Consider the following 243,793-nt stretch of genomic DNA (forward strand, 5'->3'; position numbering starts at 1 on the left):
AATCAGAGTTTACACATACCTTATTATTGAGAGATGTGGCCTTTCCTTGTTTTATGAATGTGTGAAGTAAGTGGAATGGCTACTGTCCAGTGTCAGCCCACTCTGTGCAACAGAACTGAAGTTTCAGAGTGGGAACTGTGGTTTCTAAAAGCTCAGGACTTCTCAGTTAGCTGCAGTGATGTATGACACGTGTCCTCAACTGTGTATTCATACTTGAAGGAGGGTTTAACATTCAAAAATTAAGTTCCTTTTCAAATGCCACTCTTTGTTATGAAAATGTCTACTCAAAGTGCAGCCTACACATTACCCTGTAGAGAAGGAACCCAAACTGCAAAAATCATAGTTCTGTATTTAATTATGAATCAGAGGATTTTACAAAGAACAGTAAACTGCATAGTGAAAGCCTATTTTCTGTGATGGAGAATACATAAAAACAATCCTCTTCAACCCCAAGCAACCCATGCTTGCTGCAATTGCTAATTTTAGACACAAACTTTATAAACTACAGGTTTTCTGCTTTGGCATGCTTTTATATGAATTGTTTTTCCCCCAGATCAAATGCCTTCTATGTCTGGATACAAATCATGCAGAGGTCCAAATCGTTTAACTGGATCAGAGCAAAACTGCAAGCTCAGACATTTTAGAGGCCAGTAACCAACAGCAAGATGCATGCATATTGCAGGAACAGTTATACAACTTCCAGAAACTTCCTTTAAACTTAAATTTCCTCGACTATTCTTTTCTGCACTATCATAGAGAACAGCTTCAAAATATGTCACCACCAGGGGGTGAGGAGTCAACAAAGTCTGAATGCCTGAGGAGGTTGGTCTAGATGGGAGTCACTACAGGTCCAAGAGAAGCAGAGCTGATGAAATACAGGTATGTATGACTGCTTAATGTAGCAGTGAGAAACCAAACATGGAGCTTCAGGTAGGAGGTACGTGAGGGAAACCAGAAGTGCTGGCACGAAACCAGCAGCTGAAGCGTTGTAGCCTTATTGTCAAGGAGTTGTACCTATAAAAAGGTGAATTAGTTAAAGAATGTGGGTGAGGAAAAGCAGCCTATCAAAAGAACAAATAGGGAGAAGAAGCAGGAAAGGATGACATGGCAAACAGTTTCTAGTTAAGGTTTAATTGTTAGTATCAGTGGTGACCAGGAAATGAAGAGTTTGGTCATGTAGAGAGTGAGGCTGAAGTGGACAAAAGGAGAGAGAGACCCTTGACATTGAGAGGTGTAGGGCCACCTACATGGGATGCCATCAGCAGTGTCTGAAGTTGGGAAGAGGTGGGGAATGGGGTGGTTCTTGGAACTGTGTGAATGTAACTGTGGTTTTGAGCTGTCATGAGCATGTCAGGGGAAAGTATGTATCTGCATTGTGAAGAGAAAACAGGAACAGGCTACTTCCAGCATTATAATCCTTTATAGTTCTTCCCCAATTCTTTTCCAACCCTGTCTTCTCAAAACTGTGCTCTGCCTCAGCAAATTGCAGTGAGTGAACTTTCTTCTAAGAAAGAAAGATACTTCTAGAAACATAGTGCAGAAAGACTGGTCTTTTACTCAAATCCCAGTCCTTAAAAAAAACCAACAAACTTGCAAGAATTTAAGATATACTTGGTAGTTACCCAATTTTTCAGGAAATACTTTATTTAAGCAATCCTTCCCAATTTCTTTTTCCCTTTTCCCAACAGATACGTTCAGGAACACTCAGCCTGAATAATACAAACACAGCATAGGAAAGGTCTTGCTTTACTCTCCAGGCTCATTTCTTTTGATCAAGTCATTATCTCATGACTGTAAACAACAGACTCCTCCTGATACAAGTACATTTGCTTGTTGAGCTTGTTAAATGTCCCAAGGCTAGAAATCCTATGGGGAAGAAAAATATTTTTCTTTTTTGTTTAGCATATTTTTTGAAAAGGCAGCAAAAAACCTCCTTTTATGAGTGTAACTCAAGGATATACATGCTCTGCAGTCTGCTTCTGAGGCCTACAGTTTTGCAAGTCAGAGAAATGGTCAGTGCACCAAACTGCAAATCAGCAAGGTCAGTGCTTTAATGTGGCAAAAACACCACTGGAAAAGAGATATTTTTGTTGAGTACCCAGCTCAACAACAAGCCAATACCTTTTGCTGTTGCCATTCAGTGAGGAGGTGGTAGAGGCTTGGAGCAGACTCTGGGAGTTGAGGTGCAGATGCAAGTGAGTCAGTGTCACCTGAAGAGTTTCTGCCACAAAGCACTCAAGCTCTGTGTGAACCACAAGTCAGTTAAACCACTGGTTGGGAACCCTGCCTGCTGAGCAAAGAGCTGCAAAGCTTTTCATTATGTTTTGTAACACGTGTAATCTAACAATGATGAAATAAATAAGTTTTCCTTTACCTCCTTTGCTTCATGCTCCTGAATTATCTTCATATTAAAATAATCAAAATAAATTACCTTAGCATCATGCAGTGCATTTGCTGGCAGCTCTTCCTCTTGTTGGTGAAGCCTATGCTCTAGGGGACCAAATTAGCTGATAGACTGTATGCAGACTGCTTAATTATTTTCTTATTATTCCACTGTTGGTTCAATTGCAATAGAAAAAAAAAAAAACAAACTCGAGGGTTATTGCACTTGGATTTAAAATACAAATACAGCAGCTCTTCCAGTTAAAGCTCATTGCTATTATGAAAAATACATAGGTGTTCCTGCAAAGAGGAACAACGGTAAAAACAGGGTAAGCAAGTTCTGTACTGGGAGTTATCAGCAGGAATGTAACAACAGCCTCTCAGATTAATCAGCCTTAGTGAATTCTGAGTGCTCTGACATCCAACTAAACTAATAATTTTCTATGAACTCACATGAAGTTAAATTTTATTCACTGAGAACAGAGACAATTTCATGATTGTGAGATGCCTTATTCTTTTTTGGTTGTTTATGAACAGACAAGTTGCTTTCAGAATAAAGCCTGCCAAATCCAACAGGTTAAAAATGGACTTCAGAATCAGTCTGGAAAAGGAAGATATGTTGGAATATTCATGGCATAAGACAGGATTGGCTCTTTACAGAGGCCACCTACACAAAGCAGCATAGACAAACTGGAAATAGTGAAAAGGGGTTCACTCACAAACTATTTTAATTGTGATTTTAAATTGTCTTGTTGTGGCAGGAGAATAATATTTAATCAATAAGCGTTCTTAGCCTTGTCTCTGTGTGTTATATTTTCAGTGAGATCAATTTTGAGTGGCTGAGGCATTTAAAAGGAGTTCACCATTTTTCAACAAACAGATGTTTGTTGTCTCCCTTCCCCCCGACCCCATCCCTGCATGTTAGGGAACTTAAAGTACTGGAATCCTGCCCAAGGAAATTCACTTGCCCCTCACAGCACTCATGGAAAAACGACAACATAGGATTTCAAAGACAGAGGCTTAAGAATATCTAATAGAGTGATGCTTAGAAGTGTGTTTAATTCTGGAAACATGCATAACCAGCTCAGATATTACCACCAAAGCAGACATTTGAAATTGTGTACAAAAAGAAAGACAACAAGAAATCACACGCAGGCTGGTGGGCAACGTTAAGAAGGTACAAGGCTTGCAGTGTATTAAAGAAATGTGCAAAACTGACAACAGGCAACAAACATTCACATCTTGTTGATTGATCACAAATTTGTTTTTTTAAAACAAAATAGGCTGACCAGTGCCTTTAATTTCACCAATAGTATGTTGCTCTTCAGGTAGGATACAGCCAAAAGGTTACACAAGCTGCAAAGTTAAACTCTTACAAAGTCATGATGTAACAAGAGCTTGTTTAAGTCCATGGCTTTCAACAGACCATTCATTTGATTGGCATTCTTTTAAATATACAAACAGAAGGATCAAAGTAACTGTCACATAAGAACTTGGCTATCATCTTATCTGCAAAACAAAGAAATCCAGGATGATCCTTCATAAGCAATGCAACTAACACGTATTTCTTTGGACAAATACATATTCACATGTGCTTGCAAAGTATTTCTAAATAGACTTTTCAAAAAGTATTTTTAGAGTAGTGCAATATAACTTTATCTGCAATTGCAACCAGTGAGAGGTAATCCACAGAGGACCACAGCCCCCCTTGAGGATGCAGTCCTGTCATTCTCCCCTGGGCAAAAAATCCCCTTTAATGTCACTGGGAACTAATAATGAGGAGCTGTGCACAGGTAGTCCCTCAGGAATGAGTCTCTGCTCACTATGTGGGGAGCTGAGTGTGGAAGTCTGCATGCAGCTACCAGAATATATCCCCAAGTACTCGTTATGCAGTGGCCACTAAGACATTTGAAATGTAAATGTTTCTCATCTATGTTCCATGTCATTTATAAGATAATGCAGTTTCCATGCAGTAGGGAAAGATTGTATCAGAAGAACCGACATTATTAACTAAGGAAAAAACCCTGGTGTATCAGTTTTACCATAACTTCATTTTTTTTCCTCTACACGGTATTTCACATTGGTAACAGGCAATGTTATACCATAAAGCATATTAATATGATCTTGTGATTTGAATGAAAAACCTTTTCTGCAAGATATCCATATTAAAATAGTTGTGTGCACAAAAACATGTTCACAGCATGACACCCAAAGCAGTATGGAGTTAATTTTACCCATTAGAGCTAAGCTATGTAGTACAAATGAAGACTACTGGTACATGTAGAAAAATATGACAGGCAATCAGTTACAAACCTGGCAGTATTTTGAAACAGAGATTTTTAGGTCTTACAATGGAATGATAAAGACAGCAGGAACTGCTTTTGGGAGCTCCACAAAGAGATTTGCACTTGGTGTTTCTCACTGTCTTATAAGCAGCCCTACCACATAGAAAAATGTTGCACCAGAAGTTAACATCAGGGTCTGAAATTTAAAAAAATCTACTAAAACATAAGTGCAGTAGGCTCCACTACATTGCATTTCTCTTGCAATATATAAAACATAGAAAATTGTGATGATGACTAACTGGATAAAAATATGAAGGCTCACAAATAAAATATGAGAAATTTCTGAGTCAGATTTAGTGTTTTGTATATTTAGTTAGCATGATTTTACTGTCTCATGTATCTTTGACCACCAAGTAGCAATATATATTCTCCATTTTAGATTGACTCATTTAATGTGTTATATTATTTCTAACGAGGCTTTAAAATGACAAAAACCCTACTTGAAACAAATGTCTTTACAATGAGAAATAGATTTTCCATGAGAAATCATTTTCCACCTTTTAATACTGTTACAAAATCTCCCCAATAGATAAAAAGGCAAGATAAATAAAAATCTTAGAGAAAGGAAACGCTTCTTAGGCTTGCTCTTTTATCTTCCCCTGGCAGATGCTGGTCTCCTCAACACATGAAGTCGGCTAGGCAAGATTGTTTTTCTTTCTCTTGCTTGGGCTGTGAGTAGGATCTTGTTTCAGTTCATGGTATTGCATCTGTTTATAAACAAAGTTCAGAAAGAAAGTTGTCAGGTGGCACTCAGGGGATAAAAGGTTAAAAAAAGGAAGATTTTCCCCTAAAAACAACACAGGATTTGCAGATGTGATTCACCAACACCAGAATGACAGATCTAGAATAAGAAGAAAAACCAACACTAGGAATATCCTACCAGGAAATAACACTGCATGCTGATGTAAACTTAGAAAAGACTAGGGTTTTTTTGTTTCCTCCATGAGCTCTAGCAGACAATAAACATTATCATCTTGACCATATTGGATACCATTCTTCATAATGTTTCTCAAAAGCTTGGTTATTTCTAAATGCCTACCACAGAGGGTATCAGATTCAGAGAGAGTGTTTGCACCTGTATCTCCTACCTAATACCAGCTCTGAACTGAAACTAGAAATATGGGAAGTCTATAATCTTCGTGACACCGGATGTGATTTATGTGCTTGATGCTATCTTAAATCTTGCATGCTCTCTGGGGATTGTGTACTGCATCATAAAAGCTTGTAACTCACAACCAGCTTTTTTTGGGATTTTTTTTGAAAGGAATTTATGAGCCCAGTGGAACTGTATTCACAGCAAAAGCTTTTACCCCTTGGAAGGCCAAAGTGTTCTCAGAGTGCTGAGCAATGCTGTCTGTCTGCCTCTTCCATTATTTGACCTTCCTGTTCCTTCTCTGCCTTCTGAGAGCCACAGCTGCAGTGTTACCTATACAGTGCCTTATCCCAATCAGATTCACATCATGCTGGATGCTGCTTAATACAAGCTCTAGCTACCATCTCACAAATACTTGTCCTTCTACTGATTTTTTCCAAGGATCCTAAGAGGCACAACCAATGCTGGAACTTTTTTCTTATTGGATAAAGATCTAGCAGCCTCCTTCTGGTTAATGGACTATCCTCAGCTTGAGTTTGCAGTTTCTTTCTGCCAAAGAATATAATAGTAAATCAAAATAACTGCTTTAAAAATGATAAAATAAAATAAAATTATTATACACACCACTTGCACATCAGAAGGGACTCTGGACAGAAAGTCAAGTAGCTCGTTGTTATCAATTGCATATGGATTTCGAATCTTCTTTGTAAATTTATTGATGCCTGCAAAAGTGAAAGTTCAAATGTTACTATCATAAGATATATGACATCAAAAGATACATACTTTTGTCAAAGTTTTAAAATAGATTTTAGGATTCATTCTGAATCCTGACAGTAGCACTGAATGAATGTATGAATTGTAAACTTGGGCTCCAAAGGCACTCTGCTTCAGTGGTTCCCTGTTTCAAAATGTGAAAGTTCTAGGGACATTTTCAAATTCCTTCAATATATTTTTTTGGAAAGTCACAGAAACTGTGATTATTATGAGGAAGTTGGGAAAAGCAGAGGCATAAAAAGTACTTAATTTCTGAAACAGAGAGGATGAGCAGAATTGGAGGACACAAGATTCATATAAGATTCAGAATATTCAAAGAAAGTATTTTTCATGCTAAGGACAATGAAACATATGGGAAGCATGAAGTCTGCATCATATGAAAGCTTTAGAGGAGTTTGCACAAACCTCTGTGTGAGAATGACAGATAGAGACAAGCTGATGGCAGTGCAGAGGAGAGAGGATATGTCTCCTTTAGACATCATGGTCTTATAATGCCTATTGAGAATTAGTATTCAGAAGCACCAAGAAAAATCATCCTCAAAATAATCAGGAAGCAGGCTTTTAAATTAGATATGTTTTCTTAATTACATACTGAGTCAGATTCATAGACTTTGAGTACCTGGTCTGTGGGCTCTGGGAACACATGTCTAAAACATGGACAGGAACAGTGCAAACTGCATTGACTCTCATGTGAGCAGGAGAAAGCCAGGACGTTATTAAAAATATGCCTTTCTATGTAATTTATCCAGGCTCTATCAGATATAAGATTACATAGTTTATGTTCCACAAAGTCTTTGGTGCCCAGACTTTTCAGAAAGCTTTAGCAAGGATATAAAGCCTTTGGATAGGACATGCAAGATTCAGTGTTGACAACACCCACAGCATCCCACTGCTAGAATCCTCAGTTCTGCAGTGCAGATAGGAGATGCTGCCCTCCCTTTACATGGTGTTTGATAGTGAGTGTTCAGAAGGAACAGCTGACCTTCAGACACCTTTGTTTAAGAAGAGGTTTTGCATCAGGAAGTGACTGCAAATTTAAGGTTGAACACCACTGTTCATTGCACCTGGCCACTGGACCACTCATGGGTGAGTGCTGGTGGTTTGATCCCACTTTATCACACCTGATAAAGAAAAATACCAGTCAACATGTGAAACCTCAAGAAAGGAAAAGCGCTGCACAGATGAGAGGAGACACTACAGGAGAAGTAGAACAGAACAAGGAGACTGGTCTTTTCCAACAGTTTGAAAATTTTCAGATTAAAATAATTCCAGTTTTTTTTCCACCTTAACAGCTGTAGCTGTTACCAGGACTCAGCACTTCATCAAATGGGATTAGGATGGAGAGGTGGTTTCTGCTAACACACCACATCTTCAAGGACCGGTAGTCTACACTGGGAGAGACACAGCCAGGAAAGGATGGAGAATTTCTTGCTAGGGCAGGCTGAAAGGAGCAGATCCTATGGATGCACAGAAGAAAGACAGCTATACAAAAGATGTATGTAATATGAAGAAATTTTAATTTAAAAACTCTGCCTTCCAAAGAACAAAATTGACAGATGCTGCTACAGACCAGCTCAAACATTCCTATGGAAGTAAGTGAGAAAAGAGAAATCAAATGGCTTCCCACAGGCAGGATGGATGAATAGGTTGAAGAAATATACACAGGAGAGGCTAGAAACATGCAGTGATGGAGAAAACAGGTAGGTGTTTGGAATACTGCAATTTTTGAAGGAACAGATGCTCAAAGCTGTTCTCAGCATAACAGGGCTCTGTGAGAATTCATTTCACCCTGAGGAGGTCTGGATTGTGGGACCTGCACCTGTGCAGTACCTGTCTGGTCTCCTGCCATGATGCAAGAGAAAAAGATTCCTAAAGAAGGGATCAACATACACTTTCTGAGTAAGAAGTCACCTGAACTGAAATGCAGGAGAAAAATGTGAAGTCAACACCTCTAGTGAACCAAGGGGCTTGAAGTTATATATTTGTAGCCTACGTAACTTGAAGGCAGGGAGAGAAGAGATGCAGAGAGTGCAAGGTGCATTTATAATAATTTGTGCTTACACTATTCATCCATGGTTTGGGAGCCTTGGGAGTTGAAACTCTGCCTTATCTGAAACAGAGATATTTCTGTGGGAGTGTGACACTTCCAGGGGTATGAGTCATGAGCTTTTCAAAGAACAATTCTGGCTCTACAGTTATGTGGATCTTGGAGGGGTATTATAATCTCAGATTATTGTACCAAACCTGATGTAAAAAAGCAAGATGTCAGACCTGTCTGAAAAATGACAGACAAATACTTTGAACTTCCTGTGTGCATGCTAGAAGAAATGAAATTTTGGGAACAAACTAAGAGTCTGGGTTACACTTAAGTGATGCATGGTATGGGGGAAGAAGTAAAAGCCAAAGAAGGAAAAGAAAGGAAGCCCATATGCTTGCTTTTGTTCATTCTGTAGAAATACTTTTGTTCATATCTTCTTTATTGTTTCAGCTATGATAATTTGGGAAAACATTCTAAGAAAATTACTAATACTGACTGATAAACAAAAAAAAAAAAAAAAATTCTTTGGAGTCAGTTCAATGATTTTATGCTGTCTCCTGAATTCCAAACTTTTTCACAAAAGAGTGACTGGTATTCTTCAGAAAGAAAATCTGACCGCCGTGCTCTTCATAAGTCTGTGTTACTGGCTACAGCAGCTGGTGGTGTAAGAAGTATGAAAAGATATACAAATGAAAACCTGGAGCATTATTTACAACAGATGTGGTAACAGTAGCTTTTTAAAATCAGTATAAAGAATAGATATAAGCACAAGTAGTGAAAGCTTGGATCAATCATAATTCCATCCCCCTACATGCCCAGAGTTTCTGTTCATTATCAACCAGCCAAATACCATGTATTCCTTTCTGTCTAACTAAAGGTGACCCCTTAAACAGGTTTCTTGCTGCTATGTTTGCATACACTTACACAAGATAAAGCACTGCAGTAAAAAAGGCGTATTGTCCTAAAGCACTATATAGATTGAAATGCCTCTGATTGTGTGTAAGTGGTGAAAATAAATCAGAGTAATATCTAGACAAAGCTACACTTTGATATACGAAGAATCCTCATGGCTAAATGTTTATAGTATGATTAAGTCTAAAATGTCAGCCAAGAAAAATGCATTTTGCAGGTGGGCCTAAATATTTACACTGTTGCTGTTAACTAACATGCCTAATTCCATTATAGGGTAGCTTCATGACCATAAATACCAAAAAGTAGTGTCAGTGTAAGTCATCCATTAAAAACCAGGTTTTTAAAGCAATACAGACAGTTTAAAAGGGCTTTACTTACCCCAGACAAGGACAATGTATCTCAGTGGAATGAAATACAGGATGATGGTGAACACAGAGAGGGCAACAATTGCCAGCCAGCTCAGGAATGGGACAGTCCAGTTGAATGTACTAAAGAAAAATTAACAAAAGTCAGAACTGAGGTAGGCCAACAAAGCCAATAAAAGAGGAAAGGACAGTGGGAGAAGTGTCAGTTTCCGTCAAAAAGAACAAACTGAGTCTACTAATGAAAGCATGGATGCATTTGCCATTCATCAGGGAAAGCCTGGGCTTGGATCCAGTGTCAGCAGAAATGAAAGGAGGTCCCACCTTTGCCCACTTGCCTGCTGAGTTTCACCTCTCCCGGCCCAGCAGTGCACATCTGCCAGGGGAATCACTGCTCTGCTTTTTGGAAATCTCAGTGCCTAACCCCAGTTTCAGCCCCAGGAAAAACCCACAGAGCTCCTTACTCTCCAAATGTACTCGCACATGTAATCTCCATTCCCTTCTCAACACCATGGTAGAATAGGGTACAACAGTTGTCATAACTACTGCTAAGGCTTTCTTGTTTTATCTGCTCCCTCTTCCACTTTAAGGATAGCACAAGGAGTAAAGGCTGAACAGGGACATTCCCCTCTGTCTGAGGTACAGGGGCACTCCTCAGCCAGGTGCCTTCCAGCTCTGGGGGAAAAAGAAAAGGCAAGTGCATGGCTATGCAAAGGTGGAGACTCATCCATGTGCATAAGGAGAGGGCTAGGGGGGAAAAAAAGAGGAGGTAGAAAATTTGGTCATGAAGACAGGGATAATGCAACAGCAGTGGCTGAGGGAACAAAAACCCCCTGGATGTCAAAAGAAAAAAAAATATTCAAACAACCTTGAAATAAGTAAAGGTTATTTTTCTATGAATAAAGGAAGAGAATTTCTGGGATCCCATCAGAGTTCCAGGATATTACCTTTCCAAAAAAAGTCACAGAAAAAAACCCTCATGAAGGGTCCCAGACTCTATTCTGATAAAACTCTGCCACAGTTTGCAAAATTGAGGTGTGAGGGTGAGTTAATGGATATTGGAAAGGGTGCTGTGGGTCTCCAACTCCTGTGTTCACTGAAGAGAGAAAGACCAGATGATAATTTTATACATACATCCCATAGGAACGTTGATTAAGGGGAGCCTGGCTTGGCGTATTTGTGTCTGTGAAGGCATTGCCATCTCAAAAGTGTTGCATGACATATATCCAGAAGGATAATGTGGCTTTAAATCTAAATAGTTTAATGATACACTTTAAAGTATTACTACTAGCTACATTCTCAATCAATGTGATTACATAATTTTGGCTTCTCTCAATATATAATTGCAATTACCTGAATTGCAAGCCATATTTTTCATTATGAGCTCTGGCTTCCTGTGTTTATTTGTCTTCTTTTTTCCTTGGCAATTTTGATATGTCTCCACCAGCATTATGTCAGTGTCACTTAGTGCAGGATGCCTCCCTTTATCCTCGGGGGACACCTGCTCTTTTCCCCTTTTCTGTAGGCATTTGGGATGAACAGAAGGTTGAGGGTCTGCTCATGTTCCTGTGACTCGGCTTTGTGCAGTGATCACAGACACACCATGATGTGTGGGAGCACTGGCTCCTCACTTAGCAAAGCTCCTTATGGGCTGTGTTAACACAGCATTCAGTACAGGTTTCCCATTATAGTTTTAGGAACAAATTACAAAGATTTATAGTCTCACTCAGTTTACAAAATTCTGTAGCTCTCATCTGGTATATAACAGAACAAACCCTACCTCCAAAATGCACAATTAGAACTACTTAATCATCAAGACAACTTCCACGAATAGCCTCTTGATAAAGGACATTTTTCAGAGACTGGTTCATTTTTCTAACTGGAGAACTTGTGTGATACAATATGCTTGCATCTGCCTCCCCTGCTGTGAATACAGCCTGCCTGGAATTGTCCCTATGGGAACACTTTCCCAGGCTTTCCTATTAGGAACTTTGTTTTTAAACAAATACATGGCAATGTCCATTTCATCAAGACTGAACAGGACAGCCTTAGAGATGATCCTCAGGATTCCTGCAGACTGACCTCCACCCAAGGCATAGGTTTCCTAAAATTCACTTCCAAAAGTAAATTGGGTAGTGGTGAGATGCTCTTGGCTTTTGAGATGCAGAACACCAAGTCAATCCTCTCCATTTTTTGCAGCTGACACCTGGAAGGTGTCTCTCTGGAACCTGTCTGACCTCAAGTAATAAACCTTGTGCTGCTGTCCATTGACCATGCCAGAAATACACCAATACATTTCCTGTAGTACTCTCAGAACCTCTCTTTTTAATGTCCAGATTTGTTGGCAATTTTTATATGTTATGTATTAGGTGTTACAAATTACAAATACTCTAAAGGAAATGTTTTGCTGACCAATAAATAAAACTTCTAGCAAGGGAACATATTTACACCCTTAAAATATGAAACTCCTATTCAGTTTTGCTTATTTCCTTTATCAAAATTGCATTTTTTATTATTGCTTTTAAATAACAACCTCACAACAACATGCTCTTTCTCTTTTACTTAAAACCCTTACTTTTTATTTTTGACCCAATTAATATAGTTCTAAACTCCAGAATTAATGTAGGAGAATTTCCACTGAGTGACGGCCTCCGCAGAGCAAAGTAAATATAGGTGAGTTTGAACGATGGACTCCCCTGGAATAAGTAAGTAAAAATCTAACATATCTCAGCATGAAAAAGATGTTAAAGAGTATTGGAGAGCAGTCCAGCACCTGTGTCAGCACTTACTTCTTGATCCTCTCACCAAAGGAAGCAATTTCATCTAGGATATTCTGGACAGTGACACACACCTCCTGGATGGCATAAAGTCTATTCATAAATCCTTTCTTTTCACTGTCCTAAATAAAAGAATAGGAGTAGTTGAGTAAAAGAATTTCTGACTGTAGGAAAAGGATTTTGTAGCTATCAGTTGATTTTCAAAAGGTCCTGTGTTACAGATTCATGTAAAAGAACTGGTAAAACCTGGCAATAAGAAAAGCATTTCTTGTCCTGTAAACAGTGCTTATTGCAACACAAATGGTTTAGTATATATGGTGAGCTCCACACAATTTTGTCTGTCACTGCATTAGTTTCTAAACACATATTTGAATAAGCCAGGTCTCAAGGTTTTAAACATGCTGAAGGTGCCAACCTTGTACGTTGTGTGCTCTTTCAAGTGACAAGAGTCATAAGGTGGAATAAAGGCAGTTTTATTGAAATGCTGATTCTTGAGCTGATGTAAGCAGAGGAAAATAAATATTTCTGGTGGAAGGCATTGAGCAAGAAACCAGAAAAACTCACCTCCTATAGAGAGCTGTTCTTTTTCCCCCAAATATCTATCTCTAAATCTAAACATGTTTGCAGCATCAAATCCACTAACAATACTGTGTTAAATGGGATTAAAATGAAGTATCACCATGGAAAAAAAATAGTTTCTCTTCATTTTTTTCCAGACCACAGATAAGACAAAAGGTTTCGTTCAACATTTCCAATGGGTTGCTGCTGTATTACCCTAGCAAGTGTGAACATGATTATTGTTTTCTGAAAATAAGAAATGGAAAGAAAATTTTGTACTCTGAGAACAATATTTCATTAATGAAGTTCAACATTTTGTAACCACAAACCACATGATACAACAGTCTCTGTCATTGACTCCAAAGTTCAACATCTAAGAAATACATGTTGCATTTAATTTTTCTTTTCTTCCCCTGATGCTGTAACTATCAGACAGAATATCTGTTCACTCATTTTGTTGACATTTTTGCTATCTTAATAAATTAGATTATCATTTAATCGTTTCAACATCACTGGTTCACTGAAAATGGTGCTGTCAAGATTACCTGTGAAGATGTTTGAAAGTATTTAGTTAGAGAATACAGGTTTTCTAAAAAACAACCACAAGAGAAACAGACAGAGATGAGAAAACTACTTTCAGTGATTCAGTGTAACTTATAAACCAAGCACTTCAGACAGAGCAAAACCACCAGTTCCTTAGGCAAAGTGAAAGACCTTATATTTCACATAAGAGTAATAATTATTATATCACAAAGAATTATTTTTGTTTTCTGAAAATGACCATAATGGATCAGAACCAGTGATATCAACTAGATCCAATGCTGCACAGCAACACAGAGCCATTTATGTAAGTTATTTCCTTAATCTTTACTGCATTCTTGAAGCCTTTGCAATGATGCCATTATTCTCCTCAGGTATACAGCTTCTGAAGATGTGCATCATATATCAGCGTGCTTCATTTGTCATCAGGAAATAGGCATCTGCTCTATTCCCTCATGTAAAACACATACTTACAAGTATAATGCTCCCTTGCACAGCAGAAATGAACAATAATCCATACAGGTATTTTTCTGCTTTCTAAATATGAAAATTGCCTCTTGCCTCTTCAGTTTTAAGAGATTCTGCCCTCCATGTAAATTCATTTTGGTTTATAATTAACTTGTGTGAAAAAAGATCTATGTCACTCTAACAAAACCTGTGTCATATCCAGAACTCAAGTGGTGTTACATTCAAAGGTCGTGAGGCTATTTTAATTTATAAGTGTCTTACACAATAAAATTGTACCTTTATTCATGTCATGATTTAGGAATGGCACTCTCCAATTTAGTGCTCCCACTGAGACTTTCCAAATCCTGCTGCTGCACGCTCACTCCCTCTCCCTCCCCACCCAGTACTGGAGGCACAAAAGATCGTGGTGGAGGTAAAAACAATTTACTGGGAACAGCAATGAGATAAGGAAATGAACAACAACAGTGACAATATCAAAAACAAAAGTGTACAGAAGAGAGAGTGTGATTTACATGTGAAATGCTCACTATAGAGCCTGACCCACCCCCAGCCACACCACCATGGCCAGGCTCGAAGGCAATGCCACACTTAGTCAACCTGAAGGAACCCCTCTTCCTGGAAGAGAATCCCTTTTTCCTGCCCCTAACAATGATCAGTGATGGTAGAAAATAACCTCTAGGTTCTAGCCATTCCTCCTCCTGGCTACTGCAAAAATTCATCCAGTCCTAGCCAGAACCAGACAATCAAAAATATATCAGTTTTAAATCACTTCCCACAAATACCATGAAGACAGAATGAGAGAGAGAAAGGATTGCTATTTCCAACCCACTGCACCTTCTGAGCTTAAAGGAAATTTGTTGACATTCTCTGAGGCATGATTAGACAAAACAGCACAGGAAAGAGGAGGCAGTCAGAAAAATCATGGTTCATCTTTGCTTAAACTATTTCAACTATTCCCACACATCCCACAACTATTAACTGTTTTTTATTTCCTGCTCATCTTTGCTTAAACTATTCCAACTATTCCCACACGTCCCACAACTATTAACTGTTTTTTATTTCCTGCTCCAAATATTTGTGTAAAAAATAAGCTGGACTAGGGAAAAACTGCACTTATTTTCTTCCAGCAAGATGCCATGTTATCAAATACAATACATGAGCTACCTAGAGTAAACCAAGGTTCTTAATAATTAATTTTTCAAACACTGCTGGCATTTCCTTTCCAGACAAAGATGGTGTGAGAGACAGGAGGAGATTGGTGGCTTGAAACATTTCAGTTGCATGAATGGGATAAGGGGTAAGACAAGCCTTGCCCTGGCGAGGTGGTGAGTTGCTCCATCCACCCCACCGCCCAGAGCCTGTACTCTGCAGGGGCCACAGCAGATGAAATGTTCCAAACCTGCCCCTGGAGCCCCTCACCCGGTCCCAGAGTGGACACCAATGTCCCACCTGGGGGAAGGGCCCAGGAAAGCCAAAGGGTACTCACACTAGAGCATGAGGCAAGCACTTGACCACTGGAACCACCAGTGGTAGTTATATTTGTTCTTTTCTATATCTCCTCTTTCTCTTTGTTCTTTTTCATCCAATTACTTCTTGAAATCTATGTAACTTAAAATCAAATGGGTTGGAGTTTGTAAAGTTGGATGGACTTGGAGCGTGCTAAATTAATGCTTTGTGAAATGCTTTGTGTTGATTCAATGTTGCTTTAAACTTTTGCCAAATTTCCCTGATTTTCTGAAGTTGTCAGTAAAATTTTTGTTGTTTTGACTCTTAAGGAATATTTTGTTGGTATTTCTCTTTTCTCATCTAACTCTGGGTAAAAGAAAAACCCAACCCACAAGCCTCTTTAAGGGACTCAGCAAGAGAGGTCTGGGGCCTTAAATATGGGCTGTGACTGGAATTGACTGGAATCAATTTCATCATTTGCATGACTACAGCTGTCAATTTTCTGGACATAATTGTCATTTAAATAGTAGATAAAATTTATAATACAAAGCTAACAAAGCTTAATACAAAGCTTTATTACTACTTCATTTGTGTGTTTTATTTGTTTGCAGTAGGCTTAAGGTATCTGAAAAGCAAGAGATTTGCTAGGGCATGGTTGTGAGCCATGAGAGCTTTTCACAAACTGTGAAAGCAGAGTCAAATTGATACTGATAGTATGACCTGAATTTTAAAAAGGGTATGAACCCAAAGTAAAGTCTGCGAAGATGTCCTACTCCTCTTTCACAGTAAATTGGAAATTAAAGGTTAATATGCTGTTTGCTGAATAGTAGTACTTAACATTTACATACTGATTTTCAGCCAAAACTGTATTTTCCTTTTGGTGAAACCAAACTAAAACAAAGTCAATTACTAGTTCTAAACTATGTTGAGCTAATTTACACAAATCCCTAAATAAAATCCATGTTATGTGAGTCTTTTTATTCAACACACTGTTCTTCCAACCCCATGACAAAATAGGTTGATTTAGGAAAGGATTATACCTGTAATTCTAAACCTCTCTCCAAGTGAAAGTGCATTTGAAAACCAAACATTTCAAATGACTGGAAAAGTGAGAGAAATAAATAAGCCTGACTCAAAATTATACTCTGGTAAAGGTAATGGGTTTAAGCCAGAAACGGCAAAAAAAAAAAAAAAAAAGAAAAAAAAGTTTTAAATACAGAGAATAAAACTCTGAACGTTTTATGGTGGATAACTGTCCTACTAGTAACTTCTAATTTGGAGAGAAAGGCACAGATCATAAGAAGAGAGTTTTGAGAAAAAAAGGAAATGCTGAAGGGCAGGATACTGTCTCTTACGAGTGGGGAGTGTGGGGCAGTTCACTGCCCCACCAGGCAAGGCCTGACCCCTTCCCCTACACATGGGCATCCAAAAACACCTTGAACATCAACCTTTCTAGGCTCTGACACCTGTGGCTGCAAAGGCAAAAGTACAGCCCTTCTACTATCAGTGAAGAACCCCTCTAATCATCTTTGACTTGTAGTAACAAGCCAAAAAATCCCTATTGCTTAAACAGAAGCTTCTGTGAGAAAACTCTTCAGATTATTTCAACTAATAATTGGTGTCCAAAGTAAAGTCCATAAATAGGCACCCACATCACCCCTCAGCAGGAGACTCTGGGCTCTAACACTGTGGCAGACTTCCTTTGTGGACTGATGAAACAGACCCAGAAGTAGTTGGTAGTTAATGCATTAGTCCTGTACTGGCAGGAGTCATTAGTACTGCCCAGAAAAACATACAGATACAGACCAGCAGGTTTTGGTGTGGCCACTGCTCAAAACCCCACCTCAGTAATTACCTTCCAAAACCTAACCACTGCTGTTTGTGAAGCCCACAAAGAAGAAGACAGTAAGCTACTACTGTTTCAGCTCTGGAGGCCTTTGATCTCCCTAAAGTCTCCTGAATATCAAAAGGTCACAGATCTGGTGATGGACACCCAGTTAAGTTTTTATTTTTTCAAATGTGGGAGACAGAAATCCTATTCACTTCTGGTTAGCAACACAAAGCACTCTGGGAAAGTTTCAACTTGTGGAGAGGTGAAAAACAATTCCTATAACCAGGGAACAGGTTGCATGGCTGGCATGTGGTTGCTGTGTGTGTGGGGCAGTGATTGCCTGGGGAGAGGCATGGACACTGCAGATCAGAGAGCTGCTTGGGTAAAGGGACACATGAACAGTGACACCGCAGTGCCAGGCAGCCAATGCACGCTGCGATTGGTTAAGTTTAGAGCATAGAGAGGCTTGGTTTGCTGCAATAAATAATCTTCTTCAGAGCAAGCAAGAAGGTCTGTGTGTCTTTGTTACCCATTGCTACAATCAAATTCTCAGGTAAATAGAAGGAGGACAGACAACCATGATGATACTGTTATCTTAAAGCTCACTGTGGAAGCAGGTCTTGAGGTAAAGCTGAATGGTCTACAGGATCTGGAGAGGGGCATGATGTGACTCGAGACTGGCCTCCTCATTACATCCTATAATGAGCTGAGGGAGTCAGGTTATTTTAACTGTCTTTCCCCCTTGCAGGCTATCACTAACAGAGCAGCTTAACCACATTATTCTTCCCAATTCTTGAATTGAAAAGGTATGGGAAGACTCTTGGAGATATTAAACCTTCTGAATGGAACCTTAATGATTCAGAAGTCCCCACCCTTTCAGTAAAACAGATTGTAACTCTTGAGGTTTTCACCTATTTCAAATAGCATGTCCAGCAGACAGGTACCTGCATATCTTCTCTTTTCAGCATCAGCAAAATAGAAAACCTGCTTGGTACTCCTTCCACTCTGAAAAGGACCAGCAGGAACAGATTTCCTTAAAGCACTGGCACCATTTCACCTCAGACATCAAATCTGTCAGTTATGTAGATAACCAGAAATGAGTTTTTAAACTTGGGTCCTGAACTTCACCCATATTACTGGGCACCACACCTTAAGTGACCACATTTTTCAGATACTATCAGCTGTCTACAAATGCTCAATATATCATCTTAAAAATCTTTGTGCTAGCACGTGTCTTTATGTGTGCATGGTGATGAGGTCTGAAAATTAGGCTCATGCCTAATTGGAAATCAGGCTGAGGATTATAAAATACAGAGAAAACCACATAATAATTAAGAGTAGAGTTTTACAGAGAGAAATTATATTTGTGGTCATGATTATTAAATATAGAAGCCAAAAAATGTTATTGACTAGTAAGAGTCCATATTTAAAATAGCAGACAATAGGAACAACAGAAATTATATAAACATGTGGAAGACAATACTGAAGACTCAGTAAAGGACTGTTAAACAGACTTTTTTCACCATTGCCCAGCCTTTGATAAGATCTGCAGTTGAAGACCTGGTGTGATAAGGGGCCATGAGCTTTGACAGTGGCAGTGAATGCTGCTGGCCCTGCTGTTAAAGGTAAGTGAAGTGCAGGGCCAGCTAACTATCACCTATCACGGGAATACCCCGTGAATACCGTGTCCATGGTCCCAAGCTGGAGTGGAGCTGCCCAGCTGCTGCCATAAAGCACCTCTTAGCCTCTATGTAAGTGAGTGCACAGCAAGTTTGTCAGAGCCCTCCTCACCAACAGACAAAGGAAGGAGGATCTTCACAGGATGCCACAGATTCTTGGTGGTAATTACCTACCTTTCTGTAGCTCTTTGCTTTTTCCTACTTTTCTGTTTTCTTTCTTGCTCTTACTTTGATAGTGAGTAAATGTGTATTATAATTTTGATTATCAACATTTGACCTCCTTTGTGTCTTAATCTCACTTGGGGTCTCATTTTGGAATTCTGCCCTCCCTGTGTCTGCAGCTTAGGACACATTTCCAGATTGGGACAGAATCACTGTTTATGAAGACACACGCCTATGAGCATGAATAACGTGCTCTTAGCCGTGGGGTTGGGCTAGATATCTCCAGAGGTGCCTTCCAACCCTGAGAATTCTGTGATTTTGTCTGAATATTACAACAGTCTGTTCTTCTCAAACATTACACTGAGAGTTGATAAAAATAATTTTGAACCTTCTGTGACTTTTTGGCAGTACCATCTATGTAATGAATTAAATTTTTTTCATGGACTACTGCAGAGCTAGAAGATAAATTTAAAATTGGGGGGAAATATGCCAAAAGCTACAGTAATAATTCTAAAGAAAAAGAAGATATTGCAAGCTTTCCAGAGCAAAGAAATAACACTGTAATGGCAATTATGTAAATTATGTTTAAATTGAGATTTTTGACTAGTACTCTTTATTTTCTCTTTCTTTCTATCACATTACCCAGTGTTGCCCAGTGCTTTTTTTAAAACATGTTCCTTCCTGATCTCTCCTTCACTGCACATTTGAATAGTGTAAGGACAGCACTCCAGATAAAAGGCAGAAACATGGAGGCAATAGAGCCAGTTTATAGAGCAACGAGCAATTCCACCAAAGGGCCATCCAGTGGGGAGAAAAAAAAATATAATTTTCGTTTCATGATACCTTTCTGACTAATATGAGACTGACTCATAACCTTTATGAAGTATTTATTTAATATATACTCTAAGCAAATATATTACTTGAAAAGGGTGAAACCTTGTTTGTTCATGGTGATAGATTCAGGAGCAAAAAGCCAACAAAAGGCACAAATTTTGTTTTGCTTTTCTTTGCCTTGTTTTGGAAGGAAACTCATAAAACTAAGGCGCTGTACGGTTGAGCACTGGGGGATACACTCAGTGAATGTGCTTTAGGTCAATGTTTTAAGTACCTGAAATTCTTCTTTTGGATGTCTTTTTCTTCACCCCTTTGACTATGCTTAAAGAAGGGAAGACAGAATATCTCATGTGAGTCAGAACAGCACTGGAGCTTGACAGTGATCTCATTAATACTTCTTTTGTACCCAGCCACATCAATGCAATCCAAAAGAGGCAAACACAGAAATCATGGTATATTGTGCATCCGCTGTTTGCAATAGTTAATTTAGTTAGAATACAGTCCTGGTATTCTACTAAAGAACAAACTTTGGCCATGATTTTACAGTTGAATTTGTAATTTCTAGTGGTTCTAATGTTTACCCTATGCTGAATGAAAACTGCAATTAATAAGGTGGTCATAAATGCAGCTCTTTAAGTTCTGTTATACAAATGCGAGGGATGATAGACACAAAAGTTAAATCTCAAGGGTCTAATAACCCTCAAAATGTAAGGAAAGAGCCTGCTAGTTTTATTGGAAAGAGTTATTTTAAATAAGAAGAATCTTGATATGCAAGAGCCTGGAAGAATGCTGCAATGAAAACAAGACCTACCAGCTAGCATAAAAATTCTGCATGCAGGTAGGGATGAAAGAAATAGGCAAAGAAACCAGAAAAGGAATGCTGAAAGACTGAGCTTAGCAAAACATCTGAATTGTTGAGATCATCTGTAATGATTGCTTATCTAAATAGCACACATACATTTTTGTTGTCCACTCATTATCTATAAGATAATAAAAAATAATCATCAAAATAATACAGTACTCTGTTCTGAAAGTTAAAACTAGCCTGAAAATTTATCTTTCAGTAAGGGCCTACACACATGTCACTAACTGATATGCAGGGAATTGATATGCAACAGTACTGCTGGAGTTAGTAATCTAAAATTTCAGTTACAATTCTGAAATACACTTTCTTGGATGTAGCAGAAGTAAAAGTTAATTTGATATTTTAGTGTATGTAGAAAGCAATTTTCATTTTCTCCTTGTAAATATTACAATGTTAAATGTGCTTTTGCACAAAGGACAAAACTGACTATTCAAGATGACCTCCACACTGGGCTAGGACACTCTGCATCAAACTCTGCAGATTTAGATTGACTGTCTCTGGAAGTTTTCCAATCCTGTGTTGACAAGATATTGTGATCTTAGAACTCCTAATGTGCCATGCACCTAAACAAACAGCTCTGTTGTTTCTCTCTCAGACCCCCCCTATTGACAACATCTTTATATCAAACACAGAAAAAAGTAATTTTGTATTTCAAAATTCATGTGATCACATCTTGGACTGCTCATGTTTTTGGTTCACAGAAATCACAATACATTCCCTGAAACTTCCTTACCTAACTAGCACAGTATGGTATGAAATTGCCAGGGCCTGGTCAAGCAGACTGCTGAGCAGAGAACTACAGAAATGTCTTTACTGTTGGTGCATACTGCCCAAACAGTGCTCCTTCGGAACAACTAATCCAAACTTTTTAATGTCTGTTTTAGATTTCAGTGATTTAACTCAATGGCATGTTGCTATGGGGAAAAAACCAAACAAAACCATTTTCCTGGGGACACTATTTGTAAAGGGCAACTACACAGAGAGATAAAATTCTTAGTGGCTACATATTGTCTCATATTCTGAGGTCAACAGAGCACAGATGTCCTACACCAGTTCTAGAGTTTGTCTGAAGAACAAACTCTAGAATCTTCAGCACTTAATTGTTGTCAGGTGATCAATCATTAGGAATATGATCTGGAAAAGAAAAGTACCATACTGTAGCTCAGCTAAACCAGCAAGTGTAGATTATCCTCAATACTTAATTCCAAACATGAAGACAAAAATAGTAGTGTGTGAAATCTGGCTGGCATTGTTTTTATGAGTTGAATGCATAAGGAAGTAATCTTGAAGGCTCTTTGGGATTGAAAAGGATGGTCAAAACAACCATGAATATTCAAAATCAAAAAGAAAAATTACATTATCATAATCATTGGCTCTGTTATTTTAGTGAGGAAGAAATCCTACAATGTCTAGAGCAGGAAAGATTACATGATGTTCTAAAGACAGTGGATATATAAATACACATTTCAAATAGCAGGCAGAGTTATCTAACGAATGTATCAAGCTGATAAATTGATGAAAGAAAGAAAACAAGCCATTCAAACACACTCCTTTTTTACATGATTCCCCTGGATAAATGTTCAAACTCTGCTTTTGGAAAATTACATAGTGAAGAAAAATAGTTTGGCATTTGAGGCTAAGCAATATAAAATGGAAGAAAACAGCAGCATCTAGAAAATAACCCTAGGAATGTACAGTGGGCAGGGAATGATGAGTGAATCAAGAATTCTAGCATATAGTTTAAGGAAATCTTGAGAACAACCTGAAAGCACTCCATTGCCCATTTTCTTTCTATGCTTACTTCACTGAAATTAGAAAAAATACCCCCAAAGCAAAACAAAATAAAAAAAAACCAAAATAATGACACAAAACCCCCAACCCAACAAAGAAACTCCACAAAAACCCAAGAAAGTCCCCCCAAAATCCCCAACAGACACACAAAAAACCATATGATGGAAAAAAACCCCAAAACCACAAACCAAATCCCACCCCTTTTAATTTGTTAGGAATTACTGACATTTTAGAAAAGACCTAAATCTCAGCCATGTAGTGAAGATGGTGGTGGTATAATGAATATGCAAAAATCAACCCAAAAGCTAATTTGTAACAATGTTATTTTAATATCTGCCCATTACAATAGTCTCTTCTACATTCGTTTTAAATATGCTTCAGCATGCTAATTTCTCAGAAGTAAAAATGTACATATTTATGTTGGACCACAATAAATCACACTCTGACTAAAAACTGTGAGAGGCGCTCACATTCAGCTGATGTACTGCAGACTACAATATCAGGAAGAAAAAGAGTAGCTCAAAGGCATTTATTTGCTCAAATGTCTATTTTTTCCCAGAAGAGCAAATATTTGTAGCTTAGGGAAAGGCTTTCACTGTGAACTGCATGGATGTTACTTCACAATAAAACATGTAGAAAAAGCTACTAGCTTGTCTTCAGTGACTTAAAGTGAATTTCCTTCTAAAATTGAATAATAAGATTTGCTGACTTGAACTAATAATGAATGGAGCTGCTTTAGAAGGAAAAAGGAAAGCAAAATGTTGTTAAAATAAATACAAAAAACCATATGATTACTTCAATGTTGGAATGACAGTTGAATAAAACAAATGGCAGGAAATACAAACAGCTGTCATTCTTCGTGAATGACTAACTGGGCTACTGAGCACTCATGACACAGGAAGCATACTGGGTCACAGGTGATACTATTTATACTAAATCTTGCAGCTAAAGAAGAAAAAAACCCTGCAGAGATATACCTAACATAAGATAAAAAATAAGCATCAAACAGAATTTATATGTTTTCCTGAAGAAACAAAGGACTTTAACCAGTCACCATGTGACATGCATTTCCCCAATTTGGCTTTTTTCCCCATCATCTCCTAACTTGCATAGTGCCTATTTGAAAACTTTAAAGTACCAAGATCAACAGATATACAAATGCCATATGAGGAGGGCTGGGAAACCTGCAGCTGACAGCAAACTAACAAATCATTGCTTTTTAACATTCAGAGTGAATACTGGACATTAAGGAAATGAATGAACGAGACAGATTCTAGAATGAGCAAAAAGGGGCACCCAACAGCACTTAGCCTGAAAAGCTGCAAAAGAGCTGGCATTCAACCCATGATGCATCCCTGCTCAAAGGGGATGCTTTTGAACACGGAATTATTTTCAGTTGAGAAAACAGGAAATTGTAAAGAGAATTGAAGACCCTCTCTCCATTCCTAAATTCCTGAGCCTTTTCCATCATTTTCACAACTGCCAGGGATCCATGTAGGAAGGCATCAGCTTCAAAGGTTTGCTGGCACCAGCTGTCCACAGATGCAGAAGCACTGTGCCATCTCCTGCTTCTCCAGCTCCACTACTGCTGCTCTGATGGTGCATGTTGTATAGTGCATCATCCCTAACAAGGTGCAAACTGTTTAGGATAGCTTATTTTATTCACATAGGCCTTTTCAGCAGAGAGGACAAATTAGCCCTCCATACTTAAAAAGCTTGTTTCTTCCAAAATTTTAAGCTCATTGCTTGCTTTTGTGATACTCAGAAAAGCAACAACAACCAGCCACACTGAAAGAATTCAATGACAGCTCTCTTCGTCAATTTTCAGTAGTCTTTGTATTATTTATTTTCTAGTAAATAAAGTTGAAAGGCTTTTCAACCTTGGCTGCAAACTGAATACCCAGTTGCAGTCCAACAACAGCAGGGAATAAGGCTGCCAATGTAAAATATCTTTTTTCCTCCTTTGTGACTGCTTTCCGCAGATTTCATTATTTCTCCTGGATCTGCGCTTTGTCATATCTAGGGCACAGCAATACTAAGTAAGCAGGGAGAAGGGATGTGAAATTTTTATCACAGAAACAACTGGCTAGGAGGTAATACCATATTCAAGCTTTTCCCAGAGAAAACATGGAGGGGAACAAGTGCCATTCTTCTAGAAAACTGTGCTATTCTAGTCTGACAGTTTGGGATTAAACATACAGACACTTGAGGTGCTTAGACTTTGTGGCACAACAATTATCTGAGAGGCTATAATAAGCAACTCCACTGGATTAAAACAGCTTTTTGAAAAGTGGCAGCTTTGTGTGATACTTAAAAATAGCCCTTTCTATTTTAACACAGTTCTTTGCTATCAAACAGATGGAAGGATGGCTCACACACAACACGGGGTGGACTTGTGCAGAAACAGAACAGCCAAGAGAAATGAGCACACTAAGGTCAAACAGTTATACCAACTTCTCAAAGTATTTCTCAGACTTTCAGAGAATGGTGGGGCAGGAGTTTCCACCGCTGTTTGTTCCAAGTTACTCTCAATGGCTTTTCCTTCCCTGAGTTTGCCCACTCTTATGTTGGACCTACATAAGCTACAAGAACCCACACCATTGTTAGTGTTTCAACTATTTCCCTCCAGGTTCCTTCAGAGCTTTTTTAGGCAAACATCATCCAGTCCTGATAATTTGTTATTATTAATTCTGTTGATTTTTTTCTGTAACTTCTTTTACCAAAACTGGATTTGAAGCAGACAAACCCTAAGGAAACTTCACCATGGTCTTCCATAATGTATACACACGCAAGAAATAACCATTAAATCTTAAATCCAAGGTCCATGGGTAGGTTGTTTTGAGTTCCTAGTACCATACACTGAAATTTGCAAATTAGTGATTACAAAGTTCTTGAAACTTTTCAGAATTTTAAAGCAGTCAAATAAAACAATGAGAAGGCAAATGATAATTTACATTGTGCTTAAAAGAAATGTTAGGCTGTTGCTAAAAGAAAAAGGATATCAAAATAATTATGCAAGAAGAAAGAAGTAAAAGAGCATATTATATATATATATGTACACTGAACAATTAATTGTAAAAATAATTGAGATGATGTTTAACATATTTATAAATCTAGATCAAAAAGAAGGAAGGTTGAGATGCCCAGTTTGGAGCTGACAGAATTACTTAAAGATGTGATGTCAAACTTCTGAGGAATATAGTGAAGTTAACCGAATTACTAACACTAGTAGTTTACTGAGTGCCATTGTATAAGCCTAATAATTTTAGCTAAAGTACTGAATCCAAATTAAAAAATAAAAATAAAAAATCAGATTCAGAAAAACAGACATGATATTTGAAATAATGAAAATTATGTGAGGAAAATGAAGATGATGAGCAACAAAAAGTACTAGGACATTTTAATTTACAAAGAAGATGAATGAATATAATCAAGATACTCAAAATAATGAATGGTTTAGAGAGAGTAAATTGAGACTCTTAATTACTCTTGTAAGACTGTAGGGAGAAATGTTCTAACAACTTGAAAGGCAGAAATAAAGCTGATAAAAGTGCATTTCTTTTTTCCATTCAATGAAAAACCCACCAGTAGACCTTGCTGACAAAGCAGCATTAGTATGAAGAACTTAATAAAATCAACAGCAGAATTAAATGCATATGCCATCATTTTCCTAGTAGGAAAGGTACTAGGTAGGACAACTATCCATCATTTCACACAAAAATATGGCACTTCAAAAATATCTTTTAGAACTTGAACTTGACAAGTTTCAGTCAGAATACAGAGCAAAACTTACTATGAAAATTAAGTATAGACAATATACACATGCATGATCTTAAACATCCTTTCTGACCTAAACTAGCTGGTCAGCCTTTCCTATTTACTATTTGAGGCACTTGCACATCTGTTAAAACATTTCAGAGGAGTAGTAGTAGAACAAGAAATCAGTAGGCAGAATCATGAAACTTCTGACATTTTAGCCTAGACAAAAATACCGAGAAGTACTGTAGTACACTGTTGTGTACTTTCTATAGAAGAATGTACAGATATGAAAACACCTTAACCTTATAGTAAAAATAAATTTCCTATGAACTTTCTGAACAAACGGGGTCACAAAAATGTTTTCCAGTGACAACACTGATTTCTTTTAGAAGGAAAAAGCCTTGCAAATAGACTTTCAGCTAGCCATTCCCATCCTAGGTGAATAAATATGTAATTATATTGTGTATTTTTTTTCTGGTTACAAAAACTGAGACTAAGAGAACATCTGACATGCCCATGATTGCAATACTAATCACTTGTACCAATCCTGATGTTGTAAGACCTATTTTATGTTTCCTTCAGGTGAACTCTGCCAATCCATAGCTTGAAATAGATTCATTTTTACTATACAGTTGTATAACAGTATGTGCAAACCAAATACGTAAGAAGAGCTCTGGTGTTCTCGGGGAAGAGAAGAAATCTTAATACCTAAATATCTTCAATCCTATCTCAAACTGAAAATCACATAAGAACCTTTGTTTTACATATCAAAATACAGAAGTGGGGAGGGCAGGGGTGGTGGTGGTGCAGGGGTGTTTGGGGTTGCTTATGTTTTAGGTAGAAATCAGCTAACTACAGTACCTCTGTACTGTGCAGTAATTTCTGCCTCCTCCTGAGATATTAGCCTTCACTCAGACTCCAAGCTCTGTAGAAGCTGGCACTCCTGAGCACACAACTCTCACCGGTCACCCTCCTGCACTGCCTTGGCCCCAAAATCTCACCACCTTTGTTTTGACTTTAATGCTCTTGATTCCTGTGCAGCTGAAAATACTAATGTGGTAGGAAATATTAATATAATGCTACAAGGGAGACAAACCAAGAGAGTTCACTAACCAGCCTTACTCAAAACCAAAGGAGCACAGAGTCTACCTTGAAACAGGGGGCAGAAAAATAATTATCTTCTCCAGAGGAGATGACTCCAGCGTCAGAAGGATTGAGATCTGCTCAGTAGCAAGAGGCTATTACCTATTACACCCTTCTGCATGGCCATGTGTTTCCAACTCTTTTTATTTCCCATTTATATTGTATAAATCCCCTGGCTGATTTCAGTGGCAGAGTTGCACTGAGCTTTCCCCTCCCCACCATGACTAATCTTATGGAGCAAAACAGAAGGTTTGTCTTTTGCAGCACTGTGTTTTAATCTCATCCACACCACATTCAATTTTCCTTACAGTTACTACTTTCAATCAACATTTTAAAAACCTCAGCCACCACTGAAGAGGTTTAAATAAGCATCTCAACCTGTAAAACAACTAAATGCTGTGAAGTATATGTAGTTTATGGTAGAGATAATTTAGTGTATATATTCAGAGTTTCAATTTTCTCTGAGAACATAAGAGTAGGATGAATTATTTGGGGGAAAAAAAGGCAGAAATAGAAGAAAATAAAGCTTTCCTAAGCACAAACACTTTTCAGTGTCCCAAAAGCAGGTAATGTGTTTAGCATATCATACTTTGTAAGCTTGTGTCAGAACTCTGGCTATGCACCTGCCTTGTGTCCTTAGATGTTTTTTGGGATACAACTCCAAACAGTGATATTGAGACCTGAAGAAAAGTATAATGCCTGGGTGTTATCAACATCTCTAAAGGGAAAGAACAACATTTCAGGAAGGCCAAGGTAGTATAGCAGTGTTGCAGTGCTCCCCATTCTTGACTAAGCCCCCTCCACCTATGATGGGAAAAGCAAAGTAGGATATTGTAAGAGCATGATTTTAACAGTGTTCTGCTGAAACTAAAGTCTTATCCTTGATTAAATATATCCTTTCTAACTCCCTGGAAGCCATTATAGACATCATCCTCAAAATTACCTTTTTCAAAATGTTAAGGAACACTGAAATAAGAATATGGTGTAATATGTCACATACTGCAGATTCTTTTGTTTTAGGGTTTTTTAAAAGGTAATACTATTTTTTCTGAATGTTTTTCATGTTCAGATTATGAAAAATTAATTACTCCAACCCTACACAATTATTATCTATACTTGATAACTACTCTGATTTGGTAATCCAGAAAAAAAAATCAATTTTTTTCATTGTATATTGTTCTACTTTTCCTTGCACTGTATTGCTGACCTGCTTTTAATAGCCAATGGTATGTTTACAAACTCAATAGATAGTGTTTATCTGCAGTGACAACTGAGGTCCTAATCAAAGCATTAATTTTGAATTGCGAAATTGGCTGAACTTTCCCTATATTATTTTACCAGCAGGCTCCCAAGGAGGGTGCTGTCATTTGACCACATTCAAAAATATACATTCAAAGATTTGTAAACAGATGTGATACTCACCAAATTCTTTTGGGGAGTTTCAACAGTGTGATGTGCGGCTTTTCAATCTGATAGTTTTTGATTGGACCTTTTTGGCATTATGGTAGTTCTAAAAAGTCTAACTGACATCAGAGGAAAACATGGCCACAGACCAAACTGCTGTGGGACCTTTCAAAGGCAGCCAGTCTCAAAAACAAAGAAACTCCAATGTTCAATGAACAGACAACATTTCACTGGGGGAAAAAAAATCTTTAGCGCTTTCAGGGAATGACATTTCTGTATTTATGCATTAAGACTTCAAAATTCAGCATGAAGTTCTTCTTTCTAAAAACATCAAGGTGTTAAAATGCATTTTCTTCTGAATTTTTATATCCTGAGGTAAATGAGTGAAAAGGATTACACAACGTAAGAACTGCTTGAAACAATTATTTAGTGACAAACTGACTCTTATTATATAATGTAATTTTTGATAATGCAGCTTCAAGCACTCCCTGAACAGACCATAAAATCTTAATCTTAATAGGGTATACAGTAACCACAACTATTACTATGCAAACCATTCTTCTATCAAATGCAGAGGTGTGTATTATACTTCAGAAAAATAGCTGAGTAAACTGTTTCTTGATCTTCACTATATGCTGTGTATTGATCTAAAATATTCAGTCAGCATTAGTTCTTTGAGAGTGGGAAGGAAAGTAGTCCTATGAATACAGAAAATACAAAAGAAGATGTTTTGTTGTGAACATATGCACAAATTTCAAATTTGCTACAAATATAAAAAATCCAACTACAAATTAGCAGCAGGAAAGAATTTCCATCTACTCTTCTTCTCCTGTTGGTATCTAAATTTTTACTCAAACAGTAAGTAAAGGTCAACAAATGGCTTTTCCATAGTTAATTCTGATTTACAGATATTACCATGCATTAAAGGCATAGCAAGGCACTGGCTACATTGAGGGTAAAAGGAATTGTACCATTCTTTTGTGTAAAATACTAAAACACACATCTGCTGAGCAATTGATCTTAAATTACTATTTCTGATTGCAAGAAAGCTTCAGATTAGCAATACTGTTCTGACTTATTCACTCTGCTAAAGACTAGCCAAAAGCAATACTTTTTCAATAGAATTCTTTTCTCTCAGAGCTCTCTGTTACTCTGGCATTAAAGGATCTATGACATCATGTAAAGGAGTGGTATCCATTTTGATTTTCTAAAGCTGTGAGCCTTCAGAACAAAAATAGTTTACTAGGATAACTCTGTAATTCTGTTTTTCCCATTCTGGACTTAGTTACCTTAGCACCTCAGCAGGCCAAGAAAATATAGAAAAGAGACAGGAAATATGAGAAAGAGAAAGAAGAAAAAAACAATACTTAAATCTTTATTAGTAATTTTTCCTATATATATTTTTATATGTATTAAAATAATCCATATACATTTCTCAGCTCAATTACTTACAAATAACTTATCTGCAGAATCAAGGAAATCTCTCAGCTGTGGAAGTTTATTTTTCCATGTGCTATCTTGAGATAAGCAGGTCTGTAATATTATATTTCCACTGACATAATTGTGCATGAATTCTGATCTGATTTAGTATTACATGGTGCAAAAGGTGACACATTTTCTTTAATACAGCCCATTAGAAAAGGAAAGGAATTGCCAGTGTATGAAATCTAAAGAGTTTGATTGAAAGACTCTGGGACATGGGGGTCAACTCAGTGGAAAAGTAACTTGCTCAACTACCCCAGGCACTGAGCACTGTGACAAGCAAATTTAATACCCTGGTGCATTTACTGAGACAATCAATAAAAACACTGCACTATCAGACTGCTACAGCTGTACATTAACCTACCATTTACCTCAACTTCTCCTGAACCAGTCAAACATGCATTTGCTGATCATGCAGATAAAACTGATACCTCACTGGTCCTTAAGTCACATTTAATAGCAAGTCAGAGTGCTAAAACAACCATTTATTGCTTTTCTATATGCCATAAATTCTAATTTTCAAATCTATCTAAATTGTACACAGAGGACTATATTCAAAGAACTACTGAGATGATGAAGCCAACTGCTCTGAAATTAATTTCTGGGAGATTCAGGGTACATTCCTACTTGAATGTTCAATCCACACCTGTTACCCCAGCACACCTGCACCTGGGCTTTGGGGCCTCTCCCTGCCTCCTTGCCTTCTCCTGATGCAGGTCTCAGCATCATCATGTCCTTGCCTGCTCAAGGACTGGTCATTCCTGCTCCCTAGCTTGTGTGTGTTTATTTATATCTTATTTCTCCTACTCTTTCTCCCAGTTCCAGCTCTAGTTCCTGCAGACTCCTCAGCTCACAGCTGCTCCAACAGGGTTCATGGGTGGGCATTGGTACTTCTGCATGCAGCTCAACAGAAAAATCAGTAAATCCATACAAAAACCAATGCCCTTCTTGGCAATTAGTCCCAGTGCTTGACCTCTTATAAGTCCAGGCAGGAGCAGTCTGGACATGCTTCCTACTTTTGGAACTTTCCTAGTAGTTATCAGTAAATGCACAGTATTCCTACCACAGAAGAAAACAGAAACAGAACAAAGCAGTATGCAGTATGCACTATTTGTCCAAAATCTTTATGCTAAATTTGCCTCTTAATCTGCCAGCAGATTACATCTGAGTACAGACAGACTCCACTCTGTATCATGTGGATGTGTCCTAGATGCTGCTGCACAACACCAACTTTTTAATTCCATACCACATTGCTCTGGGATGAATTTGGTTCTTGAATACTTCAGGCACAGGTGCTTCTTTCATTTTGTCAGGATTATATTTTGCCTAGATGATCTGTCCTGCAACTTTATCACTAATCCACACATCAACATAAAGTAAACAACATAAAATTTTCCACTGACACACAGATATTTCAAACTGTAAACAAAATGCATGTTGCATATTGTTTGCATAATCTTGCAGTTTATTTTCCCATATTCCTATATTTTCCTCCATAAAGTACAGCAAAGCCTGATCAACTGTCCTGGCAAATTTTTGTAGCTGAGGTTGCAATTTTCTTCAGAAGCCTACCTGTGAAGTCAAAGACAAACACCTAGCTTAAGCTGTGGAATTTCAGCTGTGTTGTAGCGCAACCTTCGGGACAAAATCTAAGTTGAAAACCCGGACTACAATCCAGCATCCACTTGCACATAGTTGAGCACCCTCTTCTCCCACAGCATCACCTCTGCTGCTCATTCATTCTCATCCACGTACTTTGTGTCAACCTTGCTCCACTGGGAACTCAGTCCATGCAGCATTTACCTCACACAAGCAAATCCTAACCCTCACTTTTCTCTACAAGGCTTCCAAAGTTGTATTTACTGTAATGTCTTTGCATAGCCGGGTTTTGGAAGGGGTGGGCTACAGAGCTGGCTTCTATGAGAAGCTCCTGGAAGCTTCTCCTGTGTTTGGCAGAGCCAATACCAGCCAGGATGAACCCAACACTGGCCATGGCTGAGCCCACCAGCAGTGACAGTAATGCCTCTGTGGTAATGTAGTCAGGAAGGAAATAAAATAAAAAGATATTGCACAAATGTTTTTGTGGCCAGGGGAAAATGAAATGAAAATATGTGAGAGGAATAGCTTTGCAGACATCAAAGGCAGTGGAGAAGGAGGGGGAGAAGGTGTTCCAGGAGCCAGAGCTGAGATTTCTCCGTAGCCCCAGATGAAGACCACGCTGAAGCAGCTGTGCCCCTGCAGCCCATGGAGATGCCACACCTGCAGCCTGGGAAGGAGACCCAGGCTGGAAAGGGTGCATGCCTGAGAGAAGGCTGTGATTCTGTGGGAAACCCATGCTGGAGCATGGTCCTGGCAGGGACCCGCAGACCCATGAAGAGAGGAGACCTTGCTGGAGCAGCCTTCCTGGTAGGACTTCTTAACCCTGCAAGGGACCCAGTCTGGAGGAGCCTGTGCCTAAAGGAATGTACTCTGCAGAAGAGTGACCCCCTATATTGCAGCAGTCCATGGAGAATTGCTGCCTATGGGATGGACTCAGGGTAGAGAAATTTGTCAAGGACTGTCTCCTGTGGGAGGGATCCCATGCTGGAGCAGGGAAAGGACTCTTCTTCCTGAGCAGTGGCAAGGACAACCTGTGATGACCTGATTGTAACCCCCATTCCCCATCTCCCTGCACTGTTGAAGTACTGGAAGTAGAGCTTTGGAAGGAGAGAAAAGTGGAGGTAGTTTTAAGATTTATTCTACTTCTCATTATTCTGCTCTGATTTTGGTAGCAATAAACTACATTAATATTCCCAAGTTGAGTCTCTTTTTCCTGTAATGGTAATTGGTGAGTGATCTCTCCTCCTCCTGACCTTAACCCATGAACCCTTTGTTATATTTTCTTTCCCCTGTCCAGCTGCAGAGGGGAGTGATAGAACAGCTTTGGTGGGTGCCTGGCATCCAGCCACAGTCAACCCACCACACTTAGACCTTACATCTCTGCTTCCTGTGGGACTCAGAGGATTTGTTGCGTATTATGGGCTCTACACTTTGCTGTAGAAAATGCTCAAAAGGGATCTCTCCAAAGGTGTTTGGGGCTGTCCTTTGGAAGAATAAAAAAATGGAGTTATGAATAAACCTGAAGAAACATTCAGGTGGCTGGCAAATCATGGCTTGCTTAGAGTTGCAAGGGGTTCATTCATGGTAGTAGTTTAAACAGAACTCAGATTTCATGATTCTGTGTGAAACTACTTCAAAGAAATTCTGTTAGAGAATGAAGAATGGTGATTGTCCATTCTCGCCACTTTTGAAATCACATGGAGCTAAAGTATAAACTAACCCGCACATGTACGAATTTTTCAAAGCAAACCCAGCAGTAAAGGGCATTGGTTGTTTCCTTTCACACTTACTACTTCTCTTCCAAGTCATGGAGAAGACCATACAGATGTTTTTAATTAGACCCTAAAGTTACTTTTTGAGGACCTAGGTGAAACAGCTTGACCTCATAGAATTTAAATCTGCTTAGTTACATTAAGAAACAATATTAAGTGTAGAGGAAAAAGTATGTCCCATTCTTAAATAGCTAACATAATTTAGACACATTCTTTATTTGATTTAATAATTTATTGAATTATACTTGGATTGCTTCATGAGGAACATCACCCACACTATATTGGTCACCATGTACAAGGGTAAATGTAATTCATTAAACAGTTTATAGAATGTCCTGGGGTAATCCATAATGTTAGTACATTTCACATCTTTCTGCGTCCAAAGCTTGTTCCCCTATCTTTAAGACCCTTCAAACGAGGACCTTGTGTGTGGGGAGTGCTTTAGGAACGTTCTTAAAACCTGCCTTTTGCCGTGAGCTGTTTGCTTGTCGTTGCTCAGACAGAGGTTTTGTTCCCCTTCTGGGTTCTCTTTTCGGTTGTTTGGGGTTTTTTCCCTTTTTTCTTGTCTCCGAGAGGCTGCCTTGGGGCGATTTCCAGGGGCTGTTTCAGTTTGGGCCGGGCCGCGCAGGCCGCACCCCGCAGCAGCGGCCGCAGCCGGCGAAGCCAGCCCGGCCCAGCCCGGCCCGGCCCCGAGCAGCACTCGGCCTCCCTGGTCTGCGCCTCCTGCCGCAAGGAAGGTGAAGTCCCTGCCCGGGTTCTGGCCCCTCGATCCAGAGAACACCAGCTGTCGGGGAGATAAGCAGAGCCGGGAGGGGGCAGGAGGAAAGCTGACACCGCCTTTCGCTTTGTCCTTCGAACCATGCATTCGACTGCAGAGCGCCACCTTGGAGGTGTTGGGATGTCCCCAACATTTTTGGGCCTCTCTTTATTCCCGAGATATAGCAATTTTGCTGTTATTTTTTGCCTGTTGCTGTTACTCTTGTTAGTAAACTGCTGGTTTTTTCACTTATCTCTACTTTCCTTCATTCCTTAGTGGTGGAAAGGGACGGGTTAAACCTATAAAGGAGAAGCTCATTCCAGAGTATTCTTTAAATTGTCTCAAATTAAGACACAGACCCATGGTCCCCCTGTGACTACCCCTCCTCAAATGCTGAACTTCAGCTATTAGTCTTAGATTCTGATCTCATTAATTCTTATTTTACTTCACTGTTTTTGATAGCATTTCAAGACTGCACCAGGACAAAGAAACCTGATCTCATTAAAATGAAACCTCTCAGAAGGCTGTCCAAGTACCTGTTTTCAAAGATGTGTACGTTAATGATGAAGACTATATGATGTCCCACTACAAGGCAGGATGAAAACTGCTTTTTTGTGAAACTTTCTATGCAAAGGCTCCACAGGATCTAAGGTATATCCAAGCAAAAGTAACTTCATGGCTGCGACTTGGGGGTGATCCAATGATCAAAACCAGGTGATAGTCCAGAGCACAGGCTGAAGCAGTCTACACTATCAACCCATACATTATGTACAACTGTTAATAAAACTACATACCCCTTATCAACATCTCTCCATGAATAACTAAACTGAGCTGAAACCAAACTGTACTGAGAAGTATGACTTCTGCAACCATGTACTGGAGATTGCCCTGTTGTAGAGATTTTTTGTAAGTAGACACAGTTTTATAAGCTAAGCTTTGAAAGGATAACAGATTCATACATAGCTACAGTTTTCACTGGAAGCTGCTGTTGATTTTTTATTTACAGTTAGTATTTAGATGCTATGTTCATGTAGAATATAATGGTAGAATCAAGCTATAGGTGGACCAATAGATTTACTTGTTCTGGAATTTTAACTCCAGTCTCTCTGTATCATTTTTATAGAAAATAACTGCCACTGTAATAGATTACAATCTTCTCTTTTATAGAATATAAAAATGTAGGTTACATCAGAGCTATCTTTCTTCCTCCTCACGATCTCCTCTCAGTAAAAATGCAAGGAATGCTTCTGAGACAGGATACTGTCTTGGCTTGAGAACAGTTGATACCTCTCAGCAGCAATGATTAGAAGCTTTAAAATACATTTTATTTTGATTCAACTATAATTCATTACAAAAACTTTTAGTTATCTTGAAGTGCAATTTCATTGACTGAGAACTGCAAATAATTTTTCGAAGAATGAAAGGATAAAGAATAACCAAAACCACAAATGTTTTGAATATTTTTTCATAATAAAATGTTAAGATGAAGGTAAAACAAAAGTGTTGATAATGTGCATCTTCCTCTCTTTATGCCTGCACTGGCAGCAGTTTTCAGTGGCCTAATTCTGTGGTGTGCTGAGGGCTTCCAGCAAAAGGCTGACCTGAGCAATCTTCGAGATTATCTGAAATCTTACCTGGAGTTTGTTAAAAGAATAAAGCTACGTGAAAAGCATATATAAAATTCTTAAAAACTAAATCCTAGATACACAGACAAATTCTAGATACACAGATTATCCATATTGACTGCTACATTATTATAACATAACTGCACAAAAATCCTTTTGATAGCTTATTGATAACTTGACTTTATGTAATTTAACTGACTCATATTTGCTGAGGTATTATATAAGCCTGTGTTTGGGAAGGAACCAAAAGGAAAAAAAAAAAGGAAAGAAAAATCAGATTAAATTGTAAATCTGTGGTTAGCTTAGGTTTAGCAAACATTACAGAACATACAGAATGCAAAATCCAAAGCTATTTCTTGAAAAATCTAGTATTAAATGCCTGAGCCAAACAAATGACATCTTTTAAAATTCCTAAATACCTAACAGGACAATGAAAAAAAATCATGAGAAAAGTGTTCCACTGCTAAGCACCACTTTGTAACCAATACAAGTAGCATACCTGCTGTTTTAGTTCATTATTCGTATTGCAAGTGAAGATGAAAGTTAAAATTCTCCAGTAAAAAAACACATCACATGGCCTTAAATTAACAGTCCCGTCTTGACTGCAGCAGAGGGTGAAAAAAGTTACTAAAATGCAGGACATTAGAATGAGACATGGTAGTGCAAATCTATCTTGTCAGACTGCTCTCAGTATTACACACCATTACTAATAAAATGCATTACATTACCTAATTTAATATATTTTGGCATTCATCATCCTCAGTTTACTACTTCTATAACTGCAGTTTGGGGACATCGAGCCATATCTGTCCATGACATAACCTACATCAGGGCATATCCACACCGAGGTCGTCACGTAGCAAGTCACTGATACCCAAATCAGCTCTAAAGAAAGGCACTTTTCATAATCGCCCAACAATCTGATAAGACAAAACATATGGATAGGTTTAGGTAAAGCCTGCAAGGAGCCTTTACTAAATGGAAAACAGGTGCTCCAGTTCCATGCCATGTAATACCCTATTGATCATAAAGTCCAAAGGTTACAGGACTAATAGCTTCCTTGTGGTAATCACGGAGCAAAGACACTGGCCATGGTCAAACGGCTGGGGCATATTTTACATATTTGCAACATATGCTTCAGTTTTAATGAAAATAAGGGTTTGGCACATTTATGAATCTTGTAACTTTCTTTGCATAACAAGACCAATTTTCCTGAGTTTTCTATTATACCACATGAAAATAAACAGAGAAATAATAAAAGCCAAAGGCCACTACCAGCTGGTGTTGCAAAACATGCATTTGTTTTCTCACAAAAATTCCTTTAGCATACAGCTTTAAGAAAACACACACAAACTAAACACAAAACTGCACACCTCCATTTAGTCAAAAGATGTAAGAGGAACAGCAGGAGTTAAGAGAGTACGTCTAGTGCACCAGAAAGGAAAAACAGCTTCTAACAACAAACAAATTAATCCTAACCATGTGCTTACTATTTAACCTAGTGCAAAATAACGCCCACTGCAAACATCTTGAATAAACAGAGTAGTCTATACATGCTTGTTCTAAAAAGTGCAGGGTTTTTTTTCCAATTCAAACAGCATATTTAATCTTGAGAGCTCAAAACATTTGCAATAATGAAGACAGCTTTGAATTAATGAAAATCAACCTTAACACCTTCTCTATAAAAAAACAGCTCTTAAATATTCAATAAAAGGGTTCACTGAATGCACAGTAATGTCAGTACTCACTTTAATTCAACCTTGGTAACTAGATCTAAAAAAATGTTTGAACTCTGGTGTCAGTTTGAGAAAACTGAATATTAGATCATAACGAAACCTAGAGTGATATTTCTAATTAGGGGTGTTTGCTCAGAGACTCACCAGAGAACTGGGGGGAAGGAGGGGCTGACCTCTGCCTTCACCTTCTCTTTTAAAGGAGTTTGTTTAGCAATTTCCAAAACCCACCAAGCAGTAACTACACAGGCTGGTTTAATCTACAAGCAGTCAAGTACTATTCTTTGTGAACTAATCACCGTGGTTAAAATATCCAGGAATACGCACACTACTGGTATGACACATTTGCATCAGATCTAATAATAAAGCAGAAACAAACAGGAGAACATGGCCTCAAATGGATGGTGAATCAGTGTCTATCAGAAAACAAATGATGACTCAAAGCTAGCATATTGAGATAAAATTCAAGCCCTCCATAACTACATGATGGACTTTTACAATCAATCATATATTTTATTGCTAGAAATGGATGCTCACATAATTTAACATCAAAAAACATCCCATATGTGTTTTGTAAAAGATTTTGTTAGTACAGTGTTATGAGATTATGTAGCTAACAATTTAGGTGACGTACAGAAGAATTTCTCATATAAATTGTAAAGTGTTTGACCTGGCAAGGGAACAAGGAAATACTCTTATTTTTGTATCATCTCTTACATCTTAGGTGTTAGCTAACAGAAAAATAATCATTGAGGGAATTAACTAATTATAGTGAATTTTCTGACATTTCAAATGCTGCTGCCAGCATACGAATTCTTACAGGGGTGTATAAATGTACATCTCAGCCAGAAAAAAAAGGTCAAGAGCATAAATTAAGATGCACTGTTTCTCTCCTCTCAGAAAAAAAAATATGCTATATTACAACAGAAGTGGGGGAACATCTGTGAAGGTCAAAATAATCTGAATTTTAATACAGAGTTGTTGTAAAACTATCTATATTCTTTCTTTTTATTTTCTTCCACAAATATAACCCTTCTGATAGGAAAATACCAGCAAGTATTGGGCTGTCTTCACTCATCTCATCAGAAGTGGTGCAAGGTCATTCAGATTTATTTTCTTTGTTTTTTCCCTCTCTCTGGGGGACAACCAATCCGAGAAGCCCCATGGCTTGGCTCAATGATATGTGGAAATGAGTTATTTACTGTGGTTGCAATCCTCAACCTAGCTGGCAGCATCTAAACTGAATCACATCCACTCAAACAGATGAATGATCTGCTGTGGTTTCCCAGCTTGCAGGGCCACAATGCAAACTTCAAATCAAAGGGATATCTATGAGAATTGTGATTATTTAAATGTCATATTCCAAAACATTCTTCTATCCAGCAATTCTTTGAAAATTTTAGATGCCAATATTCCATCCTTAACCAGCATAGAGTTCCTATTTCCACACCATTTTCCCCTTGAAATGCAGCCCTATTTGTAGTACTAAAGGCAGGAGGAATTTTTGTACTTCAAAATCTGTTGTCTTCACAAGAGCTATCAAGTTCCAGACTGGCAGAGGTACCTTGTTCCTAGCAGAAAAAAAAATATTTGATCCAGCTTTGGACCAAGAAAAGGCAAAAAATAAAAAGGAAAAGGAAGAGAAAAAGCAAAATTAAGAAGAAGAAGAAAGAAAAAAGAAAAAAGAAGAAGAAAGGAGAAGAAGAAGAAAAAGAAGATGATGATGAAAAAGAGGAGACGAAAAAGAAGAAGAAGAAGAAAAAAAAACAAAACCAGAAAAATAAAAAGAAAGCAGGATTTATAGTCCTCTAACCTTTCCCTCAACATGCTATACCTATTATTAGAGGATGATAAACAACTCTGTCCAATTTTCTGGACTAAAACACATCAACTCCTTTTTTAACTGTCGGTAAAAACAGTGTCATGTCTAAATTCTCCGATCCCCAGATACCCAAGTGCTAGGAAAGATAATTACCTTGTCATCTCTGTCATCCTCTTCTTCCTCGTCCTCTAGCATGTCCTCCACTACCTGCAGACAGAAACAGTAGTAGTTGTCATCATTTAAAAAGAAAGAGTTTTGTTCTGTCAATTCTAAGCCTTTTGTAGATGAAAACTTTATTAACATTTGAAATAAATGCACAGAGGGAAAATGTACAACTAGGAAAAAACACTTGATCTAGTGATTCAAATTTCGGAAAGTGTTATAACTTTAATTGACCTACATTGGGGAATTATATACTGAAAACCCTTCCTTTGCAAACGCTTGCTTGACAATTTAAGTATTTAAAAGATAGTTCAAAATTCAGTATATGCCAGCTCTAACCAAAGGAGTCCTTTGTCAGCTCCTCTGGTGCCCATGCAGCACACAGATGCTCACTTCAAATTTATGGTTACCTACATAAAAGGTCAACACTTTTAACAGAATTTACAGTATTCACCAAGAGATTCTTGAAGAATACAAAGCCAGAAATAAATCCACAGTAGTTTATCTCCATATCATGTTCAACAGTGATATACACCATATGCTCTATCAACATTAGCCCTCTGTTTCTTTAATAATAATTTTGTACAATCTGTGCATCTAACTTTATGCACATTAATTGCAAGCTGCACCTGCCACACGTCTGCATCTACGTATTTTTCCATATATAGTTTTCCAGTCCAACACCATGAAATATAAAAATACATTAAATTCTTTCTATGAATATTAATAATTATTAATCATGCCATCAGCATGAAATAAACCACTAAGTTTAGTTTACAGAGAGATCAAATGATTTTCCAAAGATGGACCATGGCAGATTCAGACTTAAATATCTCTCTCTCCTCAACACTGTGATCAATGACACTAACAGGAGGAGTCTCTGTTGATAGAAAGCAAGCTGTACCTCCTTATAACCAGAACACAGTTTGCTTCTTTATATCTTTATGTATATATATTTGTAAGTACCTATTAGGATACAAGAAAATCCATAATTAAGGTCAGCAAAGATCCAACCAGCCCAGTGTCTTATTATGGGTGCAAATATTTTATACTATGTATTATAAAGTATGCATAAAGAGGAAAAGTGGAGGTAAAACTCACTGATATGAAACAATTTTTGTGATTCAAGACAACACACTAAAATTAAACTTCATAGCCACCCCCTCAGACAATGCTGCAAGGGTGTTCACACATCCACGTACAAGTATTTAAGGGATTTTATCCAAGAACTAAATTCAGGTAAAAGAATAACTGAAAAGTAAAAGCACGTGAATCTTTCTACTTTCCCAAAGTTAGCTGTACCTTCACAAGGTCCCAATTAGCCATGTTACATGGGCCCATGCAATGAGTAAACAACATATGGTTTGATGTAACATGCCCATCTAGTAGAGCACTGTGCATACATGAAAGTCACCCACACAGTTCAAAACATTTGCAGTTTCAGCTATTTCTCCTTGTTTGAACCCTGTAACAACAGTAATTTGGAGGGGAACCTCCAGTTCTGCCTACTTGCTGCCCTGTCCTGGAGGCGTGAATGAGATAAAACTAGAAATGCAAAGAAACCATAAAGAGGAAGCATGTCCTAAAGCATGAGAAGGAAGCATGACTTGAGAAATGAAGGAATTATTCTTGAATTCTTCCATGCCCAGAATAACAATTTTAGCAGGAGGAGCCTTACTGGAGCCTGACTGCAGCCTGGCACCAGCCTATTAGCCTTTTAGGCCAACTCTGCTTCATCTGTCAAAGAAGGGGGATCAAAGACAGTTTTGATCACAGGGAAATGTTGAGAGCATGTTGCTGAAACAGATGTAGCTCCTGCTTAGTTCAATATACCTTTTACATCCCATTTAGAGGTGTCTGAGTGATCCAGTCTTCACTGACCACTGACCATTGGAAACAAAGGCATTTTCTGTTTCCCATGCACCTGCATCATCTTCTTGTTCCTCTCCTGATTGCTCATTGCTATAATCCCTGGGCTGTTCAAAGTCTTTGGGGAGCTGAGCTGTAAACTGCATCACTGGAGTAACTGAGTTCTTCAAAAAAACACATTCTCAAACCTTTAATGCAGCTGGTTCCAGTGACCCAGTTTACTGAGCAGCTTCACCAGCTCTACAAAGAAAATGGTAAACTGAGAAAGGAGGAGAAAAGCAAGCTTTTAAGGGCTGCAGCAAGACGGAAACTCTCTTAGATCAGTTTTTCTGCAAAAAAGCACACATGCAAAACACTCATTTAGCTATACCATTAGTTGACTAAAGCCCTAGATATAAATCAGATCTGTTGACTCACACACTGCCTAATGCCCAGAGCTCACAAAGTCAGTAGGTCTCTCACTTTTCAACATTAATATTCCCTAAACACTTAAACATTTCTTTTATGTACATCCAAAAATTCCTTGTCTTGGGAAGGTTGAATATCCTATTGAAGATGCCAGTCTCACATTAGCATTCAAATTAGCATTGTGACAATTAGTTGAACTGGAAATCTCTAAAATTGTTGTAAATGAGGGCACCTCACAGAAATAACTTCATGACAATAATTCTAAATTATTCAGATAATAACACTTTGGATTTAGGTGCGGGGTTTTTTTTCCCACATCTAAGGATCTCAGACTACTCTACAAGCTTCTGTAGAGAGGCAAAATGTTAACTTCTTCAAAGGGCATAAAAAGTCCTTTGAAATTACATGAAGTTAATTACATGAAGTTAATTACATGAAGTTAGACCAAGCCTTGACTTCCATCTCCTCCATTCCATTTTTTGCTCTATTTGCTCCTTCTATGCTCTATTTCTAGTTTAGCCATGCTATCAGTTACCTTTAGATTTGGAGTACTGAATTGTTTGGAAAGAAAACCAGAATCCAATATTTGTCGCAAAATAAAATGCAATGAAAATGTGCCAATACCCAAGATGCATAAATAATTCTTTGAAGTATATGAAACACAGCCCATGCTTTCACTTGTCTTGAAATTCAAAAGAAAGGGTTAAAAGAAAAAACCCCAAAAACACACAAGCATTAAGGCAATATGGATATGATAACACAATTCATAAAAGCACCAAAACAAGTGTTGGCCACAACTTAAAAGAAGGAAAGCAGATTCGTCATAATCATATAACATATGAATCACTGGAACACTGAAGCCTTACAAAAGCTGTGTACTGAAGTAAAGTCTAATCCAGAACAAAGCAAGGCAGTTCAAGAGAGGTACGGTAGATCTGAACACAGGTTCCAGTTTAACATTGTATTAAGAATACAGTAGAAAAAAAAAACCCACAATGGATTTTTTTATCCTTTGATTCTACCTCATTTCTTTTCAAATAAAGTGCACATGCCACTCTGTTTGGAAGGAATACAGTAGTTATTTGGATCCTTATGTCAAGCATTATACATGGAAGAGGTGTAAGGGAGAAAGGGACATGGTGGAGAAGGAGGGAGAGGAGAGAGAAGGTGGGCAATAAAACACATAAAGATAAAATGCAATGTTACATTTATTTTAATAAAAATTCTGTGGCAAAAATCTTACATTGCCCTTAGAACATTCACTCTAAATGATGCCTTCTGATAACTTGTTTGAAATCAAATAGTATTAGTCAAACTATGGGAGGGCACTAGGGAAATCAAGGATCTAATGTAAGCAGCTAAAAGTGACATCACTTGTCACAGACTTATATGCTGCATACTGGTAGAAGGTCTTGAAAGAAATTTCTTGGTACTGTCCCTTGAATGTAGTGAGAATATACATGACATTTTGAAAAAAACACACATAGATGGCCTCAAATACAACACATAAGCTACTTCACAGCCAAAGAGAAGGAGATGATGTTTAAATGTTGAAAAGTAAGTCCCTTCCTCTGCAATACATCCCTATTAAAAGCTTATAAATCAGAAGCAGCCTGTAATCTAATTCCTATGTACTGCCATTATTCCTGATCCATTCCCAACATCTTCAAGAAATGCAGGTCAAAAATACCGTACAACTCATAATCCATATAAGATTGGAGAACCATTGGTCTGTCACAGCAGATGCCATAAACCAGGTCACCAGAAGGAAGCACGACCATCACATTTGCACACCAAAGAATATCTCAGCATCTGTGGGCTAACATGTAGTCTTCTGAGTAAACTGGCATTAAATACAAATTGCATTTATTGTAAAGATCTACTGACTAACAAAGAGGATAGAATTGCTGAGAAAATAATTCACTTTGACTTCTAACCTCAACACCTGCAAAGCAGAGTTAGATTCTAGTTATTTACAGGCATGTTAAATCAAAGCCCTACAGCTGTAGAGGACTTAGAAATACCTCCTAAATCTAAAGAATCAGTGACAAAGTGATACACTGAAACTTAACACCACCTCTAATGAAAGATCCTTCTCTCTTAGCATCAGCCTGTCATTTCTCACTGTGTGCAAAGCATCTATAGTTGTCTATGTTTTTCAGCTGATCAAAAAAAAAAAAAACCTGCACATTAGATACTCTGATGTCTTTACATGTTAATAATAGCAGGCATTTTCTCTGCACTGAGATGTAATATAAAGAAAAGGGGAAAAAAAAGGGCCCTAACTGCAGAAAGCCATGATGACTGTTACCTTAATACTTCAATGCCCCTCATTAGAACTTCTCTAAATCTGCTTAGATCTTTCTTGACATAGTCCTTCAAAGCTAGGTAGTTTCCAATAAAAACAACACCAAATATCTACATATGATTTCAAAATATCTGCGGACATTTGTATATTCATACATAAGTATTAAAACTATAAAAGAAATCAAAGTGAGGTTGAAATTTGGTTCCAAATTGCATTTAAATGTATTTTAGGTGTGCAATAAAAGTAGTCAGAATTACCCTGTTCAGGACTGTTTGGATTTCATATTGTCCTGACATGAAATGTACTGTAAGTTTGTGAACCATGCAACTCAGTGTACAGCTGTAAATGTAATATAAAATTATGCAATTTGTATGGATTAAGAAGGATGCATAAAACCACGGGCTTTTTCAGATAATTTCCTGGTACTTAATTTGAAGGAAAGATATCCATTGTCCACAAGCTCACTACAGCAGCAGTTATGTGCTCATCTTCACAATATGACATCTGCTTCTTTTATGGAATTGTCAAGGAGAAACTTTACAGAAGATAAATCTTCATAAAAATGTCCAACTTTTATACCACATTTTAAGGAAAATAAAAATCAAATTACCAGATTCTGATTTAGGAGTGCAGTGTATCTGTGTCCAACCAGATTTATACATTTTGAACTTAGAATAACTGAACTACTAGATGTGATAGTTAGTGTGATAAGCTCCTCAGTAACATTGAATATATTGCAGTACAGAAGACAGAAGAATAAAAACAAAAACATTAGTACTTTTCTACTAAATTACTTTCTATTTTTTACATTGGCACTCAATTATTTCTTCTACCAGAATGCATTTCGTTAGTTTATTCTGGAAAGGGCTCATAATGTAATTTAGTGTGATTCTTAATAGGAAATGAGACTACTATGGCTAGTAGTAGTCTAGGCCTTTTGATGCATGCTGCTGATTACACTGAGTTCTGTAATGCCAACAACGAATTGTTATTTACAATATAATACATTTCTTGGGAACATGTTTCAGTCGTAAATACAGTTGATTACACAAGAACATGTAATCTTTTTGCTGTTGCCAGCTTGATACACCCTCAATATTCAATTGCCAATGTAGTTAAGAGTAAGTAATTTTTAACATTACTATGGTACAAGTACTATAACATTTCTTTCATTTTCTTTCAATATTTGGTTCTCATTTATTTTAGCTTTCTTTTGTATTTACACAATGCACTGTGAACTGAATATTAGGTGTTTATTTGAAGTATGTCTCCATCTAAAGGTTTCAATATGCACTGTACACTTGAAATGTCAGATCTCTCAGAATGCAGTTATTTTTACTTCAGCAGAATAAAAACAACTGCATTCTTTGCTTGGCTAAGTATCACTGAAAGATTACTATGCAGGAGTATTAAAAATAACACCTTCACAAAATAATTGTAAACTAGAATTCTTAGGCAAAATCTTATGATAAACTATCTTATAAAGAACACAATGTCTCATTATAGGTTGTTATTATTATTTCTTTTCAAATATATTGTTTCCAGATTTGAGTAGAACCAGATATTCTTCTGTCACAAAATAGCATTTGTCCAAGTTATATAAGCTTATGGATGTGCTCCATTACATTCAGATTTGAAGCTAACTTTTTGGTACAAAAAATTTATATTTCATGTTTTAGGTGAAAATGTATGTAATACACATATTGTAATTTCAGTTAGCTATTTTTTTGCCCTGGTATTTATATATTTCTGTAAATACTGTAAAATCCAAAAATCCTTAAAGTCGTGGCTCTATGAAAATGTGGTGAAGTAATAGAAAGCCAAACAAAAATGAATAAAAATCTCACATTACTATGGGAATTTTTTCTAGAAACTAAACTGATATTAGGTTATGTAGTACTGATTATTTATAATAGCCACTACAATCTGTCTAGGAATCTTGTTGCCATTTAAACCTTCAGGCAAATGCAAAAAAAAAAAAATCATTATAACAGCCTCATACAAAAAATGCTTCCTCTGTTCTGTGAACTTCAATTTTTATTTTAGATGCCAGCAATACTGAAAGACCATGGAAATAAAAAGTGGTAAAATTTAAATTAAAAAAACAGCTGTTTTTTGACAGAAAAAAAAGATCCAATTTTAAAAGAACAGGAAAAAAAAGATCTAATTTTAAAAGAATGCTGGAGATATTTAGAGCAGGGTTTTGGTTTTGGCCTTTTCAGATTGCCAAAACAAGCCAAGGCTTTCCAATTCTGTAGTGCGTTTGGGTTTTGCAGCTGTTGCTGGGGTAAGAACAGGCATGTAAAGTTTTACCAAGGAGTTTACTACGTACTCTGCTACTGTGAGCAAACCTCTGGCACAGGAATTATGACTGCAGCATGGACAGCCTCTTTTATCTGTAGCCCAGACAGCCACTTGGAGCACCATATTTTTCTGTTATGCTGCAGAAGAGAAATGCCTACTGGCCAATGTAGATCTTTACATAGTGTACTGTGGGACTGTTGAATTGAATTGATGCCCAATGCATTCAAAATATTTATAGTACCAACATTTAGTTAAATAACCTTTATGTAAGATTTATGTTGATTTGTTCAAGTCTCATTTAATGGCAAATTATGGAGAGGATGTTTCATAAAGATAATTCTCCATTTAAATGCAGCAAACATTATGATGCACTCTAGAGCAAATTTGTCCAGCTTCAGTGATTATGTGTGGTCATAAAAATTAGACTTGATCAACAAAATTTAAATGCATGATTAAGCTGATATTTTCATGTTTCTGTTCCGATATATTAAAAGAAAACCCATCCTGTCCCATTGTGGAGCGCTACATTATATATTTACTTCTTGACTATATGGATCACATAGAAAAAAACCTAAACATCTGTGTGGAGACAACAATGATTCTTAGTGGATTATATAATATTCAGTCACATTTTGCCACATTTTCTTCGACAGCACCCACCTTGCCCACACATACCGATTACAACTCATCTGCAAAAGCCCTTCTAACTTATTTTATTGATAATGAATGAAGGCAAAGTTTATGATTAGTTAGGAGCTAGAAAATACAAGGTAAAATCAGTTCTGCATAACATTGAAAATAATTTTATAAAAACAATCATGCGTTTCTTCCTTAGAGTCATAAATCTGGCTAGCTTCACACACATACTGTTCTGTGGCTAACTGTGTGCTCCCAGCAGCCCTCATGCCCGGGGGTGTTTGTGGCTGCTGCCATTGCTATCATACCAGAGGCAAAACTTCTCAGGAAAGTACAGTCAGAAGGCAGGCAAGATGTACTTGCTCACCTGACAACATCCTTTTGTATCTTTTGCAAATTACATACTCCAGACACTGTCTAGCCAGAACACCGGGGCAATGACATTTATTTTTTCCAATAATTCACAAGAATTATTTTCCAATAATTCAGCAAGAATTTAGTCTGCAGTTAGAAATCTCTGCAGATTCCCTGGCAGAACAGAATTTCTGGACTTGAAGCTCAAAACCCCAAAGCACCACACTGGCAAGGGATCTGAAGCACTTGGTGTTTGTCCTGTATTCATCGCCACATGAAAGCCTTTGAATGTAGGGACCATAAGGTCACAGTCTTTAACCTCATAAAGTGAAAAATCAGGAAAAAAAATCAAGTTCCGGCTTTGTTAACTTACCTGGTAACTCAGTTTTCCCCTTCTAGGAAAACAGCTGATTAAAGTCAGGCACTTTTCTGTTAGAGCTAATTTATGCATTGAATGCACTGCAAAGTGGGAATCTGCCCCAAACAGAAGCAGCAACAAATGCGCCTGACAGTGCTCTGACAGACACTGTTGCCTGGCTCCTAGAACAAAGTGATAGGATTCTAATCAGAAAAAATCTCCTATGGGGAAGTGAGCTGGGCTTCTATGGCCTACTCAAGCTCATTGTGCTGATCACCTTTTCTTGAGTGAAGAAAAAGAATTCACTGAGATGGATATATTCATAAGCATAATTCTTCCCATTTTCACTTTTGGTTTTTTTTCTAACTTGGCAATTTCCAGAACACACGTGAAGATTTGAGTTGTCATATTGGAGGACTACAGGAAAGTACTCAGACAAAACTACTTAAAATCTTAGAATAAAAGGCTGTCTTTAATAAAATTATTTTTCTTCTGTTCTCAAATCATCAAAGTCTATGGAGGAGAAAACCTACAATAAAATTAGAAGATGCCTTGTCACTTTATATAATTCTTAAAAGATATTTTTTTATATATATGCATAAACACTCTACTATGCAAATTCATAAAAAAATTGTGTATGGTGCATTAACTCCCAGCTGTTTAGCATAATTTGCTATGCAATGACATGTGCATCTCATAAATTCAAGAGGAAATTGGCTACTTAATATTTCCTTAAAGGTTCTAAGTATTAACTATCCATGCAAGATGTGAAGTGATCACTTTTCCATGGGAATATATATGGGAGAAGAACATTCACGGGTACCTTTGAGAATGTGCATTATTCTTCTATTAAATGTTAAATTACTTTGAAAAATAATAGACCAAAAGGAGAGAAATATTAGTATCTTCAGTTGAGAGAATATCAGAGTGGCAGATGTTGGCAGGGCCATCCTATCCTCCCTAATCAAGCAGATATCATCAAGCCTAACTTCCCTAGTCAAACAAGGTCACCTCCGAGGATGTTGCCCAAGACCATGTCCTGAAAGGTCTTGAATATCTCCACAGATGAACACTTCACAACTTGTCATGGCAATCTGGCCCTGGTTGTCACCACAGTTACAATGAAAGTGCTTTCTTGTGTTCAGATGAATTTTCACATATTTTGGTTTGTGGGCATTGATAGTGTCCAGTGATGGAGCACCACTGAGAAGAGGCTGTGTCTCTCTCCCACTCCCTTCAGCCATTTGTACACATCATCAAGAACCTTCCTCCATGCAGAACAGTTCCAGCTTGCTTAGCTTCTCCTTATATGCTAGATGCTTTGATCCCCTCATGATCTTCCCTTTGCTGGAATGAAAAGTAACTCCCACTCCTCACCTTCCCAGCCTGTGCTGATAAAAAGCCAGAATACATACACTGTGTAATGGACATGACAGCAATTTCACCACGTCTCTGTGATTGTGAATGAATGTAGCTGCGCGTGGACCTCTGAACTCCTGCTGGTTCCTATATTGTGCACACTTTTGTACCTAATGTGCACACTAATATACTTCCCTCTGACATGCTGGTTCTGACAGAGGGTGTGAGAGACTTTTCCAGAGCCACTTTCTTATTTGTGTGCCTATACCTGGCCTGAGGGGCACATCTGTCTTGTTGGACTGGTTTTGAGGGCTTCCTTGGCCATTCACCCTGCACCCTTTTCTTGCCAACTCAGACCACCAATTTCACAACAGGACAAGGGGCAGTAGCTTCAAACTGACAGAAGGCAGGTTTAGATTAGATATTGGGATGAAATTCTTCATTGTGAGGCTAGGGAGGAGCTGGAACAGGTTGCCCAAAGAAGCTATGAGTGCCCTATCCCTGGCAGAGTTCCAAGGCCAGGTTTGACAGGGCTTTGAGCAACCTGGTCTGGTAGAAGATGCTGCTCCAAATCACACTATTCTGTGATTCCTCATTTGATGAATCACTTTTATGGGTCACCATCACCTCCCTCCCCCATTTATTTTTAGTTCAATGCTTTCCTCGTCAGGTTGGACAGCTTCTGGGAAAGAAGATTTTGCCCCATGTGGTGAAGTGAATATCTTCCTAGTAGTCTTCAGTCCTCAAAAAGTATCCCCCAGTTGTAAAAACCAAGTCCCTGCTGTCAATAAGAGCTGTGCAACTGGTTGTTGTCCTCCTGGATGTGCACAGTCCTCCACAGGCAGGATGGAGGAGAAAATTACCTGCACTCCCTGTCTGCAACCTATTTGGTCATGACAAGAACAGTGTCACCAGAGGAGATCCACTGTGCCTGTTACAGCAGTTAAGCATTATGGATCAACAGCTGAGAGATTGTCACAGTTTGTCCTAATTGTGGTACCCAGGCTTATGTACACAGGGTAAAAATAAGATTCATAGCTATGCAAACTGTGTTTAATCTCCCCATGACATGCTCCAACCATATAATACACTGTTTCATCCCAGGGAAAGGGACAAGAACAGCTGAATAGCGGGAACATTTTAAATCACTTTGAGAGATTATCTGACCATTCCTCAAGTTAGGCAGCTCCAGCAGGCAGTCAGAACATAGCCTGAAGTAGAAATGCACAAGTAGCAAAAAAAAAAAAAAAACCAAACCAAAACCAACAAAACTTTTTCCCCACTAACTCCATGCAGTTATAAATGACTCTGACTTTTGCTTAGAAATAGAAGATTGCAGACACCAGACAGAAGCGCTGCTCTTTGCTCCAGGTTGCAAAGGTGAGGGGCTTTTTTTGGTGTATGTGAAACCATCGAAGTATTAAACAACTTCTTAAAAATACTGAAAATAAGCTTTTAAACTGACCATACTTTTTGTTAGTTTGCAGTCAGTCACCATACCATGCTCTACTGTGTACAAGGGCAGCACCTCTCCCCACCACACAAATCCAGCAATGACAAGGAGCAGCAGGGAGTGGTGACAGAAACACAGTAGTTGATAGCTACCCCACAGACGATGTAAAAAAGATGATGGAAAAAAAGGCAGGAGAAGAAAAAATCCCAGCCTTGTAAGATTCACTCAGTTCTAATCTTGTGCGTTTAGGTGATCATGGTTTAGTAGAACAACAGCTATGCTAAAAATAAATTATTTTGTGAGATCAGATACTCAGGAGTACAATTATAAGGAAGTGTAAGTATCTTTGGAGAAAGCAGCAGGATGTACTTCAGGCAAAAATGTTATTGCAGAATTCAGAAGGCGGCCTTAAGAATGCCATCTTAGCTATTTTTTCCCCGCCTAATACCGTCAGATTTTTACACCTGCCACATGACTCAATGACAGAAATTAATTTGTTTTAGTTCTGTTTAGAATTATCCATTAAGTTTACATCTACCTACAGTCACTTACACCAATGTTTAATGCAAGAGTTCCTATTTCATGAGAGCAATCTTTCAGAAATACAACTAATCTTGATCAAAATGTACAAAAGATAGGGAATCCAATGCTTCTTTTGGAAATTTGCATCAGTGTTAGACTACAACCACAATGATCATCAATCCCACAAGGAGTCCAACTGAATCTATGGAGATATAGTACACTGCTTCACCTCTGCTGGGCATTCCAATTGACTTATCTCCTACTAGGAAATACAGTTGGGCCTTCCCCTTGCCCCAACCATATTGCACCTTGAATTCAAGAATGGAATTCGCATATATTACTTGTTAGGAGTAGTAATAAATGGCAAAATAACTGTACCTGCATTCAAACAAGAAGCACAGGTTCATGTTATAATAGAAGAACCCACATCCTTGCTTGGCAGGTGAATTTCTCCATGAGGAAATAAGTTTCAAACTACTTCCAAAAAAACCTGATGCCCAAAAGGAAAAAGCAAATGGTATCTTATCTAGAGAGATGGTCAAACATGGATGAGTTAAGGCTGGTCTGTGTGCAATATCCAGACAGAAACTCAGTGTAACCAATCATTGACCAGCAGAAGTGTGGTCCCTAGCACCTGACTGATGAGACAATTGAAAATTGATTTCTCAAAGAGATATTACAATGGAAATCAACTCTTCTGCGCTGCTTTGCATGGTCCCAAATTTAAGTATGTTCCATAGACATTAAACAAGTATAGACCATATACAATTTTTAACTATGCTTGTCTAATGTTAATCAGGTAACAAATACACTTATCTTTGTGTCTTATCATTAGCCTTAGGATTTCAAAGCAACTTCTGAAGTTAGATGATATATCTAAGATAAATAGCAAATTATTTCACAGAGACACACAAGGAATCTCTGATGACTTGGAGAAAGAAGTCAGATCATGTGAATGCTGAAACATTCTCTAGCCACTAGGAAACATTGCTTCATTAATTTAGATAAAATTTACACTCTGCACAGGAAAATGTAGGTATTTTAAATTACTCCTATTCTAATGATACTGAAGACTCATGAGTTAATTAGAAAGGCTTACAATAAATCTGCAAATGACTTCACCCAAGGTAGATGCTCAACAAGATGATAACCAAACTTAAATTATTATAAAAACAAGGCCATTAATGGCACAGATACCAAATATTTGGGATCAACATGGTTGCTTGATAATAGGCTGTATTAGCTTGGTATGAAGCACTCTAAGCAAGAGGAGAATTTTAGGAGAGTCCATTCTTAACTGAGAGTCCATCACTAGCTTCATTAGTTTGTTAGAAAAGTTACATGATCAAATAATCTTCCTAGGCAGGTGGTACTTCAGAGAAAAATTAAAAGTATTTGTATGCTCACAAATAAAATTTCTCCTTTCACCAGGGATTTCAGGTACTCATGAAATCTTCAGGTTGAGAAGCTTTAAGCATTTCAGCCATCAGGAAACAATGGGCTGTATTTTAAGTATTGCATGTTTTAAATCTTGATCTTAAGCTTTTTCCATAAATGTAATCACATTTGGGATTAGGGAATACCTTCATCATTCCCACCCTTATTTTTAGATGATCCTTGGAAACATAACAGTCTTAGTGATGCAGACAGGTAGCAACAGTGTTGGGATCAGGGCTGTATGGGTTCTAATAACTGCAGTTGCAATACATTAGGGGATCATTCAGGCTGGAAGGGATTTCCAAGCTCCTGCTTAAAGTGGGGTCAGCCATGAGGTCAGATCAGGTTCCTCAGAGCTTTACTCAGTCAGTTCCTGGAAACTTTCTATAGTAACTGCAGTTTCCTAAGCATTCTCTTCTACTGCTTAACAATTCTCATAGCAAAAAAGGTTTTGTAGTCTGAACCTCTTTTGTTTCAAATGAAGTTTGCTGTGTCTACCACCACAGATCACTTGTGCAGTCCAGCTCCATCTTCTTGTTAACCTCCTTATAGGGCGTTCCAGTCACTAAAAGCCTTTTATTTGCCAGGATCTTTCAAGTCCACTTCCCTCAGCTTCTCTTCAAGGGCTGGTTGATGAGGGCTTAAGCCCCTGATCATGTTGGTAGCCCTTCACTGAACTTGCTGAAGTCCGTCAATGACTTTCTTGAACTGGCATGGCCCAAACTGGACACTATCCTAGATGCATTCTGGCAAGTGCTGAAGAGTGGAGATAACCACTTCCCGCAATCCACTACCTGTGCTTCTGATCACCTTGCTGCCTTCTAAGACCCCTAGGCCCAGTTCAGACAGCTGCTTTCAGACAACCAATTCCCACTCTTTATCACTGCAACAGGTTATTTCTCCCCAAAAGCAGGATTCTTCCTTCTGAATTTCATGGGGCTCCTATCAGTTCATTTAATCAACCCACTTCGATCTCTTTGAGTGGCAGATCCAGAGTGTCAAATGGTCCCACACAACTGATGTAACCCAAAAACTTGATGGGGGTGCACTATCATCTCCTAGACATCACTGGAAGAGATGTTAAACAGGACCTTGTACTGTGGTAGTCCACTTGTTACTGACCTCCATTAACCACTGTCCTCAGAGATCAATTATCTAATCTGTTTTAGATTTTTCTCCTGCCCATTCAGTTATCTATTCAGATCATAAAGTAGTAGACAACATGCTGCTCTTGGGATACAAAAACTAGTACAAATATCAAATTCATAAGGAAGGCTTAGCAGTACGGCATGCAAAACCTTTTAACTGCCTGGATGCTGGAAAATTTGTACAGCATAGAATCCAACTTCAACTTTTGATATGTACTTCTGAAAATTTAAACCATTTTAATATTGTTAATAAATGCCATTTATTAGTAAATGTTTCCTACATTATATCCCAACTACATGTTAATTAAATGATGGCATTAAATGAGGAGAATAAGAAAAGGCTAATATTAAGCTCAAAGAATATTAATGATGAATTGTGAAATACAGTAAAATGTGATACATTCTGAAACTGTTAAGAAACTGGAATAATTTTAATTTTTAAATTCAACGTGTTAATACAAAATACAACATAAGGACTTAGCCATATAAAATAATTTCAAAGAGTTTGCCTTTTCCTCAAATAGGAAATAAGCCTCTCTGCTCCCACACAAAACAGATTGTCTAGATAATGCATGTTCTATTGTATTTTTAAACGACATCTCAACAAAATCAGACTCACTTATATTGGACAGCCAGAATAAAATTAAATTGCAGGTGGGAAAATTGTCCATCGAACATTGTGAAGGGAGACATTTTGAAAAAGATATCATATTTAACCCAGTTTAAAAATTTTACCTAGTTAAAAAAAGCAAAGAACATATATGCCCTTGAAGTAGAGAAGACTTACTGTATCATGTTGCCTGTTATCTTTTCCTGATACGATCAAGAAGTAGTTCCATGCCAGCAGCAGCAGCAAAGCCAGTGGTATCATGTAGAGCTCAAAGTTCCAGACCACAAAAAGAAAAAGCTAGAAGACAGAGCAGGAAAAAAAGTGATTGAAATCAGCATTAAACTCTTGTGCAGAGTTAAGACCAATAAACTGAAACAATTCTAAAGAAATCCACCTCTCCTTGTGGAGTGTTGTTCAACCACTTTGCTGACTCACACTTACCTCCACAACATAACTACTTCCCTTCCCAATCCCTCCTACTTAATTCTTGGAAAAGAAAAATTGATGTACTGTCATCAAGAAGAATATTAATCGTTCTCTCATAAAATGATGCTTTTGTGAATAATGCAAAAGAGCATAAAAATAAGATTGCATTTTAAGAAAGGTTAGTTGCTTTTATGAATCATAGAAAGGCTTGGGTTGGAAAGGACCTTAAAGGCCACCTAGATCCACTCCCCTCAACACAGCAGGGACATCTTTCACTGGATCAGACTGCTCAGAGCCTTATCCAACCTAGCCTTGAACACTTGCAGAGATGGGGCATTCACAACTTCTCTGGGCAACTTGTTCCAGTGCCACCATCCTCAACAGTAAGGAATTTCTTCCTAATATCTAATTTAAACCTCTCCTCTTTCAGTTTAAATCCATTATCTCTTTTATCACTACATACGCTAGTAAAAAGTCCCTCTCCATTTTTCTTGTAGGTCACAGTGATATGATAAATTTAAAGAAGACCTCAACATGTTATTGAATCTGGTTATAGCTCTGAAACAACCCTCTAGCAGTGTAAAGATGGCACAAAAGTTGATTAAATACTAATCTGCTATTTAGAAAAAAAGAACATCGTCATTTTGTACTAATGTCATACAAACAAACAGAAGTAGCAATCAGAAATCTTTTGGATGGAAAACTAGCAAGAAATCACAGTAAAAGCTAAAATCATATGATTATTTTATAGAAAGTATAGTAAAATAGAACTGATTGTGGATTCATCAAAAATAGGTTTAAGAAGAATGCTGAGAAGCCACCTAAGTCCACCACTTTGAAAACTTTGATTTATTGCAGTGTTAGCTCAAAACAGCTCAAGTGCTCTGTGACCAGGGGCTGCCAGAAGCCTGGTTGGGTTACATCTCCTAGAGATATGTGCCTAAATAACCGGGGCTGGCCTTCAGCATGGGATCAACTTGGTCATCCCACTGCCGGAGAAACCCATCCCACCACCAGCTCCATACACCACTGTCTAGACATTGTTCCTTACCAATGCTGCTACAAAATTAATTGTTTACAGGAAATAACAAAAAATAATTGGACTACAGGACAAACTAAAGCCATTTTTACCTCCAATTTTCCCTATCAATGAACCTGTAGCTGTAGCCACAACCGGGGTTTGTTTTCTTCAAGAAACAACACAAAACAACAACAACAAAAAAGTGAAAGCAAATTGTACTACATACTAGAGCTGGATAAACATCCAGAAATCTTGATAAGCCTTTTCATCCAAATGGTAAAGATTTTGAATATTATTACTTTTAATACCTTCTAAAAGGATTGAAGGTGTCGTGCTACAGAACTCACAAACCTAAAGCAATGCCAATACCTAGATAAACCAAAACAGAGCTCATTTTCCCAAATTAGCCATCAAGATATATGTAAAGATCAGTAAGAATAAAATGCAGATTTTAATAGTCCTCAGCTAGATTTTTTGTTTGGAGTCTTCTGCTAGATTTTTGTTTGGAGTTACAACAAAATTATCTTATCAAATACAAGCACCCACATAGAAAGCAAAAAAATAGTTCTAAATCTTAGGTAATCTTTCTCAACATCAGGTAACTTACCTCACCCCCATACTTTCTACCCCTCTTTACTATGTATATGCAAGCCTATGAAACTTCAAGACAAACATGATAATTACTAAAAGAACTGAAAAGCAGTGTTTTTGATACAAAAACAAGGATATTGGCATTTCTAGAAGTTTTACATTTGAAAGAAAAAAAAATTAAGGTTTTTTAGTTTAAAAGAAAATCTGTTAGACATGGTAATGTCTAAGAAGCTGTGTTGGTTTCAGCTAAGGTAGAGTTAATTCTGCCTAGCAGTTGTTTCGGATTCAGAATGAGAATGGTGCTGATAACACACTGATGTTTTGGGTTTTTTGCTAAGTTGTGTTTATCCAAAGTCAAGGGCCTTTTTTCAATTTGCCTCATGCTCTGCCAGTGGAAGGTATTCAAAATAAGCTGGGAGGGAGCACAGCTGGCACAGACGACTGGAACAGACCAAAGGGGTATTTCCACATCACAGAGCATCATGTTCGGGATATAAACCAGGTGGACTTGCCCAGAACGGTGGGTAATGTGATTTCAGGAAGAGGGGTCTGACAAGGGTCAGTAGGTGGTGAGAAACTGCATTGCATTGTTTTGTTTGGGTATTTTTTATTACCATTTTATTACCATTTTTATTTCCCTTTATTATGGCATTTCACTTTACTTTCAATCATTAAACTGTTCTTATATCAATGTAGAAACTTCAATTCTCCTCCTCATTCCACCAGGATCTGGGGGAAGAGAGGAGACATTTGAGCAAATGGCTGTGTGGTGTTTCATCTCCAGCTAGGCTTAAAACCACAATAGAAGCAAGCAACGTCTCATCTCATTCAAGAACTGATCTGTGACCTTGCTGAATATAAGAGAGTGGCAAATCAGATGTAACCAACTTGCAACAAATTTTGTGTCTAAAAAGAAAAACAAAATACCCTTGCATGCTTTAACCCCAGAAATACCGAGTCAATGAATGCACACTGAAGGATGCTCTGGAAGCCAGCAAAAAGCACAAAGTACCAAAAAAGTAAATATTAGAGATTACCTGTTGAGAAAAGGCAACACATACAGACTTTATCAGGGCCCCAGCTGAACTGTGGTTAAAAAGTGGTTAAGAAATGAAGTACTATTTAAACACTCCCTGGCCCCAGAGGAAAAAAGCCAACAATCTACACACAGTCTCAGGAGACATGGACCTGACTAGAGTCTGAGGAACATGGCCATCATGTGCTCTGTACTCCAGAATATTGATGAATTCCAATTCAAACACTTCTCCCTTGAAGTTTCTAAAGGCCAAATGACCTTCAAGGGCATTAATTCCTTACAGTGCAGCCATTAAAACATATTAAGATATTACCTTTTTTACAAATTGTAAGGACATGCCATTCAAAATGTTGATATTACACCTGTCATCTCCTGAAGACGATTTTGCTGACCTGCCACCTTAATTTCCATCTAGTCTGTCTGAATTTTAACCAGTTCCTCCTTTTAGGCAACGGTGTCAGCCAGGCACTACACAAACATTGCAACACAAATGATATGTGTGCTGCATGAGACCAGTACAGTTATGGCCCTCTGACCTAAATGGCCTCATTATTCTTCCCAGACAAGAAATGCACTCATGAAATGTGTATGAGAGAAAACAAGCAGATTTCCAGTATCAGGCAAAACTTTTAAGTAAACAGGAGCAATTCCAAAATCTGGTGCAGAACAGCAAGAAAACTCCAGGACTCAGTTCTTATGGATGAAAGGCCTGATAGCGGACGTGAAAGAGAAGAAGGAAGCAATATGTACAAATCTTCATGAAAGGTGGAGAAGTAAACCAACATTCCATTAAGCAAGTATAGGCCAAAAAGTCCCATACCCAAAGCAAACCAGAAAAGCTAACAAATAAGTATAAAAGAACAGTTCTGAGAGTTGTCCATGTCTGTAAAGCATCTAGTGGATGGTATCTGACATGATAACTTCCAGGAAAATAATGGCTCTGTGTGTGTAAAAAAAGGATGGTCATCACTACTGAAACAAGCTAACTATTTTGAGAGATGAGTGTGAGTCTCAAAGGTTACAGTTTAATACAACTGCCATTTCCTATACAGAAGAATATAAGAAGGGCTTTTTTCATCTCTCCCATGAGATCAAAGTTTTCAGAGTCACAGGCATGAACTGGTCATTTTCAGTTGACACTCTTAGTGAGAGACACGCATTAAGTCATCATTCAGAGAGACACATGACACTATCCCTAGTGTACAACACTTCAAAAATTAATTTAAGTTAGGATATTGAATATCCTATTCTTTTGCAAAATACAGTATATTTTAAAAAGAAATCTTATCCAAAATTATTAACGCTTCCTACTGTTGAGAAAAAAAGCCTGCCCTTTCAGACTAGCAGCTGTGGATCATTAGCTTTCCAGTGATGAGATGTGTTTGATGAGTATTTTTTTTTCTAATTAATAGACGAGATTCTCTGTTTGACTATCTTCTGACAGAAGTGAAAAGAAAGATTTCTGCCTTTCTGTGGAAAGGCCATATTCTACAGAACAATTATTTCAGATTTCTTTTTATCTACCTCCACCCAACCTCTTTTCATTTTTAACAAAATCCTGTTTGCACCCACTTCACAGCAGTAACCCCCACTTTTCTCAACTCTTCTCCTTTTTTCCTTTTGCTTCTGTTTTGACTGCTAGCAGGGAAGAGCATGTAAAAAAAAAAGGATCAACCCTACAGGGGACACTGACCTCATCCTCAGGTACAGAAGAGACCAGAGGACATATTGAAAGAGGGCTGCAAGAACTGCTGTTTGAAAGCTTTATGACAAAACTAGAAAATGTTAATTCCACAGAAATGCCTGAGTTCAGTGGACCAGATACTGGCACTGGTAGCACCCAGAGCCATGAGCTGTAATGTGTTGGGAGTAAAGCAAACCACAGACATCCCCACTGCCATTATCTCACACAGGGCACAACACTCATGCTGCAGTGTCCTTCTCAAATTGTGGCTTTCCTTGATCATTTTCACAGAACATCTCTACAGCCTTATTTACGTATTATCTATATCCTTGCCTTATATTTGTAACCAATCTCTTGATTACCCTGGAAACACAAAAATTGGCTGCACAGCATTTTGGCACAATCACAAATAGACAGTATCTGCAGCTCGAAATACTGCACTCCAATCACAGGATCTTCCATTTACCGCTTAAGCTTAAAATGACAATTTTATCACCTGAGGCTTTGTCCCTTGATGTATTCTCACAGGACTAGAAAGAATGAGACAAAACCTGTATCTGCTTGATACAGACTGTACCAAGGACTGCAGGTTTTAAGGTTCCTGCATGGTGTTTTATACTATGAAACACTGGCAACTACTTTGTATTGTACTTTAGATAGATACTAGCTTCTTCCATTATGAAAGTAGTCAGTTACTTCTAGCAATCACAACTCCACTGATCTTATACAATACTTTTATTAAAAAAATTAGGAAGCATTTCTTTTAGCTGCAAGAGATCTCAAATACACTACCATTAATGTAAACACTTATAGGAATCCACTCCAAATGCACTGCCTTCATTCAGGGAAGTCTGGAAGAAATATGCCTTTTAAACCTACTCTAAAGTATACTCCAGCAGTTTTTCCTATCAGTCTTACAATTTTAGTTCCAATTACCTGAGTGCTAGGAAGAGGTGCAGTATGAAAAATTTGAGTCTGAAAGGCATTATCTGTTACTCTGTTTTTCTGTACACACAAAAAATTTACTTGAAAATAATAAAAGCATGCAACATGTAAAAAATACAGAAAAAACCCTATAAAATTCCCACCTGCTTTATTTTGGCAAATTTTCAGTTCAACCTTGGATTAGTGTTGGTTGTCTTTTTAAAGTGCCTGAGGTCTTGGGAGTCTGAGAAATGTATAATAATTAGTAATTTTATTCTCTAAGATATTTTCCTTTATCTCAGAAACTAACATGGATTTGTTTGAATTCTTTCTCTCTTTGCTGGAATTAGAAGAACTGAGCTCACTTTAGATTTAGTTCCCTGAGTTCAATTTAGATTTTTATTAGCATTCTTTGTATTTGTTTCATGTAGAAAGCGAAAAAAGAGATACATTCATGACAAATAAAACAAGAACTTAACAGAACAGATGAAGTATTAATTAATGCCAGTCCAAATGGGGCTTTTGATGTATTCTGATGTATTGAAAGCTATATATTAGCTTGATAGAGCACTTGGTCCTGCATCTAGAAGAACATACCAAAAGAAAATTTCAGTAAACAACGGCATTAGATGACAAGAAGAAAATAAGAAAAGGCTAATGTTAAGCTCAAAGAATATTAATGATCAATTGTGAAAGACATTAAAATGTGATACATTCTGAAACTGTTAACACACTGGAATAATTTTAATCTTTAGCTTCAATATCTGAAATTAAAAAAAGCAACATAAGGACTTACTAGGTAGGACATTTTTCCTCACAGGTTTTCCATGCTGGGAATCTGTACAACAAACCCCAGGCTCTATTTAATCTCACTCTTTTATCCATGTGTAGTGTATCCACTTGTTACTAAAGCAACAATTCTGAAAACTAGATGTGACTCACTTGATCTGCATCAAACCACCCAGTTTGTTTGTGAAACCATTTACAGCCAGAACAACCTTTGCTTTGCGCTGATACTGCTATCCAATCACACCATAATGTATGTTGCATCTCTACAAGATTGTCAGCACCAACAAAATGTTTTATTTAAAATTCCAAAATTTTTATTTAATTATTTGCTTACAAATAATTATTTTCCTTACAACTTCTAACAGATGTTTCAAAATCATTTTCCAGAAGTACCACAATCTTTACTTTGAGAATATCAACAACTTCAAGAATGCAAAACTCAGAGCCACGAATGAAGTGCCATTTTAAACAGCACATGGATTACAGACATAAAATTGGTACTGCTGTAACAAGTTGCTAGTCTATCTACTAACAAAAGTTAGGTGGAAATAAAAATTATACTACTCAAAAATATTTTTAAAATGTGGACTCTCTTGTGTCATTTTTTCCCCCTTCATTTAAGAGTTTCTGAGCTGCATTATTACATCTGGATAGCTAGTATCCAGGCTAAAATTAAAGGGCAAAATATAGTTCACTAAGGGAATTCCCATACAAACAGCCTTCTGCCATTCACAGGCCGTTTCAAGATGGATTTTTTCTGTCAGACTGCAAAAATGCTGACAAACTATGAGAAATTTCTATGAGCACTGACACCTGGCATCAATGACCAACTAGGGTACATAAGATCAAATGCACATCTAAGAATGCGGCTATTAGGGTCACTGAACCTCCATCCCATCTTAATACCACATTTTCTGAACAATACCCAACTGTTCACTGAATGGCGCACATTTTGTCTAAGTGACATTACCTAAAAACTGCTCTACATATTATTTTCCAAGTAAAAAACTGCTTTTGATGTTCTCAGATTGATTTTCACAGAATCACAGAATGGTTAAGCCTGGAAGTGACGACACTGGGTCATCTGGTACAACCTCACTATTCATGTAGGGTCGTCCCAGAGCATGTGGCACAGAACTGTGTCCAAACAGATCCTGAGTATCTTCAGTGAGAGAAAGAATCACTTCAGAAGAAAAATCTAAGGTGCTGACTTTGTGAGAAGTGTAAAATCATAACATGGATCATGCTAGATAACTACAGATATTTATGCACAATAGACTGATGATCTTAAGAGCTCTGTACAGTTTTAAATTTTGTTGTGCTGAAAAGGATCGCATGCAAGCAGGGATCTACATATTCACATCTATATTCCTTCATTATGTAGGCATTTTATCACTTCACCCGGGCATCAATTTTCTGTCATCTACGTCTTGCAATTAAATATGAAAAATGTAATTTCTTCAGACAATCCAGGAACAAAATGTTATCATTGCCCTCTTCCTTTCTTACTGCCTTATGAGACGCTGATGTTCTTTGAACTGGCCTCCTGTCCTCCCAAAAGGCTGAAGATTTTAAAATTAAATTGTCCATCAAAAGTTATTAAACTGTGTATAGAGAAAAAATATTTAGGACCTTCTTCAGCTTAATTACACTTCACTGTACATCTACCAGAGTTCAGACAACATACATACTCCCAAAACACCTGTATAGAAGTTGTTAGAAATAGTTTTTAATGAAAAGTAAGTAATTTACTTTAAAAATTGTGAATATGAACAACATAAACTTCACAAATGCTTAAATTGTGCCCTTATTCATTGGTATGTCAGAAAACCTAAATAAGCCCTCCTCACTATTCATTCATAAATAACCACCATGAAAATAAAAGGATCATTAGGATCAAAGGATTTTAGGAAGCACAACCTTTGATAAAGTTAAGTCCTTTGGTTGTAGGAAAACTGACACTTTACCAACTGTCAGAGTGAAAGCAACAGCAATAAAATTTAAACCGTATGAATGAGGACTAAAACCTTGTGGCTGAAGGTGTTAAAGTAGACTGTGATTTCCAGCGATAAAATGCAAAAATTCTGTGTTTTGGTTTGGTAACTACCAGTATGCCTGGCTTCCCTATGGAGAGACACTTCCATAAGCTGAAGTCTCATTTCACAAACTTGAACAGTAATGTCCTTGTTATATTGAAGAAATTCTGTCCAAGTAGGTCTAATTATGAAATTATTTCAACTTTTCAAGACCATCAGTCAACTTCAGTGAGTTCTCCAGGCTGATTTTCATACTCATGATTTATGACCTGCTTCATCATGTTCTTTTGTGATGTCTGGAGTATTGGTTGAGTATAACTGTATAAAAACAAATAAATAAAAAGCCTAGGATTTGTTCCGCTATTACTGACCAGCTTTAAAGTACATAACCTGCAATTTGTTCACACAATGTAGGAAAATGTTTTTCTACCTTTTAATGTACTTATTTGTAAATAAATTTTAATAAATTCATTTCAGTAATTAACTTCAGCTAGCTTGCCATTCATTGTAACTTGATCTCCCAGTCTATATCGTACTTTAAAAAAAAAATTCTCCTTCATTGATCTCAAGACTTTGCCTCCAAAACTTCATTTCTCAGTGTTTGCTGATATATGTGTCTGCTCTGTCATATACAGCTATGCGTGCCTGTTCCTATTCACAGCTCTAATGTTAATCTGGGGCTGACATTACCAACTCCTTCTAGTCTATTTACAGTTTTTTTCTCTATGAACATCCTGTAGATTTGATGACCCCAAATGATTTGTTTGAAATAACTTTGATGCCAGAGATATCTACATGTTAGCATGTAGGCTATGTGCTTTTCTTTAGTCTTTAAATTTTTCTGTGCAGAGTACAATTGTACGTTGCAGAAATGAGAACTTAGCAGAAAATAATAGTTTAGATCACAGAGTGAAGCAGCTCCAGGTGTTTGAACAACCCAAATCCTGTACTTGTAAGTCTGTCCCCAGGCTGAAGTCACTGAGACAAGCAAGTATTTTTTCTTCTCTAGTATCACAGCTGCAATTATATTCTGCAATGCTTTCTTTAAACAAAATGCAAAACAAAACTCTCCAAGGTCATTTTTAGCTGACAATTTCTTACAGCAGACTAGAGCAGGTCCCAAGAAAGCTAAAGTATATTCACATACTTTTGTGTAAAAGTTAACAAATCGCACTATAAAGAACACAATGACTTTTGCTATCAGTACAAACAGTGCAAACTCCAAATATTTCAGTGAGATAAAGAGAAGGTAGAAGTTAGAATGCAGTTCATGAATATGTACATCCTGTACATTTTTGCCTCTTTTTATTGTAAAACACAGCACAAAGGAGTGGGAGGACATCTACTTACAGTCACTTCACAATTTGGCAGAATCAGTTATGAATTATTAAACAAATGTAATTTATAACATAACTAGCATATTTACTAGTGTATCACCACTCTTTCTTCTTTGGTTGAGTTTACTTCTTCATGCCCTTGCTAAACTTCTCTGTTCTGCAAAGCTCCACTCAGGTGCATTTGAGAAATCACATCAGACTACTACAGCTTCTTCTGGAAGAGCAACTCCTGATCTGCTGGGAGTTGTACAAGAAATGGAGTCAAATACCTGGTTAACAAATACACTTTTCATACCTTAGACTGATGCACTTTCAGTCACCTAAAAGATTTCTCTCAATGTCTACATAAGTTACCTGTTTAACGAGGACAAGCACAAAACTGACATCTTGGAAAAAACCAGAGGTGCTTCATGGGAAAAGAAAAAAAGGGAATATCAGAAATAGACTTACCAAACAGAACTGAATTATTATGTTAAAAACTACAGAAAGCCGCCTTACATTTTGGTTAAAGTTAAGTAACCATTCATATAAGGTGCTGGAAAGAGACAAGAGAGGTGAAGGCTGAAAGAGAAGGGTGAAGGTGAACAGTATTCAGAAGTTCACATTTTTGAATCACATACTTTTAAGCAACAGTAAGTTCTCTGGGCAGCAGTAAGTTGGATAGGGCATCACCTATCCAAAACAATGAAAGACTATACCCTGTAATTGAACAGCCTGCAATACAGTTTTTTGTATTTTTAAATCTGATTTTAAGGTTCACTCTTGCAAGATATATTGAGAAATAAGATTTTTAATCTATAACATGCAATGTAATTTTTCAGAACAAATAAATTCAACAATGAAAAAATATTTTCTTTCTTATGATCCTAGAAACTGTCTTCTGCTGCTTTCATTGAGTGATGTTTCTGCGGGAGAAGTATATTTTCATGTTATTGATAACACCAGTTGTTTTTCTGTAATAAATTTAATTATATCTGTATTTTTACAAACTACATTAAATCATATTTAGCACAGATATCTGTGTCCTGACAACTACCATATTGTTTTTATAGTTTATCTTTCCAGTCAGCAAATGCTAGAACCCAAGCTGTATTCCTCTCTCTACATTTGCAGGAAGTAGTGTTGTAGACTCCAAATATATGATGTTTCATAGAATCTACCTCAGTAGTTTTTTGTTTCAGCAGAATTAAATTTCTTTTATTTAGATGATTGCCACTCCAACATGTTTAGCCATACTTGAATGTAGAAATGTTTCACAGCTCTAAAAAGCATTTTTTGAGCCAGGACCATCATCAATAACACTTACCAACCACGGAAGAAGAGCAGTACATTTTATAGATGCTTACTTCAATGCACATCCTTAAAATGTGAATAGGGAAATGCAGAGTATTTTAGTTTGTTTGTTTGGCTTTTGTTTGGTGGGTTTTTTTGGTTTTTGGGTTTTTGTTTGGTTTTTTTTGGGGGGGGGGGGCGTTATATAAAATAACATAGCAATGAGATCACAATCAGTGTGTTTTAAAAAAAGCAAGTTTAAGCACACATACAGATTTTGTATGTGTGTTTAAACTTGCTACATATGGCAGGAAGCAGAGAGTTCTCCTTTAAAGGACCAAACTCTGAAAACAGGTATTTCATAAATTTAAATGAGCAGGGCCCAAGACTTGGAATTATACCCATATGGATTCTGTACTTTAACACTGTTCAAGTCTCAAGATCTTTCAACCAAACCAAAACAGCCAAATATTCTATTAGAGAATAGTCTATTCTATTAGAGAAGTCTCATTATTAAGTTGTCTACAATTTAAAAGAGATTTTTTTAAATTTTATACAAGATTGAACGCATTCATTAATCATAAAAAGTCTTTGAAATGCAACAAGAAACTGTCCTTAGGGCAAAGGAGTACAGTTTCTTGCTCAAACCCTGAATCACTAACACAGATTTATGCACATGTGAAAAACTTCTCTACTCACTGTTGTGTTTCTAGCAAGTCCAAACAAAAATGATGTTTAAAATTCAAGATGGAGGCTTGATCTTATGATTCTCATAGTCACAATGGATGAGGTATGTACAGCATAATTACTAACCATGTATTTTTTATTAAAAATAGAGCAGACTTGGGGTTTTAGCAAACTGTCTTTTCCATGTCACTTCTCCTTCTCCAACTCCCCACTATCTCCCTTCCTCCTGAGCTTTGGGTGACACCAAGGAGAGGAAGGCAGGAGCAACTTCACCTGGGTTTTTAATAAATCTATAAAGTCCTGTGGAACTGACCTGTCACACTGAAGCAGATTGATGATTTGTGAGCAGACCTGGACTCTTCAGAGCTGCAGCTCATGTCTACCATTCGAGGTAACTCTCAAAATGGCACTGCTTTGTCAATGTCTTCACAACAGCATCTGGAGAGGGGGATAAATGTTTTGCTGATGCTCAAGAAAGCTTTTTGCAAGACTCAGGAATTCAACTACCTGTTCTCTAGGCAAGTATATATTCCAGCAGTTATAGACTCCTCTACCCCTCTGCTCACTCTCACCAGACCTCTGATTAGCTCTGATGGATGTCCTTTCCTTGCTCCCTCAAAGATGACAGAGTCTAACCTTCGACCAAAGCAACCGTGTCAGCTAAACCATAGCACTGTCAGGTCCAGCCTGTTTTAAATACATCCAGGGATAGTGACTCTATCCCTTCACTAGGCAGCCTGTTCCAGTGCCTGACCATCCTTTCAGTAAAGAAATTCTTCCTAATGTCCAACTGAACCTCCCCTGACACAGCTTGAGGCCATTTGCTCTCGTCCTGTCACTAACTGACTGCAAGAACCAACCCCATCTTGCTACAGCCTCCTTTCAGGCAGTTGTAGAGAGTGGCAAGGTCTCCCTGAGCCTCCTTTTCTCCAGGCTAAACAACCCCAGCTCCCTCAGCTGCCCCTCATATGGCCCTGCTCTCTACACCCTTCACCAGCTCTGTTGCCCTTCTTGGACACATATTCCCACACCTCCATGTCCTTCTTGAAGTGGAGGGCCCAGAACTGAACACAGGACTTGAGCTGGGGAATCACCACTGCACAGGGGGACAATCACTGCCCTGACCCTGCTGGCCACACCATTTCTGATAAAGACCAGGATGCCATTGGCCTTCTTGGCCACCTGGGCACACTCTGGCTCACGTACAGCCAGCTGTCAGTCAGCATCCCCAGGTCCTTTCCTCCTGGGCCACTCTCCAGCCACTCTGTCCCCAGCCTGTAGCACTGCATGGGGTTGATGGCATCCAAGTGCAGGAACCAGCCCTGGCCTTGTTGAACCTCACAGCGCCGGCCTGGGCCCCTCGGCCCGGCCTGTCCGGATCACTCTGCAGAGGCTGCTCGTGCTCCAGCAGATCAACACTCCTGCCCAGCTGAGTGCTGTCTGCAGCTTCCTGAGGGTACACTCAATCCCCCCATCCACACCAGCAATAAAGACATTAAGCAGGGCTGGAACCCATACTGAGCCTTGGGGATTCCCAGGAGTGACTGACCACCAACTGCAGCACCATTCACCCCCATGCTCTGGGCCCAGCCTTCCAGCCAGTTCTTAACCCAGGGCACTTGCCCAAGCCATGGACTGCCAGCTTGCCTTAGTTTAATACAGTTATACAAAAGAGTGACTCAAAAGTGAGTCACTCTTATTCCCCTTTAGTCACTCTTATTTCCCCTTTAGTTTTAACCACTCCTCTTTCATCAGTAAGGAAAAATGAATGTAGGAAGGTCTAAGTGAAAAAATAAAAGCTTACTAAAAAGAAAAACAGCAACAACCAAAATACTATTTTTTGTCCAAAACAAATCAACACTGCTGGGATGCTGGAAGAAACTTCCCAGCTGCTGCAACACTGACCACCCTCAGGGGCTGGAACTCATGGAGAGATAGATGGTCAAGCTTCCCAGCACAGCACAGCAGCTGCGGGCAGCGGCTGGAACTCATGCAGCGGGTTTGATCTCCCCTGGCCTGGTGCAGCAGCTGGAGAGAACAGTATTGTGAGATTCCAAAGCCTCAGGAGAACAAAAGAAAGCTACCTTGCCAAACAGCACAGCACAAAGCAGCAGCAGCGAAAAGTTGTTGCAAAGTTCACTGTGGAGAAGTTTTGCATTGCAAAATGCAGCTTCTTGGTGTCAACTCAGAGATCTGCCCCATGCCAACCCCTAGATAGCCAGAAGACAACAGAAGAAGAGCTCCACACACATTTGTTTCTGGTTTCTAAAGGGATCCCCCTTCTGGGAACCCAGTGTAAAACACACAAGTTCAGTTTCCTGGGTTGCTGAATCTTAAAGTGACAGTTAAAACAGACTACATGGATTAACATAGAGGAAATACAGAATACACATTTTTTTGGTCACTCAGGACACAGCTTCCTCAGCAGACTGCTGGGGGTGACTGAAGTCCAAGGTAGACAACATCCACAGTTTTTCCTCATCCACTAGGTTGGTAACCTCAGCATAAAAGGAGATCAACTGATCAAGCCGGATCTGCCCTTCCTAAACCCATGCTGGCCAGGCCTAATCCCCTGCTTGTCCTATTTGTGATATATGAAAGCACTCAAGATATCTGTTCCATAACCCTCCCAAACACCAAGGTCAGTTTGACAGCCCTCTAGTTCCCTGAATCCTTCTTGTAGGTGGGCACTACACTGGCCAACCTCCAGTTGTCTGGGACCTCCCCGGTTAACCAGAAGTCATGATAAATGATGAAGAGTGGCTTGGCAAGCTCTCCTGGCAGATCTCTCAGTACCCTTTGGTGAATCCCATCCATCCCCACAGACTTGTGAATGTCTCAGTACCACAGCATGTCACTACTTCCTCCTGCACTGCAGGGGGTCTGTTCTGCTCCCTGTCCCTGTATATCAGGGCAGGGGACTGGTTGTCCTGAGGAAAACAGACAGGTCTTTACGTTAAACACTGATGCAAAGTACACATCAAGTACCTCAGTCTTTCCATCATCCCTGGTGACAAAATTCCCCTCCATGTTCAATAGAGGATGAAGATTTTCTTTGGACCTCCCTTTGTTGCTAATTTATTATAAAACTACTTTTATTATTTTTCACAGCAGTGACCAGGTTGATTTCTAGCTGAGCTTTTGCCTCTGATTTTCTCTCTACATATCCTAACTATATCCTTGTACTTTTCCTGGGTTTCCTGCCCCTTCTTCCAAAGGTCATAAGCTCTTTTATCCCATGTTCCAGCAAAAGTCAGACCAGTCTTCTTCCCTGATGGCTTGTCTTTCAACAATAGAGCATGCTCCTATGCTTTTAAGATTCCGCCCTTCCTGATCCCTTTACCATCAGGGACTCTTTCCTATGGGACTCTCTGTGTCCTGAACAGGTAGGGGCTGGGTTAACCCCACTCCTTACTTCATGAAGAATCAAAAACTCTATCATTTTATGGTTGCTGTGCTCAGGATGGGCATTCTCCCACCACTTTCAGTTCATAAACAGCAGGTCTAGCAGGGACCACACCTGGTAGGTTTCCTTACCAGCTGTGACAGGAAGTTCTCTTCCACATAATCCAGGAACCTCCCAGACTGCCTTCTTTCTGCTGTGTTGAGTTTCCAACAAATATCTGGCAAGCTAAAGTCTTCCACAAGCAAAGGGCTGGCAATTGTGAATTATCAGTCAGCTGCTTAGTGAATAGTTCACCTGCCTCTTCATCCTGGTTGGCTGGTCTGTAAGACTCCAACAAGGATATCTGCATTGTTAACCTTCTCACTAATTCTCACTCAACCTTAACAACACTATCCTTCCTTACCAAACAGGTTCTAGCTTCAAATCAGGATCCTTATTACTTTTCTTTGCCTGGAGAGGAGAATAAAAATACATGGTATTTTCTAGTTAGCAGCTCCTGTGTAGGGATCTCCTCCACCTGGGACCATTTGCAGTTCTTGATGCTTCAGGACAGAGCATCAAGGCTGCTGGGGAAAAAAAAAATCTACAGAAGATGGCAGCCAGATAGACACATTGTACACTTTTGTGGGATGAGATTTTGGTAGTGGGTGACTGCAGGTGTGGCTTCTGTGAGATGCTGCCAGAAGTTCCCCTTTTGTCTAACCTAGTCAATGCTACCTGGCTCCAGCAAGGACTCACCACTGGCCAAGGCTGAGCCCATCAGTGCTGGTGGCAGCATCTCTGGGATAATGTACTTAAGAATGTGAAGAAGAAAACTGTACATCTACAGTCAGAGAGAAGAGTGAGAATATGTATATGTGTAAGTATATGTAAATATACTCTGCAAACACCCACGTACATGAAAAAGCATGAGGAACAGGTACTCCAGTTATATATGTATGTATGCATGAGCAAAACTTCCCCTGCAGCCAGCTGTGAGGCAGGCTGTCTTTGAAGTCCGTGGAAGTCCACAGTGGAGCAAGTATCCACCATGGAGGACCCTACAGCAGAGCACTTCAATACCCAGGGAAGGGACCCATGCTGGAGCAAGTCTGTGCCTTGGAGGGCTGTACCTCCTGGAAGAGAGCCACACTGGAGCAGTTTGTAAAGAACTGCAGTCCAATACCCTGTAGTGGGTTGACTGTGCTGGATGCCAGGCACCCACTGAAGCTGCTCAATCACTCCCTCTGCAACTGGACAGGGGAGAGAAAACATAACAAAAGAGTTTGTGGGTAGAAACAAGGTCTGGGAGAGATTACTCACAAAACATCATCACAGGCAAAACAGACTCAGCATGGGGATATCAATATAATTTATTACTAACAAAATCAAAGTAGGATAATGAGAAGTAGACTAAATCTTAAGCACACTTTTCCCCACCCCTCCCTCCTTCCCAAGCTCCACCTCTTCCCCTTCAGCAGTGCAGGAAGATGAGGAATGGAGATTGCAGCCAGTTCATCACAGGTTCTGTCACTGCTCCAGGAGAAGAGTCTTTCCCCTGCTCCAGCATGGGGTCTGTCCCACAGGAGACAGTTCTCCACAAACTCCTCCAGTGCCTTCCCACAGGCACCTTCACAAACTGCTGCAATGTGGGTCACTCTTCCACAGGGTGCAATCCTTCAGGCACAGCCTGCTCCAACATGGGTCCTCCACAGGGTCAGAAGTCCTACCAGGAAACCAGCTCCAGCAAGAGTTCCTCTCTCCATGGGTCTGTAACTTCCAGCAGCTAATCATAGAAGCCACCTCTGTAGCCTGCCCACTAAGAAAATCTGATCATATCCAGTAGATTCACATTGGAGAAATTTGTGGAGGACTGTCTGCTGTAGAAGTGTGAGGAATTAAAAAGAGTGTGAGCAATCTTCTGCCTAAGGAGGAAGGAGTGGCAAAAATCACGTATTATGAAATTACTGCAGTCCCTATTCCCATCCCAGTGGAGCAATTTGGGAGTGGAGTTGAGCCCATGGAGAAGGGAAAGGGAAGGTGTTTTAAGATATGCTTTTACTTCTCATTAACCTACTCTAATTTAATTGTCAATAAATTCTAATAAAAACTAATTTTAGACCCTAGTTGAATCTCTTTTGCCTGTGACAATAATTGCTTAATGATGCTGACCCTTGAGCCTTTTGTTATATTTCCTCTTCCATGTCCAGCTGTGGTGGGCAGTGATGGAGAGGCTGTGGTGGGCGTCTTGGGCCAACGTAAAATCTCTGAACCATTTAGGTCACCTTTAAGATCATCGCGTCCAACTCTTAACCCAGCACAGCCAAGTTCACCACTAAACCATGTACCATAGTTAGAGAGGTGCCATATCTACATGTCCTTTAAATACTTTCATCAGTGTCCTGGGCGACCTGTTAAAGTGTTTGAGAGCCCTTTTTTTTAAGCGATTTTTCTAATACACAATATAAATCTCTTTTGGTGCAAGCTAGAGATATTTCCATATGTGCACAAGCAGAAAACGACAGGCAAAACACCAGCATTTGATTGATCATTTTTGGAAGTCCTAATAAATTTAAACATACAGGAATACAGTGTTGCAAATATTTTAGGATAAGGACATAATTTTATGTTTGTATGTTAGAAACAAATTAACCACATGACTACACTGAATGCAACTCAATGAAGTTTCAACCTCAGAATTCTATGACTCACAGAAGACATAAGCAATTGACAAAAATTATAGACAAATCTTAACTGCAGACAGCATTTCTGAAATAATCAATGATAAATATCAGGCAGAAAAAAGGAATTTGGGTATATAACCAGAACAGGAATTTAGTTACTGGAAAAAGTCTCTATAGAGATTTGAGACAATCACAAAAGCTGTTGTCCTCATTAAAGGGCTGTATGGTTCAACCAAAAGCAAAAAACTATCAGGATTCTCTTGTCTCTTTTCACATCCTAAAAGAATGAAACTCCTTGGATCTTTGAAAACACTTAGGGAAATTTTACCAGTAAAGACATATTGGTGTCTTAGTCCACAATTCCTTTTTTTCTAAATACCGGTGATGCGGAAATCACCATAACTGAAATAAACACGTAATAGCACCAAGAGGAACGCATACCAATCTGAAAGACAAATGAAAGAGCTCCAGATAAAAAGAGAAATATACATTATGTGCACAGTTTATATACACATTTAGGTACAACTCTTTGATAATATAGCACAGCGATCTCTGCTACGCATGTTTTTTAATTCCATTTATACACCTTTACATAGGTCCTTTGGGCCACATATATTCAGCAATTGGATGAGGTTTCATTCCTCAGTTCTTCCAATTGATTATTTACATCTTTTCATAGAAATGAGACAAATTATCAAATCTATCTACTACTTCGCATTTTTTTGCCTAGGTAAAAATAATATATAACATTTACTCATTGAAAGTAAAACAACTCTCCATTTTACAGACGGGGCTCCTTTTGCTTTTTTAGGGTATCCTTCTTTTTCCTACATAATTTTGGAATGCATAAAATCACATTAAGAAGTCATGGCAGTTTTGTTTTCGCCCTGTATCTATGGTTAACTAACTGGTGGTTAAATTTGGAAACTTGTACGAAAACTTCATGAGACAGCATGTCATGAGCCTCCCCTCACCATCAAATCATACAAGACATGGCTACACCTCAGTGTGTCTGATTGTATTTTCTTCCACACTACCACACATCTTTACCATCAAACCTCTAAATACATGCTAATGTACAGTCTACTGTAGATCTATATGCTGGAAACCCTGACTATGGAAGGTAACAATTTACAGTATGAAGACTAGCAAGTTATCACAGAGCACAATAAAAGACAATGTCCCATCCCAAAGTAAGGATGGAGGGGGATTCCTAAGATTTCTAGGGTGAAATTAGACATAAGCAAGGTCGATATCACACCTGTGAAAAGTGTATTGATCTGGAGAAAGAAATTGGCCTCATTAGTGGAGACAGCAGAGGCAGAAGCAAATGAAGGGACCAACTCCACGAGTGGCAAGATGCTCAGTGGGTGACGTGCTGTTTGGGCAGGACAGAGGCAGGAAGGGCGGCAGGGCAGCCATGGGCAGCACGGTGGGCAGAGGCACCAAACAGGGGGGCAGCAGGGCAGTGGGCAGGGATGATTACATGGGCTACAGGTGGACGAGCACAGGCAAGAGGCAAGGGCCAAGGGCAAGGGCAGTGTTGTGACAGCAAAGGCTGGGCAAAAAGGGCCAGCAAGGAGTGAGTGAGAGAAGGCAAGGCCCGGGGCCGGGGTGATGCTCTCCATGATTTCTTATTTACCGCACAGCCCCTCCCACAGTCCAGCTGTCCAAGGAAATCCTTGGGTCGTCTGGAGAAGCTCCCCTAACAGCAGGAAGGAGTTCTCTCCACCCTTGGGGAAAGTGGCCTGGACGAGTCCTGCCAGTGACAAAGGTTTTAAAGGCTCTCTCCAGCCCAGGAGGCTCCCTGGGGAAGCACTCCGAGAGACAGAGCTCCTCTCCACCCCTCGGTGTGGTAGCCTGCCGAGAGACAGAGCCCCTGCTCACCCTCCTCCTGCCGCACCAGCCACGGGTGCTTGCTGTGCACGTGGGCACGTGCTGTTGCTGCCAAGGCATGTGCACATTTTCTTTTCCATTTAAACAACAGATTTTTGAACAACAGTTCGGAATAAAATCCAAAGTTGAGACATTTTCACTCTAACATTAATGAGTCCCTTGCAAGTAAGAAAGAGAAGAAATACAATCTGAAACAAAGGAAGGCATCTCATGAAACAAAAAAGAGAAGTAGCACCAGTGAATATAAAAATATGCTGAAGCAACAGATGTTTTGGAAAGCTGTGTCTACTCCTTATGTTCTAAAACTGATTAATGCATGAAGTTAAAAAATAATGGGAGTGTCCAAACCTCACCAGATAATTATATAACTTCTTTCATTCCTGTCATTTTATCACATAATGTTCAATACTATTACCTATTATTCATTATTTGTGAAACAACATTAAACTTGCTGAGGTATAACATATTTAATATACCTCAATTATGGGATACTCTCTTTAATTATCTTTAATATAATTCCAGAGCAGGGAGTATCAGAAGGTAAAGAAAAAAAATATTTTACATATACGTATATATACCATCTACAGATTCACACACACACACACACACATATATATATAGCATCCACACATAGGTTTAGTTATATTTCTTCATACAAATAGCAATTTTGGTTTTAAGAATAAAAAGACAATTGTTTGAATTACTGAACTGTGATGTCAGTCTTTGAATACGTAAGTAGGCAGGTGTTTTCTGTTGTTTTTCTTCTACACACCACTAACATGAAATTGTTATTCCCATCTCAAGCAGAAAAAAGGAGCAGAATGAGTTTTCTAGTAGTACATTAAAGTAAAAAATAGTTTGTTTATAAGGATGCCTTTTTAAGCCCCCCAAATGCATTGTGAATGATCACTAGCAGAGAAGAAAAGATTTATTGAAACACAACTTTAGCCTACTGATAGACCATGATATCTAAAGAAAAACAATTCTTGTAAAAAATCAGTAAAACAGTATTTACTGTCTATATGAATTCCCTGTATTAAAATATCTTTAATACCTCTATTCATATGTCTGGAATTTATGTTTCAAATTTCTTATGAAGAGTGACTTTTGTACAACCTGACTTTAAATATATAAACTAGCATAACTGAAAGCTGGTTTTGCAGACTGGGAAAAATGTCCCATTTGGGACAACGATGAATCTCCTCCTTGAGTAATTCCTTTCAGAAAGAGGCATGTCTGCACACAAAGACTAAGAAGGAGGGAGTGCTGTTGTGCTCTGCTGTGCCCTTGACAGCCAAGACAATTTTTATTTCAATGCTTACATACAGATGTTGGTGTCCAAGTACTCACACTGTGATTACTGCCCTTAAAAAGCAGAAAACAGCTAATAGCTCTTCAGCTACTCCCAGTTCTTTCAAAATTTGTAGCAGCAGAGAGAATTCATGTAAGTCACGAAAACTGTGACATATCTGGAGAAAGTTCTATATGCAGTTGCTGGAATATCATTCACTCTGACTGTATTTGCTTTGAACATCAGAAACCAAAAGCTTATTTCCTATGCACTTGCTTTTTGCATGAAACCCCAAGTGCTGTAGAATTACTTTCAGTGTCAATTTCTTGTTTATCACATTTTCCACCCTCTATGTTTTTAGTATCTGGTAAGTCTCTCTGGGATCTAGCTACATCTCTGATAAAGAGCTGTTTGACAACTCATTCTTGATACAAGATTTCTCACTCATTTTAACTATATACTAATATACAGAAAGGGTTTATACGTATTTATTTATAAGTATAGGTTGCAGTATCATATTCAAACACATAGAGAGTAAATGAGCACATGTGATCACACATATACAGTAAAACAATGGGATTTCCATGGGGAAATGCAAAAGTTATTGTTAAAATATCTGTCATCCATGTAAGAGAAACAAACATGAGCTGGGCATTAAATTTGCATACAGCCCCAAGCACAGAGGTTCCTGCATGTGTAGTGCTCTCCTGCTCTTGAAGATGGGCATATCTGGCAGGGAGAGTCTGTCAAGATTAGCTCAGGAAAGACACCTGCAAGGAGCTAATTTGAAGACACTGAGAATTTGCCTCAGTATGTGAAAATAAACACAGCTATGCATACTGAAAGTTACCACAAACACTAGGCCACACATCAGGGAATAATCTAATTAACACACAGCCATACATCACACTGTGAAAAATGGTAGCCACTTAGGATTGATTTAGGTCTTGCATTGCTTAGATTAGGAAAAGAAAGGGCTTTATAAATGCTCAGACTGAGAAGAAAGAAAAAAAATTATATGAAATTAAAGTAGTTGTGATATAAACAGGCGCAGATTCACTTGATGGCTTAGTGAATAACAAGGCAGCATAAAGAAGTGAATGCTTCTTTATGAAAAATAATCAAAAGGTACAGTTCCTTTCTTGATTTTGAAGCTGCTTTTGACAAAGTCTATACTAATAGACTCTGCTTCAAGTTACAATCAAGATTTTTTTTTTTGCATAATAGGTTAACTTGTGTAAATAGAGTGGTTCCTTTACCAACAAAACTGGCTGCTGAGGTATAAGTTATTGTGATTTAAAATTCTGGTAGGAAGCAGATTGGCATTACTGCATGTGATTGGTATTTTTTTAAAAATTATATAATCTACATGTGAAAACAATTTGACCTGAAACCATCTAGCATGTCTTTCCTTTCCTCTTCTTCTCTTTTCCCCAAAATTAATCCTCTTTTTCTATCTTTTTTGTTATAAGAGAAACCATGATGCCATTTCATAGTTTATTCTTTCTTAACACACACAGATATTCAAACACAAGGAAAATAACTCATCATATCAAAAGTAGGACAAGGAAGCATATCTCCAAATGTTCACAGCTACATGTCTTATGAGTCTGTACTACTTTTAAATAGTAATTGAAATTACTCCAGAGATCTCACACATTTCTGGCCTGCTAACATGAGTTTAGTTATTTCATTGACAGTTCACAGATACTACTGAAGTGTAATAAAATAGATATACTGGAAAAAAAAGCAGCTGAAGATTGCTCACACACCCACAAAACGTTTTAGCCCAACTGCAAACCAAGAATATTGAGAAGGGGTCACTGAACTCATCCAAAGAAAACTGAGGTAGTATCTGTGGCACTTTCGGAATGTGCTCAGCTGGTGTTGGCCTCTGCACCTTCAAAAAGTAATAGCTACAGAAGTGTGGCCACAGTTTGAGCCAGCTTGAGCCAGTCTGCAGGCACCTCTCTTTCAATGTTCAGCAGCATTGCACTCAGCCTGAGCCTGCTCTCTTGCCAACAATAGTCAAGGTGCCTGGCACTCACTTCAGGCTTGAGACCCCAGCAAATGTAAGCGTATTCTGTGCATTTTTTGGGGGGGAACAAGGAGAACAAGACTGCTTACTGAATAAGAATCTAAAAAAAATCTAATTTTACTGAAAACAAAAATCTCATTACTGCCAACGCTCCTGAAATAAAAAGTGCATCCTTCAACATATATGTGTCCTGGGGACATCTCATAAGAATAAGGTATCCCAGATCCCCCAGGCCCCAAGATTGTTACTGAATGTTTAAGACTCACAAGGAGCGACCTTGTGTGTGGAGGCAGTGGGGGAAGCTGGCATCCCTCTTCCCCCCACGGTTCAGGAGGATGAGCACACCACCTGAAAAGTTACCTGCTCTGCCCGAGACTTCCCCGGGTGTGGGTCTGTCCTTCCGTCCTGCCTTGCTCCCTTCCGCTGGGTGACTGGGGTGTGCTGCAGAGGCTGTGTGCTAGGCCAGGGATATTGCAGCGCTGCAGCTCAGCACTACAATCGCATCTGCCTGCCTTCCCCAGCTGCTGCTGCTGCTGCTGGCAGTGGTGCTGAGGTCACATGCTGCCTGTGAGTGAGCAAAAGGTGCCATTTTCCTTCCTTTCCCCACACTGGGCCAAGCCACCATCGCCCTGGGAATCACCACGTGCCACAGGGAAATCTGCATTAACTGGAAACTCCTGGGTCTATTTTGCTGCTCATTCTGCTCTGTTACATACATATATAGTCTAGTAAAGAACTGTCACTATTGTTTTCTATGTTTTTGCTGGAAACCTCCATAATTTCTGAAGTAAGAATAAATCAGAGGGAAGGGTCTTCATTCCAGGAAGGTTCCTTGGGAGACATTTGTCTTTTAAACCAAGAAATTAATTAGCACCTAATGTGTGGTTCGAGAGAAAAGGTTAAAAAGAGGATAACAGTTCTTGGGTAACCCATTTGTGTACTTGTTACAGCAACCTCATTAGGAATCACGATGGTCCACCTTACCCCAGTTCAGTTGGCAATTGATCATGTTCATGTTTTTTCCATTTGCAGATCCATTTGCAGATGGGCCCCAAAACTAATGCCATTGTGGCTCTCAACAAGTTTGTAGAATAGGTCAGTTTGGTGAGTAATGCAGTGCTTGTAAACCTCTTTTGGACTGTGTGCATGTGGCTATCTAACTACCACAGCCCAAGATGCTGGCACTGGGGGTTCGTGGTACTTGTTTTGGGGGTGGAACGCAGGGGGGTGTTTTCTTCCAGTCTTTCATCCACCTTTTCAGGCCAACCACAAGAACTTTTGACGGGTTTAAATTCCCCACAGATGCTAAAGATACCATATTCTTGATGATGTTTTTGCTAAGTTTATTCAACACGGTCCATTTAGTTGCCTTGGGTAGTTACCCCAAAATCTGCCCCAGAGGGAAGGGATGCTGCCCAGATACCTGTGGCAGAGGCAAGGGAAAGTCCCCAAGAGCACCACCCGCAGTCAGAGGGAAAGGTGGGTAACGCAGCAGTGCAACTGACAGATGTCACGGCCATTCTAGCTCCACACAAACCAGAAGGGCAGCCACAGCCAGGAGCCGTCACCCCATTGAGCAGGCCAAGAGGGCAAAGCCTCTGTGGCAAGGAGAGTGGTGGAATAAGTGTAGGTATGGAGAGGTCTGGCAGGTTGCTTATGTCACACTGCCACGAGAGTTGTTGGGGCTGACCCAAGACTTGGCTGGGGGTTAGGGCTCCCTTCTTTCCTGCCATTTGGGCATCAAGCAGAGTGGTCACTACAGGGGTTTTGTGTATGCAGCTCCATGACCTTGCTACGCTACAATTCAGCACTCCGATAGAATTTGCCCGCTTTCTCTGCTTCTCCCTGCTGCTGCTTGGTAGTGCCAAAACCAGTTGCTGCCTGTGTGAGTTTCAGGGGAATCACTCCTCCGCTCCCTCTTGTCAGAGGCTGCCATCGCCCCTGAGGAGGTTCCATGCTCACCCCGGGGTGCCCGTTCTGGGCAGGAGTGAGTCACTGCAGCATCTCTGCAGCATCTCTGCAGCACCTCTGCCTTGCCTGAGCCCCCAGCACAGCCTGCCAGCCGTGGTCACAACCGCACCAGCATAGAAAAAGAGCGTTCAACACGTGGGAGGCCTCTGTTACTGTGCTCTTGTTTGTTCTTTTTTTTTTTTTTTTCCTAATAAGAGCTGTTATTTCTTTTCTTATATTTTTGCCTGGAAGCCCTGCGATTTTCAAAGTATAGTAATTTGGGAGGAGGGGTCTTCATTCCAGGAAGGTTCCTGCCTTCCTTGGGAGACATTTGTCTTTTAAACCAAGACAAAGTGGTATAAGAAAAGCTTTTCACATAAGAACTTGTAGTAACCTGTAAGATCTGTGATGTTTTTCAAATAGGTGAATATTTTACAGTAGGGGCTCTTGGTTAATAGCCTTCTCAATAGAGATGGGTTAAAGAAACCTTTTGTTTATGAATGCAAAATTAATTGGATAGGATCCAGCTATTTATATCTATACATTAATAGCTATTTCTCTCTCTCTCTCTCCCCCTCTGTGTGTATATATATATATATATATATATATATATATATATATATATATATATATATATATAAACACACACACACAACAGAAAGCAAAAACCAGAGCAGGGTTTACATCCCACTCTAAAACCACCACACCAAAATTAACTATTTCAGGTGACAAAGAATTGGCTGTAGGCCTCTTCAGTTGTCTTCTCCCGAATCTTTAACTCACAACTCTACTTCAGGCAACAGCACCCCAACAGCAGGAAATGGAAACCCCTTTCTTAGTGGGGACAACAAACACAAATGACAGAAAGGCATGTGGTGGTGGAAACCCAGCCACGCCTTTCCAATGACAGGAATCCAGAAAGCAGTGACTTCAATATCCTGTCAGAACCCTAAATGAATGAAAGCCTCATTGCTGAAAACATGTAATTCTTTTTCCCCAACCGTCAATCTGCCCCACCAAACTAGCCTTAGCAACAAAATACCTAAAATTTGATTTAAAAGGGTGTAAGCGAGTCGAGAATCAAACACAGGCCAATCCTGAGGTAGAAATAGCCTTATGAGAACATAATTCAGCTGTGGGTTTTTCACATAGGAGAAAAAAGTAGTACCAGTAATCCTCTAAAACACTATGTCAATAATGTTTATCCATGTCAGAACTCAAAAAGAAAAATACATTAAAAGAAGGACTACAATACCTCATGAAAGCTCATGATTGCATTCCCATTTTTTCCTTCAAAAATTTGATGTTATGTCTTGACAGTGACAAATTGCATGTTGTTTGCTCAGTGGACTTTCCTGATAATAGATTATATTATTCCCCAGAAGAAGGTATATTTCAGGTAAACACATTCACATGTACTGAGTCTGTCCTTTACTAAAAAAGAGTTTGCTCTAACAGGTAAATGTCATCATGGAACGGAAAATTTTTAAATCGATTACCAGGTAAACTTTAAATTACTTCAAACATTGAAAATGCTTATTTTTCTTAAGATACTATTCCTAAGATATTTATATCTGTGAAATGTAAGTTTTGCACTGTCATACCACATGCTACATAATATTTATCTTCTGAATAATTCTTAAAGACCAATCAGTTCACCTAAAAAAAGCAGGAAGACAGAATAGAAAAGAGCAAAATTGATCTATTGCCATTTTAGTGTAAGTTTATCATAAGGTAATTGTTTATACCCTTGAGATTTTCAAAGTTTAGGGGAATCTGTTGTAGAGGAATATATATATATATTTCTCTGTAATCTTTCCATCACAGAATCCAACAGATTTCTATCTTTTGTTATCTAACTATGAAAAAGTTAAAAAATAAAACTTGCAGCTCATCCTCCAGACAAACAGCTGAACAGTTTCTATCATGCTTAGGTAGGAAATAAATGTAGCCTCATTCTTCCACATGGTGAGAACTGAAAAAGAGAAAGTAATATAAACGAAAAAAACCCAAACCTACCAGCCATGCCTGTGTACACCTGTAATTTTTCCTTGCTACACAAATATATAGATGCATACAATCTGCATGTAAAATACCTGATGTAAAAATATGTAGAGTTGTGAGGATGCAATAGCAAAGTAAAAAAATAAACTATTACTAAACCAAGATTTTTTCAAATTTGTATTAGATGGAGTTGTCTCCTTTCCTTGGGTTAATGTTTTTCCTTCTCGTGTCTATGCAGTATATGCTCTGTTTTGACAACAGTCAGTCATGATGTGGTCCTGCTTTCCTTGGGTGCCCCAAGCTGGGATATTACTCCCTTGCCTTATAAGTTACAATAAAAGCATTTGCTATGGACAGCAAGTGCCTTTCTAACTTGGCCACTGACATGACAAATTGAAGCAGGGCCTTCAGAAACAAGTCAGCTTTCCTTGTTAACCATGCAGCATTTGCTCAGGCAAAACAACTGGTAAAATATACTTTCCTCTCTGTTTTTATTTTTTTTTAAATGCATGCTTGGATTCCTGTAGCAATTTGAAAGATGAAAAGGTTTGCATTTTACAAAACAAAACAAAAACCCAGCCCAGACAAAGAGTGGCTCAGTGCATGTGGGAATTCAATCCGTGCTTCTCTCATCCACAACAAAAATGCCTTCTATTCTAGTGAGAAAGGGAAAGGCTGGAAACTCCCATGCTGATAGTCCTGATGTTTTTCTGCTGCTACAGTGTGTCAAAGGTTAGTTCCCTCCCACCTGCATCACACTTTGCTTCTTCTAATACACAACCAAGCATTCAGACAATAAGATTAAAAATCATCTTGCTCATGGGAGTCTCTCTCAGACATTCTGTGTTCCCTTCTCAAATATCTCAGTCCAGCACACAGATAAAATCATTAACTTGTACTTAATAAGAGCTTTGTATGATTTTTTCTTTTTAAACCCTATTTACTGACTCTCACTAAAATTAGGCACAATCATAGTAGAATCAAATAATTGTCAGCAGTTTTATTCAGCATACTTGTGATCATGGGTAAGGGTGATAGATAACCAGACTTTCTTTGTTATGACCTCTTAGGAGAAAAATAATAAACTTAGTGACATTCTGCATTATGTGACCTAAGAGTAGCTCCAAAGGAAAACAAACTGTCATTTTAAGAGATGCTACGCTACCAGTGGGTTCTAGAAATGGAAGCAGTGATATTGAAACATATACTTGAGGGGGGGAAAAAAGAAATGTTAAACTCCAAAGATTTTTTTGCAGAACAGCTTCAGATTTAAAAATGATGCCTTCGTTAAATTTTTTTGATATTGCATATTGAAGTTGAAGAAGCAAGTAATAGAAGCATTGGTAATGAGTCACCCCCCCAGCACCGACAGCAAAGTTGGTGTTCTTGTGGGGTAGCCTGATCCTGCATTGCAGTAGTTTTGGTGAAACTCCCTGACCATCAAGGCAGCACCTCTAAGGTTAGCTGCTGACTGTTATTAGTCATGGATCAAGCCCAAAGGATGAACAGAGTTTGGTTAAATTCACAGAGTTTACCTTACTCAGCAGATAAAAGAGACCACTAGTGTCATGTAATTTACAGAACAAAAAAAGAAAATGTGAAATATAAATGCAGAATTATGCTCATTTATTAATAACTGATGGACAGTACATTAAAACAAATAATTATGAAAGAACGTTGTACCTCTGAGGTACCTCATCAGAGTGATCTGCTGTATTAAGATCACATATTGTCATCAAAGTCTGGAAATTATGCAAATAGTACTAGCTACATTTAGAGGTCTGCACAAGTAAAGACTTTCCCACCTAAATAGTAATTGTCTCTCAGGAAAGGCAATGATTTTTGTGTGATGCAAAGGTGCTACCTACAGGCTTAAGCAGAGAATGACATGCAGGGAAGCTCAGGAAAAAGGATCCCATTATATGAATAAATAGAAGAGAATTAGCATTATCACTAAACTAAATACCTTTTAATTTCAGACTAAAGAACACATTTTAACAAAGTTTTAAAAATTCAAAATATCAAAGATTTTCAGTTAACCCAATTTAATTCTAAATATTAAAATGGTGTCTGTATTTTCCTGGGTTTCTTCATTTAAATCAGTTACCCTACCACAAAAAAAGAGATGCTTTCTTTTTTAATCAACAAACATTAAATAAGCTGTATGCTCTTCTGATACACTTATTTCAGGCATATTTTTATTGACAAATAAACTTGGCCACAACTATCAAAAGATCACATCTGAAGATCAAAATTAATGTTTGGTCTTACAAATACAGTTAAGTGCCAGGCAGGAAGTATTTGTATCCTATTAAATGTACATCTATCCTATACCTCTTGTGTAAATAATATTTCATTCAATACAGCGCAACTGTACTGAGAATCACTTGCCTAAAAACAGCAGCATGTCCAGTATTTTTGAGATCATGAAAAAATGCTTGGGAAAGTGCTTTAATCTAAGAGCATGCTTTCTCTTCCTCTGCATCTTTTACACATTTGTACCCCACCAGATCAGATATGGCAGATATTTATAAATATATGGAGATTTACTGGTTGGGGATATTCCTACTGATTTGAATGAACTCAATTATGAATGTAAAAGCACAGGCTCTGTTAACTTTTAGGAACAAGGGTATCTCCACCACCCTATACATGCCACTGCACTATACATCCAACGCGTAATAGTAACAGCAGTAGCAGCAGTGTTCTCTTGCATTTACCTTCAGCTAAGGCAAGCAATGCAATTGAAAACTAATATATTCTGCCTTTCAAAAAAATTCTAGTATCCTTTTTCCTTTTCCACTTTTGAGGGGGGAACAGTTTCAAAAGTAGTACGAAAATAGAAAATAAAAAGATAAATATTATTAAGTGCATTTTGTATTATATAATAGAGTAATAATTGAGAATATTTTTTTCTTTCAAATGTATAATTCAGCAGTTCTGTATTTAAAGGCTGTATTTTTCAAATCTATAGTGACAAAAAGACAGCACCCGTTCACAAGCACGATTACATAAATTTTAGAATCCCTACTGTGCTATGAAAGCATGAATTTTAAAATGAGATTTTCTTTTCTGTCCATTTGTCCAATTCTGAATTTGTTTTAGGCAGAAAATGTCCACATAATTTTTTAATTTGTATCAAATAATTGTGACATTCAGAGTCAATTATCTGATGAGCTGAAAAAGTGCCTTAGTTTACTGTCTCAGATGAACAGATAATCTAGATTAAACACTTTTCTGAAATAATTGGGATACATTAGTAGCGAATTCCAGCTTGTCTAAATACCCTATTCCAAAGAAATTGACCACAACATAAACTTAAAAATATATAAAAAATAACCTCAAAAAGAACCAATGGTACAGATGTATGCTATAGAACGACAAAAAGAGTGTTCAGCAACAATACGTATCTTTTGCTTTATTCTTAAACTACTAAATCTCTCTTAAGAACAAGATCCTATTCATACTGCTACTGATTTTAGATTCAAATTACTATGCAAAATATCCAATTATTCGTGATTTTCATATGAGATTTCAAGAATGGTGTGATCAAAACTCATCAGCTATTCCTATACATATTTTTAGAAATTGAGTAAAAAAAAAGTTTACATAACTGTAACTCCACATATACATTATTCTACATACAATATAATTACATCACAATTAAATAAGTCCAATGCTATTTTATTTATGAAAATAATACTGAATAATTTTAATAGAAATATCATTATAATTAAACTCTTCAGAGTACATTTAAGTGACTGATGAAGAGAGAACCACACAGGTGGCAGCATGTTCCTAACAACTTTATTGTGAAATTAAAATTTAACTCATTTTAAAATAAAATTGTCTGTAAATTAGTTCAGGTTGCCTTTGCTGCAGGTTGAATTTATTGATATATTATTGTATTCTGCCAATTTTCAATCAGAACGTCTGCGAGCAGTTAGTTGTAATGTTCATGGGTAGCTGGAGAAATAGCAGTAAAGAGAAAAGTTCCTAATAGATTTCTCATTATGGCAACTAAATTTTCAATGACATGCCCGTATCCTTCTATTAATAACTGTCCTGTGACAAACTAATGCATCAAAATGTAATGCCATTTTGGTGCTGTCTATTATTTCAGATGCAAAGATATTTTTTCTCCCTTGTTAGATTTCTTAACCCGTAGCCACTATTAAATTCTGCCAAAGAGTGGGGATAGCAGATGTCTATAAACCCTCCTAGTTTCATAACAAAAGGAAAACAATGGCTTGTGGATTACTGCAAAAATATTTTTGATAGGGCAAAATTCAAAATTATTCAGTTACATGCAATTATTCTTAATTTTGCTGCATGTATATGCAATACAAACATTTCCAACTTTTAAAATCCTACCATGATTAGATAAATCATAGCTGACTTAACTAAACATTTATACCCTGCTGTAGTTTTTTCTTTGAATGCTGTAACAGAATTTACATGAAGTTCCTTCCAGGAAAAAGGCTATTATTTTTTTCTTTGGAACTTTTCCCTGAAATGTTCACAGAGTTCTTCAGAAAATCGATCAAAACTGAAAAAGTAAAATAAAATAATTTTCTTTATGAATGCTTGATGACCTTTGGCACCATTCACTATTTAGAGGCCCATAAAATAGCAGATAACATATATGACTCACAAATTACCAATTATGAAAAATTATCTGGGGTAGAATGCTGTAGTAATGCAAAAAGATGGATTACTTGTCATAAACCAACATAACTTTTGTTTGCAAATCCAGTATCTCACTTCTTTCTTTCATGTTGGGAAACTTAAAATTATTTTTAAACAGCATTAATTAAAAAAAAATGCAGCCCATCATACAAGTCAACGCTGACCCAGAATGAATCTGTTATTTTTTAACCAATATATATTTTATATTTTACTATCTCTTCTAAAAATCAAAATTCAGCAGAAATAAGATACATCACACAGCAAGCAGATAGTCCTGTACTTCAGAGGTATTGGGTTTGCTGGTTCTACCAGCCATACCTTAAAGTGTTCTCAGAGAAGTGGTGCATTTGTTATTGTCAGGTAGGCAACAGCATTTAATTAGTCAATAATCACATTTTAGAGCACAGGCATCCCCTATTTTAAAACACTCCTGCATTAGAAATTCTTCAGAGTTTTGGATTTACTTTCTTCTCTGCATCTTGAGGGAGACAGACTTTTCAATTTTTAATAGAAACAATGTGAGAAAGAATTAATGTCTGCAGAAAATAAAATAAATACAAGCTTCAGAGTACCACAGTGCAGTGCCATCAGTGTTGAGGAGTTACCTACGAAAAACTCTGTCTGGTGATGCAGCTGAGCATTCATTACACCCTCTGACTGGTAAATGACAGGACTGCTCAAATCAGAGATAAACCAAGATGAACTTTTTTTTCATCCAGAAACCAAAACCCCCCCTTGTCAGCTTTTTGCCTTCCCTGCAAACAGTGAACCCATTGCTTTTGGCACAATGCTGAGAGAAAAATACCAGCAGGAATGCTTCTGGTGCTTATGCAAGTAAGTGCTGTATCTCCCAGCTCCAGTTTAAGCGCTGACTCTTTTTTCACATACAACTTTTGCTCTGCCTATGCCAGAATCCACACTAATCTTTGGCTTACTAACTTTGGCCAAATTGAGAGGGGACACCTGATTCATAACACCGCCAGTTACAGCTCTTAACTGTCTTGCACTGTGAGAAACAGTGGAATGATTTAATTAAAATAATTGCATTCAAATCAGACATATTAGACATTGTAAGTAAAGGAGCAGAAGGGTGAGCGCAGTGATCTGGAGACAATGAAGCATACTAACCAGAGTTTCCCAGGTTCAGATCCCAGGTCAGATACATACTCCCTGCTCCCAGCTTCAGCCGAGAGTGTGCCCGGAGGTGGCTGCCGCTGCTTTGGGGAGAATGGAGGAGTAGGCTTGTGTGTCAGGGTGGGGAGGAAGGGGGGATTAGTTGCATTGTCACTCACTAATGACAGCTGCCAGATGATTAGAAAGCACATTAGGTTCTTAACTTTAACTTTGCTAATCGCAAGATCAAACTCCTAACACCAAATTGAGGTTTTTTCATATTTAAAAAAAAAGAGGAAAAGAGAGAGCACATTTGCTGCCTAATCTGGATGTAAGGTAGTGAACAAGCATGCAGTTGTAAAAATCAACTTTGATGGAATAAAATACTTGACTGATTTAGATTGGCCTCAACAGCATCATTTGCAATGGCTATGCATACAGGACTAAGGTTTTAAGCAGAATTATTTCTTCCTATGAAATTCTGACATTCAAGAATCAATCAACAAAAGGAAAACTGCATTCAAGCATTTTGAAATTATATTTTTCAAGAAGGTGGCACTGGAGAACAGCACAGCTCTGCTACATTTACTGTAAGAAAGCAAAACCAAACCAAAACTTGCAGAAAAAGAGCTGAGTAGCCTTTATCATGACTATTCTCTGAGTAGGCTGTTGATCAAGGCAAATGTACATTAACTTCTAGGAAATGTGCAATTTTACTATGTTGTCCATATAGACAGAAATCTTACTTCTTTAACACTATGTTTGAAGCAGGTTCAAAATAGATGGTTAATGGTAAAGCTGTAATGAATGTATTTTCTTGAAGTTTGGTTGGGGTTTTTTTGTTTTGTGTTTTTTTGGAGGTTTTTTTTGTTGGTTTTTGTTGTTGTTGTTGATTTTTTTGTTAGGGTTTTTTGTGTTTTGTGGGGTTTGGGGTTCTGTTGTTTGCTTTTTTGTTTTCATTTGGTTTGGTTTTTTGGTTGTTGTTTATTGTGTGTGGTTTGGTTTCTTTTTTCTCCCTTTCTTTTTTTTACTTAACCTATGGCTTTGATGCAGCTGCTCTTGGATATACAATGGTTACCCAACCATTTTATGGCTTTAACAAACCCTTACTTTCTGCCTCTCATTCTATACAATGTAGCCTCTATTTGCACCCAAGTGCTACTAAATTACAGATAAAGTTACAGCAAATTTGTTTTCTCAAAAAAGCAGCGAGGCCTAACATCCCCTGAGTAATAACAGCCTTGCTTTTAATTCAGAAGTAGAGCTGGAATAATTTTCCCTCAGAAAAGGCAACAATAGAGCTGTTCTTGCAGGGCTGAATGGGGCATGTCTCAGTTTGCAGGTGTGCAGGTGCGGCAGGGGAGAGGCAGAGAGTGCCTGATCTGGGTGGGCAGCCCAGGCTCCGGCAGGTAACTCCAGACTGGAACACCATCTATTGGATGGGGCTGACAGAGCTCTCGACTCTGAAGCAAAGAAATATGCTCCAGTGAATCAGTAATTTATAGAGATGTATCTTGTTCATACTGATGAAATCAAAGTAGCTAATAAAAATCTGAAGCACTCCTGAAGCAAAGCAGAAATGTTAAAACTCCATAAAACACAGACAAAGCGATTCTTGAATGTGAAAATACTACATTATAAAGACCTACCAATACACTGCAGTTATTTTCCAAATGTTCCAGCTAATAGACTGTGATGAAGAAATAACTTCTTTTTAATGTGTTTCACTGGAGTTGTGTTAAAGAAGCTTAATATTCAGGATTAAAATCCCTATTATGGCTGATGTGAAGCTGCAGTGCTATGAAGAGAGTGATATAATACAGAAACAAAGCTCAAATAAGGCATTAGTTACCTCTACTGTAAAATTAATCACCCCCATACATTTCCATGTTTACTTGCTGCAATATTATGATACTATTTCCAAGAGATGAAAATCAAGCACATTTAAGGAACAAGCATTAAGGGCTGTTAATGTGGTCTTATGCTGGTAATCATTGTCTTGGGAAAAGTATATTGTGTTTTACACACTAATGCTATGACGTGTTTATTAACTCAGAATCCTTCTGCTAACAGTGCTTTAAGCAAGTAATAATAAGGTGGCAAATATTAAAAAACCTACTTTTAAATTTAACTCATGTTAAAGGAATAAATTATCTGTGGGTATTATTTCTTCTTCAAGACAAAAGTGCAACAAGAACACTATGTATGAATCAAAAATTACTCAGTCCTTCTTTTTAAAGGCAAACATGCTTTAATAAACACTATTGGTATCCCTTACAGTATTGATTACCCATTTTCAAAGGAACTAGTTAGTTTTAATTTTAAAAAACACACTTTTCCTGGAAAATTAAGGATTTGTCATTGGAAAATAGATTCAAACGCATGCAGCTGTGCCTTCTGGTCTGAGATAAGGAAGAGATTTTTGTCTCTGCCTTGTAAATGAGCACCAGGAAGAAGAAGAGCAAGAAAAGCCTAACAGACACAAGCATGTAAGAACTGAGGAGAAATGTAAGGAAATACCAGAAGTTCCAATTATATAATATCATTTTTAACAGATAACTCTGCAGTGCTAATAACAGCTGTGAGAGTAGTGGTCAATCCCAAATAAATAAGACTAAATTACGTAATTTTTTTCTATTTTTGAGAATCTATGTTCCCCATAGAATATTCGTACACCTGGAAAGCAGTTGGTTTCTTGTAACTTCAGAGCAACAGTAATAGCGTAGATGTTAAAAATGAAAATGTACAAACTCACAGATCTGCCATAGAGTTGTAAGTCTATTCAATATCACCAGCAGCCATTTGGCTTACAGCTATTAATTTTTTTTTTCTTTTCAGTAACAATTGGAGTCACAACATTAGTTAGTTCTACTGGTAAGTGTTAATACTTACCCTGAAATAAATACAGTCTGCCACTGAATCCAAAATAAATAATACTTTTTAAATTATGTCATCTTGTTTATTGCAAAGTATTAAACAGATTGCATGTATAAACAATTTTTTTTCTTTCTAAGAGCAAATAAGGTGAACAAAAAAAACAAACAATAAAACCTGCTTTCACCAAACAAATGGTTATGACATTTACACGCTTTTTACTTCAAGGTCAACTGAAATTCTTCTTTCCTGCAGAAGTTAAATCACCTCAGCATGATACTTGGTAAAAATTTAACATTCTGTCCACACAGTAAAATGTTCCACATATTTAAAAACTATCTAGATGACAATGTTTCTTGCATAAAATGATCTTTAAGGCAGTTTTTGCTCCTCTTTATATTGCTGTGACCAGTACAAGAAGTTACTGTGCAAGATAGGCCATTGCAAACATGCAGGCTTTACCAGTGATGTGGCTAAAGCTACAAGAGTATTTTCTTCATAAAACTGCAACCACAAATTTGGCCTGAGAAATTTAAGAAAACATTCTGTCTGGACAGTAATCTGCATGATTCACCCTTGTCACCAAGATCTTTAGGTGCTGCCTTGGGAGGGATAGGAGAAAAGCACATAAAAAAGTAATTCAGGAAAGCACTATTTTTTGGAAAATGTTTTCTTAATTTTTCAGGGATGGAAAACAACCTGAGTGGCAACTTCATTAACCTTGACTGACACTATAAAATAAAAATTATGCTAATAAACTTCTGTATAACTCATACATAACTTAGAAGAAAAGTAAAAATATCCACCCTTTGTAAACTTCATAAGTGTTTTTCTGCAACAGCGCCCTTCAGAGATTTGTCCCCTTGACATTGAAACTGTCTGCTCAGTGCACAGACTGGTTATCCCAAGTAAGGAACAACTTCTAGTGCTACAGCTTTTTCACACTCTGTCACAAGGAAATTTCCCTATCTCTGACAAAAAACAATTGTAAAAGACCACTGCTTTCCCAGGACTTCCCTACATATCTCAGTGGAGTTCCACTGGAAACAAAGCTTCTTGCATCGCAAGTCCCCCTTCATGTGGGGTATCATCATCACCACAAACAGCATCACGACCCACCAGGGATTTACAAGAATGAAACAAACACTTTCAAACACTTTCCAGGTCCAAACCATACATTAATAGAATGGTAAGCATGCAGCAGCTCTCTTTTGCTAAAAACATAGGATAAAGCTAGGTGTGGCAGACGCTCCCTCTTTAGGAAAAGAAAAACTTCACATGTAAGTTTTGCAATGGTTACTTAGGGTTGTTTTTTTAAAAGGCTTTACTTACATCACTAATAAAAGCAATTACTGCTAGTCATATAGCATTATGTGTCACTAGTAGACACAACATATGCTCTAAGGCTTTTTTAATGTTAACAGCCTGGATTTCTCATTCAGCTACTAAAACTGAAATTATAAAATTGTGAGTTAAACAATATAGGCAATAGAAATGCATATCTGAAATGTTACAAAATGGTCTAAAATGTTTTCACTTCAGTAAAATCTGGCACATTGAAAAGAACTGGTTTTTTTCCTTAATTCTTCCACTGAGACACTTATGTCATCACCTAGCAGCTACATACCTACTAAAGAAACAACTCTACAGGGATAAGCACACTGAAGATTCCTTAAGTAGCAATAGGAAGAAACTGGTAGTTTAATTTCTGAATTTAATTTCTGTCCTTTCTAAGTCTTTTACACACTGTATTTTCAAAAGCTTTGAAAAAATTGCTTCTCCGTCTGATTTACCTTACTTGAGCTTTTCTTACCAAAACACAACATATCTGCTTCTTTTGTTACTACATTGCAACTTTTGGCAAAACCATGACATTACATTATTTTAACTACTGAATGGCCCAGAGAAATCAGTGTGTTCTACAGTTCTCTCACTTCAAAACAAACCTTATAATACCCATTGCTTCTAAAATAAAAAGGAGGTAAAACACTCTGTAATGCGACTTTATAATGTGTTGGTTCTCATAACACTTATCATTAAAAGGTGATGAAAAAGATATAACTCAATCATGTGCAGTATCTAAGTCATGGAAGTTTAAATGGCCAAGATCTTCTGAGATAACTGTAAAATAGCACCTCAGGGAACCTGAGGATGATAGGGTACACAACTACCTTAGAACACCCAAGCTACTTATTAATTATCCAAATTCAGTGTCAATGATGTCTGAATTCTTTCAAGTGCTAATTTTTTCATTCAGTACTGTGTTTTGCACTGCAGAAGAGAGTACAAGTAAGAATTAGTGATGCGATGTAAGTCTTTCCTGGGGGCCCGATGGTCCACTCTGCAACCCTGCCCAGTTACACCAGGCAGTGGGGGATCAGAAACATTCTGCAAAGTAAGACTGCAACTCACACTAATTGGCTGCCCAGATTTCTAGTCACATCACAGTCCTAACAGGAAATCTAAGCTTGCTTTTAGAACTTGTTAGGTAATGCTAAAAACAGGAGAATGAATAATAGTTTTTGTAAACTTCCTCAATTTTTCATCAACCACATTTTCATCCATCAGACTTCTTGATGTATCAAGTTACAATAGCATTCAAAAAGGTTTGGTAGTCAAATATTTTCAGAATACTGTCAGCTTTCAAAGGAGAATATATGGGGAAAATGGTGTAATATTGGAGGAAAAGTCTAAGACATGGGATACCAATGCTTTATGCTGCTGTGTATCCCTGTTCGATAAAACACAAAATAAAGAAAGTAATTTCCCATACAGCATAGGTGTTTTCAAGATTTAATGCCTTAAGATTATGAAGAAACTCAGAACAGCATCCAGTTAGGTACTAAAATATATATGCAGGTAAAATAAACACCTATGGGAGCAATTAAAGTGCTTAAAGGTAGAGCTAGTGACATTTTCGACACCCTTGGTGGGCATCCCAGTCACCTGGATGGTGATGGCAGAAATGACAGAGAACCTAAGACAGACACATACTCTTCTGGGACAGTAGCTGGACAGCACACAGGATGCTCTACATTACTGAAAATGGCACAGGTCTGTGCTTGGGCAATAAATCTCACTGCTAAACTGGTTTAGCAAGTATGCAGTCACTCTGTGAAGAAAGTAAAATGAAAGTGACTTTTTATACACAAAATAAAGTACTTAAAGAGGCTTTACATATACAAATATTCCTGCATCTTTCTTTGTATCAGATTTGCAAACACACAATTTGCAAAATAAAAGATATGGACTGATGACAGCAGGTTTTCCACACCAGTATCATTACTCATTTGTTATAGTTAAGAGCTGTATTTTTAATCATAGCTGGTGCTGGTATGTTCTTTCAATATTAATAGCTAACGGATCTCTTCGGTCCTATATACCAGTTTTTTCTGCTATTTTTTTCTTTCCTTTTCCACCTTCTAAAGCTTGGCACAAAGTATAGCTAAGTGTTGTAAAAAGCTTAAATTCCATTGTAATTTTGAAGAGGTCCAACATTAGTTCTGCTGATAATATCGAAAATTAGGAGGAGGGGAAACAGAACTTAAAACACTTTTCTTTTTCTCTCCTTTACTTTGGAAAAAAATGCCACCAAACCCCACAGCAGTCTGGTCCACCTATTTTTCTAAGTTGTTGGTGTGGATACAGATTACAAAAAGCTGAAAGACTCATATACATGTGTGCAACATGCATCAGAAATTAATCTTGTTCCTGGCCTTGCCATTACCATGACGCTTTACCTCTGCAAATCTTTTGAGAATAGGCAGTTTTGACAGCATCAACAATTTTTGGAAAGGCTTTTTTGGGGAGATAAGAAAAGCTTTTCCAACTACCTAACCAGCACTTATTCAAATTTCAAATTCTAGACAAGAGATGGCAAGGAAAATTTGACGATACGTTTCACCCAGGTTTAGCAAAAAAATCCTATTTGAAGGTTGTATCTTCAGTAATAGTATCCATGATGGGAACATCTACAAGTTTTTTAATATGTGTGAAATTCTCATTCTCTTACAATTACAGTGTCAAAAACAAGGAAAATATGTAATAATTATGACAAATGCATTCCAACCCTTGATGGTATCATACCAAATCTCTCTGGCAACATAACCTTTGTCTTTCTTCTTTGAGTGACATTGCTTCCAAATACACACAAGTGATTGTTTCCCTTTTTACTGAGGAAAAGCTTAGTAAATTGATGAAATTTCTTTCTGTCTCATATCCTTCTAGGAACCAGTTCTTTTAAATCCTGTTTCCTTTTCAATTAATTAATGTGACACCACCAGAACTAAAAAGCATATGTGCAAGAGAACTAACACTTAATCAAAAGCTAGGGACGCTATTATGTCATTTTCACACATGAATTCTGTAATGTTAGAAAACAAGTGAAGGTGAGTTAGACCTGAAAAATGACTTGGATGCAGGGAGAGTCATTTTATCAATATTTGAGAGGCTGAAAAAGAAAGAAAAGTATCTTCTCTGTGTGTGCATGTACACATATAGAATAAATAAAAGGAATAAGAACAGGAATAGGAGAACGTGCTCATAAGAAGCTTTAATTTGAGGCTAACATTTATCATCACATGAGGGCACTCTGCTTCCAAGTGAGAAACAAAATAAGTTTATTTACGAGTAAAATAATGAGCTCATTGCTCAAGTAGGCAATTAAGTACCTTACCGAAGCCATTTTGGGATACCAAACACTTTGAAGATTATATATTCCCTCATGGTCCACAGTGAGTGTACTTCTTTGTAAAGAATGGTTCTCTTTAATTACTCAGTTATGAAAAATACTTTAAAAGCAAGGGAATATTTTTGATAATGCCCATCTTAAACTTTTCATTAAACTACCAAATTTAAATTTTAACTTTTTGTGCACTCTGACATTTTTGTCTGGCATTTTCATTAATTTTGCAACATACATAGCTGAAATGTTAACTGATCAATACTTTGTCTCTCTCCTGTAGCACTAGAGCAAAGCTCCCTGAGGACCATGGAGCACTACAGAAATTAAATGTGTATCAAATGTTAATGTTAAACACAGCAGTACTTACTGTATAATGACTGAAATGGTTAAAAGAATTTCAAATGGACAGATGGTAGCACAAATTATTTACAATCCCATGTCAAGATTAAAGTTTGTCCCATAAAATAATCACTGACTCACACTGAAGTGTGTCCTTTTACTGATAGCCCCATTGTCCAATTATTTTTCTGCTCATTATAGTATTGCTAGAGAATTAGAGAATTGCTAGTATCATTAGAGAATTTTTAGTTCGGAAAAAAAGAATACACACCTTTTTCCCCTCAAGTTGCACCCACTGACATCTATAAGAACAGAAATGTCTGGTTAAGAAGCTGATGGAAATTAGGCCAAACTTAGGAGACATTTCAGGGCCCACAGCAGATTAATCTGAAGAAAAAACATCCACTTTTGTATACTTTACTAAAGTTCTTCCTCCTACCATATTAATTACCAAATAGTAATAAAAAAAAATTAACTGCTAAAGACTGCAAAGGTCTGTTTTAAACAGAGAAAAAGATGTGATTTTATAGCAAATGCTCTCTACATATTCTGTTTTTCCCCACTGTATTTAGGTCTTAAGAAGCATAAATATAAGTACATAACACATTCTTTATCAGCATAGACATGGGACATAATAAAGCTGTTATGGAACTCAAATATTAACTTAATGGTGTTGCTATGCACTTCCTTTATTTAACAGGAAATAAATACAAAAAATCAGGAGGTAATATAGAATTTCATAATTGCTCTAAGATAAAGTCATATGCTAGCAAGACCAACCTATCATTCATGAGCTATTGATTAGTATCTTTAAGTATCTGAAAAATAACAGCTATTAATACATCACAGTTTTATATATATATATATATATATATATATATATAAATACACACGCATGTATAAAATTTTTCTTCTGCTGCAAATTACCAAAGCATAAGAATAAGAAATGGAGGGAAAATTCTCAGCTATTCAAAAAAATTCCCAGTGAATGTGATGAGTTTATGAAGTTTATCAGAAACAGGTAAAATAATGTTTAGTTGAGGAAGTGCATAATCTAGAACATTGAAAATGTAACTTGGAGTTTCTGTATCATTGACCTGATGCCTTTGAACAGATTTTGGAAAGAATCATCCTAAATCTTCAGTACAACATTTCTGTACCTAAAATGCCCCAAATAATGTAAAAGTTTGAGACAGATAAGCTCAGGAATGTAAATAATCAGCAAGCCCTTTCAAGCCTTGGTGAGTACCAGTGTGACTTTCCAAGGAGAATGACTGTAAAAAGAACTGCAGTGAAGAGTGCACAAAGCATATGATGTAACTTATTATAGTTAACATATTAATCAAAGTTTTCTGTAGGTTTCCAAGAGAAGTTTTCCTTTCCTAATCAATCTTAGAAATTACATTTTTGGAAACTGAGCTATTCTGCCAGAATTTCTTCACCTATGGTCCCCCATATCCCCATTAGAAAGAAAAGTCACATGGTAAAAAAGTATCCATTACTGTAATGCCAAGAACACGGGGCACTGGGACATACACAAAATCAATCCTTACACCAATCCTAGGTGAAATAACTAACTCTGTATCAGGATGCACCCATCACAGCATATTTTCAAATCCAATAGGATAGAAGAAGTGGTTAGTTTAAAGCTTTACTTCTCATATGTTGTTTCTTTTTCTGGCTAAAGAGCTGAATACCCCCAGAACAGCCTGTTTCTCATCTCCTTTCTGGAACTGACATTTCAATGTGAGATTTTCTAGCCTCTAGAAGACAACTTCACAAGGAGATATAATTTGTATAATAGTGAAGAGAAAATGAAACATATACATACATTAATTTTATACACTCTATTAAATGCAAATGTAACCCTAGTGCAAGTATAATTCATCATAACACAAGCAAGTGGATCACTCCCGAGATTTCAACAGCCTATGAAAGTCTAGAAACCATCTAAACCCAAAGCTTATAATCATGATAAAAATTCACATATATTTGACTTGGCCAGCAAAGACTTCTTCTGCCTGACAAAGGAATGATTTGATCCTTGGAGAGGATAATATCAGGTCAAAAAGCACAAGGATGCATTTTGGATGCAGAAGTGGAATACATCTGTACAATCACAGCACTGATATAATCATAAAAATTTACTGCAACACCTACATAAGCAAAAAAATACTGTAAGAAAACCAAGAAAATCAGATTGTTTAAAATATATGTCTCCCTATATAAATAGGGAGAATAGGTATGAAAAATATATAAATAAATATATATTATTTTATAGATATGTTCATATTTTTCATACCTATTTATATATAAATACATAAATAGGTATGAAAAATATGAACATATCTATAAAAATATAACCAGGAAAATGTTTCTACTGCAATACGCTGTAACTATAATAGTAACATATACTGATTATTGGCCTCCCTACTTAAATTCTGTTTTACATACTACTACTACTACTTATTATTATTATTATTATGACACTGATTTTTTTCTATGACCAGAAACAATTACATTTTAACAGCAACCACTACTTCCACAGCCACAGAAGTGTGCCAGCAGAAAAAAATTAATTTGCCAAAGAACAGTATGTCTTTCCATTTTCCTTTCTTCCACTGGCAACAGTGTTCCATACCCATATTAAAATCTGACTTAGAGTGATGAATACTTACTAACTGAAGCAGTTATAGCAACATGAAACATTTGAGTTTTATGTTGAAACCTGTATCTTCCTATGAAGTGTTGATAACTGTTAACTGAAATAATAGATCACGTCTCTATAGCAAACAGCAGCAAGCATATTTTGTCTTTCCACACAGTGCCATTACTACAGACACTGGCAAAAGTACAACCCCCTTTGAATAGCACTTGTATCTCCTGTACTCCCAATGAACATGGCAACCAAGGGTTTAACAAGCAACACAGTAAAAACAGAGCCCTGCTAGGAGAAACTTTCTGCAAAACAGCATAATTTAGGGACAGACCCAACCACCCCACCCCATTTTATTGCACAGCCAACTACCAAAGCCTGGTTTGATTTCTTCAAATTTGAGGCACCTGACCTTCAGGCACCCAAGTAAAAAGTACTGTCACAAGATGATGTCTATAATTATTCAAAGTTATACTGAAACCCTTCCCTGTTCATAATCATAGTGGAACGGCTACTAATCTCAGTATCTCTCAGCTAATTAAAAAAACTTTGAAATTCCAGAAAGTATGTCCATTCATACATTTCTATTCTGTAATGAAAAAATAATGGTTTTGTTTGTAGCTCTTATGATTTTAAAAATAAAGAGGTATTTATCTGAGTAACACAATGCAATCTAGAATTGTGCTTGTAATTCTTAAAATTTAATAGAAAAATAAGGTTAATAATAATGAAGATAATATTCCTGAAGAAACAGCAATTTTGTTTAAATTGCTAAAAACAAATTCACTTAAAACCATTCACTAAAAACTATGACCAGAGCTTGCTGCCTAAAAGGTACTAATTTGTTTGCATTTATGTTTTTAAAGTTGGGTTTGTTTTATTTTGGTCGATTTTTTTTCTAGGAACACCACCTTTGAATAATTAGTAATCAAAATACTTTGAGAGTCATTATTCAATATGCAGGGGGATCTAACAAATTTTAATGAACATCATTTGTGAGAAGCTTAAAATATATTATCCATAGCTCACTGGCTCTATTTTGATTTGCATCACCTGCTTGCGACTTATAAAATCAATTACTTTTTTACTATAAATATACAATTATAAATTTTAAAAATCATTCTATCTTGTTTGTGTGACATTTTAAACTTAATTACTTTTTAAAAAAACTGAATAAACGTGACTGATGATATTATCATAATGCAAACTTCTAAATAAATTAAAAAGAAACCACCAATCTACACAGTATTGTCTCTCAGTCTAGAGCACAAACACACTGGGATGATTAAAAATAGTATAAAGAAGATCATACCAAAAAAGCAGCTAGACTTCTTGGAGGAGAATCCCAGTCAAAACAACTGCTAATATAGCAGACAGCAGTAACGAGCGCCATGATACAATGCTTCATCCGGATGAAGTTCCTTAACAGCAGCTGTTAAAAAGATGAAAGACTGAAAATATTTCAAAACCCCCAAAAAGTTTCAGGAGAGGCTCACGCTAACAATACTGTCATTCTTAATTTGGGTGAAAGGCTGAGAAAATATTAAGCTCTCTACCTCCTAAATTGAGCAAGTTAATGTAAAATCTGAAACTTGGAAGAAGGAGAATTTGCTAATTGTATCAATTGGTATTTGTTGAATTTAATTCTAGATTGTACAAAAATTGTTCAGCATTCAAACACCACTTGCAAAATTTCACATATTATTTTATTAATTAGATTTCAGTTTCATTAAGCCTTTAACAAATGTTGGCCATTTTTAATAAAAAGATGCTGCAGGACACTAACCTGAAACTATGCAACACTACTGCTCTAATTTAATTAAGATATCTGCACCATTTAACATTTTTAACAAATTTGTCTCTCTGATTTATTTTGAAAGCATTGTTTTAAGTATTTACCAAAGTAATCTACATATTTTCAAATTACATATATGTAAGACATAACAACTCTAGGTTTTGATTCTAGAAAATGTACTTAAATCCTCTAAAATGGAAACACACCTCACAACAAAAAGTTGGACAAACCAGTGAATGATATGTGTACTGAGACACATAGAAAATGGTCACTCCTGCCATCTGCAAAAGTTACAATGCCATTTTCATTCATGAAAATAGGAAGAAGAATGAATCTTGAGTAAAAAGCTTTGTTGCTTTTTTGATGGAAAAGTAGTGCAAAATTCAGCTTTAGTAACTGCATTACTCAAAATTGCTAATAAAGAAATATTCTGCCTCTTGAAATGTTTTGTTTTATGAACTACATCATAAACTGATATAAAATTCATCCGGCAGATAATCTAAACCATGATTAAGAATGCAGGCTTTCAGAAACAAAGAAAGCAGTTCTGAGACCTTTGACTTTTCACTGAAAACAACAAAAATCTTGTTCCCATAGTCCAACAAATTCTCTCAATTTAAGACACAACATTTGTGGAATAAGAAAAAATGAGGCCAAAGTAGTTTGAGTGCAGAAGAATATGTGTATTTAAATAATTTTTTACCGAAGCATTAAAACTGTGTGTAGCAAATATATTCAGAGGAAAAAAGAGTCAAGACATTTCCTATTCCTGGGATTCTAAAGAATTTCAGTCTGCTATCACCTTTGATTCAAACCTTAGTCAAGTAACTTCCTTGAAATTTGGCTAAAAGAATGATGACTCTTTCCTTGCTACAAATGGAGAACTTTCAGGTCGAAGTTAACAGCAAAAATTTATGCAAGACTTATTTTACATGCACCTGTGCAATAATCTGATATGTGTGAAACCTGATGGTTTCAACTGTGTTCTTATTCATGTATTTCATGGAAATTAGGCAGCAATTTATAGAGGAGACACATTAAACCTGTGTATTCCATTTCTGACTTCTCAACCTATCATATTCTTTTGTAAATAGGTAATGAAAATGTTATTCTTTACTCTCAGCAGTAGGATACCAGATATTTGAATGCTCACACTTGATATTAAGGATTTTAGAAGGGATTAGTGTTTCCTTACTCTTTACCTGTTTAGACAGTCTGTCTTCCTCTTCAATGTACTTCTGTTCTTTGGGCATTAAGGTTCGTATGCTGGCTTTCACCTATGCATTAAAATGCATGTCAGTAATTCAAGTTTACTTGCTCCTCACTAGTTACACAAGCTTCAATTCACAAAATTTACCAAGTTTCAAAGTCATGGCTGCCAAGCTCGGGACACATAAGCATACACAGAGACAAGAGTTGCTACTCTGTACATTAGCAGCAAGACCAGCAGCAGCAGCAACAAAAAGAGTGGGTGTGCCAAGCAGTGGCAGAAGAGTATTCTGTAGTATACATCAAGGCTTAGAGAAAATGAGGAATGACAGAAATTCTCTACAAATCAGGAACAAAAGCTTTCATGAAACTGAACTCTTTAGCAGTACAAAAAAACCCAAAGTTAAGACTTACAGCATTAAAAATCACATCTATTTCAAGATAGATGACCCCCTTTGTTGGCCCTGTCAGCTGCTTGTTTTTCAAGACGTAGGCTTTCTGTTCACCATTTTGAATCTGCAGGAAAAGGACATGACAGCCGTCTGTCTTGCGGTCTCCGCTGAATACACCCCCCCGGTGACCCCTGACCCCCAGCTGCTGAAACTGACAGAGAACCCAAAACAACTGTGGCAAGTCTGACAAGTACCTGTTCATTACCAGGACCGAGTCTGTCAGGAAAAATTAACTATCATGGGATTCAACATGGCCGTGAATAGAGTATGTTAAAATTTTAGTGTTCTTATTACAGACCTTGGTTGAGAAATGACAGACTCAGAGCTGCAAATTTTTATTTTTTTTTTTTTCTCTTTCCCTCCTTCAGCAGGAAAAATTCAGAGCAGTATGTCAGGTGAATGAAGCTTACAGACAGCAATGGTATAGCAACTTTGCCTAGAAAGTCAGCGCTTCGATCACGGTCTTCGTCGTAAACTGTCACTTCAAGCACTGAGTGGATGTCCTTTATATTGCTACAAAGAGAGAAGTACACACAGAAGAAAGAAGTCACTTACACCAGTGAGTACCAAGGACAAAACTGTAAAAGGTTAACACAGATACCCATCTGTTTTTCCAAGCCATGGAGGAGAACTGAGATTAAGTGAATGAGACATCTCTGCATATAACCAAAATGATTTCTAAGGGCTGCAATGATTACTCTCTCTCTCTCTCTCTGCAAAGCTTTTTATGACCGAAATTCTTTCTAGGGACCAAAATGCTTTCTAATCACTCTTTCTCTCCGAAAGGCTTTTCCAGCACAAGTTTTCTGAAGGACGTTGCTTTAAATCTCCTGCCTGGGGTTTGCACTGCATGACCTGCAAGAAGCAGCACTGGGGGATTTATAGCACCAGCAGAAGGATAGAGAGCTTTTAAAAGCTGCTCTAAAACACCGCTACCCTTGTGGCAGTTCTTACTGCAAATACAATGAAACCTGTAGGTTTATAAATGGAAATAATTACAATCTACAAGAGCTTATCCTTGCAATAAGAACAGATTCTTTGTTTCTGAATTTCTCATTTAATTACAAATATACAACAAATTACAGCAAATACAGAACAAATAATATGGAACAATGCATCTCTCAGGTACAACTGAGGAAAAAAGACTGCAAGCTATTAAACACTCCACTGCCATGCACAGGATATGTCACTCTACATGTAAACTTTTGGGTGAAAAATTCATATTCCTTATTTGAATAAAAAAATTACTTGAGAGAACTCATATTTGATTGAATGGCAGATCCAGGAAATACAAATTCAAGCAAAGCAGTTCAACTTCAGTAAAATATACTCCTCCAGATGAGGGATTGCTAGCCCAAAATTAATTAAGAAATCTGAATATAAACGCAAATGTACATAGAAGAAAGGCACTGAAAGCCTTTAGAGGTTTTCTATTCGATTTCTGATTAGTCTTTTGTCCTCTACAAATCTAGGCAATTCCTTGTGCACAGAACATTGTCAAGAAGCAGACGATGATTAGTTATTGGCTCTATTGGTAAATAACTAGAAATATATAATGAATTTTAGCATGGTTTTGCAGATACAGAAATGTGAACTACTACAATAAGCTGTTGGAAAGTACAACTACTGTGAGATTTGTTTCTTTTGCTCTGAGTTAATTTCTGAGATCTCACTGCAGGTCACAAAACCGATACTAAATACATAAATGATAAATCTAGAGGGGAAAATAAAAATTAAAATCAGACTGAGTTTTCACCTTAAGGGCAAAATATAGTATTTTAATGTACAACAAGGTGAAGTAAGTGTACATTAAACTAAATCTTCTACTGCTTTAGCAGAGGATTGTTACTGATTTCAGCAGCAGTGATCAGTTTTTTCTACTCACTGGTGTCACATTACAGTCAGACAGACAGAAGGGAGAAAAAAAAGGCAATTGAGCAAGGCAAACAACACGGATTTTGTCTGTGGAAGACCTTTTTTCTATTTTGTCAAAGCCTTTAACTGTCTTCAAAATAACAAAAGGATAGAAGAACCAATCACATCACTCCTCAATCAATTGTTTTAGACTGCATTTTTCGCAACAGCTGTCTTGTACTAGTATGATACTAGATGGTATTGTGAGAAGGGCAGTTAGTAAATGGAGACAAGAAGAAATTATTTAATCATATTTCAGAGAAATATAAATGCATGAGGAATTTCTAACTGTATGTACCTATCTAATGTTTTTTACAGTTAACAACCATATTTTAATAAAGGTCATATTCACAGTATCTTTTTTTTCCCCATTCAAAACTTCAGGGGCAAATCCATCACACTGGATTTGACCCTTGAAACTCTTGCTGAACCTAACAGGAGCCTGGTGTGCATACCATTACTCATACATGCCTTCCAAGAAACAGTCCTGGCATTTTTATGTTTAAAATTATACCACTTCTGTATTTGTTTTCATGTTTTTAATCCTCAAAACGTATTTGAATGTTTAGTTAAGAACTATCAGTATGTCATCACTATTCTCCTTTAGAACTACCAGTAAGTATTTTTGTTCCTTCCTTCTCCAACACGCTCATCCCAAAAAACTACCCAAAACCCACTGTCCATCCACTTCCCCCACCTAAATCCAAACACCTACAATGTGAAGATTTTGTTCCATTCTGGATTGAGGTTCCTGTAGACAGTATGTGTCAGCAGTCTGTCATTGTTCAATTCAACTACACAAAATGGATCACTTTTACCTGTAAGAGAAAATTTAGAACTAATTTTATGAACTAAGAAAACACATGATGAGCAAGCTTAAAATAAAACAAGTTTAGGGGGCTGTTTCTTACTTTCTGAACTTCACTGTAATGGTCTGCACTATATTCAGGATATTCATAACACACTACTCATCTCCATAATCTATTAACGTTCTTTGCTAAAAGAACAATTCTTTTGCTTTACAAAAAAGGGGGGAGGGGGGAGGAGACAAAAAATCACCATACAGACTCTTCTGATGAAACACAGCATGTTCCTAGAAGTTGCCAAGCACCCTTGTGAGACAGTTAAGAGAACTTCACTTCAATGGTACCAATGACCCATTCACGTTAAAGATAACATAATGAAAGTATTTTGATATGAAGGAAGTGTGTTATTCTGTATTATTTGTAACAACACAGCACCTATGAAAATTATACAAAGACCATTATGCTGTATTATGTTTCATACTGTACAAATCCTCTCCCCTCTCCCCAAAATCAAAGAATCTTGATGACAGACTCATATAAAAACCTAACACAAGATAAAGCGGGCAAGTACAATTAAAGAATGAGATGGTATGGGCTGGAATTATGGGCTGTAGTCTCAGCACAGCAGAAATGCAAACATGGTTGATATTTTATTATACATTAAAGCACAAAAAAGTAGTTTTGTACATACTTACAAAGAGATCCCTCAGCATGAAGGCCACCAAAAGAGAAAGTATGAAGTTGCTGCTTGGAAAATGTATTATGTTGATAATTGAAGCATGATAATGGAAATGGATATGAAGGTATATTTTTTCCTTTAAAGAAAAGCAATGGGCAAAGCAAGTGTGTGCACATGCGTGTGTGGTGTGTATGTGGGCATGTGTGTGTGTGTCCTTAAATATTAAACAAGCAGCTTACAGGAAAACACTGCAGGCAAGCAGTGCTTAGATACTAAGGAAAGCGCAAGAAAAATGATCAGAACTGCAAGTTTAGGGGTAGAACATGAAACTGACACTAACCCTTTTAAGGTTTTATTTTAGAAAGACGTTGTGGTTTATTTTAAGCTCACCAGGAAGTTAAGCTGCTCCCCCTTTCCCCAGCCCCTCTTTCATGTGAGAGAAACTAAAAGCAGAAATTATGGGTTGAGGTAACAACTAACTGGAAATGGCAATGAGATAAGAAAGCAAACAGTAACAGTGTATAAGAGAGGGTGATTATATGCAAAATGCTCCTAGAGTCTGACACACTGTCTCCACACATGGTGTGCCACCCCATCATTCCCTACACCATGTTTTTTCCCACAAGCCTAAGACAATGAAAGATAATGGCACTCCAACTTTCCACACCTGTACTTTTTGTCCCCAAGACCAAGAAAACAAAAGAACCCACAATGTTGGACAAATCCTCCAGCTGGAATCAGCACCAAGCCACCACTCCATTCGCTGCACACTCCCAGAAAGGGAGAAAATGGCTGCTGCACCTCTGCACTGCCCATTTTCCTCCACCAGAAGCCATGACCTCTTCATCTTGGAAGAGAGACTCCCTGACTCCTACATACCAGCAATGATTTAAGTACATAGAGTAACAGCCTAGACAAGCCCACACGACTCTAGGCTCTACCCTCACACATCCTTGGCCTAAACTAGGACAAAAGGACAAGAAGAAAAGTAGACGCCTGAATCTGATACTTAAGAACAGCCTGGCTATCTGAAAAAGCAGTACTCCAAAGTGGGATGGGAGAAAGCAAAAGGTGGGTTTAGTATCTTCAGCATTCCTGAAATTACCTAGAAGGTTAAGGAGGGGTGGAGAGGTAGACCTAAGGAACAGCTATGATGGGAAGAACACTAATGAAAACATGAGGGGCATGGTGGGAAGACCTCTTTCAATAAAGAGGCAATAAAGGGAAGAAATCACATTTTGGGCTAAATTATTTAACTCTTATTTCAAATTATGTCAGTAATGATAACTGCTATAAATCTGTCGAAAACCAGACATGCTATCCTGCTTTTACATTTTTATTTTCTCTAATAACTGGAAGGAGTGATCTTTGCCTTTGGCACAGTACAAGAGTACACATTATTTTCATGTAAATAGAAAGCTGAACAACAAATTGCTGCTCCCTGGACCCAGGGGAACTTTGTCTAATGTAAAGGAACACTTGAGTTGCATAGTACCGCATGACTTGCTCTTCTCTTCAGACTTTCTTTGAGCAGTAAACTGTTCAAAATATATTGAATGTTGGCATTGGCCCTCCATAATTAAATCTACCATACTAGGCAATTGTGTTTCTCAATGACTTAATTAATTCTGTATTATTTTTTCATGCATTATTAGAAACCATAAACTGAGTAGCTACAGTAGCTACATTAGTGGGGCTACAGTAATGATATTAGGGAAGGCACATAATTTGTTTCATACCTTATACAAATGACAACAAAATCAATACTTAGACAAAGCTGTCCAGGGACCACAACTCCCAAACTGCAGTATTGATTTTGACTACACCAAGGGTTAATATGCATATTATGTGCATATTATTAACATTAATGATAAAGAATAACTGTTTTAAACACATTGTGAATTATAGTTAATTGATGTTTACCTCCTCTAGAAAATCATAAACTGCTGAATATTTCCCATTATCTTGAAAAATGATACAATTGATTAGTCAGCAGAAATGGATGTACCACACATCTAAAGGTTCTTTTATTTCACAATCTAGAAGGTGATAGGAAATCTAAACCATTTATATTATTCGTTCTTTAGCTTTCAGTATTTGAAAAAGAAACACACAGAAGACAGTTAAAATAACAAGGCAGCACTGGCACAGCAGGTGGACTACTGTATCTCATTTTTTAAGGCATTATCAATCATATTTGCATATGATGGTACAATGTGAGTTGAACATATTAAACATATGCAGACACAGTAAATGACATTGAAGCATATACATGCCATTTTCTATTAAGAAAGAGAGGGTGTTTACTACATTTAATTCTCTTCTGTGCCTCTTGGCATGCACTTTTTCAAAGACTCTTCTTACAGATTTACATGGATGTCAATCAATAATATGTAGCATTAATTGTAGAGCTCCTCAGTCAAACCAAAGACAACCGGTTTTCAGAAATGAAAAAATCCCTCACTTAAAGTCAACATTTCACACCTCCTTTCTCCTATCATTTTAAAATGCTACAAGAACAAATTTGAATAGAGGCAATATCATTACACGGTTCAAGGGTAGGTTCAAATACCATGGCTGACAAAGAGAAGTTTCCCAGCTTTGAACATCTCTGCTAAGGAATGTTGGTTTTATCATAATTACTTGTTTACAAAGTTTCCCCATGCACCTTCACCATTGCCTATTTCTTACATATGCTGAAACACTCATAGCCAAGCTGGGCCTCTGAAAGGCACCACTCATTGCTAACATGCTCAACATAAGATATGTGCAAACATTGTTAAGATACTAATCCAAATTAGTGAATGTGATCCAGAAAGACAGAAAGAACAACGCATGAACACTTGGTGAAACTTGGTATCTCTCTGTCATCTTTCAAGTTTTCATTATTAGAAAGAGTAACTGCAATCTTAATTCTCACTGACAACCTTGGCAACCTGCTGCATTTCAAGAGTGTTCAAAGTAATGAGATCATTCCCAATGAAAGCCTTAAGAGAGCACTAAAATAGGAAAAATTGTACTTAGGTCTCCTTGGTCTCTAGGAGGACCCAGAAGATTCAACAACACTATATTCAAAACCAGTACCTTGAGCACAACACACCCGAACAAAGGCAGCCTCAGATAATTTCTGTCAGCTAATGTGATTAGCTATTTCAAATATGAGATACAGAAATGGTTTTCCTTATTTTTTAGAAAAGAGCCACACATATTCAGAAGAGTGTCTGAAGAGTGTGCTCTCCCTCTAGCCCTTCTAAAAGTACACATAAAAAACTTTGATAAATCTTGTGCTGCCTATGCTCAGGCATTCCATATTACATTATCATGAACATAACTCCTTCCACTATAAACTAAACCACAACTGTTGTATACAACTGTATATAACCTGTCATGCATCAATAAATTCTACTAAACCCTCTGTATCTACTGAGGATCTTCCAACTAGCAATCCCTGCTCTGTGCACTTTGTAGGCCTCCAGCTACTAGTGCAGTGATTTTAGAGACATTTAGCTATTGATCAGACAGACATCCCCAGCAAACTTCTCAATACAATCCTAAGCATGTGGTCAGCAGTGTACAAGAATAAGACGGCCACCACCTGCCTAAGTACGCATTAAAAGTACGCTCCCAGCAGCACCAACACCGACACTGAAAATCTTGAGTATCCCATGACCACAGTGGGGCTGTTATCAGGCCTTACCACTAATTGCAGGAATTCACAGTAGAAGTAGGTAGTGAATAAACAAAGTACACCTTCCAACTTACTGAAATGAAACCTGCAGAAAACCTCAATACAAAGTTAAACAAATATAATTTATCCATTCTTTTGCTGTAACAGCTCATGCTTTTTGGTCTCTACTTGTACAGTCTGAAGGGCTCCTGAAATTTTAGAAATAAACTGCTAATTTACATAATATTCATAATTGGAAGGAAAAGCAACTTCTCTTTTGACAGATCTCCCTCACCTGTTTTCTTCCTTTACCCAGTACAGAAGTTGACTATCTGAGAATGAACTCTTGGAGTCTATTTTGTAATGTATGCCACCAGTAAAAAAAAACCTAAAGAGCTACCTATCTTTTGAAACTTTGAATTCTATCTTTATTTTTATCTTTGAAGCTTCTGAATTTTAGGACACGTGTTGCATCTAGTTCGACAGATATCCTTGTTTGCGCTATGCTACGTCTTTAGACAGTGCAAGACCAGAGCACAAACTCAGATTACCTTACTTAGAGCTACGAAGAGGATTTTACTTCAGTCAGCACTCTGTCCCTCACATTGCATATGATGCACACAATAATTTAAATTAGTCTTTTGCTTGTCACCTTATTTCTCAGAACTTCCATATGTCCCCGGATGAACTGTACACCATAACCTGAAATCAGCTCTCCAAAAGGAGCAGCAATGAGGAACTAGAGATGTGTTGCTTGCTGTTTTTGTCAAAACTCAAAGTCTCCCAAAGCCCAGGAAGTCCTTCACAAACAAAGTCAGTTGGCAGCTCAGATTCATTATCTGTTTTGGCTGGTCACCTAGACATTTTTCTCCAACAACAAAATATAAAATGCACTTTTTCATGATGGAAAAGAGGCCAAAATAGTGATTGATAGAAGCAATCTTAAAATATTTCAAAATTATGCTTCTCAAAATATTTAGAAAATCATAACAACAAAGCCTCAATCTCCACACAATTTCAGCTTCCTGGATTTTCTTCTCAAGTAGCCATAGCACCACACAGCCTGTGTTTTTTCTAGTGGAAAAATTTGAGAAAGGCCCATTCCATCAGTTAAAACACCACAGGACTTTCATCTGGCTCTCTGTTCTGGTACTCACAAGCAAGCACAAATGTATTAGGTGACTTGTGAACCCTTGTATCTTGACAGTCCCACACACACCACTGCAGCCCATCTTCCAGGCTGGAGGCGAGCTGGACTGTCCAATCTAGGGGGCAGCTAGAACAACAAACCATTGGGTGTCATCTCAAATTCACAAGAGATGGCAAAGACATGTGACCAATTCAGATGCAAGGATCTTTTATTTGTCTAGTTATGAACTTTACCTGAGTGTTAAAACTGTCAAACTGCAATATGATGTAACTCATATTTCTGGGCAGTTTATATAGGCCTTCCTTCAACAGTCTCCAAGGTGAAAATGATCCAACATAAAATTTTGATTCTTGGCAAATTGTTTTCAAGCAAAAATTATTTTTGGAACATAGTATTTCTTTCAAACAGAGACTTCAATTGAATATAACTGCACTTTCACACTCACTTCCTAGCTCCACTCGTATACAAAGCTGACTTTGATAAAAAGCTGTCAAATCTTAAATTTGAACAACTTGCTTGCCATATTTTGTACAAGTTCAACAATGATTTTTTTAATTTTAAAACTCTATTAAATGCATGCATTTTTCTCCAGAAAATTGCATATCATCTGCTCATTATCCACTTAATATTGTAAAATAGGAGACTTTAGTAAAGAGAAATATGGAAACATCTATATTTTATACAATAGGATGATCCTCTGGTTTAGAAAACACTTGTGTACAACAATAAAAATGCTTCTCTATCATCAAACACTGAAATTCCAGCCTGTAGGAATGAAAATGAAAAATCATAAAGGACAGCCACTATAGAAAGGTTCTTACTCTCTTAATTAAGGCTGCCATGGGCCTTTCCTAGGAATCGCCATTGATATAACTGCTCTTCAGAGTATATGCCAGCAAGAGAGCACATGGCAGATCTAGCTGTCCTCTGAAAAACTTATTGCATTTCTGAAATATTAACTCACAAGGGCCAGCAGATAGCTTTGGGTTAGATACCCATTAGGCCTTCAGAGATACTTTTGCCATTGCTATGGAAAACATACCTTGCCTCAGTATAACTCCAGGGAAACAAATAATTTCATAATTTTACCATTTCACAGTCCATTGAGTTACAAAAACTGAAAAAAAGTCAATTTCAGCATTAGCTAGTCCATGAACCCATTTTCATCAAATCACTAGCCTTATTCTAAACTAAATATTATATTGACATTACATTACAAAGCTGAACTAAAAATGCTTTGGACAGTTTAAAAACATAATAAGGAATTTCAACTGCATTTTCTACATTCAAAAGTAAAGTTCTCAAAACATAACTTCATGAAGTTCAACCAACTTTAACACGGCTATAAAAGGCAAAATATTTTTAAAATATTACATAGGCTATTATGATTCTCTCCTACCTCTGGCCATGCCTATCCATTACAGATCTAAGTCCCCACAGCAAAAAAGGCCTTTATTTTTTCAGAAGACAAGACAGCCAGTTCATGACTCTGGGGGGCAGTGCCACTCATGCAGACACTAATGTCACTAATGTTGTTCCAAGCTCCCTGCCAGCCAGCTGCTTGCAGCAGAACAGTCAGTCTGACCTTTGGCCAGGAGGAGGAATGGCTCAATAGCATGAGAAGCTGCCTTATCTAATGGATTAAGTACAGAACCCAAGTGAAATGCCACCTTTGACAAGGCCTTGCTCTGTTGGCCTTAGCTGAGTCAGTTAACCTTTCTTAGTTTTCCATCTTTAAAATGGGAATTATAATTCTACTCTATCTGTGATGATGCAAACGTTGCAACACACTGATACCATGAATGCTTGAGTTATCTTACAAGGCAACTCAGTGTAATGCCATAATCAAGTTAAACTCATCTCCACAGACTACTTTAGAAAGAAAAAAAATCACAAGCCATCGTTTCATTGTATGTATAATTACAAATGTTACGGTTAACAAAAAATGTATTTTAATAAAATATCTTTCAAAAATATCTTTTTAAATCCTGTTTTTTCTATTACTAGCTAGAACTGGTACTTAAAAGCCAGTACCTTTCCTGTACATGATACTGGACCAAAGGCTTCAGGTGACCTATATGACAGGACTTGACAAAATGTTTTATCTACCACAGAATTCTGCCCACCTACTAGATTTTTGTACTTTGTGGAGATAGCTCAAGTGTATATTGAAATCTGTTTGCACTAATTGACAGAGCAAATTACTTTTGGAACCGTATTTCCAAAGAGCTTCTGAATTTATTCCTTCAATTTTACACGCATGGGCTTCCATACCTTTGTGAATTTAATGTTTGTGTTCATCACTCTGACATTTCCTAGCATTTGAAGAACCATTTCAAAGACCATTTTTGCACAAGTGATGTTAGAACAGTTTAGCAAGACAGATTTTAGAAAAGACATTTACATTTAGCAAAATTTTAACATAGACTTTTCTTAGAAGAGAGGCTGAATGCAGACATAAAACTGAAAAAAAAAGGAAGAAAACAAAAATCTGACTAATTTTCTATGCTTAGTTTCTCTTCTTTAGAGGAGGAAAAGCCTGAAAAGCTTTTGAAAACAAACCTAAATAACACTGAGCTCTTTAGTAAAATCTCTCAGACATATAAGGTTATGAAATCACAGTACTCGGAAAAAACACAATTGATTGATAACGAGGACAGAAATACAAATAAATTTACTTCTAATGAAGACTGAAGACACAGTAATCAAAGTGTTAAAAATTCATTTCATGCACATTTCATTTGCCTCTCAGCTGATATTTATCACGTAATTCTGTGAGAAAGTGGAGGCCTAAGATGCTCCAGATAAATGTCTCAATTAATTGTACAGAGGTAGCCCTCTTTGAGCTGAACCAGAGCTGTGAGCTCTTTATTAAAAGCACTATTCTGTAGCCTGTAACCTTGTTCCTTGACTCCTCTCTAGTTTCCAATTTAAACAAGTCCCCATGCGGCCCACTCTAAAGGGCTTTGTCTCCCTGTCATTGTTATGAGAGCCAAGGCATCCTGGAAGTGTGAAATCAGACCTCATGAGCTGAACGGTTCCCCAGGGAACACAAGACCTCGCAGAAGGTCAAAGTCATGGGCTGGACCATCTGAAAGCGTCTGATCGCTGGTCTGTGACACAGCAAGAAGGGTGGGGGCAGGGGGAGAAAGAGCCAGGGGGCTAGAATTGAACACATCTTAATTAAAGCCCAAATACTACAAAACAAGCTATTTTCTAGTCAGGCCATCTTATGGAGCTTGAATTTTGCTCTTGCTAATGAATCGGAGTTCCTAAATATTATTCCTTAAAAGCACAGCACGTTTGCTGAAATCAATCAAATCTGTGGCACACATTTTCCAATCTGCTTACTTTTCATGAATGATGAGGCAGAGATTTTGAATTTTATTTCATGACACAAGGAGCAATGTATCTGCCCCAGTAAAAGAGATGCAGACACTGCCTTGCAAAGCCAGCAGCCTTCCACAACTACCCACCATCTATACCTGACTACGCTGCAGAAAGATTAGATATATCTGACTATTGCCTAAACCTAAACAATGTCACAGTGAAGGGCTTATTGTTTTACTACCTGTAATTTACATGGATTAGGTGAAACCCATGTATATAATGTCAGAAGCCAACTGTCATGATGAGTCCATTATACTTTAGGTTTTACTGAACCACCAGAAAATCTCTTCATATCAAAGGATGTCACTGTAGGCACAGCACCTATCCTTTCAGGGCTCTACAAGCAGCCAAATCCTTGAGAAAGTCTGCCAGAGATTTCATGAGCAAGCAAAGACTTAGGGAAACAGGAATATAATTCTTTCTAACTCAGGATTTAGGGAGAAAAAAAGTCATGCACTGAATAGCTAAAACACAATGGAAAACTCAATTGGAAGGTTCTTCTCAGACAGAGAAGGAAAAATTAAACTTCATTCTCTGTATCTTCTCATTCATTAGATTACACTTTCAAAGAATTTATACTAAATAATACATCATTTCCAGAAAGGTGTATTTGCTGTGACCACAATTTCCAATAGAATATAATTTTGCATTGGTGGAATCCCTAGAACTGTGTATTTATCATGGAACTACACTGTTTTTCTGGGGGAAACAGCCTCAGAGACCAAATAATTTTCCCAAAGGCCCTGGTCCTGAAAGATACCCAGTTTTTCAGCTCTTGTGAAAACCAAGTTAAGCTTTCAAGCACCAGTGGGGAGTCTCTCAACCCCCCAGTGGTTCTTCCTCTCATAGATCTCCTGGCAAGTGGGTTGAGTGAGAACTCTGACTGTACTTTTCTGGGGTATTTTTAATATCCACTTATGGAATGTTCCAGCAGCACAGCATTTCAAAATTGGTAAAGTCTACTTGCTCCCCTGCCTACAACTTAACTGAAATTTCAGCTCATCCTGGCACATTATTCTTTGCATGTACATGTGAGGAGGGTTGTAAGCTAAGACCTGAACCATCACCCTTAATCACTCTCTTTAAAAAAAAAAAAAATCTGTACTAACCTTAAGGATTTGAAGCACACTGTCCAACATTAGGCTATTGAAAGTGAAGGAAAAAAACTGCCCTTGGCTATCAACTGTTTATTAAGGGCTTAGCTAAAGTGACCTACTAGCATTCCACTAAGGGAGGCTATGAGCTTTCTGAGGAAAGGAGTAGAACTGGAGGTTTCATTAAAAAGTAATTTGTGCTTTTTACTCCTTCATTCAACATGAGTCTCAACTGCTCTTTATTCACACAGAGTTAGTACAGTATTACAATGCTGCTCAATGCATGGGACAAAGGAAAAATTTCACATTTTGAAAAGGGGAAAAAATTCCTTGCAATCATAGCAGGACTGATGGCTACTTAAAAGATTACAGAAATCTTTTTCTCTCTGTGCTTATGTTTAAGAATGGAATATTAAGGATTTTAAAAATCTATTCAGCTCAAATTAATAAATTTTGATTTACTACCTCACATGAAAAGATTTCTGGAAGTGAAATGGGGTATGTTTAGCAGGAAGGAAACAAGAAGCAAAAACAGATACTATACAGTTGTTCCAGCTGCTTTTCAGACTCAGGGGCAAAAGATTCTGAAAACTCATTACAGAAAGATGTGCAAACTAGTCCATAGCTTTTACTCATAGAAGCAATCCTTAGTGGTGCAAGTAACACCACCGATGACAGCACACTAATCACTTAGTTGAATAAAGGTGGGTCAAGTTTTTACACAATTTTTGCAAACATGATTCATTGACAATAACCAAACACCTACTTTATTTCTCACTATTACAATTTGAAGTTTAATTTTAAATGAATGACCCGTACATAACTACAAGTTACTAAAAATAGCTATAAACTACATTAGCAGATAATAAAACCACTTCATCTGCTTTTCAAAATTCTCAGAATTTTGTCCAGAATATACAAGATTTCTGTCACATCTGGAATGTGCAGCCATCTTACATCAATGTGTATCAATGCTTTTTCTTACTAACAAGGGAAGATAGTGAGTGTCCTTCCCCATCTTCCTGCCTGTCATCCTAAATACAATGTCTGAAAATTTTTGGTAGCTCTACACATCTTTAATTGAATCAAATATATATCCAAAAATAATGTTCAACCAGCACAAACAACATGCTGTTTTGGAAAAGCTGAAGATTGAATCAGGTCAGGGACTAAATTATACTGTTTGCCCCGAGTAACTTAATCTCTCTCTCTGTTCAGAAAACATTGGATTATAAAGTCAAACCAGACTTTAGAAGCATTTCTACAACCTCACCAAAAATAGAATCTGTTATTTTGTGTGTCACAAACTGGATGATCAAATGTTTGCACTGATAAAATGTTTGCACTAATACCTTGTCTGAAATACTGCTAGTCATGTTAGTTATCACAAAACTACTAAAAATTAAGTAGGTTGCTCTATATCTGCTCCTTTAACAGAACATTTATTCTAGTTTCCTTTTACTTTCTTCCTAATTTTTAAAATTTTCATTATTATTTTAAATCCGAGATAGCTATTTTCTGACACAGATGCAGCTCATTTTGCTCCATTCAACTCAGGCAGTAGGAAGGTAATCACCTAGAGCAGATGGACATTTCTGAAGAAATATGGTCAGTATGGCTGAAATACTTTTTCTTTATTTTGCAAAGCAACGTGTCAAATTAATTATTCAACTTATAAAATAGAAAATGTGAAAAAAAAATCGTATTTCCCTTATCTTATAAAGATAAGCAGTAGCTACAGCAAATTGCATTCAGTTGAAATGCCTGAAACCAACAGCAGCTCTGCTAAATATCTGACAGATACCAAGTGGTTCTTTTGGCAACAATTTTAAAGTAGTATCTAAGTCTGGAACCTTTTATTTGCCTTGTACCTTGGAATTTAATGTTGATAATTTTGTATGGTGTCATCTACTAAAATAAAAGAAGTTTCTTCTATGTAATATTTATAGGATGTCTGATGGAGAAAAATTTATATTTCACCTTTATCAGAAATAAGCTACTTAGGGCTCTGCTAGCATTAGAATAACTTGCTGCCTTACTTACAAAACTTTTGTTTGTGTTTAGATTTTTTTGTTAATGAGCAGAAGGTGGAAGTGCACAAACAGAACATAACCTGTAGATGAAGTTTTGTTTTTAGCATTTTTTTTTCCCAGTTCTAAAATCACCAAATATTACTACGGTATTCAGTGTCACAGAAATTAAATTAATCCTTGCCTGTGACATCAGCTGCCATCAATGCTTCTGCCCTGATGACCTTCACCTGAAGAAATCCCACATCGCTGATGTTATGGAACATCATCATTGGACTCTAAAAAATAATAAAAAGAAAAATAATTCTGTATTGCAAAAGAGACAAACCAAAAGAAATATTAATACTCTCCTCCCTCGCCCAGATGTAAGTTACTGTAATTCTGCTTACATACTCAGACTTTTAAATATTATTTGCTGAAGATTGTGCAGTTGTTTGCATTTCTTCCTATATTTTGCAACTTTAACTTATCAATGAAAATTACAAAGGAAGAGTTAGAATATGATTGATTAAATGTAATACAAATTCTAGTGAATTAATCCCCTAATACTATGGAAATAACTGTACTTCAAAATTTGAAATTATAGCAGTATATTAAGAAATTAAAACAAAAAAAAGAAACAATGCCTCTCCCTGAATTATTTTGCAAGAACTATGTTCACATTTTCCCTCTGATGGCTCCAATATTATCTTGAGCAGTGACCTAGGGACGATACAGATTTTTGTAGTTGACTATTACATGCAAGCTTGCATATACCTATATACAAGCTTGCATATACACCTATAATAAGCTTGTGAATAACATCAGCAAAAGCAATCAAAAGAGAATAACAACTACTTAATAACTGTCATAATAATCACATGCAGAAAAGGTAAAAAAATAATTAAAATATGTTTCGATTCCACAGCTCTTAACAGAAATCATTATATTTTTTGCATAAATTTCTTCGATATCTACATGTATTAAGAGGAAGAAAAAGAGTTCACTACACTAACACTTGCATTTATTCATCCAACACAGATTTAGAAAGCTTATTAAAAACTATGTACCACTGCTGCTCTTTTTTCAAGTAACTAAAACTAACAAACTGGGAGTATTGCACTAATTAGGTGTGACATGCTATGATTCTCAAACTCTAGTTTTTGGTATTACTTAAAATTTGTGGAGTTTTAAATGATAAAACATTGAATGCAAATTTTGTTCATAAATACTAGCCCATACCTTTATTTTGAAATATTTTAAAATTCGGACTAATGAATTTAGTGCCTATGGTCCTCCCTAAAATTGTAATGTGGTGAAACTTTTTCCACCGCCTATGAAAATGTCCAGATTTCTACAAAAAGCAAGCATCAGGGAAAACATCAAATCAACAATTACTTAATTTATTACAGAAGCAAAATTTACTGTTATGGGAAACAAAAATAAATTTAATCACTGAAAAACCCATAGATGCTGCTTAAATGAAATACTAAATGTCAGCTTGCAAAGCTAGTTACGCTTTTGCACAGAAAATCTACCCATTAAGATGTTAGACATACAATATGCATCCCTGTCTTTCTAATTAATACGACAATTCTAACAGTTACATCACACTGATACTAATTTCACAAATGCAAGCTGACCACTTACTGTTTACAGTGAAGATTTGACCTTGCAACATTGAACTTAAAAATCCAATTCAGTGTAGTAGCTCATATGTTACATACATGCATTGTGTTAAAACAGGGTAACAGAGAATAAATTTCTACCAATTTTAATAAGATAATCATCATAAATATTACTTCAAAATACTGGTGGTCAACTTCAATCAGCACACGCTCAATCCCCTGCTTATGTGCTTACAAACTGAGGGTAGCAGAGATGGTATTACAGATAGCACTGGTGTAATTCAAAAGCATCTTTGCATCCCTCATTTATTATAATGATGATCAGGGTTTGGAAGCTTCTTATCAGAACTAGTCCCAGAACAGCGATAATTCTGCTGTAAATATGCATGATGAAAATTACAGGACTTACAGAAATGTTTCTACATTCTACCCAAGTTTCCCAACAACCAAAACAAACACCAAGATGTAGAAATAAAACCAAGCAAAAACCGAATACAAAGCAAGACAAGCAACAGCACCCACTTCCTATGATGCCACACAGTCCCCTTTTCCCAAATTTCATCCTGGTTAGCTCACTCTTAAGGGTGCCAGTGCTGTATTTTGCTTTGCCGCCTTTGTTAGAATCCCACAGAATTTTTGAACTTTTATTTCCAGAAAGTAGCTGGCTTAGATTCATTTACTGCACATAATGACTGGGGAGACTGATGAAAATGAGTACAATGCCACGACAGAGGCTCTTGGAGAAGCAAATTACTTTAACACATTACTTTAAATACATAACTTTAAGTAATGATTTAGCAGACCATATTCTGTCTTCTTATTTATGATTATTGTTGAAGGTATCAAAAATCCACATAGTTTCTGAAGCCTAGAATTTTCATAGCAGAGGAATCTGTGATTTGCTGGGAATCTTTTCAGCCCTCAATAGATGGGAGAAGATTGAAATGCTCTGGAGATGAGTCTTCTTTATTTTTTTAATGAAAGGCTGTATAATATATTTTCTGTATGGCTGCAGCAGCTGTCAGGAAGAGCATCTCAGTTCAGCTCTATTATGGGAGAAGCAATACCCCATCCCATGGCATTGAGATACACTGAGGGGCTAGTACTGATTGACAGCTTGTCACCATGACGTCTTATTCCATCTCTGTTATGGAGAAAATTAATGTCACACCACCAGCCTCATGACTCGCTGTCATCTTAGAACTGCTCACCTTTTATCAATGCTCTAAATAACATTTCAAGCCCATCGTCTCACAGTGGACAATCTGGTCAAGGGACATTAAATCGGATGACTGTGAAATGTCATAATAAAAATGGAATGCTAACAACTTCTCTAAACTAGCTCCTCTGGTTTTTAAACTGTGACAAGGGGGACCATGAGTTCAGCATACCAGTTCTGAAAAGGTCATACAATCTCTCTTGGTCTGTACCCATTAATGTGCCCCCCTCCTCACCCCGAAAGGAATTAATCTTTTCAGACAATCGTGGTAAAATAATGGTTCAAACAGTAATGCCTATTTAATTTGTAAGGCTCTGATGTTCAGCTACAAATGGTTAAGTGACAGTAATAGAGTCATTTTCTAAGGCTATTTGATCTGATGGCAAGGTCAGCTCATTAACTGTTTTTGGCTGTAGAAAGGGTGCAAAATATATTTCTCAAATAGAAGCTAGATTTTTTTAAGAGGAAATAAATCCAAAAAAACACCCACTCAATAGGGAACTCTACATCTTGCTAATTACACATGTTGTCTTTGTATTAGTTCTGAAGTGCAGGAATGAACACCGAAGTAAAATTTAACATCAGTGAAAATAAACTACTGGAATTAAGTTAATCCTGGTAATTTCTTTCTTCTGCTAGTATTTTTAATAGAAACAGTAGAATTTATCAAAAAAGTATGTGAATGCCACAATTTTCAGAAACACATAATAAGAAACTCATACCTCTGCAATATGAACATCTTTCTATAATTTAAATGTTTTCAAATGCATACACCACTGTAAACGTATCCTTATATTTACAAGGAAACATATCCTTGTATACAGGAAACAGGAATAAACCAGATCAATCTTATGCCACATAATTATGCTTTACACTGGGGACAAAAAATTGAGGATTTAGGAAAAATTATTAACAGTACAGTCGCAACACATTTCTATTATAGCAGTATATTTCTATACTGCTACTGAAATAATCAAAACCATCAGTATCACTTGTCTGCCATATCATCACACAGAATAAGCCACAGAAATATGTTACTGTTCCTGTTGGTAGCAGGAACTATGGCACCTCAAAAACATATCCATCAAAAAATTATTCTACTTATAGACATCTACTTTGACAACCACAGACTGTCTTGGTGGATTCCAAAATGTACAGTAACTCTCTTAATTGTAATTATTTTTCAGAGATGGCGGACAATACCTTAGCCTTCAATTCATTTTGGAATATTATATTTAGCTTCACTAAGTCACCTCTATTAAATTGTGTTTATCATAATAACACTATTGGTGTATGAGTTGTACAAGCATTAGCAGACAGCTGATTCAGTGGAGATAGACAGAATAAATTTGCTGAAGCACACATCCTGCTAATCTGTTTGAAGAATATTGTACAGCATTAGTACTAGGACTTCATGTTATCTGCACAGCCTGATAAGGTACATCTTTATTAAATTCAGTTATTGAAAGGATGTCCGTCATGGAATAGGAATATTTTAAAATCTCAAAAATAAATTAAGCAGCCTCTTTGATAGTCAGAGGTTGGTTTAATGGCTGAGTGTCTAGAGAAGCCCTTCTAAACACCTGGCAGCATTGTACAATAAAAGCTTTGTAATTGCAAGTGGAAATAGCATTTTTTTTCTTTCTTTCTTCATGTGCAGTGAGACAGTTACTTTTAGTGATTTAGGTATTAGCAAATGCTGGAGTAAGAGCTCCCCTCTCTGTTGCTTTCATAAAATTACAAAGATTCTGTGTAATGTAAGGATGCTGGGAAATTAAAATAATCTCCTTCAGAATATTTTAAAATGGAAACATTGTTTGAAATTATTATTTTTATGTGCTTCAATCTCTAATATTAAGACAAAAAATAAGTTTTCTTGCCCTTTAACAGATGATCCCAAAAAAACCCTGAAAACCATTAGCACATCAAATTATTTGGCATAAACAATCAGTAGAAACTGCTGAGTTGCTGAATGATCCCTTAGCCACTTTGTACTTGGTAAAAATCATCTGCAAGGCTGTAAAATTACTTTCATTATGTGACACCTTATCAAACCGTTCAACGACCATGTAAAAAATAACATCATTGTACGAAGAGCATTTGTAACCTTCTTGATGTTACCTGTTCTGTCTGTTACTATTTGTATATTAATAACTAGTTTAAATGATTGTTATTGGCTAGGTGTGATTAGAACAGAAGAGATATTTTTAGATTTTTTCCCCTTACTATAGTTATTTTTTATACAAGCCAACATTTTGCTAACAAAGGATGAAAGAAAACTTCATACATATCTCTTCAGAATCTCCTCTCGCTCCTTCTGGTCCTCCAGGGAGTTGATGGAGAGGTCAGAGATAGTGACTGCAGCTGAGGCTGTGAGAGTGACCAGCAACACCAGGTATCCCTCTCCCTCCTCTAGCGGCACCTCCAGCTTGTGGGTATGCTCTTTACTCAGGGTAGACAGGTCAATCTGGCACCTAGAAACATACATTCTCCATCAGCATGTGGTTTTTCTCACACCAAACAAGAGCACATTGGCTCCCTTGTATTCAAATGGACAAAAAATGCAAGTAAGCAGAAACTCCTGCCCAGCTTCTGAAAAAAAATTTTAATTTCTCTTTAGCTTTAACCCATGTCCTTTGGTTTTTTTTTTTTTTCAGAGCTACACAAACAGTTTTGAAATGAAAAATCAATATTAATAAGAATGTAAAGACATTAGAGACAAGGTTTAACTAATATGCCTTACTCAAATGCAGTTAAAGGAAATTTTTAAAAATCCAGCTCAGAGGCAACTTTTACTTTTAATTACACCTCGTATACATGGAAAATGTAAGTTTTCACCTAACAATAGTAAAAGAGTTTTCACCTAACAATAGTAAAAATCCCTTTCTAAAAACTAGAATTCTACATGGATTTAATTGTGATGGCATAAAGACTGAGCATAGAAAAACTCAACCTCTGCAATTCCTGAAAGGCTCAGCTCTCATGCAGTAAGCTGTGTGTGGGTCAAATCCTCATGCTGGCACCCATGGTAACATCTGATGCCACAACCCCCTATATAATAAAACCTCTCTGGCTGTAATGAGCAGGGACTGCATATAACTGTGCAGAGTGTGTGCAGAGTGGCTGAATCAAATCTGCCCTGCTTGATCCCCTTCTGAGTAACTCTGGCTGTACCATACACTGAACTAATGAAGAACGATTCCATGCATGCCAGACAGTAGAAACAGCTTTGCAACAGCTTTAGAAATTTAAGGTACAGAAAGGAAAAAAAGTATCCCTGCTACCCAAGAGCTGAGTAAAAGTATCTCTGCAACCCAATAATATCTTTGCATCAATTAGTCTGTGCATAGCTTAAATGTTGTAATACTTTAATTTGTACAATGCACAAGTCTCAACTTTCCTAGATTGCAACTCTGAACATGTATTGAAATTCATTGTCTGTGTCAAGTGTAATGCCAGTTTGTATTGGACAGGAATTTCTGTGAAAAAGCACTATTCAGAATCCATATAGCATCCCAAAATGAGTTTTGCCAACTTTTTGCTCTAAATAAAACCACCAATACTACTGAAATAAAACAAATGTATATATCCTATGTGTAGGTTAGCCACTCTACACTCTACTTTCAACAGCGATTATTTACTGTCACAAGCATATGTACTATATGCCACTAATTCATTAAACTAAACATCAAGCAAACTCTTTTCATAAGATGTCAAGTGATTTTGAAGACAAAGACAATATCATCACTGCAGGGCAAATAAACTAAGAAAGACATGAAAATATGGCCATTTAAGGATAGGAAATAGCCAACTATGAGAATAAAAGCAGCTTCATAAAATGAGTATTGTGCTATCACAGGCAGATCAGATTTACTACAGGAAAACTGTCTTTTGTTTTTTCAGAGACATTTACTACCCGCGGTACAGCCCATGTTAACTAGTGCAAAGCTCATACAATAACAAGGTTCAATTATCTTACAATAAAAAAAATTCTAACTCATGTAGCATTCTGAGCTTAATGGTTTTTTTCTCCTTTGAACTCTTTGGATAATAGGGAGTGAGAAATTAAATTAGCAATAGTAAGGAAAAATAAAGCTGTTGCTATCAGTGCAGGCTGATAGTCAAAACAAGCTTCATACATGTACATAAACAGTCAAATTCTTATTTAGGATGCAGTGGGAAATTTAAAGCCCTCCTTAAGACAACAAATATTGTAATTAAACATTCAAAGCTGTAGCAGGTTAAAATACCTCCAGTATTAAATATTCTTCAATAATTTATTTCAAAAGAGATACCCCTCAAAAATAGGATTCAGCAACAATATTGAGTTTTCAACCAATAAACATTTAAAGAACCAGTCTAAACTCCCTTAAAATCAGTAAAAGACTCAGAAAGTCAGTATGACACTAATGGAGAAATAATCCACCCCTCACTCAAAAATAGGCAACAAAAGACAAAATAAGCAACAAAACCTACCCCATATATATCCATCAATAAAAAAAAGAGTGTAAAATTACAAGGTCTACATCAGGGCTACTAGATCTAATTTCTTCAATTCTTGAAGCTACAACATTTTAACAATATGAGTAGTCCCGTTTTTTTATTTTGGCTGAAAGAAGCGACTGGCAATTTGCTTTTACTTGTGCAGCTTTCCTAAAGAAATGAAATATTTCTAATACTATCACATCTAGAAGAGATTACCTGAGAAATATATATCTATCACCTGCTTGATAAATATTCATGAACAGGCCACTACCAGCTTATTATTTCCTAAAATCATACAAAGATAGGAAGCGATGTGGAAAATTTTTTCCAGTAAAAAACCTTAACTATTTTAAAGGAAAATTATTCTCTCAGGTACCCTCAGAAAATTTGATAAAAATGTAGGGTTATTCCATTAAGGACTGCCATCTTTGCACCTTAGAGAAGCCCAGGTTAAAAGCATCTTTATGCACACATGGTCAGGTGAAAGCAGATTTCTCACCATATGCCAGCTGCTCTGCCCTGGCCTTCAAGGAGATGCAGCTTACATGGGCCTAACTTGAAACTGCCCAGGTTCAAGGAGCACCCAGCACAAGGGGAGCCTATTTACAACATATGCACTTCAGTAAAATGGGAAGAGTTTCCAATCTACAGACACAGTAAGGAAAATTGCAATTTTTTCCCATTGATAGCTGATTTTTTTGTAATGATAAAAAATCAATTTTGTTTGATCTTGTGCCAAATTATCCTAAAAAAAGAAAAAAAATTGAATTATTTTTTGTTCATTCTTCTCTGTACTCATCAGATCTTTGTATGGGACCAAAAAAAGTGAAGGAAGTCTATTTTTTAAGGTATTACCTAAACACTAACCCTATCCAGAATAATCTTGACAGACTCTAACTGGACAACCATAGAACTCCTTTTTGTACTACATTTTTTTAGAAGGACTGAAGCTAACAAAATATTTCCAAAAATAAGCATCTGTTTGGAAAGTATGTTTTCCAAATGTAAATATCTTTGGAAAGCTCAATCTGACAATGTCCTTTTATATTTTACTGAAATTATATTCAAGTATTCCAAGCTTTAAAGCTTTAGCAATGCTGACTTTTGCACCAGTTCAGATGTTCTCTAAAAAGACATTTGTTTCCTACAACTGTGTCTCCAGGGAGAACAAAGATGCTTTGAGGATGAAGGTGAAATTGTATGTTACCAGAAAGTGGTGTAGAATGAATGAGAAATTGTGTCCTGTATTTTCATATTGAGGATCATGAAAAATTACAGCCATTTTGAGAAGGCCATAAGCTGCATATGACCTGCAGCTGTCACACTGGAAACATGAGAAATTATTAACTTTGTATAATCCTGTTTCTTAAGGAATTATTATTTACATGGTACTGGTAAGGGCAAAGACTTTTTCCACCTGTAATGAGATCAGCCTAAAGAATTATTGAAAAAAGATCTGCTGTTAACTCCAAAGACAGATTTCCAAGCATGACTATGAATCACATTGCAGGTATCTGCAGTTTTTAGTGCAGTTTGAGTTCTTTTGTATCTTCCATGCTGTATGGCCCCTTCAGTGCACATGGGTTTCAGCACTTCAAGTGGTGAGCAGGAGCACTGGAACAATTTCTCTGGCTGGCTGGCCTTTTGGAAAGTGTCGTAGGGGCACAAATCCCACCTATCAGTTCTGCATGTGAACACTACCAGGCACCACGTGTAGATGGATTTTCAGGACTTGAGAGATCAGAAGAAAGAAAAACCACAAAGTGCAACAAGCTTATGTGCCAAAGTTACCACAGATTAATTGCTCAAAAACAGGGTACAGCTCCCATGGAGGAAGATTTGAAGGTTCAAGGGGAATCTACCACTTGTCTGAAACTGTGTTCAATGTGTTAATCACACAAAATTTTAGAAATATATTTCAGATTTATTTTTAATTTGAATATATCTGGCCTTTGGTTCTTTTTATGCCTTTCCGTACCAGTTGAAAAACCCTTTAGTGTTTCATGTTTTCTTCTAGTGAAGGAACTCATACACTATAATCATATCTCTTCTTGATCTTCCTTTTGATATGCTAAGCACCTTCAGCTCCCTATACATTTCCTAGGAACATATCTCCTACAGCCCTCAAATGACTTTTTTGTAACTTTTCTGATCCAGTGAAATTCTCCTGCATCCTTTTTAAAGTGTGGAAGGCAGAACTATATGTAGTATTTTATTATCAGCATGTCTAACAGGTAAAAATCACCTCCCCTCTTTAGTTCTAACAGAACCTGGAATGTAAGACTGTGTTGGCACCCTGGTGAAATATTCTTGCTAATGAATGAATTACAAAGGTAGCAACATGACATAGAAGGCCTCTTAAAAGCCAGGTGGCCAGGCAAGTGAGAGACAGCAGATAGTGGAATCGTTTTCTCACATGACAAAATAAAGCATAAAAGAGGAACTGGCACAATCCTAAGTGATAGGGACAGAAAAGCACCACTTGGCTACAAACCAGGCAACTTAATTACCATCATGACTTGTTCAGGAACACAGATTTTTAACTCCACTGTGATCCAGGTCTATGCTGCTCCAAAGGATGCCAAGGAGAGGAAACTGCGTGATTCCACAATTAGAACTGAGCTGGACACACATCAGAGGCAGCAAGGCATGAACTGCTACAATTTGTGAGACTCCATACCCTTTATGAGCAGATTAAAATGTTCCAGTAAAACCAAGAAACAAAAGGAGAGGGGAAATTTTGCAAAGCACTAGCAGAAAATGACACATCTCAGAAACACTGAGTGTTGACTGCAGTAATGTGAATTTCTTAGAAGAATCGGAGCATGACATTTTTAACTGTAAAGATAATGAGAAAGAAATTAAATTATGGACTGCATATGATGTTTATGGTAAGTGGTTGATAGAGGTGTTAGATTGAAAATCAGGGAAGCTCCCAAAGGGGTAGGAGACAGTATCTCAGCTAAGTAGGACATTGACTAAGGATGAGAGTGGTGCTCAGCTGGGGAAGCTGGAGAGGATCCCTGGGCAGCTGGGAGAGGAGACCTCAGCAGGACTTGAAGAACAGGGCTGTCAGTTGCCATGTAGCAACACATGGAAGGCAGGAAAAAGCCCTGCAGTTTGGGGTAAGTCAGTCATGATAACAGAAATATGAGAGCTCTATGAAATACTATTTTACCAGTCACTAAGCAATGCCTGAATACAGAATTACTGTTTATTGCTTGCTGAAAGAAATACAGTCCATGCTACAATAACCTGCTGATGGATTTTGAAATGACAGATTAATTTTTTCCTAAGCATAGTTCTTCACTATAAAATTACAGATTTACTTTTGATATTGCACAGGCAGAAATTACTTACAATTGGTTTCTGATGTGATATTTCCTAGATTGTCCCCATGGCACAACCACATACTACAGACTGTTAGTTCTGTTACTGGTGCAATTTCTCTGCAGCAAAATTAACACTTTCATCTGCTAAATCAGTCTATTGTTTTGATAAATATTATGTCTCCCTACATAGTTCTTTCCTCACTAGTTGGCCCAAGAAATTTTGCAAGAGCTTTCACACAACTGCAATCTGTGCCTTTCATATATCGTCACAAAACCCTATTTGCACTCTTCACTGTTTTCTACACACTGTCATGCTCCTCATGTCTAAACTGGCCATTCCATATTTCCTTCTCCGTTCCTCTTATTTTGCCACTCTTCAAGAGGTAGACTTCCATATGTGAGAAGACAGAGGGTCAGAAGAAGGATTCATAAACAGCCCAGATTGCATGGAGCATTCTGTATCTCAGCATACGTTGGAGAATGCTATCAATTTTGTGTCAGAACATGACAATAACAACTGTCAGTAAGAGTCGTAAATAATAAAGTATCTGGTAAGAGAAAGTTACTGAAGATTTGTGTAAAAAACTGAAACTCTTTTGGCTTTCTAGCAGAACAGAAAGAACACTACTAACTCCACATTAGTAGAGTGAAGACGTGCTGAGATAGGAATAAATAAGCTATGGAATACCTAAAGGCAAAATTTTGAGACACAGTATTACATGTGTCTCCTTTTGACAACAATCAGAAATTGGCACAATTTGGCAACAATCAGACGGCTTGGCACATCACAGGATTTTTCAAAGGCAGACCTGGCAGTAGCATTTTTAGATTTTAATGCTTCAGACATAACCTTAATTTTACATCAAGAAATGCATCTGTAATTAATTGTTCTTTAGTCGTCACGTATAATCAACAAACAATTATACACACAGACTACCGGTTGTGTGCTCTTCGCTGTTTGCACAGAATTGCTGTGACTCATGTGCACAGAGTTCAAGTCAAAATTACAACAGCACATTGACCATTATGTTTACATTTTTTATATAATACATCTATTCAAAGTTCCACATGAACAAATTTTCAAACTGCAATGCAAAAACCACATTTGAAAGACCAGCATAATAAAGTACTATTTCTATTTCCAGAAGAAGCCATCTTGTTTACAGAGTTTTGAAAAATTGAGAAAACTTCAAGACTCTGCAACTTTAACATTAACATGGATTTCACAAACACTATTCAAAACCTTCTTCCTGGGCAACAGAAAATTGCCAATATTTCAATATAAATCACAGCCTCCACAACACCTCTAGAAAAAGATCTGGGAAGAAACACAGTAGCATATTTAGAGTCCTTCACCCAGCTTTACATGCATGTTGGACTATTCATATACAATTCAGTTCTCTATGATAATGCTCAGTCCCCCATAGCAAAATTACAAAAACATCAGTGAGGGAAGAAAAATCCCAAACCATAAATAATTTATCATTTTGTATTTTTAAAATAAAATCTCACTTTAATTTAGAAATTCGATATCATATTCCCATGCTTTCAGACCAATCAGAGAATCACAGCTTATGTACACCTGAAAACCACTCTATGGTTGTTTTACCACAAAAAAAGAGTAAACAGACAAGGCATAGCAGATTAGGTATTATAAACTTAAATAAGTAATTTTTAGTATTTTAACTTTTGTGTTTCATAACATGAATGCTCACAAAATCTATCTATTTGCATCAATATTTATGGGATTATGGGAAATCCCACTTTCCTATAGACAAAATTAATACACAGCCTTAATGAATTTGCTACATACAAGGTCTTCTCTTCTTAATTTGCATCAAATGGGAAAAAAGACAATAGTATCTATAAATACTTATGAAAATAGATATAGATGAAGTCAGCAGTAATTTCCTGGCACAAAATAAATGCAAAAGTCAATGTCATTTTAAAGATAAATGTGCACTTTTCCCTAACAATTAATAATGCTATAAATCCTGCTGCACTGGATTGCAAATAACTTCAGCTGGATAAAACTGCATGACATGGGATTTACTTATTCTCTATGTTCACAGAAACAACTTGTTCTCTGACAGCGCTCATTCTTGGCAATTTATTGCACCTGTCAGCAGCCCATTTGTTCAGATTAGTGCCATGCATAAAGGTGTAACAGTCATGAGGATTTATTAACTGATTATCGTAAAGGTGACAGTCAGAATTGCCTTCAAAAACATAAATGATAAGAAAGCTAAATAATTACATGATGATTAAAATCACCTTCATTTTATTCTTAGTATTACCTACATAAACTTAGTGCAGTACGTTTTTAATCACAGGAGCATACTGACTCAACATAGTACATAAATTATTTGCTCATAGCAAAAACGTGAATATTAAATATATTCACACTGAAAAATACTTACACATACATATTTCTACTTATCAGATGAAGCAATAACTAATGCCACTTATGCAAGTCTATACCTTTCTTTAAATGCAAGAAGATGGCCCATGTGGCTTTAGTTCCTGGTGCCTTCCATAAAAAGAACTCTAGACCTCATTTTTTGGTCCTGGAATGTTGATTGTTTTTTAAAAAACTGTATTCAGAAGGATGGGAGAATTTATCTCCTGTAAAATGCATCTCAGTTCTAGTCAAGTATAGTGTTTTCTCACATGAATCTGCACATGATTTGAAATATATTTTCCTCAAAGCTCTACATGAGGTCTTTTCCCAGGCTTTTGAAATACTGAAATACTGAAATAAACACTGAATTGGTTGTAAGGTTTGAGGCTTTTTAGAATATTCTGAGACGGAAGTTCACAAGGTGCTACAACCTTTAAACTCTCATGGAGAATGCACACAATTGAAATTCAAATGTATTTTATAAACAAAATGCTCCAAGTTAAGAACAGAAATCAACCAGTCAGCATTTCATTTCAGACACTGCCATATTGAACATGCTGGGGCATCAAGATGAAGACAGAGTTGCATGCTACTTCTGTGACAGACGTCTCCTTTCACTCTTCTGAACTAGGATGTCATGCTGTCACTCACCCTCTTAACACCTTCCTCCCTCTCACAGGCAGATCTTACAAGCCATCCCTTCCACTTCCATCTTCACCACCTCAAAACCAAAATCTCACTTCCGCATCCTCAACCTTCTCGGACGTCTTTGCTGTATTTTTCTGCCCTCAGAAATGGATTGCAAGCCCAACTCCTTGCATCATTGCTACCATGTCAGATTCACAGCTTTCACCTGCCCTTATTGTGCTGCAGCCCAACAAGGACAATAATATACAAGGGCCACAGAAGCCTATGTTCTTGATTTCCCACTTTTATTTCACAAAAGTGCAGCTGAGACATGGTATCATTCTGGGAGACTTTACAGCATTCTGGTTTGGAATAGAATTCGCATGTAATGGAGCTTAGCACAGAAAAAACCAGAGGTTTTCTGTGCTGTTTGCCAGGAAGATCCCAGAATTTTTCCCTTCTACCTTCCACCTGGGAAACTTTTTCTCAGTTTGGTCAGTTCTTCAATTTAGTGTGCCTTCTCCCTAGGCATATTTTGTCCAGGCAGGACATCTACAAGAAAGAGTTGTTTTCATTTGCATTTAATAGAAATATTCTTATATAACATTACAGCTGCTGCTTGCACATTATTCAAGCAAGCAGGAAGATCTCTGCAAGATGAAATGGATTATCCTTCATTCTTGAGCAATAGTAGAATGCTACCAGGAAGTCTTTTGTTTCCCTCCTACAGCCTCATTATCATGTCTTCTGGAACGTGAATCAAGATATTCAACTTATTATGTGTATCTTGAAAGCCACAGAGCCTTAGTCATGGCACACGATTCAGTCGTGCTTTTGAAAGCTAATATACACTTACCATAACACATTCACAGAGCAAGTCTGCAGTGTGTGCACCAAAATATTTCCAGCTTTTAGGAACAGCCTTGAAAGGAGAAACTGGGGAAGAGGGGTCAGCATTAAGTGGAGCTGTCAGGTGTTGGTGATTTTTATCTGCAGTGACTGGAAAAGAATACCAGGGAGGGGGAATATTAAGACCTATTTTCATATTCAGATTGAGCTTGACAAATGACAGTTTTTCATTGAAATCTCCTTGGAGAAGAATTTTTTTGCAGGTTACATTACCAGAGATACAGTACCAACAGAAGGTGAAATGAGAGAGTGTCTGCAAGGACAAACTGAAGAGGGATTATATGTACACTGACAGAGGGGTCAAAAAAATCAAGAGCAGCAAGACTTCAGCAAGTGGTGCTTGGATGATGATACTCTGAAAAATCACTCATGAAAACTTAGAATCTCACCAGATTTTCCTAAGAATGTTAGCATGAAAGAGAAAACTGGAATAATTTCCCAAGGTATATAAAATGTTGACATAGGACTAAATTAGTACATTACTTCAGAAAAACACTGATAGTTATCGTACCATAATAAGTGAAAGTGGTAGTGAAAGCACTGCCAATAAAAACAATGAAAATATACAGGATTAATAATTATTAATTATTAACTCTATTATTATGAGTGTGTGGCTATCAAGGAAAATATGAAGTAAACAAATATCTGAGCTTTCCAAACAGCACCTAATTTGTAGTAGCTATAAGCACAAGACATTTTTTCCCCTCTCAGCTAACATTCTGTAAAATGGAGCATAGCCATACAAATATAAGCTATTTCTTGAACTCCCAGACAGAATACTTTTCCTGAATATGAAATAGGTGAATAATTCTTTGTCTCAAAATATGTGTGTAGTCCTTCAACTCTATTTTCATTTAGCAAAAAAAAGATTGGTACATAAACTTGGTCTTATGCATCAAGTCAAGAGTTATTTGTTCTCCAAACTGGATGTTGCTATATGGAGCCTCCTGCACCTTGGTAATTGCTCTTAACAGGGGATTTTTATAGTTGAAAACCTCAGTCTATCAATTGGTAAAAGCTGCCACCTACTGGTCAATAAAAATTATATTACATCATCAATGTAAAGAATTACAGCAATGCAGCAAATTGCACTGTAACACTGCAGAAAATCCTCCTCAAACTTAAAAAAAAAACCCAAACAATAAACCAAGAACAAATGGTCATAAGAAACAGTTTCAATGGCAAGACTCATTTTAATCATCCTCTCTCATGGACTTCTCTCCTCCCTATGGACCAAGAGGGCTAAAATTGCACAAACCTGCCAATGAAATCATCCTTTTTGCCAACATCTTTGTCCCACACGGTAATATCAATAATTCCACCTCGTTCTTCATAGAGATGAAAGTCAAACTGCTCCCTCCACTGAGGATTCAAAGTTTTTGGAACAATCTAAAAGGAGAATAAAACAAAAGTTGTATTACATTGCATAGGCATACATGTTCTTAAATTGTAAATTTGATCATTAAAGTCTGTTCAAGAAGCTTCTTTTATCTGCATCAATATCTCAAGCAGTGAGAACTAAAAAATGGTAATTAGGAAAATCTACTAGCCCGTTCTCTCAAGCCTCTCTGACGTAGCAGCAACCTCCAAAATCCTGCAACTTGTCACCTTCAAAAGCACCCAGAACAAAGGATTTGTCCTGGGAATGGAGCCATTTCTCTGTAGAAAAATTATGTCCTCTGTGAAGTGACAGTTTGCTATAAGGTTTCTGAGCCCAAAGGTAAACTAAGCACCTGCAATGACACATAGATGGTGACAGTAAGTACTTAAATAAACAATTGTATCATGTCCTTTTTTCCCAGCTGCAATAATATTGGGAGAAACACCACACTACGGCTTACTTTCTATGGAGTAAAATCAGTTCACTTCCAAAACCGTATTTTACCTCCTTTCCTTTGAAACGCTGATAAAAGCACCTTTCTTAATAATTTCAGTCAAAATTTCTGAATTTTCTGCCATAATGCAAAAGCAGCATTCACTGTCCTGAGCAAGAACAGAAGACCCCAAATATCTTCCCTATTTAGCAAACACTACTCCCTACAACCACCAGCTCTACCGGCTAGAAAAAAACGAAAATTCAGAAACGATTATGAAAATTTTTTAATTCACAAAAGCATGAAATTTTATTTCTTCTAATTTCAGATTTAGAGGCCCTAATGCAGGCCCAGAGGCCTACAAATATGACAAGAAAATGTTTCTGCCCTCTTCCTCAATTCACCCTTAATCTGGCAGTGATTGTCATGGCCCATGCAGAGAGGAAGGTCATGTGCATCATCAACAGTCACAGCATCTTCCCTAAACAGCAATTTTCAAAATGGCAGGGACCAAGAGAAAAAAAAGTAGCAACAAAGCCAAACAAGTCTTCACAATAATTATCTCCCCTCTACGTGTGAAGCTCATACATGAAGAAAACTTTAATGAATCTTGTTGTTAAGGACATGAAGAGGAAAGTGAGTTTATGAACATGACATGGTTTGAGACTAGAACAATGCAAAGAGTCCAAGAGGCACCCAGCAGCAAGCCAGGAAGACCTTGTCAGAATCACTCTGCATCTCCTCCCTGCCATGAATGACTCCTAACAGTAAATAAAAGCCAACACAGCTCCTGTATGGAACATTAGGTGCGCCCCCCTGCAAACCCACATATCTCAGTGCTACATATTTTCCCATCTAGAACTACTTTTGTTTACAAAGAAACAAAAAGAAACATTTAAACAAAGCTCCAGGTGCTCTGACAGGTAATTATTACAACAATAAATTTTCATCACCATCGAAAGTCATACAAGCTAAAAACACCAAACAGGAACAAAGCATTTAAAAAAAAATTTTGGTTTCACCTAAAATTACCTTGCTCTTGTACTTCTGATGCCCCAAACGAAACTTGACGTAAGGATCGCTGAGCCCATTTGCATCCATCGCCTTAAGTTCACGGCCTTCTATTAAGGTAACACTAACTATCCCTCTCCATAACTGAGACTTCCTGTGCAGGTCTGAGAGACGTAAGCTCTGGGTCTGAAACTTTATGGAAACAAAAGAACAGATTTAGTTAATACAAAAATTTCCAAAAATTTCCCCTGCCTTTAATGTTCTTTTTCATGTAACTATGAATCTAAAACAACCACTGAAGAAATTCTGAAGCTATTTGACAGTACATATGTAAACTATATTGCAAAGAATTATTTGGAGAGTAATAAAATTGTGACAATTATGCGGGTAATGTCATATGCTGCTTTTGCAGAAACAAGCAGAACAAATGCTGCCCAAGGAAAAATACTGCCCAAGGAAAATTTTTAAGAAAGGGGTTTCTTTCTGCTTCACTTCTTCCTCTGTTGATAGAATAAAAATAAATATTAGAAAGTCTCTTCTATTAGTAGCATATGATTGAATGAACTTGAACAAACTCCATGTTTATAAACATAAAGCCCCATTAAGAATATAATCTTGCCTTAGAATAACATAATATAAAACCACCATTATGTATCAAGGAAAAATAATTCAATAAACTCCTCTATCTCTGCCTCTGAAATGATATGGTATTCTCAGAAACACGAATTGCTTACCAGCATGTAAGCTCAAGATTTTGGAAAGAACAAAACCTCTGTTCAGAATTGTGTAGAGACTTGTGGACTTGTGAACCCTCAGCCACTGATTCTGGGGGTCAAAATCAGATTCACACACACAAACCAGGCAACTACAGTTTTCATCAATGCACTCCACTGGGGGTTTGAGAGCAGAAGTATATAAACTTGCGTAACTTAAGATAATTTCCAGTTTGCTCTGAGCTACAATGGGTACAAGGTACCAGAACTGGGGAATCCCCTTTGCACTCCTAAGGAAGACAATCGTGTCTTGAGTGCATCCAAGAAGCAATGTTGGTAAAGGCTCTCCCCTCTATTGTGAAACTTTATTCATTAAAGGCTACCTTATCTATAATCAGAACTATAGCTAAACTATATTTAAAATTGAAAATTATTTTTTCTAGGAATCAAAAAAGCAAGTCTGCATGTATAGTCTGCTGTAACTATAACTTCATTATGCAATGTAATTTGAGCAACAAAGGCTTTGTGGGCTCAGCAACATTTGTGGGCTCAGCAACCTGCACACATGCAGGTCTTGCATGCCTGGCTTCATCCCTTGCAGACCTCTACTATCTCTGTAAGAGGGCTTCAGTGAAGTTTTTTCATTTTGAGTCTTTTAGATGGTAAACTCAGCTCGATGGCTACAGCCATGCGGGTGCCCAGGACAGGGGTTTTACTCTACTACCCAGAGACAATGATAGAGATTACACAGGATTATTATCACACTCACCCAAGCTCCAGAGAGAATAGACATGAGAACTGTGGCCACTGGGCTTGGAGCAAATATGATTAACATACTTTTTGCAGTATTTCAAGTACTTTTGGCATGCATTTGTGTTTTCTAATGGTGTTTCCCTTCAAGTAGTGTGGCTATTCCCAAAATATTTCACTATGTTTATTAAAGTTTTCTCTTCCTGAAGTGAAGGATTTGACTGCAGAGAAACTTCTCATGAACTTGCTGTTTCTACAAAGGCAAACAAGGAACTGTGAGTGGAATAATCTTGAACTTAACCTGCAACATGAAGCAGCAGTGGGACATAAGAAAGCAGATCTTTACAAAAATTAGGGCAGAATTGGGAAAATCAGTTGCCAGAAGAGATTTCATTTATCACTTGGGAGCATTATACAAACTTTTTCTCAGCAGAAATACATCTCTCATTGAGGGCATACAGTCATCACTGTCATTAACTTGATTTGTGAAGAAGTGGTAAATTTTTTTATTGCTCCAGTTTCTTAGAGGGCTTAGAGCAAAACAAAGACTGGATAATAAATAACTGGCTCTGCCCTGACTACAAGATGATGAGAGATACAGAAAGAAGACCATACCTGTTCAGGAAAGGATTTAATACTGGGATATAACCAGTGGTTGAGATTTCTGCAAAGAATATAGAGTTCTTGGAGGTGTTTTAAGAGCTGAATGGGTGATGATTTCCAGAAGTCTATCATGAGCTTGCATTTACAACTTTTTTGAAGCAAATCTTAAGCACACTGCATAGCTCGCTTCTTCTTTATCACTGAGACAGTGAAAAATTTAGAGAGAGTACTTGATCTAAATTCAGTATTTTCAGCAGCTCTTATAATAATTTGCTGCACTAGAGCATCTGCCCCATCATCAAGCAAGGTTTGTTTTTTTTTTTTTCCTGACCAGTCAGGAGTTTCATCAGTGGGGGTAATTTCCATACAAGACAGCAAGGTAAGATCTAGATGACCAAGAAGAGCTGGGTGTAAAATGACAGACAGGAGTTTACAAGAGTCAGGCAGGAGGCTGGAAAGCAAGTGTTCATGTGATGCGGGAGGAAGCCCTCCCAGGTCAGAGCCACATCTTGCGCTCAATGACAATCAAAGCTTTAGGCAGACCCTAGCGGCATCTTGACTGACAGTGAAGTTCCAGAGACTATGTCTCACCATGCTGGAAGAAAAGCAGCCATCTGATAAAAAGAGGTATTGATTGGTTGTGGCTGTTTCTTCCTCAAGGTAGTGAATGTGGACCACAGTAGTGCTCGTTTCTGTCTTTACTGGTAACATACAGATACATAGAACAGCAAAAGGGAGAGGTGCTGAAAGAGTCAGAGCATAGCTCACCAAAGCTAAAGCTATTGAGATTTCCTGGACATGAAAAGCATAGCCTATGTGGCTTTCTCCAGCAAGAGTAACTTACAGCTGGCACTTTTCTTGTTTCTAAGCAAGACTGAAGGGAATCCAACACACTTTTCTTCCAGTCAAAACTACACTTATTCTCAGAAATTACAGATAATTTACTGACATGACCTCTCTTTTCATATAATGGTTCTTGTGGGAAGAAAAACAGAAAAAGAATGTTCAGATTTCAAATCAAATATGACAAAAAGTTGAAAAAATGGGAAAGTAAGACTGATTTCACATTTTAAAGTTCTTTCCTTATGAATTTATTTTCACAGCATGAGATAGGCACATTTCTAGGTACATTTCTGGGTACCTAAAAAACCTGTAAAATTCAGCCCACAGTGAGATACAAATTCAGAAGGGTAACTGTGAGAATAAAACAAAGAAATGAGCATGTGTCTTTCTCCATTTCTCCTGTGAAGGACTCTTTCTCAAGACTTATTCTTAGGCAACTTGTTTCCCTCAGAAAGCACGTAGTGAGTATTGCAGCCTAGATTCCCTCTTGTGCCACAAACATGAAAAACAAGAGAAGAAACAGCACAGCTTTTTATTTGTCTATAAATAGGTGGGAAGTTACAAATTTCATATAAAATGCCACAATTTGGAAAAAAGCAAGATCAAAATCTCAGTCCAAACCATCATTAATGTGAGACTATTGTTTACATAATTCACAGTTTTGTGCCGGATAGAGGCATAGTGACATCCACCTGACGCATCCTAAAACCCCCAAAGAGAGAGGGTGGTGGAGTCTTTCACACCAAAGGATGCTCAAAACTACCTGTGAAAGAAAAACCCACCTATTTTCATATCCACACACTGCTTTAATGCTTAAAAAAAGCAAGCAAACTCAGCACTTTTGTTATGTGAAAAACACAGCTTTTATTTGTTTTCCACCTATTCTGTGTAAATGTGATGTAGTGAGTGGGCTAGGGGCATCAAGAGAAAAGAAACTTCTGACAGAACTGCACCCTCTGCTAGATGTGATTAATACAGCTAGCCAAACACCAGAGCTGAAAGATGATCTAATAAACATGACCTAATATTCTGCATGCATTCAGGTATTTCTGGGTAACATTAAAGGACAGGAAATCAATAAGACTTAGTCAGAATCTGGGCATTAATCCCAGGATAATCAATACCACATTGTTAATGAGCTATTGTTATTTTTGTCCAAAGAAGAGATGCACTTTGTTGGTATTTTTTAAAATCCCCTTGTATTTTTGTTTATTTTTGGGTAACTAAATGTCCTCTGAAACTTTGGTCCATATCAAGCAGGAGAAACCACACAGATTGTCCTGTCCCAGCCCAATCTCATTTCTTCATTGATCAGGCCACATGCCCTGTAAAGTACCACCTCTCTCCCTGGCATGTGCTTGTGCAAATAGACTCTGCTTTTATTAAATCTCCTCCTTATTACAGACACCCCTAAGACACACTGCTCCTCTGAGTCCTGGAACAGAACAGACAGAAATAGAAAAGTCTACCACAAACTTATTAATTTTTTAAACAAGCAAATCAATAATGCACTTATATGACCTGCGGAGGCACTTCAATCCAAAAAATAACTTTGGTTTCAAAGCTCAAAAAAAAAAATCAATCAAGAAATTAGTGAAAAATATAGAAAAGAAAAATACTTCTCTCCACCACTTAACAGAGCACAGATATAGAAATACAGCAAAGTCAATCAAAGTCAGTGTTGCAAATTACTGCTGTAAATTCATGTAAACAGAATTCCTCTCCCCCAGTTTCTAGGACGCTTGCAGAGCTTGGATAAACAACGTAAAATAAAGATTGAGAACTTCAGTAGATACAACTGCTAGCTCTATGCACAAAACAATGAAAAAATCAAGAGACGGTCACATACATTTGCAATGCTTTTCCTATATTAGAACAACAAAAAGTACAACCTGAAAGGTCTATTCTACGTAGTTCCTACACTGTGTGTCAGAATAGAGTTTGAACTGGATTGAAATATTTTTACATTATCACAATGCAAAATACATAAAGTAATATTTTTAAATATCCCCATATGATTTTCTGATTATACTAGAGTTCTAAACTTATAAAATCACACATTTAGTATTATATGTAATAGCTGCAAGTCAAAAATGTTAGGAAGTAGACCTTTTTAAACCTTGAGGTCCAGCTGTGTGTTTCCTGAACAGTGTTTGGCAAGGGGAAAGTAGGCTGGGTCAGCCTGTGTCCTCAGTCGGCCTCTACAGGTTCTGAGAGAAGGAGATTTCTCATTCTCCTTCTACCGTAGGCAAATAGAAATTGAAAAAATGGTTTGAATTCATCAGCATTATAGACACTGAGCTACAGAAATGCCTTCAATGAGATCATGATAATTCCTTCTTACTTTTTCCTTATTGTAACTAAGAAAGTTTTCTAAATGGACTGCTATTGATAATTATTGCAATATGAAGTAACGCTTTCCTTAACTTTTTATCGACTAAATTTTAGATTTTAGGCTCTTCTAATTCTAGTTGCAGCTAATAAAAATTTCTACAGCTGAAAAATTTACACTGCCCTACACCCTGAGTGTTTTAACTGCCATGTTAAGTCTGGTTTATGGAATTTGCCCCAACAACTGGATACTGCTTCTGTACAGCAATGCTATTGTGACACTACAATATTTGTAATAACAGCTCATACTTTTGCAGCATTCCACATATTTTTGTGGTTTTCTAAACTGAATAATTTGACATTCTATTTAAGTGTACTTGCCAGATGCAGCTCAGGTGTAGTATGATGCAGGCTGGGGCACCCACTGTGACTTGGATTTTCTGTAACAGGGTGAAAACATTTATACAGTATGCAGGACAACAGTATGCGGAAGGATTTTGCAGAGAGGCTGTGTGAGCATAATCCTAACCGCCTCCATTCTCTGTCCCTGTAATTCCCCTTGGAAACTGTGGCTGCAACACATGAAAGTCAACAGGTCTCCTAATGATCCTGTTATTGTCTGGGATAGCCAACGTCACCACAGTCCCAAAGCTGACATGGACTTGATACACAAAAAGAGTGGCAACCAGAACTTGATGGAAACTTCCCACGCTTTTGGAAATGTCAGAATGAAACCCCCATGACAAAATGCTACTCTGCTGTTTTTGTTCTTAATCAGCTGTTATCACTCACACACAATTATTCAAATATAAGTCTCAGCAAACATTTGCATCATTTTTATAATTAGATGTCTAGCAAACAGGCCTATCTATTCTGGCTGTTTTTTACTTCCAATTTTTAGAAGCTTTCCTTCAAGCACTATTTACAGCTGCTAAACTGATATCTAGAACCTCATGGCTTACAAAACACAAATGTTTTCCTCAGTCTTGAAAGATTCTTCAAAGAACTCAAAATGCAGTAATTCTACCATGTATTCTGAAATTCCTTAGAGTTGTGGCTCACAGATTCTGATTGAAAGATTGAACCAACTATAAATTCCTCCAATTAAGAAATATCATACAACTCTATGCTTATGTTTGTCCTTGCAATACTTATACCATGATTTGCTATTTCCAGTTTTATTGTCTTCTCAAGAGGCACTTCATTCCAGTGGAAAAGCATTTTTTTTCACTTTTGAAATAGAAAAAATTATTTTGATATTAGGAAAATGCAAATCAGGAACCACAGAAACGAAGTATTTTGAGTTGGGCATAAAACCATCAGTTTTTAAGATCATAGGTTTTGGAACTTTAGTTTGTGGAACTGGAACACAAATACTTTTGGAAAAGCTTCTAAAATAAATTTTAAAAACAGTCAGCAGTTCAGACCTGAAAGCCACTCATTTAACAATTCGTTCTTGTTTAAAGTGTTCGTAAGTTCTATTTTTCAGTTTAAAAGTACATGCAAAAGCTCCTAAAGCAAAATTAAGGAAATATAGTTACCTAAATGCAAAGAAAAAATACTTTAATTCACTTGCTTTAGGCAGTAAATACACTCTTTCATCCCCAGTTGCAACTAATCAGAAGTAGCTTCTCAATTGTAACAGAGGCCCATGCAAATCTCACAGAGTTCAACAAAGCAAAGTGCAACATTCTGCACCTTGCTCAGGGCTAAGGCAAGCACAATTTCAGGCTTGGCAGAGAATGGAATGAGAGCCGCCCTAAGGGGAAGGTCTTGAGGGGTTTTCTGGATAAGCAGTTAAACATCACCTTCTCATATGTTCCTGCAGCCCAGGACACAGATGGCTCCCTGGGCTGCATCGAGGGAAGTATGGCCAGCAGGTCAAAGGAGGTGATTCTCATCCTGTACTCTATTCTCCTCTGTTGTGACCCCAGCTGAAGAACTGGTTCCAGCTCTGAGATTCTCAATATAAGGACATGGACCTACTGGACTGGGTCCAAAGGAGGCCACAAAGATGCTCAGAGGGTGGAGAAGACAGACTGTGAGAGTTGAGGTTGCTCATCATGGAGAAGCATCTAGAGAGAGCTTAGAGCCCTTTCCAGTAACCGAAGGGGCTACAAAAGAGCTGAAGAGGCACTTCAGACAAGAAGATGGAGTGATAGGACAAGGAGAAATAGCTTCAAACTGACAGAAGTTAGCTTGAGACTGAGCTTGATGAAATTTTTGACTGTGGGGGTAGTGAGGCACGGGAACAGGTTGTGCAGAAAAGCTGTGGATGCCCCATCCCTGGAAGTGTTCAAGGCCATATTGGATGGGGCTCTGAGCAACCTGGTCAAATGAGATGTGTCCCTGCACGGGGGTTGAACTAGATGGTCTTTGGGTTTTCAACCCAAACCACACTGCGATTTGATGACTTTGGGATGACAATGTATTTTTGTCTTCGTTCATACATGTTGCAAAACATACTAATTGATCTTCATTTCTGGTAAGAATGGACATTTTGTCCTAATTGATCATTGTCACTCAGAAATATATTAATAGTAATTAATTAATAGTATTAATAGAAACTCATCATATATTAATAGTATAAATTAGAGTAGTTCTATTTTAGTACGTTCTAGTGGTCTCAGTTCTAACCTACCATTGATGATATGAAACAGAAGAAAGGATATAAGAGAAGAAGACATATTACCTTTTCCTCCAGATTTTACTGGGATGATGTTACTTGAGAAGGCACAGCAGATAAATCTTACATATATTTTTCCCGTAATATGTTGGCTAAAACTGCTAAACCCCTTGTTTAATCAGTTTGTCCTCAAATTAAAGCATTTACAAAGTTTTCCTGGTGTTTCCTTAATGAGTTATTAATCTAAGAAATTTAACATGGGGTCTGATCATGTTCAAACTCAATTTAATAGCAATTCTTCAACAGATGTAAAAATGGAAAAAGTAGACACTTACTCAGAAGAAAGCAATTTTCAGTGAAATAGATGTTTCTGACAGAGCTCTCTGTCCATATACTTTGGCTAAAAGATATTGCCTTCACTGAAATAGTTGTAGTCACATAGGAGAACATCGCATGCAGTTCACGAACACAAGCAACACCATAGTGATCTGTATTGCTACACCTTAAGTTCAAGCCATCTATGTTACAAAAAAAGGCAGGCTTCAAGGACAAACCTTAAAGTCAAAGAACTGTGCCATAACATGTAAAAACAAATTAATTTATTAGAGGTGTACATAAAGTCTAGACAGACCAAAAATTAGATTTAGGAAATTTTATAATGGTATCTTTAAAAAATTCTAATAATCTGCTTTTTTCTCAGCTCTCAGAAGCACAAGACAAACACTTCCTGAAGAAGAACCATTTCAAAAAGCGTGCTTTCTCTATTACCTAACAGGATTATATACCTACATTGAGACACCTTTTATTTTAATCTGCAAATGAAATAAGAGTCCTATTTAATATTGATTACCCTGCACCCCAGAGAACAACAAGTCTTTTGAATGAATTCTTTGTAAACAGAAGATCTTTTAATTTGTTTTTCCTGAGAGCAAACCAAAGATTTGGAATGCTGGATAGATTCACAAGGCAAATTATCTCCTGTGTTTTAAATGACATCCTTCTATATATAAATCATTACCAGAGCAACACATGTAAGATATTGTACATGCATTACACTTCTAGGTTAAAATATTACTTCAGTTAAGACAACCATAGAAAAAAAATGCAAATTTTAAATCATACATTCACTTTTTGCCTAATATTCTTATATGCCAGTTTGCAAAAATGCCAGCTACTGAATGAAATGCTATCCAACAAATGTAACAAAACAGAACAGGGATAAATAACTCACTTGAAGACCTTTAAAGAATTCTGAGCTCTCAGGCTGCGCTGTTCATTCAGAATTATTGAAGCTCACAGTTTTGTCAGTTTGCAATGCAGACAACATGCTACCCAAAACAGTCAGCACATCAGGAGTTAACACATCACCTATATGATGCAAACGAGTTCTACCCCTCAACACTTTCACAGCTCCTCATTATCTCTTCAGTTTGAGCATCTTAGATATTTCTTGTAGTTACATGAACCACATGAGAATCAAAAATCTACATATCATCACTTCACCATTATCTTAGTTTCATAAATTTTGCAAAGGAAACAGACTGAGTATTGCCCTGCATCCCAGAAGCAGACTGTGTGAAAAACCCACCCATAACCCGAGAATTATGAATACTGTTCTCTTTTTTGTTTCAAGGTTAAAAATACAAATATATCTAAAAAGTGCAAATATTTGTCAAATGAGCACCATATACAACACTGTTTATTAATAATCTCCTATTTAAAGTTGTGCGTTAATATGCTAGAAGAGTAAATAATTTAACAAAATCAGTGAATCACCCCATATAGCTATTTTTTTTCTCATTTTAACATATTTACATGGTAAATTCTATCGACTCCACTAGCTCAAGTCTCTGAAAAATTTTAATTCACTCACTTTAGGCAGTAAATACACTCTTTTTAACAACACAGAGAGAAGAAAAAAGGTAAATATTGGTCGCATTCCACTACAGTCAAACTCTCAGTCTTTCTCTTGTGGAAAACAGCACACACTGCTCCATTTTTATCACATCTATAACTCCTAAGAGGGGAAAAGCTTAGAGAGCTCTAAAGAGCTCTGCGGAGTCCACTATTCTCTTGTAAGGTCTGGCTATGACTGCCACATGCACACAACCAGTGCTAGAGGAAATCGGTCTTCAAGGACCTTCACTGTGAAAACTTTACACTCAAAAACGCAGATCAGTAAGAGAAGTACATAACAGGAAAATAAAAGACACTCTTTGGCATGAATTCTTTGTTCACATTAATACAGGAAATTGTTTACACTTGAGAAATTAAAGGTTTTAGAAAAGGAATCAGGACATGTTGGCCGCTTACAAGAAGTTACTAGATGGCTTCCAGATAGGTTAAACTGCTGTGACAAAGCTGAAAGGTTGTATGATTACATTAAAAGAGGAACTATACCATGATGTTATTTAATGAAACAAAAAACGCTGTCGTTAAAACACATTTGGAAAGTCAATAAATCCTGTGCTAGAAGTTTCCAGTCCTATATGGCATGCTTCGCAAGAAATCATAGTTGTTCTAAAAAACAAAACAAAAAACCAACGCCACCGGCTAGAAGACCACATGCTAAAAGTTACAAAGTTACCTTACTTGATCTTTTCCAACTCTTCCTCATTAGCATTGTCTGAAAATAAAATAGAGCATTTTTATTACCTTTTCTCTGCAATACAGAAAAGGAGGCCAACAGTCTCAAACAGGGCAATTCACATTTAACCACCACAACAACTGAAGCAGCAACATGTACATTCCAGCAACAGATACACAAAAGACTGAAATAAATCCAGACAAGTAGCAGCCCTGTGCATACCCAGGCATACTTTTCTGGGTGGTATGGGTGTCTAATTTCTGGAGACAATGCATCACATAAACTTGTTAGAAAGAAAAGACATAAAGAACTAAATTAAAAAATGAAAATAAATAATTATGCCATGATAGATAGTGATTTCAATTCTGACTGATAATTGAATATTTATTTATTATTTCATAATAATACAGTACTCCAACCTTTTTGAATACTACTGTATACCTTACTCACAGGTATAGCCACAAAAGAGAAAATCTGCATGATGCTCTTTTGATGACACAAATCCATTACAAAATCCTTAAAGTTATCACTGCTTGCTCATTTCACAGCAGTAGAAATAGTTCTTTGGTTTGATAATAACATAATGAAATAGAAAAAAATAGTTATATCTTCACCCTTTGAAAAAGCCAAATCTCAGTTTTCCTCCCATTATCTAAACAATCTGTAAAACCTTGGCACTTCTAGGAGCCCAAGTACACACAGATTCCTAATCATTAAATAAAAGAGACATTCTGGTCAAGTAGGTTGTGGAAGGTTTATTTGTAAACACAACTGTTGCTTAAAGCATTTCTGTGGAAATGCAAAGAAATTATTTTATACAACTTAATAAAGTTTAGCAGCCTCTTACTGACACTGAGTAAGAATAAATCAAAGGCCATTAATTTCTATTGAAACCTTCACCATGGAAAAACATAATTACAATTTTTTATTAAGCATTTAAAAAATACTTGCTTTTTCAGATAATGGAAATAAATTTTGAAACTAAAATATTTTCCTTGCTAAGAAATTAGCAAGGAAATATTTTGGTGAAAAAATTCAAATTATAGAAAATGTATAGGGGGTTTTATTTCTGAAATACCCAGAGATTTTTTTAAATAGACATAGGTTTTTGTGGGAAGAAAAATAACTAGCCGCTGAGGAAACTTTTTTAATTGCTATGGACAGTTAAGTCCTAAGTGCACTGCAGTAAGTTAATAATTGTCGCACTGTGCCTTTGGAAAATATACTAAATGTTTTATTAAGCTAGAGAATGCCATTTACCTCATTTTTCTAGAAAGGCATGTAAGAATTTGACAGAGTGAGGCTCATGGTAGGCCCTGAAGAAAATCTGAGTTCCTGAGTCCTGTTCAACACAGCACTGCTCCTCCCTTCCTTGTCATTTCTGAATCCTACACAGCTATAGGTCAGAGCACAAACTCAGCTTCAGACCAGGCTGTGAGCAAGGAACAGAGGAAGTCCTGACAGATTAATTAACTAGACAGGTTTAGATTAGATACTAAGAAGAAATTCTTCACTATGACGGTAGAGAGGCACTGGAATTTGTCAGCCAAGGAAGTTGTGGCTCCCCCATTCCTGCAAGTGTTCCAGGCCAGGTTGGATGGGGCCCTGAGCAACCTGATCTAGAGGAAGAGGTTGAGCGGAACTAAATGATCTTTCAGGTCCCTTCCAAACCAAACCACCCTATGACTCTTTCAACTGAGGAGTTCAGAAAGGTACAACCATCCTTACTGAGTAAATGGCATCATTAGCAGCTAAAGCAGGATAAGCTGAAGCCATAATAACCATCCTTAAAAGCCAATAAAATAAATATATAGCCTGGGGATGATTTACATGGAACTTATTAATCTGAAAATATTCCATGCCCTGAGTCTATTGCTGGTTTTTCTCTATTATGTTAATGTCCCTCTGGCAAATAAATAAATAAATAATGCAACACATGATTTAAGACAGCAAGCAAACTGACAGAACATTAGTGTTAATAGTTTTATATGAAGCAAAAAAAACTGAGCATCATTTGAGACAGATTGTTTTAGGAAAAAAACCAATGCCTTAAACCTTAATCTCAAGAAATAACAATATTCAAGTAAAACTCATATGTTCCCTTTTTTTCAATTTTCTTTGTTTGTTAGGTTGCTGGCAGTGATGAACTGCTGTCCCCAGTCACTGCTGGTCCCCAGGCAATGCTTCGTACCAAGCTACCGACTCTGTCCTTTCCTATAGCTGAAAACTGCCTGTTAAATCCCAGACAGGGAACAGCCGTGGTAGTGAAGAAATGGGTGACATGCAGCACTGCAGAACTTGCTTACTGCAGGTGGGATCTGTCTACTGAATGCTGATGGAAAAAGAGCCAGAAAAACTCACATGCATTGTGGCACCCATGACTACAACACCAAACAGAATGTCCAGGAAGTCGGTACACATGCATGAAATCACAAGAGCACACTGTCATACACAGCACCACATGTATCCAAAAGGAAATAATAAACACTGTAGAATTAAAGTAATAAAACAAGCTTTGTTGGAGTAGGTCTAAGAAAAAAAATCAATTGCTACTTTTGACTTCTTTTAAACTGATCATCAAAATGACAAATTAATGAAAAATACAGAAAGTACATCATAATCACATTATTTTTATTAATAGAGTTAAAATTAACAAATCTTTAGAGCTGACATGTTTTAACATTTTTATATACACATACTTCTCTCATATTTATTTGTTTTATGTCTTTTTAGTTTGCACTGATTAGCTAAGCTATCTGTTCTCCCAAACAGTAAAACTGAAATGAGGCATTAATGTAAAGGACAAGTAGCGCTAAACAGGACAAAGCAAACACAAATTAATTGTTGGAACTACTGCTACTTCAACTTACTGCATTAGGCTGGAAATAGATAAAACTTCCCTTGAACACTAAAAAATTTCTAATTTTTATAGTAACATAGAAATAATTCATTAATTAATTTTGATTAATGATTTATGTTTTTTCATAAATCACAACAAATCAATTGCCTTTACATGTCAAAAATCAAAAGAACAGGCCTTCTAATAACTTTGGATATGCTATCCTTCTATTTATGTATATAGTTTGAAGAGAGATTACAAGATTATTACTTTAAATATTCACATTTTAATGCCTTTAGGACAAGCACCAGGTAGCAAATGGCAAAGATACAGACGAGATTTTCTAGAAATTTTGATTTATCTACCTATACTCTTACAATAGTATTCAATAACTGCAGGCTATTTCTGCATTTTGTTCAAATAAAATGTACCACAAAAATAAAATAATGTGTCCTTATTTATTAAACTGGTTTACTGAATCTCTTTATGATTGAAATTATGTCCACTATCTTGTACTGAAAAAACACAATTGTAAACTACTTAAGCATTGCTTTTCACAGTTCATTAGGACACAAAGATAAATAATCCTTTTTCCTAGTCAGTGTAACATAGTTTTACATACAGTTATATGATTGTATATTTAAGTTAATATTCTTAATTGATATCTGAATCCCAAAATATAATGTTTTTATCTGAGGAAGTGGGGCTTTCCAGTTGTAACTCTCAAGATCATCTCATCAGTCAGTACACACAAAATCTGAATTTCATCAGAATCTTTTTCAGAAAGATAAGGGAAAAAATGCTCCTGTGTGGACCAAATATCTCTATAATTTCTTTTCAAGCCTCAAGTCTTCATCCAAAACAATCTATTACTGTGTCAAATTGGCTGCATATTTTTAAACTCACTTGCGATAATAACCTCTCTCACAGACATGTGGCAATATACAACTAGGCCCTGAATTTGTCCCATTTAATTTCAAACTTGCACTTGGAGTATCTTATCCTCCAGAAGCGTCAATATTTCTTAGGCAGTGTGAGAGGATGTATTTTCCAGTAACATACAGCTACATTATTTTGAAACACCAATAAAATGCTTTGTGAGACCTGTCCTCCAACAACACATCCTCAGAAGACTTTTCCTTTACCTGCACATCAGTGCATGACCTCCAAAACAGCCTCGCTGCAGTTCAGGCAGTGAAAGGATCTCTTTGGAAAGTATAATCCACATCAAAAAGTTACCAAACAACACATCACAAACAAAGTCTTGTTTTAAAGAGCTCAATTTGAAATGTGGCTAGAGACCTGCCCAAAACACAGGATCAAAACACCATGTGGTTTCTGTGGCAGCATGGGAAATCGAACACTTCTTGTTTTAAAGCTGTTCTATTTTTGCATTTCCCTTGTGGTCTTAATAAACACTCATTTTAAACATATGGAATTATAATAAGTGCAATTTAAGTACTTCCAGGCAATTTCTGTAATCTTCAGCTTTACAATTTAACACCATTTATGTATGACAACACACACCTCACGTAAAGTGGTAAAGTATTACCCTAATTACATAATTACTTGCAACTCTCAATTGCAAGCAATATAAGAGTTATCACCTGAGCAAAATAAAACCTATTCAGGAGAAAATTAATATTTGAAATGTATGCTATATAGGGATATCAAACCAACAGGATTTAAGGAAATTTGCAATGACAGGAAAACATTACACATGATGTGAAGAGACAGTGTATCTGTGTCTTCCATGCATCAGTCATTTATGAATACTTAAAAGTGCCTGTATAGAAATATCCAAGTAGAAGGGGAACATCAATCATTCAAGCAGCATGCTACACAGACTGGGAATGTGGGGAGTTGCTTTTAGTGCTGCTTTATATGTTGGACATTTTCAAGAGTAGACAAGAACTAGTCTTAATCCTCTAACATAACATTTGAAAATATATTGACCTCCATCCCTTTCATTTCAATAAAAACACCATCATTATTACAAAACCTTTCAAAACTAGCCAAAGATGACAGTTCAACTGGAGTAATAGATTTTGTAATATACTTGTTCCTTCAACAGTAAATAAATAAAAGCTAATAAATAATTAAGCACAGGTAGTAACAGAAAAAAGCTAATTGAGTCTTGAACTATTAAACCCTTAACACATTAAACACACAGCAATTACATATTAATTTTGTAGGTCATCTTCCCTGCATTGTGACATAATTCTCTGATTTTATTGCCACTTCACCAGAACTGCTCTGTGATCCATATCTTGGGAAGACTGGTTTCCAATAAATATTAAGCTTCAGATTAGGCATTTGATTCTTAATTGGAATCTTGGACATTTTCAGACTGAAGTTCTATATAATAGTTTGAATGGGAAGAAAATCTGGTGACTTGAGTTAAATTAAAAAATCTAATAATGAAATGTGTAATAACATAAACCAAATTCTTCATCCTATTATAACCGGTCAGTTGGATATCAAAAAATTTGTTAACAAGAAACGCTACAGTCTCCCAATAGTTTCAACATTCAGTTGCTAATTTATGAACACCCATATGAAAAACATGTTACACTGTAGTGACTTCATTTTACTTTCTCACCTCTAAACTCCTGGAACACTTGGTAAACTAGCAGAAAACAGGAGGCAGCCCAGTAGCTACCCTCTCTGTATGATGAAGAAAGGAAACCTGTGCTGTCCACATAATGCTATGTCACATAAAAATACAGCGCTTCTGTGTTGCATGATTGAGGATTATGGCAGGATAGTGTCAAAGAAACTTGGAAAAACAGGGCAAGTAATACCTGACTCCAACTGGACTGGTCTTATCCAAATAAAAAAAAAAAAATCCAAAATTAAATTAACTTCTTAATTTAAGTAAAAAATACTCTTGCAGCGTAAATTTGCAAGATGGAATTCTGAGCTGCATGGACAAACATATTGCTAACAAAAAAGGGAAAATACACTCCTTATATAAGCTAGATGCCCATTACCACCATATTTCATTATTTTTATTAAGTGCTAACAGAATGCCATGAGGAAAATTAACAGAGGATAAAGTAATTTCCAAAATTCTACATCTTTGCATTAGTACATACCAGACACCTAGCTCCAGTAACTGACTTACTAGGCTAGTTCATACTAGCTTAGAGAAAAGTGTAAAAAGACACTAGCAGAATCTGCCAGTAGTCCTGTGCAACAGGATGTCTCACACTGCAGCATACAGAAACATATATGTTCTTACAAAAACCATGCAGCTGACCATATCCATGGACACTTTCATCAGAGTAATGCTTTTTCTTGGCCTCTGCTGCAAACCCCTCTCTGAGGCAGGGCAAACAGGTTCATTGTTAACGGATCCTTAGAGGTGGATAAACCAAAACAATGTTAAATAAGAAATGTAATAAAAAATTTTATTAGAATAAATGCTTTAAAACCACAACTGGTGGGGGAACAAAAGTGTAACACTGGAAAAGCACTTCTAGGTGTCTTAGAGTGTATGATCATCTTAAGAGTGGAAAATTCAAAAGAGAAAAAGAAAAAAGAAGAAACAATAGAAGAAAGATACCACCACCCGTGGCTTCAGTGATGCATGGGTGATCGTGGCCCATGGTTGTGATGTACAGTCCATCAGAGGTCGTTATAACCCTGACTCTTCTGGTAAATGCTGCAATACCTCCTGCATAAGCTCTGGGCATCAAGAACAGTCTTCCTCCTGGAGGATTCTGAAAATTAGGCTGTGTTACAGGTGCAGGAGAGGGTTGAGTGCATGTGTCTCTGTGTTCGAGTGCCTGGACAAAGTTTGTGAGTAAACTGAGTTTTGTGGCTGCACAGTGGTGGCTTACGGTGTGGGAAAGAGACTGGCATAAAAAATCCAACAAAACACTGCTCCAATCTCACAGGTTCCATTGCTTAGTGCAGTCTTCTCCTTTAATTGAAAACAGCATGTTTAAAGCAAAATTTAGCTGCAAGGTCCAAATGCCGCCCTACAGCGTAGCTGAGGCCAAAGGAATCCTTATTATTTTACAACTTCTCATAGTAAGAATAATCTCTTCTATTTCTGCCATAGTTCTACTGTTCATGAAAAGTCATAAATGCTAGTAAATTATTGTCTTAGGTTGGAAAACGCAAGATGTGGCTGGGGCTGTGCATTCTATTACCATGTGTTAGAGGTGGGGCAGTTATCTAGTTATCTTCTGTTAATTGGGCCACCTGTTAAAACCAGGTGGGGCAGTTTTCTTTATCTCTTCCACAACCCATCCTCCCTCAGGGGAGATATCTTCTGTCCATGGGCCATTGAGTCTCACTCCATGACTGATAAAATTACATCATCCTATTGGGAGATGCTCTGCCCAGAGGGAGGAGCCAATTCGTACCTGGATAGAATCTGAGATTTGGAACACCACAGGCAGCCTTTTCCCTCTCGATTCCCCGAGGAGCAGCTTTCTTTTCCACTGGACTCCCAGAAGAAGACCAGGCCCATCTATACCACCACTGGACCTTCAGAAGAAAACTACACACTTCTACAGCATCACTGCTCCAACAGAACCACGTCTGTCATTCCAGGATCAGACTGCTACCAACACCCTGACCCACAGGGTGTCAGGCTGTATTCTGACTCTGTCAGTGTTGTCCTGTATTACTGCATTTTTAAAATTTTTTTCCTAATAAAGAACTGTTATTCCTACTCCCATATCTTTGCCTGAGAGCCCCCATAATTTCAAAATTATAGTAATTCAGAAGAAGGGGGTTTGCATTTTTCATTTCAAGGGAGACTCCTGCCTTCCTTAGCAGACACCTGTCTTTTCAAACCAAGGCAATTATAATAGAGTTTGTCACAATTACGAGTATCTAGAAACCTGGAAACTATTTTCACTTACAGCTATGCAGCTCAGAAAAGTAAGATGAAGGAATTACAATAAACTTAGAAAATTATACAATTTTGTAATTGAAATGTAAATTCAAAAAATTGTAAAGCATCAAATAATCCTTTAACATTAGGTGCCAAAAAGCAGAAACACTACCTTTTTCAACTTTATTTTTCACATGGAATATGATTCAAATACTCTTATCTAGAAATAGCAGACTAGGTCCAAAATTCTTTAACCAATGGTTTACTGATGTTTCTCCATATTAATCACCATTATTCACCTACAACTGACTTTATCTGATCCATCTGAATCCCTTCTTATTAACTATATAAGGGAGGATTCAACTCAGGTGAAATATGCTATATTACACCAGAAACATCGCTCAGTGTTATCTAAAGAATTAGAAAAGTCAAATTAATCTCATAATTTGATATTTACTCTTGTGCTTGATGTCATCCAACCAGAGATCAATCACAGGAGTGATGACATTTATTAAAATACATAAAATTACCGCTTCTCGCTGGTCTCCTGGAGCCAACAGGACTGACAGGAATATACTTCCCAGATCATGGTCAGGGTAATGAGGATCCTTCAGACTCAAAGTAACATCTGTTTGCCTAGGAGACAAAACCTATGCATTAACTTGGATTTCAGACTCTCCGATAATGAAATTTCTCAATCATAAGAATTGAAAGCATCTGAATTAATACAAAGCTACTTGGAAAACAGTGGCACAAATTTGCGCTATTTCTACTTAAAAGTATTTCTGCTGAATTCTTATAAAAAAGACTAAATACTTTTACTCTGCATTTAAGTACTGTATTACATGTACTGAAGTAATTAAATAAAAAATGTAACAACAATGGGTCAAAAACACCAAAAAATTTCAAACATTAGGGGGTAATGCTGTGAATGAAGCTAATAAGAAATCAAGATTAACATGATTGTAAAGCCAACCTCTCCATAGACACTGTGAAAATGTGCATAATCAGCTAATAAATTAACATTCATAATACAATAATTTCTTAAACATAAGTGGTTTTCTTTAGTTCGTTTTATGCTGTGTAGGTTTCTGTAATTATTTTTTAGCATAATGTTTTACTTACAACTCCACAAACATGATATTATCAAATAAAAATATATAACTATTCCATAGGCTTGTTTGTGCCATACCTGTTTAATTCCAATGATGTGAGATCCAAATATGCTGAACCAATGAAGTCATCTTGAAGTCCAAAGTCATAATCAAATACCTATGATGCACAAAAGCATTATTTGGTACTTGAAATATTTCTTTCTTTAGAGCTTTTCTGACTATGAATCATTCTTGAAACTCTTTTTCCAGAGCTGTAGCTTCATGCCTCTCTCTTGTTGAATCAGGACTACCTGAAAGTAACTTGAAACTTTCTGGCCAGAAAATCAAGTCTGAAACTGCTTGTTTATAAATCAGACTGCATCATATAGAGACACTAGTGTACAGTTCGCATGTGAATGACAGCAATTAAAAAAAAAAAAGAAAAATTTTTATAAACACAGGCACTGAAAGAAGGAAGATCAAAACAATTAATAAAGCTAAGCAGAATCACTGATTTCTTATACATTGTTTCCTTTATGAATCCTGCAAAGTGGAAGCAGGAGGGTAGGATATGGTTATGGAAAGTGCTTCCACTTTTATTATAACACTTGCATCAGTATTTGAAATAATATAATTGTACATTTTGAAGGCTATGTAATTTTCAAGGGTTAGAAACATTACAATCTAAGATTAAAACTGAAGGGGTATGTGTAAGGAAACAATGACAATTAATACTTTACTAGGAGAAGTCTGTCTCTTAATTTGCTACCTAAAAGAGAGAATACTTTGATAAATTTACTGACATCCAGACATGAATCTGGCCAGTACATCAGAAGGTATTACTTGAGATGGGTTATAACTTCCTAAGTCTGAAGAAAGGAAAGCAAATAATCCAGAGGCAGTTACTGCAGGGAAAAAAAAAAAAACAAAAAAGAGGGACAGCAACAAAGAAAAGATACAACACAAATTTTAAAAAATCCAAAAAAAGGGAAAAGATTGATTATCAAAGTCAACTTCTAAGGTAAATTATCTTTTTTGGGTAAATATGAGGTTTTCTGAGAACATATCTTCAGCTAAGTAAGAGTGTGATGTGTTAAGGAGAAAATAGAGAAAATAGAGAATATGACAGGACTAGATTCAAGGTCTTCAACTCTAATATAAGTACTTCTACTATTGTACTACAGAAGCTATTCCTGAATGCAAAACAGTTGATCTTCTGCAAATAACTTAATATGGACAGGGTTAAGATAGTAGTAACAGAAATCCTTTGGACAAAGGCTACAGCACAGCTGCACAACTCCATGGGTTGGATACAAGGATGTGAGCACAAGTCTCTCACATGCATCAATCTGCCTGAGTGTTCACCCTTGCATTTTCTATATCTGTTAGTCATTCCACTGGGAAAAGAAAACATAATATGAAATCTCAGTTTATGGTGCAATGTCAAAATTGTTTACTCCTTCTCTCTCCCTCTACAAATTATCATGGTAAAAATACCAAGTAAGTACTTTTAGCTTAGTAAAACTCAATCACGTCTTAAAATACCTGAATGAGCTATAAAACCTAAATTACTTCACACACTGTGTTTAGAGTGCAAGCATGCTAGACATACCACTTGACACACTTTCCTAGGGAAAAAAATATAAACCCTACTGCAGGGCTGATACTTGGCATAAATAAACTAAAACAGGTGGCTACATTGCAAGTCTTTGCATCTTCCTCTCTCTTTCACCTGTGCATTCCTTTTGAGCCACTGAACATAATAAAGGCATGAAAATTCCGTTTGAGGATTCTGTTTAGCTTTTAAGCTTTTCTAGTAACTATGTACTTTATGTGAGCAGCATGAAATGTAATATTGATTAATACCTAAGAGAGGTTTAAGTGGCATTGCTCTACAAAAAAAAAAAATCTACAATTTGGCATTTCAGTTTAAAATTCTGTCATGAATTTTAGATTAAGACTGATATTGATCTAAAACATCATGTAATTTCAGATCAACTAAGAGAATTATATAGGTAAGCCAAGTTTCCATGCTTCCCATATTATTTTCAATGTATGCATGTTTTATTTTGAATCCTAGCACTACTGATTTCTAAATACATTTTTGGGAAAATAATTTTTATCTACTTTGTTTTACACAACTAAGAATCACTTTTGCATCACCATAAACTACCAGGACAAGAAAAGCACCTTTCTCTTCTGTGGGGGCATAAAACAATCATCATGGTTTTTATGGTTTTCATCCCAATACCAACATCTAAGAAATACCAGTGGCTCTGCTGCTTATTAGTCAGGACATTGCTGGCCACTTTTTGATCTAAACTCAAGCAATCTGATATTTCAGAATAATTGGTGCCTCGAATATGACAAAATCATCCTCATCTGTGATTTACTAGGAAGAGCTACAATGTAAAAATTGTAAGAGAAGAAAATGGCATGAAACATAGAAGCAAACTCACTGTGTTCCACACAAACTGAAAAATTAGAAAACTTCGGAGGATCAGGTACACATCTCAATAAATTCTCAAAAACTGACCTCAGCATTGAATTGCTTTTAATGGGACAGATTATGGTTCATATCATCATTATGCAGTGATATTTCCATAAATGAAATGGGTCATGAAATACAGTTTACTTTCTCTGTTCTTCTGCTAAAATCACACTAAAGAAATATAAAACAATTATGACCTGAAGTTAACAAAAATGCCTGTATTTGCCACTTTTAAAAATGTTGGCATCATCATTCTATAGACAAAACTTAAATTATTTTCACTCTAACTAGTCTGTAGTCTTCACTATTGCACAATAAATTTTCCAGTATACAGAAAATCACAAAGCCTGAATTCTTCCAGTAATTCTTCTATAGTAATTTATCAGACATATGTAAGCTGGTGTCTTACCTTTATATACAATGGTTCTCTTAAGTTATCTATAAGAATGTAAGCCTTTTCTTCCCACACAGGATTGAGGTTCTTGTGTACTGTTTTACTTCTAAATACTTCTTTTCCTCCAAGTTTGAACTTGACATATGGATCACTTGTTCCTGGTAAAGACACATATCTATACTGTTAATTCTGTCTTTGTAATACAGAAAGGAAATGGAGACTAAATTACTTCAAACAGAACTAGATTTCTATAGATAGTCAAATTCAAAACCACATCAGTTGAATAGACTAGTTTATTGCCACAATCTATTACTTTCCAGGGTGTCAATACTCAGTTAATTGACTCCATTAACATCAAATGTGCACTTGCCTCACTTTCTGTTGTTTGCAATCCATTCTCAAAGACATAATGAAATACTGGCAGTACTTGTTTTAGTTAACAGAATTATGTCCTATACTAGGGCTAGTATATTATATTAATGCAACAAAAATTAGATTATAAAGTTAAAATTTCTCCTGTAAAAACATTAAACTAATTATGTTGTGCCTTTGAAAAGGCACATACTCCACTAATGCCACCAGTGTAAGTCTTCAATTACTTTACTGTGTCCAAGCTTTTCTTCTCCATATAGACTCACTTCCTACAGCACTCACAATGAGAAAATTAACTCTAAAGTCTGTCCACAAAGCCTTCAACATATCTTCTGCAATAATCACCTACTCACCAGAGAACACTGTACAAAGCCTCTTCAAACAACTGATTAACAAGTGTGATCAGAAAAACAACCCTGATGGGTATGACAAAATGTTAAATATGCCATATGAATGCCATATGCATAGGACGTGTATGTGGAAGCGTCACAAGGACTGAACCACCTGTGAGACGAGGAGTCTCAGGGTCGGTGGGCATAGGGACTTGCAGTCATCCAGGAGTGCATGTGAAACTAACTTACCAAAGACTATCTTAAAAGAAACAGTAACTCCAGCTTCAGTCACAACTGCATCATTAATAGCAGCAAAATTGTAAGACAAGGCTTCTTTTTTTCCTTTAACTTTTAGGGCTTTTCAAGAGACCAGCAGATTTTAGAACTCTGCATTCGTATCCACTGGAAAATACATCCAAAAGAAATACCTTTTTTTAAAACTGCAACACGATCTTCTAAACATAAATTAGAAGGGTTATGAGCAGCATTCTTTGCATTATTTCATCCAGCCACAAGATGTCAGTACTCTTTACCTGAAGTTAACATCTCCTTGTTTCAAAAAACTACAACAGCGGAAAAGGGTGGTCTCGTGTGTAACCTTCATTCACACCTGTAATTCCTGGGGCAGAATTTCAGTGGCCCAAAAACATTTTGTCTAGCACAACTAATTTGTTCCTTGGTTATTCAAACAGTGGTGATGATTTTGAAGTCAAAGATCATGTATTTAAATTAATCCTGTGTATGGACACTACATTATGGTGTGCCCACTGCCCTGCTCCTTGGAACCACTCTAGAACCTCAGGAATTCTCTTAGGTCTTGACTTCATGTAGGCAGTTTGGCAATGAAGCATCCCTTGACTGTACCAGGAACTTCTGCATGGTTAAGGTGGGAGTGGCATTGAGTTGAAAGACAAGAGAGGGAAAAATCAGTCTTTTGCTGACAGCCTTGGAACATCTAAAAGAGGAAAAATGGTTCTAGCCTGTGAGTTGGAAGGGTTGATTGAGAGTGCTGTAAAGTAGGTTTGGAGGGAGAAGGGGATAAAACATTGCTCACTAAATATGAGCCCAGCAGGGCTCACACCAGTGTCAGAGTTGAAATTGATAACATAGCTAAAGCAGATGACCCCAGTAGGGATAACAAACAGGAGGAACGGGAGGTCATTCTGCAGTAGAAAAGCTGTGAGACAAGTCACCATTACAGAAACATGGTAGAATGACTTGTTTGACTGGAGTGCTGCTGTGGCTGTTTAGAAGCACTTCAGAAGGGTCAGGCGAGGAAGAAGAGGTGATAAGGTGGCTCTGTATATCATGGAGTGTTTCAGTGTATACAGCTCAAGAATAGTGATGGTTAAGTTTGAGTGCTCAAGATTCAGGGGGAGCCAACAAGGCAGACATCCTTGTGAGAGTCTCTTACAGACCACTAAGCCATGATGAGGAGGTGGATGAAGCATTGTATAGGCAGCTGGCTGACATTTCCCAATTGCTAGTTCTTGCTCTTGTAGCAGATTTTAACTGGCTGGATGTCTGCTGGAAACTCAACACAGCAGAGAGGAGGCAGCCTAGGAGATTCTTGGAGTGTGTGGAATTTCCTGTCACAGCTGGCAAGGGAGCCTACCAGCACTGAGATTCCACTAGATCTGCTCTTTGTGAGTAGGGAAGGAATTGGTGAGAGATGTGGTGGTCAGAATGCCCATCTTGGGCATAGTGACAGAGTTTCTAATTCTTGGTGAAGTAAGGAACAAAACCTCTGCCTTGGACTTCTGGAGAGTGGACTTCAGCCTGTTCTGAAATTGGTTCAGAGAGTCTGCTGGGAAATAAAGAGGTCCAGGAAGGCCAGACACAGTTTAAGAAGAAAATATTATAGATACAGAAGTCAAATGTCCCTATGCGCTGAGAGATGAGCTGTCAGGGAAGCCTTGTCAACAGAAAACTTTTGCTGGAACTCAAGGGAAAAAAAAGGGGCTTATGACCTTTGTAAGAAAGGGCAGGCAACTAAGAAAGAGTCATTATGTCATGTAAAGAGAAAATTAGAGAGAAAAAAGCCCAAAATCAATCTGTCCACTGCTGTGAAAAAAAATTAAAAGTGTTTTTATAAATTATTAACAACAAAAGGAGGGCCAAGTAAAACCGCAATCCTTTTTTGAATGCAAGGGGAAACACTGTTTCCAAGGATGAGAAAAAGGCTGAGGTACTTAATGCCGTCTTTGCCTTAGTCTGTAACAGTAAGACCAGTAAGACCAATTATTCTCAGGGAAACTAGCCCTTGAGCTGGTAGACAGGGGTGAGAATAAACATCTTGTAATGCAAGAGGAATTAGTGACTTGTGAAGCCATTTGGGCAGTCACAAGTCTAGGGGACCAGATGGCATTTACCCAGGAGTACTGAGGGAGCTGGTGGAAGAGCTCACCAAGCTGCCCTCTATCATTTATTTATCATCAGGTCCCAGATGACTCGGGATTAGCAAACATGTTGCCCATTCACAGAAAGGGCTGGAAAGTGGATACAGGGAACTACAGGCATGTCAGCCTGACCTCAGTACCTTGGCAGGTTATGGAGCAGATTCTCTTGAGTGTGATCATACAGCACATACAGGACAATCAAGGGATCAAATCCAGACAATAGTGGTTTAAGAAAGGCAGGTTCTGTTTAACCAACATGATCTCGTTTTATGACCAAGTGACATGCCTGGTGGATGATGGAAAGGCTGTAAATGATGGAAAGGTTGTGTACTGGTGGATGATGGAAAGGTTGTGTACCTGGATTTCAGCAAAGCCTTTCTTACTGTCTCCCACAGCATTTTCCTGGAGAACCTGGCAATCCATGGTTTAGGCAGATGCCCTCCTCACTGGGAGGTTAAAATGGGTTAGGAACTGTCTGGATGGCTGGGCTCAGAGCATGTGACTGCATGGTGTCACATCCAGCCGCTGTCCAATCACTAGTTATGCTGCCCAGCATATTTTAATTTCAGTACCCACATATAAATTTACCCAATGAATATGCAACTTCCCAATTATTAAGGCAGTGTTCACCAGCTCACTTACCTCCACGGTCCCGAGCAGCTAGATTCTGTCCTCTTCTTAGTGTAACATCCAACTGGTACATTCCAGGGTCCCCAGGGGGGAAATCTGCATTACTAGTTCCAAATGAATTTGTTCTCTGGAGAGGAAAAAAAAATTGCAATAGCTAATGTTACTAAAAGTTTCATGTAAGGTATATATAACATTATACCTACTGAACTAAGAAAAGGCCACATCCCACTCCCCCACCTCAGACCTACTGCCCAACATCAAGGAATCTGGCCCTTGATGTTGGATAGGAGCTCAATATGACAATTTCAGTATAATAATTACCAAGATTCCTTTAAGAACAAAACAAAACAAAACAAAATACACAAACAAACAAAAAAATACCAAAAACCCCCAAAACGACAAAAAAACCAAACTGGCTGAAAAATAATTCTTTCATACAAGGGGGTTGGAAATTGATAGTCTTTAAGGTTCCTTCCAATCCAAATTACTTGATGATTTTAAGAATTACAGTTGCAATTACATTCATATCTAGTCCTGGCCCACTAAAGCAAAATAAGTAAGAAAAATACAAAGCTGGACCTTATAGTATTGTTTGGACTAGTCATTACTAGTATACTCCAATCCTCTGTTGATTCAATAGCTATAACATATGCATTGAATAAACATACATAAATTAAGATTTTGTGCTCTACTGCTGTACTTTGCAAGCTATGTGGATTTTTTTCCTGAGAGTTTTGAGGGAAGCTGAGGCAAGAAAATCACCATAAAGACATTAAATGCATCTGTAGTTCTGTATGCCAGGGCAAATATTCTTAGATTAGTTATTTGCATAAAATGTGTCCTAAGAAAATACAGTAAAGGAAGTCAGAATGCAAGAAACTCCCCAGCCCTCTGGAGTTCATGAACAATAAACACATTCCTGTCCAAAATACAAAGTAGAGTAATTATATTTCTTAGTATACACAAGCTTTTGCAAAAACGTTTTTAACATATCTCTCTATGTAGGATCCAATTACAGCACACACTTGGAACACCACTTATAATTTTAAGACTCGAAAAAGTAAATCAATTATACATTCACAGTAGATACAAAAGCTTAATCTCTTACATACTTTGAACACTGTATTTACATACGCTCATGCTAGGAGCTAAATCTTTTAAGAGTAGTGCTATTAATATTTTATTATGTGATTATGGGTCCTCTGCAAGAAAAAAAATATTGCATGATGGAAATATCTCAGAACATGTATCCAGTGCTATACCATTTCAACAAGAAACCAGTTTTATCTCTTTCTTCCTATTAAACCCTTTCTTCTTTTTAAAGTAATACTAAAGCCAAAGCATGAAGACACAAAATAAAGGCATTTCAATACCTGGTTTATTCTTGTTATTTCAGAGTCATAACTTCAAGCCCTAGCACATTAACTTTTGCTGCCACACATAAAATGCTATCCAAAATGCACACTGGCATGTGCATTGGTTCCACAGCATGAAAGAGGGACAAAGAATGTCTGGCAGTAAAAAAAAAACAAACAGAAGAGTTTCCAACAAATTGCTCCTCTTTCCATCTGCCTCCATATCCTGATTTTGGAGCAAGAGTTTGCTCTTGCTCCAATTATTGATTTAAATACAATATAAAATTTTACTTTTGCAGCACCACTTGCAGAGCCTAAGACAGTACAGCAAAAGTACAGCAAAAAAGAAAATAAAACCAAGTTCTCCATTTCTCCACTAAAATGATAAACATTTTTCAAGAAAGAAACCACAGCTTCCTTGCCAGTTCTGCTACATTGCTCTCTCCACCTTTCTCCCATGTCATTATCCTCCCTTGTTTTATCACAAATTAAAAACTCTCTTATGTTCTCTTCTCTGAAAAGCAACTACTGCAATCATGCCAAATCCTTCTGGGTTTATCAGTTGTTTCTTACAAACACAATGGGTCACCTACAAACAATGAATTGCCAGCAGAGGGATTTAGACTCTAAGTTTTCCAAGGACTGAAGGAAGTAATTGTCTTATTTTTACACTTCTTTTCATCCTAGAAATAGATTGCCCCAACCTGTTTTTATGGGGTTGTGTAACAGTTTTTTTAATGAAACCATTTAACCATTTACAGCAACTGAGTTCCAGAAGAAATTAATATGGTTACTTCTGTTACCAAGAAGTAGACAAACCAGTCAGTGTGCAAGCACTCGCCAACATCTCTTAGGATTGTACATATGTGCAAAGATGTAACCCCCCTAAAGGAACAGGACACTGAAATCAGAACTTCTGTTGGAAATCACACACAGTGCACTCAAACACTTCATATGAACCAAAGTAAACCATCCTTGGCCAATATCAAATGGAACAGGATGTTATTGGATATGTGGGAATAAAACTCATAAAGTGTTGCCCCTAGGCTGGAAAGGCATTTGTACTTTCAAAGCCTTAGTCCTTAACATAACAATAATTGATAAAGACCAGGTGCCCACAGGACTATGGATAAGAAGCTACTTGGAGTGCATAAAATGCACCTTAAATGCTGTAACTGAGCGACCAAGAGCAGAGCACTCAAGCTACTGCTGTGACAACATTCTATAGCTTTGTATGGTGGTTTTTAGCCTGGCTAGGAGTAAGTGAATTGGAGAAAACAATAATGGATTAAGAAAATTTTCTTTATATAAAAAGATATACATATAAAAGATTAAAAAATTTATATAAAATATATAGAGAAAATCATACTATAGATGTCATTACTGCATTGCAGAAAGAAGTTAAGAGCTTGTCACATGTCACTTTACAAAAAAAAAAATGGCACTAGATTTTCTCTTGGCATCACAAGAAGTATGCACTGTCATTAACATCAGTTGCCCTGTATATATTGATCAAAATGGTAGAGTGTCTACAGATGTCCAGGAAATCTGGAAACAAACACAAATTTGACAAAGCACAGCTCAAGATGACACTTCCTGCGGACACTTCCTGGGGATCTGAAGAAATCTGGATCAAACCTACTTCATGGTTACCCACCTGGACTTTTAATACATGTTTGTAATTGTCACCATAATAATAACAAGCAATAACAATTGCTCTGTGTGTTTTAGTCTGCATTGTGATTCAGCTGTTGTAATGTTGTACACATAAAATGAAATACAGATATTAGACCAGCTCCCTTAAGGAATTTAGTCTCCAGAGAAGGGGAGACTTGATAAGAGCAGTGGAACAGAACAGCATTTTACTCTCATAAGGACAGTCAAACAGAATAGCACAACGCTGGAGAAATAGAGAAAGGATGTAACTTAGGCAAACAGGAGTTGTGCAAAACACAAGCAGGATGCCAGCTCAGCTCTGCAAGGCTGACAAAGCAGAAGTTATACAAACCAACAACACTGTGCTAACTCAAAAGCTGGGTATGAGGAAAAGCCACTTAAAAAGGACACTGGACATTAAAGACCACCAAAAAAGACCTGAGAAAGGCCACATAAGGACTTTGACAAGGGGTGTGGTTTGTAAAATACAGTAATACGTATACATTAGGTAATCAGGGATAGGTGATGAATATGTAATCATTGTTCATGCTAAAAGCTCTGTTTACCTGACACTCAAGGCACTTGATTGCAGGAAGGATCCTCTGAGTGACCAGCAAAACGCTGGTCACTGAGAGGATGTATGCCTGATTTCTAATACTCAAAATGGTGTTAGAAGAACCTGTGTTTCTATCTGGCCAATTTTGGTACCAAGAATGAGCCACTTTACCCAGGCCAAACACTGGAATAAGTTGCCCAGGGAGTGTCTCTGAAGACACCTGAAAACTGCTCTGACATTGTCCCAAGCAATCTTCCTCAGAGCAAGAGGTTTGACTGATCTGTCTCCAGAAGTCCCTGCAAACCTCATCCATCTTGTGATTTTTTATTGATTTGAAATGTCACAGTAAATAAAGTATATGCTGACCTTAGCTACCTTTCCTCGATGCATTGTTTTGCCTTCCACTTTGTCATGGTTTGAGTCTGGCACAATGCCAGTGCCCCAGTGAAAATATATGCTCCCTGGTGTCTGCTGTGAGATGTGAACAGGAATAAGCAAAGCAGGCCCCCACTTAGAAATAAAGAAAAGAAAACTTTATTAACTAAACTGCAACTTTAAATAACAAGAAACACACAGGGAAAATGAAAACTTCCCAAAAACATTTCCTACTCCCCCCATCAAATTTCCAATACATCTATCCCCCAAATCACCAACTCTTGGTCCATCACCACCCTTCAGACAATCAATTCTCAGTTCATCAAGAGGAGAGGAGTCCTTCTTGTGCCAGAGGCTTCCCCAGCAAACACAGTTGAAACCTCATGTGTTTCCATGTCACTCATGGCACCACCCGGAGATCATCTGTCATTGTGACCTCTTCCTTCCACGCCCAGTGCTCTCACCACTGCACATGGACCAGAGCTGCTTCTAGGGTTTTCCTTTCAAGGATGCTTTGTCCCATTCCAAAAAGAGCACAGTCTCTTACCTTTGGGACATCTGTCTCCCCCAGATTTCACCCCCTGGGGCCAAGGGGTACCAACCCTCTTGGCTCTGAGCCATTGATTCCCCCTGGATGCAGTCTCTGTGTCACAGGAAACATGGTTCTGTCCATGGTTATAACAAGAAGAGTCCAGCTAAGGCCACTCCATCATCTCTTCCCACCTAAGACTCTCCTCTACTCTCCCGACATCTTTCACTTTCCCAGACCTTCACACTTGCAAATTTCCTTCTTCCCTTTAATCTCTATCTCTCTTCTAGGAAAGGGTAATGTTCTGCAAAGCCTTCATTGTCTGAAAAAGGGTTAAAAGCTCGGGCTCTGCTCGTCCAAAGCTCCCACAAGCGGCCGGACACCTACTCGCTGCACACACACAACCCCCCCCCCCCCCCCCCCCGCTTCTTCTTCTCGACTGCGCTGCCGGCACAAATTATCGAGTTTCAAGATAGCACAGTCCCAAGCACAGGCTGTACTCTCTCCTGGGGGGCTGCCCGATGCCTCCTGGTGCTTCTCCCTCCCACCCTTCCATCCTCGGGGGGCCTCTTCACCTCCCATCGCTGTCCAAGGCCCGGCCTACCTCACCCAGCCGCATGGCTTCCCCTCCCCTGCCCAGCCGGTAGCAGCTGAACGGGGGAGAGATCCGAACTCTTTCCTCACCAGAACCCAAGAGAGCTTCCCCCAGGAGTGCTCTGCTTTTTAACCCCTGTGTTCTCAGAGGTGTATCCAATGTCCCCAATGGCCACACCAGGTGCCAGTATTAAAATCTGAACACCTATTGGTGACCACATCATATCCCGGAAAACTTCTCAAACCACGACACGCTTCTAGTTGCCCTCATATGGCAGTGCTGCAGTTGGCATTCAGAACTACCATCCCCTCCAACCCTTAAGAGAAGAGTATGTCCAAGATACAAGATGCACATAAATATTATTTTTTTCAAAATAAGCTTATATATATGCTTTGCATTTATGCTGCAGTGCTCATAAAAGTTGTTACCATTCCCTGGACATTTCAGTCGTTCTCTGTGAAGCAACCCATTACTTTCAAAGGCACATCAAGCCATACTATGTATGACTCAACAAACATGAAGCCTCTTTCTACATGTGCTTGTAGAAAGCAAGTTGCCCATGCTCTCAAAAATCCCAAATATGATCTTTTTTCAAAAATGAAAAAAAGCATAATAAATTTAAGTCATCATGAAACAAATCAGATCTGACTTTCAGAAGAATAATTGCAGAATTACTCCGTTTCCAAGACAAGGAAAGACTGAGCAGTTCTGTGCCATTTTGGTTTTAAGATTACTAGAACTTACACGGCTTGTCTGAGTACGTTTTTACACATGCACTTGCACTCACAAATACATGATGCATGCACAAAGTAAAAGGGGAAACAGAAGCAGGGTCTAAGGAGATGAAAATAAAAAACCTGAAAATACAAAAATTACGTATTTCTTTCCTGCCAAAATCAGACTCCCAATTTCCAAAATTATTGAATTGCTAAGCATTAAAATCATTCCCGCATTTCCTTTTTCCTATTTTTTCCAAAGACTAAGTCTCAGACAGATGCAGTACTATTCCACTTTCTGGCAGCTAGCATTTCTGTTACCTCTAGAAAAATTTGCACTGTCACACAAAAAAATTCTCTCACTTGCCTGAAGAGTGCAGAATTACACAGCAAGTGATGTCAAACACGAGAGATGAAAGATAATTCAATTAGGAATCAGAGAGAGGTGTCACTTCAAAGATGATCTGTGAACAAGTAGCTGTCTCCATTTCAATATAAGAAAAATACCTGAAGTCAACATAAATGCCATATACCACACTCGCTTGAATAATCTCCAATCATTGTATTTAAACTTAAATCATCCATGTTTTCACTACAGAAAACAATTCTAATATATTCCTACCTCAATTTTACATATTAATAATCCAAATTATTTATATAAATACATATAAACACATTCTACATAACATGGGTTATCCAGAATTAGTTTTTTTATTTAAATTATATGACAAAGTTATCTTTTACATTAGGAATTGTATCAGAATTTGAATTATAATGAATTTGTTTTAAAGTAAATATAGCAATAGTATCACAATCAGTAAAACAACACTAAACTGCTTCTAAAATGAACTTCCCTAGTGCTTTGTGTCTCACGAAGATATCTGCAAATCTGAGTTAGCCTTCTGAGCTGGCAACTGCTCAGCAATACTGCTCACCTCCAGATGGTAGCAATGGCTCTGCACAAATATCATTTGACTACTGCTCCAAACTGCAGATATTCAGAATGAAAGTAACCTAAATCTCGCTTCAATTTAGCTTGAAACTGGAATATGGAAAGTGAAAAGTCTTTCCTTAAAATCTCTGTGTATCTACATTTTGCAGTCATTTCAGCTTTATGGATTCAGAAATCACACAAACTGGCACACTAGCCTTGGTCAACCGTACACCTTTATTGTAATTTTATCTATGTTTATAATTTCAAAATGGTAGAGTTAAATATCCTTCTGGCATTCACTTCAAAGCTAAAAAAAGATAAGATAGTAACAATAATTTTTTTTAAATCACTGATAAAGAAAAAAGAATATGTATCAGAATCACTCTCCTCAGGAAGAAACAATGAACAATGGTTTTGGAAGAATCTGTGTATTTTTGTGTCTTCACATACCAGATACTGCCCATACCCCTCTCATTTAATCCCTCTAGGCATCATTTTTGACCAGTGGAAACAGCATAGTAATTCCCCCTTACTTTGCAGATGAAAGGCAGAGCACTCGAGTTATTGCTGTGAGAGGGTTCACAAAAGGACTAGCACATTTGCTGTCTCCCTGACTGCAACTCCGGAAAACAATTAATGCATTTTTAAGTATCACATACATTGCTGTTCTCGTTTAAAGGCATTTTCAAAGAGCCTCACTATTTTCCATAGAGAAAAAGCAAAGATGTTTGTTTGGAGAATAAAGATATCTCCCTTTTGACTGATGCTTCCTTAACTCCACATCGTCCAGTCACTTCCAGGCATAATTCTCCTGGGCCCTCATGCTGAGAACCCGTCCTAAAGCCACTCATTACTTCTCTTCCATGATAGAAAAAGGGCAAAGCAATTGAGTATGGACTGAGAAACACCATAAAGAGTGATGCTGATGGATGCTTGGATAAAGATGTATTATACCAAGAACTCCACACTACAGCATACACACAATGTTGACACTGGCCCCAACAGTGAGTCTTTTGATTTCCTTTTCTTTAATTTTCATAATGTGCCTGTCTCCTTAGTTTCTAAAGACAAATGATGATGTATGTTACACTAAAAAAAGTTTTGTAAATTTGGTTAGTTCAAACCCTCCTACTATGGATAAGGGATCGGTTATTTGGAAGGTAAACTACGTCTCACAGCACTTCATTATTCACAGCACATAATGAACGTGTGACACTGAGTAAGTGTGCATAAAATGTGCATTTTCTGCCAAAGTTCACAAAATAAAAACCCTTTCTGCAGAATCCATGTGCACATTTCAGGTAGATTACCTCACTTTTGAAACAATCACCTGAAAAAGTTCATTACCTATACCAAGAAATAACAAACTGTGGTTAAATATACCTCAGTCTGTCCATTTGAGTAAAGCATTGCATGTTCACCTGAAATACTGGAACAATTTATTTCAGTTATTCCACTTACACATCTGAGGTGTTATTTTTCTTCAGAAAACTATCCTCATGAGTAGCATCCAGTTTCCCAGAGTTTGCTGCACCATTCAAATGAAAAATACCAGCTACAAGAGTTTTGTAATGCTGCTTCCTGATTTAACACTATAAAATAATATGGAATTAATGAGATAGGTCTTGTTAGCATTGGTATGATTAGGGGAAAATAAAATAAAAAAGCAATTGATGAAAAAGCAATTTTAACACCGCAATGTTTGATTAGGAGGATACAAGCATACTACATTAAATATTAAAATATATGTGCAGTATTTCTTTTAACTCAAGAACTCTGTTTAATGGGATATCTTTTTTTTTTTTTTTAATTTCACAGAATATCACTGCTGGTGAACTACTCATCACAGGCAAATTTATCAGCACCAGGGCTGTTCTCTGTGCAACAGAGCAATTTTTCAGGCTACAGGTAGAAAATGCCACCAGACCAGTCCTCCTTCCTTCCTTCATTTCATTGCCAAGAGATAGACTGGCAAGAAAAATCATTAGTGACAACAGTTAACCAGAAATAATGGCACCAAAACTATGACACATCTTTGAAATAACTGAGGTGAGTTAACTTACTAAAATTTCCCTATACCTTGATCAATGCCTCTGGTTCTTCTCAGCCTAATGACAGAGTACTTAATTCTCTTATAAAAAGTTTTAATACAAAAAGTTAACCTTGATTGTTCACTAAATGTTACTGGTTTTGATACTGGTCTATTTCCTATGTGGTTTAGACTGTATTGTGTTTAAGAATCTACCATTAATTTCAAGACACTGCTTTAAACTTTTGAGGAGAACTGGTATGTAGTATTTCATAATTTAGTAACTTTTGTCAACTTGAAAGGTCAACTTATGTGTAATTTTTTTGTTTTTTAATCTAGCAAAAATAGCATTTATGGCAACTCAGTACCAGAGGAACAATATCAAAACATAATAAACTGAAATCGCCCTGTCCTATTTTTAATTCTATACATTTTTTCCTGTGACCAGTATAGATGTACTAAACTGTGAAGAGTCATCCTGGATTCATATCTGACATTTGCTGCGCTATAAGAAAGTGAAGCTAACAGCAATTGTATGCCTCCACTGTTTGCAGAAAGCGAGCAGATAAATAGAATCTACAGGAAAAGCTGTCTCCACAGCAAATTTCTGCTTTCATTTAGATGGAAATGTAGATTCTATCATTTCCATCAGACATAATCTTTTCACAGCTTCATGTAACTTAATGTGTAAGCAGTTTACAAAGGAGACAAGGGAGTAACACAATAGCACATTCCTCCTGAAGACAAAATTAATTTTTGCTCAAACTCAAAAATATGTATCCTACACCAAAATTCACATTGCAAGCAGATGCACTCTAAAAAGAGTCACCACGTCCCAGGTTACTCAAAATGAAAGCATCTTTTCCATCATGAAAATTGCACCTGTTCCATTAAAAGAGCACCTGCTGAATTATGCAAATACAAAATACATTTTGATACATTTAAAACTTTAGTCTAAACAGGGCAGTGCTGAAATTAATGAAGTGCTACTTATTTATTATCTTTTTAAGATTACATTTAATTACCCTCAATTAGGAATTTAGTTTCATTGCTCATGCACTGTAGAAGATGATAGAGTATTTATTCTCTACTCCTGGAAATATCCCTCCAGCCCCTCCTGGATTACATGCATTTAAACCCATTCTAGAGCTTCATTACAAAATCAGTTCCATTCATATCTGTGAAACAACCAAATAGGTCTTTCAGTAATTTTGGTTGCACTGCTACCCTGCTGTATAAACCAGGCAATCTGCTCAGTGTGCCTACAGCCAATGCAAAAACCCCTAGCCAGCCATGAACATCCTGGCTCCCAAATCAGGTGTTCAGAACTCAGCACAGATTAACAACTCATGCTAACACACATACAAAAGCCCCTCAGGCTTAAAAATGTAATTTCTAATGATCTCTAGAGCTCTACAGTGACATGTAAATGGGAGGAGTCAATTCAGGACAATACTTGCATTTTTTTTACATTCCCATGAAGACATTCTTGGGACTCTCAGTCATCCCGCAAACTTGGTTAATACCTCCTTTCACATCTTTACACAAACGGGATAAGGCAACCTCATCATGTGAAAGATCTGGCAACATTTCTGGCAGAATGCCATTTCCCTGGGGATTTTTGTTCCTGCCCTCTGGCTTGGAATACTTACAACACACTATTTTTCTTGTCATTTCCTTTGGGTAGATCTTCTCTGTGTATTTCTTCTCCCTACTCTAATATGTCTCATGTCATAAAAATTCTTGACAGAAGAATTTTGATAACAGCATGCCAGACATGCTACTGCAGCTCTTTAAATTTACTTCAGCCATTCTATGGAAATTACAGCTTTCTTCCTGTAATTGAAGAGCTAACTTTTTTTAGGTGGTTTTGACAGTCAGACCCCTAGGTTTTCCTCTGGCAGCACAAGTCACAGGATTTTGCCCTGAAGACCTGAAAACATCAGTCTGCCCTTTAGTAGCACAAGTGGAAACCACAGCTAACATGCAACAACACAAACTCAGATTAAGTACTTGCTCTTTCCATAATGAGAAGCACATATTTTATTTGATATCTCTACCTCTCTTCCTGTCACCTACAACATATATCTCTTAGCTCAGCTGAGTAAAATACCCAGAGATAACACAGTAAAGAGCTGTTGAAATGGAAAAGGTACTCCTGGTAAAGAATAAAGCCTAATACAAACACTATATAGAATTTATTGATTTTATTATATGGCCCCAAATGAGATTTTATCTTACTAGAAATTCTAGTTCTATAAACACAATCTTGAACACCATTGATTCTCACTTTTAAAACTCACAATTTTGAAATGTATCAATAAATACTTTGAAACCCTACTGCAACTCCCAGTACCTGATGCATGAAGATGGGATTCAAGTCAGTGCAGAAAATCAGAGGACGCAAACCTGTGTAAATGTACACTTCTGACAATTTCTTCTTCCTAACCTTAAGTCCTTATTAACTAAGGACCCATTATAGATATCACAGAAGAGAATTTTGTACAAGGCCGTACATTTTACCTGAAAAACAATCAAGGATTCTGAAATAAGTATGCACATGAGAGACTATCCACTCACAGTTAGTTAGTACCCCTACATACTTAGGTACTAAGGGACCTAGTGTAAAGGAACACATCTAGTGTAGGTAGCTCAGGCTGTAAGCTGCAGACATAGATGCAGGATGAGCTCCAGATGGGAGTCCAGAGAGACAGGAAGCCATGAACTGCCAACCTTCTGCATAACAAAGGGCCCAAACACTGGCGGCCAGGTGAATGGACACGAAGAACACTCACAGGCACCTGGACTGTGAATGTGAAAAAGCCCAGAGATTCCTTTGTTCACACTCCTCCAAGAGGCAACTACTCGAGCCTATTCTGTGTTACTGTCAATAACAGATGGCTTTACAGAACTAGAGATATGAACATCTCCTATGGGAAACCCGTGGTCAAACCAACGAGGAAACCTGCTGTGACTGCATGTGAGTGGAGTGTGTGTGGGGGCCAAGCTCCAGTCGGCTCACCGGAGCAGCTTGTTGTGAAGGGGCCTCAGTCGCAGCAGCTGAAATCTCCACACTGGGAGTGTGACTGGCAGAGATTGACTTGTGAATGGTCAGAGTGGGAAGTTTTCTTAGTGGCTGTCATCTTACTAAGTGCAAGTAGACTTTAACAAAAAGCTCTGTAAAGAATAGAGCTATCTTGGTTTACATTTGCAGTGCCAATGCAATGTACTTGCTGAAGACACAAATTTGGTGTAAGCAGATTCCTGAGAAGTGAGACTGGTTCTCAACTCTTGTTTTAACCACTAAAAATGCATCGTTTACTACCTTCACAGGCACAACATACAGTTTCTGTGTTTGTGCAGGTCTCTTATCCACTATTTAAAAATACTATTAACAAATATAATGGCTGAGAGTACATTTCAGATGCCAGCTAAAAGTGTCATGACAGATATTTGCCTAAAATAGAATCCTAAATTAAGAGAGAAGTAAGAAGAACCAGAGAGTGACAAAACAGGTGATACTTCACCTACAAAAAATGCCACACTGAAAAAAGAGAAGTCTATGCTAAAGTAAAATAGCCAGAACTACTACTAAAGCAACTAAAAGTAGAGGAGTTTGAGTAGGTTTATAGAATTGCATACATCCTCTGGTAGAACACATCATGCTCACCACAGATACTGTTTGTAAACTTTAACCAGTTCTGGAAACACAGCTGTTTCAACAAACACCTCCGACAGCAGAAATATCTCCTTCACCTAAGGTGCACCTTCATGTCTCTTGACTTTATAAAGAGGGTTAAACTTTGACCCTTATTCTAAAGCTGTCTTCTTCAATACCTTAAGGACATGACCACCACAAAAATATTTCAGTTAACCTTCATCACTCACCTTTCATACCCACAATAAAGAGGAATTAAAGCAGGGCCACAGACACTAAACAAAAAAGGGACAAAAAATTGTTGGAAGTAATACAAAATTCATAAAGATAGTTCCTCTAAATCAATCTGATACCAGATCTTCATCTTTGTATTAAAGTGCAACATTCTCTGTAATTTTGAGTGCAATTTTGACCACGGAAGGCCATTATAGATAGCACTGTATTGCACAGAGGTAAGGAAGGAGATAGGTGAGTGTATTCCTTTGGATGCAGTAATTTAACTCTTTGGAAGGAAGTGCAAGAGGTGCCCACTTCAGACACAGCATGGGTTTGTAAATTCTAAGGACACCTGCCTGACATTCAGCTCTTCTGCCTGTGGAGATGCAGGATGTTAAATTTCTTGTGAGGAAGATATTGACAATGACATGCTAATATCAACAAACAGGTTAATACTAATTATTATATGTCTTGCTACAGTCACCTGTGTTATACAGAGTGCAAAAATGTGCCACACAGGACTGGTTTTTATATCAGGCAGGTACTTCTTGAATTTGATGTAAACATTCCCAGGAATCTCTAAGTGCTAAAGTGATTTTTGAAATCTATGTGTGCTGTTTAACTGTTTTAAAAACTATTTTGTTTAAAAAGCACCAGAATCAGAACTGTTAATCTTTCACCTATCATATTTCAAGTTTTAGGGACAATGGGAACAATGTATGTGCAAAAACATAAAACTAATCCACCATTAAAATCTATTTTCTGTACGAAGTCTTACTCCTGAAGAACGGAATGGGCATTTTCTCATTTTAGTAGCTTGCATAATATTTATTTTTAAAGAATTTCTCTATGATTCTCTGTGGTTTTTCCATTTATTTGTTTGGTTTTCGTTTGGGTGTAGGGGGTTTTGTGTGCTTGTTGTTTGGAGGGGTTTTTGTTGTGGTTATTTTGGTGTGGGTGGGGGGCTTCTGGGAGGAGGAAGGTGGAAGTGTATTAATTTCCATAATGGTTTCTTTAAAATAGGCCGACCGCAGAATTAATTCTGAGCTCTGAAGAAAGACTAGACCCAAGAGGTTTCAATAACTGAACAGACTAAAGAAAGCTTTGATTTGCTACTATAGCCATTTCCCAGTCTGGTAACCTGAAGAGGAGCTCCTTTTTCTATTAATGAAAAATAGATTTATGAAGAAGATTTCCCCAAGCTTCTTCACAAATCTGTGCTTGATTTAGGACATCTTTATAAATACAAATATTGATGGCAGACTTCAGCAAATATCAACTACACAAAATAGTTGCTTCAGTGTTTTTCAAAGTGCAGTAATTGCAAGGCACAGCATGCTTTCATTCACTGGAACACCACAGACTTTCCAGGAAGAGAAGAGATTGCAAATCCTCTTCATCTCCTCTGGTGATTAAAGCACCTTGGAAAAGGGTAATTTTAATATGCCGTATTTCAGGAGCACATTTCAACTTGTTCTTTTAGGTATGAAGGCACATAATTTGTGCAAATAAAGAAAGAAGTCAAAACTCAGGAAGAAGACAGCTTTTTGCTTAAATGCACTAGTAATAATTTTTAAAAAGTCTTTTAAACATGTAATTGAAAGTATTTGCATTTTGCTTGACGAGATCATAGGTTTTATTTAGAAATAAAACTTTCCTCCCTAGTCTTCATCTCTCTTCATGCTCTAATTAGTCAACTAATTTCACAAAAAAGACTTAGAATATATCAAAGGCCAGCACAGGTAGTTTGTTTTGTGGTCACACGGCACACTTAAATTTGCACTTGCAAATAGAAGATTTTGCTCAAGAAACAGATCAAACAGAAAAACAAGCAGAATTCTTGCTACAATTAGCAGTTAGATACTAGACAAAATAAGCCTTAGGTTACCTACAACACATAGGAATTTCCTTTGGCCCTAAGGTGAATTTAGACCTTGCATACTAAAGTGCATTGCAGCCTGATGAGGGGCCCTCCAAATCCTCCAGATCTGCCATCTACCCCGAAGCGTACCTCCTCTCAGTTCCTACTACTGCTGTTCTTTGAGGTAAAGATAAAAGCACAGACCTTCTTACTTGCTCTGAAGACTGTGCTGTGCCTCTGCAACCCAAACCCAACACACCTGACAGTGTCAGAACTCACTGAGCCTTTGGCTTTCACAGAATCATTTGAAAAGTGCAGCATGTGGCTGCGATGACAGGAACTGCCTTTCATAACACCATCACCAACAAAGAGAGACACCTTGGCTCATCCACAGCGTCTGCACAAGGGACTCCAGTCCCACAGTTCTACCCCACAGATCCTGCCCCAAGGACCACCAGTGCCACGTCCTTCTGCAGCAGCTGTGCAGGGGAGGGAAAGCAGCTGGCCACGGCCTGGTCCCTTCTCTCTGTTTTCAGCTGTCTCCTCCAACTTACTTAAAATTTCTGTTCTGGGAGACAAGATTGGAAGTCAGGGCTACCTTCTGAAAGGCACACCACTCTGTCCTTGAGTAACAGCATCATGCCTTCTCGCTTGCACTGTTTTCCCCCACAACCTCAAGCCTCTTTTGTATAAAATGAGATTGTTTTGATTTAAACTGGCACAGGAAATTAAGAGGGAGAATGATATTATAGGGAAAATTCAGATAGACGGACAAATAGATAAATATAGTTCTTCTATATATAAAGACAGAGACACTCTCACTGCACCCAGTAACTCAGAGGGATGGAGCAACACGTCTTCTCTGGACAGCCTGTTCCAGTGCCTACTACCCTCACAGTCAAGAACTTGTTCCTAGTATCTAATCTAAATGTACTCTTTGTCCCTTTACCCCTTGTTCTATCACTTCATGACCTTCCTAAAAGCACTCTTACAGTGTTTTTCAGAATGTAAATGCACCTGTCTTCATGCAATAGACCTTCACAGAATAATGCAGTGGGACCAAGAATGTAAATTCAAGAACGTGACTAAATCAGTTACATCCTAAATCCATTTAGCTTTGTCACAGAAATCATTTGCCCCCACATGACAACTGACACTGCTAAGAAATGTGAGAGAATAGCAGTTTTTTTTTCCTCAAAGAATGCAGAACTAGAAACCATCAGGTGCCAGAAATATTTCAAAGAATTGTGATTTCTTTAACAGAATTCACTAATGCATGCTGTGGACATATTTTATATTAAAAATAACTAAATAAAAATTGGAATGTGCTTCTTAAGTTATGATTTTGTTTATTCTTTTGGTAAATAAATCTTATATGAAACATATACTGGAACTACCAATATTTCATATAAGCTATACCAACTCACAGTAACAGTCAGTTACTAATGCTCCACTAATGTTAATTTGACCAAACCCATAGTATTACTACCATTTCTCTACTCCAAAAGGCATAAAAGGGGCACATTTGATTTCCTATAATTTTTTTATTACTTAAAAATTAAAATTATTTTCCTCTTTCTATTCCCACAAAGTAATTTCCTTGGAGAGTTATTCCCAATGTATGAAGAAAATACCCAAGAAAAGTTGAAGTGAAACTTAAATTCTTGTTTTACCTAAAGCTTATACTGGCCAGCCATACAAAAAATCACCTTAGTATGACCAATAGCTGTCGAAATATACAAGGAAAAGCACACAGTAAGAGTCCTGGCAGTCAAAACCAATATATGCACTTAGTAGTCAATATAAGCAGCACTTTGTAAAACAGAGGCAACAGTTGTCTAAACGCTTTCCAAAGAATACACAATTCTAGACATCTAGATACAGCCATTAGTGAGATTAAAAAGAAAAATCAAGGAGGAGAGATTTTATCTATATTCCAAATAACATTGGAATTTTCTTAGATGGGAAAGCTGAGTTTATTTCAAAGTTGTTATGATGGGAAGGAAATAGATAAAAATGTTTTGATGGACAGATAACAACAACAATAAGCAACCTTAATGACTCATTCCAGCCTTTCATTAGGGTAAAATGAAGTGGACAGTTTGGCATAGGTCTACATTTGCTTCTGTTATGCTTTCAACATCCTTTCTCTAATTGCTGCTCCACCTCAAGCCTTTCAGGCTGTCACTCACCAGGCTTACATTTTATAGCATAAAACTGGGCAAAAGAAGAAAAAAAGGTAACCTATAGCATCCCTTATCATTCAGCTTGACAAAAAAGTTCCTATGGTTTTTTTGTATTTGCAAAAAGCCTATGCGTACTTGACAGAATTTAGAAAATTACAGTATAAATGTAGAATGGAATACCATTCTACAAAAGTTTGTGCTACTTTTTGGGTTTGTTTGTGTTTGTTTTTTCTTTTTTACTCTCAACATTTTCTGGACATCCAGAAATCAGTTTTGCTGCTTTTTCATAGCAGCAAACCAAAATTTTGCACTATCCATTAAAAATTTTAATACACGTGGCAGTAATTTGTTCATCACTTTCTGTACCTTTCATTAAAGCGGTAAGACTTTTATAGCCTGACTAAGCAAAGAAAGACTACATATATAATATGCTTCAGAAGCACAGTTTAAGAGATGTATCTATTTCCAGTGACAATCAACCAATAAACAGGTTTGCATCACATCCTGACCTCAAGTTCAGTTCTCAAAGGCGAACAAGTCTCACAGAACTGATCTGAATTGTCTGTATTAAGGCTGCTTATAGTACTGGAGAGGAATGGCAGGAAAGGTACAGCCAAAATCCAGAAAACTCACAGGAAACTGTTAAAAGAAACAGGAGTCTAAGATTGCAGTGCTAACAGGCAAGACACCCATTGGTTTCCAAAATGCTACTCAACAAATGGCTTTTGTTTTCTATTCTTTCATCTGGAATACAATTAATGATCAATAGAAGCTGCTAACAGGTAACATTTTAGTTTGATCTTGTAACTCACAACATGAAGACTCACTTTAAAAAAGTAGGCTGGAGTCTACGGGATCTATCAGCCAAGGATTGAATTTCGACTTCATCTTTAAATATAAATACAGAAATAGTATCATGCAGAGAAAAACAAAAGCAGAGACTAATTCTTTGCAAGGATTACTTACAGTACTACTATTTCGACACCTTCATTTTGTAACATGTTGTTAAAATTTCTTATTTCAAATAAATGCATGTGCACTCACACAATTCCATGCAGTGTAACACATTTCCAGAAAAGCTGATATATTTTTCTTGCTTCCTATTATTATGTACATTCTAAACCATGCTGCCTTGATATTAGTATGTGCCACAATACCCTCTCTGCAGTAATTTCATTTGGACTTTTAAAAAAAATTCCGACATTTCTAAGAAAGGGAAAAAGTCCATTTGGACAATCACTGTCCCTTAGATTTACAGTAACAGAAGCATAACACTTATAGATGGAAAGTACACACAGTGGACAAATAAAGTACATTGAATTACTCCACTATTTTATTTTGTATGTATGAAAGCAGCTAACATACAAATAAACATAAACTGGCTTCCCAGAATATTGAGGTTATGGGGAATCTTAGTCCAATGCAGATATTTTGCATCTCCTTTAAATAAATGCCCAGCTCTGCAGAAAGTTCCACAACCAGATGCCTCAGTCTACATGTGGAGAAAATAAGTCTACTTGACTAAATCTTGTATGGAATGATAGACCATAACTTAGGTTTCATTCTGCGGAGTGGATTTCATTCTGCAGAGTACTGAGAAGCAGAAGTTATCTCAGCAGTTAGAAGTGAACATCCTCCATTGCTATTATGCATTAGTGAAATCTTAATTTATTCCATGGCAGTAACCTCCTCTTAGAAAATAAAAGTCATAAAGCTATCACTGAGATGACATTTATTTTAGAGTACCAAAAAGAATTTCAGATGTCCAGCAAGAAAATATGCCATATATTACAACTATCGAAACTTTTATGATACTTTCCATACTAACGATATAATGTGCTACAGAATTTGGAAAATATTGTAAGCATTTTTACCTTTGACATTCTCAGTGCTTATTTCTATTCCCTCCTTTAAAAGTCTAACCTTTTTTTTCCTCTATGTATTAGGAAATAGAGAATAACTGCTCTAAAAATGAACATCTGAAATTAAAAATAAAGAAATAAGATATACCAGAGGAGGACTGCCTTCTAATAGGCCTCAGAAATCTCATGCTTAAATTAAAATAGTATCTATAAAAAGGGATGTGAATCATTGAAATGCTATTTCCCATGTAGCTTAAATCATCCACATTTTTTGTCAGTCAAATAATACTCAAATATAATGATTTTTAAAGAAAAAGGATGCAGAATGGCTCTTTAACTTTTTAAGTTGCTATTCAGGGGTCGTTTCTTCATCTGCAGTTGAAGTTAAGAATGAAAAATGTGAATGTCAAAAGTAAGTAAGCTTACATCAAGATTCTGGAGATCACTTTACTAGAACAAGAACATGCAAATAAAACCATAAACCTGTACACCAAAAATTTATTACAGTAGTCTTAAAAATCTGAGAAAAACTGAAGTGTAAATTTAACTTATGCACAGAAATTATTCAGTGCATATATACATATACACATACTTAGCTGATACTATACTCATTAAGTAATTACCATACAGTTGTTGACCTCGGTGCCCAACAAATCAACGGCTCTTTCACTGCATAAGATTGGTTAATTTCTTCCATTTTGTCTTGCCTAAGAGAAGAAGAATCATCAGGCTACACCCCAGCATGTTCTATTTTTATCATCAAATTACAGAACTCCACACAGCGGGGAGACTTTATTTCTGTGCCTTGTTTTGTTTTCCTCTCAACATTAATTCAGTAGCATCTCAGTAGTCACTCATGTTAAATCATTCACATCTGTGAACTCTCAGCACTATAATATCACATCCTAAGCCTCTAGAATCCACTGGATTCTCATCTTCACTGTACATAGATCAGAAAATCATTAATTATCTCAGACCTTGGCCAAACGACTTCTAGCCAATTTTCTTGCTGCAACTAAGATCAAAGATGAGTAACAGTCTTAACACTTTTCTGCAACTGCTTCATTATTTCATATTCTTCTCCTGCATTGCTCCTATTGACAGAAACACTTTCTTGAGTTTTGGAGACGTTTATTGAATGAAAGTGAAAAAAGTGCATTATTTTGCAGGTTTTTCTTGAACCCAACAAGCACATAAAAAGAAGAAAGAAATTATAAGGGAATGGTACTTATTTTAATAATTGCTTTAAATGTTTTTTCCTTCTGTATAAAAGTCTGCAAATCATTTAAATACAGAAAAAAGGTAATTTAAACAGAACTTGTTTTTAAACCAGTCCATTATTTCAGAGTAGACAGCACAGCAAATAACCAAGCAGCATCTTACATTTAAGATGTTCCAGAAAACAAACAAAAAAAGATCTCTGTTTCCAATGGTTTTCCATAAATTCCATTATTTTGCTCCCTAATTTTGCTATATACCTATATAAGATGCGATATAATCTCTGAGAATAAAAAATTATGTGGGTAGAAAATGCTAACTCATATGCATCCAATGCTGAGAATACTCTTTAAACTTATTAACAGGAGAAAATCTTCTCACGAGGCAACTGTTAAATCAACTATGATCCTTTTCTACCCACACTGCATTTAATGAAGTTATTTAAAGTCTCGATGAAAAATCGTGAGGAAGGATCACCAGATTTCACAATTGCTGCTTCACTTTACCCACTCACTGTATCCACAGTATACCTCCTCCACTCATCTCAAGACCAGCATCAGAGTCAATGTCCTGATCTGAGATGCTCCAGCAAAGGCTAGGACTTGAGCTATTGGGCAAGACACCTAGAGTGTTCCAATATTATTTACAGCTTAAGTATATTTCCAGTTTAAGAAATAGAGTCAAAGCATATACTCCTATGACCTAATATATCCCATAATTCCTATTACTCAGGTTTTCTTCATGGAAAACTGACTACATGTCAAGTCCAAAAAGGCCCATGGAAAACCATGCCAATAAGAGGCCATACTAGAAGTCCTGCAAGAATATTAATTCTGCCTTTTAACAGATAAAGCAGTAACAATGCACAGGCAAAGCAAAACAAGGAATCAATTCACCACTTCCCAAGGACTGGCTGTTGTTCCCCATGTCCAGGAAAGCAGGACTCCATCATGCCTAACAGTGACTTGGTAAGACAAGCACCATCACTCTGAATGTCCTCCACTTCCTTTTTTCTTCCTCCAGCTTTATGTACTGAGCATGAAGTCATATACTCTGGAATATCCTTTGTGTCACCTGAGGTCAGTTGCCCCACCTATTTCCCTCCCAATTCCTTGTGCATCTCCAGTCCAGTTCTGAAAAGAGGAAAGGAGAGTTTTTTCCCTTGTCAGACCAAAAACCTCAGTCACTGCTTTGGTGCTGAAGGTCTCTATCTAAATAAAAAGTAGGCTGTAAGTTACAAAATTATAGTAATGTAATTCAGTAAGTAGCTGACATGCTGGTTTCAACCTGCCATGTTTCTGTCTTGAAAGAAAAATAGAACTTCATAGCATTTTGATTTGCTGCCAGGTACTGGATGTGTCATGAATAATGCTGAGAGAGGATGCCTCCAAACCTGCAGAACTTGTTTTTAAAATGTTCTAAAACGGTACTGTTCTTGTAAGCCACAGATGCTTACACAAACCCTGAGAAATACTCTCCAATTACAAATTACTTGAGTATTTTGTTCAAGTGTTTTGAAACAATCATCTGCAGTGTTCAAGTTCCTGTCTCTCACAGTTACATTCACAAAATCATTGTTGAGAGTGCAAATGATCTTTAACTGTATACTGTGAAAATGTCAGTTTCCAGGTGAATGTGGTTTATGGGATGTTCTCACAGGATGACAGAATTGTTAGGGTTGGAAGATGATGAAGGTTGGAAGAGCTCTCTGGAGATCATGTAGTACAACCCCTCTGCCAAGGCAGACTTAATTCCAGGTGGGTCTTGGCCTTCTTCCTTATATCCCTGCATACTCTGACAATGTTCTACAGTCCTCCCACACGGTCTATTCCCTTCTCTACATCCCATAAATTTCCTTCTTGCATTTGCTTCCTAGGAGCTTCCTGATCCATGCTGACCCATGCAGCTCTTTTGGACCCCCTTCTGTCCCAGAGCTCTATTCCACAGGATTTCTCTGAGTAGGTCTTTGAAGAAGCCAAAGTTGGCCTCTCTGGAGGGTCCTAGAATAGTACTGCTTTGCTTCTTCCATGCAGGACCCTAAGTTCCACCATCTCATGGTCACTTATAGACAAGGCTGCTCCCAATCTTTACATCATCAGCCAGTTCCTCCTGGTTTGTTAGTACACAGTCCAGCAACACACCTTTCCTCTTTGGCTCCTCCACCACTTGCATCAAAAAGTTACTTCAATAACTGCAGTAACTTCCAGGACTGTGTGTTCCAAGCCACGTTGTCCCTCCAGCAAATATCAGGGGGGTTGAAGTTCCCCAGGAGAAACAGGGCCTGTGACCATGAGGTTATTGCCAGCTGCTCATAGAAAGCCAATCAACTCCCTCATCCGGATCAGGTGGCCTACAGCAAACATCCACAAGTGTCACTCATATTAGCCTGCCCCTTAATTCCTACCATAAACTCTCAGATCATTCATTTGTCCCAGGGTAGAGCTCAAAGTATTCTAGCTGCTCTGTCATTTAACAAGCAAATCCACCGCTTCACCTGTCTCACCAGTCCTTTCTAAAAGTACATGTTGTCTATGACAACATTTCAGTCACGTGAGCTATCCAACCATGTCCCAGTAACTGCAATGAGACTGCCTTCTGACCACACACATATTTCTAGTTCTTGTTTATTGCCCATGCTGTGTGCATTTGTATACAGGCACTTCAGAGAGGTGATCATGCAGCCAGATGCTCTAGAAGGTATATAAGAGGATTCACCATAACCATAAACACTCTTGATATGTTTAGCCCTATGATCCTCATCTAGAAAGGCAGTCAAGAATTGTCTCTCATCTGTTGCTGCAGTGGTTTGTATGACCTATTCCCCAGGAGGAAGCAAGGGCATGAGCAGTACCACTTTGGATCCCACCTCCCAAGACCTTTAGTTTAAAGTCCATCTCACCAAACTGGGCAACCTGCTGCTAAAGATTCTCTTGCCCTTTTTAGACAGGTGGATCCTACACCTCCCTAACAGGCCACAATCATTAAAGCACAACCCACTGTCATAAAAGCCAAAACCTAGATGGCACCAGCCACAAAACAACATCAAAATCTGCATTATTTATCTGCTTCTGGCTGTCCCTATTTATCTAACCAGTAGGATAGATGAGAACATGACTTTGGGACCAATATTCTTCACCTGCCTCACCAGGGCTTTATAGCCCAGCCTTCCTTTATCCTATTTACTTTTTGGCTTGCAGCCTCATTTGTACACACATGAAAAAGTAAGAGGAGGGACTAGTCTATGCTCTTGACAATCTGGGGTACCTCTTGGTATGAGCTGCCTAGGAAAGTGCTAGAGTCACTGTCCATATAATCCACTGCATGCCCAATAAAGAATGGAAGTTGTCCTTGCCCCTCCATTTGCAAAAACGTTTTTTATTATCCTTCACAGAAGTGACAAAATTAGGTTGTAATTCGGCTTTTGTCTCTCTTATTTTCTTCTTGCATGACCTAGCAACATCCTTAAAACAATCCCTGAGTTGCCTGCCCCTCTTTCCAAAGGTGATACATCCTCCTTGTCTCCCTTAATTCTTTCAAAAGCTTATCAGGGCAATCATCTTCCCTGTCAGCTCATCTTTCAGCACATAGGGATAGACTGCTCCTGTGCCTTCAAGATTTCTTTCTTGAAGTATGTCCATTCTTAAGGGCTGTTTCTCAAGGAACTCTCTGAATCATTCTTGTCAAAAGACTGAAGTCCACACTTCAGAAGTCCAGAGTGGAAGTTTTGTTGATGCCCACTCTTTGTTTCACCAAACATTAAGAACTCCATGGTCACTGTGCCCCAGATGGCCTCTGACCCCCACATCTCCCAGCAGCTCCTCTCTGTTTGCAAACAGCAGGTCTAGCAGCCCCACCCCTGGCAGGCTCACTCACTATCTGTGACGAGAAGCTCTCCTCTGTAAACTCCAAGAACCTCTACACTGCCTCTTTTCCACCGTGTTGAGTTCCCAGCAGATACCTGGCAGGTTAAATGTCCTACAAGAACAAGGGCTGGCAATCTTGAAACATCCTCCAGCTGCTTATACAATAATTCATCCATCTCTTCATCCTGGTTGGATTAGACTTCTGTTTAAATCCACAAATTACACATTTTACAAGCCAAATTTAAAATATTGTAAGTATGAAGAGGAGATAATTACTCACTGAAGCATCAAGGCTCAGCTTCTCACATATCTTACTTAATTAGCTGCCATGATAAATATAAATTCCTCATGTGAGAATTACATTCAATATCCCTCAATTCAAGGTATTGCAGGAGGTCCAATTAAAAAAAAAATCAGATCACTGAACTTAATGCATTGCTGTTGATACTGGCAACATATGTTCTCCAGCATTTAATCAGGGTACTACCAGTAACAGTGATCCTAAAATTTGGATTAGGCACAATAAATTATTTTAACATAAAAACATTATTTTAATCAGTGATGTTAAAAAGCATTGTGGAAGACTGAATCTGTCAAGAGCATGAATGAGTAACTAGAATATTCATGATTCAGAAATTAAAATAACACCATCGCTAAATTTAGAATGTAATGTTACTATTGCATTTTCACATGGACTAACTCTGCAGCTCAAATAAACTGTGCTGAGGTTACACCTCCATTTAATGGAAAAAAAAAAAAAACCAACCAACTTTTTAAGTACAGGGTTCTTAAATTAATTGTTTCACCCTAGTGTGTCTTTGTGACTTTTGATTAAAAGAACACTGCAGAACAAGAGCTTTTTGACTTTGGAAAGATACAGGTAGCTGAAAAATAAACTGAAAAAACAGGCCATTAGATTTTAGTCTTTATTTGAGGTCCTAATGAAAAATGACAAAAAGTAATTTTCTCTAATATTTACTTCTTCTGTTACTTCATGGCCCATACTCTTCCAGACAACTTAAACAACTATTTCAATCATTCCTTAAGCATAAAAAGTTTATAATGGTATGCTATAAACTTTTTTTTAAAATATTTTTTTAAAATATGGTTTTTATATTATGAAAAAATCTGATTTCACTAGACTGTAAAAGGCAGAGAGCATTATTTAAGGAAGACTGTCTGAAAAATCTTTTATATTCACTATTACAGAAACAGAAATTTAATTACACTTGTACTGAAAACACGAAGTCCCCATAGCTCATTTATTCTGTATAGAAACCTGTATCATTTCTACAGAAATCAGCTTACCTTGTAAATTATATTGCTAATCCATTAAGTTCACATGGCAGAGTAGGTACAGTTTCATAGCCATTAGGGATTCATATATAAAACTGACAATTTGGCACAGTCTGTACTCAGCATAACCAGGAAAAGTTAGAATAAAAATTGAATCAAGTTCAAGTCAGTGAGGATAAAGAATACTGACAGGACAGATATAATGAACAAAATTTTTTCAGTATCTGGCTTAGAACTCATCTACTTTGTTTCAACATTGGTATCTTTAGCATTAAACACTAAAATGTTTTTTCTATCTAAAGAATTATAAATCTTCTATTTAAAGAGACATTTAAATGGTGATGGTCACAGTTCTGAAATACCTAGAATCAAACAGAAATTTCCACACACCTACATAAAGTTCTTGGAAAAAAATGCTTGCTTCAGGAAGACTCACCAAGGGACTTCAAAGAACAAAAATTACACCTTGCTAATTGGCCAAAACCAAAGTTGTTCCATTATAGCAAAGAACACAAAATGGAAGCAAAGTCAGATGGATGCATTTGACAATGTAACTGGCAGCCCAGAACTCAACTTCTTTTTCACTTAAAACCTCCAGATACATACAAAAAACAGAATAATTTGCAGCTTCAGCTAGACAGGAAATTCCAACCCCTCCCAGATGGCAATGGAGATGAGGCAAAGGAGACAGGCTTCATCTGCTGCACTTCTTAGCAATGTTTAAAAATTTCATTTTGGCTTGAACTGATTTTTGGGCCATCATGTTCAACTATCTGTCTGTTTAGAAATGTACTTTACATTGGGAGGTCCTACATTACCTTTACATATGCAGCTTATTATATTGGGGTCCTAAACTTTTCTCATTTATTTCTCACAACAGGTGAAGAAGATCTGGCAAACAGTGTAACACTGATTCAGAAAGCACCTATCAGCCAGATGCTCTGTGTGATGCAGTAAAATGTATTCTCTGAAAGAGTGACTGTTTTAGATTATTGTGGAAGATGGTATGAGGAGTAGTATAATGTACTCCTCCTCAGCTCAACCATGCACTTCATTAATATCCTCCAGTAAGAAAACATTCATTCAGTTTGCTTTTACCTGTTTCCGAACTGTCAGTAATGAGGAAAATGACACAGTGGTGCAGCACCTGAAATGGTGAAGCATCAGGATATGTGCAGCAGGATACATGCTTCAGGACAAGCCTTCCACCTTGGTAACAAAAATGACTCATCTTGGGAGTGTACTTGGATTCTGATCTTTTTCCAAAAAATCATGGACAAGCTACGATGATTATTTTTAGTAATCTGTATTAAAATTAAATTTGAGAAAAATTTGGAACAGCAATAAATAGGAATGTGAAGTATTTAAATATGAGTAAGATTTATTTTTTAAAAAGCAGAGGGATTTCCTGACAGGAAATCCATTCCAGAATATTGTCTAATAAACTAGTCTTGGTGAAAAGTATTTAATAAATAGTTTGAATATAATGTTTTATTATATTAATAAAACATTAATATAATGGAGACAGCTGCTCCAGAATAGCTTCTTGGGAAAGCCATGCAAACAGCTGTGCAATATTTTTAAGCATTTTGAAGGCATGAAAGAGGTGAGACAGGAGCCTAGTCTCCATAGACATATTAGCTAAATACGTGAAGCAATGTGGGAACTTCGGCTATGCAGTGCTGCTCTGCAGCATTTCTGCCCGAATTTGGCATAGAAAGATAAAATTCCCTAAATTATACAATACCTAATCCTGATATTATCATAGCAGGAAAACAGCTTTTGTATCATTATGTTTATGAATACTTTTCTTTCTCATCATGATCTGGAAAATGCCAGAAGACGTGCAACTAGCAAGAAGCAGATGTGTCCCTACCTTCAAGCAGCAAAGTATTTTAGCAAAAGAGATGACCAGCTCATGGGACAACTGTGGGTTGACACAGCCTCAAATCAGTATGTTCTCATCATTTAACATTTAATATTTTCAAAAGCAGAGTATCTTCCATGACATGGATGTTCTATTCTAGACAAGGGATAAATGTCACATATGACTTGCCAAGTAGCTGTCAATATATCCTACATGACAATGCTTTCTCCACTTTCATATTTTGTAATGAGCACATCTGACATATGCATCTCACTTGCTCTACTTATTTCTACGTTAGTCTCCTCTACTAAGAATATTCTACTATCCTGCTATGTTCATTTCATAACTGAAAATTCCTAGATCATTTCATTGTGAGTGACGGCAATGATGTGAATGATTATTAGGAGAAACTGGATCATAATAATACATATGGGCATTTCAGATTAATGCCGTTTGAAAGGCTCCATCTGACTGGACTGCTGCCTTTGAAAGTGCTGTCCCACAGCCACATCACAAGTGCCCCTGGTCTCTCTACAGATTCAAGAGACAAAAGGTGACACACCTGATATCTGAGCTGCCCTCTGGGGAAGAGGGGCACTAAAAACCACCCTCTGACGTTATTCAGTGAAATAAGCAGAGAGCAATGGCTGTATGTTGTATCAACAATGTTTATTGAAAAAGGAACACGGACTCCACAGGCTGAGCAATATCACCAGGGAAGTTTGTGGTCCTCTAGACCAATCAAAAGATTGGTCATATTTCTAGTACTGCCAGAACCCCCCTCCAAAACATTTACCCTCATCTCACTGTAAGGTTTTCATATGTGATGAGTATTTTTACCAACATAAATGAATCTCTATTCCCCCTGCCTTGTCCCCTTAAAATTTCTCAGTGATAAGTTGCTGGTTTTGATATTGAATTACTTCATTAATTTTTGAAAAATATGCTAATTTCATATTCAAGTTTCAAAGGCTCCATATACTTCCATGTATAAGTAACTCATCTGCAGCTGTTTAAGCACTGAATATATCAGTCACTAAACATGAGACCAGTTTATGTCATATATAACTTTCCTGTTCCTAGTCTAATATGTTCAATTAGCAACCAGACCAATTTAGGGTCCATATCTCTTTTCCACATTAACTTACTTGCATATTCCTTTATCTTTGATATGAAAAATAGCAATGGATTCAATCTCCCCTCTTTTTTTGTATCATGCATTTTTTATACATTTTTTGGCAATTTTCCTGTTTAACATAAAAGGACAGACATACACTCTCGTTTGATACTGCAAACATTACATAATCAGAGAATTGCAGAATAAGCTGAGTTGGAAGGGACCTATAAGGATCATTGAGTCCAAGTCTAGGCCCTGTACAGAACCATAATGAAGTCACACCATATACCCAAAAGCACTGTCCAAAAGCTTTCTGAATTCTGCCAGGCTTGGTGCTGTGACTGTTTCCCTGAGGAGCCTGTTCCAGTGCCCAACCACCCTCTGGGTGAAGAATCTTTCTCTAATATCCAACCTAAACCTTCCCTGACATAAGTTCAGGCCATTCCCTCAAGTCCTGTCACTGGTCACCAGAGAGAAAAGATCAGTGCCTGCACCTCCTCCTCCCCACAGAAGGAAATTGTAACTCTTTTTCTCCAGGCTGAGCAGACCAAGTGACCTCAGCTGCTCCTCATACAGCTTGCCCTCAAGGCCCTTCACCATCTTTGTAGCCTTCCTTTGGAAACTGTCTAATAGCTTTGTATTTTTCTTGAATTGTGGCACCCAGAACTGCCCCCAGCACTCAAGGTGAGGCTGCCCCAGAGCAGAGCAGAGCAGAGCAGGACAATCCCCTCCCTTGCCTGGCTGGCAATGCTGGGCCTGATGCCCCCCAGGACACGCTTGGCCCTCCTGGCTGCCAGGGCACTGCTGGCTCATGTTCAACTTGTCACTGACCAGGAAACCCAGGTCCCTTTCCATGGTGCTGCTTTCCAGCATCTCATTCCCCAGTCTGTCTGTCCATCCATCCAGAGTTGCCCCAGTCCAGTACAGAATCCGGCACTTTCCCTTGTTGGACTTCACATGGTTGGTCATTGCCCATTCCTCTAATTTGCAGGGCCTCCATGCCTTTGACAGAATCAACAGCTCCTCCCAGTTATGAATAATTTGTGAACTTGAGTAGTTTCCCTTCCAGTCCTGCATTCAGGTTGTTAATGTTGACACTGAAGAGCACAGGGCCAAGAATGGAGCCCTGTGGAACCCCACAGGTGACAGGTCACCAGTCTGATGTCACCCCAGTTGCTCACCCATGCCCTGACGTGTACATTCAGCTCTGTGATGCACATTTTCTCCAAAAGGATGCTGCGAGAGACACTATTGAAAGCTTTTCTGAAATCCAAAAAGAGTGCATCCACTGGCGTCCCTTGATCAAGGGAGCCCATAGGGAGAGTTACTTTGTCATAAAAAGAAATCAGGTTTGATAAGCAGGACTTTTCTCTCGTGAAGCTGTGCTGGCTCTGACTGAAAGACTGCATTGTCTTTCTGGTGTATTTCAATACCTCCCTGAATAATCTCCTTAAGTTTATCAGGCCCTGAAGTGAGACCAACAGGCCTGTAATTTCTGGGGTTCTTCTTACCCTTCTTGGAAATCAGGACAACATTCACACGCTTCCAGTCATCAGGGACCTCTCCGCTTTTCCAAGACCAGTCAAAAATCATCAAGAGAGGTTTTACAGTGCCATCTGCTAATTCTTTAAGGACTCTTGAATTAATCCCATCAGGCCCCATAGATTTGTAGGGATTCAGCTGGAATAGCATATCCCACACATTTCTAGGGCCAACCAAGAGTCAATCATTATCATAGATATGATCCTTCAGGTCAGAGCAGAGACCCTCTTGGTTCCATCATTTGTGATGGAGACAGAGACTGTATTAAACACTTATGCTTTGCTCATGTCCCTGTTTTTGAGGTGAACCATCCTAATCCTCTAACAGGACAATGCTATTTTGTACACTGCTAAGTGACAATATACTTGAGAAAACCTCTCTTTGTTGTCCCTCAAAATTCCAGACAGCTTCAGCTCCAGTTGAGCTTTGACCACAATGATTTTCTCTCTAGACTGGCAAGCAGCATCTCTGTATTCTTCCCATGTTGCCTGACCTTGCTTCCACTGGGCATACACCTTCTTTTCTTGTCTTATTTCCAAGACAAGACTCCAGTTCAGCCAGGCTGGGTTTCTGCCCTTCCTGCTTAACTGTCAACATTTGGGAATTGCTTCTCCTGTGCCCTGTGGAGGTGGTATTTAAAAAGTGACCAGCACTGATGGACCCCAGCACCTGCAAAAACATTCTCCCAGGGTAACTTACTAATTCCCTGGGCAGCCTGAAGTCTGCTCTCCTCACATCCAGAATTGAGGTTTTGCTGGCACTTTTCTTTCTATCAACAGTGATTTTAACCTTGATCATTTTGTGGTCCCTGTGGCCAAGGCAGCTGCCAATCTCCATTTCGCTCATGACATCCAATCTGCTGTCAAGAAGTAGATCAAAGAGGGCAGCTTTCCAAGTCAGCTCCCTAAGGATCTGTTCCACAAAGTTGTATTACAAGTTTTTTAGGATTCTTCTGGCCTGGGTTGTACCACCTATGTGATTCTCTCAGTTAATTTCTGGCAAGCTGAAGTCCCCCACAAGGATAAGGGCAGTTAACTTGGAAGTGTTCCTTAGTTCATCAAAGAATAATTCCTCAGTATCATCATCCTGGCCAGGAGCCAGGAGGTCTACAGTAGATCATGAGACATCATCATTATTTGTTTGCCCCTTGATTCCAGAAGCTTTCAGTTGTTCCATTTCCAACTGTGAGCTCCACGCCTTCTAACCCTTCTACTACAGATAGTACCACTCCTCCACCTCTCTCCAGAAAAATGAATTTTACCTAAAGAAGTCCTCTTTGTAGCACTAGAACATGTAGAACTGAAGTTTAACACACAAGAGAAGAAAAAAAAAAAACAGCTTGGGAAACAGCAGCATAGTCGACCTTTGTAGCAGTTTTGGAGACAACTGAAACATTTTTGAAAATTAAAAAAATCCCATTAATTAGGGAAGAATATCATATAATGCACTTTCAAAAATGCCATGGGTTTGACTGGAAGATGGGTGTGACACTAAATTTATCTATGCTACAAGAAGCCAGCTTTGAGATTACGACCATAACGCTTATAATTCACATAATGGTTAAATTATTAATTTCAACCATAATTTATTATTCATTATTTAAATTATGCAGGGGAATGCAGAACTCAGAAATACTGTACAAAACTGAATGTATTTTTCTAAAGAATCTAGAAGTTTAATGCTACAGAACAGAAGACTAATGCAGGAAAGACTTCATCAGTTACAATAATTCAGATATTTTCCCAGAGAAAACAGAAATCAAGGGTTGAACTGGACAGCATTCAGTAGCCAACCAACTGTGGAGAATACACATCCTTTTAATAGAGTAGACAGCACAGCCCAAAATCTTTTGGGATCATACCATAGCTAACTATCATGGATCAATATAATGGCACTGGAAAGTTATTATCTAAATCAAATAGATTTCTACAGATGCCATTAGGAGTTTTCTGCACCTCTTAATGTACTTCCAGCACTATTAGGGCAAAGGATTTTTTTCAGTAACTGTCTTTACCAGATAAAATGCAGCACAACTGAAATGCATACACTTTCCTCAATTTTCAAGGTCCCCTGTTTCAAAGAAATAAGCCTTTAAATTGGTACTAGGAACTACTTTAATTCATGCCATTGTGTGTAGTAAGAGAATGACATAAAATTACCTCTATATCTAGTAAAACTTAGTAATTTCCTATAGAGTAGAAAAAATTACATTACTCATTGTATAACAATAAATTTTTTTTAAAAATCCATCATGAATAGTTAGCTGAAGACATTAAGCTAGAAAAAAGCAGGTAAAAGTGTAGATAGTCCTGTCAAAATTATCAGATACCTATGAAGACTTTGATGTTATATAAATCTCTCAAAGCAGGGAATGGCCAAAATAAAATGCCTGTTCAAATTTATACTTTCAAATTTACTTCCTGATAAGTATGATTCCATATGCAAATGATAACTTTTATTCACCATGTTATTTTATTTTAAGAGAAATCCTGTGAAGAATCAAGATATTCATATTTTATGGATAGAGTTTTTCTGGAACAGGGAACCCTGTGTCACCAGTGCAAATCATCATCCAAGTACTCCAATTTCAGCACCCTCTGGGAACACTGCAACAAGGTAAAAAAGTAATGTAATCTCCATGTCAGTATTTAACTACTTTAACCTTGTCCATCACTCTCTTCCTGACCTCCTTTTCTCATTTGCTTCCCTATGCCATTTTTAAAACAGATAAAGGAAAGAATTTATTTAAAAAGTCAATCATAGTACCATCAGCTCATTTCAAATAACTTATTGTGTCTTTAGTAAGTATGGCATGATACCACAATCAAAAAATACAAACACAAGACTTTGTACCTAAAGACACTATAACTCATTTTTGAATGCTTGACTGAAATTATTACTATTCTTTAGTCTTTTAAATGCTATAAAAATCAGTTGTGCAGTTGCAGAACATGCTGTATTTTACCATACTGGCATCTTTATGCACAGTTACCAACTATCAAAATGCTTCTGATAAATACACTTATGGATTTTGTTAGAAGCACAGAAAAATGTAGCCAGAACATAAAAATGGATTGATTTTATCGAGTATGTGCCCATAGATGTTTCATTTTTAACATTTTCATCTTTACAGATATACTTGATTCTTAGTGTATTACATTCCAATTACCACATAAAACAACCCAGACAGCAATGCTGAAACAACAAAAACACCAGTGATAGTGCAGAGTCTTGTTATTAAACAGCAACATTTGACAGCTCTTAGAAAATGCTATAAAACCTGCGGTATCAAAAGTCATCTTACAAGCACAGTGCTCTATTACTTTTCTTTGTACGAATGAGGATATTCCTGATATAAATCATGCTTATTTGACCTATGTGTACAGAAACAATCAGCTTGTCTCTCTTCTCGACAGCAAGGCTGCCAGAGGCTTACAAGATAGAAAAGTGACTGTCAATCAACAGATGAATGTCTGAAGAGAATACTTTTCCAGAAAGTAATAAATAAATAAATAAATAAATAAATAGATAATAATAAGTAGTATATAACAGGCAATACTATTTCCTGAAGAAAATCTGTGCAGGGCGCTCAGATAATCTGCTTACATTGAACACCTTCCATATCTTGAGGTTTTGAGCATATGTAAAAACTGTAATAAGCAATCTGTATTTATGCAAGCAGCCTAATGACTTTTAAAATAATCACTCCACGCCAATAGGGAGAAAAGAAACAAAGGGTTATATAGCATGGAAACAGATAAAGTGGGACTGCCTTCAAAACTTGTAGCTCAACGATACACTTATTGCTATATAGAGGTCTCATTTCCCATTTTCTAAATATGTTAGTCAAATTTTTCCTTCCTGATGAAACAGGTCTGAATCTTGAAGCATTTTTGTTGAAGTTTTAATTATGTGATAAAGGCTGATTGGGATGAAAAGGCTGTGAATGTCTCTCTGGGGATGAATGTTTCTCTGTGCACCAGTGTCTCTGTATGGGCTCAGGAGGGAGATGGTTCACCAAGTAGACTAACACTCACAAAATAGGTATCACTAGGCAGAAAAAAAATTCTTGAAGTTATAGGCAGAAAAAAAATTCTTGAAGTTATATTCAGTCTTTCCTCACCACATAGATGTTGCAGAATCTGCTTAAATATGAACAGGGACAGAAGAGGCTTGACATTTTTATTTGTTTTAAAGGGAGATTTAGGATGGCCCTTCCTTTCCCCAGAGGTGAGTAATGATTTACTACTACCACATAATGATGTAAAAACCAGCCAACTACTCTCCTACAAAGCTGATATTTTTCTTCTACTTTCTTTCAAAAAAATGATGATTAACTAAGGACTATAATTATATTCTAGAGGAACACTTTCCAAAGATTATCTGTTCCTGAGCTTCTTGCAAAAGTGGATAGGAACATTAAAAAGCTTTGTTCTCCTCACATCTTCCTGGTGAAAAATAATCCATAATATTTCTTTCATATTGCTCTCTCAAACTTGAGCCAAGTCTGGCAGAAGGTTCTAGAAAAAGACAGGCAACTCATCATGCAGCTATGCAACTAAAATTAAAACCTTTTTTAAAAGCCCAGCAAAACAAAGCATAGACAAAGAAATTAACCAACAATGCAGATGGATACAAAACAGCCTAAAGAAATTTAAAACTTGCTTGTAGCTCTTGGTCACAGTACAAGAATTGCCAAAGTCTGAGGGAAAAAATAAAATTGTTTGTAGAATATAATTTTTCATGGAAACAATTGAATGAGTAGAACATAAACACGCCTGGAAAGGACTCTGCTCCAGCTTTCAGGCAGCACAAATGAGATGGACAGACAAGTTGCTGAGGCAGTGATGGGATGCTCAGTGTCCAGTTTCCTTAGCAGCTGTAGGCACCAAGGCAACTGCTGATGTCCTGTGGAAGCAAATTTTGTTCTGGCGAAAAAGGATTAAAAAAAATGCTCAATGCTTCTAGACCAAAATACTTCAGACTATTAACAGCAAAAAAAAAAAAAAAAAAAAAAAAAAATCAAAGAAAATAGACTTCTGCCAGGCCTTTTTCACAGAGTGAAATTTTCTTTTTTGAATGGCCCTAGGGTCTTCTCTGTACTTTGGACTCAAGTTTCACGTTAGGTAGATAAGTGTCTATTTTCCAGCTCTGTTCATATGTTTATATTTAAGATAGATCCCATTCCTGCTTAGTAAATTCCTCACTTCCACAATCTCTTGATAACATACATAGACTGCTACTAGGAACATCTATAGTAACTGGTAATTTAAAAAAAACCAGGTATTTCCACAGAAGTATTAAGTAGCTGAATAATATAAATTTTATTTTTTCATTAGCAGTCTGGCTACTTGCCTTCTTTCTTTCTTTTTTTTTATGCCAGCTGAGCTTTTTGAATAACAATTTCATCAGTTGAAGGTGAGATGAATAATAAAGTTTGGTAGTACAGAATTTACCCAGTTTCAGAGAGTACAAAGCTAAATTACTTGTTAAACAGTACTTTAAATCACCAAAGATGTAACAAAACCCTATCCTCTTGAGAAACAGACTGCTACACTTCCATATTCAGAACAAATTTTCATTCATCTTTACAAACCCCATCTCCTTATTAGTTCTCAGTATGAACTAGACCTAGAATAAGACTTTCATTCAATAATAATTAAGTCTTTAGGCCAATTACAGTGCAAGAACCAAGCAGTGCATAAAAGTGTAGTGCAATTGTCAACACATAGAGAAGATTCTTGGCTGAACCTAAAATTCATCTGTTAACCCAGTGCTTGACCTCCCTTAACATGAACTCGCCCTTGGAAGTGATTCTCTATTTTCAGTCACAACCTTTTAGCTTTCTTACAAGAGCTCTTTAGCCAGCCTCAGGTAAAACTGCCTCATCAGCCCACCAGAAGAAGTTGTCTCCTCATTTACACAGTATATCTGCGACTAAGTGCGCACAACCTGCAATCGCTGCTTCTGCCAGCCGGAATGCAGGGACATTGGTAGTTTGGGAACAACTAAATATCAGCGATGCATTATACTGCATACACCCACTTTGTGTTAGCCACACCTATGGCGTTAGCCACAATTCAGTAAAAGTGAAATATTTCTTTCAAGTACTGCTGCCAAATGCCAGTCCACACAGAATTAAAGCCACCTTACAGGGTAAGATTTTGTATGCCTTCAGAAGAACTTCCAGTTAATTCACCTTCAAATATTCTCCAAACATTTCCCCCAAGCTAATATACAAAAATTCAGAAACAGTAACATTCAATCCATCTTGATTTCCCTTTGAACAATGGGGCTTACACTTAATGAAAGAAAATAAGGTTTGAAAATAAAAACTTCTGATATATTTATAGACTATAACTAAACTTCTGATATATTTATAGACTATAGCTAAACTTCTTATATATTTGTAGACTATAGCTAAGGTGTCTTAATTCATAGGGGATCAGAAAAGCCTCTTAACAAAACTAGTGCTTATATTCTGGAAAAAACAGTAAGGTGAAACTTAAAACTCTTACTTGTGCTTCACATTATAGTAAAAGAAACATTATCTTGATTAAAACACAAACTGTACAGACTAGCTGTTCTGAAAGTTCATTATCAAACAGTGAATTGACTAAAAGTGGTATTTAAATTAATACGTTTCCTTCCTTTCAGCAGTGAAACACTGCATAGAGAACAACAGTGCCCAAACTGCCTCCAGTCCTGGATGCATACAGCAGTGATTCCACTGACATATGTATCAGCCCTGCCTAAACATACAGATTATTTTAAGGTAAGGACACAGTAACGCAAAAAGCATGCAGAACCACTCCGCAGCACAGTGACTGCTGACAGATTGAGATGCACCAGGGCCATGGACAGTGATGGACTGGAGCCTTCCATGCACAGGAACAACAGCTGGAGAGTCATTTCCATCCTGCAGCTCACACAGCAGCAGGGCTTTGCTCTAAAGAGGCTGATTGATTTCTCTTGTTCTAATTCATTCCTAAAGTCCGTCTGGAGGTAGCCTTAATATGAGTAGGGGGAGGAGGACTGAATGAGTAGAACATAGTTTGGAGTTTCTCAGTGGGAACACTATATCAGGGAGTGCCATTCCTAAATCACAACAGCCTTATGTGGTGCATAATGTGTGGCACAAAGGGCTGCAGTAACAGCAGTAGCCCAGAGCAGACTGGACATTACTTTGGTCTAGGTATTTGTTGTATTAGGCATGGAGCCACTGGTGACATTGTTGCCTGGTCTGTTCATGTGGCTGTGGGATACCAACCTGTATATACTTCCATATGTGCAGCATGTGTTGGTATTTTTCAGAATGGGAGAGAGAGCAGGATGGCTTTGTTGATGTACTGCGAGATATCAGTTTATGACACGATAACATCAAGGGCGATGAGGGTCGTATGGGATGTGTGTTCAGTGCTGCTCTCCTGCCCTTACCTCAGGCGCTACCTTTGGGAGTCCATTAATAATCTTACCATGTCAGTAAGGGGGAAACAGGGCAGGATTATTTTCCCCCCTTTCACTCCAATTTCCTCTTTCAGGCCTGCTACCAGAGCTTTTAAGAATTCTTAAGTCTCTTTGTATGTGAAAGAAAGTATGTCCTTGCTCCTAAGACTACCAGGTCTCTTCAGAGCTGTCAACATCAAGAAGTCTACATCAGAGTAAAGAAAGAGATTTCTAGGAAAATTGATATTCAGAGATCTGACCTAAGGGTGGATAGTTATGAGTGGCATGGAATGTGGGAGAAAAAAAGAGGCCACGTTTTAAAGCACTATTCTTCTCCAATGGTTTGAAAGTTCACACCTGAGTAACTATGGGACCCTGTTAAAGTGGCAGAATATTTGAAAGAAAAATGGTACGGCAGTTCCAGAGAGGAGCGAAGTTCTACAGTGTGGCTGAACCTTGGTTACTATTTATTGAATATGGCCTGATACTAGACAGCACCCTCACTGGGAAGAGGACGAAAACAGAGAAAGATGCACTGTGGCCACTCAAACTGCAGCTGAACCACAGAAATGACCATGCCAGTAGCAGTTGCCCCTGTACAGAAGAAGAAATCCAAGATAAAATCAGTTCACTTAGAGAGGGATGAAGAAGTAGAGCCCTTACAACAGGAGGCAGGGCCAAAGATAATGACCTAATTCCTGGCCCCAAGACAGCTGTGACACACACAGGATTTCAGTCAGGTGAGCCCTTGGTGACCTGGCTGCTCCAATGCTGGCACAACCTGGCCCACTATATGAAACTACATGGTAAATAAGCCAAGCAACTGGGATTCCTGTCCTGATAAGGGTATCGGGAAGAGGACAGTACATTACCATCTGGAGTCACGGACAAAAAGGATCTGAAACCTGCTACAGTCCCAACAAAAATGAGATCCTTGCATTTTATTAGAGGGGCTCAAGCCACCTCTGAAGTGTCTGGCACCAAAGCGCAGCTCCTCCTGGCATCCCAGCTACCAGTGCTGGGCTGAATGTTGAAAGGGACAGTCCCTTACACACATCATGCCACCAATGATGTGCAAAGTAGACTGCACTGATCAGATAGCAAACTCAAACAGGAAAACCCAATTGCCCAGGGATCATGGAGCTCATCATGGACTGGCCCAAAAGTGAAAATTTCAGAGTATCTGACTACCAGACAAGGAGAAGGAAAAGATGACACATGGTGAGGAGGGCCTGTCCACCACTTAACCAGCTACCAGAAAACGAAAAGCAACATGCTCTCTTTAGTGATGGTTCCTGCCATAGTGGCAATGTAAGGATGAGTTATTTCTGGCTCAATGGGTCCTTGACACCACCAATCATCCAGCAAGAGACGGGCTCACGTCTGAGGGGTGGACTTAAACATGGACACTATTTCCCAGGTGATCCACAACTGTGGAACATTCACTGCAATCAAGCAGGCCAAACGGGTAAAGTCACTGTGGTATGGGGGATGATGGTCAAAACATAAATATGAGCAGGTCTGGCAGATTAATTACATCACACTCCCACAACTAATACCAAGGTAATAGCTACCTTGATATTCATGTAAAGAACCACTGGATGGCTGGAGATGTACCCTGTGCCTCACACCACTGCCTGGAACAGCATCTTGGGCCTTGAAAAGCAAGTCCTATAGTGACATGGCACCCCAGAAAGAACTGACTTGGACTACAGGACTGTCCTGGTTCAGGGCAAATTTTGGAGAGAACCCTCAGAGAGGCTCCTCTAGGAAAGCAGATTCAATTGGCCCCTCCCCCCAACCAGTCCGGGAGAAAATAGCTCCTTAGAGAAAAGTGGAAAAAACCTGTTTATTAAATGACAAAACTTAAACAATATTAAACAATAAAACCCCTTACTGCTCCAAAAGAGATGACAAACTCAGAAAAGTCCCTTCCCCGGGTTGCAGCTTGGCTCACTCAGTCTCTGATCAGTCTCTTCAGTGCTGGAAATGTCACGGCTGAGGCCCGGCCCAGTGGGCCACGGGTGCGAGCTGCTGGTGCTCTGCTGGGTGTTCAGTCCAGGGCAGGTTTAAACAGGTCCGAAGAAAAGGAAAAAAAAGAAGAACCCACAGTCCAGGGAACTTCTTTACCTCAGCTAGCTAAAACTAACTAAAAAAAGGAGAGCTCTGTCCTGCTGTCCGGTCATCCGCAGACAACACAGTCCAGGAGCAGGAATGTGGAGGAGTGAGCGCAGTGTCTGAAAACAAACTGCATACTTCTTCTCTCACCACTTTGCTCTCTGGAAGTCTTAAAGGTGCAAAACTTATTATTCAGCATAAACAGATGTCAATTGGGGATAAAAGCATCATATAGCCGACCCTATGGACAAGGACTCATTTCAAAAACAACCCCATAGACGCCTGGGCTAGAGAGCACAGTATTGCGCAGGTACATCATACTCCCTGTCATGCACCAGCACCCAGTAAAACTGAAACTGTGCAAGTTTCCACTGATCCAGTAATTTCAGATCTTGAGACTTTACAAGACTAAGAAATCACACACATTGATCTCCAGCATACTAAAGTATACTGATCTCCCACTGTCCATCACATTGCTTGTGCAAAACAGATCCTCTTGAGGTGCAAAGGAATGGCAAGTCTGCTGTGCACCTGGATAAGTTGCTCTCAAAGTTAAGCAAACTAATAAATGTAAGTCAGATGTCCCTTTCTCCATAACAAGAATCAAAGACTTGATTGACGTCCCTTAAGATTTATATAATGCTGCAGAAGCAAGCAAAATACTGTCTCACTTCCACCTGCTCTCACCACTAGCAATCCTGCAGGGATAAACCAAATGAGAGACCCTATGTGTTCTCTTGGATAATAATCCTCCTCTACCTTTGTTTAGGTAAATTGAATACTGATCTCAGGTTTTCTTTGATCAGCATTTTCTTCATCCATGAATTGTATAACAAGCCATGACTTTATTTTTCAACATCTTCCTAAAAATTCGTACAGTGTGTGCATTTTCTCATGTCCCTCTCAGCCATTTATTCACTGGTGAAATCAGCTCTCTTCGCAGTCAGAAAATGAAGTTTTAAAGATTTGGAGGCCACTGTAGACGATTTTGTTAAAATGTTGTATTAGGTTCTCTTGCAGAATTGCTTGTTAATTATGACTTCTAGATCCCTTTTATAGTTTCTCCTTTTGAAATACTATTCTACTCTTACAGAGATGAGACTTGCAATTCTCATTGCTTGGTATACAATCTATTTTGACTGTACTTAAAAACTGCCCTTTATTTAAATGAGTTTCATTTATAAATTTTTTCAAGTTGCTATCTGCACCTTTCTGCAACGTGACACCTGCCCATTTTATTAACAGGAAATCTATTCATCTCTAGGTCATAAAGTATTGGAAAGCATTGGATGGAACACTGAAAAACTGCAGTAGAAATATTTCTGTTCAGCAATGCTAAAAAAATTACCAATTTTTGTGCATGACTATCTTAACATGAGTTTGAATAAGAATTAGCAGCAAAAAGAAGTAGCTGTAATTGTACAGTGTCACACCAGCTCCCAGTAATGCTGTCACTAGCACCAAAGTAGAAGGCCAGGTTTATGCCCTAAATCTCCCATTCGTGCCCTGAACACAAACTGACTAGCATCCAGAGCAGGACAACAGAGCTCCTTCTCTGCCCTGCCTCCTCTCTCCCTCTCTCCTGGCACACATGCCCTCCGGTACGGGCCTCCTGCTCACTCAGGCTCACCAGGCTGGCTCAGGGCAGCTGCACACTCAAGCACAGCAAGAGAGCATTGCAAGGTATGACAGACACCCTGCTGTGCATGGAGAGGTCTACACCTTCCATTCTAAAAGCACACATTTCAGCGCCATTTTCAATAGATGGCCCTAGCATTCACAATTCCTCTTCTGATATGCTTCAACGATATTACCAGATGTATGCCAACAAGAGCATCAGTTATGGACTTCTATTCAGTCTGCAGCCATAGGCTGTACTTAAACATATAATATTTATTATATGAAGCCACTAAGTTTTTTTCATTCTTATTTGAATAATATACCTCAAGAGAACAGTGAGTCAATGTTTTGTCTTTGTCAGCACTATTTCTTATACAATTTTTTCTTTAGCAACTGATGTGTTTAACTGTTTCTGCAATCCCTTGCTCCTGGACAAAAATACCATTGGAATAAACCACATTATCTTATAAATCTTATATTAGTTGCGTCCTCTAATGAGGACATATTCTAGAGTCAGAGCTGAAAATGTTATAGGCCATCATTATCCAGTTATGAACTCCAGCATAACATGTGGAGCACATTCAGACAAATCTATTGCAATTCTTCTCAGACTATTTCCCCGTCACAGGCATTTTTTTCTTATTTTTACAATTCATCAGTGACTCTAACAAAGACTTATCAAGGCCTCACCATGACTGTAAGAGGTTATATCTCCCTCTACAGAGAAAATGGTGAGCAAAACTGGGTCAGTAACCTACAACTGGCCAAACAGGAAGTAGCATCTGCTTTGTAAGAAATGAGAATGGGTAATTATCACAAGCACAGATTTGGATTTCCTATACTCATCTAACAAAATTATTTTTAAAATAGCAATAATAATAATAAAATGCCTCCTCCCATAAAGATAACCTGAAGAAGGAGGGGAGAAAAATGAAGCTAGAAACACTGTATTAAGACTGACTAATATTAGTCTTCCATGGGAAAAGATGAGGTCAAACCAAAATGAACACACAACTCCAGAACATCCTGCAAAAATCTGCAGTCACCAAAACCCAAAACTTTCTGGGATTAACCCCACTTTGCTTTTGGCTCCACCTGTACCATCTTCAAGAAACAAGAGCCCTGATAATTGCAGTGTAAATGGAAGATGACAAATTGGAAAACTAGTATTAGGGAATAGGGCAACACGGCACTCCATGGCCCAAAGAAAATAACCAGGCCTGAAAGAAAGAGAGAGAATTTGAAACTGTAAGACCTTTTACCTAACATGAATCTGTGACTGGATGCTACCAGTACAAATCTTGCTCAGAAAATACGTATCCAGGTACAGGACCATTCACATGAGACTACTGATATTGCAATTAAACACCGAATATATTCCAACCCAGAAAAGAATGCAAAGACTAAAGAAACTGACCAAAACCTTCAGAGGGAATCTGCAGCAATGAAACAGGCAGAAAGTGTTTAGACTAACTTACATTCACTATCTTAAAATTCTAGTTATGATGAATTTCCTATACAAATGTAAGGTGAAGCCCAGATCTTTACAAATCTAATATGCCAGCTGGTGCTTCAAATAGTTGCTTAATAGTGCCTACCAGCAAAACATTCAATGCAAGAATGCAATCTGCTTGTTTTGTTAAATCCATGTAAAAAAAAAAAAAGATGAATAAGTATAAAGTAAATTTTAAAATCCACAATCAAATTTTCAAGATTAAGTTATATATTCTTCTATCAGGTACTTTTGAATGTCTCATCAGATCTTTTTCCTAATTTTCATGAACATTTCATTCATTTATCTCGTACTCTAATCAGACTTAAGACTTAAAGAATCTCTTTGCAGGCTGGTTTCCATCTATTTCAGATATTCTAATTCTATTCTTACATCTCCTTTAGGTATTGTTATAGCCATTTTGATTTTTAAATATAAATAAGGAACACAGTAGAAAAAGTCAGCAATTACAGCAGTAGTCCTTGAGACTCCACGACTGCTTTCAATTTTCACAGGGGATCAAACGCTCCTCATCATAGGAGTAACCAAGTATGGCATCTGGCTAGCTGGCACAGGCTGGAAGGCACACACAGCCTCACAGTCATTTAGGACTTCAGTGGGCACTTAGGGAACAACTTCAGTTATCTGAAACATCACTGTTGGCACTGAAAGACACAGATATTTACAATATTCACTACTGATGCTTATTAAGGTACAGGATGACATTTCTGAAACTGTACACATTGCCAGTAAAAGCACTGTCATTCACTTATAAATAACCACTTAAATGACCATAAAAATAATTTAAAAGCCAAAACCAAAATAATAAAATAATTCATTTGTTATAAAGGATGGAAACAGTACAGTTCCAGTGGCAGCATCATACACTTTGGAAGGATTAACAGCTTGGTTTAGTGACTTCTATTAGTATTGTGTTCCTCTTCCATCACTGGGCAATAGTCTGCTGGGTCATGCTGTAGGGTTACACAAAAAGCATGTTGGAAATATTTTCTAGAAATCTAGCTTTTCTCCTTTGACAAGTAACTAGTACTTAATTTTACTGATATTAATTTCATGTGACTGGCAATATAAAAGAGCTACTTATAACCACTCAAAGAATTATTTATAGACTTCTAGTAAATTTAATGAAAGAGATAATTAGTATGAACAAGCATAATTTACATAACACACTGGTGTTTCTTTCAGAACAACTGCGTAATGATACAATTAAATACAAGAAACGATAAGAGTGTATTCACATACATCACTGCTCCATTAGATCTCCATCTCCCTCAAACATGCTAAAAGGCAAGACAGCAAAGCAACAGCTGAAAAACTTGCCATCACCACAATCACTGGATTTTACCTACAGAATTGAGATACTTGCTAACTGGTAAAATAAATGGCATCTACCTCAGAGTTTCCTTACTATATTAGAACTGTTGAAAGATTTTTTTGTTTTTTTCTAGATATATATGAAGACCAGGTTTAAAACCTGCCTACTTAACATGGTTTCTTTTCATGACATCCAGTTTCTGAGATGCAGAAAGCCAAGCTCTTCTCTAAGCTCCTCGTTTAATTTAAGAGGGCTCTTACAAGAGTACTCTGCCGTCATCCACAGGACCATCTGCTCAGGGACACACAGAAAAAGCAACCTTCTACTTATATGTCCAGTTACTCCCAGCATATCGAGTGCCACTGTTCACGCAATCTCTGAATCTAGCCAGTCTTGAAGTTGTGTCACTTGTTCTCATGCAGAAAGGCAACAAGTTAACCAGTTGCTTCATTTGCATGATGAGGCACTATTTTACCACTAAATACAACCCAACCGTATATTCTTAATATATTAATTCACATTTCAGGACAATATGCTGCTTGCATCTCCTCTGCTACATCTGAGATACATTAAAATGTTACTGGTGAACAGAACACTTCTGACCAAACAGAATAAGGATTTGCCAGAATGTCAAAACTAATCCCCTATAGGACCAGGGCTAGGCAAACACAGTACTTAATGCATGAAAGTACAGTACTGCATGAAACACAGACACCTAAATTACACAACAGAATCAGTATCAGCAAACACCTTAGTGTAAGACAGAAAAACCTGGTGGTATGTGTCACCGGTCCCCTGGCATTACACGAAGCATACATTCTCACTCCTCAGTTCTGTGATAAACCATTTCCCTTTGTCACTGCACAAAAGATATTCAGATTCAGTTTGACAGCAGCACAGAAAATAACCATGAAACTGCCACTGAGAAGAGACACATGTTAATGCCATGTTAATGAAGTGCAGTGACACGTCAAATTTCTTTTATTGCAGCAATGATGTACACAAATGACACATATCTTATGCATACTTCTGCACGTAAACATGTCTCATAGGACGAGAAGACACAGTTGTTAGCTGCACCAGAGAATGTTTAGGTTTGTCTTTAGGAAGCTCTTCACAGAAGGAGTGATGGGGCATTGGAATGGGCTGCCCAGGGAGGTGGTGGAGTCACCATCCCTGGAGGTGTTTAAGGACAGAGTGGACACGGCACTTAGAGTCATGGTCTAGTTAACAAGGTGGTGTTGGGTCATAGGTTGGACTTGATGACTTCAAAGATCTTTTCCAACCTAGATGATTCTATGACAAGAATGTACACATACACTTGTTTAATTATTCACACAAAAATCTTCACATGGAAGGTCCAAGAATCTCTCAGTGGAATAAATCCAAACTAGGTGAGGTTAGCTAGCAAATAGGTAATTAGGTACCTGGCTTTCAAGTTCAAATATTACAAGAGTACTTATTTATAGTACATGGTAAATAACACAATAGTACACAAGTACTCACTCATATTGCATGAGGAAAATTATTATTATTATTATTAAAATTATCCATCTGTTTAAATATGTACATAATATTAGGCTAACATCAAAGACATACATTAAAACTTCTACAGTGGAAGAGTTAGCTCCTTTAAGGAAAGATGGTTACTTTTTAGACTCTGTTCCACCTAATGAAGCAAATTTGTACTGCACTTCATTTTGGATGACACAACACTACAAAGCGCAGCATTTAGTATCACTTAAACCATAAGCTGTACAGTTTTCCAAAAGCAGAATCATGCCTCCTAATTATGGTCAAAATAGTGTCTGTTTTGGGTATCATGTATCTTGGTGGCTGCAGATGGCTGAGATTTACTTCAAGTCACCTACGTAGCTGAACTGTGGAGCTAAATTTAGCCCGAGCCAGATAAACTGCAAAGAGAACCTGCAACTGTAGGAGTCTGGTTAACCCAAGCCAAAATCCTTACTGTTGAAACTACAATACTAGATAGAGAAGTTGATGTTTACTAATTAAATCACCTTTACCACCAGGACACTGATGAAAAGTATAGTATTACCATAGAAACTGAAGAGAAAGACAAGACTTGGTGAAATCATTGCAGGGAGTTTCCCAGCAGATTTCCCAGAATGCTGGATTAGCATCCCTTCCACAGAAACTTATTATCTATTAACAGAGGGGCCTTGATGCTACTGGAATCTACAAACCAAATAGGACTGGAAACCACAGGACAGGAAAAGTGCAGCAGAAAAATATTTTTAAAATAAATTTTAAAAACTCTAAACACCAAAGAGAAAGCCAGTTATTAAATTATTAAGTTACTTATGATGAGGAGTATTCTGACAGAAAAGTTCCCACAGGCTCTCATCAGAAGCAGATCATGCAATTACTTCAAATAACCCATTAAAAGCACTTACTCTTTTTTGTAATTCTTTTTCTTCCTATGTTTCCTTCAAGCCCCAAGAATACTTCTGGAAGCACACATGTATTTGTACATGTTCATAACACAGCTTCTTCCTTCACACACTACTCTTTTCAGGTCTAAAGTCAAGGTATATACTTTCGCTTTTCTTGTAAGCAAAAAAACCTAAGATTAGCTTAAGCCTGTGAAATTTACAAATATAATCCCAGCACTGTCTGAGTGCTGGGAGTATATTTGAAAGCAAAGCAGGCACAAGCTCTTAAAAGCAAAGCAGGCACAAGCTCTGCCATTCACATTCTGTGCAGCAATCAGACTTCCTACTTTGGTCTGGCTGCTCCACATCAGCTGTGACCTTCAAATAAACTCAGACTTCAAATATACTCAATCTGAGCATATGGAAACAGGAATTCAGGCACATAAAAGCAGTCTGAAAATGTAAGAGGAACTTCCAATATGATAAATATCTGTTTATATCACCCATAAAAATCTCTCAGTCTTCAGGGTCCTAAATGTCTCATGAAAGTCAAGGGATCATTTGAATTCTTGATTTTGCTGTTTGGTTCTTCTGAAGGTTTCTTTTAAAAATATTAATGTAAAAATTGAGAAAACATCCTTTTTAAAGCTTGGGGGTTTTTCCCCTTATTTTGTTTTTCTATGTGTTGATCTCAAAAAACAAACCAAAAAGAAAATACATGAAAAGTGTTTCAAGTTTGCACTTTCAATAAAGGGTCAATGGCAAGTAGTAATTAGTCACTAATATGAAAACATTATTTGCATATCAAAATTCTAAACTTCTTAACAACAAAAGCATTGTCATGTTTGGAATCCTCTGACTGCATTTATCTGTACAAAAATGTGCAAAATATAATCTCTTCCAACTTATTTTATGTTTTGACAATATCAGATTTTAGTCATAGAAGTTGTGAGGAGCCACGTTTTAGAAAAAGTTACTTTTTTGTAACAGCTCATTTGAGTTTAGGGTACATACTTTTTTCCTGAGTCTATCATATCAGATTTCTTGGTCTAAATATGCTTCAATCTATTCATTTTTAGTACACATATTTATTTTTAGGCATTTACTTTCAAGTACAGGAGTCCTCCTTTCTTCTATTTCTTCCAGAAATTTCTTCCAGGATTTAATAATGCACACTACTGAAAGGTATTGCAGAATTTTTGATTTTTAATTTTATCAATATTCCAGAATTAAATAATAAATGGTACTATTTGCTATTAAAACAGATTCTTTCTCTTTTCCCATCATTTAAAAGGAAGAATTCTCACATTTTTCTATAAAAGCCTTCATTTTTTTTCTTGAACCTAGATTTTGAATAGATTGTGGTAGACAGGAAGTCAATCTCCTCTCTTTACTTACGTATCCTACACTGCAAAAAAATCCTGCACTGCCAGATTGGCTGTCTCATTCACTGGTAAAATAAATCCTGTGGATTTCTGCTTCTTGCTCAAGTATAGTGTAGGTCATAAACTTATTTCAACTGGTTTTGCTTTTGGAATTTTTCTTTTTTTTCAGCTATCTCCTTCAAATCCTTCAGGACTACCAGCAGGTCTCCTGAGGCTGCACACAAAGGCCCCTGTCTCAACATTACTGAGTTTCTATCAATACTGCTTTTGCCTTTGCTGCTCTTCTTTCTTTGCATTTTCTCTTATCAGAAATCTTGGTCTCATTTATTGTCAGGACTTCCTCTGTAGTTTATTGCTTTTCCTTACTAATCTTGTCTATGTAAAACTTTCAAACAAAAAACTCTTTTGTGTTGCATTAGCATATCATTAAAAGGTGACTCAATTTTAACCCAACCTGTATCTAGTTCAGAAATTTCTGCATCAAAGTTTAGCAGAAACTAAGATTTGACTAAAATCGATTGTAAGCATTCATTTAAAAAATCAAAGTTCTTTATTCTTATTTCCTTTGTCTTGCCAAATGATAGCATGAAAATATTATAGAGAGTTCAGTTTGTACTGTAAAAAACAACCAAATTTATTCTCTAAATCAAGGTCAGAAGCAAGATACCAGCTGTAAAAACATCTTCCAAGAACCACTCCAGCACCTCTCCAACACATCCTGCCCATAGTAGTTATGACATATAGTGGGAGGGTCAGCAACAAATACAATTCAACACACAATTTAACATTACAGACTGTTCTCAACCAAGAATCAAATCTCCTTGGAGTGCACATTGTCTTTCCATGACCCTCTGCATCATCTGCCAAGTGCACCCAGGTCCCTGAGCAAAAAACATCCCATGGAAAGAAGGCAGAACTAATCAAAACTGTTTCCCCTAACACATTTTTATATGTACCATAGGGACTTCATATTTTCTACAGTATGTGGATGTTTTGATTGGGCAGGGCCAGCTCTATTGGGTGTTAACTAATCAGATTGCATTTGCTAAATGTAGATCCAACCACCCACTGCCTTCAGTGTGGTTTTTAACAGTCCATTCTATCATTCAGCTTTCCCATAGGGTGCTGCATGACAGGGAATATGATACCCACTCAATACCATGCTCTCTGGCAAAGGTGACTCTGAAGCTTTAAAAGTCTAAAAACTCTGAATCTTTAAAATTAGTGTCATTGTTCAGCTAAATTCCTTCTGGAGTACCATGTCACTACAGGACTTGGTCTTCAAACCCCAAGCTAGTGCTCCAGGCAGTGGCGTGAGGCACAGGCTACATCCCCAGCCATCCAGTCCTTCTTTACACCACTGTAAGCATGTAACAATTGCCTTGGCAGGTTTGTATGGTCTGCAATGTAATTATTCTGCCAGGCCTCCTCATATTATATTTCAACCATCATCCCCGCTGTACCACAGTAACTTAACCTGCTTGGCCTGCTTGATTGCAGTGGATGTTTCACAGTTGTGAATAACCTGGAACATACTATCATTGTGCAGTCCACTCCTTGATCACAAGCCTATCTCTATTTTGCCACTCTTCCCTGATAAGCTGAGGCCCATCACGCAAGAAATGATTCACCCTTATGCTGCCAGCCCAGGTCCACCTGAGACACTTTAATCTTGGCAACCCAATCCACCTGTCCATTGTTGTGATGCTCTTCAGCAGCCCAGCCCCTGGGTAGGTGTGCATCTACATGACGTGCTTTTACAGCCAACTCCTCTACCTGGCAAATGAGGCCTCAACACAATTCTTCAGCCCAGATGGGTTTACCTCTGTCCTGCCAGTGGTCTTTTTCCATTGGTCCAGCCACCCATGCAGTGCATTTTCTGCCATCCACAAGTCAGTGCAGAGGTGCAGCACTGGCCCTTTCTCTCATTCAGCAATATCTAAAGCCAGCTGGATGGCTTTCAGCTCTGTGACCTGACCTGATGCACCTTGTCCCTCTGTAGCTTCTGTGACTCACCATGTAGGACACCAGAACAAAGCTTTCTATTTTCGATATACTCCTATAACAGAGCAGGAGCCATCACGAAATAGAGCATATATTATTTTCATTTTCTGGTAGTTGATTATGTGGTGGGGCATCCTAAGCAATTTTCACCTTTGGGCCAGTTCATGATTATTTCCAAGATCCCTGAGCGATGCCTGTTTCCTGTTCAAGTTCACTGGGTGGTCAGAGCAATCCACTTACTCCATGTAGTATCAGTAGCATGGGAATCCCCCTTTGAACATCCAGCCCAGCACTGGCAGCCAGAGAGCCAGGAGGAGCTGTGCTTTGGTGCCAAACATTTCTGAAGCAGCTCAAATACCTTCAATAAACTGCAAGGATTTCATTTTTAGTTAGGATTAGCAGGCCAGATCCTCTGACTCCAAAAACCCAAGGGTCACCCTTGAGTCTCTGTGGCTAATTTTTACCAGAGATCCAGGAAGGACCACTCTCCCTGGCTGCACTGTAGAGCATGTTTTTACATCTTGTTCTATCCTAACTGGTCCATGGGCTACTGCATTATCCTCCCCTGTTCCACTCCTCTAATGGGGCGCAATTATTAATGAATTCCCAGGCGTACCACCCCAGGCCCAGGCATAAGGGCAGCACTGAACACACATGGCAAATGACCCTGATTGCCCTTGACATTATAATGTCATACAGTATATCACACAGTACAGCAACAAAGCCATTCTGATCCCTCTCCCCATTCTGGAAAAGAGAACTGTGAGGAACACATACAGGAAGGAATGAGTTAGGTACCACATCCACATGCACAGATCAAGCAACATTGTCACCAGGAGGATCTGTACCTACAAAATATGCCTAATCAAAATTGTTTCTGACTGGCTCTGAACAGATAGATCTGTTGTTATCTCAACCCTTCTTTTAAACATTAGTGTAAACTCAGCTGGAAATTAGGCTTTACGCAGACAGTAAGAGAGGGACAAAAGGCAGAAGTAGGTTGAGATAATCATTTGCTGGCCAACAGCAATGTGATAAGAAAACAAACATTAACAGCAACAATACTAATAGCACCACTACATGGAAAGGGTGATTTACATGCAAAATGCTCACTGAGTTCAACCCCATGTGACTGTACCACAGTTAGAGCTGGAGCTGCTCCACCACCCCATTCAACACTTGCTCCCAGGAAAAAAGGAACAAAATGGTGGTATTCCTCCATGTGGTGCCTTATTCTTCCACCCAAAGCCATGTTCCTCTTCTTGGCAGAAATGTAAATCCCTTACTTCTGCCCCCTACGATGACATGAACGGCATAGCACAACACCCCCAGGGTTCTTGCAAGGCTCCAAGCTACAACCCCTCATGGGAACTGTCAGAAAATTAACTCTGTCTTCAGCCAAAATTAGGACAACTTGATACACTCTAATCCTGCTAATTCAATACATTACAAGATGTATTATACTAATTTTAAAAAATCCCTTTGTGTCAAATTATCCATGTAACCGTACTTGTATCCATTAGTTTATAAGCCATAAAAATGATCCTTCAGGTCCTTCCAAAGCAATCCACTCTGTGATTTTATGATTTTACTGGCTCAAATGACTACACACAAAAGCAAATCAATAACATCCATGCAGAGCACAAAGGAACAAGACTGCTCACCATCCTTATTAATTACCTGACTTGATAAGACATAGTCTTTCTCCTCACCAAAAGTCACTCATGTGAAACATGAGGTGCCTTTACTGACAAAAATCCCAGTACTGCAATATTTTTATCCCCAGATCTCACGTCTCACACTGAGTCTGAACCTTTCAAAACTAGACGTTTTGACAGCGATGGTATATCACTGTTCCTAAGGCTTTGAAATACGAAACCTCAGGCTTGCTGGCAAGGTATGAATCACTGTCGTGGTTACAGGAGAAGAGTGCCCACATGGGTGTAGTCAAATCATGTCGTCCACACCCACCTAGGTTACTCTTGATGAATGGTGGATCATTTGCAACAGCTGCTCAGTGCACACCCAACGCTCCAGGCTGCAAGCTGGGTGTTAAACCCTGAGTGGCAGGACAGCATTTCTTTGTCTCCACATATTGACTCGAAGTGATAAGGACACCCAGCCCAGAGGGGCCATCTCTGCCAGTGGGCGGTAATGGCTCAACAGCCCCAATGGGCAGCACTACCAGCCTAGGTCATCAAGGACTCCCCAAAACATCACATGATTTATACCAAGGCTTATACCAATCCTTTGTGGATTTCCCCACCCTGGGAAAGGTCCTGAACATTCCTGCCTGAATCTGACCATATATAACCTGGGGTTTTGGAACTGGGAGAACAACCACCACAAATGGGCATCCAGAGGGGGAAGGAACCCAAATTTCCACAAGACCGCAACCATCATTTCAGCAGCCCTGCAGCTACTGCTTAAATGGACTGCAACCACCATCCCTGACCAACATGGGCCAGGTAGTACTCTGACTTTGTCCGTTTAAACCAGTGTTGCTGTACTTTCTGCCTTTATTGTAATTTTCCTATTAAATTGTAACTCCAACTTGAAATCTCTCACAAGGTATTTGCATAGAGTTAATTCCTCCTGCTAGTTTACCTTCAAACCAGCACAGTCACCTACCACATAAGACTTCAATATATATAAATACATTCTGGTATTTGTGTATTCTACATATACAAGATAATTCTGGTGCACTTGCTATGGTTTGTCTTCAGTTCACAGTTAGAGAAATATACTGAATGGAACATAGACTGAGAAGAACAAAAACTTCACATTAAAAAAACCTCCATACTGGACTAAAGGTGATCTAATTTGTCATTTCCGTAAATTAAGTCTACCATAGAAAAAAACTGAGGGAATTCTGCCTTCTCTTACAAGGAAGAGAAGATATTTCTTTTTTAAACTTAAAAGCTCCAGGGATTACATTGTAGCTACCCTCTTAAAATTACCTAGAAGATAACACTTGTAATATCCAAGATCTAGGATAGATAGTAAGATTAGACAGGAAAAGGCAAATATAGTCTTCAGATCAATGGCAAATTCTTAGTCATCTTGCCAAAGACCAGAAATTTATCCAAGAAGAAAAAAAAAAAAGACACTTGGTTCATTTATAACAGATAAAAGATTCATTTATAACATAAACAAAAGACAAACATATAAACATAACACAAGACAAACCAGTTAAGCTAGAACTTCCTAAAAAACTGGGCGCTAAATGACATAGTGGCAGTTTTAAAACTGGTTTTTTTTTGGGTTTTTTTTTTAAGGCTAGAAAGTAATTCTCTCTGCAACAATATAGTAACTGATGATAAATCTTACAGGAATGACTAATTTTCTGCATTCAACATTTCAAAAAGAGGGAAGGAACCTTTTTCAGTATTTCTTGGGAAAAAAAGAAAGTCTAGTATTATAACCAAGTTTCTATTTCTGTAACCAAGTATTTTTAAATTTTTTAAGTTCAAGTCAGTAGGTTATGAAACACACATATGAAGTACACTGAAGTAAGAGTTTTGACACAGCTACTTGAAATCCAGATAAAACCCCTGAAACTTGAGCACTTCACAGCAGAGTCACTTGTAACTAAATAAGCATTTATTTGATCTTTCAGTGCAAGGACTGTGTCAATTTCTATCATCCAAACATCTATTATTCTTAATACAATTATTTCACAATAAGCACTTTTATACACAAGCAGTAAATGCAAAGGGTGTGGAGAAGAGGAAATAAAGTTTAAATGAGATCACAGATAAACAGCCACTATTAGTTCACTTTGAAATATCTAAATATTATACATGAGGATAAATGCAAACTGGCCAATACTGAAAAATCATGTAGGTCTCTCTGAAAATTCTGCAGATCTTTATGTAATTAAGCAGATGTCTTTCACGATATAATTAAATACAACTCTATTGTGCCATATCTTGATTTCTCTTCCAGTTATATATATACACGGTATTAAAATACCATAAACTGACAGTCTGGTCAGATGCTGACAGAGCACAAGAAACAGATTAGTACATCTCAAACTGCTAAAAGATTAACCTTTTATTAGAGATTAATATAATGAAAAATTGGGCAATGAGAACATCCTTTAACAAAATCAGATGTCTAATTAAACTCTTGAAGAAACAAATTGCTTTGATCAAGTTGCAACAGCTGCCTTACAAGAAACAAACTTCAGCAACAGCTTTTTACTCTTGGTTGTTATTTCTGTGTAATTTAACCAGCTCCACGGTCTTTGCACCCAGCCTAAACATTGTTTCATCTACTCATGCCCTGTGTGTCACTGGCCACATCACTAAAAGCAAGTGTTCTTCTGCTTTCTAAAATATTGCTCTCCATTTTCAGAAATATGTTGCTCTCAAATCATGTTCCAAATACCTGTGCAAAATAGCTCTCTCCAACTCTATTTGGTACCAGCATTGTGTCAGGAAAAGGTAATTAATCCTTGACAGCCAGCAGTTTTCAAATTTTCTCACCACCTTCATCGTTCTCAGTGAAATTAAAGTAGCAATTAAGATCCCCTTGGGTGACATTATCTGTGTAGCTTTTCATTGACATTTCAGGCTTTTGTCTTTTCTTGTTTTTTTCCTTCTTTGACTGGATCAATTACATATGCCAATTATAACAAACAAACAAAATTTTTCCCTTGTGTAACTTCACTGACTCACACAGCTCTAAACCAAGTACAGATTCATTCTGGTATAGACAGAGAAACATGCATGGTATGCCAGTCTGGTCTTCATTGGCTCTGCATCCCACTCCACACTAAATTCAAATTTCCCTCTCTTCTCTTCAGGCTTCTTCCCAGCTCAACCTGTACTTACTCCTTTCTACTAACTAAGATTTCCTTTCTCTTTTCCAGCGTCCCAGTACAAGACAATGCTCTTTGCCCTGAAAGTACAATGTCTCCTTATACAACCTAGCTCACTAAACTCCCCTTTTTTCTGCAGGTCCTCCTCCTGTGCCACACAGTTCACCCTCCTACATCAACTTTATTGACTAATAGTTATCTTTATTTGTAAGATAAAGACCCTGTATCTGGATGCAGCTCCAGTTTTTCACTTCATCTCATCTCTCATCACTCTGTATAATATATTCTAGATCACTGTTTCCCAATCCCTGCTTATTAATGAAACAAATAGCTTCATGTGTCACAAAATTAATGAAACTTGCTTTCTTATGGCTAAGAAATTGCACGTTGAGCAGCAGAGCTAGCCAGCTCCCATCTTCCCTCTGCAATAACCCCAGTGTTCTTCCACACCTCTAAGTTATTCACATAGCCACTCACAGAACTGGAAACATTGATGGAAGGTGTTAAGAACCTGTCCACTCTTTCGGTGTAATAGATCAACCTGGACACATTTTAAGAAGTCATGAAATTACAAAATTTGTTGTTATCAGATTCATTGTTATTTTTGAAGAAAACACACAGGAGAGAAGTGCCTGCAAGAGCTCTCACTGTGACAGTCAGACTGCAGTCTGGACATCCCTTCAACCAAGAACCCTCTCCCTAAGCCCTCTCTCTTCATGTTCACTTTTGATTCAATATGACATGACCAGATCCATGTTCTTTGTTTAAGATAGTGAAACACCTGTAGGGTCTCTATTACTGCAAATCTTAAGACAGAGGGATATTTTCACCCTCCTGGTTTTTACTAAATTACTGTGACAAAATACAAGTGATATAAAACTTTTCATGCAAAGCTATGTCTCACATTAAAGAAAAAGGCCATGCTGGCACAGGCACTGTCAGATAAATTCACGCTCCACCTGGCATGGAAAGGAAAATTAAAAGGGACAAGTAGAAAAACCCTTGCCTCGATGCCTTGGGCCATGGCAGCACACTCAGACACTGGAAGCACTGTGAAGCATTGCTCCTGGAGTGTTGTTGTCATCTCCGATCCAGGGGACACCCCAGGAGCTTCCGTCACCATCATCTAAGTCCTTCAAGGATGCAGCACACACGTGGCTCTCAGCAACATGACAGTGACTGGCTGCCATGTGGAAAGTTATGAAAAGTTTGGCCAAGGAAACCTGCCTCATAGTCTTTGGAAACTGGAAGAAGGATTATGTATAATTGCACATGTGTTCATTTCTTTGTCCTAAAAACACACATTTACATTTCAGTTACTGTTTAAAAGAAACCTAAGTTTCCTGTCAATAAACACTTAAAATGCCCTTTCCAGAAATATTCACAGACAGCTCCAAGAATATTCAGTCTTCACCAAAGAACTAGGTTAGTATTTAGCACTCAAATATAATAGGTATTGTTTGCATAAGACTACGCTTCTATTTGTGCCATTCTGCTCAAACCAAGATACTAATCCTATTCAATGCAACAGAAGCTTTATTCAATACAGAAAAAACTAGATCTCTGCTAGACTGTCCATGCACAATGCAATAGTGTTATATCACACTTTAATGAGTTCAAATAAAATTCAAATTGCTTGATTATGCTAAATATATGTACATTTCATGATAACATTTTACATTGTAAGTCTTCCCACCCACTAACTCATGCTCCCTCTCACTGATGACAACTGACAACTGTCTTATTTCAGCTTAGAAGCACAAAAAAATTGACTTATTGCGGGATTTTATTTCTCTCCACCATCTCCCTTAAGAAATGTAGTCAATCTTTTAGCGTGCAGATTTGCTAAAGAATTCAACAGTCTTGATCCAAATGAGGCAGTAGCATCTGCTTGCTCTCTATTTCAATAAAATTTTACATATGTTTTAAAAGAAGTTGCAATTTTATGTTGACTTACTTTTAGGCAATTTAATCTCATTTTAATGATTCTGATATATTTTTTTTAATCTTTGGGCATGTAGGGCGGCACTGAAAGACAATGAAAACCCAGACACTGCTGTAAGTCTGTGCTGCTGTGTCCTGGTTACAGAAAAAATGGAATGGAGCTTTTAATGCTGTTTACTCCATACCATGCACATCATCTCTGTGGTCCCAGCAGGAAAAGCCAAGGAGCAGCAGGGGAAGTGCACCGTCTTGCCTGGCTCTCTCCAGGGAGAAGGGATGGGGGTAAGCCAGGTGGACTCTCTCCACTGTCAGTCCCTTTCCCGTTCCCCTGAGCTGCAGCTTTAAGATGTGGTGCTGAAGGACAGCAATGCCGACTCCAAGACAACTGCTCCAGGGAATATTAGAAAAGAGAGAGAGAAGGGGCACAAGCTCAGCTGAGCCATTCAGAGCCCAAGCCCAGAAGAGCCCCAGTGAGTGCAGAACATGTTGGAGCGGTCTGAGGTGGCAGCATGGCGCAAGATTCAGAGGGGTTTGCTTGTCCTACTTAGACTGGGCTGGGGGATGAGAGCATTAAGCCACCAGAGCTCTCATGGCCATATTGCCTTTGTCTGAGTACATACCAGGCACTGTCTTTGGGAAGCAGTTTTTCTTTTGTTCCCAATCATAAACACCCTTTTGTGGGTGGGACACCGTCTTTTTATATACTTTTCTCACTACTGATATTGCTGGTTATTGTGATTTCAGTAAATTGCTATTTTAAGTCGTAATCTCTTACTGTCCCTCCACTGTCAGAGGGCACAGGGGGAAAGGGAATAGCTTGCTTGGAGGTTGGTTCCCTGCAGTTGTTAAAATCAGCATGTGGTGTAAGTAAAACTTGGGTTTGAAAAATGAAAGTTATTCCAAAGTCATGCTACCAGATGTGTAAACCCAAAACCTCAGAAGGGTGTAAAGGCCATGACTGAGATTGGGCAGGGACTTGCCCTGGGGTACAGCCTGTAAGCATGCAAGACTTGACTCCTGAGGTACACTGAAATGGAAACTCCAGCCGCCCACAGTGGAAGGTCCTTGCTCTACTAACACTGTGCAAATAACTAACACTGAAGAGTACCAGACATACTTGAAGACAAACAACAATGCCTTATAGTTGGAGTCTTCCCCAAACATCCTATAACTCAATGAAGCTGGTGAATTAAACTAGATTTAATAACCCAAGTGACATTATACTTTAGACTTGAGAAAAGCAGTGAATGTGCTTATTATGAAATAGCAGAAAAGCTATTCTGTTTCGGATCATCGCTCTGAAACAAACACAATCAGCAGCTCTGCAAACTTCATCAACACACAAGCAAGCTTTTTTATTATCGAAACCAGCATGTCTGGTATCCAGGCACAGCCCAAATCAATACTAGAAAAAAACTTGGACATCGGTCATAATCCTGCTAATTAAAAACAAGTGTTAGAAAGCCTAAATTGATTTGATTTGGCAGTATTCTTTCCAAATGCTATGACTGTACCTTGTTCTAAACAAGAGTAATGCCCTCACAACTAAAAACCATTTGACATGTTTTATAAACAAATATTTACAATTCTTTACTAAACACAACAGCAGAACAACACTGAAGAAAGTCACTCATTTTCATATTGCTAGATGCAGCAGTCTTTAAAGCAGAATAATGTCCTGCTGTCTCAAAAAATAGTACCGAAATACTTAAAATATGCAATACATTCTTGTAAACCAGTGGTTTGGGGAGGAAGGGACACTACTGCATGCCCACTTTAGAGACACCTGTCACAATAATCCCGCCTCAATAAGCAATGATCTAAACCCTTTATAAGCATTATACAAGAGATAACCCCGGTAGTTTCCAATTAGGCCAGTAATTACAACCAAAGCAACTCCGTGACATAGTCACCTCTAGGTCAGTCCCATATTTGTGAAGACGAACTCCTTTGAATTCTGCAGAGGGACGTTACCACTGACCTCAAGGTACACTTGCAAATCGCTGCAGAAGTACTGTCATCCTTCATTAGTATAGGTACCGCTCTGGCAGCAGCCAAATGCATTTATACAGCTTATTTTTGACAACACACAGAGCACATCTTTTAGTTCAGCTACTCATTTCTCCCTGATTATGACCTAAGACAATTCATAATAATATACATTAGTCAGTTATTCCTAAGAAAGGTGGATGACTGCTTAGAATTACACAAGATCCAAAAATACTCTTATGTTTTGCACTTTTCTCACAGTAAATTTATTCCAAGATTCAGCAGTCCCTATGAACAGTAGCTTCACCGCACAATTTAAAAACTGACAGTTGGAAGAGTTATGGCTTTGTTTACTGCCTTCTCCCAACAACCAGCACGAGTCTCCCAGACTGAACTGACAGCTGCATGAGACAGTACCCAGCCAAATAATTACCTACAATCTATTAAATGTGTGCTAGTGGTAGTCATTTGTGTGTCTTGCAGAAATCAAAAGACATAGTAATTCAAATATGGATAACCAAACAAGCAAAAAAGCCGAGATCACCGGAGGAAAAGCCATGCCGCGTGTGTTAAGAGCAGACACCTGCAGAGGCGGCCCTCACAGACCTGCGAGGCGTGAGAGCGAAGGAAGCCTAATTCCAGCCCCCGAGACACCCTTCCTCTGCATGGTTTATGCAATGAAGGTCTGAGGGAGGTCGCTCCTGCAGCCGAGCAGGAGCACGGCTGGCAGCGGTGCTCCCCGCTCGGTGCCCGCGACAGCGCCTGTCACGGCGTGCTGGGGGAGTGAATGCAGGGCTCCGACGCGGGATGCGGGCGGGACCGGAGCCGCTTCCCGAAGGGCTCTCTTCAACAGCGGGCGAGCGGGAGGAGGGCTGGGACTCAGCCGCGGCTGTCCTTCGCCTCACCTCAGCTCCCTTCCCCAGCGGCCGCCCTCCCACCTCTCCTTACCTCAGTTCCCTTCCCACCTCCTCTCCCCTCCCCAAGGATTACCACCCCTCCCGCTCAACCTGCCGACCCGGCCCCGTACGCAGAGAGGCGACGCGGGCCGGCACTCACCGCGCTGCTGTCGCCGTCCTCCGTCCGCTGGTCCTGGATCCTGCCGGCGGCGGGCGATCCCTGCAGCAGCTGCTCCAGGCAGGCGGTACTGGGCAGCGAGGAGCTCTTCTGGTGGGACAGGTGCGCCCCGGGCCGGCGCCCCTCTCTGCCACCCGCCGGCCCCTCAGCGCCGGCCGCGGGCTCCGGGCGGCGGCCGGGCGGCGGCCCCTTGCCTTGGGGAAGCAGGTGCTCCCGCAGGCGGCGCAGGGCGGAGCCGGACTCGCCGGCCGGCTCCAGCGGCTCGGCGGCCGAGCAGCATAGGTTGGGCTGGGAGGACGAAAAGACGCGGTCTAGCACTTGCCGCCGTCGCTTGAAGCCGCTCCACTTGCCGCCGGGCTGGAGGTCCCCCTTGCTGCCGGCCGGCGGCGGCGGGGCGAGGGGCTCCGCAGTGCGGCGCTCGGCTGCTGCCCGCCCGCCGCCGCTCCGGCCCTTGCCCCCCAGCTGCAGGTTCTTCCACAGCCGGGCCTGGAAGGAAACTGCCGGCTCTGGTTCGCTGGGCTTCTCCCCCGCGGTCACTCGGGGCTCCTTGCCCGGCTCCATCTTTCTCCTCCTGCGACGGGGGCGGTGGTGGCAGCGGCAGGAGCAGCAGCAGGAGCAGCAGCAGAGCCCGCCGGAGCCTGCCGCGCTCTCTCCGGTGCGGGGCGGACCGAAACGGAGCGGCGCCCGCTGCCGGAACGAGCGCAGGGCTCCGCCGCACCGCCCCCCGCTCAGCGTGGCGCCCCCGGGGGAGGATGGTGCTGCAGCCGTGATGTTGAACAGAAAGGGAGGACGAGGCTGCCACCCTGGCCCATCTGGGCAGAAAGTTTGCCACCTAATCCCACAACCACCCTGGGTGCTCCTTCGGTGGCGGCGGGCGGCGCGAAGCCTGGCAAAAAAAAGTTCTGGGCGAGGTGCAGGGGGAGCAGCGGCTCGCACGCAGACGGCGCGGCAATGAGGTGAGGGCCCGGCAGGCGGGCTGTGCCCTGCCCTCCGCCCCACCTGTTCCTGCGGCCGGGACGGGCTCCCCTTCGGGAGGGTGGGAGGCCGCGGGTGGCGGGGTGTGGGCGCCCAGCTGCTGCGCTCCCCACGCGGCCGGGAAACATCCAGATCCGCGGGTGAAGGTGGGAATGTGAGGAGGCTCCCTGTGCAGCAGGCATCATCCCCGACCCGCAGTAGCTTTGTGGAGGGAAGGTTCAGTGGGATTTCCTCATACCTGTACAGAAAGCGCTGGGGAAATGCGGGCCTCGTCACTGGCTCTGTCCTTGGGCAGCGGCGGGCACTGAGTGCAGGACCCGCCAGGTATGGTGGAACAAACCCTCAGCTCCTCTGGCGTTCTCGTCTTTTTAAAATAAAGGACAAAGTTTTCTTATCATAGCATGCTGTACTAGCAGCCCCATCATTGCATTTTTGGATGTTTCTTTTTTAATTAAATTATACCAGCAGTCTGATTTCAGAACAAATCTTTTGTGTTCCATGAAGCAAACAAGCAAAAGAAATCTTTTTGTGTAGAGTGAGCCATACCTTTGTGCAGTGTACTTTCAGGTTTCATTAAAAAGACACTTCTCACAATGGAGGATTTGTCCTCCTTTGTTTAACTTCCCCAATAAAGTTTGCAACCAGGCATTTGACAGTGTAATTTTTGCTGAACAGAATATGAGGAAAATTAAAAATACTGAGATAAAATGGGTCCTTCCAAATCATCAGGGCTTTGGGAATTCAATCTAGAGCATTTGTGAAAATAGCCTAAACAACCTCTGAACCGCTGGTGGTTATTTCTGAGGAGTCCTGCCAATTAAGTGACATTTTAGAACCAAAACAAAAGTCATAGATAGTCATAGCAAAAAGAACAAACCAAAATGTTTTAGGATGGAAAATGACAGATAAGTAACTGACTTTGATCCTTCACAGCGAATCCAAATAATCAGCTTCTAACTACCTGAAAGCAAAAGCATGAGGTAGCAAAGCTCAAATGGATCAAGGTCTGGAGCAAGTTTATGTGTCCAAATATCTGAGTTGACATCTTTAAATCAAACAAGGAATTTGCTAAAATGAAAACTCTGTAAGTTTCTTGTAAACAATGAGTTTACTCAATGAACAGGAATCAAAAGAATAAAAAAATAATTTTGTTCGCCAGCTGCACTGGGGACAGTGAAAAAGGCTGAAATATATTTCAATATATGTATCTGCCTTGTGTTTGACTCCTTCTATTTCCACCTTATACTTAAAACATAAAATAAGCAGATTTTCAGATAAGTCTTCTGTTAAAGTGATGATGTTTCACAAAACCAGATACAGGAAGACTACAGCAGTGTTTTTTTTAGCAGATCATACTTTACTAAGTATACTGAACTACTCTCATACATTTAAATTACAGTTATTTTAACCAGTGATCACATTTTCCTATTAAAAAAAAAAAAAAGGACCAGAAATTTGTGGTTTATATAGACATATTCCCTTCAGCAACTAATCTTGGAAGCACATGGAAGCTTGTAGTCTGGGAGTAGTGTACACAAGCCTCCATGTGGCTTGTGCTGTGTTTTTATGATCCGTGCATTGAGTGGTTTCAAGTACCATACTGACAGGCCTCCTAATTCTTTATCCCCAAAAGCCAGCATAAACTTTCCTTACATTAAAATTGTATCATTACCAAATCCGTCCAACCTGCCTCCTTTTTATACCAGCAAATAGATTTGCTTACAAAGAAAAGGGTCAAAGTATCTTCACCTGTTTAGTTGCAGAAACACTAATTGTCCTCGGGGCAAAATCTGTCTGGGCTGACAAGACAGTAAATGGGTAAATGGCTATGCTGCAACAGGCAGTGTGAGATTATTCTAAAATTAATTCAGATCAGGTCACCATAAGCAGTTTTATAGCGCTGTGAGTCATTCTCCACATTGAATTACTTGAGCTAAATTCATTTGTTAAAGTTGAAACAGAATTTGGCAGAAAGATCACAGCAAAACCTCAAGCTACATTCAAACAGAAATCTCAGTACTTAACAATAACATGGATTTAACACCTGTACAGGTGAGAACAATACTTTTAAATATAAAGATAAACATTTATTAGCCTTATAAACCAGGGTATCTGAAAATATTTCTTTGTGCCATATTTCATCAATATTTTGAAAGCAAAAATAGAACAGGACAACAGTGACAACAAAAAGAATTATTTGGTATTTCAAACAGAAACCCCAGGAGATCAAGAATGTCTTCTTTATTCCAACATATTAACTATACATGTCAAAAAGGAAGACCATTTATATATATATGTGTGTGTGTATGTGTGTGTGTGTGTCATTACTCTTAGTAGTTTAAATTTATAAAACAAATGCGCTACTCAAAGCTAAGCACTGTGTATTTTTTTAAAAATACTCTCTAATACTTTTGCAGCCTATGACCCGAAGCCCCAAATTTCTTCAGTGTTTTAGATCAAATGAAAATGTTAGATTTGGTTTTGCTTATTTCTTGAAAACAAAGTTACTTTATTGATTCTGATATTTAGGTCATTATATATGCGTATCTATATTTAGAAATATACTTCATTGTTTAACTCCTCTCTTTGAAACACCCTTCCTTTTCCCATCATTCAGATACAGCAAACATGTTGATATTTTGCAATACGTACCAGACATTTATGGAGATGATATTTGTTTAAAGATGGCCTTAGGCTCAAAGACTGAGCATGATTGTGGTCTTTTCAGCCTGGAACCACATTTTAGCTCCATTTGCACATTAATTTGCCTTGTTCTTTCTCAATGCTCCTTCAGACTGAATCATTATGGATTTATGTTCCCTTTTTTTCATGTGAGTCATGTTTCAGATCTATAACATAATTTTTAAGTATAGCCTCAAATGTTGTGTTTTGCTTGTTTCTTCTCCACAATAACAATGGAACATTGGCATCCCACTAATGAAATTCAGGTCTTAGCATGATGAACAGTATCTCAGATGACTTCTTCCAACCTGTTGTAAGCAAGTTTCACATTTTCAGGACAAACATACACTGTTTAACTCTTCTTGGCCATGGTTTATTTTTACCTGAAATCTTCTAACTGAGTTCAGCTTGAGACAAGAAATGCATTACAATATTGAAGCCAGAATAACTGAGAACTTTGAAATTTTGAAAGTATTTAAAGTGTGTCATATGATCTTCAGGTAAATTTAGCCATAAACAGTATTATAAATCCTATCTTCACCCACAAGTACACAATAATGAGTACATTTCTTCTTCAATTTTATACAGATAATTTTGTTCCTGCCACATAGGCCTCCTCTAATGTGATTAAACATAGCATCTCACAAGGCCAATTGCAGCTTAGCTCTGCAAAATGCCTTAATGTAGTTTTGAGTATTTTTAACCAGCTGTCAAATTTTTTGGGGTGTAACAATGGCAATATTGATTCAGCCATTAATCTAGGATAGTTCAGGCTTCAAAATGCTTTTGTGAAGCAGGAGGACCTTTATGGGAAAGTACCATGAAGATTATAAGTTGCACATTATGAAAAGTTGATTCAATTTACTGGAGATTGACTTCCCTTCCTTTCATACACATATTTGTCTAATATTTTAACCATATTGCTAACTTTCTTCTCATGTTCTGTAGCTGTTTGTTTGACTGTTGTTTTTGATCCCTGACACAGTTCTTCCAATGATATTTACAGGAAGGTCTACTGCAGCTTCTGGGAATAAAGGAAAGAAAACCAAGTCACAGCGCTGGTCTGTATAAGCCATGTGCAGCACTCCAAATCATGTAGTCAGCCCACATGCCAGTCCACACACAATGGTGAGAAATCCAGCAAGACATTCTCACAGCTGAGAAATAGGAGGCTGCCCCTAAGCATCAAGATCTGCCCCTCCTTCTGATGTTAGCTGGCATTTCACCCTCAGAAAGGGAGTAGTGGCTTTGAACTGAAGGACAGTAGGTTTAGATTAGGTATTAGTAAGAAATTCTTCACAGGAGGAGGCTGCTCAGAGAAGATATGGATGCCCCAGCCCTGAAAACATTCAAGTCAGACTGGAAGAGGCTCTGAGTAAACTGGTCTAGTGGGAAGTGCTGCGCAAACTGGTCTAGCGGGAAGTTCCAACTCCCTGCTCATAGCAGGGGATTGGAACAAGATCACCCTTAAAGTCCTTTCCAGCCCAACCATTCTGTGAATCTATGGTTCAGATTGCACCACTGAACGTAAAGCTCTTTTTTTAAAAAATGAGTTTTGGCCCAGTTTTTCATCATCAGTATTAGTACTAAGTGCCAGTAATGTCAGGTTTAAATTACACTATTAATTTAAAAGTTTTCAGAGTGAATCTTTTTGGCAGTAGTCCCAGCTTTCATGTCTCTGTTGGAGCATTACCAATGGTGAACCATTTTCCATTCCTGCAATTTCTTTCAAGTGTCTCCTGTTGACTCTACAAAGATGTATGAGGAACTGAATATGTACACCAACTACTGCAACACCCAGAACATTTACTGATCTTTATACTTAACCTATGTTTATTTCGACTGCTACTGAATGAATTCAGAGAGAATTATTTTTTTTCCTTTCTTAAACTTTTACTTAATCACAGATTATCTCTGCTTAAAATAATTTCCCCTTCCAACAGCATTCCATACTCTCAATATGCCAAGGAGATACAAGCATTATATCATTTTTTCCATTAATATTGCTGACATTTAACAGTGCCTCCCGATTCTACAAGTGGCACTACATTGCAATAAGCAATTTCAATTCCATTTGTAATGGAGGACTGTAGAAGAATCATGTGATCTCCTTCATTTCCTCCTCATCCTGGCACTGGCATAAGGAGGAGCAGGAAAAGAAAAGGTTGATTGGAGAATCATTTGGAGCTTGCATGTAAATATATATATATATATATATATATAATCTGAATGACGCTGTCTCTTCTGTTCTTTCATCAAACTGTTGAGCTCCTTTAAGTATAATTTCGTATCAGCTTCTACGTTGGTTCCTTTCTATTCAGGAATTAGTGATAAAGTATGAATACAGAGCAATACATTCTTTATTAATATAAAGAAAGCAACCTATATAAACATACATTATGACTCTTTCTTGTTTTGAACATATTATATATATCTTTGTGTTAGATTGTCTTTTCTTAAATAAATTCTTCTATAGACCATAGTAATTTCAGGCACAGGATGTAAATATTTCATTTTTCAGTCTTTGGAGTTCATCACATGGTCTTATGTTACACATTATAGTAGGCCAGTGAAGTTTAGTGCATTTTAAGGAATAAGCAATATTTTTTGACTTCTAAATTTCTGGAGTACTGTCTTGAGATACAATTGTGTCCATTCTAAACTCAGTTATTTTAATGAGTTCAGTACTATGTCAAGTTTTCCCTTCTAGTTTGACCTCAGATTTCTCTCTTTACTGCATTTCAATCTGAACATTCCATGATCTGACATTATACTAGGCCTGGACCTGCCTTGTTTATGTACCCATCTGCTCTGCATCTCCCAAAGTTAATTGCAGCCTTTTACCTAAAAAACCCTTTAGTGCTTCCTTATGGATACTCAGGATTTTCTAAGACAGCATTATTATTTTAAATACATATTTTTCCTCTCCTCTGCAAAACTTCTGTTCTTGGAAAATCGTTGTCTGCATTTCTACTGCTTGCTATTGGCACATTTTGAGCTTCTTCAACCAGGAGTGAATTTATCAGCTACATGGCATGGCTTCTACAAACTATAAATCTAGTTGTGTATAGCTGGCTGGTTTTTTCCACTGAGTCATATTCATGAAGCTGTTTCCCTGTCTGAGGATATTGAAAGCTATCTGGTATGGAATTCAAAAATACCTCGGTTCTTAATTTTAACTATTTTATCTGCAAGTTCAGCTTTCTTGTTATAGCTGCCTGTGAACTTAGCCAAATAAAATATCACTTGGCTGTTTCTGTCCTTATTTTTTTTCAATTTGGCTGTCTCCATATTTATTCCCTTTTTTTTCCCCCAAAATTTCTGACAGCACCGAGAATCAGAAGAGATTTCTGTAACTGTATAACTGTGCTCTAATTGAATATCCTCTAATAAGGTTTTTGCTTTGATGTATCCCTTCAACTGCAATCTGATTTGACTGCCACCTTTCAGGCTTCGAGAAGCTTTGTTTCAGGAGGCCCCTTACTGGCGATTGAGAGAGACAGGGACAGGTGACTGGTGATCAGAATCCAAATTTTCTGTGGCCTACATATGCTTCTATATCATTCTAGGAAAGCTAGTAATTTTTTACCACAATGATTAAGTTAATCATCACACAAACTAACATATACATTTTGAAACGTCTCGTCTACTTGCAGAAATTGATTCAAGCTTCTTCCCTGTTGCCAGTTTGATCCAATCCTCTTGTAATCTTCACAGCTCTGCTTGTTCTTGCCAAGGCCTTCTGATTATCAAATCTTTTATGCCTATCAGGTCCAAAGTACTCTCTCTCTTTGCAACAACCCCTTGTAGCAGTCCTAGAGTAACAAGATTTTAACCATAGCCCCAATATTCTGATATTTGACATGACAAATCTACCACTTTCTCTTTATCTGTCATCTCCAAAATCCTTCTCAGTGCTAGAACCCATCTTTGTAGCTGTCTTTACTAGTTTATTCACTACTAAGAGCTTCTCATATTTTTCTTTTTTTTTTTTCCTGCTTCTTCTTTAAAAATATTTGAGTATTGCTTTATTTTATTTTATTTTATTTTATTTTATTTTATTTTATTTTATTTTATTTTATTTTATTTTATTTTATTCCACTTTTATTTTATTCCACTTTTATTTTATTCCACTTTTATTTTATTCCACTTTTATTTTGTTCTGACTCTCAGAACAATGACTAGCCCTTGGCAAAAGTTACTGGTGCCACTTTGGTATTGCCATTCACATAGCCACAGAGCCTTGGGCAGTTTCCTGAGTTTACCTTGTTGCTTTTCTGTTCTCCCCATTCTTTACATCTTTCAGAGCTGCTGATCACCTGCATGCTGGATAAAATAACAAGACCATCTGCTGCTCTTCTTTGGTCTGCATCCCTTGTGGCTGCATTAATCCAAACATAAGGCACATTTGGGAATGGAGGAAGGAATAAAAGAACTGTTCCTACCAACTAAGTCACCACATCCACTGATCCACTCAGTCCCTGTTGCTATCACATAACCTGTGAATTTGGAATTATAAAAGGAGAAATAGCTCTGAGCATATATTCTGCCCCCAGAGACCAGTGAAGGCAAATGATAACTTTATTCCTTTCCGTTAATGCTCAAACAGTAACAAGAATGCATGCTGTCTCTCTCAGCTCTGCTGATACCATAGTGGACAAGTCAGCAGTGGCACAGGTCTGGGCCCTTAGACCTGAGACGTGCTTTTGACTGCCCTCAGTGTCCCATATCCATGGGCAGTGCCATGTGGAGCTGCTTCTGGTGCACAGGTTCCATGCCAGCAGGTGCCAGCAGTGCACACTGTGCAGTACAAACAGCACAGGTTCAAGGAGGCTTTCATCCAAAGGTGCTCCACCTTGCCCTCCTACCTGCTAATAAATGTACAGAATGGACCCCAGACTTCTTAGTCACTGCTTTGCTCTGTGATCTGCTCATCAAGGAGACTGTCTTCCTTCCACAGCCACATTATCTATCAGCTTGTTCTTCCCACACTGGTCAGGGAGTTGGAAGCTATGGGAACGGGGAGGCTCTCTCTTCCTAAACTCCGGTAACTGAGAGAGCTCAGCCTCTCCCTGCTTTGCAGCGAGCATGTATTGTAGGTCAAGGTGGACATTCTCAGAGCAGGTCCACTCCCCACTCCTGCCGTAATCCCTCATCCTTGGGCGCTCCATGCCTAAACAGCTTCACTAGGAATGTGCCAAGACTGCAACGAATTTAGAGATAACTAAACTGCTTCCTCAAGAAACTACAGAGCACATGATACTGGAGCAAGAACCACTTGTCAGTAGTTCAGACAGCACCAAATGTCAGATGAACAAACCTCCAACAGCCTGTAGGGATAAGAAAAGACAGTGCTTCTCCTCCTCTCTCGTCACAGAGAAGACAACACCTCTCGTGTTTTCTGCGCCTACTCCCACACATGGTTGCCTTCTGGAAATCCTGTGGTTATTCACAAAACTGTGAAGTCTTTCTTGCACCTTGGGTTGTGGTTTAGAGCAGGGAAATTGAAAATAACAGTGTAAATAAATATCCCTAGGATGCCTGCTTTTATTTTAGTAATGGAACTGCAATTAAATATGAATGCATGTTCCAGTGTAATCCCCAGAGAATGAAATCATAATTGGTAACTCTAAGTTCTAAGAATTCTCTTTTTTTTCCCATCGGTAAGAATTGCTACACAACTGCTTTATGATTTGAGTTGTTTTAAAGGGTTTATGAAAGTGATTTTTTTAACCATTATTTTGCTGTGGGCCTTGATTATCCTGTTGGTATTTTGGATATTTAAAATAAGATGTGTGAATTGAATTTCTAGGAAAGGTAATATGAAAGTAAGATGTGTAGATATGTCTAAAACAGTACAGCCTCTTTGGGAAGAATAACTTTAGTCACAGATAACTAACACTGGCATTGCTTTTATCTGTCGTGCCAGGATGTTTCTGGGAATAGCAGGGCACCTGAGGTGGATGGAGCAGCTTCCCACTGCTAATTCCCCCTTATGCGTGGGTGGAGAAAAGACAGGAGTACACTTTGTACACCGAGGCTGTGTTACACACTCAAAATATATATATATATATATGCTTACTTTGCATCGATAGCTGTGCAGACTTGACAGGTGATTATTAACAGTAAAATGCAATGAGCTTGCTTTAAGCCTTATGTAATTTACCTTAAAAAACTGTTGCTTGTTGGTACAAGGAAAAGGACACAAAAAACCTGATTTCTGTTACCTTTTTGAAAAATGTTCCCAATCTATTTAGTGCCATATTCCACAGATTTGCCCATTCCTGAGCAATAGACACTTAATTTGATAAAATGAACCTAATTTTTTGGACCAAGCCTATATCCCCAGTATTCATTGTGGACATAAAACATAGAGCAGCAGTGAAAAGTAAAACTGATCTAGATATAATTGCAGTGGGCAGAGTCTTAAAAATACAATCCTAAATTCATTGTGATGGAATGCACATGTGGGAATAGATAATTAAATAGGTGAATACTAGTGCCTGCATCCCTACCCAATGTAAATTAGGCAATGTGAAATGTAGGTGCCTATTCTGATAAAGACAAATTGCAACAGGTGACAAAAAGATGGAAATTGTTCTCAGTGATTACGTAGATTCCTGGAAAGCAAAGACTTTATGGTCTTGATGGACCAATTCTATTTTCCAACTACATTGCTAGATTTTTCCCTCAAGTATTGTCTGTATTTCCTATCTCTAATTTATACCAAGTACTTTAAAAATACTCATTATAGTTTCAGTATACTTTGAGTGGCCAGAGACTCTTACAAATAATAGGTAATTTTCTTGTACATAATATTGTCTAATACAATTTTGAATTTCACTTTTCTCATTAACAGCTTCGATAAGAAGCTCATAGCAAATATACATTTGTTTATACCTTTGATTTGTTCTGTTGCTTTTACCATATATTTTCTGATGCCAAATTTTTCTAAGTCCATACATGCATTTATTAAATTGAATGACAGAGGAAACCTCTGATTATCAAAAAGGAGTAAAAAACATCAAAGGCAAGCTAGAGTGACTTAACACAATACACATTTTACAGCATCGATAAAATGCATATTAATTTGTGGCCAGCTACTCGAGAGCCAAGTTCAATAAAAAAGCCATCTGGTGCACAGGATTCTGCACAAGCCCAAACAAAACTGATTTTTGAGGTCTTGCAAAGTCACCTACAGAGCAGAATCCAGATTGCAAATGTAATGTTCATCAACAGATAGATTTTCAGGGCTGTGAGTGCAAAGTCATATTTTCTCAGTACTCTTTTGCATTTAATTTTTAAATGACAGATACAAACAGCAAGTTTGTTATGAAATTATCTGCATGCACATGCAAACTTCAAAAAAATATTTTACTATTATATTTTTGATTTGAGCATTAAAAATGCCAGGCTGGTTGTTGATTGGCTCCTATTTGCACACGCTTTATTTGCATGTGTGAACTTCCAAACAGCGAGCCACACTGAGAGCTCAACACAAAAAAAAAGTCTCAGAGATCTGAAAAATTAAGTCTCTCTTGAGCACCAGAACTGGTATGATTTGGGCAATTTAACAATTTTTTGCAATCTCACAATTTGAAGAAGACTTCTGATGAGAAATAGGAGAATTTGTAGACCGTTATTAATCCCATTATCTGGTTATTAGCTGGAGATTGATTATGCATAAGTTCACCTAAAGTAAGTTTTTTAAGTATTCCATATTTCTTAATATTGAAATGGTTTTGTATGTAATATCTACATTGTATACTTTGGAAAGTATGTGTCCTTATCAGAGCAGAAATAATTTTTTTGAGCATCATGAAGCCAACACTAGTCATTTAAATCTCATACCACAAACAAATTTTTCTCCCCTGCTCATTTTGAGAAATTGTAATCTGAACATCTGAATCTCTTATTATCCAATTAGGCATGACTCCTGGGATTTTCCCACCAAACAAAAATCTCAGTAAATTGATCAGTGCTGTGGAAGTGGCCTAGAGGTGACTGAGATCAGTTGTGAAATCTGTGTAATCCAAGGTGCAAAATGTGCGCTTCATCTTACATTTTGAGTCCTGGGTATGTGCATTCTCGTGTGAGCTTCTTTCATAACTGCAACCTGAATACCTTTCAGCATGTTAACCTAGGACTTTGTTGTACACAATCAGGAAGAACAGGTACCTAATAATTTTCAGCATCTGTTTTCCTTGGTGTGGCATTAGAACTACAGCTTATCCTTCTTTATACTCATTACTGATCTGAAATGACTTGTCAGGCAGGGCTAACTTCTTTTCTTACTCTAAAAGGCAAAATAAAAGACAAAACCAAAGCAATTGTGTCTAAACAATTGTTGTGGTTACTGTAGAATTGTCTTACATGGAATGAAGAGAGCAGAATTTTTAGATCTGTGAATACATCTGAGACAAACTCTGAAAATGAAGCTGAATAAACATTTTCGCTTCCGGTCCAACAATTTTATGCACTAGGGAATACTTTAAAGCCTCAAGAACAAGCATTTGAGCATTCCTGAAAGTTTTTGGCCCCTTCACATCTGTTAAATTGTGAAGCATCATGGAGCTTGGTTGGTGCATCGTAGGTCAATCACTGGGGCATGTTGCAGTTGCAGTAACTCACATTTACTTTGCAGAAGGTAATTTGATGCTTTTATAAGGTGATGGAATTGATTTATCTAGCTGTGTCTGACATTTTCGTGATTGCTTTTAAGTATTTCAGCAGAACACACAAATAAAAAATTATTTTCTACTTCAAAATTTCAGCATTTCAGAATTTCTGTTGTCCCTGGGAGCCAATATCATATCTCTGTATATCTGTTTATATCTCTGTATCTGCATAGCTGACTCATTGCAAATGAAAAATCACAATAAATCTGATGTTTTTCTTGTCTAGTTTGTGGGGGGTGGAGCTTAGTGCTGTGTGGGTGTGGCTAGGTTGCTATTCTATACCATTCTCATCATTACTGGGGGAGTTGTCCCAGGGGAAGGAAAGTGAGCACCTCCCTCCGTGGGGAGAAGGGAGCTATTTTGTTCCATTCTCCTCAGTAGGAAGATTGTTGCAGATCCCATCCTCCTCTGCTGCTGCCCATCCTCTGCCTGTCCCTTCAAGACGTGGCTCTAAGATGTGGTGTTAAAAAGTGGCAACGCAGCTCCAAGATCTGCTGAAAATCAGCACCAGTGTGGGAAGAGACGCATGAAGCCAAGCAGCGAGCCCAAGACCAGCTGAGCCTGACCAGAGCCAAAAGGAGCCAAGCTGAGCCGAGCTCAAACTGCTGAGCTAAAGGGAGCTGAGCAGAGCCGGGCAGAGAGGTCAAAAGCAGCAGTGCCAGAAGCAGCCACATGGGATTGTGCCCATGTGAAGCCAAGTGCCTCACAATGCGTGCTGTCCAGCTCTCAGGGGCTTGTCCTGCAGCTCTTTCCCCTGTCATGGACAGGTGCAGCCAACCGCAGGAAGCAGCTGCCATCTTGTCTTTATCCCATGGGTGATACGGACACAGGCCATGGCAGGGCCCCTGCCATCTTGTCTTTATCCCACGGGTGATACGGACACAGGCCATGGCAGGGCCCCTGCCATCTTGTCTTTATCCCACAGGTGATACAAACACAGGCCATGGCAGGGCCCCTGCCATTTTGTCTTTATCCCATGGGTGATACGGACACAGGCCATGGCAGGGCCCCTGCCATCTTGTCTTTATCCCACAGGTGATACAAACACAGGCCATGGCAGGGCCCCTGCCATCTTGTCTTTATCCCACGGGTGATACGGACACAGGCCATGGCAGGGCCCCTGCCATCTTGTCTTTATCGTACGGGTGATACGGACACAGGCCATGGCAGGGCCCCTGCCATCTTGTCTTTATCGTACGGGTGATAGGGACACAGGCCATGGCAGGGCCCCTGCCATCTTGTCTTTATCCCAGCAACTACGTGAAACCAAGCTGAGGTGGTGAACACCTCTCCTATATGTAAAACACCTTCCACCTTTGTATTAAAATTAATATTTTAATGAATTTTACTTCTGTTACTAGGTGTTACTTGTTCCTTTTTGTATTGCATTTAAGAAATTATCTCAGCTAGACTATCTACCAATAAGAGGACCTAATCTGGCAGCAGCCACATAATTCAATTCAGGTAAGCTAATTTTCTGCAGAACATAAAAATAACTTTACTTGCAAAGCTATTAAAAGCAAATTTGTCAGTTACACAGCAGCAGAGTAAGTATTACCAATCTCTGTCTGTTACTTTGCAGGGCAGCATTCTTACTTTGATCAAATAATTTAAGAAGTACGCTTTGTCTGGAAAGTTATGATCAGAGAACTTGAGTTGGAAAAGCAGAAATTTAGAAAAAAGTAGAATAGCTGAAAAAAAGGTAGACTATATCAAAACAAGGAAAAAAAGTATGTGTAAGATGATTTACTTGGTGTGGTGGTCTTAATTGATGTCATCTCTAATGAGAATATTCTCAAGTGAAAAAAAAGGTAATATAATAATGAAAAAATCACAGTATCACAGAATCATAAACATAATAAATAATGTTTATTTTTAAACAAAGACCTTTAAAGATGCTTTATTTTCCATTAAGAATGTGAAATTGTACTATGTATGAATGTATATTTTTGCATATACAGATGAAACCTGGTTAAGAGGGTTCACTTGTGTTTTCCCACTTTGTACTGTGTTTTCTGCTGGACAAGAACTGGTTCTGTAGAGAACTGAAAAACATAATGGTTGTCTGATAGCTGTGCTGAGAGTATAAAGTATCAGTCCCACATCTTTACCTGCGTAGAGTCACCCTAATTGTCCCTATCCTTTATGGCAGGTGTTTGGAATTATATAACAAGCCAAAGGATCTAGCATTGAGGAAGCAAACGTGGATCTTCTATTCTAGGAGCAACCCAGCTTGGTTGTGCAACATGCAAGAGGCTTCCTTAGCACCTGGTCTTTTATGGAATTTGTAAGGAAAACAGAAATCACGGTTTTACTTGAAAGATTTTCCACACCTTATGGTTGCATAGGAAGGGTTTGGTCTTTCAAGATTAATAGACTGCTGCCCTTGCTGTTCGATGCAGGATGATAAACTTGCCCAGTGAGATTTGTTCCTTCTCTGGTCCCCATGGAACAGAATAGTGAATATTTGTTTGTCTTCTTTTGGGTCATTGTGTGCAGAATGTGTGATATAATAGGCATTCAAGTCTACATATTTGTGCTGAGTTATACCCCTCTTCTAGAGCATGATAGGACTTCAAACAGGATCCTAAAATAAGGAGGGTGGGCAAGCTGCTTTTATCCTCTAATACCCAAGTTCTTCTTGTGATATTTCCTAATCACGTTGCAAATGCTCTCACTGCCCAAATGACCTTTCCATCATTTCACTTCAATTAGTCTTTTCCAGCACTGTAATTATCCAGCTCTGCCTTTTTCTGTTTGTTCTTATCTGTGTTATTTAATCTCCTTAATTCTTCTTTTGACTAGTTTGCTTTTTCAGAGTTATCTTTGCCTTTTCATTTCAAGTGAAATCAGAAATTCTGTCAAAATCAATTGCACAGTCTGTCATAACACATTTCAACTCTGAGTACCAGATATAAGTTCAAAGTGTCAGAACACTTTAAGGAATATTATGATACAAAGTAAAAGTTTCAAATTGATTTAATCAACATTTGAACATTTCCCTGCTTGCTTATGTTACCTAAATATTTAAAGATTTTTTTCAAAAAATACTTCCATCGTTTCTTACTTAGGACAGATGTGCTTTTTCTGCTGGTGATATTTTCTCCATCCTTGAAAGTATCCATGAGAAATACATTCATTAGCAGGAAATTAGGAACTAGGTTTAATGATTTTTCTTTCACAATGAGCTCTTTTTGTCTTTATCTCAAAGAACCAGTGACAATAGCTGGTCAAAGAGTTAATTATGCATAGAAGAAAAACAATTTTGGTCTAATGAAATTTATGGGAACATTTTCAAATACATCAAAAGGGCTAATGAGGGATGTTGTTGAAAATCATTTGATGTATTATGCATCCCAGAAATGGAGACTACAGTCCATGAAACAAATTAATTTAAAAGTATTCATTTGTATTCACTTAAAACCACAAATAGCTACAAGTGAGGAGCAGTGACAACTATCTTAGCGTTCACAGTTTTATATACTCTTAGAGGGTGACGGGTGTGCACTGTTTAGCTATTGGTGGACAGAACTATGCCGTGAATCCCTGATCATTTGATCTTAAGGTATTTAACTGTACACTGGCACATAGAGGAAACTCATACAGACTATGAGTTTTGTCCTACTTCAGTAGGACAAAAAATAACTACAGGTAACAGGAGCAGTCCTTCTTTTGTTCCTTTTTACTCCTTGTGCTGCAGTATTGGTTGGATGTATTTATTCTTCAACACTGTACTTTTAAGGGGTTTAAGAATGCGGCATTTTTCATCTCTGATGTTTTGGATTATTGCTAACACTACTTCAGGCGTAATGCTAGTGACCCAGAACACCTTAGATGCAAGATGCTATAGACTAGTACCATTCCTCTCTAAAAAGTCCCTTGGCAAGTTGTTCAATTTGCCTAAAACCTGCATAGGAAAAAAACACCATAGGAATAAATAATGTTCTTTATCACTGGTTGTGAAGGCTGGGATGCTGAAGTACGCCTATTCTGTCACAACCCTCCCTGCTAGCCTTCAAATTCCTGTTTCTGAGACAGTCGTGTTTCTAAACACTAAGAACATGTAAAATTCATACTCCCTGGGATATGCATGATTTTTGATTCTGGAAAAGAAGCCAACATGAATATGAAGTCCATAACCTTCACTTTTCATGTAAGGTTTACAGTAGATCTTTCTAATTTGCACTTTCTAGTGTTTTATTACTGGCTTTCCAATGACAAATGATGGTGTGGAATAGAGTCCATAAAAAACATTTCTCTGCCTTTAACTTTCAGTGCTGTAATGATCTGGTGTGCAGATCCATTTTCTTATTTGGTTTCATTAACACAAAGAAAGCTGGCCTGTATTTTGTTTACAAGTAGAAAGCAATGAGTAATGACAAAATACTGCCAGCAATTATTTTGTCCAAAATAAATGGCAATGCCTACTGGGAAGAGGGCAACACTTTATAAGAAATAGAATGTGAGTGCCATGATACTGTATGAGGAGATTTTCTGTATACTAGCAAATTCACTTCTGCATAAGAAATTCTGCACCAGGACTCCAAATTCACATTTTTACCACCTGAAACAGCCCTGTGGCACTAGACTGAGACTGGCAATAAAATATGTGGACAAGGCTGCAGGTTTTGTTTATTTAATAAAAGCAGACTGTCACATGCTGAGAAAACCTGCTGTCCACATCCATCATTACCACTGCTTTGTAGCTCATGTAATTAGAATTTACAGGGGATTGTCTACTGTGCTGCTTCCTTGCAGAGACCTAAATAACCTGCCATCCACCAAGATCTCCAGACTGTGCACCTGCGTGGATGTGGGCAGTGAGCAGGATAATCCCCTTTCGAACTAAGTGAAAATGACATTTCTCTTAGCTGAATTCAGGCCAACATGTGTTTTAGGGTTAAACCAAGGTGAGGGACAATAAAGATAGCAATATTCTGAAGTAATTTGTAGTCAGGCTTTCTGTTCCTTCTCTCTTGTTGCAGTCATTGAAACCCTCTTAGTCATCTTCAGGCAATCATCTGAATTAATATATGATAAATGACATTTTAATTCAGGACACATTCTCCTTAGTGAATATGCACAACAGTGCTCAGTGTATTGTTATGTATAGGAAGATAAAACCACCACCTGACATCAAGTGGTTTGGGACAGCATAAATACACCCTAGAAATGACATATCCAGTCCTTTACAAATTTCCTGTGTAGAATTTTGATCAAATTGTAAAGATGTGCTGAAACAATAAAGGAGTTAATTAGTAGTTTTCTGCCTGGAATACACCAATATTCTCCACCATCATAACTTTGGAAATTCGCTATTGGGTAGGAAAAAATAACATGGCCCTCGCTGCTGTACTTTGCACCTAGAGTTAGTTACCCTAGATGTTCTAGCACTGCTTACACATGGGAGTGGGAATATGTCACCTCTGTTCTCTGCCTTTGGTTATGCCTTGTGTGACCTTCTGTAGGACCGACATGAAAGGGTCACCACGTCAGCAGTCTGCACAAGCTCAGAGGAATCAACCATCAACATTTTTTGGAGTGATAGTTACAATGAAATGTTGTTTGACATGTGCTAAGTAGATTAAATATCCTAGATTTTAGGGAAAAGTGATGGTGAGATTCTTATTTAGTAATTCATCTGAATTGACTACATAATCTTCCTGATGTTTACAAGCTGATGATCTGTCATTGACAGGGACTTAAGCATTCTATGCCATAGGAATGCCAGCTCATTTGAGGTAACATTATCTTCGTTACACTGTGCATTTTATACACATGTTCATTCTTTTTTTTACAATAAAAGTGTTCATGTATATTTACATATTCCATCAGTTTAAACAAAAGTCAATTAAAAACACAGGAAGTTGTGAAGCAGTATTTATGAGTACAGCAAACCTTCTTATGATTTTCATAGGAGCTTTTATTCTGTAAATAAAATTGCATAATTCTTATTGGGCATCACAATGTTCAGCCAAAACTCTCCGAGCTATAAATGGAAGAATGCTACAAAATCAGTATACTCAGAGTTGTTTCCTAAGAGACTCCTAACAGTCATTTTTGAGTCATGAGGAGTTTATATTTTTGATAAATCTAACTCTGGTATTTTAGTATTCTGGAACAGGGATGGGATTTGAAAAGTCTTTTTGCTTCTGTATTCATCCAGCACAAAGGCAATGGACAGATTCCCCTTTTCTTTGGCAACTTTTATATTTTTCATAGGCAGTACTCCTAGACTCCCTTATGATTATTTTTCTTTATGCTTTTTTCCATCCTGGAGACTGTGCCAGCTTCTATCTAATTTGTTTCATTCTATTGACAACAAAATATTCTCTGTTTTTTGATTGAAACATATTTGAACCAAACGTATTTAATTCCTACCAACAACTGCAAGCCAAATTTCTTCCTTCAATTACATCCCACAAAACATTTCTCTGAGTCAACTTTTGCTTCTTCCACTAACGAAAATAAACTTGCTCATGTTGACATTTTCTGTGTCTCAAGACATTTTAGAAGAACACTGACCACGTCTGCTCTCTCTGTGGAGATGACTACATGCATGTATTTCAAACTTTAACCTACATTAGTTGTTCTTCTCCATGGCTACCAAGAGAGTAATTCTTCATGACTGAGAGAGACTCAGAGTGACTCACTGGGTCTCTCAAAGACATAGTACATGTCTATTAAAGTCATAGTATGAGTATCTTGCAAAGGTGTGATGCAAGTAAAGCGCTGACCAACAGAAATCACGCTAAAACTGGCTCTGCCTCAACTGCAAGTACTGAAATTTCTAAAATAGTTGTGATACCATTCTTGAAAGAAGTAGGAGGAATGTAAGCAGTAAGCAGCCTAACAGCTGAACTGAACCGTGTAGACAGCATCTCAATGAAGAGTTGTCCTCATGGAACACCAGGAAGCCTTGAAGGCAGAGCCATTCATTTCCCACTGAATGATTGTCTGTGTGATGCTGTTCATTCCCAAAACTGCCTGCCATGAGGACTAGCAAGAGTTGGAAGGGTTAAATAAATTGGTGTTTTTGAAAAGGACTTTAATTCACTGCATTGAATCACAATCACAGAAGTTCAAGGCTGGAAGAGACCTATAAGATCATCAAATCCAGCCGATTGAGCTTCATTATTTTAAGTGCTTTCCACTCCTAAGCAGACTGAAACAACAAATTATTTTGAACAAGACATGTTCTGCTCATCATTGAAAAATATGATGACAATATGACAACTGAGATAACTGAGGCAGCATTTCCTACTCATGTGGAGCTAATACCCTTCAGATAGGAAGTCGTAAAGTCTAATTGGAATAACTGTCTAGTCATTCAGTAAATAAAAACCCAGTAAACGAACACATCTCACTAGACCTAGTAGTCTGATGTGTAGGAATAGCTATATTATCTTGCTATTTTTTTTCTGTATGTTTCATCAAAAAATATCATGAGCTTGAAGCTCCAAAATGTTGTATTTTACACTGTTTGACTGTGTATGCACATATATACAAACTACTGCACTAGCCTCGCTGCTTCCCCTGACACCCACCCTCATCTTTTCTATTCTTGCTGCATACACCTTTTTAGCTCAGTATATTCAATTATATAGTGATTCTTGCTAATGGAATCAAGAATTGCCAGATTTTGCACTGAAACATAAATAGCAGTAATTTTAATTGCTGAATGTGAGAGAAAAATCTCCAACCACCGCCAAATCAGAGTTCATAGGGCAGGATTGCTCCCAACAGAAGTGTAATACACTGTCTTCCTGTAGAACAGATAAAAGCATGGTGATATCCATCTGATCCAAACAAACAAAACAAAAAGAGTTGAGAATGATAATGGAAAAGAAAAAAAGGATAAAAAATAGAGAAGTAAATGTCGTATGAAAAGGGGAAGCTTCCTTGACCCTTAGTGTGGGAATACTTACTGGACCCTTAGTGTTTGATTTGTCTGTCAGCGTCCCAGGAAAGGTGAGACCCTTGTGCACTCTGCCAGTGTCCCGGGGGGAACCTTCACTGGGCAGTCCTGCTGGGTGGGAAGGTGGTTCCACTGACTCAGTCAGGGAAACCAGCAGTGTAAGGGAGACCCCTCAGCAGATCTCCCTCCTTTGGACTGTGTTACCCACTGCCAGCCACTGCTAGTGCCCATGAAGGACACACACCGACAGTTTATGGAGTAACACTCTTTATTCGTGTAAAGTTGTGACAGCTTAAGGTTCAAAGGCTGTGGTGATAGTGCCTGACTGAAAAGAAATGTGTTCAAAGGAATCCACAGACAAGCTGCAGTCCCCAGTAAAATGTGCCCAGTGAGGAAGGGTGCTTGCCCCTTGGAGGTGAGTAATTTTGGTACAGAGGTGTCCATTAAGATTATTTTTAGGCTTTAATGAACCAAGTTCATCTGAGAAGAGTGATTTAGCCATAGTTGCTGTCTCAGCAGCAGGACATGTTTCCCTGTCTCCTCTGGCTGACAGGTGTTGTGCATTTTATCAGCTGCAAAATACCATCCAGTTCCCGTCCATGCTAACTCCACACAGCTCAACCCTCCACTCCCTTCCCCTTAGCATATGTGTGAATGGGGAATCACTGAAGAATTGGTTTCAGGTCATACCAACTGCATTCCATCCAGGGAGTGATTCATCCTATAATTTCCATATTATTATAACCCCTTTTAACATACCGGTACAACTCCTCAGTTTCTTTTAATTGTGTCCCTAGTTACCTGTCCACAGGGGCCCCAGACATTTTCCCACTGTAAGAGTGTGTAAATTTTTAGATTCTATGTGAGAGACTCTCTCTGGTGTTTTCTACTGAAGTTTTCTCCAGAATCTCTGTCCTGACCCCAAGGGTAGATTCCTGCTGACTTTGGGAATCTTGGGGATCAAGTAGCACAGGGGCCGCACACAGGGGCCTTGCCATCACATTGCCCCCACCAATGGCCCCCCTGCTTTTCAGCGGCATCTCATCTGTCCCTGTGCTCCTCCCTGTGGTTACCTCCTCTGTGCCCAGCTGTATTAAAATGTCATTAGATTATTTCATTATGTTTTCTTTTTTTTTTTTTTTTTTTGTGGAATTTTCCTTGCACAGTGTTTTCTGTCCCAACTTGCAAAAAACTGGGGTCCACCTCTGAGCAAGTCGTACTCTGTTCATGTTTGTGCTTCTCTGAACTTTGTATTTATTTTCCACAAATGAGTGGATTGCTTATTTTCCTTTTCAAATCTTCCCACTTTATAAGCTGTCTTAAAATAATATTGGAATCATTTAGCTGATAATTCATATGGGTCACTACTGAAAAGTATACTAAAACTATGTATTTTTCTTTTTGTTCTTACTGACTTTGTGGCCTATGGAAATATATCCAATCTGCCTAAGCTGAGCAAGAATTTCTTTACTGTGGTGTGTGGGTGACCATGCACTGGAAGGGATTGCCCAGGGTGGTTATGGAGTCTCCCTCACTGGAGACTGTCTGCAATTCCATGCAATGTGCTCTAGCGTGACCCTGCTTGAGTAGGGAGGTTGGACCAGATGACCCACTGTTTTCTCTTTCAACTTTCCCCATTCTGTGATTCTGTTATAAAATTACTGAAGAATAAAATACCAACGTAAGTCTGAATGACTAGAAGAAATTGAAACAGAGGTACAAGTTTAGGATGCCACATGCCAGAGCAGACAGAGAACACAATGATATTGTTGAGAGAAGTTTCTGTAAATGGAAAGCTTCCAAGAAACTTGATTTTTGAGCATCCCACATTCCCATTAGAAGTGCACCATCATGAAAACACAGCATGGAAAATTCAAGCATGTCTTCCCTGAGAATTGTGCCTGTCTCCATTTAATCCCTGTCTAGACAAGATATGCATTATTTTCACACATGCTGTGTAAGCAGCCCATCTGTTCCTCCCCACAGCAAACAGTGTGCTGGATCCTGCCATGCAGGAACTTGCTTCAGAAACACATGGTTATCCAACAGCTCTAACAGCTCCCCAGATAATTTTCTAAGGTACAAGATATGTGGAGCCCATCTATCTGAAAATACAGCTTGCCATAGACACCATAAGCAGCATTCTTGGTCTGACTCCTGGGGAAAATGGAGCAGGAGGGCTCATTGGGCAGTGCTGGGTGCCAGAATCCCATCACTTTTGCACTCACTGGGGCAACAGTGAGTAATAGGTAAGAAGAATGATATCCTCAAATTCTTACTGCTTACTGCTTAGGAATAAAAAAATACACTCTATATTGGAAAATACAGAATTTTCTAATGCAACATAAGGCTTTTCAGTTTATTGTCAAAGTGTGATGAATTTTTTCTTAATTCATCTGTTTGAGAAAAGAATTTCTACCTCGAGCAATTTTTGGCATGAAAGAAAGATCAGCTGTGCAGACAAGATAATTTATTATTATATTACTTCAAGTTTTTCTTACTCTCAGAAGCTGAGATTTCCTGATCATCTCTACTCTCTGCTCTTTTTGTAAATTGTGTCTGAAACCAGTGGGATCCATTAACATTGCAATAAGATGAGGACATATTCCAGAAAGGTCAAATGTGTGTCTTGCTACTAGTGATTCTTAGGTTCATTCCTGATATTCATAGTGCAACATCTATTGCTACATTTCATACTAGTTTTCAGTTTCTGTTTTCTCTTTGGATTGCCCTGACAAAGAAAAATACAAGCTTTTGGCTAGGTTTCATGTTCTTTTTTTCAGGTTTTTATTGGGTTCTGTTTGTCATCAAATACTGTTCTTTGGGGTTAGATTTACTCCAGGAACAACCAAAACCAAAACAAACACCACAAACAATCCAAGAGGCAAAGAAAGAAACCGCTTGTGACAGTCTGATTCCATGTGAAAACTTCTGCTCTTTCTCTTTGTTTTTAAGCAGGATGCTGTGCCAGGAATGGGGTGAAAACAACTCAAATAATATGGTATTAGCAAAGCCATCAGTGGCGAATGAAGAAATGAAGAAGGGGATCTCGTATGGCTTTTGGTGTTGAAGAATGCTGGGATCAACCCCAAAGTTAAACATCCTGATAGTGAAAGGAAGGTGTGGCACATATGAGAAAGTACTGACTAAAGAAATAAAAAGTTACGCTATTGACAACATGTCTAACTGAGTCAGCTGGGCCAGGGATGCATGACTGACTCTGAACACCATGAATGCCCAGTGCCCCCTTTTAATGGCACAGTCCTCTAATGTAACTCCTCCTTGGAGTGTGTGGAGATTCCTCCCTTGAGAGAGGACCTCAAGGTTACTCTCAAGGTTACTCCTTGAGGCTGTGTTGATATGGGTGAGAAACATCAATCTGAATATGCTTGATTTCATATAACGACTTCAATATTGCTTCATAAATGGCACACTGTACTGTCCTAGTAGTTGTAGCCACGTATTACATGTAGGAAATTTTGATTAAGGTATTTTTGTCTAGTCATTAATGACAAAATTTTTTCACTGTACATCTGATTTACCATCCTTAATCCCACAGGGCAAAATTGCATAAAGATTCACTTCCATATATAATCCTTTAGATTATAAACTGTTGGCAAAGACTGGGGCTAAGACTGTGACATCTCAAGAGTCAGAAATAGTTAACAGTTTGCCCAGAGAGTTACAAAGAGTGAGTAGTGGGTTGAGAAACAGGGTCTTGCTTTTTCAGTGAAACAGACCTTAAAGCTTCAAAGGACGGACCGTGAACAAAGGACCACCCAAGCATTTATACCCTTCACACAAGTTCTGGGATATTACTATTCAGTTCACCCCTGCTGTGGCTGCTGTCACCTGGCTGGCACCACAGGTTCCTGTGCCCTTTGTAAAGCAAAGAATTGGCACCAGTTCACAGTGTCTTGCATCAGGCTCCTGCCGCAGCAAGGGAGCTCAGTGTGGGGCGTCTACACCAGCCAGCTGGTTGGAAGGTAGTTCTAGGGGGTGAGATTGCAACCACCGACTCACAGACCACAGGCTAAAGAAACCCACTGACCCACCAAGAATAAGAGGAAGACTGAGCAGGCAGACTAATTAACATCAGAATTGAGAGAATCATTCAACCAATAGAAGGTAGGATACTAGTTAATAAGGAAACTAGGCAACTGGTAGCCAATGAATTGCGATTTCTTGGTTTTCCAAAATAAATATAAAATATAAAATTTAGAGAAGTTTCGCTGTGCTAGCTTTGTGGATTTACCATGTAGCACCCTCTTTCCACAACTGTTCGATAAACAAACACGTCAGCTCTGTGTATGAGATTGGCTTACTGCACACTGCGTGATGAATATGGCTTTTAGGGACAACAGTGGGATCCAGCTGCACCTAGTCTCATCACAGAGAAGGAGTTCAGAAATCAAAGGTGTCCTTTCTGCCCCTCCTAACTGAAAGGGAGGACTTCTGTAATAAATTTTGTCTGAAGCTCCTAGTCTGCCCCTGAGAGATGATTGCTCTCAAGGTCTTCCCTATCCCACTTTTATCATCCCACTACTCTGCAGGGCATTGTTAACATGAAAGATAAACATATGTAAGCAGCATAAAGGCATTTTTTTATGTGTAAGAGTAATTTCACCCATAATTGCTCTTGATGTGTGTGAAAAATGTCAATCACTTGTTTTAAAATTTTAAAAGTGTAATAGTGATAAAGTGGTTAAAAAAGCAGTAATAAAAATTAGAGCAATAAGAACTTTG

The 243,793-nt window shown here is 38.0% G+C and overlaps 1 protein-coding gene across 1 annotated transcript; it reads right to left on the reverse strand.

Annotated features, from left to right (window-relative positions):
- Window positions 1–3,540: 3,540 nt before the first annotated feature.
- Window positions 3,541–219,370, reverse strand: MCTP1 (multiple C2 and transmembrane domain containing 1). The gene is made up of 21 exons (XM_058823353.1): window positions 218,777–219,370; window positions 159,747–159,861; window positions 156,017–156,159; window positions 153,215–153,294; window positions 152,553–152,658; window positions 144,332–144,370; window positions 133,900–134,070; window positions 132,312–132,442; window positions 121,587–121,773; window positions 116,658–116,751; window positions 104,373–104,475; window positions 102,154–102,256; window positions 101,706–101,807; window positions 101,285–101,359; window positions 99,600–99,719; window positions 55,059–55,178; window positions 40,107–40,160; window positions 12,696–12,805; window positions 9,923–10,032; window positions 6,445–6,542; window positions 3,541–5,434 (listed from the first exon to the last, which is right to left on the reverse strand). The coding sequence occupies exons 1-21, from the start codon at window positions 219,353–219,355 to the stop codon at window positions 5,363–5,365; spliced, it is 2,712 nt and encodes a 903-aa protein (XP_058679336.1). The 5' UTR covers window positions 219,356–219,370; the 3' UTR covers window positions 3,541–5,362.
- Between the last annotated feature and the right edge of the window lie 24,423 nt (window positions 219,371–243,793).

This window comes from Ammospiza caudacuta, chromosome Z (assembly GCF_027887145.1).
Source record: "Ammospiza caudacuta isolate bAmmCau1 chromosome Z, bAmmCau1.pri, whole genome shotgun sequence".
Lineage (NCBI taxonomy): Eukaryota > Metazoa > Chordata > Aves > Passeriformes > Passerellidae > Ammospiza > Ammospiza caudacuta.

Coding starts and splice junctions, on each gene's coding strand:
- MCTP1 (XM_058823353.1), bottom strand. CDS start 219,355: ATGGAGCCGGGCAAGGAGCCCCGAGTGACCGCGGGGGAGAAGCCCAGC. Junction 116,752..121,586: donor AGGAGATTCTGAAGAGATAT/GTATGAAGTTTT, acceptor ATTATTTTTTAG/AGTCCAATGATGATGTTCCA. Junction 101,808..102,153: donor TTGCTATACCATTGCTGTCT/GTAAGCTTCATT, acceptor CTTTTCCTGCAG/ATTCAAAATGGTGAACAGAA.